General features: G+C 51.7%; 2 protein-coding genes and 2 long non-coding RNA genes across 14 annotated transcripts; 3 read left to right on the forward strand and 1 right to left on the reverse strand.

Moving 5' to 3' along the window:
- Nucleotides 1-43,420: 43,420 nt before the first annotated feature.
- On the forward strand, nt 43,421-48,122 carry LOC123581571. Its single transcript, XR_006703833.1, has 2 exons — nt 43,421-45,615; nt 45,847-48,122. It is a non-coding gene; the product is annotated as an uncharacterized LOC123581571 (long non-coding RNA).
- A 21,051-nt stretch (nt 48,123-69,173) lies between these two features.
- Nucleotides 69,174-199,805, reverse strand: LPIN1 (lipin 1). Of its 11 annotated transcripts, XM_045447687.1 has the most exons (23): nt 199,679-199,805; nt 163,744-163,800; nt 122,827-123,027; nt 121,981-122,076; nt 119,868-119,930; nt 118,599-118,906; nt 116,627-116,752; nt 114,183-114,290; nt 110,758-110,887; nt 109,110-109,419; nt 107,899-107,992; nt 107,078-107,268; nt 105,336-105,429; nt 104,605-104,674; nt 101,175-101,267; nt 98,048-98,127; nt 92,770-92,896; nt 91,618-91,766; nt 91,048-91,134; nt 81,098-81,250; nt 74,830-74,944; nt 73,947-74,050; nt 69,174-70,997 (listed from the first exon to the last, which is right to left on the reverse strand). In XM_045447687.1, exons 1-23 carry the CDS (start codon nt 199,754-199,756, stop codon nt 70,838-70,840), a joined length of 2,994 nt encoding a protein of 997 aa, XP_045303643.1. In that variant the 5' UTR covers nt 199,757-199,805; the 3' UTR covers nt 69,174-70,837. The 11 variants fall into 11 exon arrangements, with proteins under 11 accessions (XP_045303643.1, XP_045303646.1, XP_045303644.1 ...); XM_045447690.1 differs by lacking the exon at nt 119,868-119,930 and having other exon boundaries at nt 199,679-199,804; XM_045447688.1 differs by lacking the exons at nt 163,744-163,800; nt 199,679-199,805 and adding an exon at nt 151,907-152,173.
- LOC123581574 lies at nt 198,664-202,999 on the forward strand. Its single transcript, XR_006703835.1, has 3 exons — nt 198,664-199,480; nt 202,511-202,697; nt 202,889-202,999. It is a non-coding gene; the product is annotated as an uncharacterized LOC123581574 (long non-coding RNA).
- A 5,226-nt stretch (nt 203,000-208,225) lies between these two features.
- Nucleotides 208,226-216,589, forward strand: NTSR2 (neurotensin receptor 2). Its single transcript, XM_045447494.1, is given in 9 exon segments — nt 208,226-208,483; nt 208,486-208,827; nt 208,830-208,960; nt 213,171-213,296; nt 213,298-213,421; nt 215,299-215,338; nt 215,340-215,363; nt 216,336-216,498; nt 216,500-216,589. Coding segments are annotated over 9 exon segments (1,167 nt in total). The 5' UTR covers nt 208,226-208,356.
- Nucleotides 216,590-216,915: the final 326 nt, after the last annotated feature.

Consider the following 216,915-nt stretch of genomic DNA (forward strand, 5'->3'; position numbering starts at 1 on the left):
CGTGACGTGCCGGGGCATCGGAACAGAGGGACAAATGGAATGGACGGGTCTGTGTCTAGGAGCTTCACCGACGGATCGCAGAGGGCAGGAGAGTGTTGACCCTTCAGTGCACGGTGCTGAGGATGGTGTAGCTCATACCGTTATGTGCAAAATCAGGAGCATTCATCCACTGTAACTGGGGAGGGGCAGGTGACAAGCCGCGAATATGACAAATAAATGTAGGGTATGTTAAAAGGTGATCCATTGGGTTGTGAGGCGCAAAGAAGATAAAGCAGAGCAGAACTACAGACATCAGAAAGGACTGATATGGGCAAGTTGCAATTTTAATAGGGAGTCAGGATAACCCTTCCCTTGTCTTAGTCTGCTGGCCGCTATCACAAAATTCTATACAGCGGGTCAGAGGCGGGGGGGGGGGGGGTTGCTTAACCAATAGAATTTCACCTTTCACAGTGCTGGAAGCTGGAAGTCCAAGATCGAGGTACCAACACCTTCTCATGAATGTGCATCCCAGTTCATGGCCAGCACCTCGGAACCCCTAGGATGGAAAAGACTAGATCTCTTCTGGAGTTTCTTTTATTCATTTCATCCATGAGGGCTCCACCCCCACCTTTGGGGGTGATTTTAACATATGAGCCTGGGGGGGGGGGTAGGGGGTGAGGGTGGAGACAAAAACATTCAGATGAGAGCAGTAATGTTTAAAGAGATATAGGCCCTGAGTGTGCAAAAAGAGCACTCTCGGTGGAAGGAACAGCCACGGTTCACTTATGAAAAAGCGGCAACTGCAGAGGTGAGGCCGCTAGCTTAATTCGGTACGATCTAACAGCTCGGTATGGATTCAACCCCAGGCCTGACTCTAAAGTCTGAAGTCCTGTGGTCACACCACTTAAGATTTGTTTAGGGGCGCCTGGGTGGCTCCGTCGGTCGAGCCTCCGACTTCAGTTCAGGTCATGATCTCACGGTCCGTGAGTTCCAGCCCCGCGTCGGGCTCTGCTGACAGCTTGGAGCCCGGAGCCTGCTTCGGATTCCGTGTCTCCCTCTTTCTCTCTGCCCCTCCCCTGCTCATGCTCTGTCTCTCTCTGTCTCAAAAATAAATAAAAACATTTTTAAAAATTTTTTGGAAACAATTTTTTTTAACGCTTATTTATTTTTGACAGAGAGTGAGCGCGTGAGCGTGTGTGAGTGGGGGAGGGGTAGAGATAGAAGGAGAGAGAATCTGAAGCCAGCTCCACTGCTGTCAGCGCAAAGCCCCACGTGGGGCTCAAAGTCACGAACCATGAGATCATGACCTGAGCCAAAGTTGGACGCTCAACTGACCGAGCCACCCAGGCACCCCTCGTTACACCATTTAAATAACTTACCTTTAAAATTAGGGGCGCCTGGGGGGGCTCAGTCGGTTAGGCATCCGACCTCGGCTCAGGTCATGTCTCACAGTTTGTGAGTTCGAGCCCCGCGTCAGGCTCTGTGCTGACAGCTCAGAGCCTGGAGCCTGTTTTGGGTCCTGTGTCTCCCTCTCTCTCTGCCCCTCCCTCATTCATGCTCTCTCTCTCTCTCTCTCTCTCTCAAAAACTGAATAAACATTAAAAGAAATTTTTTTTTAATTAATGTCAGGGCTTTCTTCCCCAAAAGTCCAAATATTTTCAAGACGTAATAGTAATCCTCAGATTTGAGTCACCAACTCTTTCCCCCTTGTTTCCCACCAACAATTCCCAAGGCTTTTGCACCTAGTCAGGCTCACCTTTCTCTCACGCACCATACTTTTCCCAACCTCCAATGGCTTTCATGCCGGCCCCTTCACTTATCCATGCACTATCCCCGCTGGTGAACTTCCCAAGGACTTCTCTGGTGGTATTTTCTTTATGACGCTCCTCCAGCTTCCTAAAGAGAAGGGATCGCTCCCTCCTCAATGCTTCCATAGAAAGTCATGTTGAAGCCACACCGTGTGGCCTACGTTTATCTGTCTGTCCCTCCAGACTGCGGACTCCAAAGGACCCCGTCAGTATCTGATTCACCTTTCTTCCTAGCGTTCATCACAGGATAAAGGGTCTCGGTAGATGTTCAATAAATGTATGTCAAGTGGGAAATGAAGGAACTATTAATCACGGTGAAAACTGAAGCATCATGAAGTAAATTGTGTTCAATAGAAACTACAATAAAAGATGATCAAACCTAAGATTCACGTTTGGGGGCAAAATGATGTGCCATCCAACGAGTATCTTCAAGACTTACTAAATAGTACACACATAAAGGCAGGCATCAAGAGGACCAGGCTAAAAATTATACCCAAGCTGCATGTAAAGCTTGCTAATTGGTTATGTTTGTTGAAAGGATGCCTCCACGTAAATACTCCCCCCCCCCCACCGGAAGATGCTTCATGGAACTGGGGAGCTACAAACATGCCTTGAAAGCTAAACTCTAGAAACTGGATGATTTCATTGAGTGCAGACTTATGTAAGACTCCTACTCGTGACGGAATGCATGCTTCTGACTCTAGGCACGTTTACTTAATCATTTTAAGGACTCCTGCTTCAATCCCAAGCATTCTAAAACCACAGTAATTCATTCACGGAGTTACGTACTTGATTACAAAAAAAGAGAGAAATTAAGATACTCCACCCACCGTGGCAGTATGTATAAATAAAATATTGGTTAATCAAACGAATAGGGGCGATGCTATTACAGGAAGAACGTGAAACCTTTATGGACTCTCCTATCTTCTTGCTCAACACCTAGTGTGCCCTACTTATGTGACGCATTATGGCGGCCATTAGTGACACGCGGCCAATGGTCACTGGTACAAGGACTGGAATGTTTCATTATATTGAGTTCCAATTCATTAAAAGTTAAATGCAGATAGGAGCTAGCCACTACCATATTGGACAACGTTTACACAGAATATTTCCATCACCTCAGAAAGTTCTACTGGGTGGCATTGCTTGCACTAGGCTGTAGATGGCCACAATACAATAAATACGAATCGGGTCAACAACACAGATTAACAAACATATCAAGACATGGAGGCAGTCTAAGTGTCCATCAACTGATGAAGGGATAGAGAAGACGCATACACACACACACACACACACAAACACACACACAGACACAAACACAATGAGATATTATTCAGCCATAAAAAAGTGAAATCTTGCCACTTGCAGCAACCTGGATGGGGCTGGAGAACATAATACTAAGTGAAATAAGTCAGTCAGAGGAAGACAAATACCATATGACTTCACTCATGTGGAATTTAAGAAATAGAAGAAACGAGCAAAGGGGGAAAAAAAAAAAGAGAGAGAGAGGCAAACCGAGAAGCAGACTCTTAACCATGGAGAACTGATGGTTGCCGGAAAGGGTTAAGTAGATGATGGGGATTAAGGAGCCCACTGATGAGCACAGGTGACGTTTGGAACTGTTACATCACTACATTGTACACCTGAAACTAATATAATGTTGCATGTTAACTCACTGGAACTCAAATAAAATGAAAATTTAAAAAAAAAAAAAAAATGACCAGTTCCTCCAAATCTAAACTCTGACACGGGAGCACGTACAGAGGCCCCTGCCTTCAAGGAGACAGATGTGGAATTAGTAAGATAGAAGGTGGTCCCTCGTGCAGGTATGCACAAAAATTACGTAAAAGAGCGATGAACTGCCCTGTAGATCAAAATACACTTCAGCAGGAGACTTGATATCCGCACCAATTCATAGAGAAAAGAAAAATTCGAACAAGGGTTGGGGCGAGAGCAGAGAATCATCAAGCCGAGGAACCAGCCATGCATGCAGGCACAGAACAGCAGGCTGAAGGTCACGATGTTGGGGGGACATCCCTTAGCGGGTGAGGCTAGACGGTGGGGGCGTCTGGGTGGCTCAGTCAGTTAAGCGTCCGACCCTTGGTTTCGGCTCAGGTCACGATCTCACGGTTTCATGAGTTCAAGCCCTACGTCAGGCTCCTCCCTGGTGGCACAGAGCCTGCTTGGGATTCTCTCTGTCCCCCTCTCTCTTTTTTTGCCCCTCCCCAACTTGTGCTATCTCTGTCTCTCTCAAAAAAAAAATAAATTTAAAAAAATGTGCAAGTTCTGTGGAGTAGGGGCCAATGGCAGCTCAGTGGGGAAGCAGGAAGGCGTTGGAGACCATGCGAGGGAGCTCAGAACGCTCCCTGGGGACAAGAGGGAATCGAGTCCTGCTTCAAGTGGAAAGGTGCCACGGCCAGGTGTGTGATCAGAAAAGGTCATTCTGGCTGTGGACAGGAAAACGGACAGGATGCAAGTGGGTTAGACACGTGGAGACCAAGGAGGAAGCCATGGGCATAAAGCAGAAGAGAGAAGACTAGACTGAGCCAGGGCAGAGGAGGTGAGGCTGGAAAGGAAGCGAGGGATATGAGGGTTGTTTATTCAAAATGGATGACTATTTATTTTAAAAAGACTCCTTTTTGAAAATATAGCAAGTGCGAGACGTGTGATCATTCTGACATCCTGATAGCATATGTTACAGGAGAAGGTGTCGCTGCGATTTTTCTGACGGGCTCTCATGAAAGCTCGCGAAACCGCTCCGGAGTACCCAGAGCGCAGACGACCTGACTCTGCTGAGGTCAGGCCCCGGCCTAGCCACTGCCTCAGGGGTTCCTCGGGACAAGAGCGGGTACCGGCCACGGCAGGGGACACGAGACGTGAAGCAAAGGCAGTGGGACAGGAAGAGGGAGGGGCCGGGCCCTTAGAGACGGTTCGCTAAGCCCTGGCAAGGGTCCAGGACTCGGAGCCACACAGACTGCGCCCTGGGGCCCCGCTCAGCGACTAACCAGAGCTGGGCTTCGCACAAACACTCTGAACCCGAATTTCCTCGCCTGTCGAGTGGTGGCAAGATCGTGCACCCCTTGTAAGTCTTCGTGAGTATGACTCGGCCGTATTAAGCACCTTAAATATGTCCATTCCCTTGCCTTTCCCAAAACACACTCTTGCGAGGTGGCCAAGCCCCAAAGCTCCAGTGGGAAGAATGCATAGCCAGTAAACAGCCCGAAGTCTTTTCTACTCCTCTGCCGCATTTGTCTTCCCTTGCTCAGGTTCTTGGGAAAATCTAAGTGCCCTGCAGGCTTGGGAGGGGATGTTGTCAGGACTAGAGAGCCTGGGCAAGGAAGGTAAAGGAGACCTGAGTCGTCCTGAGCTGCGGGTGCCCCTGGGGAGGATGCTGTCCCCATGGAGGGCCTGAACCAGGAGGTCCCAGGCAAGGAGCTGGGTGTGTGACCGAGCTAGAATGGGTGGCCCCAGACATCCCGGATGGAAGAAGAAAACTGGTGTCCTGGTCTGCTTCTCTCCCCAAGGCAGGGCAGAGGGACAGGGAAGGAAACTGGGGCTGGCATTCATCCATCTCATAATGCAGAGAAAACAGACTAGAACATGGAGACTATGCTTGGCCAAAGCTGAGAAGCCACATAAGTGAGTAAACGGAAAAGTGCCTGAATTTTTTAGATCCACCAGTTTAAACTATAGCTTCCTCGTCTTCAGGAGGTAGCCCCTACCAGGGTCCCTGTCTTATTCCTAACCAGATAGCCTCCATATGGAGAACAGCATCTCTCGCAGCTCGTTGCCAAGAGTGAATTCTTAGATTTCTTCGTTCCCGAAAGTACAAAGCAAGTCCTTGGGCCCACATTTGCATTTCTAGTTTCCTGTATGAAGACCCACTTCTTCCTCCAAAAACTGACACTCTTTGGATGCCATCTGTCCCCTCCCCATGGTGGAATACCCTTTCCTAACAGGTCTCTTTGGAACAGCTGTGCCAGGATATAGCTGTCACAACGCCAAGTTCAGTTAATACATATGTAGTTAGAGGAACCGAGGGGAGTCTATTGATTCTGGAAAACCTTGAAGAGCACAACTAAACTAAAGGGCATGTCGGAAACTTCTCACATTTATAGTCTAAACCAACTAAACTGAACTTTTCCAAACTATCTTCACATCTTACATAATTTCGTAGGGTCATATGGGATTTTTATTAAGAAGAATAAAATACTGGTCACTTTTCCTTTAAGAAATTTCTATATGGTTCCCTTTCATACAGCTAATCCTTACAATAGTCCTGTGTGGTAGACTCTTAAGGAAACTGTATTTCCCCAAAAATTCATATGTTGAGGCCCTACCCTCTAGTAATCAGAATGTGAAAGTATTTGGAGGCAGCATCTTTAAGGGCGTGATTAAGTCAAAATGAGGCCTTTAGGGTGGGCCCTATCCACTCTGACTGATGTCTTTATAAGAAGAAGAGATCACGACACACAGAGGGATACCGGGGCGAGCATGCAGGGAGGGACAACCCTGTGGAGAAGCAGCAAGATGGCGGCCATCTGCAGGCCAAGGGGAGGCCTCAGAGGAAACCAACCCTTGCCTCCAGCATTGTGAGAAGAGAAATTTGCTAGGCCACAAATTCTGTGGCAACTTTAGCTATGGTTTAGTTACTAAATGTGTTTCCTGTGACCAAAATAAAGAAAATTGACGAGGGGAAAAAAGGTTTGGAACCCTTACATCTAATCATCCTCAATCTATGACATGAATAATTATAACTTTTTTCCACTTCGTCCAGATAGAACCTGAGGGTTCTGTGTGGGAACGCACAGAAAGAGAGTTGGATGATGGTGGAAAGAGTGTAAAGTTGAATCAGGTCAAATCAGGACAGAGAACCTCCAAGTAGAGATTCTGGGTTTAATGTTGTAGCTTGGCGGCGGGGGGGGGGGGGGGAGTGGGTGCAGGGGGTTGGTGCTCAAAATGGCTCTAACACTTTGTTTGAAACATGGACCAGAGGTGCCCCCCCAAAAGAAGTGCCCCCCTCCCCCCCAGAACTATCTGTACCCTGCAGAAGAAGACATGCAAAGGCTTAGGAAGATTGAAATGTGAAAGCGCTTGTCACGTGAGACCTACTCATCCATCCAGGAAAGGTCCAAAGGACACACCTTCACCAGGACTGTGACAGACACATTTGTGAGGGGCCCCAGAAAACGTGAAGACCCCTGTGGTCACTCTTCTCTATAGGTCTGATGCTACAGTGGGAAATGCAGCCACTGAACTAGAACCTTCAGATGCAATGGGGATAAATGGACCCCAGGGTGGCAGGGGCCAAGTGGCAGCACTTAATTGCCAAAGGCAAGGGGGCGTGATTGTCTTCAGGAACATCACAGTCAAAGCAGTAATGGGAATAGTCTGACTTGCAGAGACCTACGGTGTGAGCTAATTGATCATGATGTCCTAAGAAGAGGAATAGATTGACTACTAAATTCTTCCTTGATCTGTATACATGGAGAGTTCTGGGTTGAATGAACAGAAGACTGACTTGAATCATCAAAAACAGTGAATCCCGGTCCCTCCATCAATTCTCAGACTTGAGCCAGTTTGTAGACCCCTTGACTGGAGAGGGGGCCAGTTGCCTTGAGGAAGGCTCCTGCTACACTGTCAAGAATGTATACTGTTCCTCTTCCTCCCAGTCTTCCCAGAGAGACCCATGGCCTTTACCAGGGTCACTGTGCAATGGAGGAAAGAAAATAATCAGACTTTTTAGGGATTACTGGACACTGATTGAATTGACACACATTCCAAGAGACCCCCAAAGGTCACCGTGGTCCTCCAGTCAGAGTGGGATAATGGAGGTCAGGCGATCAGTGGAGTTTGCGCACACGTACATCTTCCCAAACCCACCCTGTGGTTATTTCCCCAGTTCCAGAGTGCAGAACCACCAGATGTCAATTTCAAACATTTCCTCCAACCTGACTACCAATTAGTGCAAATTTTGTTTATTACCATAAAATCATCTGAGGCTCTTTCCTTCCTTCCTCTTGTAAATTACAAAGAATCTGTGATTTCAAAAAGCTTTAAAACCCTAGGCTAGATAAAACCAGGCTATGCAGAGTAGTTTAAAGGGGTCATGAAAACAAAGGCTCATTGGTGCAATTTAGCAAACTCTTTTAGACAAAGTCTCTGCTCCAAACCAACGCTGATAGAGGAAAACTATCATGCTCCGGGTCTAAGAGGTGCGTTAATTCAGCAGGAGATGATGGCTTTTCTGGGCACATCCAGGTGCATTAGGAATCCATAAAGCATCAGACAGACATCGTCTTCCATTTCCTTCTGTGGCGGAGTGCTGCCAGGTACCCTTCTCTCTGAACTCTGCCTCACTTGAGAAGACCATATCTCCACCTCTTGTGCTCAAGGGTATCGGGGCCGCCCCAGCGACCATCACCATGCAGGGACCATCCGCATGTCAGAGTAGTAATGTGCTGCCATCAGTCATGACCCAACCTCCCATCATCTCCTGCAGGTTTGAAGCAGGAGATGCGGTGTCCCCTGACAATATCCCACTGTGACATCGTGACTTCATTTTCTCTCCTCCGCTCCATAGTCGCCCATCGCTCCATAGCGATTAAGGCCTGCTTGGAAACAAAGACCTAAGCCCCATGGTTTGGGCCCCACACATATCAGTCCTCACAGCCCAGATCAAGCCTATATATGGATGGATGAGGGAACAGAGGTTCCCAGAGGCTGGCAAGCTGCCCAGGGCCTCCTTCTCTGGCGAAACACCCAGCAACACGAGGCCCATCTTGCTAGGGAAAGCCTCGGAGAATGGGAAGCAGCTCATGCGGGAGAATCAAAGCCCTGCCCTGCCCAGACCAGGGTCCTTTTCTTGGGCCTGCGCTGCTTCTCACACCCGGTTTCTTCTTAGCGCAGGTCTCGCGAGGCCTCGGTCTGATTCTCTCTCCTCCCTGACACTGGCACCGTGTGCGGTGTCCCTGAAGACCACCCCCGGAGCCATGCAGGGGCGGCCTTCTTCCCAGTCTCTCTGCTCCCTTGTGGCCTCCGAAGATCGGCCTGCAGGGCATCGGTTTGAGTGTCGTGTAGCCGATGCCAACAAGGACACAGTGAGATTTCAGGACCTCACAGCTTCTACAGCTGCGGGCAGGTGTCAGTGTCCCGACGCCCCCCCGCTATGAAAGGCCATGGGCACACCCTTGAGTTCTGCCCCTGTGATCTTCTTCCGGGGAGGGGCGTATCAGCCCTGCCTGTGCCCTGCCAACGAGGACCCCACAGGTAACAAGCAGCAGGGCCAAGTGGAGGGGGTGTCGGGCGGGCAGGCCTGGAGGGTCTGGTGGCAGCACATAGGGTCCAGATTGAGATGCTGGCGTGTCAGACAACGTCCTCGGACAGAGATCCAAGCCCAGGGGAGAAATTCAGAGACTCAGCTTCTGGACGTGAAGCATAAGAGGACCTGATCAGGTCACAGAGAATAAAGGAAAAGCCCTTTCATGAGGCACATCCATTCAGCAAACGTTTCCTGAGCGATTCTCTATGCCAAGGTCATCTGAGGAGCCAGACAGCCACTGGATGGGGTCCTTGGTTTCCAGAGCCTCTCATGCCATAGGGGAGACCACAAACTGGAAGACAAAAGTATACAAGAATTCCAAAGCTCCCCCCCGCCAACTTCTCCCATCCCTCAGTGTTAAAGTCTCAGCCTGTACGCACTGAAAAAAAAAAAAAAAAAGGTGGTGACCAAACCAAAAGAACAAGACGGAAACTACTAGAAGCACACTTTTGCATGCCGCACAACTGCATATCTGGAATTGTGTGCCCAGGAGTATTTGCAGGCGACTAGTGTCGGCAGGAGGGAGCAGGTGAGAGCCCTGAGGATGCCGCAGAGGGAGGCTGCACGCCGCATGGAGAGACGAGTCCTGTCCCCAGCAGGTGGGCGGGGGCGGACACAGGGCTGTGATGCTGGAGCCACCTGTGGGGCTCCCTCCGTGTTCCCCCAAGTCTGGACGGTGTCCTGCATGGACAGGACTCATCTGCAGGGGGGAGTTCAGGGCCCCACAGGAGCCAAAAGATGCGACAGGGGCGTGGGGCCCCGCAAGCCCCAACTCACGCCGTGTTGAGAGTCCCCAGACTGCCCTAGAAGGACCTCAGTGACAGAAGACACAGGCTCATCCTAGCGCAGTGGAAAACGCTCACAGACAAGTCACAGACAAGGAGTGTGGGAGCTCAGGTCCCATGACGAGTGAGTGGTGCAGCAGCGTTGTGCAAAGCCCTTTCCTCCAGGGACAGAGAGTGGGGGACTGACCACCTGAGAGCTAGCAGCCTCCGTGCCCGGCCACCTAGTCCACTGGGGCACGGGCCAGCTCCGCTGTCCTTCCCAGACAGAGGGAGTGAAAACCAGCCGGGGCCAATGAGAGGCAGCCTCCTGGGCACTGAACTTGGCGTCTGGGTTGTTCTCTGCTTTACTCACCCCCCTCTTAGCTGGGTGGTCTTGAGTATAACCCCTCTACCCCCAATTTCCTTTCCAATCAAATGGAGTTAATAAGACTTCAGGGTTTTACAAGAATGAAGGAAGAGCACATGTTAAAAATGCTCAGTCCTGGGGCGCCTGGGTGGCTCAGTCGGTTGAGCGTCCGACTTCAGCTCAGGTCACGATCTCACGGTCCGTGGGTTCAAGCCCCGCGTCAGGCTCTGAGCTGATGGCTCAGAGCCTGGAGCCTGCTTCCGATTCTGTGTCTCCCTCTCTCTCTGCCCCTCCCCCGTTCATGCTCTGTCTCTCTCTCTCTCTCTCTCTCTCTCAAAAATAAATAAACGTTAAAAAAAATTTAAAAAAAGAAAAAAAATAAAAATGCTCAGTCCAGGGACGCCTGGGTGGCTCAGTCGGTTAAGCGTCCAGCGTCGGCTCAGGTCATGATCTCACGGTTGGTGGGTTCGAGCCCCGCATCGGGCTCTGTGCTGACGGCTCGGAGCCTGGAGCCTGCTTCGGATTCTGTGTCTCCTCCTCTCTCTCTGCCCCTCCCATGCTCATGCTCTGTCTCTCAATAATAAATAAATGTTAAAAAAAAAATTACAAAAAAAAAAATGCTCAGTCCAGGGTTTATCTCCTGATAGCAGCACTCAGGGTGACATTTACGAGCACGGCGCATCAGGCATGCTTTGAGCCTGTATGTGTCCTGCCATTCAATCCTTGCAACATCCCCAGGAGCTCGATATGACTACTGTCCTCATTTTATATGTTCGGGAACTAGAGCACAGAGCGGTTAAACATAACCTCTTGGTGGCCCAAGCTCACCCAACGAGAAGGTGAGTCAAGCTGGAAACTGAAGCCAGGCCACCCTGTGGCCACAGCCACTGGTCCGCACAGCTTACTAAGTAGCAGACGTAGCGGTGGCCTCGTTTTTACGCCAAACCTCGCAAGCCGGCTGTGGGGACAAGAAACAAAACAATAAAAGACGGAAAGTTCCTAGAACGGTGCCTGGCCCGCTTTGTAATTAATGATTAGCATTAAGGCCGCTACCATTGCCATTCTAATTGAGGCCGGTGGGAGGTGAACATGTGCTCCCTTGTAAAGTCCCTGCGTCAGTTGCCTCTTGCCACAGCGCTGCTGTGTCAGCAAAGCCCACGACACTTCAGCGTCATGCGGCAACACGTGTGCGGGGCGCAGCCTGGCAGATTCGGGGATGTGGGCTGAGGTCGCTGGCTCGCTGAGCTCACACGTCCAGGGCTGGCCGGCCTTCGACTGCTCGGGGACGGCCTCCGTCGGAACGTCCCAGGCCACCCCACCCCGCGCTGCCTTCTCTTTTCATCCTTCAGCTGACTCGCCCCGGCGCGTTCTCGCCGTGACGGCGGAGGGCAAGGGCGTCAGACCCAACGGAGAGGGGCTTTGGAAGCCTCAGTTTGCCTCCCTTTTGGTCACTTCCCGTGGGCCAAAGCAAGCCGCAAGGTCAAGCCAGAGCCAGGTGGGAGGGTTCTCTACAGTTATAGGAAAAGGATGTGGGTAGGGAAGGGTGAAACGATCTCTCACAATCCCAAGTAGCTGCCATGAGTGTAATCAACAGAACACCCCCCCCCCCCTCCTCTCCTGGTAAAAGTCCCTCGGTCCGTTTTGCGGTGTGGTTCCTGAACGTGTACTTGTGTGGCACCATTATTCTCTCTGAAGCCAGCGTGTTCTATCTCCATATATGCCAGACCCCACAGTGGGCATGAGAATGCACCTGTGAACCAGACAAACAAGGTCTTGTGTGGACCTAATGGAACTAATGATCCAGTGGAGGAGAAATGCAAAAAAAAAAAAAAAAAATCATATAATTTCAGATAATGAAAAAGTCCATGAAAAGCAGGCCAGAATTACTAAGAGTGGTCTTAGAGGATAGTGACCTTGGACATTCATGCCCATATCCTCAGCTCTAAGCCTAAAGCCTAATACAGAATAGGCTTCAACAAATATTACAACGAGCTTGGGTGGGTGGGTGGATGGATGGATTGATAGATGGATGGATGGATGGATGGACGGACGGACACTAAGACCTGCCTGATACTTCTTGCCATTGCTTCTTCACCACCTTTACTCTCTGTTGCCCACTGGGGCCACGAAAGTTCCCAGAGAGGAGACCCCGTTCCCTCTCCACATCTGAGAGCCGGCCATGAGACTTCAACTAAGTGTCTTCTCCAAAGACTCAGAGGCTGGTGATCTCAGCTCTCCGTGGTTTGCGAAGGGACCGCCTTCCTTCTGAACTCCCCGCTCAGTGTTGGGAAAGAGTCCACAGAGCTAATGCCACCCACTGACCCTTTGGAGAAGTCCAGACCCACTCCTCACCCTTCTGTATGTGTTTCGGTGTTGGGGTACACAAGGGACACGGGGAGGCAGGCACAGTGCCGCCTTTGATCCCACCACCCCCCCGCCCCAGATTTCCCTGAGCCAGGGTGGCAGGGTCACTGCCCCAGCATCAAGGCTTCTCACCACACTTTACTGAACGACTGGAGCTTCGCACACATACATACTCTTCACAATAATTCGTGGATCTTGGTTTTATTACTAACTTCAGTGAGAAGCGATGGCAGAATGGAAAGAGGACAGTTCTTCCTGGTCCGGCGGACGTGGATTTAAATCCACATCCCAACCACATCTTAGCCCCGTAACCAGGCACGCTGACGCAGAGCTGAGTGTGACAGGGACCATTCAAATCCTAGAAACCAGCAGACTCAGTGGCGTCTAAAGCACTCGCAGACATGTTCCGCGGAGTGCATCTCTGAAAGCTCATCTGTCAGTGGCTTATACTTTGTTTTTAAAACACTTACAGAATTGACCGACGGAGTCCATTGAAAACACAACAAAGTTAATAAAAATCACCCGGTTGTGTCTGGCCACAAACAAAAAGTGATTTTAAATGACACCTTCTCCCTCACTAGGACACTGTGGCTTATCAAACAAAGGCTCCAGATGTGCACTGCGCTTGGCATGAGAGCAGGTGTCTCGTGGGGACCCTCCTCACCCAGGTCTCCCTCATGGGTGGTGAAATTCAAGGCAGACGTGTGAAGGCGGTGGGGGAACAGGGGGAAGGGTATTTGAGCCATTCTCTGGTGCAATCTGTGCTATGGAAAGTTAGTTTTAATTTGTTCCATATGAATCATGAAAAACGTGAAGGGTGCAGGGGGTTTATCATAATTCTTGATGAGATAAATACTGTGCTCATGCAATAAAAAAAAAATGGAAAATATGTATTTAGTCCAAAAACTTCATTTACAAAAAAAAAAAAAAAAAAAAAAAAAGCTAACATAAGGAAATGATTTCCTAAAGAGCCTTTCAGTCTGACGAAAGATGGACCCAGGCATTTTAAGGATACAGATCAGATTTATCACTTCGGTTAGGTCCCTTGACGAGAACAGGCTGTTTTGAGCGGCGAGGTTAAGTTCTGCAGAGCCCAAGTACACGCCTGGCTGTGCTGTGCCACTTAAACCTCTCTCAAACCAAGTCCTCGGGTCCCAACTAGCCCGCTTCAAAATTACTAGCTGTGCAACCCTGGGCAAGTCACTGAGTGTCTCTGAACTCTGGTTTTCCTATTCCTATACTAAGTAATTCCCGTGGCAGGTGAGAAGATCCGATGAAATGACAGAGCTGGTTAGGTAAACCATCTAACTTATTTACAGATGTTAGCTACGATCGCTTTTGTAGACGGAAAAGCAGACACACAGTATTTCCAGGACCCATCATGAGCTCAGCAGAGTGCTAGACACAAAGGAAAAACAACAACAACAACAAAAAAAAGGCAAGAAAAGCAGAAGATGTGGTCCCTGCCTCCAAGGAGCTTGTAAGCAAGTTTTCAGGCATAACGAGGAAGCAAAGAGGGACTCCTGTAGGATACGAATAAGCAAATCCATATTTTAGGCAACAAGTTACAAATGGCTGGAAGATTCGGGTAAGAGTCAGGTATGTGCACGAGGCTAAGGAAAACAGTGGGAGGGAAAGCAGGTGTCCCATGAGATAGGAGCGAGGCCGGCGAGACTCACAGCTCAGATGTCAGTCTGTCAAAGATGGTGGCGTCTAATTTAAGAGATGGTCATCCCCCCATCACCGCACACTTCCCAGATGTGGCCAAAGCTCAGCCAGGCCAAGAAGTCAGAAGGAAAAGCTGGGGAAAGCCTGGGCTCCAGGCTGGCCGTGGAAGAGTCACCTCTCTGGACCCGGGTTCTCATCTACAAAACAGGCCACCGATGGCCCTTGCCCACACCCACCCCCATCCCACCTCCACTGGAAGGAGCTGGGAGAGAGGTCATGCAGACATTGTAGGGACCAAGGATCACCTCCAGGGAGGCCAGCTGGCCCGACAGGGGAGACAGACAAAATGGGGGAGAAGGGAGATGAAGAAATGCACTGAGTGCCTGCTATGTGCCCGGCACTGCGTCGCACATCATCTCACTTAATTCTCTCACTTGAAGTTAATATACCCATTTTACAAATAAGAAAACTGGCTTTTATAGCGGTTGAGAGGGGCGCCCAGGTGACTCAGTCAGTTGAGCGTCCGACTTCGGCTCAGGTCATGATCTCACGGTTCGTGAGTTCGAGCCCCGCATCGGGCTCTGTGCTGATGGCTCAAAGCCCGGAGCCTGTTTTGGATTTTGTGTCTCCCTCTCTCTCTGCCCCTCCCCTGCTCCTGCTCTGTCTTTGTCTCTCAAAAAATAAATAAATGTTTAAAAAAAATTTTTATAGCTGTTGAGAGAATTGCCCCAAATCCTGTACCTAATAAGTGGAGGAAAGATTTGAACCCAAGTCCTTCAGCCACCAAAGCCCACACTCTGCATCACAGAACTGGAACAAGACCCTGAGTGGGGCAGAAACGCCAAGAAGGGCCATGATAAGTGGCTTCCTCTGCTCTATCTTCTCCCCTTAGCTGGAAGAGAAAGAGGCTGGGGTTGGAGACATTCACTTGGGCCCTTGGAAAGGTCTTGGGGCCAGGAGAGGTGGAGCCAGAGGGCGGCAGCTTAAGAGTGGCTCACAGCTCCCCCAAGGCAGAAAGGGGAACATCCCAGGGACCCAGCACCAGGGCCTCCGTGGGGAAGGATGGGAACTAGGGAAATACTCCGTCCAGGACTAAAGATGGGGCATCTGACTGGGTGCTCCCTAGAGGGTATGTCTGGCCCTGCCCTGGCAGACAGAACAGGGAAGGCAGGGGGCTGGCCTCAGGGGCCACCAAGGCAAAGCAGGACCAGGAGCCTGGGTCCAAAGGTTGGGAAAGGCATTACCTGTGAGGGTACTCAGCCAGATCAGAAGTGGGAAGAGACCCGAAGTCATGAGCTGAAGAACCCAGGAACCAGCACACACAGACTCTCTGCTTCTCAAACCTTTGGCACATTGTGGGTAGATGCGGGTATAGCAAGCCCCGCCCCGCGGGGGGTGGAGGGGGGGGAGAGCCGTAAACGGGTCCCATCTCCTTGCAAGATCAAAGCGAAGTAGTTTCAAACAGTATTTTCACGTTAGCAAATGGAATAGGATTCAACAATCTGCAGGAAATGTTTAGAATAAAACACAAGACTTCAAATAAATTTTACACTTGTGGCAACCACTGGAGCTACCACCCCCTCGCGGGTTTTCGAGCCATCAGGATTTGCAATGGGAAGTTTCTGAAAGGAAAAGGAAATCGAAGGAGGCAAACAGGTCACAATACAGAGGGGAGGAGAGCAAGGCTGGTGCTCAGGCGCCGGAGGGGAGTGGGGGGGGGGGGGGCGGGAGGGTTGCTGGGGAAGTTAGATACTCAAAGAGGGGTGGGGGACACACAGGAAGCCCAGCAGGTGAGTCCGGGACCCCTGCCCAGCAGCTGAGGGTCCATTCGCAGAAATGTGGAAAGGCGTCAGCCGGGTGCAAGACATCGCCTGCCCGTCCTGGGTTCTAATGGCAAAAGAAACTGTTAAACCGAGGCTGTGCTTAAACTGCAGGGGACTCCGGGACAGAAGGAATGAACATCTGTATTAGGTAGCACTAACCCCCGGCAGTCTTGCGTGTCTCCTGATTGGTGCTCTCTTCCCTGGCCACGCCCCTTCCTCTGTAGCCCCACCCAGCTTCCGCGCTGATGCCCCACCCCCAAACTGCCCCAGGTTCTCGCGTGTCCTTATTCACAGGCCGCAGGTGTGAGCTTTGCCAGTATTTGTTCCCTTTGGCCAGTGTTTCTTGGACCCATAGTCCAGACGTGCTTCTGGCTGCATCATATCTGCTGCTAGGTCACCCTAGGGGACATGGGTCCACGGCGTGATGGGACCAGTAGGGAAGGGAACCCAGCAGCATGTACAAGGATATCCATTGTGGGTTGAAGTGTGGCCCCCCCCTCCACCCGCCAGAGAGTTGAAGTCCTAATCCCCTCACCCTCCAAACGTGACCTTATTTGAAGCAGAGTCGTAATTATTTCAGATGAGGTCACCCTGGAGGGTGGCCTCCTCAAGCAATGTGACTGGTGCCCTCCCAGAGAGGGGAGATGTGGAGACACACACCACGCAGGTAGAACCCCGTGTGCACGTGAAGGCAGACTGGGGCGCTGCTCCCACAAGCCAAGGCGTGCAGAAGAACGCCAACGACCCAGCGGAAGTATCCGGAATGGAGTGGAAGGGACCCAGCCTGCCGACACCTTGCTCTTGGACTTTCAGCCTCCAGAACCGTGAAGTGACAGATTTCTGTTGTTGAACACCTCCCCCCCCCCCCCACCCCCGCCCCGTAGTGTGTGGCCTTCATGACGGCAGCTCTACAAGGCACCGCAGGGCCCGGCCTCTCACCCAGGGCTGAGGACGGCTTGTGCAAGCAGTGTGCCTGAGCCAGGTCCCAAAGAAGGAACAAGAGGGTTCCGGATAGAGAAGGAGGGCATGGGGGGTGGGGGGAGGAAAGAAGGAAGACTTTCCCTGTTAACTATCGCTTGCTTCCCTAAGTACCCAGCTCCTCGACAGGAGTGGGAGCCGGTGGTCTCCCACAGACCATGGCGAGACCTGGCGCTGCAAAGGGCCTCGGAGATGTAGACAAATCTCTGGTCTTACAAGCAGGAAAACCCAGGGCCAGGGTGGGCAGAAGCCGCTGGGTTCGCCCACGAGTCAGAGCGCGGCCAGAACTAGAGGCCAGGCCTCCAGATACGCCTTAAGTGCGCCGACTTCTGCTTGCCACACAACCGATGGGAAATGCGCCCTGTAAGAGCACGTTTCTCCTTAGAACAAGGCTTTTTAAATCAATCAGTCAACCAATCAATCTCACTTACCCATGGCTTTGGTTGGTATGGCACAAAGCATTCCGTGTTCCAGTGTAAACTTGGCCTCTACAAGATGGGAATAGGGGACGATGCAGCCCCAGCCTGGCCCGGGGACGTTGTCACCGGAGCAAAGGGAGCTTCATCTGTTGGGTGTTCTCACCTTCCCGAGGACACTCTGTCGTGGTCCAGACGAGGAGGAGACAGCCCCGGGGACTTCCAACCGCCGGCCTGACGACTTGAACACCGTCGTTCTTCCGCTCAGACTGAGGCTCCGTGACTCACTCTTCCCTGAGATGGTTTGGACTCTTAACTGGGATTTAAGGAGAAATTTCACCATAGAGATCTTTGGGGTGGTTGGATAGGGAGGCTCTGAATCCCGCCGTGGGTTCACGGGGCTCCTGCGTCAGGTTGGAAGGGGTCCAGCGGGGGTGCTCGTCCAAACTGGAGGAGGAGCTGATGGGAAGAATTCCAAATCCACCCAGGCTGTTCTCACCCCACTGCCTCCTCTCACCGGCTGGGTGACGTCGGAGAAGCCCCAGCCTCTCTGGGCTTCTGTTATACTATGAAATGCAGCTTAGCTGCCTCAATTGGATGGAGGCAGCGTGCCGGTCAGATGAACTTGACATTTCTCTAAATGCTGAGCTAATTTATATATGCAAATGTTAGCGTTAAAGATCAAAATGGGCTTGGGGCGCCCGGGGGACTCAGTCGGTTGGGCACCCGACTTCGGCTCACGTCATGATCTCGCGGTCTGTGAGTTCGAGCCCCACAGCAGGCTCTGTGCTGACAGCTGGGAGCCTGGAGCCTGCTTCGGATCCTGTGTCTCCTTCTCTCTCTGCCCCTCCCCAACTTGTGCTCTGTCTCCCTCTTACTCTCAAAAATAAATATACATTAAAAAAAAATTTTTTTTGGAAGATCAAAATGGGCTTGAGTTTGGGATCCACTGACAGAAGCTCCCTGATTTCTCTCCTCTCCTCTGTGAGCTCCCCTTCTTCCTTTCCTTTGCTTCAGAACTAACCCCTCCTCTGCGAAGGGGTGGGGGGCAGGGGGAACAGTACCAGTGTACATGTCCCTCCTGCTCTGTCCCCTGCCTCTGGCTCTGGAATAACCCTTTATGCCCCCCCATACATCACCTTACTGAATTCTCAGAACCCTGGGAGGGACTCTGGTTGAGCCCATTTCACATATTGGAAAACCGAGGCTCATAGAAGTCAAGCAACTTGAAGCCAGCAATGAGCTCCAAATACGCCCATCCTCTTGCCCATCATGGTACCAAGTGGTACCTTGGGTTCTCAGTCTGTCCCCTTCTGCCTCCCAAAGGCCAGGTTCCAGCCCCGTCTCCTCCCTCCTGCACTGTTTCAGTCTTAACCGTCTCCCGAACTCTTGCCAGCCAGCCTCCCCTACTTCTGCAGCTCCCTATGTCCTCCCAAAGGTCCAACTCAATGGCTCTTCTTGCAACCAATGCACATGTATCATCAACAAGTGCCCCTGTCTCAGAAGAATGGAGGCATTCTTGACTGGTGATCCGTTCCTTGTGCTGGGCTCTCCTTCTGTTTTTCTTTCTACTCTGTCGGATAAGGGGTGGGGGGGGCGGTATGGACTTAGAGGTTCTGGGCTCATCCCCAATGAACTACTTCCAAGGCTCACTGATTTTTTTTTCCTCCTAAAGCTTTCTCTGATTCTATTCCCTGCCTGAACCTTCCACGTTTCCTCATAAATGACGGCCTTGTTGGAAATAACACCACCATGCAAGCTATCCACCGGACACAGGGGAAAGGCGCAATTATTTTGTGGATTCATCACAACTTGCTTCCAGGGGAAGATAAAAAGCAGGCCATCTTGCTTCCTTACGAATGCTGATCTGAATACAAAATTCAGATGCCACAGAAGCACACAGTTTATTCAGATAGATGCCAGGAAATAAAGCTTAACCCTTCCTAATTCGGGATAAATTCTCCTTTAGGATTTATTTAGGCTAGAATAGTGGCCTCTCCTCAATGGTCTGGGATATTTACAATATTTTGCAAAGAATCAACTAATATCTCTGAGTAAGAGAGGTGTGGGAGGGGCAGCTAAGCTCTAAAGCCTGAATGTGGTGTTAGAGAACAGTGTCCCATCTGGAATAGAAAACTGCCTCTGTTCCAAAGTATTAAGAATGTCGTGAGATTCGGGATCTGGTTCTGGTCACTCCAGACTAAAAATATCCCCACTTTCCCTTTTTCTTCTCAAGTTTTCTCAAATGAAGATTTAAAACAAAAAGGAAGGAAGGAAGGAAGGAAGGAAGGAAGGAAGGAAGGAAGGAAGAGGGAGGGAGGAACCTTAGCTAGGAATACTATTTGAATATAGAATGTGTCCTAGCCAAAGCACAAACAGTTAACAAAGAAGAGAGAAAAAAGCAGCAAGAGGGTGCTAATCTTACACTGCCAACTAAAGGACAACCCAAAGCACCATGTACGGAAAAATCAAGTCCAAATTAACAAAGGGAGCAATACATTCCAATGAAAACTCACAGCCGTGACTATTATCTCTGATAATACAGTCCTTACACAATAAGAGGTAGGAGAGGGTTGTCCAAAATCTGAAGAGCCCAGGTCATTTCTTCGGCTCCTGTTGTGTGATGTCTGAGAGGCGGGTGACAATGACATCACAGGGTGGTTGAAAGAATGGAAGGAGATGTCGCACACACAGGGTCTGCCTCAGTGCCTGGCATCTAGGAAGCAGCTCATCCTTTTCTCCTGCTTGTGTAAGGTGAGCTCAGTAGTCCTTTGGAACGTGTGTTCTTGCCGTCCCCCCAGATTGGGGGAGCAGAGCTGTTTAGGGAGGGCCGGTCATCCATGCATTTGCTCTGCAAGGTACGGTATACAGTGGGGCGTGGGGTACGACGCACGTGCCATTTGGCTTGACGGTTCAAGAGTAGTACCCGTCCCGACCCCCGACTGTCATTGTCGGGACTTCTTTTTAAGAGCGTGTTCTAGAAAACGTCGCGGTGTCTGTGTTTCTACCTTTCAGCTCAGACGCCAGGAAGGAAGCGAGTCTAGCTACGAAAAGGCCTTCACAACCCCCCTACTCTCTCCACAGAGCGGTGGCATTCGACACTGAGAAGGAAGAGGTGGGAAGCGACAAAAGGGTCCTGTGCAACCATCTGTGAAACATGCTTGGGGGCATCCTCCCTAGGGAGGATCTCTGGAGGCAGTGCCCTGGCATTTCACACACATTAAATGCCAGGATCCTATCTTCTGACTTCACCTCCAATCCTTCCACACCTTTCCTGCCTTCATTCTCCCTACATCCGTCTTTGACCTTGAGGAGACCTCCAGGTCCTGGACCCCTCCATTTTCCCATACTCTCCTGGTCGCTCTTCCTTGCGAGCACAGTCTAAAGTCTGTATCAGCCTGGGGTCTTCTGAGAAACAGGACCAGTAGGAGACAGAGAGAAATTTATGATAAGGAGTGGGTTCATGGGATTACAGATACAATCCCCAGATCTGAAGTCTGCAAACAGGAGAGTTAGGAGAGCCAATGGTTTAAGTTCCATCCCGAGGGCGGGAGAAGACCCACGTCCCAGCTCCAGCCCTCAGGTAGGCAAAGTTCCCTCTTGTTCCGCCTTTTGGTTCTATTCACGTCTTCCACTGCTTGGGCGAGGCCCACCCACACTGGGGAGGGCCGTCTGCTTTACTCAGTCTACCAATTCAGACGTTAATCTCATCCAGAGGCACCCTCACAGACACACCCAGAGAGTGTTTGGCCACATCTCTGGGCATCCGCTGGCCCAGTCAAGTTGATACACAAAGTTAGCCAGCACAATCTCCATGGTCAATCTTCTGCACCCTCGTGAGGGCTTCTGTAACTCCTGCCCTGTAAGATCAAACATCTTCTCTTTTTATTTCATTTTAGAGACAGAGAGGGTGCATGTGCAAGTCGGGGGGGGAGACGGAGAGAGAGAGAATCTTAAGCAGGCTCCACGCTTCGCACAGGGGGCCCCCCCTCAGGGCTTGATCCCACGAACCGGGAAATCATGACCTGAGCCGAAATCAAGAGTCGAACGCTCAACCATCTGAGCCGCCCAAGTGCCCCTGCGTCGTCTGTATTTCTATACCCAAGTGGCTCAGCGCTCTTGAAGGAAGGTGCATAACCCGGAAATGAAATGGCTACAGATCTGCGTCTCCATTGCCAGCGGGATCCTCAGTACCTCCGTTCAACCACTCACTTACCTTAACCTCCTAATCAGCAATTATTCCACACATTTACTGCCCTTCTCAAGCCCCCTACTTAGGCCCCTCCTATGGCCCTGCACCCTCATGCCTCCCTAACCGTAAATCCAAACACACCCACTCTTACCCATCATGGCTTCCTTTTTCCCAAGTCCCCGGTCTTTTCTCTACCTATTCTTGATATCCATTATCATCACCTCCTCTCTTCTATCTCCAATCTCTCTCTCTCCTTCCTTCCCCCCTCCCCTCCCTCTTTCTCTGTCTCTCCCTCCCTCTCTACTGCCCTCTCACCCTCACTCCCTCCCTCTCTCCCTCCCTCTCCCTCCCTCTTCTCTCTCTCCCTTTCTCCCCCCCCCATCTTGTCTTCTTTCCATCAAACTTGAAGCATGCTCAATTCCTTCCCATCCTGTGATTGACAGAATAATGCCCCCACCCAAAGACATCTGCGTCCTAATTCCCAGACCCTATGAATATGTTACCAGAAACGGCAAAAGGGACTTCACACCCATTAAACTAAGGACCTCGAGGTGGGAAGATCCGCCGGGATTCCAGGTAGACCCAATGTATTCACAGGGGTCCTAACAAGAAGACAGCAGGAGGGTCAGAGTCAGAGATGGGACTACAGAGGCAGAGATCAGTGTTGCAGAGAGGGAACCACGAGCTAAGACATGCAGGCAGCCTCTAGAAGCTGAAGGACAGGGAAACAGATCCTCCCCTGAGAGCTTCCAGAAGGAACCCAGCCCTGCCGGTGCCCTTAGGACTTCTCATCGCTGTCACTTTAGGGGCATTTGTCTATGTTGTTTTAAGCACCTAAATTTGTAGTATTTGTAGCACCTAAATTTGTAGTATTTGTAGTAATTTAAGCACCTAAATTTGTAGCAATAGAATACACACATTCTGAAATCTACAGCTCCAGGCAGGACCTCTCCCTGTGGCTTCAAACCACATGTCCACGGCCCGAAGCACGTTTCCACGTGTACCCAATAGCAGCCTCAAACCCGAGCTATTTGAAACAACTCATTGCCAATGCCTGCCCACGCCACTACGCCCCCCAAGCAAAAGCCTTGCCCTGCTCTATCTCAGGTTGCCTTGCAACATGGAATGTGTCACTGAAGTTAGAGACCCAGGGTTCACCGTCGATGACCTCCTTCAGTCACCCGTATCCCACCGATCTTGTGGTCTTGCACCCTATCTCCTGAAATCACGCATTTTTCTCCACTCCCCACAGTTCCTATTTTATCTGAGGTCGCCTTTATTTCTTGCCTGGAATCACCTCTTCTTCTGTCTACCCGCTTCCATGCGGATTGATCTGTTATTCCCACTGCAACCCGAGCAATCCATCGGCAGTGGAAAATCTGACCGTATCCCCTGCCTGCAACCTTTCAGAGCCAGAGTGAGCTGCTTGGCTTACGAGGCTCCCAATAATCTAATGCTGACCCAGCCCTTCCAGCCCCATTTAACCTCAGACCCTGTCCCAAGCTTCACACACCGGCAACACTGCATGAACCTGGCCGTCCCTTGCCTCCACGGCTTTGCCCGTGGTGGTTCGTATTTTCCAATCTTCTTCTTACAGTCACTGGTCCTTCAAGACTCAACTCAAGCACTATCTCCTACGGAAAAGTTTCCGAGACCCCCCAGGCTAAGTCCCCCTCCTCCAGGCTCCCAGAATGTGCGTGCCAGCACTCTGCACAGTGCCCCACGCATCAGTGTGTGCCGAGTGAATAAATGAATACAGAAACAGTCCATTACAGTTAACAGGTGCACCACAGAGGTGAGAGAGATGCTTCCGGAGCGTGGTGGAGGTGCCTCCGCCTCCTGGAGAGTCAAGAAAGGCTCAGTGAGCAGGAAAAGCAGAGCTGAGCTTGGGAGTGACGCAGCGGGAGGGGAGGAATCATGTGTTAGACTCTGCAGTCACACAGGGACCCTGGGGGCTCTCTACCCGCGCTCTCTACCGCCATCTCAAAAGTCGTCGTTTTTGAACACGGACACCTGTGTCTTCCCCTCGTACTGGGCCCACAACTTTGGTACCCAGTCGTGCAGAAAAGGCTGGCTTGTCCAAAGGCGTAGGAACCTAAGAGTTTGAAGGGGCTCATCAGGACCCCTGACCCTGGCTACGGTCTGGCTGTGCCCCTCCAAGCCAAACACTCAACCACATAAGGGTGCATCCTGATCTATTTATAAACGTCTAGAGTTTAGGTGGGAAACACCATATTGTCTGTTCAATGCGTAAGCATGTATATAGCATGGGGCACATCAAATCCACACGGTTCAAATTCATTTACACTTTGCTCATCAAAATGCCTCCCGGCCCTCCCCATGAGGCTATCTAATGTCCAGGAGGCCATCTTGACTCTAGTGGACCTTTGGATTTAAAAAGGGTGGGAGGCACCTGGGTGGCTCAGTCTGTTGAGCATCTGACTCTTGCTATCGGCTCAGGTCGTGATCTCGCAGTCATGGGATCGAGCCCCACAAAGGGCTCTGCACTGAGTGTGGGGTCTGCTTGGGATTCTCTCTCTCCCTCTCTCTCTCTCTCTCTGCCCCTCCCGCTTGTGCTCTCTCTCTCAAAATACATAAATAGACATTTAAAAAAATAATAAATAGGGGCGCCTGGGTGGCGCAGTCGGTTAAGCGTCCGACTTCAGCCAGGTCACGATCTCGCGGTCCGGGAGTTCGAGCCCCGCGTCAGGCTCTGGGCTGATGGCTCAGAGCCTGGAGCCTGTTTCCGATTCTGTGTCTCCCTCTCTCTCTGCCCCTCCCCCGTTCATGCTCTGTCTCTCTCTGTCCCAAAAATAAATAAACGTTGAAAAAAAAAAATCTGAAAAGTTCTGATTATATTCTACCACTCTACATTCCCCCAGATCAAGGGGGGACTTGGCTTATCTCAGTCCCCCAGTCACCCCAACATCCCTGTGGCAGGCACAGCCCCAAGGAAGGACACTTTCTCCCAAAGAGACAGTGCCTCAAAAGGACACTTTCTCCCAAGGAGACAGTGCCTCGATGGTGCATTAAGAACTGGAAACTTGGAAGAAACCATTTCAATAGCTGCTTGAGAAAAAATAAGCCTCTGGCTTACACTGCTGCATTTAGAATCACAAATCTTTAGGACTGAAAGGGATAACTGAGATCATCTACAATAATAACTACCACCTGCACAGCACTTTCCACTTGATAAATCACTCTCTTATCTAATCTTTGCAGCTATTTTGTGAGACAGGTACTGTTCTCACCACCCTCAATTCTACTGCTAGGAAAATGAGGCTCAGAAAGGTTATGTGGATTTCCCAAGCTCACACAGTAAATACAATGGGGGGGGGGGGGCTCAGACTCATGCCCTTGACACGCCCCCCCCCCCAAGGCTTGTCACCAACCCCACTCACCGCTTCTCGGGGTGAACCGAGGTCAGGAATGGCCAGTGCCTGGCCAGTCTGGCCGGCGTCCATCACCTGCTGGGAAGGATAACAAAACCAGAACACCCACCTCCTGCCTGGCGTCCTTTCTGCCTCTCTCAGTGTGGCTCCTCTCCCTTTATTGGAAGGAGTCAGGAAGGAAAGGAGCTTATCTCTTCTCGTGGGGTTCAAAGAAATGGTTTCTGACATTGCAACCCCCGTCCCTTTGAAAGAGTCACAAACAGAGCAATTCACTTTAAAGCACGTGTTATCTTTGCAATTCTTATAACCACCTGGTTATAAGGTGGTTATAACCACCTGGTTATAAGGAAGATGGGTAAACCACCCATCTTCCTCCAAGAGGAAACTGAGAGCCAGCGAGAATAAATAATGGCCCCCTGTGACATAAATGGCAAAGAGCTAAGAGAGCCAGGACTTAAACCCAAGTTTTCTGGCACCGACCGAAACATCTTTCCGCAGCACTGATGGCATTTGGCTCCGATCCCACGAGGACAAGCGGTGGCAGAAGATGGAGATGATGGAGGGAAAAGGGAGGGAGGAAAGTTATCTCCAAGGGCCGACAAATGGGACAGATGACTACACAACCTGCCTGTTTGGCCAAGATCATCGCATGCATGAGGAGCAGGACAGACCGAGAGGAAGGACACAGGCTGGTTTAGAGCAAAATCTGAGTACATATGTATATGCAAGCAGGCGACATACCATTCTACCTCTTTCAAATATATGCAAACTAAGCTATAAATTAGTACTAATCAGTACCCATGAGGTGAATTAATTAAAAAGTTATAATTCACAAGAGGCCTACATTACTCGATAATGTAGCACGAAAGCTTATGAATATGAGAATTAATTACTCGGGCCAGATGTTGAAGGAATGCTTAATTTCTTGAGCTCTTGGTTTCAAGCAACCACTGAGTTTATACGGCTTTGAGACGAAGCTAACATTATTGTGTTTACGAAGTCATTAGTTTAACGAACGACACCACTTACTAACAAGTGGATATGCAGTGCCTTGCTGTGCTGGAAGTCTCATACTCATCACCTTACGTAACCCTCACAACTATATAAGACAGATATCGTTATCATCATGTTAGATGTGCTAAAAAAGAAAAAAATTCTCGTGCCCCCAAAAAACCAAAGTCACACAGATTACATAAAGAAATGCCTATATGAACTTGGCGTCTGCCAAATTCTGCCCAGGCAATGGCACCTATGCCAAATGAACCCCTCGGCAATTCTGGTTTACTAAACCCCGAATGACTGAGAATTCATTCCATTTGTAAACCTTTCGGCTTTGCCTGGTTTTCATTTGAAACTTGGAGATATTCTTGAATCTTAAATCTGCAGGCACATCAGTCCATTCATTTCCATGCTATGTGTTTGCTCCTAATTGTTTCTCAATCCCACTATAACCAAAACCAAAATCAAATGTTTCTGCTTGGTGGGTTGCCCAAAGACAGAGCCAAATTCCAGTCATCGCTGTGAGGTCTGAGGAGCAGAATGAGCACAAATAAGTCATAGCCACAAAGTCCCAAAACCTCACTGTGTGCAGCTACAGGAAAAAGGAAGCAGTGGAGAAATGAGAATTTAAAAATATGGATTCCGTGTGGTTTTAAGTTTTTAAGACGTTTTAAATTGCAATAGTGTTTTTTTTTTATTTTCTACAATAAGCCTATTTTTCTTTGGTAATAGGAAAATGCATGATAATTATTCAAATTACCAAGGACAGTTTGGCTGGGTATCGAATTTGTGAATCACAGACTTTATACAAGTTGTTCCATTGACTGCCTTTACCCAACATAGTAGAGAGAAGTCTAATGGCTCTTTGATTTTTTTTTCCACTGTACTTGTTTGGTGTTTTTGTTTGTTTTGCTTTTTTCTGCCTGAAGTTTTTTAGGATTCTTTTGTTATCCATGGAATTCAATATTTTCACAGGCTATGTTAATATGTTTGTCAGACTTTTTTAACTCTTCCTGATAAGATTCACATGACAGGGTCACAGATGACTTTCAGAAGCTTTTTATTCCATACTATTCTGAATATTGTTTAAGTCATCTTGTATCTCTTTGTCATTTTTTTTTTTCCTCCACTTGTTTTTCTCCAAGATTCACTCATGATTTGGTACTTTACCATATTTCCATATGACTCAGGATTTCTACTCTGCTATCATTTGCATCCTTGCATTATTTTCTGGAGTCTGCTTTATCCTAATAATGATAATGTAATTACCATCAAAATGCAATGAAATATCTTGGGAGATTTAACATCCTAATGTTTATGTTTAGGAACAAATCTATAAAACGAAGCGGGACATTATGAGGGTGGAAGTGGGGAACAGGAGACATTAAAAGAAGGGAGCCAGACAGTAAAAGATACTAAAACGAATTTTGAAACTAGAATAACAAAAATAGTCCTTGCCCATTGCCAAAATAAGCAGGCAAATCAATGGACCAGTATAATTTTGTTTATTCTTCAGAAGGTATTTCAACTAGGAGGAAAAAGAACTCTACCTGGCAATGGTGATGAAATTCCTAGTTAAACATTGAGGGGAAACCCTAACCTACAGCTGATAACTTAAGTTCTAGGTGAATTAAAACTTTCAGTTTTTAAAACACATCAAAATACTTAGATAAAATTAATGAATATTTATCGAATCTTCATCTATAAGAAGGCTTGGGAAGTATTTCACCAAAGATAAAGACCATAATGCAAAATATAACAAACTTAAGTCTATGAAAATCAATCAGAAAAATAAACATTGAAAACAGTAAGGAAGACACCCACGGGAAATTCTCCAAAAAGAAATAGAGAGAGAGAGAGACAGAGAGAGAGAGAGAGAGAGAGAGAGAGAGAAAATATCTATGACCAAACACAAGAAAAACATTTAACCTTACTAAAATGAAAACATTATAAATTGAAGGAAACTCTTCACATATTCTCAGCTTCAGTCTCTTGCTTCATAGCCTCTATTTTTATGCTTTTGTGAGACAAAAAAGAAAGATTTGATTGGGAGAGCTTGGTAAGATCTCAAGGTGGCAGAACTTGCTGGAAATTGGTTAGAGAGAAGACAAACATGAGGTGGAATAACATAACTGCGCCTCGCGATAAAACACACAACAGGTACAGGGGCGCCGGGGTGGCTCAGTCAGTTGAGCATCCGACTCTTGATTTCGGCTCAGGCCACGATCTCACAGTTTGTGAGTTTGAGCCCCACATCGGGCTCTGCACTGACAGTGGGGAGCCTGCATGGGATTCTCTCTTTTCCACCCCCACCCTCTCTCTGCCCCTCCCCCTGCTCTCAAAAATTAAAAAAAAAAAAAAAATCCCAGGTAGGACTGGGCTCACATGACAGAAAAGTCACTATGGACTGGTATAGTCAAAGCAGACATTTTAGGAAAACTGGACCCTCGAACTTGAACTTGAGAAAAGAAAGAAACAACCAGTACAGTGGACGCGGGTATCCTCCAAACTTAGCAACCTGCCTCAGGTGCTCAAGACGGCTATGAATTCACAGAAGATAACCAGGCGGTAGGAAATTATTTCAGTCTAGATGGCAAGAAAATGTGCTTGTCCGTCAGGCTTTACAGCTCAAAAAAGCCCTTTGATGAGCTATTTTCACCTAATCTTCTTGCTATGCTTGGTATTAGGCAATGCTGACATCGTACCCTCATTTTAAGAAGAGGAAACCAAGGCTACAGGAGATGCGCTCACGTATTTGTGGTTGCACTGCTAGGTGTTACCAGAGTAGGCACTTAACCCCGGCACACAGGGGAACCCTGCCTTCTTCTTTACCACTGTCACGTGGAATAAAAGCAACCAGTTCCATGCTTCTACATCACAGCTTCCTGGAGTTCAAAGAGTGGATTCCCATCCAAATTTCAAGTGGCTGTCCTAAGGAACACCAACTGGTGTTGGATATAAAATGTTAGCAGAGAAGAATGTGCTCAAAGAACGCAGATGCTCTTACCACCAAGAAACCTTGCTTGCTATGTCGGAATCGCCTTCTAGAAAGAGTAGGGAAACGTTACAGTGAAAGTAGAAAAGTACCTTGCACAAGACCATCATAGCTGTAACCACGTAACTTAGAATACACTTACTGGGGGCATGTCCTTGACCAAGAAGGAACTCGCTGGGTTAATCCTTCTCACATCGAGCCTTGGTTTCTCCGGGTAGAAAACTAAAGGTAAGACGCCCACTAAATCGTCTTTCACCTCTGACTCTTTTAGGCAGCGCAGACTGAGTAGGAGGTAGGCACACACTCAGAGAAGAATGCGATCACAAAGAGGGACCTTGAGATTAATGATAAAAGCCCTGGGAGCCAGGGCTTGCTACAGAGCAGAGCCATCCAAAGATGAAATAAGCAGCTTCCAGGAAAGGGAAAGAGAAGGGAGAGCTGTTCCTCAAACAGCTATTATGCTCCTGTCTTAATGTGTATTTATTTTTGAGAGAGAGAGAGAGAGAGAGAGAGCAAGTGGAGGAGGGGTAGAGGGAGAGAGAGACACAGAATCGGAAGCAGGCTCCAGGCTCTGAGCCATCAGCACAGAGCCCGACGCGCGGCTCGAACCCACGAACCGGGAGATCATGACCTGAGCCGGAGTCGGACGCTGAACCGACTGAGCCACCCAGGCGCCCCAACTCCTGACTTGATCTTGGATATGCATGACTTCTAACTCCTGTGACAATTTTAATTCCTGGGCATTATCAACCCCCGCCCCCCCTTCCAGGTCGGAAAACTGCGACTCAGAAAGAAACCATCAGGTCAACATCAGGGGTAGTGGGTTCTTGAAATGTGCCATCAAGGAGGATGCTCAAACAGAGGATGGAATACCAATTCAAACGGATTTAGGCATCACACGTGGCAGGATGGGGAAAAAAAGCATCAAGATTTTTATCTTTATCTTTATGATCCTTTCCAGCCAGGGAATATCATGATCCTATCGCTCAAGGCCAGTCCTGTGTGACAGCAAGGGCCGTCTTCCGAACGCCCCATTCTCTCCCTGCCTCCTCCTGCAGGCTTCCACGCCTGCCTTGCACCTGACAACAGAACGTACCACATCAGGAAGGAGGGGAGCGGGCATGGGAGCAGTCCCTGCCCCCGTGGCTTTTTCAAAACTGTGCCCTCTGGCACATCGCCACCACAAGTATCCCTCCAGTGGCTACTGCGCTCCTTGAGAAACCTAAAGAACTTGATAGCTTGGGAAGCATCTGACGGACTTCTAGGCTCCCCAAGACGGCTCCGGGCCATGGTAGCAATGCCATCTGAAAGCCCTCCCCGCCTAGCCACGGGAGGCGGGAGGCCACCTTGCAGAGCCTAGCTCGTTTGAGAGACTCACCGCCCCCCCCCCCCCCCCCCGTGCCACCTTCCCCTCTCCGGGGATGCTGACGTGGCCTGCCTTCCTCCTAAGGTGCGAAGGCCATCCGGAACTTTCCTCACGCTCAGCAATTTTTCCGACTCTCCGGCTCTTTCAGCTGAGGCTGCAATGTTAAACATGTAGTTTTGTAAATTAATTCTTTGAAGATTCACTCTTGTCAGCTAACTTTTCTCGCGGCAGTAAAGCCAAGGAAGTCGCTTACTAGCAACTAAATTTTCTCCTTTCATGTACTCCCGAGTCTCTTTAATTTAAGACAGTGTTCCAAAACCCCTATTCAGCAAAACTCACCAGTTAGGCGCAGGGATCTCAAAAATGTTCACTTAAAATTAATGGGGGAAGTTACAATCTCATCGTGGCCTTAGATATTTTTACAAAGTGTCTGGGTATATCATCGCGGGGGAAAGGAGGCAGAAGACGAATAAGTCTTCGGTGAGCATTTGCTTCAAATCCACCCCGGTTTTTCGATTTTAGTCTCCTCTTCTCAGCTGTCATTTGTGCCATGAATAGACTTTGCCAGGCTCTAGAAGAATGCCCCGCAGGTGAGAACTAAGAAGCATTCACAGGTGAATAGGAAGAGGACACACGACCCACCACAGGACAGAGCAGACAATCCTCAGGGGTGCAGGGGTGACCTGGGGCAGCTCTGGGCTGGGAGACCTGAGCCCTGGACGTGGGCTTTTCTGCACCCCTAATTTACTCCATGCATTTGGACAAAGTCGCTTCCTCTCTAAACTGACTCTACGAAGACAAACAAACAAAAAAGTAGAACCAGATCATAACTGAGATTCCTCCTACCGCTAGCTTCCTAAGAGTCCAGAATAGCAAAATGTTCCAGGAGAGAAACAAATGTTCTAGCAGACATGAGGAGAGTGGTTCTCCCGGGGTTGATCTGGGCAAGTGCTGGAAAGGCTGCAATCTTGTGCTGGTCTCTGCAGAACACCCAGGATGTGGGCGGATCTGAGAGACATTCTTGTAAAGGAAACAGATGACACCCCTACTGCTGCTAAAGAGGAGTAGAAGGGGAGGTGGGGAGGGAGGGGAGGGGAGGGACAGGAGGTTGAAGGGAAACCGAATAATAATAACAATAATAATAATAATAATAATAATATCTGCATAGTCCTTTGTAGTTTATGGAGTGGCTCCATATACATCGGCTCATTTAGCTCTCAGCACAAAGCTGGGGGGCAGGGATAGGCATTTCAGCCCACCTTTATGGACTCAGGAGTTGACCACACATCTAGTAAGTGGTGGAACCAGAATTCCAAACGAGGTCTAACCAACAGCAAGCCACACATCATACAACCATGATCACAGGCTCAGTATGCCGCCACCACATGCTGTGGTGTCCAAAGGAGCCCCGCACACATGCATTCAGCGATGTTCGCGGCTAATGCGGTCTCCAGAGGCAATGAAGGAGAGCGCTGACCGCCTCAGGACCACGGCTTTCACTTCTGGGCCCCACACTTCGTAAGGAAAATTGCCCAACTGGAACATTTCGGAGGATGGTGAGAATCTTTATAGCCAAGTCATATTGGGTACAACTGAGGCATCTTGGGTCGCTCTCATGGAGAAGGGAGGACACGGTAAGTACCTAGCATTGTTTCAGAATCATCTTAAGGGCTATTGTATCAGCCAGGGTCCCAACTGGAAACAGATGGCTTTATCAAATTAGGTTAAGCAGAAGAAGATCTAAGTACATTGGGACTATTTGCAATAGTACTGATGTACGGGAGTCAAAAGGATAAGGCTGACACCAAAGGATCCATCTCTCCTAGACACAGAGGATGTGGGCACGAAGTAGCCATTGAGGCCTGAAGAGAGTCATGCAGAGGAAAGGTGTCCTTGAAGGAAATGGTGACCATCAGTTGAACAGTAAGGGCCAAGCCAGTCAAAGGCAACCTCAGGAGTAGGAGCCTAGGGAATATAGACATTGAAACTCATTCTTCTCTCTCCTGTCAATTTGCTGTTAAGACACCATTGTGGCCAAATCCAACCAGAAGTAAGAGCCTACAGGACCCCACAGATGAAGTTCCAGGTCAGCATCCCAGGGCAGAGAGCAGAGTGAAGAAGGGTGAAGGCAGTGTCTGGAGGGAAGACATCAGACACAGCTATTCCATGGAAGAGTTAGAAATATTGTGAGACCACTAGGGATTGGGTCGGGGACAGGGAAAAAGAATTAGGGTCAGGGGATGATACAAGGAAATGGATTTTGGCTAAATTTTAACACAACAAAGGAAGAAGCTGATAGCCAAAGAGAGCTGAACTAGGAAGGAAGGTTTCCATAAAGTCTACCGAGCTCCCCAGCATTGAACTTCAAGTCAAGATTAGAAGAGTCAAGAATGGACTAGAGGAAATCCAATGTTAGGTTGAATTCAGTGACTTACAACATTTCTTCTAACTCTGATATTCCAACATTTTATGAAAAAAAAAAAAAGCAGCAAAAATACAGAAGGGATTTTTAAAAATTCATCTCGGAATATTCCCCCAGTTTTCCTCCTCCATCTTCTCCCAAAATAAGTATTTGCATTGACCTACCTGGCAGCTAAGAGAAGATGCCTGTTGATTATGAATGGCACTAGAGTTAAAGTTCAGATTAGGCAAAACTTTGAAATCACGTAAGGTTTTTACTAAGGAGCTTCTGCCTTGTTTACGTGGATGACCTTGGCCAGGAGAGAAAACGTACTGTCTAGTCCAAACAACCTCAAACCACTTTCTTCGTCTTCTCAAGGAGTATCACATTTGCTCACAAGATTGGGTCCATAATTTCCCACCATCTCTCTAAAGCAAGGAGCAGATTACAATGCAAGAGTGGCTGACAGATAATTGGACAACGCTACTAACTTTTTAGGTTTTTTTCTCTCTTGTCTTCCAAATAATAATAAGTGTTTCCCTCCTTAATCACCAAAAGAGTTTCACTGTGATCACTATTGAAGTTAGTTAAAATCTAGATTTGCTGAGGCTTCCATTTCCTAAATTTCCAAACCAATGCTTCCGAGAAGTTTAGCGATCGCGTAATTACCCATAATGTATTGTACATACTAGAGGCATCTTGTGGACTTTTTATCAAGTGAATAATACCAATGTCGTCTTGCGTGAATAATCGTTCCATTAACTCTATTGTTACTAATTACACTTAGTTAGAAAACCAAGAAGCTTGTTTGGAAACGTACGCATTGGAATCTGCCATTTCTTGGTTACACAATATGCTTTTCATTACTTCCCAATGTCTTGAAGAATGGAACTAATAAAGCTGATATTTCATGGTGTCGGGGGCAGACTGGCAGTTTGATGTAATGTTTCAGCTCATGATCCCTTGTATGCAAAGGACAGATTAATCTATTCAACTGGAGAGAAAGACCACCCAAGGTTTAACTGCGCAGGTGAGGCGCAAAAGGCTGGCTCACAACTATTTCCTCCCAGAATGAATGTAACCAGTTGGCATGACTCCAAAACAAGCATGGCAGAGCCCTCGTTTGATAGGTTCAATTCCTATTCTAGGAGAACCATGAATCAATTCAGTTATGTTCAGTAAGCCAAAATGCTGCAGCTATTAGGGAATCCTTTAGGAACAATGGTTTTGATTTCTTTGTTCCTACAAAGCCAATAGTTAGCTGGAAGGCTTGATCTTGTGATCGGTCCATGTTACGGCACGTTGAGCAGAGAGCTGTTCGCGCACAGGCGTGCCCCGTAAGGGAGGAAAAATGAACCCCGTGTGCCTGGCAAAATCATCAAAATGCAATTCTCCGTGCCAGAACTTCACTCAATCCCCAAGAAATCCCTGTCGCCTCCATAATCTCTCCTACCCACACCCCAGGATGAGCTTGTTCGGTCCTCAACTGAACGGGCGATGCCTACCTCGTCTCTGCATTTCTCGAGCAAAAGCTGCCTTCATTCACACATTTCTTCAGACATCATTTATAGATACTCACAGGCGCTCTGCCCACACTGTGCAGGAGGTTTTCACAGACCAGATCTCATCTCGTCCACATACCGATGCATCCCTGTATGTCATTCCTGGGTTTATCATTATTTTCCACATCTTCGCTCCCTTCCAGCAATGCTGATCTGTGTGCTTGCTAATGAGGCTGGGGAAAACAGACTCAGAGGGGGTAATGTACTTGCCCAAATCACCTGCTGTCTTTGCCTGTTCAGGCTGATATAACAACAACAACAACAACAACAACAACAAAAACGGAGGCAGGGTAGCTGGTAATCAACAAAAATGTATTTCTTGCATTCCCGGAGGCTGAAAGTCCAAGGTCAAGATGCCGGCAGGTTCAAAGTCTGGCAAGACTTTGCTTCCTGATTCTTAGACAGTAGCCTTTTTGCTGTGTCCTCACGTGGCAGAGAGGAGGGAACTCTCTGTGGCTTTTTTTTTTTTTTAGTAGGGCACTAATCTATTCATGAGGGTTCCACCCTCCATAACATAATCACCTCCTAAGACCACCGCCCCCCCCCCACCTCCTAATACCATCACCTTGGGAATTGGGTTTCAACATAAAAATTTGAAGGTTTGGGGGAAAGGGCACAAACTCAGTCTATCACACCTGGTTAGAAAGTCATAGAGCTGAGGTCAGATTCCAGGTCCGTCTGAATGTAAATTCCACGATTTTTCTACTGTACCAAACTATTTCACACACTGCAATGTGTAGCATTGTCGTATTTATTGAGAACTTACTGCGTGCCAGGCACTGTTCTAAGTCCTTTACAGGCTGTTTACACATCGTTCGATCCTTATGACGATAACGAGGGAAGTTACTAATATTACCCTCACTCAACAGATGAGAAAACGAGGCACCAAGGTGTTAAGTAACTTTCTCGAGGTCACACGGCTAGAAGTAGGAAAGTCGAAATTCAAATCCAGGTGGGTGGCTCCAGAGAGTGTGTTTTGTTAATGTTGATTTATTTTGAGAGAGAGAGAGAGAGAGAGAGAGAGACAGCATAACCTGGGGCAGGGCACAGAGGGAGGGAGAGAGAGAGAGAATCCCAAGCAGGCTTCACGCTGTCAGCGCAGAGCCCCACGCGGGGCTCGAACTCACAAACTGTGAGATCACGACCCGAGCCGAAGCCAAGCGTCGGATGCTCAACCAACTGAGTCACCCAGGCGCCTCAGAGTCTGTGCTTTTCAATCTCCACATTGCTCTGCCTTGACAGTTCCTCCAGCAACATAGAGACGTTTATGTATTGACATAGCAACTGTTTACTAAATGACTCGTGTGCACCAGCCCTGAGCAGGTCCTAGGCACCCAGGAGTTAATGAGACAGTGTGGTCCTTCCCGTGCTAGAATTTCAGCATAATGGGAGAGGTGGGTATTAAGCAAGCGCTATGAAGGAAAACACAGACTACTGATGATGCACAGGGGAAAGACAAGATCCTTTTAGACGGAGTGGTCAGAAAATGCTTCCTGGCTCTAATTCGCTGACATTCGCACTCCAAAGAAATCTAAGTGACACGTGGGAATGATACCAATTCTGTCTTCACAGTTCATTTTCTCAGCCTGACTTTGCATCTCAGCTTGGACTTCTACGAGCTTGGTGGCTTTGGATAAGTTACGTCCTTGAGATACCATCCTCTCATCTACAAAAGGGAAGGTATAACAAAGGCTTCATGGGCTGCCATGATCATTAGAAGGAATGTAGACAAGGCACCTAGTCGAGTCCTTGCCACACCAGAGATACTGAACCAAGGTTTGTCCTCGCCCTTCGTTCTCCTCATTAGCCAGCGCTGGGGCCATGGTACCAGTGGGGGGCAGGTGTCAATGCGAGGGGTACGGCTCGGCCACTCTCACACCTGAATCTTCGTGGCCAGGCACGTGACCTGCTGAGCAAGTGTCTGAAATAAAGCAGATCTGAGCGTCAGCCGTGGACGCAGCACTGTGAGGGCTGGGTGGCCAAAAGGACGCCATCTACTTTTCAGTATCCACCGTCACATGCATGGCATCAGGACCGACTGGGAGCGTCCGCTGTACGCTGTCCTCTGTCAGGGACCTAGAAGCACCACCCCTGTTCCCAGGTTGGCTGAGACTGGCCAGAGCACAATGGCAAAGTGAATGCCGGCTCTTGAGGCTTCTGCTCAGACACGGCACAGGTCACCTCTGCCCGCGTTGTATTGTCCATGGCAAGTCACGTGGCCACACCTAATGTCCAGGGTCCAGGGAAGAGTGATCCCCCCGGGTACCCAGAAGAACAAGGGAGAGTCGGTGGACAGCTTGAGTGACCCCCACAAGGAGTCCGTAAAGACACCATGCGTGATGGGAGAAGCGCAATCCCACCCACCTCTCTTGGGGGGGAGGGGCAGAGATTCTCTTCCAAGGGGGCTGCTCCCCCTGAGCACGGTCAGCCTGGCGCCCGGCAGGCCCTCCTCCCCTCTGGGAAGCTCGTCGACTTCACTCGGAGCTTTCCAAGCACTTCCGCCCAAGGAGTCCTCCTGGCTGGGAAAGCGGAGCTCACACCTCTGTGCGGTTGAGACCACAGTCGCACCCCCCCCTGCTGTGCAGCTTCCCTAAAGCCTGTGATTTCGCCCTAGAAGCTCATGTGGCTTTTGCCTCCCGGTCCATCACACAGCACTGTGCGTTTTAACATCGAAGTCAGAGCTTAGCAAAGGCGTGCGGGGCTCACCCCGTGTCCCTGCGTCACCCGTACCTGTCACCCCATGCTCCTGGAAAAGCCGAGTGACAGATCCCTCTACGACGAATCTTGGAATTTTCACAAATTGCCCAAATCTCTAAACCTTCATCTTCTTCCCCAGGCCGTTTTTCTTTCCCCGAATAAAAACACTGACATTTGCCGAGAACCTACTCCTCTAGGCCAGCCGTTCGCTCATTGACTGATTCCATACATCATCTCCATTGAGTCATTCTCCACGGCTCAGAACTGTTCTGTGCGGCAGGCGCAGCGCGACTGAGGTTCCCACTAATGATAAGAGGCTCAGGAAGGTCGATGGTGTGTCCGAGCCACACAGTACGTGGCCGAACAGGAATGCGGACCCCGCTCTGAACGGCTCGGAATCCCCCCCGCTTATTCCACTGCAACCGCTCAGCTCGGATTCCCGTCAACACAAAAGACAACCTGCAACACCAACTGCATTTTCTTCCATCCTTAGCATGGGATCTTGGCTTGCTCTCTTGCGGGGACGAACTTCATCAAGAAACAGCCCGGTATCGGCTGTAGGTATTGGCCCCGTGTTGCAGGTAGGACCGTGGAGCCCCAGGGAGTAGGGTCGCTGGACAGGAATGGCTTCACTCGTCAACCCGATTAAGCAGCTCATTCTCACACGTGAGCCTTCAGACCACTGGGATTAAAATTCACACGTGGGGAAAACACAAACTCCTGTGTTCCACGGGCCCTTGAAGTGCCTGGAGACAAGTCCCCCTGGGATTATAAAAGACTCCGAGAGGAGCTTGATGGAGCCTCCTGGTCAGGAGGGTGGGGGGTTGGGGCCAAGGGTAGGAGGCACAGCGGTGGGTTTAAGTGAGGTGCGGTTTTCACGATGAACTATACACCCACACCACCGGGCGACAGAGGGCCTTGGCTGATCATCCCTGTGTCAGTTAAACGGGGACCCCGGAGGCAGTTCACACAGGCTCAGCTTGAGGGGAAATCAGCACACAGATCAGCTCCACCTGTCAGTTCCGCTTCCAGAGACAGACAGCCCTTCTGAGCACCGCATTGCTGAGCGACAAAGCCACTACACCTCACGGTTTTTACGACGTGGATCAGAAATGACATTGTAAACATCAAAGCAAAGGCTGTTGCAGGAAAAGAAAGAAAAGTAGATGCAACAATGAAAAGTTTTAAATAGATCTCTACGTGTCAAAAAAAAAAAAAATCCCCCAAACAAAAGGCAGACGACAACCGTAAGGGGAAAATATTTGTAACTTACGTGATAATGTGTCAATTACATTAATACAGGGAAATTCATACAAATTGACTTAAAATGGACATTTTTTTTTTTTTTAAGGAAAAGGACACTCACTGAAGAACTCTAAATGGTCAATAAGTATTTCTAGGACGGTTGTCCTTGAGGGAATACAAATTAAAATAAGGTATCATATTTTTTTTGGCCTAATTGATCTTTTTTCTCTTTTTAAGATAATACTTAGCGCTCTAGAGAGTGCCGTAATGGGGGAAGAGTGGTCCCACCCACCCTTTCCCTTTCCCTGTGGAAAGTGCTGTGTGAGAGTGAATTCCAGGAAAGCAATTTAGCAATATGTATCAAAAGCCCTATGGATGTTCTCGTCTTTGAGCCAGTAATTCACTTCTGGGAACCTGACTTGGGAAAATCATCAAAATGTGGATGAAGGTTAAATAAAAATATGGCGGGGCTGCAAAAGAGTATGGAAAGAATTATTTGATGACATGGGGAAACGCTCATCATATAATATCAATTAAAAGGCAAACCTTGCCACCATTCTCCTTAAAGAAAATATTCCATAAACAAATGCATACACAGTCATTCACTCACTCGTATGTTCATGAGACAGGAAGACACGTACTAAAATGCTGATCATTATCTCTGAATGGTACGTTACAGGTGATTTCTTTTTTTTTTTTTTTTTTTTTTAAACATTTTTTTTTTTCAACGTTTATTTATTTTTGGGACAGAGAGAGACAGAGCATGAACGGGGGAGGGGCAGAGAGAGAGGGAGACACAGAATGGGAAACAGGCTCCAGGCTCTGAGCCATCAGCCCAGAGCCTGATGCGGGGCTCGAACTCACGGACCGCGAGATCGTGACCTGGCTGAAGTCGGACACTTAACCGACTGCGCCACCCAGGCGCCCCGTTACAGGTGATTTCTTTCTTGCTTTAAATTTTTCCATGTTTCCCCAATCTCCCAGGCTAACATTACATACATACACACATACGTACACATTTTATAATAAAGAATTTTTTGTAAACAGAATAGAACAGATGGAAAATTTTGCCACAAATGATTCCCTCCCTGCACCCATGGCCTTGGGGGGTGTCCTACCACTGAGTCTGAGATTAGTCACATAACTTGGCCAGAAGGACACGGGCCACCGTGTTGCAAACAGAGATTGCAAGGTGCTTATAGCCTGGAGCTTGTCTCACCTTGCTGGTCTTGGAATTTTGTGACAACGACAGCCTGAAAGATCCTGAATTAGTCTGTTGTGTGGTGACAGACACGTGCTCCGGCTAGCCCTCACCACTCATAAGCCAGCTAGACTCCAGAAACAAAGCAGCTGACTACAGGCGCATGAGTGAGCCCCGCCAGCATCAGCAGAAAACCACCCAGCTGAGCCCAGCCCAGATTGCCAACCCAGAGAATTATCGAATGCGTTGTCATTTTAGTCCACTAAGATTTGGGGTTATTTGTCATGCAACAGAAACTCAATGAAACAGGAGAAAATTATACTCTAGTAGTAACATGGAAAAACCCTGGGCTTCTCCATTGGGTGCATTATTTGACCCCTCTGTAACTCCATTTCTCAAATCTGTAATGCCAGACTAATACCACAGGCTTCCCTGGGTGGCTGTGAGCATCAAAAGAATTAGTGTACGTGAAAGCAGCTGACATACGGTAAGGCTAAATAATTATGCAACGACTCTGAATTGCCATTAGCTGTTAGGAACTATTAGGAGGAAAGAAGCATTAAGGAACTCGAAGGATAGATGAATCAGGATCCATCCATCACCACAGCTTAGGAGTGGGTTAGAAATATTATTTTACAAGTCAAAGGAGTTCACTACTACGAACAACGGATAAAGCCTTGGGCTGGAATTCGGGAACGTGAGTTTTATATCGTAACTCTTGCACTGACTTGGAAGATGGCATCAGACGCCTCTTATATCAATTAATGCAATTAATTCCAAAGTGGCGGTCCCTCGCGTCTGAGCCAATTGCAGTGGAGCAAGGGAAGAGCTGGGGGCAGGGTTATTTCAGATGTAAAGCTTAGACTTTCACAGACTGACATCAACCTATTTCTCCTGCCACTCACTCACGGCCCACCCCAACCCATATGCTTAGCCAAATAAAATAGCTTGATGTTCTCAAGACACAGTGCGTGACTCTTGTACCTTGCCTACGCTGTTCTTCTGCTGCATCCAATACCTTTTCCTATGACGAACTCCTAGCCGTCCTTCAAGACCTGCCCCCGGGAAGCCTCCTCTGAGCTTCCAGGCAAAAAGGTCTGCTTCCCATGTGTTCCTACAGAGCTGTTCGTCTGAGGCCAGGGTCTCTGGAAGTAGGAACTAAGACAGGAATGGTGTACACGTGCTTTATTAAGGAGTTCTCACGAGAACCCTTGAGGAGGAGCGGGAAGCAGGAGAGGACAGTGGGAAAAGCTAAACGAAGACGCGGGCTCAGCTGAAGTCTACGTGGAACACAGCTGAAACCACAGGGTCGTCTCGCCTCGAAACAAGGTCGGTCTGGTCTTCGGTATCCCATTGGCTAGAAACCACCCTCAGGGACAGGGCATAACCTTCAAAGCACCTTCCAGGGCTGCACCCACCATCCAAGGCAATACGCAAGAGGAGGGAGCAGCCACAGCTAAGAACGAACTATCAGCTAAAGGGATCTAGACGGGTGCCCACAATGGCTGCCTCAGTGCACTGCCTGCACCACTCAAACGCCCCTGCCACTCACATCAAGTTCACTCCATTTAGCTTCTTCAGGATTCTGACTGGCCATAATTCCTGGGGAAGCTTACAAGAGAGAGGCTGTTGCATTGGTGCCAAGGTCATGTCTGAAACTCATCACTTCCCTCCTCCTCCACCCACACTAAGTTTCTCTGCCTATTAGCTAGCACCTCTGCTGATCTCTGTGGATTTTCCCGAGGGAGAGGGAGACCTTCATCTTTGCCTTTCTCCTAATCACTGTGCCCTTATCAGGCCACAGCTTGCCCATTTACTGTGAAAACTGAGTGTGGGAGTACCTAGAGATGCCCAGGGGACCACCTCAATGCCAAACACATGTCTCCCGGCCCCCATTATGAAGCAGCAGCCCCACTTCCACCTGAGGGTCAGAACCAATTCCCGCTACCAATATGGCAACTCCTTTGGGCGCCTGGTGATTATTGGCACCAAAACACCAAAATGGCAGCGACAGCTGTAGCTTCAAGTCGAGCGGGCTTTTGCTATATTCCCCGGTGGTAACGTCTCCACTGTGGGACCCAAGACCTCTAGACCCTCAGAGCCTGAAATTGCAGAGCTGACAGTAAGCACAAATCCCTTTAGCGGGTCATGAGGGGTGATGGTGAGCAGAACTCTCGTCTCCTAGCTTCTGGACCCATGGGTCCTATGCATTCTACAGCTTGACTCGTTCCAGAAGCTATGCTTGTACCTGTCTTCCCGTGCCTCCTTGCCCAACAGCTCCTTGAGGGCAGGTCTATTTTTCTTGATCTCTGTATATACAACAACCCACATTACCCAGGGAGAAGAGGAGCAAAGTGCTTTCTCATACCATATACATCATGCCTCTGGACGGTCTGACTCAAATTCCACCCACAAAGCATCAAGAGGATGGTCCTAACACCTAATACAGGGACCGTGGGTCAGAATGTTAAGTTGGGACGACCCAGGATACCTGAAAACAAATGCCTATCCAGTTTTGGGGGCAGTGCCGTAAAGAGCTAGCAAAGTTAAAGATACAATGAGCAGTGTCTGTGTGGTCTGGAAGAAGGAAGGAGATGGCCAAAGGCAAGGGTTTCCAAGGGCTCTGACCCTGGAGAAAATCAGACTTGGAAGATGAGATCCATTTCCCTGCCAGGCAAGGCTCCCTGATGTGGGAATCAGGGCTGAAAGGGGTCACAGCAATGTCAGGTCTCTGTCCCCAGGCCACATCTGTTCTGGCTCTGGGAGCGGAGGCAGGATGGGCGGACGGGTGACTATGGAAATCTCCCTGGCCACAGCCAACCGTGAATATCCTGCCGTGGCCAAAAGGGGCCTGGAAAGGAAGCAGACTCAGAACAATTGGGAAAGGTCTAAAAACCACAGGAGTCTGATGAATAAGGCCACGAGGCGGCCCAGTGATGCAATTCACAGTAGACAAAAAAAGAAAGAAAAAGAAAATAAGAAAAAAGAACCCTCCAGTCCTACCCAGGAGCATTCATCATGCAGCGTGACCTTCCAGGAATCTGCTGACAGACACAAAGTGTTCTGTGTGACTTTCTGCCTGGGTCCTGCAATGACTGGGGCCCGCAGAGAAGGGGAGGAAGACAGGAAAGGGGGCTGGAGCTCAGGGAGGTTGGGCCGGGTGGCCTCCGTCCTGGCACAGCATGGTCGGGCGCCATCTGCCGGTGGTGTGGGGAACCACACCCACCTCCCTGCCTAAACGTAACAAAACCACGTTTCTGAGAGAAGGTATCTGAACCAGAGAGGAACAAAAAACACATTTCCACCTATGATGAGCCAGATGCTTCCACATACCTTTCATCTCCTTCGGATGTTACATTCCTGTTCGGTGAGGACTGCTACGCTAGTTTTAGAAGATGGCCAACTGAGGTTCGGGGAGATGACTGATTTCACCGAGGGCTGGAACTGACCGATTTGTTCTCCTGGGAGAATCGTTCCTCTTTCTGAGTGCAGGAGAGCTGAACAGTTCCTGGAGTGTAAATGCTCGCTGAGGGAATGACTGCATAAGGCCTGAGCAGCCTGTCTTTTTGTAATTTGTCTGCAGAACAGGAGAAAGTAAATACGAAGCTGAGAATGGGGGCTGTCTCTGCAGAGTGCACTCGGGAAGCACCCAGGGCATTGCCTGCCCCCCTTACCACCCTCCGGGATCACAAACCACTGGAAAGCCTGCGATGGGTTGTGTTGCTTGTTGACCTCTTCCTAGCACTGCGCTGTCCTGGAGAGGCCACAGAAGGAAGAATTGGGGACGCTGAGCTACACAGGCTAGTGCCAGATTTCAGAGACTCGGAGAGGTCCAAGGTGACAGGTAGCAGGCCACCACGGAGGGTTCTGAAAAGCCATTCGCTACTGTGACAGTTCTGCTCCAGACACCCCCTCGTGTCCTGTCCAGACTGGGACCCTCCTTCCTCCCAAATGTCTAGCGATATTCGGGTACATCAAGTCTGTTCATGCTGGGCCCTACCTACCCTTCCATCCATCTTCTCCTAACCACTGTTACTAGCGTGCACACACACACACACGCACACACACAGAAACGCACCTATGCACCCATACTCCCATATACAGGCAAAAACCACACCAGTCATGGACTCTAGCACAGTCAGCCTCAACATCCCCAAACACACTGGGATCCACCACATCTTTGAATCTTTATAATACTTTTATTTCTCCTATTCTCTCTGTCTGGGATGACTGCCCTCCTCGGACAAACTCCTATTCAACCTTCAAGACCCATCTCCAACATTACCCCCTTGTGAAACCTCCCCATTCACTATTTAGTCATCCCCTCCTCTGAATGCCCAGAGATTTTTTTTTCATCTTTTGCTACACCACATAAAGCATCGTCTTCATGTGTGCATGCCCTAGATAGAAGTAGATACTCAGAAAGTGTTCACTGAACGAATAAATGAATGAATGAGCACAGGCTTCTCCCCCTAAGAAAAGAGGGGAGGAGTCAAAGCTGGCTTGAAAGGGAACCAGCATGCCACCAGCCACTACTATCCCGGATTTGGGCACAAGCCGCTCCCACCCTTGTGGTCTGGTCTGGAGCCTCTCAACAGGTACGGCTGGGTTTACTGGAGGGAAGGGGGAGTGGGAGGCCCCTAACTTTTGCAGGAACAATGCACAGCTAGTCGAGGAGAAGAATGATCCTACAGTCGGCAGCACAGGCCCTCCCAGGCCTCCCGCACAGCTCCTGCACAAGTCTGGCCTCACTGGGCACTCAGTTCTTGTGCTCAGGCTCTGCTCTCTTAATTTTTACCTGGAAAAGGTGACTCCCAGGGTGCCTACGCTAGGAAAACAACACCTTAACTTCTTAAATGAATGGTTTAAAAATGAGAGGATAAAAAAATGACCAAAACCAATGATGAATGCACTGATCTGAGATTTTCATCCCTATCCCAAGACCCGGAGTCCTAGACTGCCACGATCCTTCCAGGAAAGGAGAAGGACGTCAACATTTAGTAGCATCTACTGTGCCCTTGCTACTTAACCGACGCAAAGTGGCTTCAAGGTAGATGTCACCATGCTCTTCTGGAGGACAGAGGCTCAGAGACACAGAGAAACTTCCCCAAGGGTGCCCAGCATGTCAGTGGGACAGCAGGTCTCAATCCCAAGAGGTTGACTTCCGTTCCACCCCCGCCCCATCCCACTGCACAAGCTAGCCTCCTGCTGCATACAGGGGGCTGGAGACCAGGCAACAAAGACAAGTGGTTTCTTTCGGGGCTTGTCCTCTAAATGACCCCTTTGCAAATCTTTATCCCACTCAGGGATGGTATCAACTCTACAAAGGGTTTAAGAGAAACCTCCATCTACTGGGAGGGGAAACTGCAAGCAGGAAGGCAGCCCCTGAGCCGCCGGCATTCGCTCAGCGAGCACGGGCACCGCCTGCCCGTCATGGGCCAGGTGTGGACCGGCCGATGGATGCCAGGCTTATAGACCAGGGGCTGAGGCCAGCCCACCCACGGCACACCGTGGATCAACCAAGCTGCCCATACCTCGTCTGGGAAGCCGGTTCCTCACGCTTCGGGAATCTAACACGAATTCTGGGTTGCAAATAGGCATGCCACCACTTTTTACTTAAGCTTGGCAAAGGCAGAGAAGCGAGATCAAATTTTGCAGGATGTGAAAGGAAGTTTCAGGCTAGCAACATTTGTTCAGCCTTTCTGTATTGTCACAGAGCATGACGGAAACGCTCATCGTAGAAGCCAAAACCGGCCTCGTTTTTGGAACACAGAGGCAAGGAAAAACACGGAGATCTGACTCTCACGGCGAGAACAAAGGGTCGATTCATTTATTAACAAAAACGCACTGGGTGATTCCCAGGCTCTGGGCACCGTCCCAGGCCCCAGAGATACCATGGGGACGAGGTGGACAAAACTGCCTGTCCACATGCAGCTTCCGTACCAGCGGAGGAAGACAGGGACGAAACCGGGGAGTGAGTCACAGGCGACATGAGACAATGTGAGGAAGACACAACCAAGTGGGCGAGGGGAACGAACGCGCAGGCAAGTGTTGTGTGAGGCTCGGAGAAGACCGGGGTGAGTGACGTCCTTCCTGTCCCCTGAGGAGCTACCGAGAGAGGACAGGAAAAGGCAGGCTTCCCGGAGGGGGTGACCCGAGAGTCAGTGTTGGGCCCCGCCACTCGGGCGAGAAAGGCCCAGGGGCACCCGAGCAGGCAGCTGTCCTTGGGGGTGTTGGCTAGCCCAATGTCTTCGTCAGCCTGGGCTGCTGTAACACAATTCAACCAGCAGAAATTTCTTTTCTCACAGTTCTGGAGGCTGGATGTTCAACATGAAGATGTCAGCAGGTTTGGTGTGTTTGACTTATGGATGGCCACTTTCTCCCTCCGGCCTACAAGGTCTTTTCCTCTGGGCACGTGTGGCCTTGGTGTCTCTGCATATTCAAGTCTCCTCTTCTTGTGAAGACAGCAGTCATACTGGATTAGCGTCCACCCCCAAAGACCTCATTTTAACTAAATCCCTTCGTTCAAGGCCCCGTCTCCAAATACAGTCACATTCTGAGCACCAAGGGTCGTATCGTCAACACGTGAATTCGGGGGGAACACAATCCAGCCCATAACCCTAGCTCATTAAGAAACGCCTTCCCCCCTCCCCGGGTCACGGGCTCGCTCTCTGAAGTGAGGTGTGTTCCAGTCCAGCACGGGCACACTGGTCCCACACTCCTCCCACGGTGACTCCCACGCTCCTGTCCCCAGGCTGAGTCCTCCCGGGGGTGCAGACGGGGAGAACAACTACACGCCTCTGCTGTCGTCTCTCACCCCAGGACAACTAACACCCCTGCCCACTGCCCGCACTTGGCCCAAAGGGGCGTTGGGAAAGACCCACCAACCCCCTCCCCCCACCACAGCCCTCTGGACAAGAAAGGGTAGACTGCTTCCTCTTCGGCTCTGGAAGGGATGCCTTCTAGAGCACACTCTCCTAGTTGCCCAGAACTCCAGGCTTCCTCCTGTACCAAGGAGGGCCCAGGTCTCTACTGTGGGACCCTGTTGGGATCCTGTGGTCTCTACTGTGGGACCCTGTGGGACCCATGGTCTCTGTTGACCATGGAGGCTGGCTTAGCTCTGGAGGGTACCGAGGTTGAAAATACGGTCGCTTCACGTTCTGAAAATATGATTCCCACTCTAACAATAATAGCTAATATCTAGCGATCACTTATACGCACCAGGTAGAGTGCAAAGAGCATTCTCTTCTCTTGTTTAAACTTCAGAGTAACCCTCAGAAGCCCAGCTTTACGGACAAGGAGAGGGAAAATGACTTGCCCGAGATGACGCATCTCATAAGGGACAAGTGGTGGTGACTCCGGCACTCTCGTGCCTCAGCAGCACGGTGGGAGCTCCCGGCGTGAGGACCTGAATTCTGATAGGCAGCCCAATCACCTGACCTGACTCCCCGCCCCTTTTTCTCTGACATCTCACGTGCCTGGAAGTCCCAGGCTCCCAGGCCAGCGCCATTCCTGTCCCCCTTCTCTGGGCACGTGCTTTAGGCTGATGGGGCACAGGCTCTCTCCTCCGTCCAGCCTGCATCATCCCAGGCACGCCTTCCGACCTCCCGACCACTCGCCTTGTCCCCGTTCACCTCTGCTGCTGCCCTAACGGGACGACCAGTCGCCACCCTCTGTGCGGGCGTCCGTCCTCACTGGGGACCATCTTTGCCCCCATCAACCTCAACCTTTGGGCCGCCAGTGCCTTCTGGGCATGTACCTGAGAAGGACCACACCCCCCGGGCACTCTCAACTTCCACTTCCCCTAACTGTCCCCTCATTTCCAAACCGGCTGCCTTAGCATCCCCAATGGAGCACAGCTCTCGCAGCGATGAGGCCGCCAATCCCGTGACCCCACCCTTATCCCCCCAGGCCATCTCTCCTTCCCTGTCCGTCTGCCTCTCAGTCACCCAGCCTTGCTTCTGCGGTCCTCCTTGTAGTCAGTCCGTGGCCCGCCCACCCGTCAGCCCTCCATTGGTTCTGCGCTGGATAGACCCCAAACCCCGTTAAATACAACCATTCGCCTCATCGGGGCCTCCACCCAAGTTCCTGAATGTTACTGAAGAAAGTCCACGCAACCAATGCCCGCTGTTGGTTCCAAGTTCATGACCACAAATCTCAAACATGTTCTCACGGCTGCCCGGCTCTCTCTCCCCCCAACCGAGACACTGTGTAACTCCTCCCCTCCTCCCCTCCAACTTCCCAGCAGAGGAAGCCACCAGAAAGAAATCCTTTCATTGGCCCTCTTCTCCCCCACATTCAGAGGAAAAGGGCCCAAGGCGGATCTTTCATCTGTATGCTGAAAACTGGCGCCCTTCAACTTCTCAAGGACTTTGCTTTTCTACAACCTCCTCTCTCCTCCCCATCATGCTCCCCCTTTCTCTGGGGTCACTGTCTCCAGTGATCACGCAAGCCCACCTACCTCCTGTCTTCAGCAACAGGGAGAGAAGCCACTTGGGTACAAGACATATGGTCCCGAACTGTATCATTCTCTCAAGTTTTCTGGAACTTTGAATTCTTCAAAATAAAAAGCAGAAATAACGAAGAACAAAACAATGTCCGGAAATGTGTTGAGCGTTTCGGATTGGATCCCCTTGGATATTTGTGCGGGAGTCCAGGAAAGATTTGAACTGCTTTATTTAAAAAACAAACAAACATGGGGCGCCTGGGTGGCGCAGTCGGTTAAGCGTCCGACTTCAGCCAGGTCACGATCTCGCGGCCCGTGAGTTCGAGCCCCGCGTCGGGCTCTGGGCTGATGGCTCAGAGCCTGGAGCCTGTTTCCGATTCTGTGTCTCCCTCTCTCTCTGCCCCTCCCCCGTTCATGCTCTGTCTCTCTCTGTCCCAAAAATAAATAAACGTTGAAAAAAAAAATTTTTTTTAAAAACAAACAAACAAACAAACAAACAAACAAACAAAAACTCCCCTTGACCACACCACACCCATCCATTCACTCTTCTTGGCCGCTGAACTCATCCAAAGGGTCTCCCATTGGATAACGGGATAATAATAACTCCCATTATTGTTCCACTGCCCAACTTCTGTTCCCCTGAAAATGCTTTTGTTGGGATTCTAAAGACTCCCATGGTACCAGGCCCAGTGGGCCCACACATCCAACCACCCACTGTGTATCTTAAACCTTAACATGTCCCAAACCATGTTCAGTGGGCTCTGCCCTTCGTCTCCCCCAACATCATCTAGTTGAACCCCAAACACAGGAGATACCCTTGATTTCTCCCTGTCCTTTAAGACTCACATCTAAATAGTCAAACAGTCCCCCTGGATCTACCTCTAAAATATTTCCTAAATCCTCCTATTCTCCCGTCTCCACTGTCCCCCACTTGGAGCCAGCCGCCATTTTCACTGATCCGCCATCTTGTTGATCCCTTCATCCCCCGCTGCCTCCTTGCTACTTATTCTTCCCACACCATCTCCACCCCCCAAAAGTACCTCAGTGACTGCCCCGCCCCACCTCCTCACTACAGCTTAGGAAGGCCCCGAGTAATCTGCCACCCGCCTTCTTGTCCCACCTCCTGTCACATGACTCCCCTCTCCTGCCGTCCTTCACTTCTCTGAACACAGCTGGCCCTCCCAGCCCCAGGTCTCCGCACCTGCCGTTCCTTCTGTCTGGAACGCTCTTTCTCCAGTTCATCTCACGGATGAATCTTTCTCCAGTGCTTCCCTTAAACACAGACCTTACCTGATGACTTAGCTAAAGTGGCCCACCGCCAGCCCCTGAAATAATCCCGCCTCACCACCAGATAGCTTCCTTCACGGCTTCCTCTCGCTCATGGTATGATTGTCTATACTTCGAAGTATGGAGGCAATGCCAAGGTGGCAGGGACTTTGCTCCTGTCGCTCCTGCCATGTGAACGGCTAAAGCAGCCACAGGAAGGCAGAGGGATGGTGAGGAGACATGAATGGAAGCAATGGGCCCCAAATGCTCACATAGCACCGTCCTGGACAAATACACATTCTCGGCCCTCGGATGCTCCAGCATCACCCGGCTCGGGCCCCTCAGCGCAGGTGTCTCAGGAAGGCGTCAGTCCTGGCTGTAGCTATCTTAGATGCTCTGGAAGCACATCTCCAGCCACCTCCCTGGAAAGCATCCTCCCCCCTCGGCATTTAGGGGAGACCCACCAACACAAAGACTTGTATCTCCACCCGTGTCCCTGCTTCCTGCCCTGAACACACAGGACAAAAATTCTCATTGTTCAGTTTTGCTTTTCTCCCAGAATCCTTCGGCTGCTCCCTCTCACCAACAGGTCCTCGGATCCGGCCCCGGTTGCCCATTCGGGCCTCATGTCCTACCCCCAGCTCACAGCCGCAAGCCTCGGGACACCCCACAAGCCCCCATTAGGGCTTTGCTTACACTCGTCCCCCAACCTGAATTGCTCGCTTCGCTTCTCCCCACCTCTCTAGAATTAAGCTCTTCTGCTCCCGAGGCAGCGCTGCACCTTTAAATTTATCTTTCCCCCGTGGGCCGCTTACATCGACTCTTAGATCAATAGATACCAGTTCACCCCCACTAGATGGTTGTAAGACCCGAACACTAACGCTAATGTGTGTTAATAGCGTACGATCGGCCACGTGTCACCGCATAGGAAGGTCACGGCCAGGACAGGACAGCTAAGACGGATGCCACGGCAAGGAACACACAGAATGCAGCGGGAGGTGGTAGCGGGGCGGGGGGAGGGGAGAGAACGGATTTGGAGTCGGGCAGACCAGAGTTCAAGTACCACCTCTGACGCTTAACCAGGCAGGCTCACCCCCGACCTGCCTTCACCTCTAAGCAAGGTCACGGGCCCGTGTCACAGTGTCACGTGACAGTGAAGCAAGACCAGGTAGGGAAAAGACGTGGCACCCGACCAGGCATCGTTCGCCCCTCTTCACCTCCCCTCCCTGCCTCCCTAGGGACTCTGCAGAGAGCGGGCCCAGAGTAACTCATCTCCTTGCCCTTCCCCTGAAGGCATCTCGAGAAGTCGCACACTTGTTCCGGAAGAGAAGACCAGTGTGGCCGCTCTGCTCCCACCTCCCGCTCCCGGCTCCGGGCTGAAGTTCTGGGGCTTCTGACGGGCGTGTGCTGGGACGGTGCCGCCCCGGCCTGCCTTAGCCCTCGTGCCTCAGCTACCTGCTATTCTGAGGAAATAAGGCATCTCCCTGCTCCAGCCCTGCCCCTCGCCTACCCCGGGGCCGGAGGGCACACGAGACTTCAAAGCTCAGATGCCAGGCTCCGGTCCCAGCTCTGCCACGCCCGGGCTTGTGTGAGCCTAGCCTAGTCTCATCAGCAGAATGTGCCCTCGCAGGGTAGTCCCAACCCACTCACCAGCCCTAGACCGAATGCCCACGGCTCACGTGCAAGTGCGCTTTGTCACCGCAGACCACACGCACACTCACCGCCGTCATCCTGAAGTCAAGAACGGCGTTGTCTCCACTATTTGCGTACCCGTGGAAATTAGGGTACTCAGCCCAAATTGCAGTCCTTTTCCTGTTATGGTATACCCCAGGATAATCTCTCTCTCTGCTGGGGTGTCTCTGCCACCTGACGGAGGGTCTCTTGCAGTCTCCTCTCTGTCTTCCACCGTGGAGGCACAGTCCTTGCCACAGAGGAGGCGTGCTCAGGATAACTTCGTTGTGGGTCAATGACTCACGGAATGAATGACTCCGATTGAACTAAATCTCGGCCCCAACATCTCTGGGCCCATTTCTTCATGCCAGATGGAGACCATAACACGTCATGAGCCAAATGGAGTGAAGGTTGTCTCTCTCAGCTTCTAGTACACTCTCGGGAATTCTCCCTGGTGAGATGCTCACCTCCTGCCCAAGTGCCAGGGGTCCTCGGGTTCCTAGAGGTGCCTCCAGCCAAAGGAAAGCCTACAGGATGAACTGTAGACTCATCACCCTGCCTTGTAATAATATCAGCGCCTCTCTGAGCACCTCACCCGTTCAGGAACAGCTACACTCTCACAGAAAACTGATCACTTGGGATCAGAGGCGGGGGGGAAGTAAATCCTAAAAACAGCTGGTGGTGACAATTCAGACACAATCCCTGACACGGAGGAATTCCCCCAGAGGAATACGTCTGGAGGACCTGATGTTGACCACCCAGTGGCGATCCTGTGGAGAGCATAATACAGGGTCACGGGGTAAAACCATTGAGCCTGCCAGGTGCAAAATGTAATTTCCATCCCCTGCTCTGCCATCAGACAGGAGCTTGGGAGAGCAGGAGTCTGATGTCACATGCCCCTTCCTACGGCTCCAGGCAGATACGGAGCTGCCCAGAATCGATTCTGGGATTCCAACTGAGGCTCAAAGCAATTTTTGAAAACGACCCAATGAACCTCAAGTTGCCATCGGTTGACGTCACCACACCTATTACGCGCGAGGCCCTGAGATGACTGCTTCCCGCCTCAGTCCCAGGCGCCCGCGCGCGAGAAAGCGGACCTGACCTTGGTGAACGACAAACCTGTCAACGGGGGCCGGGAATGCCTCCCGTGGAAACAGATCGGCCTTTCTCGGGCTGCAGACACCATGCTGAGCTTGACTCAGGGCTCACACCCACAAACCCATGAAATCATGACCTGAGTCGGATGCTTAACCGACAGAACCACCCAGGCGTCCCCAGAAAGCACTCACTTAGTAGGCGCTGGGTAGTGCTCCAAATGTTCCCGAACATTAACTCATTTAACCTGCACGGGCAACCTCCGGGTACCATCCCCATTATAAAGGTGAAGGAGCTGAGGCACAAGGAAGTTACGTAACTTGCCCAAAGACACAGAAAGGAGCTCAGGGCGCCTGGCTCCCGAGTGATTGTTTTCAATCACTGCGTACACGCACGGGGTCACCCTCCCAGGGTTCCAGTTAACCCTGCACATGTCACACGAAATCACACCGATTTACTTGCTGGTCTGTCTCTTCCACTACCCCTACCAATGGCCTACAACCTCCTCAAAGCCAATGATCCGTTCTTTGTGTGGTCATTAGCTATGCATTGGCTTGGCCTGCGCCCAGGGGGACAGGCCTTTAGCAAATGTTGAATGGACAGGTGCCTGAGGAGATTTCTTGAAAACAAACCCCCACATCAGTTTGAAACACACACACACACACACACACACACACAGTGGAAAGGTACAATATTCAGTCGATATTAAATCTTTCTCATGTTGCAAGATTTATTCTTATTCTAATATTTATTCTAATATTAGACAGATTTAATATTGACTGAATACATATTCTGTATCAGAAACTTTATGCATCTTATCGTGTTTTAATATACAAGACAGCCCAGGAAGAAATATCAGGCCTTATTTTATAGATGGGGAAGCTGGGACTCAGAGAAGTTAAATAACTTGCACAAAGCTCTTATCCTAGGATTCCCCGGGGTCAGAAGCCAATTTTGTAAGTCTATCAAATGGGAAAAAAATGGATTCTTGGGTGTTCTTTCTAGAGCATCTTGGCAAAAATCTGCACCCGCTGCACATCTTTGTGTTATTTTCCAAACTCTGTAATTTGTAGAAAACTGACAGTAATGCAAATAATTCTTGTCCACGGAAATGCAAATGAAGCTTGGTCCTTGGAGATACAATTGATTATTGCCCTGTGGACACTGAACTGCCTTGCATCTAATTGTACATTCATTTCAGATGCCTGACTGCCTATATGTTTGTGTTCTCCGAATTCCTCACTGAATCTGTTTTTACATTTTACTGGCTTCCTCATTAATTAACGAGCGAAATAAAATCCTTGGCATGTATTCATTATATATTTCCATGAGAGTCATAATTTTACCTTATTTCAATTTTAGCACCAATTAGGATTCAAATCCGAGGCTGTTGGTTCTTTCCAATTAATTATACACAAACACGCGCGTGCACACACACACACACACACAACACTGTACTTTATCATTAACTTCTCTGTCAAAGGCAAACTAAGCTCTGTTAAAACATAAAAGCAGGGGCGCCTGGGTGGCGCAGTCGGTTAAGCGTCCGACTTCAGCCAGGTCACGATCTCGCAGTCCGTGAGTTCGAGCCCCGCGTTGGGCTCTGGGCTGATGGCTCAGAGCCTGGAGCCTGTTTCCGATTCTGTGTCTCCCTCTCTCTCTGCCCCTCCCCTGTTCATGCTCTGTCTCTCTCTGTCCCCAAAATAAATAAACGTTGATAAAACATAAAAGCAATACAAATTTAAATAGGTCTTTTTAAAACTGTATTTTTCAATACTGTCTCATAAGAACTGAATCAGTGATGTCTGCCTTGAACGCCATGGCAGGCCATCCATCAGTGACGGCCCTGGATTCCTACTTTCGCACACGAATTCCAGTCCTTTTAGTTCCAAAATTTTCTCTGCTGGCCTGCCTCCAGCTCCAGCAGACCCAAAGGGCATGAGCCGTGCGTGTTTGTGTGTTTTCTTCCTAAACCACACCGTGGCCCAGAGCGAACTGGCCCATAATCAGAGCTAACTAAGGCAGGTTGGATTGAACTGCGTTGAACGGAATTGACCTGAGCTTAGCTTCCTGCATCTATCCGTGAACACTTTTGCCTCCCCGCAATGCCAGGTCCCGGAGAACGGTCTTCCAGAGACACTCTGCTGAGTCTTTTCTATAAACGCAAATCCGACAGGACGCCTTCACCTTTGAGGAGTTGCGCGGTGATAGTTGCAAATTGACTGTTCCCTAGAAAGCGACATTAGAGACACCTCTGTCTTCCGGAAGACTTGAGAAATTTGCCGTGTCTGTATCTTATTTGGGAAAATCCCAGGTTTCTTCTTCCATAAGGTGACGGGCAGTTTTTCACGGCAGGAAAAAAAATGGTTGCTACGATCAGCAGACTCGGGCTAATAGTCCCAGTGCAACACACACACACACACACACACACACACACACACACACACAAGATAGGGTGATTCAATGGAACAAATTCCGGAGTCAGACAGCTCTCACATCCTAGCTACGCTAGTCAATACTTCGAGATTAAACGTTATCCTCTGTGCTGGTTAATTTTATGCATCAATTTGGCTAGACTATGGTGTCTGGATGCTTGGTCAAACACCAGTCCAGGTGTCACCGTGAAGGTATTTTTAGATGCGATTAACATTTAAATCCATAGACTCTGAGTACAGCGGACGCCCCTCCAGAGCGTGAGTGGGCTTCATCCGATCAACTGATGACCTGAAGAGAAAAAGCCCGAGGTCCCCTGAGGAAGAAGGACATCTGCCTGCTGACTGCCTTTGGACAGCAGCTTCAACATCGCCTCTCCCCGGGTCTCCAGCCAGCCACGCTGGCTGCAAATTTCGGACTTGTAATTCCCACAGCGGTGGAAACCGATCCCTTCATCTCTCCTCCAACTCCAATAGAGAAAATTATATGATGATCCGGGGGGTGGACTGCAGAGAACTGGGTTTTCCGGGATGTTGGGGAATAAGAAATTTACTTTCCTAGTCCCAGCAAGAGCCTGCCTTACCTGGCTAGTGTCCTGCAGATAAATGAAGGGCCAAGGAAACTATAATGCATCGTAGCTCTCGGCTCTGTGTGACCACATCACTTCCAGTAAGTGTCTACATCTTTGGCTGAATAAATAGGAAACTCAGTCCACCCACAGAGTGGATATGTGCCTGGGACAAGGGGGTGTCAAATCCACAACCCACCTGAAATGTCGCACAACTAAAAATATTAAAGACGATTTGTGACAACTCGATGTCTTTGGGGGACATTTTGTGAACCCCAGGAAGGTCGGTTTGTGTACATGTTGTTGGAAGGCATTTGAATGTTTCACGGTGCCCACAGATCCCCGGGCGATTCTACGTGGTCAAACACAGACCAGAACCAATAGACTGGCCGCGGTCACCGGACATGGGACGCATTCACCGGACCTGAGTCAGCCGTACAAGCATGTCTATGTGTGCAGCTGTCCTCCCGAGGGGGCCCTCACTCCCCGAGCCACGAAGCCACTCCCTCAATGCCTACTGCTGCATCATGTGTATCACCAAAGGTTTTGAAATGGGAAAGAACAGGATATTAATTAACCCCAAGGTCACATTTCCCTTCTTCTGAAATTCACCCTCATTCGATTCCATGTTGTAAAGAAGTCGGTCCATATTGTCTAATACAGTCCTGGAGAGATTATACAGTGAGCCCAAATATATATCAAGGTGCGCGCGCGCACACACACACACACACACACACACACACACACACATAACAGCTCTCCAACTGGTCTTAATTGTTAACTTGCTTGAAGCTAATGCATTCCTTGCTTGCTTACCCAAACTTCATGGTTTGTAGCAGAACTAACCTACTTCCCCTGAGATCCTGCAGACCGCTGGCCTTGAGGAACAAAGGACCAGACTTTCCAGAAGATAAGGCCTGATGGCACGCGAAAACAGCCACCATGGACCATGGGATCCTCGGCAAGAGATCCCTGGGAGCCTTGACTCCTGGTACAGGATCAGGAGTCTGGAGCGCTGCCGGGATGCGGCTTATTGGCTGGGCTGCAGGGGTACCCTTCACTGAGAGACACCTGGGAGCATTGACAACTGGCAGCGCAGAGGAATCTGGAAGCTATCACAAGGACAAATGGTTACCTACTGAGCACCAGCGTCTCCTGAACGTAACCCCCTCACCATCTCCCGAGCTTTTCCCTTTAAAGTGTATTTATTTATTTTGAGAGAGAGAGAGAAAAAAAAAACATGCACACGTGTGTAAGAGAGGTGGGGGGAGAGGAGCAGAATCCCAAGCAGGCTCTGCAACGTTAGCACAGAGCTCCATGCAGGGCTTGATCTCACAAACCGTGAGATCATGACCTGAGCCGAAATCAAAAGTTGGACACTTAACCCCCTGAGCCACCCAGACGCCCCTGAGTCTTTCCCTTTAAAATCCTCCTGCTTCGCCTGGATGGGGAGGTGGGCTTTGAGACATTAGTCTGCTGTCTTCCCAGACTGCTGGCTTCCTGAATAAAGCAAACTTTCCTTTCCCACCAATGTCTGTCTCTTGTGTGTTGACTTTCGATCAGCTGAACCTGAGTTTGGAACCAGTCCTCTAGCCACATATATATGTGTATACAGATGTATATATACACACACACACATATACATATGCATATATGTAATTGTATACACACAAATATGTGTGTATATATGTATGTATACACACGCACGTATATATGTGTGTACAGACACACACATATATGTGTATATGCGTCTATATACACACATGTGTATGTGTGTGTATATATATTCTATATATTATATATATGTACATATATAAATTCTATATATTATATATATGTACATATATAAATTCTATATATTATATATATGTACATATATATTGTATATATTTTATATATACAATATATATGCGTACATATATATATTCTTTTGTATCCCAAATATGGACACGGTAAATTATTTCCCATTTTTTAATCTCAACATGGGAATTAAAGGCCAAAGAAATTGAAGTCTAAAATGATTCTTTCCAATTTCTCCTTTTTATTGTACACCTGAAACTAATATAACACTATAATTAACTATATTAGAATTAACATTTTTTAATTTAAAATTTAAAAAAAAACAAAAATTCTCATTCTGCTCCGTGTTTGAGGGAGAAGGTCCTGATGGAATGGATTTGAGATGGGTTTGTTCTGAAGCTGCCACTTACCAAACTCCTTCCAGTGGGAGGGGTATGATTCTTTTAGCTCCTGCAAAGGGACAGAAATCCAATGCCCATCTCTCATAGGTCCCATTTTCCCAAAGATCCATTAACAGCCACGAGATTATTGTAGTGCCAATCCCACACCCATGAAAGTTAGAAAACCCTGGCAAATTCCAAGCCCTAGAGGATTATGATGGCAGAACCAGTCCCCCGTAGAGGTCAGAGCCCAGCCAAACACCATAACAGAGACTTTATAATTGCTGGGAGAAGGAATATAAGTGGAAAATACATGAAAAGGCTACATATCCTTGGTTTCAGCCTCACCGGAATACCAGCGTGTCTGGCCAGTTGTTTGACATGTTTTTTTCTATTAACACAAATACAGCAGGACGCCTTCACCTTTGAGGAGTTTCGCGGTGATAGTAGCAAATTGTTCCCTAGAAAGTGACATTAGAGACACCTCTGTCTTCCTGAAACCTCGAGAAATTTGCAGCGTCCATATCTTATTAGAGGCTCTCTTCTGCCTCTTAAAACCTCTTCGTTTCGGTTTCCCCAGATGTTTCTGGCATCCTGATGCTGAACCAAGCATCGGATCTGTCTCCTCTCCCTCCTGCCAACCGAGCACGCCACATTTATTTTTAGCTTCTTGTTTCCTGATAATTCCATTTCGGGTTTTTTTTTTTTCTCTGCATTACCCAAGAAGATGGAAAATCCCTCAGAAAACAACTGCTTCCCCTGGGTCACAAAGGTCTTCATCTTTTTATAGATAAAACCCACCATCATGCTGCTGTGGTTGAACCCACAGTCTGGGTCTTTCGAATCGACAACAATCGAGAGTTTATGATGCAAGCACTACCCTGCCAAGCTGACCCCGCTGGAGGGTGGAGATTCAGAGCCTCAAATTCGTTTGGTCTGGGGTAGGATTCAGGCATCAGTGATTTTTTTTTAATGTTTACTTATTTTAGAGACAGAGAGAGACAGAGTGCTAGCAGGGGAGGGGCAGAGAGAGAGGGAGACACAGAATCCAAAGCAGGCTCCAGGCTCCGAGCCATCAACACAGAGCCCAAAGCGGGGCTCAAACTCATGAACCCCAAGATCATGACCTGAGCTGAATTCGGATGCTTATCCGACTGGGCCACTCAGGCGCCCCTGGGCATCAGTGATTTTTTTAAAAACCCTTTCATATTAATTTTAATGTACAACCAAGGTTAAGAATCCCTGCTAGTGAGATCTAGAAGGTTCTCTCCTCCTAATACCCCCCACCAGCATCAACTACAGCTGTTTTCTGATGGCAGGACACAGCTGCTGCCTCCCCTCAGGACCAGTGAGACTCGAGGCCCACAGAGAGAGTCCGGTAAACTCTGCCTCTCCACCAAGAATCTCCGCTTCGTGTAAAACTCATAAGGTTTATTCTCGAAGATTCCTGGCCAAAATGCACCAAAAATGTATCAGTTACCACCCCCACTCAATCCCTCAATTGTAATATGGATACACATGGAGAGCTAACAGGCATGTAGGACGTAGAAGCTGGGAAGGAAATCACAGAAGCAGCTAGAATAAAGGAGAGCAGGAATGGACAGCACCTCTGGACCAGAGGCCAGCTGAGACTCTCTGCCTCTTTCTCCTCAGGTGTGAAGATGCCAGGGCCACTCCATCAGGCTTGGGCTGAGACGTCGAGGGAGAGGAGAACAGAGGCCTGAGGGCCCCACACAGGCCTTCAGGGCTGTGCCCCAGGGGGGACTCTAAGAGGGTCCAAGACTTGCTCAACCCAGAAGTGAGACCTGTCCTGGCTCAGGGGAGGCCTCACTAAGCATATCCGCCCTTCCTCTTCCCGTGAAAAGGCAGCCAGGCATCACGGCGGTGCAGGGAAAGGGCGGAAAGCAGCTTTGAGAGAGGAGCCATCTTGGAACTCACCAGAATGGAACTTCTCTGGCAGGACCCGTGTCTGAATCTCTCCTGACCACCTTGTTGGAGACAACAAAGTTATGTCCAACCCGGACACCTTACCTGCTGCTTCCTGCCACCAGGTGGGGGTTCCTCAGGGGTCAACTACACAGCATGTCTCCAGCTGACGCTACAGCTGCCCCATCGGTGCCCTTGGCCGGTTCCGGGCACTTAGGTCCTATGATGGCTACTTGGGAGTTGTGCCGGATTCCCCCTGGGCTCCCCTCTGTGGCTGCTCCTTTGCCCCATGTCACTGCCCAGGTTTGGGCCCTCAGCCTTGCCCATCCGAGCTGCCCCAACAATCTCCATGAAGTCTCCCTGACGGCCCGACCCCGGGTCCACACTCACCTCCGGAGTGAGATTTCTAACTCACCGCCCAACCCGGTGCCCCTCCTGCCCCGGCCTGACCCCGCTGGCTGCAGCCACCTCCAGGCAGGCCTCCATGGCACCCCACACCCCTCCTCTGACCATTGTCTGCTCATGGCTGCTTCCAGCTCACCACAGGACGCTCCCCAGCTGGAAAAGGTCCAGCCATCACTCCAGACTCCGTAAAGGCACCCCCGCCAACCCCAGAGAAGGTCTTCCTCTCCCCTAATAACACCCACTGTATCCCCACCCCCGGATGAACTTGACCCTCCCTCCCTGGTCCCCTCCCAGGGCACATTTCTGTCACGGTACCTGCCCCACAACAGCACACGATTTCTTTAGATGTCCTTCTTCCGCTGGCCACGAGCTCCTGACATTTCACTGGTCACACAGTAGGTCTTCAGCGTGTTTTATCCCTTCAAATGCTTTTTTTTTTTCCTCCAAAGTCCTAGCCCTGCAGTATAAGACACTATTCAGCCACAACGGTGATCATTTCAGACACACTCACTCCAGACATAACGCAGCCTATGAATAAATGGATCAGTACTCTCAAAACTGGCCACTAGATGGAATAAAAGGGATTGTCCTTGGAGAGACTGACTAGTGAGGAAGGCTGGTCCCTTAGAAAATACTCAAGAATGGACAACAGGAGAGGCAAGGTCCTGGTCTGTTCCTCCCGCTAGCTCCTTTCTCCTCCTCTTCCTTCTTTCCTTCTCCTCTTTCCCATTGTTCTTTGGTTCCCTTTTCAATCTATTCTGTCGGCATCCTTATCCTTCTATAATTTTCACTCGACTTTTTTCCAAACCAAAATAATATAGTCACATCGTGCTAAAAGTCAACGAGTAGTAACAGGAAGACACAGCACAAAATCTAACCCTGCCTGGCCCCCCCCCCACCCCGCCTTAGCCCCACCCCACACACCACCCCCCCCTCCAACCCTCTCCTCTCCTCGGAGTTTGGCTATTTATTCTCCACCCCACACACACTCCCCCCTCCAACCCTCTCCTCTCCTTGGAGTTTGGCTATTTATTCTGCTGTTTGCGAATAGATTTCTAAATGATATGAATATGCCGTCCTATTTTGATTAGTCCAATTTAGATACTATGCACTGACTTCCAGTAGATTTTCCCACCCCCCCCCCAACTCCTAATTACACATTTTTAATGTCTATAACTTTTGACTTCTTCTGGGGCTGATAGCTCCAATTTTTTTTTATTGAGCATCATCTTTTCAAAGTAGTGCTAACACCTCCCTCTCCCCCTGCAACATGGTACCCAAGAAAGCTTCCCAGAAGCATTTTGCATGTTGTCAAACATATATGTCCTTTTTTCCCTCCTTTTAAAAACGAAAAAAAAAAAAAACACCCCGTAAAACTCAGGCTGAAGCACACTGACCCTCCCCGTCGCCAGCCCCCTCCCTGAGGCTGCTGGGCCACCGTGTCCCTCTCCCATGAGAATCTTCCTTCACCTGCCCCCTCGCCCCACGTTCCGGGTGGGCATGCTGGCTGCTGTCACAAATAAGCCTCTGAGGGGCGCCTGGGTGGCGCAGTCGGTTAAGCGTCCGACTTCAGCCAGGTCATGATCTCGCGGTCCGTGAGTTCGAGCCCCGCGTCCGGCTCTGGGCTGATGGCTCGGAGCCTGGAGCCTGTTTCCGATTCTGTGTCTCCCTCTCTCTCTGCCCCTCCCCCGTTCATGCTCTGTCTCTCTCTGTCCCAAAAATAAATAAACGTTGAAAAAAAAAATTTTTTTTTAAAAAACAAAAAAAAACAAATAAGCCTCTGAATCTCCGAGGTTATCACCATGGAAACATATTCCTCACCCCACAGCATCCATTTCCGTATCTGGCATCCGAGCAGCCACACAGTGATTCAGGGACCCAGGTTCCTTTGATCTGGTGGCTCTGCCCTAGAGACCCTGACTTCCCGTTGATGGATGGACAGGAGAATGTCAAAAAGGCACACCTATATATATATATATTTTTTTTTTTAACTGCTTTGGCCCAGAGGCGATCACATCCCCATTGCCAAGATGTCGTGCGGCATGACCCCACCTAGAGGCGGGGCTGGGGCTGGGCAGCTGAGTCCCTGGGAGGGAGTCGCTCTTCCACCACCACTCCACAGGAAAGCGGGACTCTGAGGAGGGCAGCTGGCCACGGCCACACTCCTGAGTCTCAGGGTCTCCAAACTCCCGGTCCCTGCCCCATTTTCACCGGAAGCCCCAGACCAATGAACGTTTCTGCCAGGATATTCTACACCAAACCTTCAGCAAGCACACGAGTGTCCTCTTCCTTTCCGTTGTTACGCTGCGGTCGTACATCGGAGGCAAACAAAGAACAGAATACAACTCCTTTAGTCCCGTGCCCCAAACACCATGCCCTCGGCTCAGCTGATGGGTCCGATCGGTAGGTTTCAGGTACCCTGGCAAATCTCCCAGCTCAGCCAGCAAGAGGGTGCCTCTGGCCAGAGCTTCATTATATATGCCTCAATCTCCCCACCCAAGCACGATGGGTCCTTGATGGTATTTCTGAGCTGAAAGGCCCAGATCGGTCGGCGAGAGGAAGAGGGTCTGGTTTGCATCTGTTTCTGGCCCAAACAGGAAGTGCTTACCCCCATCTTATGAAACGCGTTAGCTTTTTTAAGAAGCAGTGAGTGAGCTGTGGCACACACAGTGGTTTGACCCTGAGGGACAATGTGGCAGCTGCCTCAAGTCTCTCCACGGCCTGGTCCCTGCTCTTGTCCTCTTGTTGCCGTCAGCTCAGCCGGAAGGGGCGTTGGAGCCTCTCCTGCGTGGACAGTCCCGGAGGCTGGCTCACGTGATGGGACACGGTGGGACGACTGCCCTGATCTTTGCACACTTCACCTCTGTCGTCCCAGTGGCCACCCTTACGCCCCCCGTTCGGGGGGGCGGGGGGGGGGGGGGGGAACGAAGCCTGATGATGCTTGAACTTGCACTGGACTTGGAGACCTGAGTTCCAGCTCTACCTTTTCCGAGTCAGAGGCCCTCCAACCGTCTCTCTGAACTTCAGTTTTCTCCTCAATAAAAAGGAGTGCGTGACGGCAAAAAGTGGTCTGAAATAGCATTGATTGATAAAGCTCAGAGGTGTGCCAGATCTCCCAGTAGCCAAAGCACACACCCCACTGCATTATGCCGTTATTTGCTTCGTGGCAACCCCGTAGGACCAGCAGGAAACACGACGATCTCCCACTTCACGGATGAGAAAAGCGATACCCAGGTAGGACGCTGGAGGCCACGAGGAGAGCCTGCAAACGGAACAGGAGACAGTCCAGATCGTCTCAAATCAACCTTTCTGGGAACGTACAAGGTGCCAGGCGCTGCGTCAGTGGCTTTGCAACGAAATACAAGAGCGTGACCTTATACGGGGCTCAGGGTTGACCGGGGATGACGCAGGGCAACCGGACAATCCCCATTCCCTGGCCCGGCCAGGCCTGGCTCGGCGACTGTGGATGCGCTGAATGAGGTGCCACTCTGCGGCCAACCAGAGGGCCTCGTGGGGGCCAGTTTGCAAGAGAGCCTGGGGAAGGGGAGGCCCGGCCCAAGACGTGCTCGAGACGCGCGGCGAGGAGAGGAGGCCGGCCAGTCGCCAGAGAACGTTCAGTCCTCCGCAAACTGCGATGACACGCTTCGGGTGCGTTCGTGTAAATACAGTCCACGGGCACGCCGGTGGAGGGCTCAGGGCCCGCTTCACTGAACATATGAACAAGCATCTCAACCGTTTGTAAACTGGCTCCAAACAGCCATGCTTTACTCACGTGCCTGGATGAGACGCTCCCCCAGACACGTAGGGACACGCTGTTTTGACGTTTGCCCTTTTCATAGCTCGTCTTCATCCGTTGTCCGTGGACAGCTCCAGACCACGCCTTACGTCCGGACTTCCATTTTTATACATTGGCTGAGGACTTAACTCTGCCAAGATGTTACCAATCGCCAGGTGCTGCCGCTGCTGCGGGAGAGGAAGCCAGGACTCCTGTGAAGCACGAGTCGAAGCCATTGTCCTCTCCTCCTCCTCCATGGGGATGGCAAGGGCACCTCAGGAAGGGTACTTCAGGACGCCCCAGGTCTGGAGCTTTCTCATCGGCCCAGTGTTGCAGGGGTTGGGTGGTGTGTGGTAGCTCAGGTGGGACAGAGGAGACCCAAGGTCCCACTATCTCAAAGTGTCAAGGTAAGATCCCGCCCCCAACCTTTTCTCCAGGTGCTGAGTCGATCGGCACAGACACTGGGGCACTGGGGAGCGGCCCGGGTCCCCTGTTGCAGGTCCTGCCAGGCCAGCGTCCCCAGTCCCCAGAGAAAGCCACCTCGCATCCCAGGGTCCCCCCTAACTCCGTGCAAAGGCTCTCACCTGGCCATCCCAACTTGCTCCCAAAGCAAACAAAACCGTATTTCCAAGTTCCAAAATAGCTTTGGCCCTCTAGAAGCAGAACCGGCCGCCCTGAAGGGTGTAGGTGCACGCTGAGACCACAGGAGGCTCCACATTGTTAGAGTGACCACACACAAGCAGGTTTAGAAGCGGCCGTCCCAGGGTCTCCGCTCAGCGGCCCCTTCTTCCTCCCCACGAAGGGGCAGGTCTGGGTGGCGGGATTCCTGAGCCTCTGCCCACGGGACCAGAGTGCAGGCCAGCCGTGCCCAGAAGCAGGAAGCGGGCTCTCTCCCTTTCCAAGGTGCTCAGGCACTGGAGGAGGCTCTTGCACCGGGGAAAAGACTACTTGGGAAGCCCCCCACCTCCAGGGAGCCCGAGAGGGGAGGCATTCTCCAGCTTTGAGGGTGAAGAGAGATTTAAAAGCTTCAACTTAGCTTCAGGCAACTTCAGGAACTCCCATCGCTTTGGACAGCAAAGCTGACCCACGCGTGCTCATTTGAGTCAGCTCACGCTCCATCAGTCAGAATCTTGGAGAAGGGTGAGGGGTGCCCCACACCCAATCCCCAAGCGTGCTGATGCTTGAAGCACACAAAATGATGGCAGTGATGTCCACACGGAGCTCTTGTGGCACGTCAGAGAAAATTAGGACAATGGAGTCTGGGCGGTTCAATCCAAGCCAGTGCTACATTTGTCCCGGGACAGGATTTACCGAAGGCCCCCCCGTGCTTGATGTAAGAATGTCTAACAGTTCACTGGCCGCCCGCGTAGACGGAAATATGTGATGAGAACTTTCCAACTGCTGTATTTGGTGGAAGTCAGTATCAACAAAGATTTGAATGGCGATGTACCATGCTCAAGAGTCGAGAGACTCAAGATGACAAATGAAATATCAAAAAGAAACACAAATGCCTCTCTTAAAAGCCCGAATCCAACATCATTCCGCTAGGCTCAATTTTCCATGATACAACACTCATGTTGATTTGTGTTACGGCTGTAGTTTAGCTGCACGCCATTTTAACTGCATTTTGGTTTTATTGTTACATACGAGCTACGGTTTTACGTTTGTACCTATCTACGTTAAATTACACAAAAATAATATAGTTTGTTGCAACGTGTTGAAGATGACGGTGTTATTTGGAGAGAAAAAAAAAGTACTGTCTGGGGGTCTGTCCGCTTAGCACCCCCTCTAATCCTAAGAAATGCATCTATTCAGATACCATAAACTGAGTTGTGTGCAAAATCGGACGAGAACGTTACCGTAGAAGACATGACCTCCATCAATCATCATGCTTTGTGCACTGCGTGAACGCGAGAACACAAACTTTTGTCCAGAACTAAGTCTCTCTCAATAAATCAGAGGTTAACCACCTCACTGAGTCAGCAAGCCTGTTTATTTTTAGGCTATCCCTGAAATATGCATCCAGAAGACAAAGAACACAAACAAAAGTATCAAGCCTGTCTGGAAGGAAAAATACGAAGATCCCAAAGCGAACGTGTGACTTGCGAACCATAGAAACCATTTCTTCTTAGCTTGGCTCTGTCATCCGTCTCGGAAAAGGATGCTTTTACAATCAGAGCAGAAATATGACTGGCCCTCCTGCATTTACATTTCTTTGTTGCAAAATGAATGTAACTTGTTCAGATTCCAGCAGCGGAGAAAGCAGCAGAAGTGGTGGTTACTTTCCAAAGTGAAACTTAAAACCACAATCTCCGGGGCACAAAAGGCAGAGTGAGTCACCGGAAGAGGCCACTTGCTTGCAAAACTCATTAAAGGCAATGCAGGGCTGAATGGACTTCCTGCAGCAGTGAAAAGAGAGCTGGCATCAGGACAGCCCCTCCAGGCTCCCACCATTTGGGGGAGGAAGGGAGCCATCAGCAAATCTGGGCACGGCCCGGGTCTGCTGTTCACACGCACCCGGCGGCCCGGGGCCGGCTCGGCAGGCGGAGTCCCCTGCCTGCCACCAGCAGCCCACAGAGATGCCGGGGAAGGTGGCTGAGCCTCAAAGGGTTACCGCAACACCTTGTGACTCACTCGAGCCCCCATACTGGGTTTCCAGGGGCCACTCTCCTGCAGGTGGTCCCTTCTGTCACTCTGGCCAGGCCAGGTTGGTGCATTACACAAGCAGCACCCCCCCGGGAAAGGATCTGCTCCTCAGCTGTGTCCTCCGGAACTTGAGCACGCATCAGAACCCTGGGCCAGACTCACTAGCACGGGACGTGGGACCCACGCCCCTGGTGTGGTTCAGTGGGTCTAGGGTAGGGCCCAAGAACTTGCATTTCTGACAAGCCTCCGGGCGCTGGAGCTGCAGGCTTTAAGAACCGCGGATCTACACGGTCCTTGGACCCAGACAACAGTCAGCCACAAACCGCTCCCTCCTCGGAGCTGGTTGGTGATGTCTGACCTTGGGCTGTGCCGACCGGAGGCACCTCGGTGCCTGAACATTCCCCATGGGGCACTCCCCCGCCCCCCCCACAGGCCGTCAACACACCTGGCTGGTCTCCAAGACAAGCACCAGCAGGAGGGGCCTTTGTCAAAGCCGCCCGGATCAGGTTTTGAAAGGCTGTGCCTCCAAAGCAAACTTGATTGTGCCCCCAGGTGGCCATACAGGGCCTGCTGACTTCCGGCGATCACTTCCATCAGGTCACGTTCAGGCTTCCTGTGGACACCAAGCCTTCCCGCCCGAGCACGAGGGGGGGGTGGGGGGGGTGGGCCTCACCACCAATTTTGGTTGTCACCGGAGTGTGAAAAGGGATCCGAAGCAGGAGGGAGACGTTAATGGTGTTTTAAGCACTTCTGTTCAGGGCAGGGGCGGGGGATGCCCTCCTCTCCACCACCTGCCCCCCCACCCCAGGCCCAGGCCCACGGAAGCAGGGCAGTACGGCTCCCACTCAGCGCCCCCCCCTGGTCTGAAGACAAAGTACAGACGTACGAAGGGAGGAAGAGGAATGAGTGCCGGGTGACCGGACACAGCTCCTGGAACAGCCGGTTCAAAGGACGCTCCTGCTGCGAGGAGATTCAGACTCCAGTGGTTTTTCATTTTGACGAGGCCTGCCTACCTTCCCTCCACGACTGTTCTCCCGTCCCGGCGATGCACCATGGGCCTCACGCATGACCTTTTGTAGGAAAGGGCACTTTGAGGCCTCACGTGGGTGGGCACTGCCCACCCCGCCGACGTCAATGTCCCTCCCGCTGGGGTTGAAAAGGGCGATATGACCCTGGGCGGGTGTGTCAATTTCAAACTGACAAGATACAAAGTATTTTAAATCGTCCAGGTGATTACAGCTGAGACCCCGGGAAAATTCAAGCGGCAGCAGGAGCTTTTCCAGCACATGTGTGAGAGCCGCCTGCATGCCGACAGAATGGCCTAGGGGTATATCACTGAGGGAAGAGTGGCCCAGGGCGGGAGCAGGTGGGGGGCCACCGGGCCCAAAGACTCCAGTTCACGCTGATTTTGCTTCTACGCGATAAGAGAGCCTACACGGTCTGAAATCAGTGGTGGAAATCAATCGGTGATGTTCCGGGGCACGAGAGGGCTTGTTGTGTTTTTAAGATACACAAGCATTAACCCGAAGATGCCCGGATGGCCCGCTTGGCTCTCGCTTCATGAGAAGCTCAGGGGGGCGCCGGGGATCCATCTTTTACCCATGTGGGGACCAATACTCGTAAACATTTGTCCCCAAACACCCGGGCTGACCCAGGCAAATCGGCGGGCTGTGTCAGGCGTGCCAACGATGCGCAAAATCCAGTCAGGAAGAACGACGGCGTTCAAGGGATCTGGGTCAACTAGTCAAGGGCTCGGCCTGACTCATTCAAAATGAAAAACGGATCAGGTATACCACAGACGAGCGTCCAAATTGAGGGTGGTGAATGCGGGCAAGGGAACCTGTATAGTCTGTACATTTGTTTTCTGTATATTATTAGTGTTTTGACATCTTAAAACCCCTCCTGGTGGGGAGAGACCGGCTTAGCCACTTCCGAGAGGTAGCAAGGGGCCCAGGCAGAGCCTGCCTGTAACGTGCAAACTAACCCACCCACAGCCCGCCCTCCTCTATCTGGTCTATGCACCCAGAAGGCGATGTTCTTCCACCTTAAATATCCCAGCATCTGCTTGTGTTGAGCGTCAGTTACGGGCCGCCCGGGGAAGATGTGCATATGCAACATTTAACCGAGCCCACCCGGGCTCTCGAGTCCCCTCCACCCAGGTAGGGCGAGCCCGGGACACAAGCCCCTCCCCTCTACTCCCTCCCAAGTGCACACAGAGGCTCAGTATTGCACCAAAGGCATCAGAAAAGACTGGCTCTTTTATTCCAAATATTGAGCAGTTCATCACCTCAAGGATTTTTTTTTTTTTTTGAGAATAAAATATGCTTGATCTCACACAGTAGAAAGTCAGCAACTTAATAACTTACCAGAAAACTCTTTAAAATTCACACGCCTGACTTTCAGAGGAGTCTCTCATCCGTCTCATTTATTACGTTTTCTAGCTTCGCATTCAGCACAACACAGCGGAGCATCACAGGGGTTTTATGGTGGTACCAGCATGTACAAATACAGACCCAAGTTTGTGGAGAAAATACATTTAAGGCGGGAATCTAAGCCTGACACTAAAGAGGGAGCTCCCTCTGAAGGTGCAGCCATCCCTCCGTGCACCAGGTATATAGTTTTCTATACGCCAGGTATATATATATATTCTCCCTCGTCACACGGGATGATCATCTGATGACGCCGCTAGGGAGGGATTCATTTCCACAGGGCAACCTTGAAATGTGTGCTGCAAATACAGCATTCCAGCACGTGACCCCAGGGTTGCCGGGTGATGGTTGTGTGAATACGGATAAACACACACACACACACACACACACACACACGTGTGCGGCCGTATACAAATCCCATCTTCGGAAGCCGCGAGGGGTCACGCCCTGAACTTGACGCACATCCGAGCGTGCGACCTTCTGGAAGCCATGCTCTGTTCCAGCGTGCGGAGGCGTAAGGTGCATCAAAATCAGGAACACAGAGTTGCGTGCTCTCCTACCTAGAGAATGACTACAGCGGGTCATCCTGATGAAGGGCGCACAGGACGGCACGACGTGGGATACGCTACGTGTCCTCAAAGCCCAATCCCTCCCAGCGCAAGGGACAAACCACGTCAGCCTCCGCAGGCCCGCGACCTTACACGTGGTTCACACCACTTCAAGCTCACCCCAAGACACCCTCGTGACGGAATTCACGTAGCTTCGAGAGGTCACTAATGAACAAGCCTGGAGCAGTTAAGGCAGAACAATTTTTAATTCTTTTTAAAAGGGAATCTGCACATGCACGGTCACGTCGCTAGGCAAATCCGGGATCCACAACACGCACGTGTTTGCCTTTCTCTGCGCGGCCACGCGAACCGTTCAGTAAAGGCACCCCTTGCTAACAGAGCCCCGCCGGTCACAATGAAGGCCACACGCCTGGATTTTCTTTCACAGAAAGAGTAAAATGTCATTCAGCTGTTGCCTTTTCTGCCCCCTAGGACTCTAACAATATGCGATATAGATAGGAAAGCACTTCAGTCATTGGAGTAAAACACTCTTTAAAAAAATAATACTTCAAAAAGTAAAGCAAAATCTTTTACCAAAATAATTCTTTCACTTTTCCAACTGTTCTCTCCACAAGCCAATTTCACAAACAGGGAATGGAATTCTCTTCCGCCGGCTTAAAGAAGGTCACTCAAATTACTATTTATCCCCTTGCCCTTAATTCGAGGGGGAAAAGTGAAGGAAAATGTATTACCCAGAAATTCCAAAAGAAGGTCAGTGTCGGGAGACATACAGAAGAAGGCTCTTTGGATGGTCTAACCTCTACGTCTTTTTAATGTATTAACGACAGTTATAATAGGAGGGATATGGCTAAAATGCTCGTAACAATAACCCAGTCAGAGTGAAGCAATAAATAACCGTCGTGCCTACAAAGAACATAACTTCTTGGAACTATTTTCGTAAAACCACCTCGCTTCTTTTGACAGCTCCCGACAGAACTCCCCATCGTTACCGCGTGGCACGAGCTCAGTTCAAGTCCACGTCCACGGCACCGCCCGGCTGGACAGAGGCTGCTGGCAGGGAGTCGAGCGGATGGAAAGCACTGCCCTAGTAACGTCTACTGTCATCCGAACTTAAGGCGCTACAAAGTTACAGACAGCTGGACAAAGCACATTCTAAATAAAACGTCTGCCGCAGGTGCATTAAGGCATGAATATTCCAGCCTCGGGCCACGAAACTGAGGAGGCGGGGAGGGAAAGACACCCATGACCTAGATTACCTTTCACCAAAGGAACCCCAGAACTCCTCAGCTAACAATCAGACCCGCCGGCAAATACTGCAGGGGGACCCCACGGGCCAAGCCAGCAGGGTGAGGGCGGAGACCCGGCAGAGCCAGGGACCCTCAGCCCTCCCTGCACGAGCAGGAAGTGTGGCACACAGGCCACCAATGGACACGTGCCCCTCCTCTACCGAAGTCCTGCGCATCTGGCGTTCCTCAGCCGAACTGTCATCGGCAGGGACCCCCCCCTCCCCGCCCCCCCAGGCAGCCACCTGTGCCACGTGGCCCGTCAGCCCATCACGAGCTGCTGCGGGAGCGGGCGGGACCGGAAGGGACCGGACGGGACCGGACAACGTTGCCACTGGCTTTCAGCCATGGCCGAGGCATGCCTCCCACGCTTTAAACGCACCTGATCCCCGCCCCCCAAGCCTGCAAAGCACCCCCTTCACTCTTCACTCAGAAACGCCAACCCCGGGGCACCGGGAAGGGGGAGAGACGCCCCTCCGATTTCTCTGCTCTTAAGCAAACGACGGCACGTCAGGCTCCTGGGCTCCTGGTCCACGGCTCCCAAAACCTATCCTTTAATCGGGGGCGCCGGGTCTTCACATGACGTCAGGAGGCTGCTTGGGACGTTTCATGCGGAGGAAGAATGAACATCCTGGTTTTCGAAAGGTGGCGGTGGCTCTCTCCAAAAGGTGAAATTACTGAAAGTATCCGAGCAGGGGAAGTCCGAAGAATGGCTTCTTTTCAGCAACGGGAAAACGTGGTCAACCACTTCGCAGAGTCGCACGTACCTGGAAGGAAAACGGACAGCGTCACTGCCCCCGACGGACACCCAGCCGAGGGGACACCTGCCTGTACCCTGCGCGGGGCCTGGAAGTTAGGAGACGTCCGCCAACCCGGGGACACGAGCCACCTGCTTAACACTATGGCAGTTGTTCTAGAACAGTTCCTCACCAATTAACAGGCCATCAGGGAGGATGGCAAGAGGCGTGGAGAAGGCCCCCTGGGCAAGGCGGGTGGAACCTGACTTGGCAGGAAGGACAGAAGAAGGGGGACACGCGGGAATCAGCGTGGAGCTCACGGACGAGCACAGGGAGAAGAACCTCAGATAAAGCCCGTCTTTGGAGCATCAAACAGAGACCGCTGCCATTGTGCAAGGAAAAGAGCCTGGGCCTTGGGTCAAGGGGACACAGACGAGACCTGCAGCTCTGCTGAGTGACCCTGGGCAAATGGCTTCATCCTTCTAAGCCGTAACTTCCTCAACCGAAAGGGAAAGGAAAAGAAAACTGCCCCAGTGTTCGCATGAGAGTTAAATAAAATACCAAACGTGACAATAAAGTAATGCATATTCAGTGCTCGAGGAATTTCTTCAACATACATTATTAACATTAGGAAATAATCAGCCCTCGCTAATCATCAGCCTTAGGGAAAAAGCCTCAGCTAGCATGAGGGACAAGAGACGTGGGATCTCCTCCCACCTTATTTGCTGTGCAACCTTAGGCAAGTGTCTTGCCCTCTCTGGGCGCCTCAGGCCCTTCATCTTTACAGAACATGGAGTTGGGCTAGATCAGCGTTTCTCAACATTCCCTGCAATAGTCTCCCACGCCATTTTGTGTGTATTCTCAAGACGCCGCGTGTTAGTCTCTGTGGCCTATGTACAAAAGGGACGTTGCTACACTGAATATGCATTTTCAGACCTCCGGGCGCCTCCAACTAGAAACTCCGACAGGCCCAGACCTCTCCGCACCTCCCCAGAGTCCTCCCCGACAGTCACTGGGTCCCCCTCCGGTTCCAATTTTCTAAAAACCAAAATGGGCTTTCGACACAAACTCCGGGAATTCGCATGTTCTCAGGCGTCAAATAACTTATTCCATAAGGACAAGAGTGTGTATTTAATAAAGGACCCCCGAAGGGCTTATGCGGAACCTCGTGCTTGCACAGAATCTCCCCTAATGAGCGAGAATGACGCGTTTCCTGGGGAGTGAAACAGATTTTTAAAATGCCTCCCGGCTTTAAGACCCATTTGAGCTCTGTGGCTGTGGGAGGCGCCTCGCCCCCGCCCCCCCGCGGGAACAGCCCCTCGGTGGCAGGCCTCAGATCCAAACTGTGGAGTGCTCCGGGTGCAGACTGGGCCTGTCTGCGCTCAGCTGGCACTCTACCCCGGGCCCCGCGGACCGGCAAGGCTCCATCGGAAGGCGGCTCAGGGGTTTCTCAGGGACAGTGTCCCGGGACCCGAGGTGACGGCCCCAAGTTCAGTGCCAGAGACAGGAAGGAGAGGTGCTCCCGCACAGGGAGGGCTGCGGCCCCTGCCCGGCGTGGGATGACGATGGACAGAGTCCCTCCGAGGCGCAGCCGTCCACCCTGGGCCAAGAGACGTCAGCGAACGTGACAACCTCACAGGCCTCCGGGGCGAACCCTCCTCCCACGCCCCCTTGTGACGGACCTGCTACGTGCAGCGTCCATCAGTTCAAGTTGTTTGTGACTCTGAAAAAGAGACTTCTTCTTAGACCTTCTCCAGACCAGGAAACCCTTGCACATGGAGGGCGCTGTGCTGGGGAACACGGGAGACGGGAGAGAGACCCAGGTGGGTGCTGTCGGGGCCAGGCCGAGCGCAGCGGGCAGAGAGACCCTGCACGGCTGGTGGGGAGGAGGCAGTCCGTCCCCACTCTTGTCCCGCCAGTCGCCAGTCGGGAGGCAGCCTCATGTCCCAAGGACGGAGGAGGCCCCTGGCTCCATTGTCCTTTCTCCCCACGTGTCTTGCGAACTGCCTAGAAGCAGGCACGACGGGGGGAGGCAGCTGAGGGGGGCAGGCCCCAGGGCTCCCTCCAGCCTGAAGCTGGCCCCCGTTTGGGCTCCACGAAGCCTGAGCAGGTGAAAGGATCATCTTGGAAGTAAAAATGTGCTCTGGGGGGGAAGCTAAATCTCTCCTCTACCTAAAACCACTGGAGGTGTCTGGAGAACACCAAACCCCCGGCCCCCCTCCTCCCCGTGAAGAGGGTCCAACAGGCCCCCATGGGGTCACTCGGGCCCCGGGCTCTTTTCTAGGTCTGCACAGACCTGCAGCCTCTGGAACAGGCCAAGCAGGAGGGCAACCGTGTGCCCGGGGTCGCCCGGTGGGCAAAGCTCACCACCACGAGGGCCAAGGAAAGGCTTCCCACCCTGAGGAGCTAGGAGGCCACGGTGAAGCACCCCAGAGTCCAGACAGACCCGGCAGCCGGCCAGGACGCCTCGTTTCAAACAGGAGCCCAAGTCAGCCCCCTGCCTCAGGCGGACGGGGCTCCGACCAAGGGGACGAGAAGAATTCCTACATTTCTGGTGAGCGTCATCTCAGGTCCGTGTGTGAAAACACCTAGAGTGTCTCGCCTGTAAATACAGCTTCACGGGCTATTTCAGTCTGGTTACATTTCCCGTTTGCATGCCAGGCTTTTCGAGCCTAGCCTGGCAAATCTAAACCACCAGTTTTGAAACTCGTTCCATTCCACTCGGTGGCAGAACCCGTCCACGAAGTTTAGACTGTGGGGATCCAGAGGGGATCTGAGTTCATGCAGACTGTCCAAAAGTGAGGTTTTGGACAAAATGCAAGGAGTTAAAACACATTTTCTTGGCAGGAACTGAAGATTAAAACACAGGAAACAAAGGAGAAAAAGGCAGACTGTGAACCGTGAAGCATCATTCCAAGATTGAGACTGCAACGACAACGTAACGACCCAGGAATCCCACAAAACGTGCGCGATACTCACGAGGAGGTGTTGGTCTTTGCGTGCTCCTGTACAAGTTCTCCTTTGGGGTTGACGGTAAATATTCTGTTCAAAGACACTCCTACTTGCTTATACGAATACACATCCTGTATTTGGTGAAAAATAAATTAGAAAAAAAAAAAAAAAAGAGTTCATTGTAAATACGAATACGCAATATTCCGGATCTGATGCAGTCTTATAAACTCTCATTAACCACAAACTATACTTCCAAGGAGTGTAAAGAAAGAATATCTCTGGATGTGAAATTATTAAATCAGATTTCGCCCCTGGGCCTCGGTTCGCTCATCCACGCAAGAACTGAGCTAGTGAGTAAACAGCCTACCTCGTCACCTCGTCCCCTGCAATTCTCACACCCCTTGAGGCTGTTTTATTCTCTGACCCGTTTTCTCAGGCGTAAGTTTCAAAAGGGGAATTCTCTTCCCTGGGAAGTTAGTACCCAACTGTATTATCCAGACTGCTAGACTCTCCAGCAAATGTGGGTAGTACACGTAAAATCTTTTACCGTAGGCAACAGTGCTCTTGAAACCTGCGATGCCAAATTCACCGTGGCATTAAGGCTTGGCTTTGTGGTACCCTCCTGGTAGAAAGGGGCCAAGCCCATTCGATGTTCTTGTCTTACTAATTCAGCAAGTCATTTGGAATCTGAAGTTTCTAGTCCGACATTGCAAGCTTCAGATTGAAATCCACTAGCCGAGCTTCCAAGGAAACAAAAGGCCACGAAATAACGTGCAGTCTCTCCTTACAACTACTGCTGGTGGGAGGGGATGCTGGCGCCACACTGTCACCCAGGCCCACCCTTCCGATGACCGCTGTCAGAAAGACAGTAAAGTTTCAAGAGCTCTCACGCAGTCCATCTGTTACTTACGGCCGGTCGGTTTCCAAAAGCAGCGTAAAAGGGTTCCGTGTTTGGAAAAAACAGATTTTTGATGTCTGTCAAACACTGGACTTTAAACTTCTCGGGCTTCTTTTCAATCACTTCTCTGTGAAAACAAATAAATAATCAATGGATCAGCCTGAGAGGAGAGGCTTCAGGAGCATCAAACGACTTTTACGCATCGAAGATGCCGTGACGCCAAGAACATTCCCGTATCTTCAAAAGTCAACCATGTGTAAGTCAGGGCGGCGGTCCCCGAAAAGCACGAGAGAGAAGGCGGAGAATCTGTACTTTCCAGTCTTCCCAATCACGCTAAGGACAAGTGATTTTACCAAAGACCTCCACCAGGCACCCGAGTTACAAAGAATTCCAGACACGGAAGAAGGGAGAACGTCTCGACGCTCATTTTATGAGGCTAGTGTCACCTCAAACACAAGACTTAGAGGAGAAAAATATGAGCGAAGCACGGGCCAACCTCACTCGTGAGACGTCAGTGCAAACGTCCTAACTAAGTATGGATATGCAAACTGGCTGCAACAACTTTTGGCACAGGAGTTTTATTCCAGGAACGCAAGAGTAATTCGATACGCTAAACCAAGTAATGCAGTATAACAGGGTAACAGATTCCAGTACCAGAAAATATACCAGGTCAATAGACACAGGCAGGGCATTTGATACAATGTGATATCTACCCAAGATGAAACAGCTTAAACCCGAAATAGCAGGGAATGGTCCACACCCACAGCAAGTGCCCCGCTAAGAGTGGAACAACAGGTGGCCCCTATGGCCATTTCGCCCCGACAATGCGCTGCGGGTCCTCACTGGCGCAGTGATGTAAGGAAAACATAAAAGTTATCAGGATAGGGAAGGAGAAAATAGAAGCTCTCACTATTCACACACAAAAAAATAATAATAATAACTGATTAAAAAAAATAATCCACAGACGAATTACCATTATTGATAAGAGATCGATCCGATGCTGGCTATAAAATTAGTATAGAAAAAAAAATTAACGTACAAAAATCAATTGCATTTTCACGCATCAGAAGAAACAAACAGGTAAACATGTAATTCTGTACCCAGAACTCTAAAATCTCAAAGGTCTAGGAATAAACCTACTAGAAAGATGTGCCAGACTTTTATGGACAAAATTATAAATGTTATTGAAACATAACAGAGAAGACCTAAATGAAATACACCATGTAAGTGAACTGGGAGATTCAATATTATAAGGAGATACTAATTCTCCCAAAATTGACCTACAGATTCACTGTCATTTCAGTCAAACTCTCGACAGAATTTTGTCTGTATGCTTTTATAAGACTTGATAGTAACACACAAGAGCAAAGGCCAGAAACCAAACCACACATTGATGGACACTTGATTCACGAGCACGACGACAGTTCAGAGCAAGAGGAAATGGGCAATCATTTCAGTAAATGGTGCTGGGACAACTGAACATCCCTTTAAGGAAAACAAAAAAAAAGAAGGGAAATGGACTCTCCCACACTCCACACGCAAAAATCAATTCCTGGTGGATTACACACCGAACCTGAAAGGCAACACCTTTAGATAAAATACAGGAGGCTACCTTCATGCCCTCGGCCAGGGAAGCCCTTTTTTAACACACAAATAGCACAAACTACAGAGGAGATGATATGTTCAAGTACATGAAACAGAATTTATGTTCATCACAAGCGATAGACCGGGGGACAGCTGTCTGCAGCGCTCACAACAAAGGCTACACATATAGAATCTGTAACACACGCTTACGAACCAAAAAGAAAATTGAGAAAGAAACGTGAACAGGCACTTCACAGAAGATGAGGCCCGAACGGACAACACACACATGCAGACAGACATTTCACACCCACCGGACGAGCAAAAATGTAAACAGCTGACGTGTTGGCAAGAAAGCAGAGCAGGGGGGAGCATTTCCACACCACTGCCGGTGCATAAACGGGTTCGACCACTTTGGAAAACAGTTTGGAACAAACTCGTAACGCTGAATGTGTGCATATGCTCTGTGGCCAGAAATCCCGCTCCTAAGTGTTCAAAGCAAGGGATGTTTACCACAGATTCAGGGACAGTGGCTAATGTCACTACTAAGATTTCAAAAGGAATGGTCTGGCCCTTTGCTTTCACTGCACGGTGGGTATGCTGGTGTTCACTCTTTGATTACCGTTTATACCCCGCATATATCTTAGAAATAGTCTTCTGTATCTACTCAAAATGTAATTCAGGCGTGCCTGGGTGGCTCAGTAGGTTGAGCATCTGACTGCGGCTCAGGTCATGATCTTGCGGTTCGTGAGTTCGAGCTCCACGTCGGGCTCTGTGCTATCAGCACAGAGCCTGCTTCGGATCCTGTGTCTCCCTCCCTCCCTCTCTACCCCTCCCCTGCTCGTGCGTGCTCTCTCTCTCTCAAAAATAAACAAGCATTTTTTAAAAATGCAATTTAGATGATGATGGTGGTGGTGGTGGTGACATAGCATTAACCTGAGTGTCAAAAAACCCAAAGGCTGGTCCTGGCTCTGTACTGACTTCTGTGGACTCCAGAGCCCTTAACCTTAACACTAAAGAGTTTTATATTTTATATCTTAGGACCCTTATGGGTAGAAACATGGCTGATGTCTGATTATGAGTCTCAAACTTCAATCCTCCTGGAGGACACCATCCAAATTCAGCTTCCTGCTTCAATCTCTCTCTCTCTCTCTCTCTCTCTCTCTCTCCCTCTCTCTCATGCACGCACATACCCACGGCCTGTGTGCTTGAGGGTGTGGGTAAGTGGCAGGTGGGGAGGAATGTGTCTCCACACTCACATACCGGGTAAGAAATGCACACTAAGAAAACACGCCGTGGCCCCACGCCACTAGTGCAAGGCTCCTCTTGGGCACTAAGGTGACCCGGGAAGAAGCGGTGAGGGCTCCTGTCCAGAATGCTCCCTGGCACAGCCTGTCTTCAGTGATCTGCATTTGCAATTAGTCCCTGGTCACTCAACTCACCCTTGAGGTAATTTTCCTCCAGGAAACAATTAAGTGTCATTTATCCAAGTCTCCGAGCACCTCAGCAAACCCCGAAGGGAAAACGTGGTCGCTGTTGAAATAGCTGCTAGTTTCCCAGAGACAGAGGCCAGCCTCTGTCTCTGCCAAACTCCAGGAAGGTCACATCTGCCCAGGAACCCCGTCTTGGGACTTGGCCAAGGCTAATCTGTCCAACCTGCCTGTCATCAGTGAGATCCCCCCGCCATGAGATGCGCCGTGCGTTACTAGGAATGTGCCCTGTGTTCACAGAGGGCTTATGAAAATGATCTAAAATCCCCTGACGCCACAACAAAAAGGCGGCCAGCTGACTAAAAAGAATCACATGACTCAAAGCCAATTTCTACTTTATTTTTTTTTTTAATTTTTTTTAACCTTTATTTATTTTTGAGACAGAGAGAGACAGAGCATGAATGGGGAGGGTCAGAGAGAGAGAGACACAGAATCTGAAACAGGCTCCAGGCTCTGAGCTGTGAGCACAGAGCCCGACGCGGGGCTCGAACTCATGGACCACGAGATCACGACCTGAGCTGAAGTCGGATGCTTAACCGACTGAGCCACCCAGGCGCCCCCAATTTCTACTTTAAAAGAAGAAGCTCCTGAACCAAAAGATCAGGTGTGTGAAACAGATTCCATCGGCTTCTTTTTTTCAGACACGTTTCCTCGAATCATAGCATTTCAGGGCTGGAAGGGACACGTGAGATCATCGAACAGAACCCTCCCATCTGGCAGGTGAGGAAACAGACCCAGGAAGGGGAAGCACCACTTGCCACACCACCAATCAGTCTCCAGGCAGCATCAGAGATTGGGGGGGGGGGGGGGTCCTCCGTCCTCACTTCAGAACCCTCTCTGCTGTCCCTACAGACCGTGCTCTGCCCACAATGTTTATTTTCCTTCATTCCAATTTAGACCCAGGTGGTACAATCAAAACTGCCCCCGGGGAACCTGGGTGGTTCAGTCAGTTAAGCGTCCAACTGAGGCTCAGGTCACGATCTCGCGGTTTGTGGGTTCGAGCCCCGCGTTGGGCTCTGTGCTGACAGCTCGGAGCCTGGAGCCTGCTTCCCATTCTGTGTCTCCCTCTCTCTCTGCCCCTACCCTGCTCATGCTCTGTCTCTCTCGGTCTCTCAAAAATAAATAAATGTCAAACAAAAATTTTTTTAATAAAAAAAAAAAGAAGGCCTGCACCCAATGAAAGCATCTTGCTAGGGAAGGTCCTTGTGGCTCACACAGACTTGCCCGTCAATTCTAGAAAATCTGCAGGGCAGCTAATACCCAGAACAGCTCGGGCTGGAAAGTAGTATTAGAAGGAACAGGCTGTTGGCTGTGACCATCATCTCTGTCCTCTGAGAGGGCACACACATTGTGAGGTTTCCTGGTTTGGTTTAATAAGTCCTCACAAGGAAAAGGTAATAGATCTTGGACAGTGGTATTTAAATAAGAGGAAAAAATGAAAAGGATTACCTTAAACATATATTTAGTGGTAGGATATCAGAGTAATAATGTCAACACTCTGCCTTCCCTCGTAAATCCTCAATACTTAATACCTGATAATGAGTAGCTTGCTACAAAGTGTCGACATAAGTCAAGGACCTCATTTCACTCAAGTCTGGATTTGTACCCAGACCTACACTGTCAGGACAGCTCTCAGGATCTGAAATGCACTATGGCATCCATAGGTTTTGCCCAAATTTCTTGCCCAGAAACTACAAGTTTCAATGCGAGATCTTTTACTACAGGGAAAAAAAAAAAAAAAATTACAAATCACACAAAGCAAAGCTGTGATAGAAAAGGGATCCACAGATGGGGCGCCTGGGTGGCTCAGTCGGTTAAGCGTCTGACTTCGGCTCAGGTCATGGTCTCACGGTCCGTGAGTTCGAGCCCCGCATCGGGCTCTGTGCCGACAGCTCAGAGCCTGAACCCTGCTTCGGATTCTGTCTCCTTCTCTCTCTGTCCCTCCCCACTTGTGCCGTGTCTCTCTCTCAAAAATAAATAAATACAAAAAAAAAAATTTTTTTTTTTTTTTTTAAAGAAAAGGGATCCACAGAGCTGAAGAAAAATACCCTGGGAGGAGCCAATATGGCGCTTTGGGCCCATCTGGATGTTTCTGTCGTTTGCATGGTCAGCGGCAGCAAGCAGCTTATCGGGTCGTCAAACTGAGGCAGAATCATACCAAAGCCTGTCACTGGGTCTTGAAGACAGAATTCTCTGATACTTAGAACCAGCCTTTGACAGGACCAACGTCCTATTACGACCACAGTAGATTGTGCTTTGAGAGCAGTCAGGGAGGCTGTCCTGGGTCTCAAGCTACCGGGAAGCCCAGCGTTCTCCTCTCCAACGCCAGGAGGCCAGACTCAATTTGGCCCGGCTTCTCTGAACGCGGCTGTGGCGGGAAAGGGGGTGGTGTAGGGAGAAGGGTAATCAGGGGCTGGCTAGCGACGTTAGAGGGCCATTAAAACAGTGTTGGGGCTCCTAGATGGTTGAGTCAGTTGAGCGTCTGACTCTTGGTTTCGGCTCAGGTCATGATCTCACAGTTTGTGAGACTGAGCCTCACGTCAGGCTTCGCAACTCCCAGCACAGAGCCTGCTTGGGCTTCTCTCTCTCTCCCTCTCTCTCCTCTCTCCCTGCCCCTCCCCTGCTCACTCGCTCTGCCTCCCTCTCAAAATAAATTTAAAAAATTAAAAACAAAACAAAACAAACGGCGTAACCAGCACTCCCAAAAAGGGTGAGTGTTCTGGGAGACCAGGGCCAGGCGGCGGCTGGTAGAGGGGCCACTTAACCCGGTCCAGGCCCCCGGTTAGACAGAATGCAAGTTGATTCTCAGAATCCTTAAGACTCAGACCGGCCACGGTGGAGGGACAGCTGCCCACACAGAGGGAACAGCATGTACACACACTGGAGGCTTCAAGTAGAGAACTCTGTTCTGGAGAACGAGTTTCAAAAACTGCAAAGCAGGCCAGGGGCAAGTCAGGAAGAGTCATGACCCGAGCTCATGAATGTGGACTTGATCCTGAGAGCCACGATGAGCTGAAGAAGGGTGTGGAGGAGGTGACAGAACCAGACCTGCATCTTAGGACGAAGCTGCTGGTGCCCACTGTGGCTCAGGAGATGGGCTAGGGCAGACCAGTTAAGAGGCTATGCTTGCAAAAACTTGCAGGGAAGAGGGGCGGGGGCGGAACTGGCCGGCAGATGTGGGGCGGGAGGTGCGTAAGCGAGCGCCATACCTGTGCAAGGCCGAGAAGAGACTGCTTGGGCTCAGCAGCAGGGGCCCCTGAGGCAGCACCGTGCCCCTCTCGTTGACCCAGTGCAAATAGCCCCTCGTCATGTCCGCCATCCCGATGGCACGGGCAGAACAGTAGAGAAACTTATATCCGTTTCTGCAAAAGAGACAAAGCATTCGGGTGTCACGGCATCCCGCGACCGAACCGCTCCGCGTTCACACACCCTGACCTGTGCTTCTCGAAGAAAGAATGCGCATTTGCTGCAAGCTTCCTCACCAGCAGAAGGCCACCTCCTATACAACACTATTTGGCACTGAGAGGGAAGCCTGAATGCTTTACGCTGTCCCTCACCGAGCCCACGTCCCTCACTTGGTTTAATCCTCACGGCAAGTCCGTTCGGTAGGGCTTTTCCCTCCGCTTTATGCTGGAGACGCTGAGGCTCTATGCAAACTGGCCGGGCTACCTGCCCCTGCACTGCTCATCCTCCGGGTCCCTGCTCCCCGCAAAGGCCACCCAGCCACCAGCGCACAGGGCCCCTGCAGGTGCACCGCAGCACGGAGCCCGTCCCCCCGCCCCCGACACACGCCATCAAATCCTCCCCTCGGCGGGATGATTCCCGAAAGCACATAAATACGTACCAGCCCCCCGCCCCCTCTCATCTCGTCCTAAACACAACCACCGCCTTGGGTTTTCCTTCTCCGCGCCGATCCCTGTCACCCGCTCCCTCGGCCGTGTGTCTGCACTGACCACACTTCTCCACCCGCGTCACCCCGCTCCAAGCGGACTCGGTCCCCTGCCTTGCTAGCCCCCCCCGCCCCAGGTCCCTGCGACGCCGCATAGGAACAGACTTTGTGGCACACCCAGCACGTGTGACAGTCCCTCCCTCTGCAGTGCCTCCGTCCCCCGGCTTCCGGTCCCCACCGCCCCCAGTCTGCTTCCAGCAGCAGCCGGCTCTTCCCAGATAGGCCTGGGCCCCGTCTCCACCCAGGCTCTAGGTGCCTGAGTCCTGGGGTCCTCACCGCCTCACTCCCCGCAGGATCACACCCACTCCCCGACGGCCCTGAATGCCACAAACAAACCGGAGCGGTGTGCACTATTTGTGATGTTGTGATACGATACAGATCTCTGTGGTCCTCATCCCCGGGTCCCAGCACAGAGCTTCCAGACCCTTGGACTTTCTGAGTGACCAGACACCTATTATCCAACACAAGCCCCTTCCTCCACACACCCCTGAGTTTATGCTGATGAGGGGGGCCACGGTTGCCATAGGAACCAGCCATGCAATCGGAGGGCTGGAACTTTCATCCACCAACCCCCCCCCACCCATCCCCCCCCCCGCCCCATGCACACAAATTCCGGGCAAGGCAGAGGGGCTGGAGATGGAATTCAATCACCAACAGTCAATGATCTAATCAACCGTGCCTACACAAAACCCCTCAACAATGGGGTTCAGGGTGGGGAGAGGCAGGTTGAGTGCCTCCACGTGCTGGGACACATCCCCACCCCGTGGAGACGAGACCCTTCCAGACATCGTTCTATGTGCCTCTGCACCCGGCTGTTCATTTGTATCCTGTAGGATAAACCCGAGTGTTTGCCTAAGTTCTGTGAGCCTTTATAGCATATTATTAAACCCGAGAGGCGGTTGTGGGGACCCCTGATCTGTAGCCAAGTTGGGCACAAGTGGGGATAAACTGGGGACCTCCTATTCGCGGCTGGCATCCGCAGTGGGAGGTGTCTTTGGACCGGGCCCCGAACCTGTGGGGTCTACCCTACCTCTGGGTAGCCGGTGTCAGAAATGAACTGAATTGGCGCCTGTAGGGAATCTCAGAACTGCTTCGTGCGACAGCCCCACACGTTGGGTGCCAACAGCGGTTGGGAATGAAACACAGATCGCAGGCCAATTCTTCCATGACATACAACTTTACTGCTTGAGCAGGACTGCATTTCCCTCGTTTTAACCCTTGAAAGCTTAGTGACCAAAACGAGATGTACTGTTAAGATAAAATGTACGCCACGTTTCAAAGGCTTACTGTAAAAAAACAGAAGCTATCTCCCGTTAGTAATTTTTATATTGATTTTAAACGGTAATGGTTTCCATGTATGTATTGGGCTAAATAAAATACACTAAACATTTTTTTTTTTCAACGTTTATTTATTTTTGGGACAGAGAGAGACAGAGCATGAACGGGGGAGGGGCAGAGAGAGAGGGAGACACAGAATCGGAAACAGGCTCCAGGCTCTGAGCCATCAGCTCAGAGCCCGACGCGGGGCTCGAACTCACGGACCGCGAGATCGTGACCTGAGCCGAAGTCGGACGCTTAACCGACTGCGCCACCCAGGCGCCCCACACTAAACATTTTTTAAACACCATCTATACCTGGCATCCTTCCAGATTTATACTTCCAGTCCAGACGCCTCTCTTAAGCTCCAGGCCAATACGTGCAACCACAAACCGCCCCGTCACTAATGAGACAGACGACGTACCCCCGACGCGGTGTGCCCACAGTCAAATGTGCACGGGCGCTCCTGCCGCGTCCTCGCTGAGCAAGTAAGTGGCTCTCGCTGGCCCAGGTGAAAGGTCAAACCTCAGGGCCACCTGGGAGTCTACTTCTCATGACCACTGCCCCCCCCACCCCCACTGCCTCAACTCCACCCCAGCAAGGACCCCAAACCACCCCCGAGTCCCCTGCTACCGGGACGGGGCCTCTCACCTCTATTCCCGCGGCAGCTTGAATCGGCTCCCACCCCCCCCCCACACTAAGTCTGCACACAGAAAGAAACCTCAAAACACACTCACATCATGCTCAACACCCTGAAGAGCCTCGACGTCTCTCTCAGACACAATCCAAACTCCACAAGGCCAGTGAGACCTGGTCCCCATCGCTCTCTCCAACCCCATATACTCCCTCACTCCCGCTCGCCAGAAAGGTGCCCCTGCTCATTCCGAGGCGCCATGCTCATTCCTGCACTGGGCACCTGCACATGCTGTTCCTTCTGCCTGGAACACTGTTCCCCACACCCCAGGCTTACTCACTCCCTCACCTCACCTAGATCTCTGCTCAGACATCACCTCCTCAGAGGGCCCTTCCCTTGTCCCCCTATTTAATAACACACACACTCCCGGGGCGCCTGGGTGGCTCAGTTGGTTAAGCGTCGGACTTCGGCTCAGCTCATGATCTCGCGGTTTATAAGTTCAAGCCCCACGTCGGGCTCTGTGCTGACAGCTCGGAGCCTGGAGCCTGCTTTGGATTCTGTGTCTCCCCTTCTCTCTGCCCCTCCCCTGCTCATGCTCTGTTTGTCTCTCTCTCTCTCTCTCTCTCTCTCTCTCTCTCAAAAATAAATAAGCATCGACAAAACTTTTTTTTAAAATTGTTTAAAAAAAAAAACGGGGGCTGCCTGGGTGGCTCAGTTGGGTGGGCGGCCGACTTCAGCTCAGGTCATGATCTTACAGTTTGAAGGTTCAAGTTGCATTCGAGCCCCGCGTCGGGCTCTGTGCTGACAGCTCAGAGCCTGGAGCTTGCTTTGGATTCTGTGTCTCCCCCTCTCTCTGCCCCTCCCCTGCTCATGCTCTGTCTCTGTTTCTCAATAATAGATAAACGTTAAAATAAAAAAAAAAAAAGTAAAACACACGCTCCCCTATCCCCACTTCAGCGACAAAACCTTTGCTCTGCTTTAGTCTCCCTAATGGCACCCATCACTAATGTTACAGTATAGTTCCTGGTTTGAAGGTGGTCTCTTGTTAATCCATAAGCCCCCTGAGGGCGGGGACTTGGTCTCATGCTTCGCTGTAACCCCAGGGCCAAAAACAGTGCCTGGCAAGTTACAGACACTTAGTAAATATTTGCTGAATGAGAGAATACAAGCTGCCCACTTCTCCCTGACTTAGTCCTCCAGCATGAACATTTGATGCCGGTTAAGGGGCTCATCTCTAGACTTGCTTATGAATAAATCTGGCCTTTTGTAGCAACGTGGACAGAACTGGAGAATGTTATGCTAAGTGAAATAAGTCCTACAGAGAAAGACAGATCCCATGTTTTCACTCTTATGTGGATCCTGAGAAACTTGACAGAAGACCATGGGGGAGGGGAAGGAAAAAAAAAAAAGGTTAGAGAGGGAGGGAAGCAAACCATAAGAGACTCTTAAATACTGAGAGTAAACTGAGGGTTGGTGGGGGGTGGGAGGGAGGCGGGGGTGGGTGATGGGCATTGAGGAGGGCACCTGTTGGGACGTGCACTGGCTGTTGTATGGAAACCAATCTGACAAGACATTTCATATTTAAATAAATAAGTAAATACGTCCTTTAAAACCAAGAAACAGGAAAGTTTTAAGAGGGAGAGAATCCAGAAATACCAGCTTGTCTGGAATCCAGGGATGCGGCTTAAAATCAAGCAACCTTTTTACTCAAACATCTTTGTATTTTAGCTCTCTGATTAATGCAGTCTTTAAAAAAAAATACCCACTCTTTCTGTATATAGCTCTTCACATCGGAGTCCTAAAAGCGGCCACCTGCAGGGGTTTGAGATGCTAATGTTATTCAAAACCTGATTTCCTGATACATTTCAGGGTTTGATCAGGCCACTCACTGCCTCCTTCTCACCAGGCAAGTATTCTGCTTCAAAGGCCATTACTAAATTTGGCTGGAAAATCAGCGCCAAGACTCCTGGAGGAGCTGGGGGGGGGGGGGGGGGGGGGGGAATTGCTTATTGATGGCAGAGGCTTCGCCCCCACGAAAGCCACCTGAAATACCAAGCGCTCCCATCAAATGCTCAGGTGACGCCGAGTCACCAAAGCTTACTCTCAAGGGAGCCCCTGGGGGGTAAGACTGCTCACTCCTCACTCAGAAGGGCAGGACGTGCTGCTCCCACCAACGCCTCGCCTGAGCTCCGGGAGCACACGGGGCCGGCATAGCCCTGCCCTTCGGGCATGGGCAGGTGGGGAGACCTACCCTTGACTGCAAAAAAGGTGGACTTGTGGGCTCCCCGGAAGGGAAGGACGAAGCCTGCCCGAGGAAAGCGTGCGCACAGACGTGCAACACACACGTGGGTCACACTTACCCCTGAGATCTCGGCAACTACAACAGGACTCGGGAGATACCAGAGCCAAAAAGAAAGAGGACGTCCCGGCGTCCCACTGACGGTTTCTCCATGTGTCTCAGCCTCTTGTATCTCTCTGAAAACACTTGGCCCAGGCAGATATTAAAGTAGCTTGGAAAGATCACCCCTGGGGCTATTTGCCAAGAGAAGCGTCTAGGCGGACGTTTCTCCACCACTGACATCTTGGCCTGGATAAATCATTGCAGGGGGGCAGGGCAGAAGCCCCGACAAGGCCGCCCTGTTGGACGTCTAGCAGCGTCCCTGGCCTCCACCTGCTAGGGGTCCTCGACACACCCCAGGCATGGCGACCAGAAAGGGGCTCCGGGCATTGTCATGGGTCCCTGGGGGCCAAAATCGCCCTCGGTGGAGAGCACTCTTGCAGAAAAAAGGGGCCCTGTAGCCCCGTCTGCAGGCCCAGAGGGAGGATAACCGCTCGCTCCCTTCAGGATGGAAGGCTGTAGGCCAAGCTCAGACTTGTCCTCACCCCGGCCTCCTCCGAGGTCCCCTGCCCAGAGCCTCCCTTCCGCGCCCACCGTGCTCACTCCGGCCTGGCTCTCAGCCCCACCTCCTCTCGCCCTGCCTCCCCCTGTGACGAGTGCCCTTCTCTTAAACCCTGAAACCCTGCCCACCCAAGAAGCCTCGGCTCCGGGCCTCCTCGCTGAAACCATCTTGGATTTCTCGCCCCTCCAATCAGATTTAATCTCTCCCTCACTTCCATCTGAGAAATCTGCATCTCACCGCGCGTCCCCTTCCCTGCATCCTTACAGGGTCCCCATCACCCGCTGCTACAGGATCCCGAGCTCCCTTACGGAGAGGCACCGGCACAGCCCCTGGCGTGCAGCAGATTCACAATCAGAGTCCGCTAAATCCGGGGGGTCCTCGCGGAGGCCGGGCGTGGAAAAGAACGCCCAGCTGCACGACACACACACTTGTGACAGCAACCCCACGACGTGCGGGCACGGCATTTCTGGGCTGGCGGTGACCTCAGGGACCGCCCGGCTGAATTTTCCCCTTTTAGAGATGAGGAAACCAACGCTGGGAGTGGGGGACGAGGTCTAAGCGGCCAGGGTGAGCGAAGGGCAGTCCCCTTCAGATTCCGGCCGTCCCCCCGACTCCCCATCAGACTCTCCATCCTTTCTGTCAGACATTAACGAATGCAATCCCCTAAGACCCGGAGTGGGAGAAAAAAACATCGGCGAAAAGGAGAAAAGAAAGACCCTAACGCGTCTGCTGATGATGCCTTCCGCTTTCAGAATCCTGGCTTCACACAGCAGTCTCCACGCCGCAGACGAACCCATCCACCCACGAAAACACGGGAGCATGCATGCTCGCTAAATCACACACACGTTGATTTCTGCTTCCATCACTATAAAAATACCCATCAAGGAAGGCGGAAAATCAGAGCGGCTATTGCCCACGTTTAGCCCCTAAACGACCCACGGGCTCAGTGAGCTGGATATCTTAGGGAAGAGTCTTTTACTTCCCTTGTGCACGCTGACCGATACTTGAACGGGAGGGGAGGGTCTCACGTCTTCCGTTTCTATCGGCTGGCGTTCTTCTTAATCAATAACCAAGCCGGCTCCTTACCACCCTCTCGCTGAACAAGGGAACACTCAGCTCCACAGACCATTTCTCACAGCTGACTGTATTCGAAAAAGTAATTACATTTGGCAAAAATAAAATGAAATAAAATAAAATTGCCCTCATTTTCTGTTGTTGTCAGGCAAGCGGCTATCTGCGAGACTGGTTCTCCCGTTAGATGCTGCAGTGCTAGAATTTTAGGCGCAGCCTACATTCCAAAAAAGCAGAGTGAGGACAGAGTGATCCGTCCCCTAAATCCTAAAGTAAATAGCATCACCTTCCTGGAACCCTAGAGCATGCCAAAGAGCTCTCTCACTAGGCCTGTGGATAATCACAGGAGGACATCAAAAGAATAGCACGGACTCATGAGAAGAGGGAGTCACCGCCACTCTCACCAGTCCGCAGTCCCCACACCTGTCCCGCTGCGGCTGCCCAGGACCCCAGAGGAGGAAGCAGGCGGGGCGTGGCCAGCATGGGGGTTCACTCTAACCAGCAGTCAGCTAAGGGAATGTCGCACCGAGCCCGACCTGCGCCAGGACGCCAACAAGCCAACCCGGGGCCCCTGGGTGTCAGTAAAGAGCTCAGTAAGGAGGGAAGAGCCAGCCGGGGTCGCCGACTCTGGCCTGGAGAGGCATCGTGAGGACTACGGCGTCTGAGCTGGGCACAACAAGCAGAAAAGTGGGGAGACAAAAATCAGAGGTACGAGCATGCCGGGCAGAAGCCATCATTTGAGCGTAGGCGGGAAAATGGGAAAACGAAGCATGGAGCGTGGGATGCGGCCTGGATTAGAGCAGGAAGGTCTGGGGAGAAACCTGGAAAAAAAGGGCCTCGCAGAAGGCGGGGAAAGCCACGCCAAGGAGCCCCCGGGAGGTGCTCCGTGCAGAACCCCGAAGGCCATGGCCGAGCTGTGTGAGCAGACTGTTCCGGAAACCTAACTGTGTGGGAGCCGCTGAGGACACACATCAAACTCGGCGAATGAACAAACGTCAAGCCCCTTCCTCTTGGCCCAAATGAAAATACAGGAAGCATTCTGTACTCATCTTGGACCACCACCCACAGCCCTCACTCACCTCACGCTAGGCAACCAATGTAAAAAATGCTCAGGCGTTCTCTGGTAAGCTACCCTACTTGACTTTCCACAGAGATCTCTTTTCTGGGGGACAAACAAAAATGCAGCTGTGCCCTTTTATGTTGTAATGTACAGTGAGGAAAGGATTTATGTTCCAAAGCCTAAAATGATTCAGGCCGTGAGCTTCTCGGTATCCTGACGCGGGAGAGTTTCTTCCAACTAAAAACAGATGTAGTCTTCAGCGTCATCGAGTCCCGGCAGGTCCTCAGTGGCTTAATCCTTCCGAGCGAGAGGTCAGCCGCGGTGAGGCCGTGAGGAAAGGGGCCAACACACATGCTGTCTGCCAGACTGCGGGCTGGGCCTACCTTTGCGGAGGGCGATCTGGCCCCACTGATCAGATCTGCTCATGTTCTCGCCTTCCTACCAGAAATTCCACTTCTGGGAATTCGCTTTACGCCAGCCCCGCCCCCCGCGTGTGCCGTCCTTATTTATTTATAGGCTCATCACACACAATGGACACTGCGTTTGAGTGCTTTGTGCATCACCGTGGGAAATGGCGAAAAAACTGGTAACTACCTCCTCGGTTTGTCAACAGAGGGCTAGTTACATACAGAATGGTTGACCCATGTTACATGATTCGTGCAGCAGTGGAGAATGAGGCAGATCTCACAGGTAATGAAACAGAAAGATCTATTACTAAACGACGCACGCACGCGTGCGTCTCAGGGGCCTGGGGACAGCGCGTGTGGATTTTAAGGACAGCGGGACAGAACAAAACTAGTCACGGGTGGCTCCATTTCTGGGGAGTGGATCAGCTTGGTGCGGGGCAGAGAGGAAGAAGACACAAGCTCTGTACTCTCCAATTTCTCTAACTTTTCTTATTTCTCTGCATTTTTTAAAGACCCATGTATTACTTTTGTGATTTTTTGCGGGGGGTGACATCTGGAGAAGTAAGCTCAAACCGATGAGCCGGGCATCCAAGAAATCCGAGTTCTCCAACCCACCAGGGGCTGAGGGCCGCCTCCCAGCCACCCCGCCCTCACTGCGGCATCAGGCTCAGGAGGCCAGAGACCGTGTCTGCCTCATGACATCCCCCGCACCTGTCCCTGGGCTAAGCACACAACAGGCACTCAGTAAATGCTGAACGAACGAATGAATGAGGGGCAGGAAAGTCTACTCCATTCATCTGTGCTCAGAGCACCGGCATGGCTTTGAGTGCCCATCTCTCACCCCATCGTCACCTACAACGGGCCACAGGTGAGCGGCTCAGCCTGGGAATCACAGCCTGGTTCTCCGGCCTGACATCCCCTAACTCTGTGATTCCTCACCTTCCACCACCATGGCAAGGTGGGGCTGTCCTGGGTTGGCCTAAGGCACCTTCCAGCTCTGAGAGGCTGGAGAACAGGGGCGCCTGGGTGGCTCAGCGGGTTAAGCATCCGACTTCGGCTCAGGTCATGATTTCGCGGTTTGTGAGTTCAAGCCCCGCGTCAGGCTCTCTGCTGACAGCTCCGAGCCTGGAGCCTGCTTGGGATTCTACGTCTCCCTCTCTCTCTGCCTCTTCCCTGTTTGTGCTCTGTCTCTCTCTCTCTCTCTGTCTCTGTCTCTGTCTCTCTCTCCCTCAAAAATAAATAAACGTTAAGAAAAATCTTTTTTAAGAGGCTGGAGAACAGAAAGCCTGGGAGGGAGAGGTTTCACTGATGAGGGAGACTCTAGTCCACAGAAAGATGGAGAAAGCGACGAGTCATGTGGGGAGGGAGAGACCCTGACGGGCCCTGACCCTGGAGACAGACCAGAGCAGACCGGGGCAGCTGTACCTCCTGTTAGCGGCCGGGGGCCTGTGGATAAACCACTTCAACCCTCCGAGTTTCTCTCTCGGTGAATTAATGCCATCAATTCTTACAGTAGCTCTGAAAGGCTAGTAAGTGAAGTGACGCGTGCCCGACACAGGACGGCAGGTCGTCCCCCGCCTAACGCTAGCACCCTCCTTCCACCGACGATTCTCGAGCCTCCTATCACTTCCCTTCTCGTCTCTGGGTACCGAACTCACACTTGGGAGCCGGCGGGATTGGGACTCACTTGTGTACTCAGAAACCTCCACCCGCCCCCCCGCCCGGACCCTGCCGCCTGAGCCGCCCGCACCCCTCTTCACAGTCACCCTCACGGTCATGGCCCGTGCCATGATGTGATGGGGGCGAGGGCCCGGTACTTACTGGCTCACTTTATGGTACAGCTTAGCAATGCCTTGGTGGGTCCAATCCTTCCCGAGGGTGGGCAGAATGTGGCCAAGAGTATCTGACCTAAACAGAGAAACGAGAAAAAGAAAATAAAAAGGGCATGCCGAAAGGGGGGGGGAAAGCCCATTCCAGCTCACTGTACCAGAAATACCTCACGAGGGGCGCCAACAGGACCCGCGACTTACTTTGCGGATAGAAAAGCCCAAAACGAAAGAAATCACATGAGGACGCTCACGGAGGGGTACGTTAACACACGAAAGGGCACCTTCCAACTATCACGCCTCAAGCCCGTGACTCGCTAAGTCAAAGCAAAAAGGCCGTTCGGAAAGTTGTGCTTCGGAAGCATCCGCAAGAACATCAAAACCAGGGAGGCGGGAGCCCCGATGGAGCACCGAGCACCGAGGCCGGACTGCGGCTGTTTAAGGCGAGGGGCCCAGACCCCAGGACCACGCCGGGAACCGAACCGTACGGGCCCCACACGGTGCCACAGACCGCGAGCAGAAATGCCGGCTGCAGGCCCCAGGGCCCCGACACAGCCGGACCCACCTGGTGATGGTCCCGTCGATGTCCGAAATGATGACTTTGTCGTCCCAGTCCCACAGGTAGATGGTGCCCTCGCAGCGGCACGTGCCTTGGTACTGTGTGGTCACGCTAAAGACCACGTCGTTGGGGCCGTTCTTCAACTTCAAGCTTTTCTGAAAAACATGAGCCGCGGGGCCGCTTGAGGGGAAAGCCCAGACTGAGGGCTATTTGGCCCCTCTTCCAGGAGGGGCGACGTCGGGATCGCTTTTCGAGCTCTCTGCCCTAGGCCGCTGTACAACTCCTCCTTTCGCTGTCCCGCTCTCCGTGAGGACGGTTCCTCCCGGGGTCCGGCCGTCCCGAACCCCAGGCCCACCTGAAAGGCAGCTCACCCACTCTCTGCAGGGGGCGGGAGGTGAGGGGCAGGAAGCCTTGCCCTCATCGTTCCAACTTCAGAATAGGACCCACTCGCTACTCCGCGACTAAATATGAAAGGGGACACGAAGCCAAGTGGGGAAACATTTCCCGGAATAACGGCAGATCCCAGGACTTCACAGCAGGCTCAAAAAGCACGGTTACCTTTTGGCGGTTTTGATCTCAGTGCTGGGACCCTCAGGGTCCCCCCGGCATCGCTGGCCTGAGCCCGGTGCCACACCACTGCACAAGAGACTGCCAGGCGAGCTGGTGGCATTGAGTGGGAGTCTGGGCCTGACCTTTTCCCATGAAGCACCACGCCCGGCCCCCTCCCCCCCCCCCCCGCCCCCCGCTAACTCTCGGGACAGAAGCAAAAGAGTGGGGACACTGGCTCGCTGGCTGTTCATGGGAAACAAGGGGCAGGGAAGGAAGGGTCTGGTGAAACCCGAAGACGACACTGTGACCGTGACGGCCCCCTGCCACCCGAAGCTCTCGAGAACCGCCCCCCCCCCCCCCCCCGGCCCTCGCAACTGCTTGACCTCCCCCAGGTTAGGAGACGCACAGCTGTCGCAAAGTGGAAAGAGCCTGGGAGAGTCGAGTCTATCAGTCACTGAAACCTGAGGATAAGTTGGCTTTGTCAGGCTTCCCTCCTCCGACACTTGGCACCAGGAGCTGGAGGGGCACCCAGACGCCCAAGCCAGCCGCTGAGTCTGGGCGGCCACGCCTCAGCCGGGGCGCACGAACACGAGGGAAGGACACACTCACCAGCTGCTCCGAAGTGAGCCGGAGGGTCTTCTTGTAGCTGACGCTGGACAACAGGGGGAGGTGGCCCGCACTTGGGGGCTTGGAAGCTGCGTGTTCGTCATCACTGGAGGATGACTCATGCTTTATCCTGGAACACACAGTGACGTAACCACCACTTAGGACATGCATCTGGGCAGCCGTGAAAAATGCATTAGGCCAGAATCAATGGCTGAGTCGATCGGGTCTCTCCCCAGGGCCGTCTCTTGGGGGGTCATTTACCATATGCCATGACATTTCTCCATGAAGGCCCACTAACTCCCATTCATACGCCTCCTGCATTATTCATCCGGGGCTGCCTCTCCTCGTTCACGTCCCTACTCACTCGCTATCATCACTCCACTTTCCACCAAGACTCTCCTCTTCCCGATAAACAGGGTTAAGCTCCCTCCTTGCTGAGGGAAACATTCTCTTCTGTTCCCCGAGGCTGCTGGCCAAGCACGAGAACTCTGAATTTCCACACACCCTGACGGATCAGTTCCGTGTTCACACCTCTCCAGACACACGTTTCTTTTTTTTTTCAGTGTTTATTTATTTTTGAGAGAGAGAGAGAGAGAGTATGAGTGGGGGAGGGGCAGAGAGAGAGGGAGACACAGAGTCTGAAGCAGGCTCCAGGCTCTGAGCGGTCAGCACAGAGCCCGACGCAGGGCTCGAATTCACGGACCGTGAGATCATGAGCTGAGCCGAAGTCAGACGCTCAACCGGCTGGCTGAGCCACCCAGGCGCCCCACCAAACACACATTCCCAAATAACCCAGCAGATGCCGGTGAAGACAGGGAAGACATCAGTCCTTCTCCAGAACCCCCGAGCCGGCTGTCCTACACACCCCGTCTGCCCGCGCAGAACCCACAGGCCAACGCTCCTGACTCTTCCAGACTTCTCCGTCTGGAGAAGGGCTGGGAGGTGCGGGTGGGAAGCAGGCTCGTTTTCTTTAAACAGCTCATATAAAGCCTATCAGTAATTACTTATTCCCTGGATTAAAATCCCGCTACGGCATAGTCCCCAACCCAGCGGCTTCCCGCTGCTTCCTGCATCCGGGGACCATGATCTCCAAAAACGTCCTAACACCGTACGAAGTTCACAAACGTTGGTTAAGGCTAAGCAGAAAAGGCTGAGTGGCCCCAAGCAGGCAGGTCCCATCCTCACGCCTGCCTCCAGAGCTTCCTGCTCGGGACATCCCTTTATGCAAGACTGATACGCTTGGGAACAAGACTCATACACGTGGGAGCTCCGTCTTCTCTTTATCTCCAAGGGCTCGGACCTCGCTAACATGCCCCCTTGTCCTCTGGCCTCCCACTCTCCCCGCCTCCCCTCCCACTCCTGTGTGGCCTGTTGCTTTCCCACCCCGTGTGTGCATCCCAGAGCAACGCCTCCAATCCACGGCTGCCCCGAACTAGAGAGACCGGAGGGAGGTCACCGGACACAGCTGTTCTGTTACTTCTTCTGTTACTTCGGCTACCTCTTCGTGGGGAGGAGCCTCCTTCCGCAGCTAGAACGAGTTGCGCTTCCATGAGCACCGACGCCCTGGCCCCACGAGAGGGAGCCTGAGGGCTTCGGGGCTGGTGGGCTGGAGCTCATCCAACCAGTGCTCGCGAGCACTGCCGCTTCCGCAAACAGCCTGGCCCCCGCGCTCCCGGGGCTTTCTGTCTCAACAATCACAACACAGCGTGGTAAGTGCTATGATCGGAAAGCAGACTTGGCCATCTCCAGGACACCAGGACCGTGGGGAATAAGCCATGGGAACGGGCCACTGGGTCCACAAAGGACGACAGAGCGTGGGGGCGCCTGGGTGGCTCAGTCGGTTGGGCGTCCGACTTTGGCTCAGGTCATGATCTCACAGTCCGTGGGTTCGAGCCCCGCATCAGGCTCTGCGCGGACAGCTCGGAGCCCAGAGCCTGGTTTGAATTCTGTGTCTCCCTCTCTCTCTGCTCCTCCCCCGGTTGCTCTCTCTCTCTCTCTCTCTCAAAAGTAAATAAACATTTAAAAAAAATTTTAGAAGGACACAGCATGGAGGCTAGACTCCAGGCTAGTCCACAGCAGGGCTGGGCTACATGCGGATGAATCTAACCAGCGACGTCTGTGGCCGGTTTGTAGGTAAAGTGCAGGCGGCACTGGGGTTAGAACCTGAGAAGTCCGTGTTGGAAGTCCACGGGAATCAGGCCGTTTGCACAAATCGCTTCGTTTTCTTTCAGTCCTGATCTCCTCATCACCACGTGTAAAGGAACAAACAGCATCCCCCCCCCCCCCCCGCCCCCAAAACACTCAGGATGCAGGCAGATGACACACAGACAGAACCAGCCCAGGAGACACGAGACCCAGTGAGGCCTCACAACTGGAGAATCCCCTCTCTGGGCCCTGGCTCGTCTGTAAAGTGACATGTTCTGACAACAGCCCTTTCCGGTCCCGGCCCCCGTGGGTCCCGTGAACAACGCTGGTTCTTCTGAACCACCGGCCCGCAGATTTCCAGACGGGTTGGGCACAGTCCCGGAGCACCCAGCTGGCAACCCAGAAAGAGACGAGCTGCAGGGCCCTCGCTGAATCGGAGACTGTCTACGCTCCAACCCAGCAGCCCGGAGGGAAATGAGATCCAAATGCAAACCAAAGCTCGCACGACACCAGGCTGATGTGCGCCTCTGCCCGTGGGGTGTGGAAACACGAACGAGGCGGAATCACCGTTCATTTCCATCTGCTGCTTTGCGACCAAACAGCAAAAAACCCACTAAATCCGTGCGGCTGGCCGTGCTGGAGGGAAAACAGACACAGACTCTGGAACACAGCTATACAGTTGGCTGCCGGTAGAGCGGCCAGGGGCGAGGACGCCACCCCGCGCAACGGGGGTCCCGCCAGAGTCCGCTGGGGCTCACGAGGGCCCGGGAGCAGGGCCGCTTCCCAGCGCCGGCCAGAAGCGACGACACAAAAGGGCTCAGCCCGCTGGAGAGTCTGTGTTCGCGGAGCAGCTGTGAACAACACCCGGGTTAGCGCCCGTCGCCGCGTACATTCTGCAAGCGGAAGTTTCACGACTCGCATGGTGACAAGCAGCTTGCTCAATGAGGCGGCTTCGGGGTCTGTTCTGTCAATTAAGTGTCGATTACGGCAAGGCGCCAACGCCTTCTCTGAGTCAACGGCACGAATCGAGCGGGGAGGCTGAAGGCCTAAGAACGCCGGCCAAAATTAAGACGTTTCCCTTTCTCGAATGAACTTTCAAACTCCCAATCCCTTCTCGCAAGAGTCAGCGCTTCTTTTTTCAGGGTTAATAAACGAGCGTAGCGTGATGAACTCAGAGCGCTGCAGACTCTTAAATGGGTGCTGTTTGGCCGCGAACAGCATTTTCGGCAACGTCCAAAGAGGACTGTGTCAGGCGGTGAGAAAACCTGCAACGATTCCGATAAACCGTGCCAGCTGAGGCTCCGGCTTAGCGGGCAGGAGCCACCCTAGGGTCACGTTGCCCATCGCCCTTGGTCCCCCTCGGCCCCCTGAGCCCCCACCGGCCCCCTGCGCCCCCCTCGGGCCCCCATGGCCCCCTGCGCCCCCCAGCTCCCTCCCGGTCCTCCACGCGGCCCCTGGGAAGCGGAGAGGAACAGTATCAGAGCTGCTGCATGCCACACTGCCCACGGTCGTCACGCTCTATGCCTTGGACCCTCCGGCCGGGCCCACCCCAGAGCCACCCGCCCACTGTCCTGCTACAGCTGCACGCCCCGCCCCCAGCCGTGAGGCCCTGTGGGGTTTGCGTCCTGGACCTCCTTCCTCATGGAGGGAACCGCCCGAGCCGATGTATGTGGGGTTGGCATCATCCTCCCCATTTCACAGATGGAAAGGAGACACCGCGGGGCTGACGATTCACCAAGGATCGCACGGCAGGCCGACACAGCCTCGGCTCTCCATCCTGCTCACGCTGCCTCTCGTGTTCGGAAACCATGGCTAGGACAGAGAAGGTTCTTCGAAAGAACGGGAGAGCAGGAAGTTTCTGGTGGAGCTAAATCACTGTTTTAAATGCTCAAGGCAGAGAGCCAGCGCTCCGTCTGTGTCCCCTGTCACCGTGCTGCCTCCCGGGCTGCCTCCCCCGCTGCTCTGGACACGACACCTGCCCCTTTGCTCGGATACGGAGACCAGTTTGCCCGAAGCCAGGACCCCAAACCAGGCCTGCCCGACTCCAGGTCTGCCGTTCGCAGCCCGCGGCTGGCCACTCGCAGGCGTAAACAACGACCCGCTGAAAGTCCACCGGCTTCTACCCCTTCAGAGGCCAGCACGTTCTCGGCCTGCGCTGCACCTTGAGCACACCTGCCTTCTCCCTTCCGGGGAGTTTTTCCTACTTCCGCCTATATTTTCTATTTCCAACAGCGAATTCTAGAAACAAAATAGTTTACGATGCAGAGCGACGGCCGGGAGGCTGAGAACCTGAGATCTAAGCCTGCCCCTCCTATGAATCAACAATATATTGGGTAAAACTTATCAAGTCAGCAATAGCTCCGCAACATTTATGAAACGCCTGCTGTGTGTCAGGCATCAGCTTAGCCCCCAGGATACAAAAATGATGAAGAGCTGTGTCTTGCCTTCCATTAGCTTGTTCGCTTTTTTCTTCCTGCTAAATGAGGAACGCAATCCTGAGTTTCTTAAACACGGGATTACTCTAAAGGTAAGGTGACGGGTAAAGGGCGTTACGTTGGCTCATTCGCTATCCACGTACGTTATCGACATCCTAACTGGGCGCGATGGCATTGCCCTCAGATCAGAGTTGCCCTCAAATCCCGTAAGAACAAATTAACCTGACGGCGAACATTCACAGTACGTGTGAGTTGCCAACACAAACCCCTGTCCGTACTTAGGAAAGTATCAGCGAAAGTCCCAGGAAGTATTTAGGTGATAGGGAAAAGCAATCTCCTTCCGAAGGAAACTGATTTCCACGTTACTGTTAATGCTGGTGCTGGCCACCATCATCGCCACCGCTGCTGTTTTCTGCACATCCAGGGCCATCAAACACCGAGACCACGAGAAGGGCTCTAGTTACAGGACGCGCCCGGAGTCTCACGTTCACTTCACAAGGTAGGTATCTAAGGGCACCACTGCCACCATTTGATTCATGGGAAACACAGTTAATTGTTCCAATTCGCTCACGGCTGCAACCCCGGTCCGCCTGGGTCCCAGGCCTGTATGCTCGGTGAGCCCCAGCAGCCCCCAACGGCCACACGTCATGCCCTTGGACACAGAAAGGGGCCGCAAGGGCCCACGCCAACTCGCCCCGTACCTGGTGGCCATGCTGAGCTGTGACGGCTGCTCCCCGGGGCTGTGGCTCTTGCCAGCCAAGCACTGCTCTGGCTTACTTTCCTGGAGAAGGAGACGAGAAGGAGTCAGGGGAGTACCAGAGAGAAGGGCCGGTGTGCCACGACGGGCTCCCCAGAGCCCAGGGCAGAGCCCCGAATGCCGTCCCCAGTGATACGCGCCCCACGCATGGCAGGTGCTGATTAGTGCTTTGCTTGGATGCCTTGAGTGAAGCTGAGAAAAACTGTTTGACAGAAATGAGTCTGTTTTCCAGAAGTGCTGGTGGCACCAAACCAAACTTCATAATCGCCGGAGCTTATGCAAATGCTTTATCAAGGGCTGCTTGGATACCTGAATATTTTCAAAATATTTTCTTATAATTGCTGATAGAAATGCTTGAAAATATTTTCACACCACATTTTGCTTGGGAAAATGCTTCTCTCCTTCCCAACACCACACACTCCTCATAGAAAATGCTCCTCCGATGTACCAGAAAGAGCTCTGGGACTCTAAAGAGATCTGGGCTCAGTTCTGCTTCTCTTGCTTGGGAAGCTGGGGCAAGTCATGGAAACTTCCAGAGCCTTGTCTCCTCACCGGTAAAAGGGGGGGGTGATAACATCTACGTCCTAATGCTGCCGTGAGGACCACAGAGATGCTGTGCCCACACAGAGCCTGGCCTGCAGCAGGCAAGGGACCAGAAGACATCCACCAGCCCCCACACACGTCACGGAAGTCATCAGATGGGAGGACCCAGGGCAAAGGGTGTACAATTGAATCCCACTATTTGCGATCATCTGGTCAGGAGGTAGGTTAGTGGCTTCAGTGTTAATAAGAAAATGAGCAACGTAAACATCAGGGTGGCCATCGTAACATCGGATGAGTACAAACTATACCCAAATATTCGTTAGCTCTTTATAAAATTGATGTGACGACATGCCCAGTAACTTTTAATCTATTTATTGAGGTAACATAGCCACCACTGTCAACAATCCTTTATTAGACTAGTTCAAAAATACGTAACTATCTGAAATAAATGTATTTCAGTTTTTTTAAGAAATACTTAATTTCACAACTTCATGATTTCCTTCATGCTGGCATTCCCCTTAATTCAAACTGGTGCCAATGGGAATAATCTACAATAAATAGGCCTTTGAAATAGCAACCAGCCCTCTGCCTAAATTCTAGAACATTCTACCCTCTAGGAAGGGAACTAGAAAGGCCCTTTATGTTTTAAGTCACCTAAAGTAAAGTGTATGTTTGCCCTAATCTGTTCATACCCTTGGAGATAACGGAATAATCACTACCACTCAGGTATGCTGAAAGAAAATGTCAAAGAACAATTTCCTCTTGATAAAACCTTCCATCAGACTTTTTCCCTTTGAATTCATGGAATAAACAAATTGAGATCACTGGGGTTTCTGTTAGTATTATAACAACCGACTTGACTACTGTCCTTGGGGTTTCCCTACACTATATTCCAAAAGTAATCAGCATTCCCTCAAATATTTGCCAAACCCCTGCTCTGAGTCCAATGTGGGCACCCAGGATACCCAGGGATCAGAGCCAGACAGGGTCTCCGCCTTCATGGAGTTTAGGATTTAGAGGAGAAAGAGATGTTAACAGTTACACTAATATGACTACAAACTCTTGACAAAATTTATGAAGGCAAAGTTTCACAGGCAGGACTATGAGAGCAGAGAACAGCAGCCCAGACTAGTCTGCCAAGAAAGGGCTTTTTGAGACACTAGTCAATTAAGTGAAGGGGAGTGAGAGGGGCCCCAGGAACACCAGGCAGTGTAAATGGCATATGCAAAAGTCCTGGGGTAGAGTGTATGTTCAGCCAGTGAAGCTACAGTAGAGAAAGCAGGGGGAGAATGGCAAAAAAAAGTTTAAAGAGGGACGCAGGGGCTAGGATACAAGTGTTGTAAGCCACGTTAAGAATATTGGTCTCAACCATGGAGAGACCTGGGATCCCAGAAGGTTTTAAGCAAGGAATAATATAAATTGGACCAGTCTCCTAAGTCGACCAATGCACCTACGGTATAGACGATGAAGAAGAGAGGGCGAGAAGAGACCAGTCGACCACCGGAAGCAATCCTGGGAGGGACGGCGCCAGCCTACGTTTGTGGGGGTGGAACTGGAGCGAGGTGGGTACATGTGAGAAATATTTAAGATGGAAATTGATGGGACCTGACGATGAATTAAATGTGAGACGTGAGGAAAAAGGAAGGGTCTAGCCTATGGAGGGACACCGGCACCATTTCCGACCAGGGTCCGGCAAAGGAAGAATTCACAAGAAAGCTGTGAGGTCAGTCTTCGAAATGACCAGCTTTGAAGTGTCTCGAAACATTCACATGGAATAGCCACGTAGTTGGCTACTTGGTAAGTGAACATGGAATACAAAACAATGTCTGGTTTGCAAATAAGAGGAGTCATCGCACGGGCATGGGTGGGGCTGCCCGGGGAAAAGGAGGCCCTAAGACAACCCTCGATGACCACCCCCCCCCTCCCCCGCCGGCTGCCCTTACGGTCGTGGAGCCAGAGCGGGGACAGCCTTAGGGGGAAGGAAGTCGGGTGGACACAGGGGCATGGAACCTTCAAGAAACAGGTTGAGAGGTTGACAGAGAGCTGGAAAGAAAGCATAGGCATCTACAGAAAGGGAAACGAAAGCCACGCATATTGAGACGCACCCTTTCAGTGACATGACTAACGGGAATCGGTCTACCACGAGGAGTGTTACCCCATTCAAACGAGACTCACAAGCAGCAGAGGGCTGCTTAACTTTAAACAGAAAAGTAAACGCTCAGACCGAACCCCTTCTTTTCACAGATGCAGAAATCCCAGAGGGGCAGTGACTTGCCCTCAGTATCCCCCGCCAGCCAGGTCGCAGGGCCAGGAGGTGAACCGAGGCTCTCTGGCCACACCTCCCCTTCCTCGGCCCCTTCCCCCCACACCCTGGGAGGCCTCTCGCTGCTTCTCAGCAGGGCTGGCTCCCAGAAACCCAGTACTGCGCCTTGGGCACATTCCGCTCCCATCCGGAGCATGAAAACACACTCCACAGACCCAAAGTCGTCTGGGCTGAGTAGAAGCACCCTTTGGTGGCCCGTGCTTACCTCTTTGATCGTGGTGTTTCTTCCCCTCCATGAAAACCACCACCTTCCGCCCTTTCTGGGCATCTTATCCCTCACGAGAGCTTCCACAGTGGCCTGTTTTAAACGGATGGGAACATAAATAATGGAACCAAAAAAAAAAAGATCCACTCAGCACAGTCAAACCAAAAGACGCACGCATGCAAACCAAAGGAAGATTAAAAAAAAAAAAAAAGAAGAAGAAGAAGAAGAAAGAAAATCAGAGAAAACACGACATACTCTTCGTGGCTGAAAAATTTCCGAGAAGCAAAACCTAATGGCGTCCAAAATTACATGAAGATAACTTAAGCACGAAGACTTAAGAAGATGGTGAAGGGATAAACAAACAACAAATAAAAATAAAACACAACATGACGACAACAACAAAAAAAAAGAAAGCATTGAAAATCATTAGTGATTAGTACGACCAGAAGTTTGCAAATTAAAGTGATCTACGGGTTAACATACCGTTACTCTCAACATGATGAGTATAAAATAAAAAATGAAATGACCGACATGACGTATAGGGGAAAAAAACCGTTTTTAAACAAACAAAAATCAATAAATAAAATGCACAGGATCTCTTTAGTGAACGTAAATTGCCAAATTTTGACCGACTGAACCTGAGTAGATGCACTGGGGTCAAAACCTCAAGTATTAACAAGAAAACTCATACTCTTGCCCAAAAGAAATGAGCATTTAATGGGGGAAGATCAAATAATAATTCATAATTTTCTAAGTATTTGCAAAGAAGAAAACATCAATCTTGAGGCAAATCCCAGCACCAGGGAAAGGGTTCACAGAACTATCAGGGAATCATCACCCCCGCCTAGTAATGAAAAAACAGTTTATGTCTTTCAGCCAAACAGACTGCAGGTAAGCAGAAAGAGAAATCATTCACATGTTTCGCCTGAAGCGTGCTTCTTTCGGTCATTTAAAGATCCCTACCTGATACAAAAGAAACTCCTAATATACCAAAAAGCAAATCCTTCATAACCTAGTCACAAAGAGGATAATTCGTACAGATGTTGATTTCCCCATTCGTCCTAAATTCATCCATAAATGTAACAAAATCCCAATTAAAACAAAAAAACAAACTACCAGGATTATCTTCATACCTAGACAAACTGATTCTAAAGTTCGTTTATAAAACAAAAAGATCCCAGAAAATTCACAGACAGAAGAGTATTAAGTAGGTCCAAGCCGCACTGGATATTAAAATATGTTTAAAAGCTACAGTAATTAAAACAGTGTTATGTTGGTACGTGAGTAAACATACAGATGAAACAGAAGAGTCCGGAAATGAACCTAAATCCATAAACAAACGGAATACATGCTGTGGCTGTAACTGCCTAGCAGTGGGGGAAAGAGTCCTCTAACAAAAGGTACTGAGATACTTAGGTAGCTACGCCAGACCCGGTTACTTGATGCTCTGGGCACATCATCCCCTTTCCTTCTTGCCAACAAATCTAAAACCCTGTTCAAGAATCAGGTGCAGTATGTTCTGACCTCGGTTGGTCTACGTCAGTCATCATCACTGTTTTGCCCGCAACTGCTTTGGAGGTGATCATGTGACCAAGTGGTAGCCAGTGAAAAGTGAGAAATCTGTCTCCATCCTTCCTATTTGGGAGGTGGCTGTTTGAGAAGATGATGTGGGGGGGACAGTCGCCTTGTGAACATAAAAGGAAAGCCAGGAAAATCACGGAGAAGCTAACCCAAATTCATCAAGCCTGAAACTACCAACCTCTAAGACTCCTACTGAGTCGGATAAGAAACCCCTATTATTTAAGCTACTTGTAGTCATTCTGTTTTCTACAAGCAAAGCATCCTGATGCGATAACCAACTGGAAAAAACAAAAAACAAAAAAACTGATTTTGGTTCCCGATACCTCTCTCACTCTCCGAATAAAACCCAGACCGGTCAAAGATTTAAGAAAGTACTAGGAAACAAGATGGTCTATTTTCCCAAGTTTTGCAAATGAGAAAGCAGGGCCATTCAAGGATGATATGAGACCATAAAAGACAGACAAAGTGTACATGTAAAATGAATTCTATATTAATAAACACAATAAGCAGGGTGGAAAACTTACTGACAGCTCGTAAAAAGACTTAGGATGTGTATCACAAAGACTAAGTTTAGGGGCCACGCTCACTCCTTCTGTGAGCTAACTCCTTTAAGGTAAAGGAAACTTCAATTGCATTGGTCTTTTTTCTTACTGCTGTGTAAGAGCTGAGAAATGTAACATAAAAACGTATCCTGGGCCGGGGCTCCTGGGTGGCTCAGTCGGTCGAGTGTCCGTCCGACTTTGGCTCAGGTCATGATCTCACGGTTCGTGGGTTCGCACCCCGCATCGGGCTCCGTGCTGACGGCTCGGAACCTGAAGCCTGTTTTGGATTCTGTGTCTCCCTCTCTCTCTCTCTGCCCCTCCCCTCCTCGCGCTCTGTCTCTCCCTGTCTCTCAAAAATAAATAAATGTAAAAAAAAAAAAATGTATCCTGGGCCACGGATACCAAGGAACCGGGCGGGGACGAAACAAGACCAGCAAGGGAAACGTGACCTCAGACAAAGTACCACCACCGACGAGGTCGCAGTCTCCAAATCCCCAAACGCCTCCCCACGCAGGCACGTGCGTGTGCAGGAAGGGGTGAGCACGGACTCAACAAAGTCAGAGGAGACTTTTCGAGAACCTCAGATATCGGAACTAGCTGATCTGCTACAACACCAAATGGCACAAAGCACTTGCTAAGCGGACGAGGGAGACAAGGGGAGGCACGGTCTTGGCAGCACGAAGAATGTATAATCCAGCAGGAAGACGCAACGCTGGAAAACTGAACAATCCCAAGCCCAGTGTGCAGGGGGTCCCGAGGGGAGCGTGAGAGCATGCTGGGCCACGGGAGTCCACCTGCCCTTCTAACCCTGCCTCCTCCTTGCAGCCATCACGCTGCCTCGGGTGGCTTAGGAACCGCCAGACCCTGCCCGCTCCCCGCTTGGGCCGCTCGGCCCCGGGGCCTGCTTCCTGGCTGAGCAGCACCGACACCCCCAGCGTCTGATGCGCCGCCTCCCTGCACCCAAACTGCCACCTGCTCCAGCCCTACTCTCTCGTCCCCTCGTCATCCCTGGGCTCTGACATCCGGGCATCCACCTGCCCACCCCCCGCTGTGTCCCTAGCGCGGCAGGTGTCGGGAGAGGAACCCTGGGGGCAGGATTTGATCTGGAACCGCCAGGACTGGGAGGTCTCGCCCTGATAAAGGAGGGGAAGGCCATTCAGCGTGCGAGAGAGGCGGACTCCACGAACTCCGAAAGGACGTCATGTGATGAACTTTGTGGTGCTACGAGAACGGTTACGTTCCAACCACCCAGAGGAGTCTCCCCGTCGCTAGCAGGGCCGCCTCTTCTTCCTCGTGTTAAAGCTCACCTTTGGCAAAGGCTTCTGGAAGGCCTGCATCGCCAGGAGCAGAGGGGCCGCCGTTGTCCAGTTATAATACCTGACGGGAGAAAAGGAAACAGATGTCAAAGATCAAGGCTCATGCTGCAAGGTCTTACGAGCATCATGAGAAGAGAGTCATGGAAAGTCCTGGAATTCCAGCTGGGTCCCCAACAGGCCAATGCCCTAGCCCTCCCCCACACGCCCCTCCCCGGCAGGGCCCCTCGTCCCACTGACCCCACAGCAGCCAGTCCCAGGGGCCAAGCACAGCCAGGCAGGCGCGGTGGCCACGGTGCCACCAACGTGCCTGTGGCATTTCTTGCCACGTTTCATAAAAAAGGCAACCAGGTACCCCAACTTAATACCTAAACACCCTTAACTTCCCCTCAGGGAGGAAAGCTTGCCAACAGGCTACAAAAACACCTGCACGTCCCGTGACCTCAGACACCCAAGCCGGGGGAGATACGCGGTCTATTCTGTTCCCGCCTACGTACTACACAGGCCCGAGGCCCAGGGGCCAAGTGCTGAGACTGGACACGTTCCGTAATAAAACTAGGTAACACCACAGGATTGTGCCGCTAGTGAAGAGCTAATAATAAACTGGAACGAAGACCTCGTTTTACATCTCTGAGGCTTATACGCCGTCGCCATCTCTGCATCTGGAAAAGTACATTTCCAACAGCGTGGCGTGACCGTCAAAATGACCTCCCAGAGGAACCTACTTATTCCCGATCTTCACCACAAGATTGGGGTCATCAATGAGAGCTGGGTTGTCCACAAACTGCTGATATGACACGGCTTGTTCCAGAAATGCATCTGTGAAGGCAATCGTAGGGAATAAGGAGAAAATATAAGGAACGTTCGTTAAGGCAAGTAGGCTCGCTTTTCACGCACTCACTCGCTCGCTCGCAAGTGTCTTCCAGCCGTATAGACAATTCTTCCACGGCGCTTGGAAAGGGGCTTCAGTTAGTTCTGGGGACGGGGTCTGTGCAGAAACGAAGGGAGGCTGGGAGCAGTCGGAGGGGTCGGGGAAGTGTACCCGCAGGCAGCGAGGCCGGGAGCAGGTGTGTGGAAAAGACGTTTACATACACGGGTGCGTCCGCGGAAGCAGCTGAACGGTAAGCGGGCTCGGAAACCAGGCCACTCAGCTTATCAGTCACGCTTATTGGCGTGAGCTTGTAGTGAGCTCGTACTTCGCCCCCCCAAACCTCGGTTCCCTCGTCTGTAACGTGGGGATCGGAACCACGCCTGCTTCCTCGGGGGCTATGAGGCGGGACAAGGTCACGCATAGAAAGCACGGCGTCCTGAAGGGCTCACTCAGAGTCAGGGCCCCGGTGCTGATCCCTGTCACCTGTTGCAAGTGCCGGAGACGGCGTGAGACCTGCCCGCCCAGGCCCACCGCGCTCCAAGAGGCGGGAAGGCCACCGGCTCAGGAGGCCCTGGACCTCAGCCCTGACTCCGGCTTCTAGAACGAGCTCTGACCCAAAGCCCTGGCTTCCCCTCGAGGTCCCCCATTCAGCTGGGCCACGTCTTGAGTCTAGATGAGGGCTCTGACCACCTCTGTAACCCTAATTTGTTCCTACTCTTTCCCTCGGGGGGTCCTATATCCCCCGAACGAAACCAGGACCCAGGAGACCCAGCAGAAAAAAAAAAAAAAAAAACCCTGGTCATGATGCCAACTCGGAGTGCCCACGACACAGATCTTTGGAATCCTGATTCATATCACCAGCTACTCTCCTCGGGGACTCCCGGCCATGGGAATCTGGCCTCATCTGTATGGACCCCCCTGAGATGACGGTGGGGGCGAGTGTACCAGAGAGGGGGTACCACCGACACCAGCCTCCTCCCACCCCTTCCCCGCCCACAGAGTGCTCCCCGCTTCGGGGCTTCAGAGTGGCCGGTGCCCGAGATTCGGAAACATAGTGTGGCTGGTTATTAGACGAGGAGGGGGCCTGAGAAAGACTTCCTGTAATGGACCCGACCAGCCAGAATAAAGGGCCCCAGCCTCTCGGAGAAACTCACGAAGCCCTGAAGGGACCTGAGGACGGAGACAGGAGTCTAGGATGGCTTCTCAGGGCAGGAAGGGAAGATGATGGCTTCTGAGCGCCAAGGGTTGAAGTGCACACCCTCACCCGTTCCCGGCTGGAAAGCACCACCCCTGGGCAGGGTGGGGGGGGGGGGGGGTGGTGATGAAAAAGAACAGTGGAGGTAGGAGGAGTGGCATGAACGACAGAACCCTCCGGTCAGCCAACTGCAAGCCAGCAACATTTGGGCCTTGAGCGACAATGAGTCACTTGCCCTACCCCTGAGGCAGCCAAGCGGAAGGCGACCTTGGACCCAAGCGGAAGGCGACCTTGGACGGAACTAGAGAAGCCCAAGCTTCCGGACGTTGCGGCCGGTGGCCACCAGGGGGCGCCCGTGGCTCAAAGACGGGCTCCGAGGCCAGGCTCTGGGGCCGCGCTACCTTTGGTTATCTCCCTGTTGTCGCTGAGGCCTCCGCAGAGGGAGATGGCAATGGACGGCAGGTCCCTCGGGCTGTCCGAGGTGCTCTCCACGCCGCTGTCGATGCCAGAGCTGCCCACGGACTGCGGGGACTGGTTGGCCGACCGGGCGCCGTTGTCGCTGGTGTGTCTGGCCAGCCCGGAAGGCTCTCCGCTGGAAGGAGAGGGGACAGGCTGTGCCATCAAGGCCATCAAACGACTCCCGCCGCACGACAGCCCTCGAAGGAGCACGGGAGGTCACCTCAGGACCACGACAGAGAAAGGCAGGCTCAACGAATCACCTTCGGAGGGAAACAATTATTTTAGCCTCCTGGGGTCCCCTCCCAAACCCATGGGAAACGAACTGAGGAGAAGGCACGCTGTCCTAAGAGGCCACGGGACCGCCCAGGGGCTACCCTCCCTGCAAATCCCAGAACTGAACGGGGGCCCCGAGGGCCACGGGAGAACCTCTCCTGGGGAAGGAACCTCTCCGAGGGGGCGGCTGCCCGCTCTTGGCCACCGGTTCAGGGTGTGGGCCACACTGCCCGCTGCGACACAACCGTGGGTGCCACCGCGGGAGCCAGCCGCGAGCTTGCGTTCCTTTCCGAAGGTGGGAAGCCAGCCGCCCGGAGACCCCCACGCGCGTCTCCAGGGGAAGCCCACTTCGTTACCGGTTGCTTCTCACAGTAAAATCTGAGCCTCCCACTGCCTTTTCTCCCTCGCTCCTTAGTCAGCCATGAAGGAGGAAACCAGACTCACACAGAGTCACCTAGACAACGGGAAGAGGAGTGAAAATAAATTTTACTTTTTGGGAAAATACAGCGCAGCCACTTCCGGGTCCATATCGGTGAGGTCATCCAAGTAGACGCCATCGGCACCAAGGTGTCGGCTTCGTTTGTCTGCAAGAGCAAACGGGCCAAGTCAGAACAGCGACCTTCCAGAAGCGCGGACTTCCAAGGCACACCAGACAGCACTTACAGCGCAACGTGTGCAACTGTGCTCACAAGCGGCCCCCTGGCCCAAGAGCACAGGGGTCAGAAGTCAGCGGCCCGACTCCAGACGCCGAGTGACCCCAGCGCGCACGTGACCCCATCGCCGCCAAGCGTGTGACCCTGACCAAGTTCTGTCGCCCTGCGGCGTCTCTGTCCCCCCGCGTGCGAAGCGCCTGAAGGGTACGAGGTGCTTCGTGTGCTGAAGCGATTCCTGTCGTCATCCTCATTAGCATCGCATGATGAAGGCACTCATGAAGCAGGCCCTCCTCTGGGCCAGGACTCCCGGGGACGGCAGCCGAAACGGTGCAGGGCCGGTCGCGGCGCACCAGGACCGCAGACTCCCTGCCCACCTCTGCCAGGGCGTCACGTCACCGGCTCACACACGCCCGGAAAACCGCACAAGGCTGCGCGGTGACCAGATCAGGCGTGACGTCAGCGCCTCCGGGTAGGCAGCTGGGAGTGTCTTAAGAGAGCAATTATGGAGCACCGACTGTGTGCCAGCCGCCATTCTGAGCGCAGGGGACACAAAAGGAAACCAGACCAAAAGAGTCTTGGCCTCACAGAGCACGTATACGCGAGGGGGGGCGTTCCCGGCAAAAACAGGCCAACGCCCAAATGCTCATCGGACGCAGGGATAACACGGCGCTCGCGGCAACGAAACCAGGGCAACGTGCTAGACTGAAACCCGGGGCAGGGGGAGAGGGGACCAGGATGAGCTCCCTAATCAACTTAATACGTAGCCCCAAGTGTGTGAAAAAGACTGCATCCCTGTGGATCCCAGCACCCCGATCTACAAAGTGAGGGGGCTCACTGCACCGCCCCCAACGGCTCCTTTCGTCTCATTGTCTATAACTCAATTCTGATACCTTAACACCTTCAGCAAAAGGGCACAAACTGAACGCGACGGCTGTCCCGGTCCAGCACCCACCTTGACGTATTCGGAACAACCGAGAGAAGGAACCCAAGCGTGCAGACAGAGCACCAAGTTCACGCACAAGGAGCCAGCACACACGGGCCTTCCCACCTTTTTTCCTGGAAGGAGAATCTGTCTTGCTCGCCATCGGGGCCACACTGGCAGACAGGGGCTTGGGGTCTTCAATCGCAGGTAAAGGTGGGGCCGCGGCTCCTAAGGCCTCGACATCTTCTTCGTTCACACACTGCATGTCCGCTGGAGGCTTGCTCGACTCTAAACCGGGTGGCACGGGAGGCCTGGCCAGCGTCGGCGACTGGTCACTGAACGCATCTGAAGATTCGCTCTGAACGGTCTGAAAGTGCGTCTTATCACAGACTTTCCTACCGTTTAATGGACTGCAGTCTTTCATCTTGTGCGGAGACTAGATCAGAAGGGCAGAGAGAGACAGACAGACAGACACAATGGTCAGAGCGTGGGCAAGCAGGAAAACAGAGTCAGCTGGGGAAAAATGATCAACCAATTAAAGATCTGCAGAACTGTCCGCCCGTTTGACGGACATTTAAGCCTCGGGAGCCACCCGGCGATTTCCATACTGGCCAAAAGATTCTAGAAAAACCAGACTATCCGTAGCAAATGAACTTTCATATATAACATCAGCTGCCAAAGAGAAGTAAGTGGGATTAATAAAGGCCGACAGATACAAGAGGCTCAAATAAACGTCCACCAGTAGAACGGGAAGTATATTCATACGGCGGGTATTTCACAGCAATGACAAGAGATGAATTACAACTACACACAACAACATGATGAGTGTTGTCAAACTAACCTCTGCTGTTAGAGCAGGAGGCTGTTTATCCTTCTGGGGGGTCAATCTGAATAGTAACTACAAAGGGTGGGGCTTCCGAGTTGCTGGTTAAGCCCCGCTTCTCCGTCTGGGTGCAAGTCCCGTGGATACATTCGTAGTGTGAAAGTTTATTTTCTGTGCACTTATGATCTGGACGTTTCTCTGGACGCATGTTATATTTTAATGACGTTTTACCCCCAAAATATGAGTGAATAAGTAAAGATTTGGCAGTCGGTTCGCCTGAGTGGGAAACTAACATTTGATTCTACTTCTCCAAGGAGTTTCCAGTTCTGGAAAAGATTTATCCAAACAAAAACCAAAATGCAATTTATGGGTTAGAGAGAGAAGGGAGGGTATTTGTTTCTGGACCCGATCTCACAAGCTTCTAGCACAAATGAAAACAACGCTACAGCACGTCTGTGGTTGGAAGCGTTTTGCCAGAAGAAGTGATGGGTTAGCATTTTCACGCCGTTTCTCCAGCAACAAATGACACGAGTTTGTAAAGATGGTTGGCTAGGTCAGCACTATAGCTTGTGGGCAGTGAAATCAGCATTTTTCTGTGAGAGCTAAATATAAACCCAGAAAAGGAAAGAATCCACAACTTTGCCCCAACAGACCTTTCCTGCAAAGGGTTGTTGGTCTGGATTCTTCACAGGAGCGCTTTCAATGTCCACACATTCATTCATTCTTTCATTCGTTCATATGACAAATATTTACTGGGGTTACAAGACGCTCTAGCACGTTCTAAAGGCTTTACGATATTTTTTAAAAATTTGTAAAAATATTCTCAAGATTCTTTTAGTAGACTAGAATATGAAACAAGATTTCTCCAAAGAAAAAATTATGATGCTCGTTTCACGTTCTTAGAAACCATCTTTGGTGTATGGCAGAACGGAGGCAGGGGGAGAAACTTACCTTTGCAGCCTGGGGCAATTCTCCCCAGAGCCAGAGCATTTCTAGGTTATTCTTCTGCACCGTCCTATCCACGGCCTTACTGACCAATTCCGAATCGCTTTTAGGTGTTGAAGGTCGGGAGCCTGAAGGACTTAAGGAAACACAAATCCACGATTAGACTGGGAAGAGACACTTTTCTTAGATGTTTTCGGTCCACAATTCTACGGTTCCAACAGCCCAGACAATGCACACAAGCTTCATGACATTCCCACCTGTGGCCACCAGGGGGCCACAGAACGCGCGGCAGGTGGAAGGCACCTCCCAACGTGGGCCACCTGCCCGCCCTGCTGGCGAATTCCAAGAGGAGAAGGGGCATTTAGAAAGGAGAACCGAGGAAAAGGCAGATGACAAGAGAAAGGGGGAAAAAAGTGTTTGTTCTCACCTCGCAACCACCCATCTTTCCCCACCTCGCCCTGAGCTCACCTCCCCTGCGTTCTCCACGTCCAAACCAAGTCTGGCAGCTCTCAGCTGCGGAGGGGTCCCGCCTCTCGCAGACACGCCCCCATCCAATTCTACATTTAACACATTTACGAATCCGCGCTGGCTTCGAAAACAGGGAACTGTTTCGCGTGCCAACTTTGCCACAAATGCCGGATGCCAAAAATACACTCGCTTAGCGTGGCACGAGCCTCTACGTGGAGATTTTTACAAAATACGAGATCTTCCAGGAATCCGTCAAAGACCCACCCGTCGGCTAAGGCTCGTTCTGTAACAACACAGCCTGAGGCTGAATTCTCAGGCCAGCTTTTAAGTGGCTAGAACTTGTGTTCTCATCCCTCTATTTTCTGTATCTCTACTCTTTGGACAGGAACGAAGCCTTCCCTCTGTCCAGCCAAGAGTGACCGGCCAGGAGTAATCATCTTAATCTATAAACTTCTCACAGCATCCTGAACAACATCCGGAGGAGAAAAACATAACTCACTTAATCATTCCCTGCCTTTATTCTCCCACATCATTTCCCCCAGCATTAAACGATGATACTGCACGAAGCAGGGGATGACCCTCTTCCCCAGACCTTCTAGTCTTGTGAGCCACCACTCACAGCCATACTTGGCCTCGCGGCCCTGAGTTCGAGTTCAACTCCAACCGAATACACCTTCCCGTCAGGACGAGGAGCGGTCTTGGACGAAACCCAACTTGTATGAAACCAACAGGGACCCTTCATGGCCAAATCGGTCCCCAGCTCTGTCATCAAGCCATCTGGACCAGACTAACCACTCTCTCTCCCTCCTCCATTTCACACTGAGGTGCTCATAGGCTGGTTCATCGCCCATGGCGCCCACTGCCCAGCAAACCATCTAAGCGGTACGTTGCCATGGGGTGGCCCTCACGCTCTATTTCACCGGCACGTGTACTGGACGTGTGTATACAACGGGACACGTCTCCCAACACACCCACACACCCTCTTCTGCCCTCTGGGAAGTGGTCCCACAAGAGGAAGCCGGAGTGCTCCCTACATCTGAGGGGTAATGTGCTCATCCCCTTCCTACCTCTCTTGCTTCCCTCCGGTCCTACAATTACATTTTTCTCCGAAGGGCCAATGGTCTTCGGGCACCGGTGTGTCCACAATTACGTATTCAACGTACGTGAGATCTGCAGAGGGGATGTCGTGGCCGCCAGCGTACCTACACAATCGTCATCACAGAAACAGCGCGCTGCGATCGGCTCCCTGTCCTCAACACCACGGCACCCAAATCTCACATCGTCTGCGTAACAAGCTCCTGCTGTTCGATTCTATCACACAAAATATGATCTCTATTTTGTTACAAAGTCCGTGGAATACGGAACTGTCTTACCCGCTGCGCTCAACGAAGTAAAGCCCTTGCCACTGAACTTGCCCTAGAGGAGGAGGGGGCCAGCAAACTTTGTCTGGGAAAGGCCAGAGAGCAAACGGCTCAAGCTTTGTGGGTTACACGGTCTCTGTCACAACTGCACAATCCTGCCACCGCCGTGACGCCAAACCGGCCCCGGACGACGCGGGAACGAACTGGCCGCGTGCCCACAACACCCCGAGGATGGGTGGAGGGCCGCGCGTGGCCCCACCAGCTGCAGTCTGCCAACCCCTGCACTAGGAAGAAGGCAAATGCTGACCACCGTTCTCTCGCGGCACCAACTCCAGAATCCCTGATATTCTGATCCTTTGATGGACGCCACAAGCCATAGGTTTCCAGAGAAGTATCCAGGGCTGCAAATCCGCATTCACAGAGAACCAAACCGGGCGTGGAAGCCGTAAGCTAGGAGTCCCGTCTCTCCCGCGCAACACGCCACACAAATGGCAGCACATGGGCACCACCGGCCTTTGTCCAAAGCGTGCGGTGCACAAACACGTGCGCACGCTCTATGGGATCCAGGCTCACAGAAGGTGAACCGGGGAGAAGACTCCCAACGCCGAGGGTGGCTGATGAGAAGAACGGTGGTTCCAAAGTTTCCCACCACCACATACTGGACTTTCAAGATCAAGGGCTGTTCAAAGCAGGAGGCTTACAAGGTCAATGACTGATCTTCATAAGTAATGCATTTATTAGCCACGTTAATAGTTTTCAGGATTCTGGCAGCCCCAGTTAGGCAAGTCAGTTTTAACCGTTCACCGCTTCGCGTACTCTTTTTAAAATGGTCTCTCCTCCGCACATGTAACCCCCAAATAAAGCACCTCCTGAGACCTGATTCTTTAATCACGAAGAAAAACAGTTTCCTACATAGAACTTACTCATAGCTTCGCTGTTAAAGGCTATAAAGTAAGCCGTGTAGGTCCACCACGTAGCTTAGAGTATGGGCGACACGGAGGGAAGGAGGCCGAAATCACAGACCACGGCATCCGAGGAATATACAAACCTATATCTATATAATCCGAAACCTTAAGATCCCCCTGTGCTAGTCTCTGAAATTCCATTCTAGAAATGTTGTGGAAACATGACTCCATTATTCAGGAAGTCTAAAAAGCTATTTAAAGGAGTTATAATAACTTCCTCTATACTAAAGATCTTATAAACTTATTTGCTGAACAACCCTCGAGACAAAAGGAGGATCATGTTCCCAACTTTTATTTCATTATTCTGTTTTGCACAGCACTCCACAAAATTAGGAAGGACTCTCTGCTTAATCACTACTAATGCACAGAGAATCAAATTTAGTAGCGAAAAAAACATCTAATAATCTACAAATGCTTAAAAACATCGAAGGAAAATAATCATCTCTGTGTATTTGCTTCATAAGTAATTCGGTTAGTCGAATAGATTTGTAAGCGTTAGATCACGACTTTCACTTGCGTGACCTCTACGGGTTTTCTGCATAAGTAATTTGGTCAATGGTAAACAGACTTTTACGTAAGAGTTAGAGCACAATTTTTATTAGGGAAGACATCCAACTGGGGAAAAAAGCCCCTCTACCTTTCCGAAGCATAGAAGTGGGAAGGCCGTGAAGGACAAGAGCTAGAAAGGCCTCCCTCGGCCACAACTGCCAGGCGGGGGGCAGTCCCTTGGCAATCTATCAGGCTGCTGGATACCACGTGATAGACATTAAAAGAAAGAAAAATCATAGGTCAATTAAATTACATTTCACATAAATTCTTTGACTAACTCTCCACAATAACATTTGTAAGACAATGAACATGCTTAGGCATCCGACTCCCGCAGAGGACTAGGGGACTAGCTGTTGAAATCACTAGGAAATCAACATGAATTTTTTGTACCACAAGAACAGGAAACTGCCAAAAGACTCATTTCACTTTCTCTTTCATCCTTCTGCCCATAAAAGATTGTTTTTCTCTGGTCAGAATTTAGTGCTTGATCAAGCTGCATACACCAAAGACTTGATCATCTCTGCTGCCAGCTGTCTCTTTAAAGAAAAGAAAATGCGTAATTCCAAGTATGGAAATGTATCTGTTTATCCTAATTTGTAATTGCATTTGACAGCAGTCAGACCCACATGATCTGACATGGTCGCTGTTCTGGATTCAGACAGGAAAACATGAGAGACAGAGAAACATTCCCAGGGTTGAGTTTAAAACATTTGTTTTGGGACGCCTGGATGGCTCAGTCGGTTGAGCGACCGACTTTGGCTCAGGTCACGATTTCATGGTTCGTGAGTTCAAGCCCCCGCATTATGCTCGCTGCTGTGAACACAGAGCCTGGAGCCTGCTTTGGGTCCTCTGTCTCCCTCCCTCTCAATCCTTCCCCCGCTCACTCACTCTCTCACAAATAAACAAAAAATAAAATAAAATACTTCTTTTAAATTCTTAAAATGAACGTGGAGCGTTTGAACAGATTTTTCAACCCCTTAGTGGTTTCTAAGTATTCCACATAGTTTTCTTTCTAAAGTACCATGCTTTTCCCTTAGGGTTCATCTCCACAGATCTAGGGGGACAATGGAGGAGGTTCCAGAAAGGTCTAACATCTGCACTGTCCATCACGACAGCCACAAGCCACACGTGGCTACCTAGCACTTGAAATAGGATGTGTCCCAACTGAGATGGTCCACACATGTGAAATTCACAATGATCTTACACATTGCGAAATACCTCGTTAATAACTTTCTGAAAACTAGTTATTTGATGATGTTTTGCATATGCTGGGTCAAAGGAAATATACAAAAATTAACTTCATCAGTTTCTTTTAACCTTTTAAGGATGGCTCCTAGATTATTATAAATGACATACGGAGCTGGCGTTATGCTCCTATTGCACGGGGCTGGTCTGCAGACAGACCGCCACAGGGAGGCCTCACAGGCCCCCAGCCCCACCCTGGTGACTAACACTCACGGTCATGGTCCTGGCTGGAAACCAGGTATGGGACACATCTATTTTTCTGTGACTTCGACCCCAGTGCATGCTGCTGACTGTGCTGTGGCATCAGCAAGGTCACTCTAGTCAAACTTGAACCAGGAGTGTGTTTGGCAGACTCTGGAAGGCAGGGAGGCAGGAAGCCTTTGTGACAGGGGCTCCTACACTTTCACTAGAAACTAGGAGCACCTCCAACACATTAGGAACAAGAACGATCCAAGGAAGTCATCAGTTCGCACACCCCTGCACATTTGAGACTTTTCCCCCCCAGTGGCCCTCCCTCCACCGTGAAATTTCAACCCCATGGCCAGACTGTGCAACTGCTTATGTGCTGTGGCCCTTCAGAGGCCACGAGCCATTATAACATCTAAGAAGTCTTTGCTGCCCAGGAGCCAATTTTTTGGTCTCAGTGGGGGTGAGACCATCCCTGCTGAGGACACACGGTTTCCATCTGTCCCCTCCCCAGTTCTTCTGAGAAGTGCTCAGAGGGGCTCACGTGCTCTCCGAGTTGGCACTGACAGAAGTCTCTGGAGTCTTCGGGAGGGCAACCTGCACAGGGAGCAGGTCTGGTCCTCCAAGTTTATACCGGATTCTAGGGTGACTTCAGACTTCTTCTCAGGGAAATAAATATCCTTGAATTCAGCAGAAGGCATTAAGCATGAGGACAGGGCATCATTCTAACAGCCCAGAACCACCTCGGGGGCTCCTGGAGCGACAGCTGTGTTCCTGAACCTTATCTGAGAGCTAAGTGTCAGGAAAGGCTCAGTCACCTGTTCTCTCCCACTGACACTTAGCACTGAGTAACTTAAGTGGTCTTTCCTTCAACGTCACCTATGGGGAGCCCAGAGCCACGTTGGCAGTTTGACTGGGATATCAGAAGTTTCTGGTCTGCCCATGTCCTTTTTCGATCCTGATCCGTACCTCCTACTCTAAACAGCATTTTTTCACTTTTTACGTCTACTTCACTCTTTTATTAAACACACCTCCTATAACTGACTTCAAATCCTCTGGACGAGGGTGCGCGAATGCACACGCTTTCCCCCAGCAACCTACCTTGCGCTGGGTGACCACTCTCTATCAGAATTAGGGTACGATGCTGACTGAGGGTAAGTCATGATGGGGGAAGGGTTTTCCTTAGAAACCTCTTCTTGGAATGCAGACAGATCATTAGGAAGAGTTCTGGAGGAAAAAAAGAGAAGACGAAAGTCAAGGAACTATTAGTGATACATTCACACTAAAGGCAAGTTTCCATTTCATACCGATTATCTCTCAATTGTTTATGGAGTAACATGACCTCCTTCTACCACCCGGGTATACTGCGGGCAGTAGAGAGGGAAAAAGTGAGACAGAGACACATATAAATGTGTTTCGTGCGTTGGCCGAATTGCAAATGTGAAGTGACTGCATTCAAGCACCTGGGCTGACAGACGTGTGTGATGGTTACACAGCCTGCTGTATACACTGTGACACCAAAACGAGACCCAGGAGGCTGTCAAGGTCTCGCTGTGCACGGGTGGGGCTGCCGAATAACTGAATGACCACACACAGATAATGCTTCATCCAGCAGAACAAATACGTGATAGAGACCAAAGGAATCTTGTAACTGCAAAATGATTGCAGATCTGTCTTGTTTCAGGTAGAATGCCTTCATTAAAAAAATAGGACGCGCTATTTCACTCACGCGGAGGCCATCTGTCCGTATGTTTGGTGTTCCCTGAGGTATCTATCACCAACCAAGTTCTGGAATGAAAAGCCACACAGGCATGGCAACTATAATAAGCCCAACCACCAGCTTCTGGGCCTGCAGCAGATTAGAGGCTATAGTTAGGAAAAGGGACATTGCCAATTTGCCTGTATTTTTAGCCAAGAAAAAAAATAATGTCCTATTTTGAATAATGAAGCAGAGGGATACTCCTGATGTCCCTTATCCCTTCTTGATGCTAACAAGATACAAAAACAGTCATCAAAAATGATACCGAATTACATAAAAGTCTGAACCATCAAGCTCTCTTACAAAGGAGTTTTTCTCTTTGAAAACTGGCGGTTGTCACCAAAACAGCAACACACAGAAGCACAATGTCACTGCACTGTCAAAAGCAAAGCAAAGTCAAACAAGATGACTGTTAAACCTTGGGCCTAATCAAAACTGAAAACGGGGAAGTTTGTTTGGAGGGAAAACTGGCCATGTTCTACACGTGCTTGTAACCTGAAGTCTATCACAGATCAGGCCCTAGCTAGAAGCCAGTCCGACTGCCGGGAACACAACCAGCGTCCAGATAAGAGCAGGCAGGTTCTGGGGTACCTGGGTGGCTCAGTTGGTTAAGTGTCTGACTCTTGATTTCGGCTCAGGTCATGATCTCACGGATCGAGCCCTGTGTAGACAGCACAGAGCCTGCTTGGGATTCTCTCTCTCCCTTTCTCTCAGCCTCTCTCTCTCTCTCTCTCTCTCTCTCTCGCTAAATAAATTTAAAAAATAAAAAAAATAAAGAGTACACAGGTCAGGTTCTGAAACTATGGTTTGGTGCAGCAAGTATTAGTTTGCTCAGTTCTCTGTTCCTTGGCTCTGTCCTAGAGGTCGAAGTTACCAGACGAGGAGGTCTGATATGACCAGCTGCCTCAAATCTCTATGCTACTTTAAGGCTGGGTCCACAGAATTCTAAAACTCCATCCAAAATGGGGCTCCTGGGTGGCTCAGCCGGTTAAACGGCCGACTTCGGCTCAGGTCACGATCTCACGGTTCACGAGTTCCAGCCCCGCGTCGGGCTCTGTGCTGACAGCTCAGGGCCTGGAGCCTGCCTCGGATTCTGTGTCTCCTCCTCGCTCTCTGCCCCTGCCCTGCTCACGTTCTGTCTCTCTCAAAAACGAATTAAAAAACACTGAAAAAAAAATGTGTTTTAAACTCCATCTAAAATACATTACCATAAGAATAAGGAATTCTGGGGGAAAAAAAAGAGTTTCTAAGAATCATCTTAAAAAGTCAACGCGCCCGACTCGGACACAGGTCCTGCCTCTTGAGAGCCCCTACCTACTGCCGTCGGGCGGGTCGGCCTCCTCGTCGGAGCTCATCTCTATGGGAAACATGTCTTCGTCCTCAGATGTGTTCATGTTGTCGTCTCTTTTCAGGGTGTCCAGCTGGGACTTTCTCCTCCTTTTTCTTCTCTTCTTCACTAAAGAGCTGCTCGAAGGGGCCTCACTGGGAGGTGAGGCCTGGGCTGACGTGCTGGGGTCCAGGGTTCGGAGCCGATCTACTGAGCTCCTTTTCAGCTGGCACTCCATGTGGGCGGCTCCGTCCGACAGGATAGGGGAGGTGGCCAGGTACATGGGGATCACTTCCTACGGGACAAAATCGTTTTCAGAGTCTCATGAATTTGGGCATAAGGAGCAGGATGCTGCCAAAGGCCGGCCAGGGTCCCTGTAGGAGCCTGAGCGCCCCTGGCGAGGGCCGCGCGGGGCAGGCCGGCTGGACGCCACGTCTGGGGGGGTGCGGCGGCCAGACCTGATAGCCGGCCACAAAGTCAACGAGGCATTAAATGCCATTTGTACTGAATCCTGCGTTTTCCTAATTGTAACAAAGCAAGGTACTTAGTGACTTCAGGCCACCAAAAGCCAGCTGTGTTTGAAATATCTAAAGCAAAGAGGAGAAAAGGGGCTTTGAGGCATTCTATCACCCTAGGATCTGGACTCAATTTTGCATTTCAGTGTGGGTAAGTATGTGCGTGCATGCTTGTGTGCAAAAGGGAGAAAGAATGTGTATGTATTTTTTCATACGCACTGAATTAAGATGACAGTAATTAAAAAAAAAAAAAGAAAAAAAAACACCTGACAGCCGCCGCCGCCATCCCCAAACCTGCCGACAAAGACAGCACATCCTGGCACATAGCTGATGATTCGATACTGACTCTCTTCTTAAAAGCAAAAGGGAAAAACACACAGCCTGTCAATTTAACAGTCGTTTAACAAGATTTGGCAGTTTTTAAAAAACTGTAAAGATCACTGTATTACCGAATGACTTATTTATTATGCGACACTCGTGGACGGCCTTGAGATGGGGTTAAGAGCAAAGAAGGGTCCACAGGCTGGATAGGGGAGAGGCAGATCGCCACAGGCAGGTTGCGGGGGGAGACCGCATCCTGGGGCAATCCAGAGATGAGGGACACAGGCTTCCCGGGCTTCCGGCGGCCTTCCAGGGGTCGCCAGAGGCAGGCGTAAAGGGCAGAACGCGCTCTGGCCTCCGAAGCCCCGTCCCACCCACAGGCACCCTCAAGGCCAGCACAGCAGGCCCCCGGGTCTGCACCTTCCATGACAGCCTCGCCCCAAACGCGTCTTCAACTCTCACAGTGTAAAATCTGTCCAGAGCTAAGGGACAACAGAAATGTAAAATGCAAGCATCCATCTGAGATGGAAAGAATCGGTAATTACGAATTAATGCTTCTCAGAGCCTTCCCTTTGAATAGGAAGACAAAGATTGGCAGGGACTCCCCCCTCCTCCCCCTCCTCCCAGCCCCCCTCCCCCACCGCCTGGGGTTATTAAGGGATGAAGGGTATGGGACGAGGACGCTGGTCCTCCTTTCATGTCACACCTTTGGGTGGGGACAGAGCCTGGGACGGTTTTATTCTGAAACTGAAATTACGGGCACTCGCGTTAAAGCCTGGAGCTGTTGAGATCTGCTCCTTTCCCATAAAGCTGCTATCTTCCTGTAAAGGAACTCGTCTAAGTGGATTGTACTGAGGAATCACGACAGGATCCCTCAAGGTGGCTTTCTCGATGAAGGAAAGAGTTGAAAAGTGGTTTGTCTTAGAAGAAAACATAGCGGTAAATTGTCATGACCTTGGATTTGGCAAAGGATGCTTAGCTAGGACGCCGAAAGCAGGACTAACAAAAGGAAACAGAAAGAGATAAACTGGATTTCATCGACATTTAAGTTTTGTGCTCCAAAGGACACCATCAAGAAAGCGAATAACTCTCAACAACTCAATAATAAAAAGACCAAAACCCAATTTAAAAAAGATCTGAGTAGACATTTCTCTAAAGAAGATATACAGGGGCACCTGGGTGGCTCGGTCGGTTAAGCGTCTGACTCTTGGTTTCGGCTCAGGTCATGATCTCACGGTCTGTGGGTACGAGCCCTGCATCGGGCTCTGCGTGGACAGTGCGGAGCCTGCTTGAGATTCTCTCTCTTCCTCTCTCTCTGCCCCTCCCCCACTTGCGCTGTCTCCGTCTCTCTCCAAATAAATAAATAAACTTAGAAAATCGACATTAAAGGAAATATACAGACGGCCAATAAGCATGTGAAAAGATGCTCAACATCATTAGTCATCAGGGAGATGCAAACCACATCGAGGCACCCCTCCACACCCCCCAGGGCGGCTGGAATCGGTCAGCCGGCAAGTGTTGATGAGGATGTGGACAAATCAAGACTCTCCTGCACTTCTGGTGGGAGTGTAAAACGGCGCAGAGCTTTGGACAACGGTCTGGGGGTTCCTCAAACACTAACCACAGAGTTGCTACGTGACGTAGCAATTTTACTCCTGGGTACACACCCGAGAGAAATGATAAGATATGTCCACACGAAGGCGCAACATTACTCATCACAGCCAAAAGGTAGAAACATCCCATGTGTCCCTGAGCGCACGAAGGGATACACAAAATGGGGGACATGGATACAACGGGCTGTTATCTCGCCAATACGGGCTACAGAATGGATGAACTCGGAACACATGCAAAGTGGACGAAGACAGGCACAAAAGACAACATGTTGTAAGACTGAATTCGTGTGACGTCCAGAACAGGAAAACCTATACCAGCAGAAGGCAGGGTGGTTGCTTAGAGCTCAGGCAGGAATGGGGGCTTGAGAATAGGCAGGTAGTGGCTAACGGGTACAGGGTTTCTTTGTGGGGTGATGAAAATGTCCTGAAATTGACTGGCGACAGTTGCACGTACAAGAGACAATACTGAAAGCCACGGACTCGTATCCTAGAAAAATGATAGATCATCTGGTACCCAAACTGTATCTTAACAGAGCTGTTAAAATCTTTAATAAAAAATGCAAGGGATTTGGTCACTCACTAAACAGAAACTAGAACAGTCAGCCCTCTGGGATTTGACACACCAGTGCCAAAGCTGTATGCTTTGGACAACAGCTTGGATGTGCTTTGGTTCCCGTCTCCTTGGACACGATGGGCACGCGGAAGCAGGACCGGTGAGCCTTGTGTGGACATAGCACGCACCCACCCATCTGGCGCAAAAACCCTTGGTACAGGGAAACAGCCTCCCTTCTCTGCCGTGATGGTCTACACCGCCCAGCACGAGCATTACTTCGCCACACAAACTTCCGCTGCGTCCTCTAGATAAGCACTGCTCGAAATTCAAAACTAGGAAGTAACACTGACCGCCCAGCCTTCCTTACCTGATCACTCTCAGTCTCTTGAACAAAAAACGCTTCTCCATTGTCTCCCAACTTCATGTGCAAATTCACGGATTCCCCGTTGATTTCTATGTCAACCTGAAGGAAAAACACACCCCACCGCCACAGGAAACCTCATGGGGGATGCCGTGTCTCTACATACACATATTTGAATCACATACACCCCCGAAGGATCTCACAATTCCAAACCTCAATCAATCAACCCAGGCTTACGTGCTCTCCGCCATGGGAAGTGGAGTCTATTTGCCCCCCCACCCACCCACCCTGAGCCCGGGAAGGCTTGCGATTGTGCCCAGCAAGCAGAGCACAACAGAAGTGGCTCTGTGGAACTCCCGAGGCCGGGTCAGAAGAAGGCCGGGTCCACCTGGCTCCTTTCCTCTGGAGATGCTCACCCTATATCCAGCCGCCGTGTCGTACGGCCACCCAGGCCACATGGAGAGGCCACATGTGGGCATTCTGGCCAACGCTCTCAGCTGAGAGCCCAGCCGAGGGGCCACCAGCCATGTGAGTGACCGCATCTTTGGAGTGGGTCCTCCAACTGAGGCTCCAGATGGCAGAGGGCAGAGAAACCCCAGCCTGGCCACGCTTGGTCTGAATTCCTGACTCACAGAACCCACGCGCTTAATAAGTAGCTGGTTTTTGCCACTACGTTTTGGAGCAATTTAACACCACAGTTGGAGATAATATACTTGTCAGTTCAGTGACCAGCCCCTTCCAGTGTGAAGCCACGATCCCAGAGGTCCAAAGCTCTGTGTACAGACAGAAATACGATGATTTTTCTCTGAAGAAAGAAACCATATCCCAGGTCACCGGGCCCTACGCTCTTACCACTTTCTCTCGGGAGCGCAGGACCCCCATCTTCCCAAAGCGCACGTGGAAAGGGGAACACTGAAGGCTCCCGTTGGGTTGGCGGACGACGATGATATCAATACATCCAGACAGGGTGGCAGGATTCAAGCCCTTGTAGAGTTCCTTCACAGTGACGAACACCTGGCCCGCCAACTGCCCAACGTAATTCATGGTTTGAGTCTGGAAAACAGAGGCACAAACACACACACAGACGCACAATTAATTCAGAGAAGGCCATCTCTCTAGAGTCAGTCCAAATGGGCTCATGGTCACGTCAAACACATGTGTTTACACGCGTGACTTTCACAGCTTGTTCACATCATCTTGGTCCACTGGAATGAGCCCGCTATCCACCTACCCCCGACCCGGTCAGCAAGCCCACAAACCTCCACAGCAGCGGCCCCAGGAACCCCAACTGGTAGCACTGGGCTCTTCCCCTCTGGGCCTACGGTTCTTGCTTACGGCACCCTTACGGCCCCTGCCAGCCTCACTCTGTCGTCACATGTAGGTTTTACACACGAAATCTCAAGACTCTCGAGAAGAGACTGTATTTGCTACCTCTTAGTAGCAAATCTATCCCCCCCCCCCAACCCCGCCATGCCAAAGAGAACAGACCATCAATAATATGAGTTGAAAAAAGTGGCTGTTTTCACTTGAGAAGGAAAAACAATGACTTTTATTTAGAACAACTTCCATCCTGGTCTTGGCCTGCCTATCTGACTCTGGCCCATGACTCCAGGAGACATTCATTCAAACCACTTTGGTTTGTCTGCCCAGCTAACCAACTGAAGTCCGGTCAGCAAACACCCGGGCGTCTCCTCTACAAGGGGCCTGGTGGCGGGGACACAGAGATAAAAAAGACCAAGTCCCTGTCCCCTGAAGGGACCCACAGGCTCATGAAGGCGACAGAAGTAAAACACAAGGAACTAGAATATGTCACTGCTATGTCTGTTCTAGGCAGACGCTAAGGGCCATGACCCAGGGAGGCGGAGGGGCCATGCCAGGGCAGGGAGGTGGGAAAAGGTGGACCAGAGCCCTGCAGGGGGTGCTGTGCCCGTGACAGAGGACATGCAGGGAAAAGATGGAGAGTTTAAGCCCCGCTGGGAGGTCCGGACGTTTCTAGGTGGCAACGCAAAGCCACCGCAGATTTGGGAACGACAGAATGATGATTCGATCCATGATTTCAAGGAAGTGTCATGATAATGATGTGCAGACTGGCCAGAAAAAGCCAGAGGCTGGAAGGCTAAGTGACGGCTGCTGCTGATGGTGCAGACAAGACGCCGGCCCGAAAGGAGGCCACGAAGAGGCAGCCGGACATGCTCGGGTCCAGGGGCCCGGCCGTGAGCTGGTGCCATTTTCGGGCTCCCACGGCCGCCTCAGTGCTGGTCCTCACCGGCCCACCTCGGCAAAGCCCACCCTCCGGTTCCACGGTCTGGCCCCGTCGCGTGCCCCGATGTGACTCACAGACTGGCCCACAGCCCTTGGGAGCCAACCCTGCAGCCATCGTCTGCCATCCACTCCTCCTGGCTCTGCCTCCCCAGGCCTCGTGGTCTCAGAGGTGACTGCACCCCCCCCCCCACCCGGGGTACCTGTCCTCAGGATGCAGCTCCCTTGGGGCTCCCTTCTTGCCAGCCTGCGGGTCCCTTCTTCCCCGGCTTTGCTGACCTCAAGCGAAGGCCCGGTCAAACCTGCACTCCCCTCTCCTCTCTGTGCACTTGACCGGGCCTCCTGAGGCCACGAGCATGGAGGGTTTGCACGCTGTGACTTCCAATCGCTGGACCCCAAGACCTCACCCTCCCTCCCACCCATCACGCCCCGATTCGTCAAGGTGACCACCCACCCTCCATGGGGGTGTGAGGGACCACGCTGAGCCCACCCATCTTTGGGTCCCTGACAACGATCCCGGCGACCACGACCTTGAGTACGCACGCCTGTCCCTGACCTGTTTGCGCAGTTCGGTTCTATGAACTTTCTCGCCCTGATGTGTCCCTGACTTGGCCCTGTGCTTTTCCTGTCACTTGGCGAAGCCAGATTGTCCCGGAGGCCAAGGACCAAGCCTTCTCTTTTTCAAGTGAAAAAACCAAAAACTACCTTTCATAAGCCTCACCTCAACTCCTGTGACGTGTGGAAGTGAGAGCAGCACCCCAACCCCCCCGCTTTACAAATGAGGACACCGAGGCTCAATGCTGGCTAGCCAAAAGCCCTGTAGGCAGGGGGCAAACACGAACTGTTGCTTTAGGGCCAACTTAGAACAGGCCAGAACCCTAACAGCAATGAACAAAACCTCCAGAGAAAAGAGCGCAAGAAAGCCCCGACTGGCTCACCGTACAATTTTAAGTGGCACCCTCTGGATCGCCACCACCCGTCTCCCCCAGAAAGAGACAGCAGACCCTTCTGTGCACACATGCGGAGACGCGCTCGGGCCAGCCTCCCTTAGACGGGGTCTTCGTGACGCGGTCCGGCACCCACGGCTAACACAAGTCACGTGGACGCGAAGATAGAAAATGGCATGATTTCTAAATCTGTGTAGCCGTGCAAGCTAACTGACTTCGTGTAACAGGGGAGAGGGGACCGTTCCTGGAGATGAACAATGTGGAAAAAAAGGATTCCTTGGAACCCGGATACATTGGTTTTGTTTTAGGGTTTTTTTGTTTGTTTGTTTTTTAAAGATTTTATTTATTTTTTTTTTTCACTTTTTAAAATTTTTTTTTTTTTTTTATAATTTACATCCAAATTAGTTAGCATATAGCACAATAATGACTGCAGGAGTGGATTCCTTAGTGCCCCTGACCCATTTAGCCCATCCCCCCTCCCACACCCCCTCCAGCAACCCTCAGTTTGTCCTCCATATTTAAGAGTCTCTTCTGTTTTGCCCCCCTCCCTGTTTTTATATTATTTTTGTTTCCCTTCCCTTAGGTTCATCTGTTTTGTTCTCTTAAAGGGTTTTTTTTTAAGGAAGCCTTATGCCCAAGGTGGGGCTCGAACTCATGACCCCGAGATCAAGAGTCACAGGCTCTTCCAACTGAGCCAGCCAGGGCCAAGAACCCTGATATTTCTTCTAGGGAATCATTTTACCAAAAAAAAACAAACAAACAAACAAACAAAAAAAAAACCCACCACCTTGGGGCGCCTGGGTGGCGCAGTCGGTTAAGCGTCCGACTTCAGCCAGGTCACGATCTCGCGGTCCGTGAGTTCGAGCCCCGCATCGGGCTCTGGGCTGATGGCTCAGAGCCTGGAGCCTGTTTCCGATTCTGTGTCTCCCTCTCTCTCTGCCCCTCCCCCGTTCATGCTCTGTCTCTGTCCCCCCAAAAATAAATAAACGTTGAAAAAAAAAAATTAAAAAAAAAAAAAAAACCCACCACCTCGATGTTCAATGTAGATTTTAACATACAGGACTCACCGAGAGGGGTAAACCTCTAACTCTATAGCCAAGTGTAAGCAGCATGAACATTTTTGTACGATTTCTCTCACGTGACCAGGTGCTCGAGTGATTCTCACAACAGCGCCGTAGACACGAGGCCTTTCGGACAAGGAAACTTAAGGACAAGCAAAGGTGCAACGAGGCAAACGCCCAAGGTCACAGGCCTGGGTTCGGAGGCGACCTCTGATTTGGTTCTGTCAGTCCCCCTCCCCTCTCCCTGGCCCCTTCCGGCTTCATCACCCTCAGCCGTGGGCCCTGCTGGTCCCTGAGGGACAGGCGACCGCCTCCCTGCATCGAGGCCCCCAACCCGCGCCCCAGCCCCTGCCCCTGCTCACACGGCCAGGGACCCACCGGCCAGCACGCCGTATTCCCAACAAAGAGGATGCTCGTGACTGGATGGTACTCCCACATGTCGGCATCCCAGCTCCTCATCTGTGAGACGAGGACATCTGCCTGGGTGACCTGCGAGGTCCGATGGCCTGAAGATAAAGCCTGAAAGGGCATCTTCAATAATTCAGACTAAATGGTGCTCTGCTCTCCCGTCCTCAAGAACAAAGCTTCCCTCCCCCGTGTCAGCGAGCAAACTCAAGGCTGTTGTGCAGAATCTGAAGATTTCGAAGGTGGCAGGACCCTGGGTTGTTATTCCGACATCTCGTTTGACAGAAAGAAGCCCAGACACGGAAGGTGACAGGCAGCGCTCCCCGTCTCCAAGAGACGGAGCGGGACCCCGACAGCCTGATTCCCGGTCCTGCGATCGTCCCTTCGTGCGTGGTGTAATTTTCCCACCACAAATAACCGGAAGTTACTTTGCTATCTTCAGCTACCCCTTCTATTGAATAACGTATTTGCAGATCGGAAAATATCTCCATTTGGAAGCAGGGAACCTGTTCCATAATTCTTAGCAAATGACAAGATCGTGGCCCCACCTGGCAATATGCTCCTCGGTGTCTACAGGGACTGTCTTAACCAACCACGGAGAATCTTTTAGGAAGGCGACTGCTTGGATGAATACTATCTGAAACACGGGAAAAACACGGGTTGGCAAGGCTGGGAAGAAACTGGAATCTACGTGTGTTGTTGGTCAGAATGCGAAACGGTGCGGCGCTGTATATGGAACAGTACAGAACACAGTTCCTCAGAAAATTAAAAACAGAATTCCCATATGACCCCGCCATTCCACTTCTACGTATAGATCCCCAAAAACCAAAAGCAGGGTCTCAAAGAGATTCTTGCACACCCACGTTCCCAGAAGCGTTATCTCAATGGTTCCACGAGGTGGAAACCACCCAAGTGTCCCTTGATGGATGATGAACAGATAAACAAGATGTGGTGTATACATCCAATGGGGGATTAGCCTTAGAAAGGAAGGCAATTCTGATACTTGCTACAACGTGGATACACCTTGAGGACATCACGCTAAGTGAAATAAGCCAATCACAAAAGGGCAAATGCCTTATGTACGATTCCACCCACATAAAGTCCCTAGAGCGCGGAAACCCCTAGAAACAGGAAGTAGAAGAGTGATTATTACCCTCGGCTTCAGGGAGGAGGGAAGGGGAGTTAGTAGGAAACAAAAGCTGGAGCTGGAGGGAGGGATGGACGCGCCAACAGGGTGAAAGTCCTTATACGAAGGTTCTGAACTGCACACCTGCAAATGGCTGAGACAGTCCCGTTTTCTGTGACGTGTACGTCACCACAACCTTAAAAGGGGGTGAGCGAGAACACTGTACCAACCAGAAGTCATTTCAGGAAGATGAATAATGTTTGCCTGGACCCAGGAGGCACGGGACAGCCTTTCAGGGGAGGAGGGGGGCGCCCGGTTCACCCCCAGCTTCTGCTTGGCTGAGTGAGGGGTGCAGGCAAGTCGGGGGGCGGGGGGGGGGGTCCATGGCTCTTTATCTCTCCTCTTCCAGGATTTCCTCTAAATAAGCGCTGGGCAAATACTGGGAGAACCCAAGAACAGACGAGCTGGACAAGGAAGAAGGTAATCTGATTTCCCTCAAGACAAGAAGCCAGACCAGCCAGCCTGAGATGGACTCCGTCCCTTCACCGGCTCATCAATCTCATTACCGTCCTCCTTCCCCATGGTCACTACCACTCCGGGTCGGGCAGTGAGGGGAATGTTTTGAAGAACAAAGCATCTTAACTACCTCAAGCATAACCGAAGTACCACCTGTAAAAACACAAACCAAAATGCTTACGCATCCAGTGGGACAGAGGGGCACGCTGGAGACACCTGCTCCTTACTCACCCCATACCGAATCCCTGTGAAGTCTAGTGGTTTTCATCTCAAAACTCGGCAAATGGCTGCTTCACCCGACAGGGCTTCGTGTATCACGTGAAACAGGATCCCACAGCCTATTTCAGTGGTATTTTGAGGAGACATAAGCCAAACCCCACATAAACATCGTCTGGCCAAACGAGGGTTCTCCAGACTCTACTGTGGGTTTTTGGAGGTTAAGAAACATATAAGATGTCATACACATAAATGTATAAATACAGATAAATACGTATTAAATGTTATTTGTATATTTTATATTTATATATATTTTATGTATATATTTTATATATATGTGTGTGTGTGTGTGTATATATATATATATACACATATATATATATATTTTTTTTAATTTTTTTTTCAACGTTTATTTATTTTTGGAACAGAGAGAGACAGAGCATGAGTGGGGGAGGGACAGAGAGAGAGGGAGACACAGAATCGGAAACAGGCTCCAGGCTCTGAGCCATCAGCCCAGAGCCTGACGCGGGGCTCGAACTCACGGACCGCGAGATCGTGACCTGGCTGAAGTCGGACGCTTAACGGACTGCGCCACCCAGGCGCCCCATATATTTTTTTTTTTTTCTTAAACAGGGCATCTTCTAGCTTTCCAGAAGATATTCTGAGGCTATGACATCTTATGGGAATAACGTCTTTCCAGACAGTTTTCCCCAAATTAGAAACTACTGTGGTACTTATATTAGAGCCAAACAGATAAAACACAAAATCCAAAAGCATAGGGGCGCCTGGGTGGCTCAGTTGGTTGGGTGGCCGACTTCGGCTCAGGTCATGGTCTCATGGTCATGGGTTCGAGCCCCGCGTCGGGCTCTGTGCTGACAGCTCAGAGCCTGGAGCCTGCTTCGGATTCTGTGTCTCCATCTCTCTCTGCCCCTCCCCTGCTCACATTTGGTGTCTCTATCTCAAAGATAAATAAACATTAAAAAATTTTAAAACAAAAAGACAAAAAAAAAAAAAAACAAAAAACCCAACCAGTTACCCCATTTCTGATGCAGAACCCAGGGCACCAGGTTGGTGAGATGCTCAGAGTAGCACGGCCAGCAGCAGAGTGAGGGCGGGAGCCCAAGCTGAACCCCGAGACTCCCCTGCTCTCCTCCACGTAGTATGAAACCGTAGTATGAAACCGGTATGAATGGGTGAGGCCCAGTTAAAGAAAATCGGCCGCGTGGCTTTAGAAAAACAGATCTAAATGTCACGTAATATTCAGCCCCGGTGGACAGGGTACCCAGTGCTGTATAGACGATCATAGATTGCAATTAAAGTCAGAATTACGGACAGGACTTTCCAGAGCCGGGGGGCACAATCCGTGAGACCAGGCTTCTAAGGAAACTGGCTCATTAGAGGGACTGAGCTCACCATCAGTGGTGGTCTCACCAAAGAGTCTAAACCACCATGTGGCAAAAACGTTGTGGAGAGAATTCAAGAATTTGATGGGGCTCTAACCTGATGATTCTGTGACCTGCTCGCGGCAACACCATGAAATCAAGTCTTCACTCCAAGCAAGAAACCAAGGGTTGGTGGGGGTACGGGTTTGGGTTGTTTTTGTTTGTTTGTTTTGTCCCATCACAAAAACATTCCACCCGGGCAGATCACCTCTGCAGCAGCCTGACAACCCTGGGAATGAGGGGGAAAGTGCTCAAATGTACAAACAAGAAGAAATAAAGAATGAGAATTGTTGGCTCCCAGGTACATAAAGTTCATGAAGACAATGCTGCAAACAAAATTCACTGCAAATGCATTCAAATAACAGGCTCTTAAGACATTTCTTGTCCACAAACAGGCCATGACACAGGAAGGAGAAGAGTCTGAAAAACAAGGGCACTTGGGTGGCTCAATCAGTTGAGCGTTCGACTCCTGATTTCGGCTCAGGTCAGGATCTCACGGTTCCTGGGATCGAGCCCCGCGTAGGGCTCCACGTGGAGCATGGGGCCTGCTTGGGATTCTCTCTCTCCCCCGCTGCCCCTGTCTTGCTCGCATTCTCTCTCTCTCTCTCTCTCTCTCTCTCTCTAAAATAAAAAAAAAAAAAAAAAAGAAAAAGTCTGAGAAATAGGAACTACACAAAATATAGGGTCAGATGGTCGGACCTGATTGTCCTCCTGCAAAATTTGTGAGCTCTGTGCTTGGGAGCAAGGTATTAACTCCACATCTCTGATGGAACCTCACCATCATGAGCGTGAAACAAGATAACTTAGGAAAACCCTCTGCCATTAGAGGACAGGTGGCAAACGTGACTCATTGTCACTACCTCCCTGAGTAAGTCACTAGACCAGTCGGACTCTGCGGTTGGCTCTCAATGGGGTATTTTCGCCATTCACACCCTCTTCAGCTACCTCATCCCAGGGTCTCCTGGGAGGTAAATTCTAAGCCTTCCCCCATGGCCCTCAAGGACTAGAAGGTCAAAACACCTTTTTTTCTGTCGGAAGACTTCTCTAGCATTTTCCCCCACAGAATGATTCATCATTTCCTGGCACCAGCCTGCCCCTGACCCACTGCCCATGCACACAGGCCAAACACGCATCGTCGGGGCAGGTGTCCAAGGAACACCTGTGGAATCTGGCTTTATGGTACATCCGGGAGCTTCGTGACTGGGAACCAACCCAGCATCAGCCTGGGGCGAAGCCTCGGGCTCCTGTTCCTCTGAGCAGCAGCAGGTTCTACCCGGACACAGGACTGCTGCTCTCCAGGGCCAACGGACACTGACAATTTAATCAGCCCCCAGCCGGCCAGCTACTTTGGCCAAAGGAGAACCACCTGAGAGGCTCCTAAATACCCAGAATTTACTGGCAACACTAGGCAAAGACAGTACAGCAGTGAGCCAGCGTGGCACAAACCACAGTCCATTGTCACCTACCATGAAGGCTGGTACGCTGTCCAGACAGCGATAATAACAGAGTTTAAACTACGTATCCCTTCCTCACAATGGTGCCAAACAGAGTTTTCCCATCTTGCAGAGAAGGAAACTGAACTGTGGAGTTTATGTATGTAAGTTGCTCTGGGTCCCGATGCAGGTAAGGGGCGGAAGGAGCATTCGAATCCAGGAGAAGTCTGTATCCGACTTTGGGACCACCCTACAAACCTCCCAAAACACTGGACAGTCGTATCTCTGTACAGAGACGCACACGCAGACTTCAAGGGACATATGCAGGAAGCTGTAAGGTGCAGTAGATGCAAACATGTCCGCTTCTCCAATGGTGAGGCCAGAGCTCCCCACGGCAGTCCATCCTAGGAGGTCACTGCCTTCTCCTAAGCTGGTGCCCGGCTGGGAGACTGGTCTGCTTGCTCCACAGATACACCTGTGCTTCCCGGTCGGTCCAGGAGCAGCAGGCCAGCCTCACCCTCTGCCATGTCCCGGGGCGGTGGCGGGGGTGGGGGGCGCACAGGCGAAGCGGGAGCCCAGAAAGGGGTTCCTTCCGTTTGAGTTCAAGGAGAAAAAGGGCAAGATTTTACTGGTCAAGTCTGAATACCCACGGATAAAATCGCCCCCTCCTCCTTTTATCCTGATCCACCTTAAATGTCAGAAAGGTGTCCCTGAGGACAGGTGAGTGACCAACCAATACCGCCCCCTCCCCCCCCACACACACGGATCATTCCTCCTGTCACGAGGCAGAGAGAACGCAGATGCTCGCCGTGTACCTGGCTCTGGGTTTGACACCAGGTATGATTAAGCCCTGTCCTTGAGAAGCTGGAAGTCCTTTTTTTTTTTTTTTTTTTTAAAGTTTATTTGCTCTCCGAATGTGAGCATGTGTGTGAGCAGGAAAGGGGCAGAGAGAGAAAGAGAATCCCAAGCAGGCTCCACACTGTCAGCACCACGGGGCTCGAACCCACAAACCGTGAGATCATGACCTGAGCCGAAACCAAGAGTCGGATGCTTAACCGACTGAGCCACCCGGGGAACCCCAAGAAGCTGGAAGTCTTAGATCTTAATTGGCTCAGTAATTAACAACTGAATATGGATGCCCATTTAGGACTTTTCTGAAAATTGCAGAATTTGCCTTGGAGAGTGAGCACCCTTGTGGAGTATTTAAGTCATGTGGCTTTTAGTTAGGAATGCGGTTCCTTAAAGATACAGTCAAATCTGCTTCCCTGGGGGCTCTGTCCCCCACAGGTCCTTGAAGCCTGGGGATGTCTCATTCTTCATTGTCCTCGTTGTCCTGAGGCCATGTGAGGACAGCTACGTGACTACCCCCCTGCACCTAACAGGCAAGGAAGGTGCTGTCAGCACCCCAGCCGGGTCTCAGAGGAGTCGGGGGGCCTCCATTCACCACCCGGGCTGTTCTCTGAGCACATTCTGTCTCCGTGTCCAGGATCCAAACCTGACCAGCTCGTTGTGAAAACACAAACATTGTGCTGCAGCTGGGGCTGCCCAAGATCACGTTCACCTGGGAAGTTAGGAGCTGAGGGCGCATTTTCACCCAAAGCATTAAAAAAGGGAGGGGAAAAAAGACAATTTCTAAGAAATCCTAAAAACGGTCTCATGACTAATAAGGCTTGCAAGAAAATGACATTGGCTTATAAATAGCGTGTCTGCCTCTTGTGATTTATATTAACCACACAGAAGTCTTTTTTCAGAGCCTGGTGAATTGATATTTATCAATCAGCAGGAGTGATAAGTTACACATAAACGACAAAAAGGAAGGTGTGACTGGGTGGTAGTGTGACGCAGAGAAAAGAATACCAGCCCCAAGGTCAAGAGGCAGAGAAAAAGGGGGCGCCTGGGTGGCTCAGTCGGTTAAGCGTCCGACTTCAGCTCAGGTCACGATCTCGCGGTCCGTGGGTTCGAGCCCCGCGTCAGGCTCTGTGCTGACGGCTCAGATCCTGGAGCCTGTTTCAGATTCTGTGTCTCCCTCTCTCTCTGCCCCTCCCCCGTTCATGCTCTGTCTCTCTATCTCAAAAATAAGTAAACATTAAAAAAAATCAAAAAAAAAAAAAAAAAAAAAGAGGCAGAGAAAAGAATACCAGCCCCAAGGTCGAGATCCGTATGTTTCACCCCTGCCCCACCACGCTGGCAGCACTCTCCACGGCCAACCTCTTCCCTCCTTGCCAGTTCTGGACTGAGCATGGCACTGAGAGAAGCTTCTTGAACAAGCGTCAAGTCCTGTGTGTGTCCATACCGATGAAAGGCCAATCGGGGCCTTTACTGGCATGCCAGCATCCGTCAGGAAACGCTCCCCGCCACAGAAAGAAAATTCGCCAGAAAAAGCTGGAGATGCTTCTAAAAAGCTTGCAGGTCGGACCACGAGTACCTGCTGACAAAAGTGATGAGGCGGAAAAGCCAGCTGGCCCGAGCGTCCCCCCACCAGGACCCTTTCTGAATTAAGGCGGATCACACAGAGCCCGCGATCATCACAGCTCAGCTGCAGGACCAGAGGGAGGGGAGAGCCGGCTCCCAGGCGATCCCACGGGAAGGAGGGCGCAGCGGGAGGGGCAGGTGTGCGGAGCGTGTCTGGATTGAGGGTGCTAATACCCTGCAGGAAATAGAGCAAAGGCCGGGGAAGTTTTCTCCTCCTTCGATGCCCCCCACCACGGGCAGGTGCGCCCCCCACTGGAGCTACTCTGTACAATTCCTGGCACGCAACAGATGCCCATAAGCATCAGTCAGCCCGTCTCACGTGGTTCCAGAAAAGCAGCCGTTGGCTAACGCGTGGTCAGCAGGTGGTCTTGGAACTTCTTGCCTAGTTATTACATCAGGAAAATCAACGTTTCACCCACAATCGACAGAATCTTTCTCCGGACCGCACAACTTTGCCAAGACACTCTGCTTTCTTGGAACGTCTGCCAAAATGCAAAACCCCTGGCCACACCCGTTCATAACCACTCATCTCTAGAATCTTAATGTCCGTTGAAGGTGGCCTCACGCTAACTGTATAGAAAAACAAATGGACAAAATACAGAGAGGGTTCACAGAGAAAGAGATCCGTCTGGTCAATGACACATGAGAAGATACTCAACCCCATTCATAATTTAAGATATGCAAAGGAGGTCTTTCAGATGGTGTAAAATTCGAGCATTTCGTAAAAACCCCAGGGTTGGTGAGAGCAGGGGACACCAAGTGATCACCGACTGCTGGTGGGTAATAAGCGGGGTGAACATTGGGGCCCCATCTGTCATTTTATGCACATACTTCCCCAGCAACCCTACTTCTGTAAGGTCCATGTACCAAACGGTCATGGCAGTGTTGACTGTAATCTAGAAAATTAGAAACCACTTAAATATCTCTAGGACTCTGGTTAAATAAACCATGTATCAGAAGATCATTACGATTGCTTTTAAAAAAAAAAAACCACACACATGCACACACAAAGGGAGCAGTTCCCCAAATACTAACATGAAAAGGTATAAACTGAGTGAAAGAGGACAAAAACATTTATAACATGAATCCGCTTTTTTAAGAATTACATTCCGGGGCGCCTGGGTGGCGCAGTCGGTTAAGCGTCCGACTTCAGCCAGGTCACGATCTCGCGGTCCGTGAGTTCGAGCCCCGCGTCGGGCTCTGGGCTGATGGCTCGGAGCCTGGAGCCTGTTTCCGATTCTGTGTCTCCCTCTCTCTCTGCCCCTCCCCCGTTCATACTCTGTCTCTCTCTGTCCCAAAAATAAATAAACGTTGAAAAAAAAAAAAAAATTAAAAAAAAAAAAAAAAGAATTACATTCCTACATATTCTGAGATGCACACAACCAAAGAAACTCTGGATGGATTTACACACCAAATAAGGTTCACGGGCTCACCTCTGGGGGGTGTTCTTTAAACGCATAGGTATTACTTTGACGTTAATTCTTAATGACGTCAGAGAACTGGGTGAGGGATGGAAAAGCCTGGCCCACTCAATGTCAGGGTCTCCCAGTCAGTGAACCTGCTGAGACATGAGGGAGTGGGGGGGGGGGGGGGGCACTGCTTTGGTCAGAAAGGTCAAAGGGCGACCACTCAGCTCCTCCTCCCCAGCTGGGATTTTGCAACACCCGGATCTCATAATCCCATGTGATGAGTGTTCGCGGGTCCTTGCCAAGGAGCACAAAAGGCCCAGACAGTAGGGGACGGGGACATCTAAACTACAGGGCGGCCCATGTGCCGGGCAAGACAGCTCCAGGCGTAGACCCTGATCCTCTGGCTCTTAACCATTTGACTCACTGACCAAGCACGGGGCTCGCATCCTCTCCTGACGCACCTCCAAATGCTCTCCGTCTACATCTGTGTGTTGGTCAAAAAGGACGTCCTGCCTTTGCGACTTCTATTCCTGTAGGACACCCACCCACTCCACCCCAGCAGTTCAGGAAGGGCTAAGTATCACCTGACGTTCAAATGTGCCGTCGACAGCTCAGGGGATAAGAATGCAGGCTTCCTGGAGGCAGGTGCTTGGTGTCAGTTAGATCCCGGGTCTTACTAACCTGTGCCCACAGGCCAACTACTAACCTCTCTGCCAGCCTCAGTTTCGTATCTGTAAAAAGGGACTGACGTCGTCTGCCTCACGGGATTAGTCGTCCTCGGTACACGTTAAAGTACTTTGCAAAGCAAAGCGCATACACCAAATGAAAGCCAGGCGCTAATCCTGTGGCCACAAAGGATTCCTGGACTCTGAATTAAGGCTCATGCCTTAACGATTTACATCGCACCTTCCCAAAAAAGTCCGGGCCAAAGAATGTGGTAGATTAAGATCCACACAGATGTGTTAGAAGGGTATTATTCTAGGGTGGTAGTACATTTCTGTCTGTCCACAGCTCTGAGCACAAAGGCAACCCCAGGGTTGGGCAGCAGCACTCTGTGATGAGGTAGAATTCACTGGCAAGAATCCTCGGCAAGAGCAGTGGCCAAGGAGAACGTCTCGTTGGACGGTTGTGCCCTGTTATCCCATGATCTTTACTGACTGTATCCTGTCGTTTGTAAACCAAAAGGTATGCCTAGGGAGACCCAGGAATGCAGACAAAGATTTCACCAAAAAAGACAAAGTACATGTATCCAAGGAGAGGGAGGGACCTTCGGGAACAAGGTGCGCGGTGCAAATGTGCTCACGGTGTCCCAGAAGCAGCCAGCAAATAGGCGTGTCTCGATCATAGGGTCTGTGGTCGGCTTTGTGAGCAATGCAGAGTACCTCACACTCGGGGAGCAAACAGTTGACACAGAGCCACGACCGTTCTAACCGCCTGTTGCTTTGTTCTGGAAACCCCAGCATTCAGTACCAGCAAAAAGTTCTAAGTTGTCAGAAGAATCACAAAACTTGGTCGGTGGGTTGAGAGTCGTGGCCATGATCACCGGGATGAAAAGCTCCCTGCTCCTCCCCAGATTGGGCCGGCCTGCTTCCTGCCTTCCTCCCCACGTCTCAGCGGGGGCAGTGCACAAGCCGGGCCACCCTGGGCCATCCTCCCCGCCCCCCAAGCAAGGACTTCTGTGGGCCAGGAGGAAGCCAGTGCCGGGTGGTGCGGTCCCTCCCCCCCACACACAACCACACCCACACCCCCATCTTCCCTCTCTCCACTGGACCGCATAATCTCTCTCTCTCTCTCTCTCTCTCACACACACACACACACACACACCCCACAGCTAAAACAAGTTCCACAAAACAGTATCTACCTTCTTTTCTGTCCTACCTCACTTTTTTTCAATGTCTGTGGGCCACCGAAACTGATTTTTAGGACCAGTGGGTCACCAACGGTGCTGTGACAAATACTGGCCTATGCCCAGACCCAGAGCTCTGGGGAGGCAGAAGCTCTTCTTCACAACACCCCAGCTGCACACAGCCCAGCCCCAGCCCAGGCTCACTTCTCATTTGCTGAATAAAAGGTGGGGAGGGGGAGAGGGGAGGGAAGAGGAAGAGACGCCCAGGGAAGTACAGAGGACACAGGAAGGAGGGGCCCCCCCGGCCAAGGGCACAGCAGGAGGCTGGGGCTGCCTTCAGGGCCCTGGTGCCCCCCTCGTCAAGGGGCCTGGGCCCTAGTGTCCCCGGAACTGGACCCTGGACCGGCTGCCAGGTACAAAAGTAGACGCTGGGCCCCTCACTCACCAGACCTTCCACTCACAGCTTAGAAAGCTCCCATTTCAGAAATGGCCAGCAAATGGGCCCTTGGAGGCTGCCAGAAATTAAGAATTAAGTTAGGTTGGGGCGGCTGGGTGGCTCAGTCGCTTAAGCATCCAACTTCAGCTCAAGTCATGATCTCGCGGTTGGGGTTCCTGAGTTCGAGCCCCACGTCGGGCTCTGTGCTGACAGCTGAGAGCCTGGAGCCTGCTTCAGATTCTGTGTCTCCCTCGCTCTCTGCCCCTCCCCCCTTCTCAAAAATAAATAAACCTGGGGCGCCTGGGTGGCGCAGTCGGTTAAGCGTCCGACTTCAGCTCAGGTCACAATCTCGCGGTCCATGAGTTCAAGCCCCGCGTCGGGCTCTGGGCTGATGGCTCAGAGCCTGGAGCCTGCTTCCGAATTCTGTGTCTCCCTCTCTCTCTGCCCCTCCCCCGTTCATGCTCTGTCTCTCTCTGTCTCAAAAATAAATAAACTTAAAAAAGAAAATTTTAAAAAATAAATAAATAAACCTTAAAAAAAAAAAAAAAGAATTAAGTTAGGCTTTGCCCGAATTGTTTCACCAATTCCATTCTGATTTTAAGTGAGTGGGCTTACGCCATAATACACCAGGTCAGAGTTCAAGAACATGTAGAATGTGACTTCACCCTTCCCAGGGGGCTCGCCCCAGTGCTGACAGTGCACCACGGATCCACCTGGACCTCGTGTGTGCCTCATCAGTACCTCAACAGCTCCAAACTCTTCTGCCCTGGTCATGCGGAGGTGCAAACAGGTCAAGGCACTAGCCTCAGTGCCCCAGTTGGATTGCGGCCTTCTCGGTGTTTCTCGAAAGTGTTCCAAAAGTGGCCCCAAATGATGCAACCCCCGCCCGCCCCACCAGGTCTCCCCCGGAAAAAGCTCCCTACAACCCTCCCCTGTCCCCATCTGAATGCTGGCCCAAATCAGTCTGTCCCCTGTGGGTTCCTTTGCGACCTTGAACCCAGAAGACAGAGAAGCCAGGAGATGCCAACTCACAATAGGAGAGGGGTGGCCGAGGGGGAGGGGGGGGCCCCAGAGTGATGATTTGCAGCCCAGAGGCCAGCATCGGGCACAAGTGTCTCAGCCCTACAAACAGCCCTCCTCACGGGCACCCTGTGCCTCCAGATCCACAAAGTTCTGCCAGGGGCCTGGCTCCCCTCCCCAACACCACACAGCCCTACATCCAAACAGGAATAAAAGCTCCAAAACACACATCCATAAGCAAATGTGCTTGATAAGGATGCAAATGTTGACAAATACGAAGAATTATCAAAATACAGAACTGTACAACAAACAGATCTTCCAACATGGGGTAAAAAAGAAAAAAAAAACTGTGTGTTTAATTTCTCAATTACTATCTAAACTGTAAATTTCACATACACTATGCCATTTCTCTGATTTAAAAAAAAAAAAAACTTTTACAAGCTCATCTTTTCCAAGATACTTCCTACTATCCTGGAGAAACTATTAGGTTCTAAAAACTGTCCGAGTTAATCCATTGTTTTTAATTCAAGATTCCTGTTTGGTGGTCAAACACTGGGTTGACCTCTGGTTTCTTCAGCGACTACTCTACACATAAATTACGTGCCAGCTGTCTACACTCTAGCCTATGGCACTTAGAGTTATGTCTAAGCCACTACTTTGCATCCTACATGTTCCTGGCCTTCCCCAAAATAAAATTATTCGCAGGGGCATGTGATAGAGCCGACTGGGCCTAGCACCCATAGGCTGCAGGAAAGATGCACAGAGGCCGGGCAGAGGAGGAACCAAACTGTAATCCGAGAACCAAGATTCCAGCCCCGTTCAACCTGCCGCCTAGCAGCTGTGTGACCTTGGGCACGTCGGTCAACTTCCCTGAGCCTCAGTTTCCTCAACTGCAGAGCAAGAATCCGAAGCCCCAGGGGACATTTTCGTAAAAGTTCCGGGCGCACGGCAGGGCTGCCCACTACACGGATGGAACCCACCCGTCCTCGCTGGACAGAGCGAGGTCCGGCCGCCCCTGGGGTCCGCCAGGCGGGTCAAGGTCAGCCCTGAGGGCGACCCAAAGGGAAGGCCCGAGGGATGCTCGCGAGGCCGCCGGGCCCCGGGCCTGTTTCTCCGCCTCTCGCCCCGAACCACGTCCCCCAGAAAGGGCCGCGGGGACCGAGCACGGTCCTCCGGCGTCGGGTCACCACCGTCCCCCGGCCGGCTCCGGCGTCGCCGCGCGCGCCCACTCTCCGCCGGGCTCCGCCCTGCCCGGCCCGGCCCGGCCGAGGCTGCGGCCCCTCCCGGTAGCGGCCCGAGCTCCTCCGAGGCTCGGCCTGGGGCTGGGCGAGCGGCGGGCGGCGCGGAGGCGTCTACTCACCTTGCGGCGCCGCGCGCGTGGCCTTCTTTGTATGCAAACACTCTCTGTCCGCCGCGCGCTCGCTGTCACCGAGGACTGCCCGCGGCGGCGGGGGCGGGACGAGGGGCGGGGCGGGGGCGGAGCGAGGGACGGGGCGGGGCGAACGGGGCCGCGCGAGGGCCCTCGTGACGCGCGAGCGGCTCTGCTGCTTTCAGGGCCCCTCTGGCCTCAGGGATCCGAGCCTCCTCCCTCGGAAGAAGGCTGGCACCGGCCAGCCCCTCCTGCGCCGCCCACCTTAGCTTTCCTGTGGGCACGGCACTTTAGGCCACGTTTCTGATGATCCTCCCCAAAGCCACAGTCCCATATTTTAATTCACCAGGCTAGACTGACCTGTTCCCGAAGCCTCGGAATTCAGGGGGCGTGCATCAGCTGTCGCGGTAGCCAGGGAAAGCGCTCCGAAAGGCTCCAGGGCCTGGCGGCTGCCATCTCGGACCTACTCTTTAAGCAAGTCCCTTAACTGTTCTGTCCCAGAACCTTAGTTTCTACAACCATATCGCGGCAGTCAGCCTTACTGACCGTACTGCAATTTACACTTAGCTCTTCAACCTAAGTTCACCTTCATCCTTTCTCCGAATGAACAAGCACCCCTGCTGCGTCCATTCACTAAGCATACTTGTCAAGCTCTGTTCCAAACACCCTGAAATGTTGCTCAGAACAAGAGACAGGACGCTGCTCCTTTGGAACTTCCATTCTCCAACAAGGAGACAAAGCAAGGAACAAATAATGAAAAAAAATAAATAATCGGGTGGCAAAAAGAGGTAGATCAGATGATCACAGGCTGGCTCACTTAAACAGAAATCGTAAACGACAAGAAAACACCGGAGTCCTACAAAGATGTGGAGGCAGAGCTTTCTAGAGATCAGAAGCAGCAAGTGCAAAGGTCCTGAGGCAGCCCTCTGTGAGAGGCTGGAGGGATAGCAGAGACCAAACATTTAGGATTTTGTTGCCCAACTAAGAAGTTTAGGTAGCCCAAGAACGGCTTTAAACCTGTGAATTATATGATCTAATTTACATTTTTTATTTTTTTTTATTTTTTTTTTAATTTTTTTTTCAACATTTTTATTTATTTTTGGGACAGAGAGAGACAGAGCATGAACGGGGGAGGGGCAGAGAGAGAGGGAGACACAGAATCGGAAACAGGCTCCAGGCTCTGAGCCATCAGCCCAGAGCCTGACGCGGGGCTCGAACTCACGGACCGCGAGATCGTGACCTGGCTGAAGTCGGACGCATAACCGACTGCGCCACCCAGGCGCCCCTAATTTACATTTTTTAAAACCGCTTCTCTGCTCTATGGAAAATAGAGTGTAGAGGACCAGAGTAGAAGCGGGCACACTACTACAGGAAACCAGAGGAGATGATGTGGCTCAGACTGATGCGAGGGGTGGGGTGGTTATGAGAAGTGGAAAGACTTCAAATATATTTGGGAGGTAAAACTCGGGGACCCACCGATGTAGGGGTGGGGTGGGTGTGGCAAGTCAAGGGTGAAATCCCCATTTGGGTCTTGAACAACCGAGGGATGATGCTGCTTTTTACTGAGGTGCAGAAGAAAGCAGCAGCAGCAGCCTTGGGAGGAAATTCAGGGCTGCGCTTTTGGCCACTCGAAGCTTGAGATGCTTTTCAGCCATCCCAGGGGAGATGTCGGGAAGGCATCACTGCAGAAGTCAGGCTGGCTCTAGATGGAAGATGGGGTCCTCTGCCCTGGAAGCTTTGCCCAGGTGATGTGTCTTCTGCCAGCTGGCCACCTGTGGATACATTCTTGCTGGCCTTCGGGGGGACTCCCATCTAGGCAGCCTGTCCCCAGGAAAGCAGGTGAGCCCTTGCCATGGGCATTTGGGAGGAGGGGGCTACGAAGGGGATCATCGATTACAGGGATGTGTTTCGGAGACGGCGGTTCAGAATGCACACCGCGGCAGGCAGACCCCCAGGAGGAAGCATTCTTATACTCCCCACCGTCCCAGAGCTTCTGGCCTTGGGGTCAAGAAGCAAGGCTACTTGGAAAGGCTTTCTGGAAGGAAGGTCCAACTCCAAGCCACTTCAGTGAAGAGCTTGCTTAAAATAAATCTTGAATTATTAAAATTTAGAGGCTTAGAGGTCTGAAAGCATAACAAAATCGAGTCCAAAGCACTCATTTTGCAAATGAGGAACTTGGAGGCAGAGTGGGGTTGGGGCTCACCCCAAGTCACCCCAAGTGAGCCCTGGAACTTCCCCTGCTATTCCCATTACTGCCACAACATCTAAACAGCCAAATGCCTAAGGGGGGAGTCTTCTCAGACAAGCCCTCCAGAAGAGAGGATTACGTGCACTGGATCCCATTTCACGGTTCACTTTGCAATCCTGCCCTGTCTGGAGTCCCCCTGGGAGGGCCCTTGCTGTGTTGTCAGCTCCGGGGCTGGTGACCCAGCTGTGACTCAGCCAGGAGAGCTGAGGTGATCCCCCTGGCCAATCCCAGCACCTACCGCCTTCAGCCCAACTCGGAAGATAAGAAGGAACCACAGGGATGAGGAAGAAGAAGGAAGGGCTGAGTGAAGCCAGGGCAAACAGCACACACACACACACACACACACATCCTTGATTCTAAAGACTCAGTTTCAAAATCTGCAAAATGGGAAGCAGATCCACTTTGAGGATGGCAAAGTCCATTGTGTAAAATTCAGGGCGCAGTTGCTGACCCGAAAGATTCTTAAATTCTGAAGACCCCACACATTAGGGAGTGGCAATGCCCCGAAGGATGTGTTCGCTCGGCCCCTCTGTGATCCAGAGAAAATGCCCAGCTCACTCAGCTCCAGGACTCAGCAGGCTGCTGGGCTCCCTCTTAGAAGGGACAGGCAGAGAGCACCAGAGAATGACAGTTCCTCAAATGGTGCAGTTTCGCTGTGCAGTCTGCGAGGAGAGGGATCAAATCGGCCCTGTTCTAGCTGGAAACCTCCCGGCGTTTAGCCAGTGATAATAACTGTATTATCCTGGGAATTCTGAACTTTTCCAGATTTGTTATCCACACAACAGAAAGGGCTCCGCACAGGGGATGGGGGGGGGGGGGGTGGCAGGAGGGGTGAATGCCCCTCTTCACGGGACCCCAGGAAACAGTGTCAGTAGGTATACAGATGACTGGTCTCCTGACAGCACGGAGAACGGCATCGGTCGTTAGCTCAGTAAGCGCCCAGGGCAAAAGGGATACTAAAGAGAGAACAATGCATTTTCCCCCCAGAGGGCTGACTCGGGCTCTCAGGAAGGGAGGGGATCTCCTCGGGATCCAAGGCCAGTCCTTGGCTGGGGGGCCCCTGATGAGGTAGGGGGCTTCATGGACTTTCCCTTGTGGGGGCCTCAAGAATCAGGAGGGAATCATGAACCACCCAGTGGCACATCACCCCCTCGAAGGGCGGGAGACTGAGCAGCCTGGAAATCCACCGGAGACCCAGTGGGTCCCCTGAGTGCAGGTGGGCGGACCGACCACAGCAAGTTTCATGGGGGAAGAAGCAGGCGGGAGAGGCCCCAGGTCACACGAGGAGGAGGAGGAGGAGGAGGAGGAGGGGGATGGTGAACCAGGGGAGCAAATGTCTACAACCAAATCACAAAGGCCTACCCCCCCCCCAAACTGGAGTGAGGGTCACAGATTAGAGAGCAGATTAGAAGTCTCAGGGAGAGAAAGGGGAGAGGCTAACAGCTGGCCACGCCTGGACGTTGGAGGCCACGCCCCCCAGTTCACCCTAACAGATACAGGAATTGGGCAGCATCGAGTACCGGCCCTGGGCTGGCAGGCGGGCGCTCAGCGGTTGAAGGGTCGCAGGACCCAGGCACACAGAGCAAGGCAAGGAAAACCCGGCGCTTGGGGCAGAGGGAGATGCGCCCGCCCGCTCGCGGGGCCCGCACCCACTCCCTCTACAGCAGCCACCACCCACGCACACGCACGCTCGTTTCTTGAGCGTCCACCCTGCGCCAGGCCCTGTGTGGAGTGCTGGGGCTTCCACGGGGGCGCAAGGCCAGACGTAGCCGCCGTCCCCGGTGCGCGCACGGTCTGGGGTAGTGATCGCGGCCAATGGCACAAAAACCCATGAAACACTGTCGCCCGGCTCACGGCTGCCAGGAACTGAAGGGTTGTACATTGCCATGGGATTTGACCTGCTCGAGCGCCGAGGAAGAGGGTTCAACTGACCTTGGTGACCTGAGCAGGCGCTCGCGTGGGCTAATCTAGGCCAGGTGTGGAGGCGCAGAACTGTGGGCGTGGGAACCGCGTGTGCAGGACAGGCTGGTGTGTGCAGGGGTGAAGGAAGTTCCTGACTGGCCTCCCTTGGGTGAGGAAGGAAGGAAGGAAGGAAGTCCCATGACTGGCCTGGCAGAGCTCCTGGCCTGTGTCCCCTGCAATCAACAGGGGCTGGGACATCCTTTCTCCTCTAGCCAAATAGGGATGATTCCTAATGAGCCAGGCTAGGGCCAGAAAGATGCTTTTGCCGGGACTAGTACCTTGTTCCCTTTTCCCGGTCCCCTCGAGGCCTGCGGGACCCAGGACCCAGGTCTCTATTGCTAAAAAGAAAGCCACCAGACCAAGATGGAATCCCTTGCCCCCAGAACAGCAGAGCAAGAGGAAAGTGCACTTTCAACCTCTCCAGGAGTGGAAATTTTAAGCCAATAAATTTGGAATTTTCTGGTCAGCACCAAAGAGGTGATCTGTCCGACAGACAGACCCTCTCCACCCCCTAAGGGAAGAGGAGACAATCCACCTACTAAAAGCTCCCCGTCCTTCCCCCAGGGAAGGTGGCCTAGCCTGAAGGATCCTTTCTTTTCTTTTGCTAATTTCTTGCCCCCAGTCTCCTCCCCGTTAAAACCACAGTATTTTGTGTGGCCCCTCTCTACCTGCTAGACGGGAATGGCTTCATGAGGCCAATTAGATCTTCAAATGTACTCCGTTGAATCTTGGTTTTTTGACCTCTACAAAGTAGCCCACGCACCTTGGAAGTCGTGGCCTGCGACGGAAACTCCAGGTGCGTATGTCTGAGCGGACTTTCATAGACCTCACCCTTCCCGGCTCTTCCCCAGCCTTACAGTGAACAGTCTGTCCCCAGGAATGATCGTCACACTATTCGGAATGGCCTGAACATGTGCCAGTCAGAATGGACGCCAGGCACGGCAGAGCAGAGTCCAGCTGGATGAGGGAGGTGAGGAGGGGAAGGGAGCGGGCAGTTGAGGTGGCAGGAAAAAAACAAGGCCACTTAGGGAACTGGGGACAATGACCAATAATCAGTATTTCGGAACTTCCAATATTTTAACCATTGGCAAGGCCATATGAGTGTGTCCGAGGTGCATCGACCCAAGGAGGAAACGTATTTGGAGTTCCACTGAGAGATGCATTTGCTGTGGACTGAATGTTCACCTCCCCCTCCCACAAATGTCTATGTTGAAGCCCTAATTCCCAGCGGGATGGCATTTGGAGATGGGGGTGCAGTTAGGCTCAGGGGAAGTGGAAAAGGTGGGTCCCCTCCAGGAACCCAGACCACACAGCTAAGCACAGCGATTCAGCCTCTGACCTCAGTGACTGACTTCCGTGACGTCCAGATGGCTCCAGAAGAAATCAGGTTCCCTCAAGGAAGGCACTGTGCAAGCCAATTAGTTACAGTGGGGTGAGGTCAGGGCCAACCTCAGGGCTAATTGCTCGCCTACTGGGCTGATTTCAGTGCATGGGACTTTGCTACCAGTTAAGATAAAATCTGTGATGCTAAGTGAATACGATCCTTTGTCAGCTCTAAACAAACAGTTGGGAAAGCAGACAAGGACTGAGTGGATTTGCCAATAACTGATAACATCTCTCGACACACAGAATTCAAATGCTGCTCAGCCTACAGTCACCCACACTGGCACCTGCTTGTTGCCTCGAGCCTCAATACAACCTCTTTAATTGTTGACCTAGAACCTGGGGTTGTTTGAGGAAAGTAGCTCTACACTCTGAGGATTTCAAGTCCTGAAAAGTCACCCATCTCGTCTCTTGTTCATAGAATAAACAACGTCCTGCTAGAAGTAGATATTCTAACCCGCGCCTAATATTCTGAAGCAATGTTTCCCACCAAAACTCGTCACATTTTAGCATCACCCGGGAAACTATTAAAATTCTCGGTGCCCCCCCGGCGGGGGTGCCTGGGTGGCTCTGTCAGTTAAGTGTCCCACTCTTGATTTCAACTCAGGTCATGATTCCCCGGGTCATGGGATTGAGCCCCACATCGGGCTTGGGATTCTCTTTCCCTCTCTCTTGCCACACTCTCTCTCTCTCTCTCTCAAAATAAATAAACCTAAAAAAAAATTTTTTAAAAACTCTCTGAATGCCCAGACTACAGTCCACATGCATTAACCACAGTTTCTGAGGGTAGAACCCAGCATCGGTTATGTTGCAAAACTCCCCCATGAGATTCTCCGGTCCAATCACTTCTAAGAACTCGTGCTCTAAGAACCTACTTCCCTTCATCCCGTATCCTGGCCACGGCCAGTCTCTAGCAAAGCCCATCCTCCCCTCTCCCAGCCCCCCATGCCGAGGGCCACCATATAACTTACATTTCTTCTAATTGTCCATACAGTGAAACCCATACAAGCCAGCTCAAGCAAAGTGAGTGTGTGTGTGTGTGTGTGTGTGTGTGTGCGCGCTCATGTGTGCATGAGTGTGTGTGTGTGTGTGTGTGTGTGTGCAACAAGACATGTACAAAGGAGCCACAGAGAGGCACTAGCAAAAAGCAGAGAAGACAGGGTCCACCCGGAGGCCGATAGAAGGCGCCCTGGGCAGTGGTTCCAACCTGGGCCGGGACTGCTTCACCTCTTGCTAGGTATTTGATCTCAGGGAAGGCACATTTGCCCTCTCTGACCCTCAGTCTCCTTTTCTACTAAACTGGGCTTAAAACACCTGTTTCTCAGGGCTGTTTGGAGGAATAAATGATCTAGAGGACTTAGTGTGATGTCTGATTGACCCTACATGGTCCACTCTGTGAGCCTTGCGGTAATAACGATGATAATCACTATTATTTTTATTTGCGATGAACCCTCAGGAGCCTGCTAACAAACACAGTATCAGGTTTGGGGCCTCAGGATGGGGAAGACTTTTGGCAGACGACGGGTCCCGCGGGAAGGCACAATAAAGGCGTGGGGGGGATGGGGAGCTCTGAACGTCCTGTGCTGCAAATGTGGGGCCGCCTCCCCAGTTTGAGTGTGAGAAGACACTCGTACGCTTCTCCTCTTTTCCCCCAGTGTCCAGTGAGTGCCGGGCCCAGAGGGAGGCCTCAGAAGACATGCTGAGTACACGCTGAAATGATGGGCTGGGTTCAGTTAGCCCAGGAAGGAATCACTCAAGAAAGTGAAAGTCGATTTCCTGGATTGACGCACAGGTTCCTTGGACTCAGGAGAGCCGAGCTAAATTTTCCTTTCACCCAAGGCAGAGCATTCATATCGCACATAAGTAAGACGGCAGGCCCCTGTAAGGGATATCAAAGATGACCGAGCACTATTCCCTTGCTTCAGCGTCCAGGGGAACACTTCCTCAGTATCCTTCCAGCCTCTCTCTCCGGCCGTCATCCCTCCCAAGTCTGGTGAAGGGCACTGTCCAATCGCAGCTCCAATGGCATAAGGGTCAATACGAATCAAGAAAAAAAATGCAATCCTCCCTGGTGCGCTCAGAGAGAAAGAAACATTTCCTTTCCCCCCTTTCCTTAGAGCCCTAACTATACAACACTTATTATAAATTCCTTCTCTGCCCCTTTGGGATGTGAGTAAATCTCCTTAAAAGGGAGATAAACCTCTGAGCACCTGTGCAACTCAGAAGCGTGTTGGGTCTCTCCCAGGGCTCAGAAGAGGGTGAGCACCTGACTTTGGCCATGCCTCGCTCCGGGGTGCAGAACCAGCCCCTGTCGCACAGGATACCAGAAGGTTCCTTCTGCCTTTGGGTGGAGGCAATGAGCCAACAAGATGGCCGCCCCATTACCAGGTAAGCTAGGACCAGGTGCGGGGGACAAACGGTGCTGTTAATGCTCCTGCTTGACAACCACTTGTCATTTCACGTGACAACACTGTGCAGCGCATTGTATCAGCCTGACTAGACAGAGGGATGAGACTTCTTCCCGTCGCCGTAATCTCTCAGCCGGTCGCCTGTGATGCGCAGCCTGTTCTGGTTTGATGCTTATTCGGCACACTTTTGTTTTCTCTCTCTCTCTCTCTCTCTCTCTCTCTCTCTTGCTTCGTGGAGAGGTTTTCTGGGGGAGGGGGAGATTTTGGTCGAGGCTGACAGGACAGGGTAGCTAATGTTAATTCAAGAGAGATGTGGTGCCCACCTGATTGTGGTCACAGGTCAAGGTCAAGTTGTGATTACTGTCTTCCATGCCTCATCCCGTGAATTCTCCCTCAAAGGGTACTAGGTAGGAGTCCAAAGGGTCCACGGATAGAAAGCGCAAAGCCATGAACTTACGGCGGTAACAAATTCAGTCTTCGTTTCACTGACTTCTAACTCAAATATAGTCGCATCTCCTTGCATTGTGAGGGTCTGCAACAAACGCGGTCGTATTAACCGTGCCTGTGACCAACACTCACACCCGCCAAAAAACCTCACGGCCATCTTCGTGCCACATCAGAGCGGGGCAGACACCGCAAAATATTGTGGACGCTCCTTACTACTCCAAGATTACGGTTGCTATTGGATCTGCTGCTCGGGGACAGGAGACACGAGGAAGTCAGGTGTCCAAGGCCCGGAGACAGGCGGCCGGCCTCCACAGAGGTTTAGTCAAAACAACAGAGACCCTCTACCCCCACCACCCGACACCGTCAGGCCAACGGGAACCGCAGGGCAACGAGAAGAGCCAAGGAGAGAAAAAAATAACATGCCAAGGAACCCTCTCTGAAGTTCAGCGCAAAGGGAAGGTCTAAAGCATATATCTCCGATAAACCCACCCCTACCCTGCAACACAAAGTGTGCCAAAAGGAACCAGATGGGTGGGGAACTGAGGGTGACCACCGCAGTAGCTCACGTCTCCATACCGAAGGCCCACCAGGAGGGAGAGCAGGTCCCTCTCTGGAGATAAAAACAAAACTCGTCTAAGTCTCTACGGTTCTACCAAGATGTCCAGCTTCCAAGGACAAAATTATGAAGCAAATGAAAAGGTAAGGAAAACAACGACAACAACAATACGCTCCCAAGAGACAGCGATAGTAAGAGCCAGACTTGGGTATGACATAGATGTTCGAACTATCTGATATGGATTTGTTTTTCTAAAACGAACAAACAGGTGAAAGTCTGTAATGTGTAAGGTAAACGTTACGCAAGATCAGATGAGTAATTTCATTGGAGAGTTGGAAACTGTGGGAATCCAATGGAAATGCTAGAAATGAAAAAATACCGTAATGAAAATGGAGAACAGGGCATCTGAGAGCTTGAGTCAATATCAAACGGTCTAAGCTTCATCTAATGGAATCGCAGGAGAAGACAGGGAGAGAGCAGGGCAGAAGAAATATGTAAGGATATAATGACCTAGGATATTCCAGATTAGTGACAGATGGCAAACCACAGATCCAAGATCCTCAAAGAACACCAAGCAAACCAGCAAGATAAATATCACACACATGTGCACACAGGCATGCCGTACTTGAACTCGTGAAAATAAAAGCAAAGAGAAAATCGCAAAGACAGCCAGAGAAAAGACAAATTACACGGAGAAACAAGGTAAGAGTTGCAGATCTGAACTCGTTTGTTATTTGATGTATGGATGTATGCATGGATAGATGGATGGATAGATGACCGATCGACTAATCGATCAATGTGCATGTGGTCTAAGCATGGGTTACTATACATGCAAATATTTTTTATCTCTTTCCACTGAGAGGGACTAGAAGCAGTGACCCTCAAGTAGCAATGAACACACACACACACACACGCACACACACCCAGGTCTTGGTTTTTCAATACCATTTTCCAGGGGCGCCCGGGCGGCTCAGTCAGTTAAGCGTCCAACTTCGGCTCAGGTCATGACCTCACGGTTTGTGAGTTTGAGCCCCATGTTGGGCTCTGTGCTGACAGCTCGGAGCCTGGAACCTGCTTCGGATTCTGTGTCTCCCTCTCTCTTTCTGCCCCTCCCCGCGCTCTCACTCTGTCTCTCTCTCTCTCTCTCTCTCAAAAATAGATAAACACTAAAAAAAGTTAAAAAAATAAGTAAATACCATTTCCAATCAAAGAAACTAGGGTTTGTTGGAGAACTGATTCCAGGGCCTGAGCAGGGGAAGTAGCAAAAGCTCCTAGAGAGTCTTGTGAGACCACAAAGTAAGGAAGTGCCAAGAAAGAAAGAAAGGAAGAAAGAAAGAAAGAAGGAAGGAAGGAAGGAAGGAAAAGGAAAAGGAAAAGGAAAAGGAAAAGGAAAAGGAAAAGGAAAAGGAAAAGGAAAAGGAAAAGGAAAGATGGGCAAGCATGTCGGAAGAGTACAGGAACCGACCCAGAAGACCTCCCGATGGCCGAAGCTGGACCTTGTTCAACAAGATAACACGATTAGATTACAACCCGAATAACTCGAAAAAGTTTACGAATCCATACGGATATAAGTAATAACTGAATAAAAAGGTGAATGATGATGATGTAACTCTTCCTTAAAGAAGAATTCCAATTAATAAGTTTAGAAAAATGGGGGAAGTAGGAAAACCACCATTACAAAACCCCAGTAATGATTGCCATGGGCAGGACCCACCAATGGAAGCTAAGGCTGGTGCACAAAGGTAAAAGCAGGAAGAGAATATTTACAAGGTTTCAGAATACTTAGTGATTACAAAGCGAGCTCGGCGTGCAAAGTCCTGGCCTACACCGTGTCGACCAGGCTATTGAGGCTAACATCTCGGAGATGCGCAGTGACGCCACATGTCCCCCAGTAGGACGCACTGGGGTGGTACGTAATCTCTGTTACCTTTTTCCCAATAACACGACAACTTCAACACGATCATGGAAAAACATTAGACAAGCCCGAATTGAGGGACCTTCTAGCAAAGCAACTGATGCAACTCTTCAAAAGAGCCGAGCTCAGGAAAGAACGGGGATTGAGGATTTGTCACAGACTTGAGGGGGACCAAGGGGACGGGACGACTCAGTGCCATTGAGGATCTGGGGTTCAATGCTGGAACAGGAAAAGCAGCTGGTAGAAAAACTGGTGAAATCTGAATACATTCTGCAGCTTTGTTTTTAAAAAATGGATCGCCCGTCTGACATTGCCACATGTTTTTAATATAAAGTGGTTAGTAAAGACCCAAAGCCCCAAGGAGTCTGGGAGAAAGAGCTGGGCACCAACATGGAGAACTTCCTGAAAATACACTCCAAGTCAGATGCCAGTACATACACCTAAATGGCATTTCCTTTGCATTTCCCATGTTAACAAAATATTGGAAAGATCATTTTTATAAATTAGAATTTTATAATATGGCCATGGTTTATCCTTCTTAGGACTCCATGAGAGGGCGCTTGGGTGGCTCAGTCGGTTAAGCGTCCGACTTCGGCTCAGGTCACGATCTCGCGGTCCCTGAGTTCCAGCCCCACGTTGGGCTCTGTGCTGACAGCTCAGAGCCTGGAGCCTGCTTCGGATTCTGTGTCTCCCTCTCTCTCTGCCCTCCCCCGCTCGCGCTCTCTCTCTCTCTCTCTCTCTCTCTCTCTCTCAAAAATAAATAAACATTTAAAAAAATGTTTTTTAGGAAAAAGGACTCCATGAGAGGGCATTTACACTCAATAGATGATGGGATTTGTATAAAACCCCGGAGCAAACCAACTAACGGAAGGTAGAGTTGAAATGCCAAGAGCCTCGGTATAGGCTTTAGGGTCCCTGAATGTCAGCCAACTGATTCTGATTCCATTCTCCGGTGAGCTCTGTGCCCGAGAAGCCAGCGTGGGGGAGATTTTGACATATAATATAGGCAAACCGTTAAAACCTCATTGTTCTCCACCCTCCCTCCCTGACATTTACCTTAGCTGCTAGAAAAAAAGCCTTCTCTCTCCAATTTGAAGGACATATTGGCAGGACATCATTCAACTTCGTTAACTTCGCACGGAGGTCCCTGCTCATGGGAGCTTTGGCCTGCTGGTCAACCTTCCTCATTCTCCTTGTTGTCTAGTTCTCAGCTGGCATGGCCGCCCCTTACCGGCCTTCGTTAGAATAGGCATGGCTGGCTCCTCCCTGGTCTTGCCCTTCTCTCTCCTTCCTCCTCATCTTGCCCCGAAGCCCTCCTCCCTCCTATTTTCTCTTCTTCTTCATCATCCTTTCATTTGTAAGGGCTCCAGGAAAAGCTCATTGTTAGGTGGCCCACTATGATGACACCGCTGGGGCTATGATGTCAGTACTTGGGGGTGCCCAGATGAGGAGAGAGATAAGAGAGATGAATGAGGACGAAGTAGGGCTGCTCCATGGGGCAGGTTTGAGCCCAGCCCTGGATTCAGAGCTTAGCCTGGTCCACACTGGAGTGGATAGGAAGCTGGGAGCATAGCATCACCCAATTTTTTCATGGAATCAGATTTTGCCTTGCCGATTTCTGAATTCACAACGGGCTAATTGGAGAGGGCTTTCAAAAAAGCAGTCCTTCAACAAACTGAGGATATTCTGAAGGAGGAAAATAACTCACCCCTTTTTTACCAAGCATGGAAAAATTTGGAGTTATCTAGTACATCTACAAAGAGATTTTTGTATTAGATACTGTTGCAGGGGGAAAAAATCAATTCCCAAGAAATTTAAGGCTATGTAAGAACTCTTAAGTCATATGCAGCCTAACTCATGGGGGGAAATTATGAATGGTGGCAAGATACAAGTGTTGAATTATTGTCTAATCAACTAAAGATAGTTTTAAACTGGTGGTAAAATGTAAGGTTATTCCACAGTCAGAATGGAATCCTTCGAAATTAAGACACGACTTCCACACAAGCATCAAAAGTCTTTGCTCAGATGGGGCCCTGGGAGCCCAAAGTTTTAAGATTAGAAGTGGGGTTCTCTGGGCGCCTGGGTGGCTCAGTCGGTTGAGTGTCCAACCTCGGCTCTGGTCATGATCTCGAGGTCTGTGGGTTCGAGCCCCGCGTCAGGCTCTGTGCTGACAGCTCGGAGCCTGGAGCCCGCTTCGGATTCTGTGTCTCCCTCTCTCTCTGCCCTCCCCCACTCGCACTCTGTCTCTCTGTCTCTCAAAATAAATAAACATAATTTTTAAACATTTTAAAAAAAGAAGTGGAGTTCTCTGTTCTTACTACCAAATGTTACACATCAGTGTAGGAGGAGAAATTTGAAAATACCCATTCATGAACCATTGGCCACCTCATTCTTCAGGAAAATCCACAGTGGGAGCCAGCCCTCTCAGTCTCCCAGACGTCTGCCTCTGAAACCTGCCTCTCCCTGCCCACGTCTTCTTTGGATGGTGCTTTTGAATCTTAATGGAAAAGGCACATTTGAAGGATGAGTTCTTACAAGCAAGAGAATTTTTTTGTTTCGTCTCCAGCTCTTGGTGCCTTGGATAGCTTTGTGGTTACCGCAGAGTCCTAAAAAGAATGTTCTAATGTCAACAGGGTGGTAGGTTCTGGTAACCGCCTGGGATTTGCACATCGCTTTTACTGACTTGTCCTTATGCCATGCAGCACCTTTTAGTAAACTGCGCAAATGTGGCACGTTCAGCTGTCCCGATATTCACAAATCCTTTCAACTAAATACTAGTTTTTCTTTCTTTTTTTTTTAATCATTATATTTTATTTTACTAACCTTTTCTATAGTTTCTCCAGATCTTGTCAACTCTTCCTTAATGAAAATCTGGGGGCTAAAAAATATTCCCTTGCTCCTTAACTTGTGATTCTCATCTTCCAAAGTGTACTCCAGGGTGCAGTATTCTCCTGAGACCAGAAGGGGTGTTACCAAAGCCAGCATGTTCAACGGGCCATGCGATTCCAGCTCATGTAACGACCTGCCAGCCTCAGGAGAATAAGATCACGTAGCTCTGCGTTTTCCCAACCCCGTGACATTGGGCTGCACAGATACGCCTGTTGGCCTGAAACAAAGGAAATGCTTTTTTCTAGTCTTCTCTGCGGGTCAGACCGCACCCGCAAAGCCACATCCAGGGCTGGTCATCAGACCTGAGAACCGTAAGGATGGCAGCATGCCTGTTTGGAAGAGAACGATCCAGTGTGAAAGGGAGGGCTGGACCCCTCTCCGAGTGCAATAACCGAAGCTGTGGAAGCTGCGGGAAGCCCTGTGTGAGGACGCAGAGCAATGGAAGTCTAGTACCAAGGGCTGATATGCAAGAACAAGCTTATGTTTGTCGGTAGATTCCAATGTGTGATGGCGGTGATAAGGACCTAGCAAGAGAGGTCAGACCCGCGCCATCTGTACTGGGCCTGGAGCCCAGGGGTTCCCAGACGGACCCCTGATCGGAAAGGGGTTATGGAAGGTTTTCCAAACATGAGGCAGCAAACTGAACTGCAATCCCGACTGCTACTCCCAGCCCTGACTCAATGAATTAGCTCTCTCCTTCTTCCTGTCTTCCAGACGGAACTGCTCTGTCTTCTGCAAAAGCAGTGTGAGAATTCTAGGTCAGCAAAAAACACAGGAACACTGATTCAAAGGGATACGTGTTCCCCTCTGTGTACTGCAGCATTAGCTACAATAGTCAAATTATAGAAGCAGCCCAAGTGATAAACACAACGGAATATTACTCAGCCATTAAAAAAAAATCTCGCTGTTTGCAATGAGCCAGAAAGTAGAATGCTAAGGGAACTAGGCCAATCAGAGGAAGACAAATATCAGATTATTTTATTCATATGTGGAATTTAAAACACAAAACAGATGAACATATGGGAAGGGGTGGGGGGAAGAGAGGGAAACAAACCATAAGAGACTCTTAATGATAGAGAACAAACTGAGGGTTGCTGGAGGGAGCGGGGGTGGGGGGATGGGCTACATAAATGAGTGACGGGCACTAAGGAAAGCACTTGTGATGAACGCTGGGTGTCGTATGTAAGTGATGAATCACTAAATTCTACTCCTGGAACCAATACTGCACTGTATGTTAACTAACTAGAATTTAAACAAAAACTTTAAATACACACACACACACACACACACACACACACACACACTGATCCCAAGAATAAGCTGATTTCAAAAGACAGTTTCAGATCTGTCCCTGAGCCAGATTCTACCTGTAGAATCCGGAACCCAGGTTCTATCTGTAAGGTAATCCAAGTCCCTACAGGGAAAGTGGCTACTACCCCCACTCTTCACGCTGGATTTGACCCGTGCCTCAACCAAATGCTGTGTTTCCCTCCCAGAACAGTGAGGATGTTTTTTGTGGTTTTTTTTTTTTTTTAATTTTTTAACGTTTATTTATTTTCTTGAGAGAGAAAGAGACAGAGCATGAACGGGGGAGGAGGGTCAGAGAGAGAGGGAGACACAGAATCCGAAACAGGCTCCAGGCTCCGAGCTGTCGGCCCAGAGCCCGACGCGGGGCTCGAACCCACAGACCGCGAGATCATGACCTGAGCCGAAGTCGGACGCTCAACTGACTGAGCCGCCCAGGCACCCCAGTGAGGATGTTTAAAAAAAAAAAGAACCCCACAGGTTTTTCAGGAATCTAGGGTATCCTCGGTAGGGTGTGGCTCTGGGGAATCTGGATTCCAGTCTGTGCTCTGTCACTTAGGAGACCCTGCACGTGTCACCTCAAGACCTCAGCCTCCATATTGGAAAGCGAGGAAATGGGCATAAAGGATCAGGAGCTCTGACCTGTCTGCAGGGTGACTCCGTGGGCACAGACGTGCATCATCATCACTGCCCACCCGTCCCCCCAAACACACAGGCGTAAGCGTGAATCCGGTGTCCGTGGCACCCCTGGGCATCTCTAATTATTTCGAAGGATGCTGAGATAGTTTCAAAAGAAGAAACTGATGTGAATTCACTTTAATTTTAAAACAGATAACATACTGGGGCGCCTGGGTGGCTCAGTAGGTTAAGCGTCCGACTTTGGCTCAGGTCACGATCTCTGGCTCACGAGTTCGAGCCCCACGTCGGGCTCTGTGCCGACAGCTCGGAGCCTGGAGCCGGCTTCGGGTTCTGTGTCTCCCTCTCTCTCTGCCCCTCCCCTGCTCACGCTCTGCCTCACTCTGTCTCTCAAAAATAAATACATGTAAAAAAAATTTTGTAATTGTTTGAAAAATAGGTGACATATTACCAGATACTTTCTCCTCTCCCCCCACCCCCACCTGGCCTGGGAATGTGTAAGTGAAGATTTGGGCGTCGCTAACCTAATTAGAGGACGTTCTAAGCCCCGGAAGACCAAAAAACCCATTGGGAGCTTTTTGGATTTCAAATGGGAGGGATGGATGGAGGCCAGGAGCGAGGGTGGGCAGACAAGGATGCATCCCTGTGCCAGTGCTATTTAGTTCTATCACGTCCTGCTTTGTTAACGTTGAATCCGCGCAGCGTGGTCTTGCTCAGTCAATGCTCTGCTGGGCCACAGGGTCCTCGGGAGACCCAGAGACAGATGGATCAGCTAGAGAGCATCAGAATGAGGGCGCATCACACACACACACACACACACGTGAGTGCGCACACACGCTCCTCCTCCAGAGCCAGCATCACACATCTGACCGCACGTCAAGTGTCACTGCTGCCCTGGCTCCCCCTTCCTACGTGCAGGCCAAGCTCAAGCCACACCGGATCATTTCCATTCCTTTATGCTTGCCCTGTTCCCTTCTACCGCAGGACCTTTGGACATGCTCTTCCCTCTACATGGAATCTTCTCACCTCTTCACCTGGTTACCCACTTATTCTTTAACCTAATTCAACCATCACTAACCTCCCTAACTATATCAGTTGTCCCTGCTAGACACTCTTACTGTTCTCTAAGTCTTTTATTTGAAGGATTTATCAGAGTTAGAATGTTCCATTTGTGTGCACAATTATTGTAAAATCCCTCTTCAGCAGATAGACTCTGTAGGAAGGAAAAGACCATTTCTGTTTAAGTATCCAGCACAGTGCGTGGCACACGATATCCGCTCCACAAATATTTTCTAAAGTTTTTATTTAAATTCCAGTTACTTAACATACAACGTAATATTCGTTTCAGGCGTACAATATAGTGATTCTTCAGTAGTATTTTTAGATAAATGTTTAAATGTCATTTCATGGGTCATAATGCCTGGTTGCAAACACATATTCATCATAGTAAGAATGATAAAAACCCAGCTATAATAAAAATATAATCATCTTAATAAAAAGAAATGAAGCATGTATTAGTGTTAATGCCAGCACCCTTATCAAGAACGAAGCAGGAGGGGAGTCCCCAAGAATGCACTCATTTATGCAACAAGCCATTTCTGAGTGCTTAGCATGTGATACACTGTGGGGATAAACCATGAAGAGATGCCTCTGTTCTCAAAGAGACCAAGATCCAGTAGATAGTGTCTCCAGCAAGGGAAAACAAGTACACAAAATTCAGAACAAGTTGCCCACTGGGGAGGAGAAAGGGATTGGTAAAAGGGAGGATTGTGAATACACACTAAAATGAGACATTCGTACAAGGTTTCAACTCGCAAATGAAAAAGGGGCCTTGGGATATCTCTATAAAATCGAAGAATTCACCGAACAGAAAATGACCATTCTCTATAAGTTTCTAATTAATTGCACTATAGCATCATCTGGTTGTGCTAGTACCTGTCACTAATCCATGCGGGACAAATACTGCAGAGTGGGGTTGTAATGGTTCCTGCTAAAAAACAAAAGCAAAAACAAAAAACCAATTGGCTGTAAGAGACACCACTGCGCATTTCTAGATGGGAACGCAGCGACTGTCATGGGGCACCTGCAGAATAACTCCGTTAACGGTGCTGGACAAGGAAGAAAAGGGGCCGCCAGCCCAGGAGAACCTCAAACAGGTGCCCGAGCCAGAGCCACGTGGCCCCCGGGGACACACCCAGCTCCCTGGCTCTTTATTCCAAAGGAATCCAGCCATCGGTGCTCCCAGGCAACTTTCCTATTCCATCCATGCTAACTAAAAACAGACAACCACAAATCACCAGGCATTTGAGGAAAAGCAGCAACATGAAAAAGAAAGAATGATAAACAGGAGGGGGGAAACTCCGCTCCTGAAGAAATTTAAAGATGATGGAGGGTCAGGGCACCAGGGTGGCTCAGTCAGTTAAGCGTCCGACTGCGGCTCAGGTCATGATCTCACGGTTCGTGGGTTCCAGCCCCACGTCCGGCTCTGTGCTGACAGCTCGGAGCCTAGAGCCTGCTTTGGATTCTGTGTCTCCCTCTCTCTGCCCCGCTCATGCTCTGTTTCTGTCTCTCTCTCTCTCAAAAATAAATGAATATTTTTTAAACATTAAAAAAGAAAAAAGGAAGTCAGTGAAACGATGCATTCACCATTCTCTGAAACATTATTATCAGCCTCAAATTCTAATTCCAACCAAACCATCAAATGGGAAGCCAAATTTATTTTTTTGTTATTTTTTAAAATGTTTATTTTTTTATTTTTGAGAGAGAGAAAGAGCGTGCACGAGGAGGAGAGGGGCAGAGAGAGAGCGCGAGGGAGAGAAAGAATCCCGAGCGGGCCCCACCCTGCCAGCACAGAGCCGGATGCGGTGCTCGAACTCAGAAACCGTGAGATCACGAGCCAAGCCAAAATCAAGAGTCAGGACAACTCAACCGACGGAGCCACCCAGGCACCCGGGAACATTTAAAAAGAGTTCAAGACATGCAAGGATTCGAAGACTTGTCTTCTGTGCCCCTTTTCTGGGAGGCCGCATAAAAAAACGACCTCCAGCTTTTGGTTATTTGCAAAGAATAAATTAAGAAAGAAGAAAACAAGAACCTGGGTAACAGCGGACCTCGTGAGGGCCTCCGAACGTAACAGCTCTGACGCAGGATTTAAGAGCGAGCGGGAGAAGGGCCGTCTCCAGGCAAGAGATTCTAGGGAAAAGGGCCCCTGCACAGAGAGCGAGTCTGGGAAGGCAGAGGCCATGCTAAGGGGACTCAGTGCAGGGAGTAAACGACAAGAATTAGAAACGGCTCAACAAGAGAAACTTCTTTCAGACGCAGCCGGTGATAGTGCTTAGGAACCAAGTCTCTGCAGCCGGAAGGCGTGGCTTCAGATCCCAACCCCGCCACTTACTGGCTGTGTGACCTTGGGCCAGTGGCTCAACATCTCTCACACGGAGACGATAACAGGACCAGCTCACGGGGCTGCTGTGAGAAGCTAAACGAGTCAGTGTGGGAAATGCTTTTAGGAAAGAACCCGTCACATAAAGTGCCATACAAAGGCCTGTTGCATAAAGAAGAAAACCAACGAACTACATGAAAATCGTGGTCATCCAAATAGAAAAAAACAGATCCCAATGACAGCGAGTTGATATTTTAAAGGCCGTTGAAAACAGCTTAAAATGTCGGAAATGTGTTAAAATGTTTAAAATATATTTTTTTATATGTGTATTTGTATAAATGTAAAATTTATTTTTTATTTTTTTTTTAAACATTTATTTATTTTTGAGAGAGACACAGACAGAGTGTTACAGGGGAGGGGCAGAGAGAGAGGGAGATAGCCTCCAGGCTCTGAGCTGTCAGCACAGAGCCCGATGCGGGGCTCGAACCCACAAACTGTGAGATCATGACCTGAGCCGAAGTTGGATGCTCAACCGACTGAGCCACCCAGGTGCCCCTATAAATGTAAAATTTAAATATGCATTAATTCTTATTTAAATTTTAGTTAACAGACAGTGCAATACTGGTTTCAGGAGTAGAATTCAATGATTCATCACTTGCCTGCCATGCCCAGTGCTCATCCCAGCAAGTGCCCTCCTTAATGCCCATCACCCATGTAGACCCTCCCCCACCCACCTCCCTCCAGCACCCCTCAATTTGTTGTCTATCATTAACAGTCTCTTGCGTTTGTTTCCCTCTCTTCTCTTCCCCCCCCCCATATGTTCATCTGTTTTGTTTCTTAAACTCCACATGAGTGAAATCTTCTTTTTGTCTTTCTCTGATTGACTTATGTCGCTTAGCATAATACATTCGAGCTCCCCGCCGTTGCAAACGGCAAGATTTCATTCTTTTCGATGGCTGGGTAATATTTAAGTACATGTTAAACGCACCTTTTAAAGGGCACATCAAAGATATTGTTAAGTAAGTATGGGCTTAAAAATAATGAAAGGGGGGCGCCTGGGTGGCGCAGTCGGTTGGACGTCCGACTTCAGCCAGGTCACGATCTCGCGGTCCGTGGGTTCGAGCCCCGCGTCGGGCTCTGGGCTGATGGCTCAGAGCCTGGAGCCTGTTTCCGATTCTGTGTCTCCCTCTCTCTCTGCCCCTCCCCCGTTCATGCTCTGTCTCTCTCTGTCCCAAAAATAAATAAACGTTGAAAAAAAAAAATTAAAAAAAAAAAATAATAATAACGAAAGGGATGGTTTCCAAGGGATAGAATCAAGTAAAAGCTTAAGGACAGTGTGTCGGGGCCGGGGAGGGGGGGAGCAGAGAGTGGGAAGTTTTGCCCCATTTCTCCTCCTAATGGGGCAAAAGCATCCACGAAAAACACACCTCCCCCAGGAAGAACACATTGGGGAAAAGAACCCCATATATGAGAAAGGCAGAGTCTGAGCACAGAGCCAACTAAACCAGGGTGAGATTACACATAAGCGGCAGAGCGTAAGAAACAAGAATGCCTTTGCGCCGGCTCCCTGAGAATCAGCTAGATTCTCCTCCGTCAGAGCGGAAGCCTCAGGATAACGTGGAGACAGGTAAACAGACCAGAGGTAGGACCAGGAGACTGTGTCCCTCTACCGTGGCTGGTATTTGCTAGTTGATTTTCTAGAAACTGGGTACCTGCAGTGCTTTGATACAAGTTTTCAAAACTAAATTTAAATCTGGACAGAATCACTTCCCGCCCCGCCCCCCCCCCCAAATATGCTCCCTCCAAAACGACTGCATTTTAAACCCAGTCCTTTGACAACTTAAAGACAGCAAGAAAGACAACTTTTCAAACCCAAAGCAGCAAGTCTCAAGTAACTGGGCCAGGGTAACCCAGGTTTCTGAGAATTGCTGCTCTTCTAAGAACTGTCGCAATCAAAGCACAGGATGGCCAAGGGGGAGGTATTGAAATGTACATGCTGCTGGTCGCGAACACAACAGGGAAGAGGAGCCAGGCTTCACGTGACACACTGTTCCACCACATTCCCGCCCCTCCCAGAGCAAGATGGGTTTAGCAGCTTGGGCGAACATTTCATTGCTCAACTGTCCCTCCAGAATTCAAGGCCTTTTGTCTTGAATGAGCCTCTGTCGGGAAGGTGGGGGGAGGGGGGCCGCTGGAGGCAGCAGGGGCGTTGGTGAGGGTGTATCTCTTTGGGCTTCTGTTGCCCAGAGCGACGGTATTCAAACTGAGAACTAGACTTCGTGGGGCAGCTTTCCCGCAGACGTCCCTCAGATCCACGAAGAAGCAGGCAGAGGCTTCTCCGCCCTAATGAGCCACGCGTGACTCCGTTATGGCCCGTTTCACCGGGTGCTGTCCCTGTGTCATTCCGTATTCCTCTACCTCTCCTACTGGTTGGTGAGCCCTTGAACCAAAAAGACTGATCATGACACATTCATCACTGAATCCCTGGCACCTAGCACATTTGCACAGAGAGAGCCAGAGGGACAGGACGGGCACACAGAGCCTCCCCTTGGAGGCGCCAGCCGCACAGAGTGCCGTATCTCCAGTCCACACCTTGCCCCCAGCTCCAGACCAGACTTCCAACTACCTTCTAGACACCTCCATTCAGACGGTCCGCAGGCCAATAATGAACTCCTCACGGGCCCCCACTGCTTCCAAGCCCACGCCATGACTAGCCTCTAAAGGGGCTGCAGATCTGACGGGGCATCACCTGCTTAAGGACCTTCCATGCCCCCCGCCCCCATTATCATTACCTGGAGGGTAACGTTCACGGTCCTCGGGAAAGCAGACGCGGCCCCCCGCCATTGGCACCCCTGCTTCCTCCTCTCCTCCATTTTCATCTGCCACCGCTCCCCTGGTCCTACCACATGCTCCAGGGTCCCCAGGCTCACCATGCTGCCGCCTCCCTCCACGCCTGGCTAACCGATGGCTCCTTCAAGACGCTGCAGAAGACTCACTTTGCCTCGGAAGCATGTTTCTGAATCGCGTCTGAGCTCTCCGCCCGCCCGCGCTGAGTCACAAACCCCTCTTCTCTTCCGCACGACGCCTTGCGGGCAACGGCAAGCACGTCGTGTCTGTGACCGAACGAAGCCCCCGTGTGCACCCAAGGTGCCGGAGCTCGGAGTAGGAAGCGAACGTGCCCGATGACGCCCGGACCCTGTGGCTGAGCCTCAGGTCCGAGGCCAGGACTTGAACTCCTAATCCAGCTCCCCTACCTTAGATGGTCAAGACTCTCTGTCACTTCTCCCCCGAGACAGAAACTTCCTCCTTCACATCTGCTGTCCTTCGTCTCCTATCTTGTTGGAATGGGGACTCGGCCCTGGGAGGCGGCCTCGGACTGCCTCACGACTGCCAGCCTGCCAGGAGGAGAGGCTCACTTACCAGGCCTTCCTGCCTCTTCTCTCCACCATGGAGGATGGCTCCCCTCACTGCGGGCTCAACTGCCACTAACTGCCCTCTGGCCAGGATTCCTGGCCTCTGATTGGGCCCCGTCCCCTGCCAGTCCCCTCGGAAACAGAACCGCTCCTCACAGAGTCCGTGGGGCAAGGCCTTCTTCATTCATTTAACTGAGGCCTGTGGGTTCACGCCCCGGGAGAATCTCTCACTCTGGCCAACACCGCATCCGGCCTCCTGAGCCCCCTTGCAAACCCTTCCGGTCCACATTCTGTTCCCGGGTCCCTCTGCAGACTGGTTGTTCTTGTTTTGTATGGCCAAGGCTTAGGACAGCCCACAGAGGGCCAAGGCCGTGTTCAGGCTTTACCACTTCGTCCCCGGATCATTCCAACAGCCTTTTCTTGAGCCTGGCCACCCCCAGACTTAGCCCCTCGAGTCCATCCTCCACAGGAAAAGATCTCTGGGGTATGTAAGCAGGTCGTACGCTGTTGCTGAAGCTTAAGGTATATAGTTCCAGGGCACGGCGAGGGCACGATGAGGAAAGAACTGAAGGCGTCGGTGGGGACCACGAGATTTCCCTCCCCAGCAGCAAAGGCTCCGCGAGCCAGACCCACGAGGAGCCGAGAAGCTGGGCCTTCGGTCAGCTGAGCCTGCAGCCTCGGGAGATCCACAAGGAAGCATCCGTGGACAGAGTGGGAAGCAAAACACTAAACACAGTCACGGGGACGATCCAAAGGGCCCGGCCTCAGGCCTGGGGACCAGGCACAGGGCCGTGGGACCGAGGCAGGACGACAGAGGAGTCAGAGGGTGCGGGAGGAAGACGCGGAATCTGCAGAAGGGGCTTAAGGGGCTTGGGGACAGCTGCGAGGGCTTTTGTTAGATACACGTGACCGCACCCACCACGAGGACCGTCCAACCGGCGGCCAGGGGCACCAATACGACCTTTTCTATTGGCACTAGGGAGCCGTGGAATGCTTTTTAATCACAGAGGTGACAAAACCATTTCCGTGCCTGAGGGAGGAGGGATTCAGGGAGAAGAGGTTAGAAACCACCCAAAATGCTGTTAGCTCTGTCCCAGACATCTCGGTCGCTCCCAAGGAGCTGCGGGCCAGCAGAGCAAGCACGGGGGAGGGGCAGAGTGCTGGTCACGTGACACGCATCCGTGCGATGCGCCACCGTGTGTCAGAGTACCTTCTGTCATCTTTGAAACGCAAAAGCAAACCAGCCCATTCACGGCAACTTCACTCACATTAATGTTTGAAGACCACACGTTTCTGATCCATCCAGGGTCCTTCATCATTGGAATCTGAAAAAGAAAAATGTGAGAGATCAAACACTGGAAACGTCCTGGAAAGGCACACTGGGACCGACGGCACAGCCTCGTGAATGCACGAAAACCCACTGGCCCATACGCTTCAACGGGGCGAGTTTTACGCTATGTACTTCTATCTCACGAGAAAGCAGCGGCAGTGAGGACGTGGTGAGTTCTCTCTGAGCGTGTTTGCGGAGCCTGTGAGGTCTGGGTTACCTCGGGCACATGCCGAGGTCGCAAGTCTCTCTCCTCCCTCTCTCTGTGTTCACCTCTCCCCCTTCCCCAAGCACACGTGGGGCCATGTGGAGAAATGATGGGAGTCCGGGTCAGAAGGCACGCCGTCAAGGGCTGCCTGCACAGTTCCTTAGCTGTCGCTGCACAAGGCTTGTTTCCTCTTTTCTTTTTTTTAAATGCTTATTTATTTTTGAGAAAGAGAGAGCAGGGGGAGGGGCAGAGAGAGAGGGAGACACGGAATCCGAAGCAGGCTCTGGGCTCCGAGTCGTCAGCACAGGGCCCGACGCGGGGCTCGAACTCACGAACTGTGAGATCATGACCTGGGCCGAAGTCGGACGCTTAACCGACGGAGCCACCCAGGCGCCCCAAGGTTGGTTTTCCTATCTGTAAAACGGGCGTAACAGTAACCCCAGACCCAACGGCTGTGTTGTAAGCGTTAACAGAGTGCATTCGGGTGGAAGGGGACACAAACGAGCTGGGGAGACTGCCGGTGTGGCTCCCACCTAAGGAAGCAGGGCCTGCACTGTCTCCTTTTCCTACAGGAGCCCCAGGGGGAGCCCCGAGGTCTGGCCCCCACACTAAGGGACGTGTCACGTTTACGTAGGCCTCAAATCACACTCACGTGATACTCAAAAACATACACGTTCCAAGTTCAACTACAGCAGCCCAGAGTCAACAGCCTTTGAAGCCCCTTTGGCCTGTCTCCCTTGTCCTGTCACCTCCTCACCCTGTCACCCTACCTGCGACCCACTGGACGCATTTAGCTTTTCCAGTCCATGTTGCTGATCAGCTGATAGTTCGTGGTGTTTGTTACTTGATATCACTGTCTATCGGGTTTCTCTCGGGGGGTCATGTACTGAGGGAGGCAGTGGGAATGCAGAGGTGAATAAAAATGTAAACCTTGCCCTTGAGTCACTCGTAATCTAGCAGGGGTTGGGCCAGAAGACAGGTAGAAAATCTGTCATGGCTGAGGCCACCAGAACAGGCCCAGGGTCCCGTGGGAGCACAGGAGGGAGACAACAGCTTTCCTGCAGGGAATGTGAGGAATCCCGTGCATCCACAGAAGGTCTGAGCTGCTTCTGAAGGATAAGCGGACTCTTGGAGAAGAGAGGAGGGAGAAAGGCCTTTCCCAAGCAGGGAAGAGAGCAAGTTCAAAGAAACAAAGGCATCGTATGTTTATTTGGGGGAGGCCCCCGTGACGGGAGAACAGTCACTGCAAGGAGACATGAGGGGCCCTCGATAGGTCCACGGTCAGGAGACGTGGGGACCGTGGGGCCATTTTCTCCTTTACAGAAAAGCCCTCCTCAAACAAAATCCTTTGGGAGGCCACACGTAACCAGACAGAACGGAAACTGTTTCAGTCGTATCAGGGAAGGGGCCCAGAGTCCTTGTCTTGGCTGCAGAACCCTGAGGTTCCAGAGAACACAGTCTGAGAACAGTCAGCGGGCACAGTGGGAGCCCCAGGGAGTGGGAGGAGCAGACCTGTGTCTTACAGGATCATTCTGACGTCTGATATCGGAGGCAGAGGAGTGAATTTAAAGGCTATTCCAGGGGTGCCTGGGTGGCTCAGTCGGTCAAGCATCCAACTCTTGGTTTCGGGTCAGGTCATGATCTCTCACGGTTTGTGGGTTCGAGCTCTGCGTCGGGCTCTGCACTGACAAGTTGGAGCCTGCTTGGGATTCTCTCTCCCCTTCTCTCTCTCTCTCTCTCTCTGTACCTCCCCGGTTTGTGCTGTCTCTGTCTCTCTCAAAATAAATAAATAAACTTAAAAAAAATGTAAAGGCTCTTCCAGCAAAGGATGGTCAGGAGGTGAGGCAAGGAGAGGGCAGAGGGGTGGCTGAGAACCCCTCCTCGTGGCGGGAGTGGTGAGTGATTTGGATTGGCTGGGAGGGCAGAGGGAGATTTCGAGGGCGATTGAAGTCCCTGGCCTGGGTGCCTAGGTAGATGATGGTATCATTAACTAAATGAGAAAAACCGGAAGGATAAATTTGGGGAGGACTTTTCTAGTATCCTGGAGCCACATCTGGAGTAAGAGGGATAGAGTTTCCTACGACAAGCCCTGGGAAAGGCGGCAGACGTGGGTTAAGGGATTCCCCCTCCCCACTTCCCGCCCCCGCCAAGTCTGGATCTTTGTTGGGAAAGTGGGGCATGAAGATGGGGTTCTTCATCTATACACTGCTTAATGTGGTCCTTAGTTCAGTCCCGATTTCAACAGAAACACTTCTGGGAATCCAGCTACTGGTCCCATTTCAGCTCCTGTGGAATATTACAGCATGCCTCTAAAGAATCATGCAACTTGGATACAGATGTTCTGGACCATCCAACTCAAATTCCTCCTGGAGCACGAGCACGCGCTGGGCACAATGGCTCCACTCACTTCAGATTCACGAGGCCGGCCTGGAAGGCCAAGAGCAGTTTAAATCCACAATGCTTGCATTTGATCCCGATTAAAGACCAAGTTTCACATCGAATACCAAATACGTTCTACTGCCAGGGGAACTCTGAACCCTCCAAGGGTCTGGTTTGATTTCAGAGATTAAACGTAAGCACAAGAACAAAAAATGGCGAACTCGTGTCTTTCAACCAGTAATTTCTCTCAAAATTAAGAAGAAAATGAATAATCTCCTCCCCCCCACCCCCCCCCCAACTGTTTGTCTGCTGCTTTCCAAAATTCTAACGCAGAATTGGAAGTCCAGCCTTCGGAGCCTGTGCGCCACACGGGGAACAGTCACGGTGGACCCCAGACACGAACTTGGGTTTGAACCTCCGTTCTCCCACTAGAGCTGTGTGGCCTTCGACGCAGAATTCCAGCCTCGGTATTCTCATCTGTGAAGAGAGGGAAACGCTGAAATGGTTTCCTCAGAGGCGACGAAAGAATGGCGAGATAATATGCCGTGTAAAACAAGAACGCACCCCACGCGTATCAGCTGCTGCTCATGGGTGATGACCCTACAGTTCAGACTCATTGTCAGGAATAGATGAGCGTCTTCCCAACAGCTGAGTTGTTCTTCCCTTATTTATACTCTGAGCCATATAATTGCTCGGGTCCTTCTGTAGGTAGGAGTTGCAGATTCACGTTTCTGTTCCACCCCTGCTGAGTAGGACCCCGTGAAATGCACGGTGGCACTCGCCTCATTCGTGGCTCTGTTTTCCATCTCTACATCTTTTTTTGTTTCCTTTCAGTCCTCATTTAATTTATATGTAGGCAACTGCCGTGGACCGAATGGGTGTGTCCACGCCAAATTCAGCTGTTGATGCCCTAATCCCCCGTTCTATGGTATTGGGGGTGGGGCCATTGGGGGCTGTTAAGGTCATTAGGGTAGAGACCTCATGAAGGGGGTAAGTGCCTTGTAAGGAGAGATAGGAGAGAGAGGTCTCCCTGCCGTGCGAGGACACATCAGGAGGGTGGTTTTCTACAAGCCAAGAAGGGGTCTCCCAACAAAAACCCCACCATGATGGCACCCAGATCTCGGACATCCAGCCTCCGGAGCTCTGAGAAATGTGTATCGTTTAAGCTCCCCAGTCTATGTGTTTTTGTTAGAGCAGCTTGAGCTGGCTGACAGAGATCCTGTTATGTTTCAGACCATCTTCTGTCCATGGTCATACGCAGTGAAGGATACAGACATGATGGACAGATAAATGGGTAGGCCAATGGATACAGAAAAATGGGAGACATGCTTGGGGAACGAACCCAGTCAATGTGCACAGATGAAAAGACAGAAGATAGCCAGACCCTTCCCTTGTGTCTTTTCATTTTCTGCTGTGTTTTGCCTGCTCACCTGACCACACTGATCGGTACAGGCTAAGGACTGGTGCAGGTTGAAACAGAACCACAAAGACTGGTCCTAGCCTGGCCAGGGCCTCTGCCAGTTAGAAGTGGAGTCATATGGGGGGCGCCTGGGTGGCTCAGTCGGTGAAGCGTCCGACTTCGGCTCAGGTCGCGATCTCACGGTTTGTGGGTTCGAGCCCCGCGTCGGGCTCTGTGCTGACAGCTCGGAGCCTGGAGCCTGCTTCGGATTCTGTGTCTCCTTCTCTCTCTCTGCCCCTCCCCTCCCCCCAAAAATAAATAAACATTAAAAAATCACGCTATGAGAGTCGCGAGAGGCGTACTTGGAGGGGACCAGCACGTGCCGTGTACTTGGGGACGCTGAATTTGAATCTCAGTTGCCTACTGATGAAGATCAAGTTCCAGGTCACGGTCCCTTAGGTTCCTCATGGGTTCAGGCTCTGTTACACCCCTTCCCCACCATTTGCTAGAGTTTACATGTATGAGCCCTGGGTCCAAATTCAAATTCAGTCCTGTGTGGCTCCAAAGGTCTTGCTTCAGTTTCGTGGATGGACAAACATTTGGACAGTAGGTTCCCACCAGCCCAGAAGGGGGAAGGCGGGATCTCCAGGCAGAAACGCTTCCAGACTGCCAGGCGGAGAGGCCACAGCGATAGTCCAGGCGGCGCCCGTTTACAAAAGGGGTCCCCTAAAGTTCCTTTGTGAACTTACTTCTCAGCAGAGAATAACATTTTCACACAGAAACAGTTCTATCCAAATGAGTTCACTTCTCCGGGGAAGGGGAGGGCAGAGGACTCCACATCAGAGCTGAACAAACAGCAGTCCCTCCGGCTGGAGTCGTAAGAGCACGGAGTTCCATTTATAAAGCCTCCTTTTGGGGGAAAATTCATTCCAACTCCAACCGAAGTTTCCAGGAAGACACAGGAACGGTCCAGGATACAATGGAAGGACCATTGCTCTGGGGATCCAACAATTCAGGCTCTAGCTCCGTTTCTCAGGTGCAGGGGGAAATGGAGGAGGCTTGGGCAAAATACTTCCCTTCCTTGGGTCTCGATTTTTCCATCAGCCAAAAGATGGGAGTTGCATCTTTTGGGTGATTCCTCGGCACTTTTTACCTCCAACATTCGGCAAGTCTAAACGTCCACGCCCTCCGACATCATGAGCCCAATGACAAAACCCCCTTTCTTTTCTGTCACTATGACTTGAAGTAAAGGAAGACGGTAAGGGACAGTTTGTTGTGGCTGGGGGGCAAGTGGGGTGAAGCGGACGAGGCTGAAATTAGACAAAGTCAGGCCCTAACCTGGGCCCCCCCTGAGAGTTCCCCAGACCCCCCCCCAGAAATGGAGAGAGCATCCGTAGTCCAGGGAATGAGATCTAAGCCCTGGCTATAATATTTAATAATGCTTGGTGTTGAGTAGATCACTTCGTGTCTGAGAAATTCCTTTCCTTCAATTACAAAATGAGGTAAATAATACTTCTTCCGCCTTTAAACCTCGCAAGGGCAAAATGAGCGCTTCCAAAGACCCAGCTCTCTGACCCACTGTCTGAGCTCATGGGATTACTTTGGGCCCACTTGGATAATCCAGGCTAATCTCCCTATTTTAAGGTCCGTGATGAGTAACCTAAATTCCATATGCAACCTTACTCCTTTTTCTCCATGTAATTAATAATATTCACAAGTTCCAAGGATTAGGATACCTCTGAGGGACCACTGTTGTGCCTGGCACAGCCTCCTGATGGGATCGCCCACATCCCCACGCGCCATCCTGCCGTTCGGTCCCCGTGCTGCAGCCGTGGTCATCTTTGTTGACAGGCTGGTCACGTCACTTGAAAATCATTCAAGGAAATAGACACAATGTTTACAATGTTTTAACCTCTTCCTTACCTTGGTGAACAAAGTTCCCACCCACCTGTCCAGTCTCATCTCCCTCTTCTTGCTCCTTGTGATCTCTCTGACTCAGTCACCCTGGCCTTTTAACCCTTCCTATTCAACCTACTTCCTCCAGCCACAGGGCCTTTGCACGTGCCGTTTCCGCTGCCTGAGACACATGTCGGCTGATTAGCTACTACTCATTGCCAGACCAGACCACCGCCAAGCGTCACCTCCTCAGAGAGGCTGCCCCTGGCCTCCTCAACTGGATCACATTATAACTGCACCCCCCCCCCCACAATACCCTTATCGCTCCTTAATAGCACATAACACAGCTTGCAAGGCTATGTTTGTTTGCCGAATTGTTCAGCTAATGACAGTTTCCTCCATAAGGGACAGGACCTATGGTTCTTATCGTTGTATCCCCAGCAGTACCTGGCACGTAGTAGATATTCAATAAATACGTACTGAATGGAAGAATAAAAGCATGATTTTTTCAATATACAGATGAGGACCCTGGAGCTCAGAAGGTCGAGGGACTTGGACAAGGTCACAGAGCTAGCGGTTGGTGGGGAGGGGAGGTGTGAGCTGGGATATGACCCAGGTTTGATTGACTTCAAAGTCATGGCATCACTCCGTCTGCATTTCAGTCTGTTGGGGTGGAAGGGGGCTATGCATGCCCTGATTTGTGTGCACTTTTCCTAAGGGAAAGAGGAAGGTGGTGTTGGTCCCCGTGGCTCTTTGGTGGCTTCATGTCTTAGGCCTTTGTCTGATCAACGCTGTGGCCCGTAACCACTAAGGGGAAGTTTTCGCCTGGCCCTGGCACATCCTCCTGGTCACGTGTGTGAGAGCTGAGCTCGCCCAGGCCTCACCATTGACCGGCGGTGACCGCCCTGCCCCCGCGCCCTGCGGTCACCCAGCCATTTGTCACATAAGTGCACCTGTCCTGGAGGGGTGCTCAGCGCATGGGGGTCCAGGCAGAGGGAACCGCATGGGATACAGGCTCGCAATGGGAGTCGGGGTGTCGGATGACCCAAGGCTATGGGATCCCAGCTTGTGACCATGAGCGTTTGTACCCTTCCACTGGCCTCAGTATCCCCGTGTATATCATGAGGGGGCTGGAGTGGACAGAATACGTCCCCTTCTGGCTCGGGCAGTCTGTGTTCTCCTGGGTATCCGTGGTATGCTCTGTGAGTCCACACTGAGCCCGCCCTGCACAGTGTCCTGGGGAAGGGACTTCACTTCCCGGATAGAAACCCCTCCCCACAGAGAAGTGAGCCTGGCACAGGCTCCTCCCCAAGTCCCGTCTTCCACTGCAGCCACTGGACAGACGGACGAGGTGGCCAGCACCCTGCCCGGCTCTGCCCAGGACACCGGCCCTCACCACTGCCACTGCTTCAGGCTCAGACGTGACCCCAGGACTGTGCTCAGCAAAGGAAGCTCGAGCCTCACGTGGGGCGTGTAGGCAGTGTGCATGCACACTCGTGTGCATTAGATGGCCTCGGGTTCTTTGCTGTGGCTCCCAGTGACAGACCGAGTCCAACAGCCCTGCCCTACAACGCGCCTATTTATGAAAAGAAGCCGCACAGCCCATAAACATATGCACATGCATGCGTGTGTCGATACAAGGATAGAATAGGCTGGAAAACAAGAACACAGCCTCCAATCAGAGGGTTCTAATGGGGAAATTTGGTTTAATTTAATTGAAATTAACTTACTACAGGCAATCATTGAGCACCCAGTGTTTGCCAGGCACCATGCCAAAAGTTAGGAATCCAGAAAAACGGAAGAGCCGGTCCGGTGCTCTGGGAAGGGCCAGGAGCCCGGGGAAGACCCCAGGGAGGGCGAGGGTTAGACCCCAGGGTTCTCAGGGCAATGACTTCAGGCTGCTTGGGCGCTCGAAACCCTGGCCTCCAAGCCTGGAAGACTGGTTGTTCCAAGTCTACCAGTGGGTAGCCCGGAGCCACACCATCCCCCAAGCAGCGCAGTGGGTCCCAAGGCCTCTCCGGGGACGGGGGTGCAGGTTGCACAACACCAGCTCCGTGGCGGAGAGACAGATTTGGAAACATTAGAGGAAAGAGAGATAAAGATTCTTTTCCTTCATAGCTTCTCGGTGCCCGTATGTCACTGTACATCACCAGTCTCCAAGAGGAAACATAGAAAGTGGCATTTCCCCAAACTGCGTAATCTTGAAACCCCCTTTCCACTGAATAAATGGTGGGGGTTGTAAGTCAGGGAACTTAGTCTGGAGAAATTGTGCCGCAGAGGTAACAGGAGCTGTGTCCAACGCTGGGGGCCATTCACGCAGCCTTCCCACCTCCTCCAACCCCCCCACCCCCAGTGGAGGATAAGGTAGCAGCTTCAAGAGGACCATGTCTGGGGGTGCCTGGGTGGCCCAGTCGGTTGAGCGTCTGACTCTCGATCTCGGCTCAGGTCATGATCTTACGGTTTGTGGGTTCGAGCCCCATGTCCAGCTCCTCACTGACAGCACGGAGCCTGCTTGGGATTCTCTCTCTCCCTCTCTCTCTGCCCCTCCCCTGTTCACACACTATAAATAGATAGATAGCTATATGATAGATGATAGATAGATAGATAGATAGATACTTAAAAAAAAAAAAAAAAGAACGCAAGTCTGAATGGGGAGACTCATGGAAGGAGCGAGAGGAGGTAAAATAGTGAGACAGGAGTAGAGGTTTCTGCACTGAGGCCAGAGTGAGGGACGGTGACCCAGCCCGCCCAGCTTGCTCCTCACGCTGTCCTTGCTGCAGAGACCCCTGGGCACGCACCAGGAATCCCTTCTTCACCAGGCCAGGCCAAGCACGCCAAGGTCTGTCTTTCTCAAGCAACCCCTTTACGTGCTGTATTAACCACGTGTTTTATCTTCTGCATTTTTTAAAAAAATTTTTTTTAACGTTTATTTATTTTTGAGACAGAGAGAGACAGAGCATGAATGGGGGAGGGTCAGAGAGAGGGAGACACAGAATCCGAAACAGGCTCCAGGCCCTGAGCTGTCAGCACAGAGCCCGACGCGGGGCTCGAACTCTTGGACCGCAAGACCATGACCCGAGCCGAAGTCGGCCGCTTAACCGACTGAGCCACCCAGGCGCCCCTGCATTTTGATGCTCTAATATTTAGGACCTTGCTGACCATGAAGAGACTGCCCCCTCCCCCAGACCTGCCAAGGAGAGAAACCAGTATCATCTCCACACCACAGAGCACTTACTCTTGTGACTAAAAAGGAATACCAGCAATATTTGTTTATTTTCTTAAGAATAAAAAACTCGGGGGGGGGGGGGGCGCCTGAGTGGCTCAGTCGGTTAAGCGTCCAGCTTCAGCTCAGGTCATGATCTCGCGGTTTGTGGGTTCGAGCCCTGCATCGGGCTCTGTGCTAATGGCTCAGAGCCTGGAGCCTGCTTCAGATCCTGTGTCTCCCTCTCTCTCTGCCCCTCCCCTGTTCATGCTCTCTCTCTTTCTCAAAAACAAGTAAACATTAAAAAAAAAAAAAAAAGAATAAAAAACTCAGGGCGCCTGGGTGGCTCAGTCGGCTAAGCGTCCTAGTCTCGATTTCGGCTCAGGTCATGATCTCACAGTTCGTGAGTTCGAGCCCCAGGTCAGGCTCTACGCTGACAGCACAGAGCCTGCTTGGGATCCTCCCTCTCTCTCTCTCTCTCTCTCCCTCACCACTCGTGCTCACTCGCTGTCTCTCTCAAAATAAATCAACTTAAAAACAAAAAAAGAATAAAAAACTCTTACTAGTGACCCAGTTGAAATCCAGCTTTCCACGATTGGCTTTTTTGGATCCCAGAGCTCGGTGACATTTATGAGAAGTGAGAATTTCTTTCCTATGCAAACCAACCAACAAATCCAGAGCCCATAATTCAACCACCTCCTTGACAAGGCACTCACGCTTGGCAACCATCCACCTGCCATCCATCTGGTACCGCGGGGCCAGGTACCAGACCACGAGGAACAGCCCTAAGCCCCAGAACCTGCTGGAATCATTCACACCAGCCAATCCTACGCCCACTTACCCTACCCGCCATTCCTTCCCCGTGGAAACCACAGTAAAGGCTCCTGCCCACGTTTCTCTCCTTGCTCCCTCTGCTTCCACCCGTGGCCCCATGTGGAGTGTCATGCCTCCCGTTTCTAGGGATCTGTGAGTCTTACAAAATTCTTCCTTCGTGACAGTCATTTCCATGTCTGTGTGTCTTACCACACCTGAGGAAAACAACTCTCAGGTGGCCTCAGAACATCTGTCATCCTAGGGCTGCAAGACCGGAAGGTGAAACTCCACAGAAACAGCCCTGGTAACACCGGGGCATTGAATGCCCAGGGGGGATTACGCAAAATAGTCAAGGGACAGCTTCAGCACTGCCACTGATGAAACCAAACGGACACGCAAGCAACCAGAAAGGACACATCAGCCCTGGATACACCAATGACTGATACAAGTAGATTTTTATGGGGTAACTACAATAGAGACCCTAGAATCGGACAGGCTTGAGCTCAAATCCTAGACCCATCACAAACTCCATGTGTGGCCTTGACCTGGTCACGTAACTTTTCTTGTGCTCCAGATTTTTCAACCCCTAAAACGGGGACAAGAATATATTGTAATTATATGGAGGATTAAATGTGGATGAAGTTAAAGCACTTAGCACAGACACCATTATATATTATGCATTCAGTAAACGTCATATAGGGGCGCCCGGGTGGCTCGGTCTGTTAAGCATCTGACTTCGGCTCAGGTCATGATCTCGTGGCTCCTAGATTTGAGCCCCGTGTTGGGCTCTGGGCTGACAGGTCAGAGCCTGCTTCGGATCCTTTGTCTCCCTCTCTCTGCACCCCTCCCCGACTCGCACTCTGTCTCTCTCTGTCTCAAAAATAAACATTAAAAACTTTTTAAATAAAAAATAAATGCTGTATATTATTATTATTATTATTACTATATTTATAAATGGCATTACTGCAGATCTGGTGCAGTTACTCATTCTTTTTTTTTGTTTTTTTTTTATTTTATTTTTTTGAATTTACATCCAAATTAGTTAGCATATAGTGCAACAATGATTTCAGGAGTAGATTCCTTAGTGCCCCTGACCCATTTAGCCCATCCCCCCCTCCCACAGCCCCTCCCGTAACCCTCAGTTTGTTCTCCATATTTATGAGTCTCTTCTGTTTTGTCCCCCTCCCTGTTTTTATATTCTTTTTATTTCCCTTCCCTTATGTTCCTCTGTTTTGTCTCTTAAAGTCCTCATATGAGTGAAGTCATCTGATTTTTGTCTTTCTCTGACTGACTAATTTCACTTAGCATAATACCCTCCTGGGGGCGCCTGGGTGGCTCAGTCGGTTGAGCGGCCGACTTTGGCTCAGGTCATGATCTCGCTGTCTGTGAGTTCAAGCCCCGCATCGGACTCTGTGCTGATGGCTCAGAGCCTGGAGCCTGCTTCGGATTCTGTGTCTCCCTCTCTCTCTGACCCTCCCCCACTCTCACTTTGTCTCACTCTGTCTCTCAAAAATAAATAAATGTTAATAATACCCTCCTGTTCCATCCACGTAGTTACAAATGGCAAGATTTCATTCTTCTTGATTGCCGAGTCATACTCCATTGTATATACAGACCACACCTTCTTTATCCATTCATCCATCAATGGACATTTGGGCTCTTTCCATACTGTGGCTATTGTCAATAGTGCTGCTATAAACATGGGGGTGCATGTGTCCCTTTGAAACAGCACACCCATATCCTGTGGATAAATGCCTAGTAGTGCAATTGCTGGGTCATAGGGTAGTTCTATTTTTAGTTTTTTGAGGAACCTCCATACTGTTTTCCAGAGTGGCCGCTCCAGCTTGCATTCCTAGTAGTTACTCATTCTTATTGACTGTCCATTGTGTGGGCCACCTGGGCCAGGGGTTGTGGACACACTTGAACGTCAAGAAACCAGTGAGGACTAGATTAGTCAAGTCCGATCATACATCGATCAAGCATTTGCTACATTCCACGCCCTGTACTAAGTACCTAGTTCATCACTGGGGCAATCACCAAAATGACTAAGACACGATCACCCAAGTCATTCATAGTCTAGCAGGAAAAACGGTGCAGAAACGAATCTGAATACCCTACCTAGCGAATGCTATCGCGGAAGCATGAACCAAGTGCTGGGGTAGTTCCGAGGGAGGACGATCTCCTAGGAAGAGATGAGGGAGGCTCAGGAACGTCATCGCAGAAGAGCTGGGTGCTGACGATCGAGCAGTTCACCAGGCCGACAAGGAAGGGTGTGGCAAGCGGAAGTAAAGGCACGTGCACAAGGAGACGCAAATAACGGCGTCGTCAGCCAGCGAGGAGACAAACACAGAGTGAGCGCGGAGAGCAGAGCTGAGGAAAAGTAAGGACTCTGCCATTCGGGAGGAGGACCTGAGGACTGAGACGGACAGAACTGGGGTGTCGCGGAGGTGTTTTGTCCCAGAAGTGACAGTGGGATACCAGCCGAGGCTACAGGGGATCAGCCTGGGGGCCCAGGGGTGCTCAGTGGCTCTGGGAGCGGGCAGGCAGCCGCCGATGACAGCCGCCACCGAGGGAGTGGCGACCTCGTGCTGAGAGATGCACTGGGCGCCTGCTGGGCACGTACACGCGTGTCTCCGGAGGCCTCGCACCTCCGTGAGATGCAGTTCCACGTGCATCCACCTGGAAATGAAGAGGCAAAGGCTCAAAGCAGCGTCATGTGACCTGCCCAAGGTCACACGCAGCAGAAGTGGCCAAGCTGCGAACGAGCCCAGGTCTGTCCAACCCCTTCCGTCCGGAGGGGCAGGGGGCTGTTGCCGTGGCCCATCAGGAGGGCATGAGGGGTGGCGGTGGGCCAGGCCAGAGAGAGCACACGGTGGGACAGAGGTCAGCGTGACAGCCTGGGAAGTGGGGACACACACCCACGGGCACTGCACCACCGGGCTGAGGTCGGTCAAGCCTAAAGGGGCCCCGGGGTGTCGCGCTGTGCCCCTGCCTTTGGGCAGATGCTGGGGGCCCCACGTGGGGGAGAACAAACTGGACGGCAGGTAACCGGACACCAAGCCCCCAGCGCCCAAGTCACGCCCGACACAGAGTGACCGGTAGAGGCTACTTAAAGGGACTTCAACTATGCATCAGGGTGACGACCTGAGGCCACATATCCGGCTTCTCAGTGTGGAATAAGGACGTGCACCTGCCATGTGCTACGTGCTCCCGTATTCAATTCCTGTCCTTCTTCTCTAAGCACTATGGGCATTACTGTCCTGGGTTCTTTTTAATGTTTATTTATTTATTTGAGAGACGGAGAGAGAGAATCCCAAGCAGGCACCGCTCTGTCAGCACAGAGCCCGACGCGGGGCTCAAACTCACACACCGCGAGATCGTGGCCCGAGCCAGAAATCAAGACTAGGACCCTTCACCGACTGAGCCAGCCAGGCTCCCCGTCCGGCCTGGGTTTTACTGGAGAAGCCGAGTTTCAGAAAGGTTGAGTCGTCTTTCCCAAGGCCGCACAGCTGACATGCTCTTTCCCCCCTAAACCTTCACTCAGCTGGACAGCTCCTACTCACCCTGCGCCTCCTTTGTCACGCCCAGCCACCTCCTGCGACCTATCACGTCCTCATCCCCTTGCTCACACCTCAGTGCTCGCGCTGGTCACACTGCCTGACCGGTCTGTCCCCCACCAGACCAGCCGGTTTTATTCTTCCTGTTCCTCAGAGCCTGGCACACCGTGGCCTCTCGGTGACCATTGACGGAACGGATGAGCATCGCGACCGCAGGTGTGGTCAGCCAGCAGACAGGCTGTATTTATAGCTCACAGACGTAAACTGACAGTTTCTCAGCGTATCTGAGGGGACTGCCTGTGGACGCGGCATTTTACGGGGGACAGAGTTTGAGGAGAAGGTAAGAGGTAGCCTCAGGACAGGGTGTGAAGGTTGGGCTTCCATCTCCTCCCTATTCTGTGGTCTCTCTTTTGAACACTTTCCAGGGACTCCTGACCCCCTTGCGTCTATGAAGGTGCTTGGGCCTGTGGTGCGGTCCAACCCAAACAGACATCCTCCAAGGCTTGGAAGCTATGTTGGCCACTAAATCAAATCTCATGAATTCACACCAAGCAGAGCTTGGGAGCATAGAACATATTCTATTCTTTTCATTGATAGGTCATGACCATCTCAGCAAGAAAGTACTCCCTAAAAAGGTCTTTATGCGGATGCCTTTTTTTAAATAATTTTTTTTACTGTTTTTATTTTTATTTTTGAGACAGAGAGAGACAGAGCATGAGCAGGGGAGGGGCAGAGAGAGAGGGAGGCACAGAATCCGCAGCAGGCTCCAGGCTCTGAGCCCGTCAGCACAGAGCCCGACGCGGGGCTCGAACTCACAGACTGTGAGATCATGACCTGAGCTGAAGTCGGATGCTCAACCGGCTGAGCCACCCAGGCGCCCCTATTTGGATGCATTTTTTTTTTAAATATAATTTATTGGCAAGTTAGCTAACATACAGTGTATACAGTATGCTCTTGGCTTCGGGAGTAGATTCCCATGATTCATCACTTACATACAACACCCAGTGCCCATCCCAACAAGTGCCCTCCTCAATGCCCATCACCCATCTTCCTCTCCCCCATCCCCCCAACCACCCTCACTTTGTTCTCTGTATTTAAGAGTCTCGTATGGTTTGCCTCCCTCTCTGAAACTATTTTTCCCCTTCCCTTCCCCCATGGCCTTCTGTTAAGTTTCTCAAATTAGGGATGCACTTTTATTTTTTTTTATTATTTATTTTTAATGTTTATTTTTGAGAGAAAGAGCCAGAGTGCGAGTGGGGAAGGCACAGAGAGAAGGAGACCCACAGTCCGAAGCGGGCTCCAGGCTCTGAGCTGTCAGCACAGAGCCCCACATGGGGCTCAAACCCACGAGCTGTGAGATCATGAACTGAGCCGAAGTCAACTGACTGAGCCACCCAGGTGCCCCCATGGATGCATTTTTAAAGAGATACAGGGGCGCCTGGGTGGCTCAGTCGGCTAAGCGTCCAACCTTGGCTCAGGTCATGATCTTGCGGTCCGTGAGTTTGAGCCCCGCATCGGGCTCTGTGCTGACGGCTCAGAGCCTGGAGCCTGTTTCAGATTCTGTGTCTCCCTCTCTCTCTGACCCTCCCCTATTCATGCTCTGTCTCTCTGTCTCAAAAATAAAGAAACGTTAAACAAAAATAATAATTAAAAAAATAAATAAAAAGAAATACGGACCACACCATATGCTGCAGATGAATAATGGTTCCAAAGTGCTAGGAGACCACCTGTTCACGAGAGTGATTTAAAGGAGGCTCGGGGCGCCTGGGTGGCGCAGTCGGTTAAGCGTCCAACTTCAGCCAGGTCACGATCTCGCGGTCCGGGAGTTCGAGCCCCGCGTCGGGCTCTGGGCTGATGGCTCAGAGCCTGGAGCCTGTTTCCGATTCTGTGTCTCCCTCTCTCTCTGCCCCTCCCCCGTTCATGCTCTGTCTCTCTCTGTCCCAAAAATAAATAAACGTTGAAAAAAAAAATAATAAAGGAGGCTCAAAGTGCAGGGGAGAGTATGATCTTGGGCTGTGGGCCCGAGAAATGGCCTCAGGCACGTAGCTGACGTGCCAAAGGCAGCTCATATACAGCATTTATACTCTTTTAAGTTTCATGACAAAACTCTGTTCACAAAATGTGCAAAGCCTTGACCGTATCCAGAACCACACAGGTTTCCGGTGAGAAGGAGCCTAATAAACAAAGTTCATTGCATTTAAAAAGAGCCAGCAGCCACCCCCCCGAAGAGCACCGAGAATTTCAGAACCATAGGAGAAAGGAATTCTGCCCGTGTTTCCAAGTGTGGATGTGGGGCATCGGGCACGTTCAGAGTCGCATTTTGAAAACGAATCTCAGCCCCAAAGCAGGTGGGTTTCTCTCCAGAAACAACTACCAAGAGCACGAGGAAGCTGCTGCCTCTGGAGATACCCCACCCATGTGTTCTTGGATTTCTCCGAAGAGGAGGGTGATCTGGGAGCCTGTCACCGTGGCCGGATTCTGGGAGGGACTTTTCAGTAAAGAACTCAGAGGAAGCCCCTGACCCTGAGTACATCCAGTCCCTTCCAAGAAAGCATCCGGTCTCCTGAGACATGTTGGAAAGCAGGCAGCAAACAAGAGGCCGTGACATCAGCGGAATCAGGATAAGGCGGGACACAGCACGTCCCCGACACGCCAGAGCTGAGCTGACCGGGACACAGCCAGCCACACCCCTAGAGAGTCAGGGCCACAGGGAGGGGCATGAGAGGGACAGGTTGCCTGTTGCTCGGAAGGAGAGGACACTGTGGTCAGTGACACTGTGGTCAGTGCTGAACACAGCGCCACCCCCTGGCCACCACTGGCCTGCCTTCGGCCGGCCGAGACAGAGCAGAGCCAGGAGCTTCCAGGCTGGGGAAGCAGGGAAGCTGGGCCTGCCCTCTCCCTCCACTGAGGGCTGCCTCCGGACCCGAAGTGGGGCTTGCTCCTGGCCTGGTGACAGGAGCGTCACCCAAGGGGCTTGGTACCCAGCTTTGCCGGTGCCCACAGCCAGCCAGGCCGACCTAATTAGGCGTGAGTCAGGTTTTCAGCCAAGACAGCCAAGCAAACCCTTCCCTCCTCACCCCACCCCTGAACAGTGGCCTTTCCCTGTGCCCAGGCCAGCCCCCAGCAGGCCAGGAAGGAAACCGCAGGTCCCCAAGGCTCAGCAAACACAGCCTCCCAGTACTGGGAAGGCAGAGAGAATTCCTGAGTCGTGACACACAGACCCAGGCAGGCGGTGGGCTTGCCAGCCAAAGCTGGGAGAAGCAGGAGCCGAAGCCTGGACTAGCCCGGAGGGGTCAGGGGGTGCTGCTTCCCGTCCCCGTCATCAGCCACAGGCCTCCAGCAGCTGCCGTCGCTCCGGCCTGGCGGCCAGACACAGCTCAGGACTGCCGCAAACACAAGAGCGGGGCGAGCCTTCTGGAAGACGCAGGAGGCTGGCCTCTGGTCTCAGGGCTGCCCCTCTGAATGACAGCTCTGCTTATCAAGAGGGACCAGCCAGGGGCTCCACAGAGACAGGCATCATCCTTCCGGGGACTCAGCCTCTGCGGCTGTTCCCATGAGTCACAGCTCCATTCTCGGAGGGGCGAACGCCTTCTCCGGGCCAGAGGCTAGAGATGCTGACCTGGGGAACCGGTGGGGGGGGGAGGACAGCGTGGCGGGAGCACAGGGAGGGTGGCACACGGGAGCACAGCTGAGCTCAGCTGTGAAGGTGAATCGGGATTCTGGAGGCCAATCAGGGAACAGGGAACGGCACAGGGAGACCGGGCACCAGGGTGTCAAAGCTCAGGGCAGCAGCTCCGACAGGCCTGTGACCGGCCGCGGGGCCAAGAAGCAGCCCCCTGGGGGCCGCTCTGGGCTAACGGTGCTGTGCATACAGCCGGAAGTCAGGCTTCGGTCCTCTTTCTCCCTCCTTTGACCTGAAAGCCTCTGGCTTTCCTTCTTTTTTTTTTTTTTTTTTTTTAAGATATATATTTCTATTTTGTTTTTATTTATGTACTTATGTTTAAAATTTTTAATGTTTACTTGTTTTTGAGAGAGAGAGAGACAGAGCGTAAGCAGGGGAGGGGCAGAGACACAAGGAGACAACAGAATCCGAAGCAGGCTCCAGGCTCCGAGCTGTCAGCACAGAGCCCAACACGGGGCTCGAACTCACAAACCGTGAGATCATGACCTGAGACAAAGTCGGACGCTCAACCGACCGAGCCACCGAGGCGCCCCGAGCCTCTGGCTTTCCTGAAGTCGTTGTACCATGACTTAGGGATTCAGCCTGCCTTCCCAGTACAAGGCACAGAGCAAAGCACTCTGTTTGCTGCGTGCAGCTGGCCTCTCAATACATCACCGATTTTCCCATCTCTACGGGGTCAATCCAATCAACAACAAAAGGCTCTTGCTTCGTTTTGTTTGTTTGTGGCATTTCCAAGACCTCCCTGTGATCCGATCCCCCTGCCGGCTCCTGCCCATCTGTATGCCTTTCCAGCCATCTCCTCTAAAGAGTCGTCTGGTCGTTCAGGTTTCTGCCCCCTCCCTTGTTACCACACCAGAACTGTGCCCAGCAAGGTCACCAACGGCATCCACGCTGCTCAGTCCAGAAGGAAATTCCTCAGCCCTTCGTCTTGCTTTTGATCCATCAACAACATTGACATAATTTCAAACTCCCTCTTTCTTCAAGTACTTTCTTCACCTGGCCTCCAGGACACCAGACTCTCCTGGTTTCTGTTCCTCTTGACCTAGTGAGTCCTTGGTGATCTAGCCAACCTCATGGCTTTAAATACCCCCCACAGGATCATGACTCCCAAACGTATATTCTTGTATGTATGATTTCTCTCCGGACTCATATACCCCACACCCTACTTGGCATCTCCATTTTTTTTTTTTAATTTTTTTTTTTAACATCTTATTTATTTTTGAGACAGAGAGAGAGAGAGAGAGAGAGCATGAACAGGGGAGGGTCAGAGAAAGAGGGAGACACAGAATCCGAAACAGGCTCCAGGCTCTGAGCTGTCAGCACAGGGCCCGACGCGGGGCTCGAACCCACAGACCGCGAGATCATGACCTGAGCCGAAGTCGGACGCTCAACCGACTGAGCCACCCAGGCGCCCCTGGCATCTCCATTTATGACCTCTGGCAGACGCCTCAAACTTAGTAAGTCCGAACCTCAGCTGACCCCCAGGCTGTTCTACCTGCAGCCTTCCCCGACCTTGGCTGATGGTAACTACATCCTTCCAGGCGCTCGGGCTGAAACCCTTGGAGCGACCTTTCTCCTCCTCTCACACCGACACCTAATTCCTCAGGAAATTCTGATGGCTCTCTCAGACATGTCCGAAACCTGGCCACTTACCACCACCTCCCGGCCCTCACCGAAGTCTGACCCTCTTCCCTCTCTTCTGGTTTTACTGCAATGGCCTCCCCCCGGACTTCCTGCTTCTCGTCTTATAAACTACGCCCCACACTGCAGCCAAAGAGGTCAGAAAACATCACTGCGTGGCCCAAACCCTGCAAGGGCCCGACGGATGAGCCCAGGTCGTCACAATGGCCTGCGAAGCCCCATCTGTCCTTTAAAACCAAATGACCAGCTCCTCGACCCCTTTAAATCTTTGCCCGTATATTACCTTCTTAACAAGACCATTCCCGACCACAGTCAGCCCTCACACTTCAGAATCCCAGAGCATTTGTCCCATGTTTTGCCATCGCACTTTTAACCTCTAACACATTATGTCACTTGTATATATATGATGCTTACTGTTTATGGAGGGTCCCGAAGGTGAACTCCACGAGAACACCGCTTTATTTTTTTTTTTAATTTTTTTTTTTAAATGTTTATTTATTTTTGAGACAGAGAGAGACAGAGCATGAACAGGGACAGTCAGAGAGAGAGAGAGGGAGACACAGAATCGGAAACAGGCTCCAGGCTCTGAGCTGCCAGCACAGAGCCCGATGCGGGGCTTGAACTCACGAACTGCGAAATCATGACCTGAGCCGAAGTCGGACGCTTAACCAACTGAGCCACCCAGGCGCCCCATATTTTTTTATGTTTGTCTTGGTCAGACGTGTCCCCTGATGCGTCCCAAGTTTCTGGCCGGTGGTTGCCACGTAACAGACTCTCAGTAAATACTGAGTGACTGAGTTGAATGAATTGTGGCCTCACGGCTGCCTTGCACCTTGGTTTTAAGATCCTTATTTTATGGGCAGGAACACGAAACCCTAAAACCACATGGTGTCACAGATGACGAGCTGTCACGGAAATTCGCAGATGCTGAGGAAATGACTGGAGAGCGGTACGTAGAACATTACGACGATAATAATCTTCCTTTTATTGGTTAAGGAAATAGTAGGGATGTGGGCCTTCATCATACTAATCTCCATAACTTTTGTTTACATAAAAGATTTTGTATTTGAAAAAAAATTGCATTTTCGAAAAGTTAGCCATTCCCATTACGTGCTCATCCTGTTAGGTCTTGGGCTGGGAAACTAATGGAGAAAACGAAGAGCCAGGGCTCGGTTCTGATGCGTACAGCACGAGAACACCGTCACCTCCGGGACAAGGCACACCAACGACGGGGCCTGCGTGGAGGCCAGTCCAGGATTCATGGCGGACAAGTGATACAGACTCTCAGTAGTACGGAAGTTCAGAGGCACAGAGAGGGTTGCGGTCAGAGGATGAGAGGACCTTCACCAAGACAGGGAGCTGAGCTGAGCTCGGCAGAGCCGAGGGGACAATGACTTCGCGGATGGTGGCAGACGTCGTGGGTGCCCTCTCTGAATCACGTGCAGGCTCATGCGAGGATAACAGAGCATCTGACTTTGACATGTCACTTAACCCTAACTTCTTCACCCACTCACCGAGTAGCTTGTCCTAGACAACCTGCAAAGTCTTTTCTGTTTCAAGGATTCTATGACCCTCGGTGCCAAAATGGCAAATTCATTCAATGCTAGGCATCGGGCATGCAGAAATTTTAAAAATGCATGGCCCTTGCCCCAAAGAATTCACAATCTAATACGGGAGTCGGGCACGAGTTCCTCCAACAACCTTGAGAAGCAGACACAGCAAAGATGAGGAGACTGAGGCTCAGAGAAGTGCCAAAGATCAAACACAACCCCTGCCTCGGCGAGCTCCCATTCCAGGGTTGGAGCCAGTGCCAACAACAAGCACTGTTCTCACAATCTCTCACACTCTGAATTGCCTCTGAGTCAGCTGGGGGCTCCTTGTTAAGAATGCAGAGTCATGGGCACCTGGGTGGCTCAGTCCAACTCTTGACCTTGGCTCACGTCATGATTTCACGGTTCGTGAGATCGAGCCCCGCTTCGGGCTCGGCACTCACGAGGCAGAGCCTGCTTGAGTCTCTCTCTCCCCGTCTGCCCCTCCCCTGCTGGTGTGCGTGCTCTCCAAATAAATAAACTTAAAAAAGGAAACAATGCAGAATTTGCAGATGCGGATTTGATAGTCTTGGGTGGGTCTGGAAATTTGAGTTTCTGATCAGCTCCCCGGTGATGCTGATGCGGATGCGGATGCTGGTCTGAAGATTACACTTTGAATAGCACGGGGCTGTAGATTCAAACCAGCCCAGCCTGCTGACCAGATCATTCAGCAGAGAGCCTGGATCACATTTAGATTATTCTAGAATCTCTAGATCAGTGCCTCCCAAACCTGAATACACATCAGAGTCAGATGGGCAATGCGTTAAACACGCCCAAAGCTCAATGCCAGCAACTTTATTCCATAGGGACGGGATATGGAATTTTGTAGTCTTAAAAAAAAAAAAAACAAAACTGCTCAGGGATTCTGGCGCACAGCCCTTCTAGAAGATGACTGCCCCCGCCTGATCTTCCTGAGACCCCCGGACAGGCTCTCTGCATTCTCTGTTTCTCTGGCTCTCTAGCTCCACCTACTGTGTCCATCTGGACTGTCACAACCACCTGAACGTCTCCTTTATCCAAGGGAACACAAGTCCTGAGAAAGCCTCTGGGGGTTGATCTGAAGTGTATTAACGAAGACTGGCCCCCGACTCAAAATAAGACTTCTCGCCCACCTTAGGCAGACTCAGTGCCTTAAATTTCGCAGGCTGCAATACAATCCCAAGATCTCAAGAGCGGAGCCAGAATCCTATTTATCTATGTATCATGGGGCTTAACAAAGGGTACAGAGTATAGACCAAATCAGAGGCGGCGGAATTGAAACAAAGACTTTGAGTTAAGCATTGCCCTTTTCCCTCTTTTTATCAAAGGAAGATATCTGGAGGAGAGGGCAATTTAAAGTTTATTTTTGAGAGGGAAAGAGCATGTTCGGGGGGAGGGGGGGCGGGGGGGAAGGGCAGAGAGAGAAGGGGAGAGAGAAAAAGAATCCCAAGCAGGCTCTGCATCGTCAGTGCAGAGCTCGACACAGGACTTGATCGAGACCTGAGCTGAAATTGAGAGTCGGGTGCTTAACCAAGGGAGCCACCCAGGCAGCCCTGGAGGAGGGCAGTTTAAATGCCTGTCCTGTGGTTTTCCTCCGGGACACAAAGTGGGCCACACCTGAACGCCGTGTGCCTCCGGGGAAGGACAGGTGGGAATGGGGGAGGAGGGGAAGCATCTGCCGTGCTCCAAGCACTCTCGGCTGAGCACTTTACAAACATTAGGACCCAGGATCTAAGCCTGTTTGCTGCTCAGAATCCACTGGGGAGCTCATTAACACTGTTCCCACGCCCCACCGGACGTCGATGAGTCAGAATCTCTAGAGGCAGAAGTCAGGAAGGCTTCAAAGCTCCCAGGGAGTAGGAATTCATTCAATGCTGGCATTGCCCTCCCAGCAGCCCATTTCACAGATGAGGCCATGCCCCCCCTCCGCCGACCACACACACACACAAGGACATGTAAAGGTTTCAACAAGGCATTTGTTAAAATCTTTCATGACGTTCTAAAGGAATAGGTTGGATATCTTGGTAATATTACAATGAGAACAGTTACTAACACTAACATTCCTAAGGAATGTGAAAATCTGCTTGGATGGAGGCCTCGAATGGCAGGCCACTGGCTCTATTCTTCCTCTTTCCTTCTTAAGCATTTTATCAGTGTTGGGTTGACAACAGTCAGAAAGCATGTCTGTGACTTACAGTCAAAGACAGTGCAGTGAATTTGTGCTCTGGATGACCCCCTCTGATCCAAAGCCAAGTATATAAAAGAATAAAAGCAAAATGACATAGAGAAGCTCAAAAAAGGGGTTTCATGAGTCACAGACGGATTACAAATGTAAAGCAGGTGTACAAGACTCTGGTCCTGAAGCAGAGGGTGTGGCCAGGACCTGCAAAGGGTCACGTGAGATGGGGCACAGGAGCCAGGCTCCACGCTGAGGCCTGTCCCGGGAAGGGGTTCCCGCTGTTGGCAAAAGAGACTTGACAATTTCTGCAGCCCTACTGCTTAGGGCCAGGGCTGTAGAGGACAGGGGGAGGGTGATGCCCAACTTGTCAAACAGGACCTAACCGAGAGGCTGTCTGGCTCAGCATCTGTGTAAAATTTCCCCCGCGTCACCACAAGAAAGGGAGCTCTAAGGGGCTCTGATGAGGCCTGGCTCTGAATTGTGCCACGGGGGCCCGGGAGAAAGCTAGTCGAGGGTGAGTTCAGGGTGCCAGACTGAGGATGTGTCTCTCGAACCACCCAGCCCTGATGCTGGAGAACAAACTGGGGAGGCAGGCGGGTTTGAGGGAAAAAACCAACAGCAAATGTGAAAACGTAGTCATTCAAAATGAGCCTGAAGGCAAAACTTCTAAACTTAGGAAGAAATACAAGGCTAGGAAAGACAGCCAAAAATACAAAAACAAACCAAAAACCATTAGGGATATGGATTGACACCAAAGTCATTTCACTGAACAGCCTGACAATGACCTTAAATAAGTAAGAGGCTTGGGGTGTCTGGGTGGCTCAGCCGGTTAAGCGTCCGACTTCGGCTCAGATAACGATCTCAAGGTTCATGGGTTCAAGCCGCGCGTCAGGCCCTGTGCTGACAGCTCAGAGCCTGGAGCCTGCTTCGGATTCTGTGTCTCCCTCTCTCTCTGCCCCTTCCCCACTCACACTCTTTCTCTCTCTCAAAAATGAATAGACATTAGGGGCGCCTGGGTGGCGCAGTCGGTTAAGCGTCCGACTTCAGCCAGGTCACGATCTCGCGGTCCGTGAGTTCAAGCCCCGCGTCGGGCTCTGGGCTGATGCCTCAGAGCCTGGAGCCTGTTTCCGATTCTGTGTCTCCCTCTCTCTCTGCCCCTCCCCCGTTCATGCTCTGTCTCTCTCTGTCCCAAAAATAAATAAACGTTGAAAAAAAAAAAAAATTAAAAAAAAAAAAAAAATGAATAGACATTAAAAAAAAATAAACAAGAGGCTTAAAGATACAGATTGAGGAATAACTTGCGTTAAAAAGAAGAATTATGAAACAGGTGGATATGAAAATGACACAAAAGTCAGTAGCGAGGACCAGTTCGAAGTCTTGGATGTGAAAAGTACAGCCATTGAGATTAAAATGAAGGTATCAGAGGATCCAGCTAGGATCACGGGCTGACAGTGATCAACCTCTCACTTCCCTTTACTGAGCCTCTTCTTGAACCCAGACCCCATTAGGGGCTAGGAAACCAGAGATCTGTGTGGCCCGCTTTCTGTTCTTAAGAAGTTCGTCCTCCAGTAGGGAAAAAGAAACACTGCGGAACCGATCAATAAAGTCTAAGCAAGCACCTAGACTCATAGACACAAGTCACGACGGGCACCAGATGCGGGTGGAATTCACTTGGCCTCCAAGGGCAGAAGAGGGCCTCGGGCCTTGAAAGAAAAGTAGGCGCTCTCTGGACAAAGAGCTGGGAGGGAGCGTCGTGAAATCACGAATAAGGGCAAAGGGGTGATGGGGCCATTTGGTGAACCCTTGCAAGCCCGGTGTGATGAGAACCGTGCCTCAGCCAAAAAGTAAAAGATAAAATAATTGTGCCTCAGCCCTCAGTGCGATCACCAACAGAGCCTCTAAGAAAAACAGAGATGCCCGGGCCCAACCCCTGGGTTCTGATTTCTGATTCTGATTCTGACGATTTGGAAACTCTGTGATTCTGAGGTCTAGGACCGAGAGCAACTTCAAGACCCCCATGAGGCCAGCTTTGCGGGTGAGGTTAGATCAGGTGACCAGCCAGCAAGGCCTCTTCAGGTCCAACATTCAAGGCTCTTCCTTCACCAGAAAGGCTCCAAGGGCGGGACCCACGGAGAACAGTGTCTCTCCAGCCTGGTCCCTACCCCACCTACTGTCACACCTAAGAGGCGTCGAGCGCTGGGATTCATTGGAAAATGACCAGCATTCCAATGAGATGGTCCCTGCCGGAGAACCAATCTCCAGCCCAGCATCAGGGCTAAGCCGAGGCACGCAGGCTGGGAGAACTGGTTCCCGTCACACTCAGAGTCCACTCCTATGAGAGCTGTCCTGAGAAAACCAGGAAGGCGGGCTTTCCAGTGGAGAGAGCAGGGTCTTTTCAGCAGGAGGCCCGCGCTGGAATTTCCGTTGCTCTGCTGGGTATAACCTCTCTAAGCTCCTCTGTGTGTAACCTGAGGCTAATAATCCGCTGACAGGGTTGTTATAAGGACTGATAAGACAAAAGGGAAAATGTCTCCCAGGCTCCTCACATATAAAAAGCACTCAGGAAACAATAATAATACACCTGGACACTTATCACTGTGAAAGCACTCAATTTATCCATAAACTGGGACACCTGGGTGGCTCAGTCACTTAAGGGTCCGACTTTGTCTCAGGTCATGATCTCACAGTCCGTGAGTTCGAGCCCCGCGTCGGGCTCTGTGCTGACAGCTCAGAGCCTGGAGCCTGCTTCGGATTCTGTGTCTCCCTCTCTCTGTTCCTCTCCTGCTCTCACTCTCTTTCTCTCTCTCAAAAAGAAATAAAAATTTTTTTAAAAGAAACAATAGTTCTTTAACAATAAATAAATTATCCATAAACTGAGAATAACTCATATGCTTGCAAAATGCTATTATATCAGGCAGCTGCTTGTGTTCAGCATGTAAGACTCACTGTTCCTTCTTTTCCAACTGGTGACCTCTCACCCATTGGGCATTTCCAATTGGAGAAAAATCAGAAACCTGATCCCATCTTGTTTCACCATTAATTGTGAGGTGTCTATCAAACGGCTATTAATAAACTCAATTTCTGCTTAGGTCAAATCAGGGGAAGACACCAACTAGCCAAGGCCCCTTTGCCTTTACTCTGAATGACTGAAGTTCAAATCGCCTTGTCCTTAAAGAGAATTCACTCAAGAATGTCAACAGGACTCTCATACTGTTGGTAGAAAATGTTTTATGTATGAACCCATTTTTCATTTGCCACCCTCCCCCCCACTCGCATGAGGCAGAGGGGACATGATCCTTGCCAGAGTGCCCTGTCCCCCGTCCCCGATGTGGCAGCGCCCTCTAGGGGGTCTTTCTGGGCCACCAAATGACAGCCATTCAATGCTCTTTACAAAGGGCTGCACGTTTACGGGATAAACGGGGAAGCAGCAGGGCTGGAAGGAAATAGGGTCCCTCTCAGCCTCCGCCATACAGCAAGACTCGGTCCACCACTCTGAAGCCTGGACACCGTTACTCCGTGTTGCTCCAGAAAGAATTCCGGCCGGGGCGCCTGGGAGGCTCAGTCCGTTAAGCATCTAACTTCAGCTCAGGTCGTGATCTCACGGTTCGTGAGTTCAAGCCTCGCGTCGGGTTCTGTGCTGTCAGCTCAGAGCCTGCTTCAGATCCTCTGACCCCCTTCTCTCTGCCCTTCCCCTGCTTGCACTCTCTCAAAAATAAATAAAACGTTAAAAAAAATTAAAACAATAAAAAGAATTGTGACCTGTGATCCCAGAGTGGTCAAGAGAGCCAGCTGACGGGAACTTGCCCCCCCCTCCAAGGGTATTCGAACCGGGGCACAAAGCCCTGGTGTGGCCGGTGTGGTGTGGCCGAGGAGGGAGAGAGAGGGTGGGGCTGAGCGGGAGGCGGCTGGTGTGGGGGAAGGACAGGGGCCTTGGGACGGGAGGGCCCTAAGCTCGACATCTTTGCAGCCTCACACGGGGGGACCCCTCTGGATGAACAGATGTCACGAAGGTGCCCTTCCTCTCGACGGCCCCGGCCTGGCCTCAGTCCCCAGCCCAGCAGGTTTGCTGAGCGGAGTGTAGGCTGGATTTCAGCCTCCATCTGCCCTTCAGCTGGGGCTCCGTACAGACCCCAGACTGAAGAATTCTATGCAGCAACCCCCCCCCCCGTGGCACCCTCGATTCCCGAAAGTACCTGATAAATGCAACCTCCCCCATGAGTGACCGTCAGCTAGGTGACCTGAGGGTGGGCGCCCCACGCTTGGGGTTGCACACGCAGAGTCTCGTGTAATCTGCAGACAGCCCCGTGGGGGAGGGGGAGGCGGGCAAGGTGTCATTGCTCCAAAGTCATGGCAGGTCTGCCCCGAGCCACACCGTGAGCCCAGAAGCCAGACCTCCGGACCGTTCACGTTCAAGTTCTCCGTGTTCCCCTCCTACTCAACACGATTGTCCTCTGTCTCCTTCCTAGTAACAATAAACTCTTCAGAGGTTCATGGGTAAGCCCTTCCTCTCCCACCCTGCTGGCCCTGCTGGAGGAGACGTCACATCCCCCTGCCCCTCCTGGGCCCTGGCCACAGCCCCCGACCGGGAGCATCAGCAGCCACGTCCCACAAACGCGCAGTAACACGCTGCCTTCTTGTCAATCCTGCCTGAATAAAAAAGACCTTAGGTCATTTTTATTCTGAACTTTTGGTTACTGACTGCTCGTCTGTTCTTCTTCTTTATCAAACCCAAAAAGGATCCCAAGCAGCTTACAAAGAAAAGAAATCAAATGGCAGTACTGTTTAAAACCAGATCAAAAGCGGTGAGGCAGAGCAGAATTTAGAATGACTGGAGACAGCGGAGAGAATTATTCCTGAAATCTAGACTGGGGGTAATCCTGTGGTTGGGCACCCAACAAAACTCGGCCCCCCTGGCCGCCAGGGCGAGAGGGGAAAGGCACGTAACGGGGCCTTCTGGAACAGGACCCTTATCGGTTCGGCCCCATAGATACACCTTCCAGCCACACACCCTGTGAGGAATGTGTTTATGGGGCCTCGGACAGAAGAGACGGCAACGGAAGGACAGCATCTGACCCCAGTGGGGCCTCGGCAACGGAAGGACAGCATCTGACCCCAGTGGGGTCACCTGAACAGGATGGTCTGATCTTTCTGGGGGGGGGGGGCATATGCTCTGTTCCCAGCGCCTGGGCCCTAACCACCCACGCCAGTCCTGTGCCTTTAAGTGAGACCAGCTCACTCACAAAACACACCACATCACCCCTGTCCAGCGGCCAATATCCACCAGCCTCGGGCATCCGGGACTAACTCAGCCTGGCCAGACATTCTGGCACCAACCTTTCATACCAGCCTTCCCCTATCCCAGGGTCCATCTGTCCTAACGTTCTGGTCTTTGTCTCCCATCCCGCCCGCGGACCTAACTGCAGAGCCGTCTCCAGAATGCTCCTGAGCTCTGCTTCCTCTCTCTCCAAGTGCACCCCACCTGCAGTGCGCAGCGTGTCCCCAGAGGGCAGCCCGGTGGCTGCGGACGATCACAGGGTAAGTGCTAAAACGGGATAAGGAGGGGCGTCTCCGCCCGGAAGTGAAGCCCAGACCAGGCCAAAGCTCAACGCCCAAGGACGAGGACTTGGGTCTCACCTTGTCAGGCCGTCCATTCGCCTTCCCTCGACAAACCCCAAGCACTTGCCGTGTGCTCGGGACCAGTCTTGGAATAACTACAGCGACAGCTGGCGGGTGCCACGCTCCGAATGGGGGGCGATGGTTGAGACTGGAGGCGTCACTCTCAGCCGCGGTGTCAAGGCACAACGGCACGAGGACAAGGCCTTGAAGGGTCAGGAGGCCACTGGCGGTGGTGACGCCCCCCCCACCCCCGCCAGGTTCTCTATTAGCTGAGTGTAAACGGTGCAAGAAGAAACGGGGTTGCCTAAGCAGAGGCACAGGGAGAACGCCGTGGGGATGAAAGAGAAGGAAACAGAGGGAAACTTCTAGAAAGACAGAAGAAGGCCAAGTGTCTTCCGAATACAAGGGCAAAGCGAAGTTCAAAGTGGTATCTGAACGTAGGTACGTTTCCCGCATGGGAAGGCCAGGACACTGGGACTTGAGTCTCAGAAAACAGGCCAATGGCCCTCTGCGGGGCTCAGTCTCCCCATCTGCAAACCAAGGGGCTGCAGCAGGTCTGGGGTTCCTACACTCTGTATTTCAGAGGCCAAGGTTACATTTCTAGCCTGGACCCTCCCGGCTTCCACTCCACATGCCTCCCACCCTCCCCTGCGCCCACTGGGATCATGGCAACAGCCCCTGCCCTGGTCCCACTGCTCTCGTCCCGTCAGCCGAGGGCCCGGAGACTCGTCCCCACAGTCGGCACAGTGCAGGGCAGCGCATACCCCAAGTCCCCCACGACTTCTGTCGCTGGCCCTTACGATGCTCAGCACCCCCACCCCTGCCTTGCCCTCCGACATCAGCCCCTCCTCCCCTCCTGTTCTCTCGCTCCGGCCTCCTCGCAGTTGCTTAAACCAGCCCAGAAGCTTCAGCCAGGGCCTGGACACCTACTGCGCGCCCCCTCACTTCCTCACCGGCCTCCAGGCTTTGCTCAAATGTCACCTTCTCTGGGAGCCCCGCCCTGCCCTCCCCACGAAAGCCACATCGTTCTCCCATCTCGTCACCCTCCCCCTGCTTGTATCCCCCCCTCCCCGTAACCCCCTCTCCATCTGGTATCTGTTTTACCTTTCCATTTGCTCATTCCTTTCTCCTCCACCTGGAGTGTAAGCTCCGGGGGGGCAGGGATGTTTGGGGGTTCACTCACTGCTCTATGTCCAGCACCTAGAAGGCCACTGGCCACATAGCAGAAACCTAAGGAGTATTTGTTACCAGAATGCACAAAGGAATAAAAACACAATCATCTTTTACTACTTTTGAGGGGGGAGGGGGGAGCATGGGGGTAACTGACAAAGGAGCCGGCAACTTCTTAGCTTCAGAAGGCAGGAAAGGGCCTCTGCTATTAAAATCGTTTCATAAAGGAAAGATACTTTAACGTCCCCAAGATGGGAGCTGCGTTCTCTCGCGATAAATAATAACCGTTCCCAGAAACCAGTCACAACGGCGCGATTGTCCCGCTCCCTTTTCTCCCTTTGCATCTCTCCAGCCTCCCGGCTCTGCGTCCCAGGGGCTCTTACTCGAACAAAAAGACAAGATGGTCCGTGCCCCGACTGGCCTTGCTCCAGCAGACGCGCCTGCTCACGCCACAAGCATTCTTGGCTCCCGAGAAAGGGGGAGGGGGGGGGTCCGTTCCAGCTTAAGAAGCCGGCTGGGATCCAGGGCCACCGCTCAGGTCAGCGAGAGCCAGCGTGACACCAGCCTGTGGCTCGCAAACTGTACAGTCCCCACCGAGCTTGTCGGCGCGTGCATACCTCCTCCACGCGGCCACCGAGTGCAAAATCCGGAGACGGCGCAAACCTCACCCCACTTACCTGCTGGGTGGGGGCTCAGGGCTGAGCAAGGAGGCTGAGGGCAGCCCCGTCAGGTGGAAAGGGCGGCGGGGGACGGGGGCAGGCCGTGGGCACACCTGGAGGGCGGCCCTGCCCGTCTTCCTTCCTCTGCTGAGCCGGACGGGTGCACCTGTGGTTCCCCAAATCGAAACCAGCCCAGACCTCTTGTTTTCCCTCCTTCTGTCTTCCCGGCCCCCAATCCCACCACCACCCCCCCCCCCCCCACACACACACACACCCAGGCTCAGCTCCAGGCCCACCTGCCACAACCACAAGGTTGTTGTGGCTCCTGGCTCCCGGCACTGGAGGTGACAAGTCGAGTCCTCTGTGTCCTGACCTCCCTGTTTGAAGCGTGCGTATCCGGCCCCTTCTGTCCCATCACTTCACGTTTAAAAACATCAGAACACAGGGGTGCCTACGTGGCTCAGTCAAGCGTCCAAACACTTGATTTCGGCTCAGATCATCATCTCGTGGTTCCTGAGTTCGAGCCCCGCGTCAGGCTCTGTGCTGACGGCGCAGAGCCTGCTTGGGACTTTCTCTCTCTGCCCCTCCCCCACTTGCGCTCTGTCTCTGTCTCTGTCTCTCTCTCAAAATAAATAAATAAACATTTAAAAAAATACATCAGAACACAAAATTAGACCTGATTCCCATTACACAATGTACATTACATCGCGTGGTTCTCAGCTGCCTGCCTGTCCTTTACATTTGAGACTGTCTCTTCTCTGGCTCCCAGGGGGCCCAGAGCATGCACGGCAAACCCCTGGGGCATAAACTACGTTAGTAGGAGCTCCCCCATTTGCAAAGTGCTGCGACTCACATAACTCATTTGAGCCTCACGGTACCAGGCAGGGAAACTGAGTCTCTCAGCAAAGTGACCTTGCCCAAGGTCACGCACCTAGTCATTTGGAATGCTAGGTCTGCATCCCCGGGTTTCTAAACTCTGAGACTATGGCTCTTGGGCACTTCAGTATATTGCTTCTCAAAAGTGCATCTACGGGGGGGGGGGGGGGGACCAACTAACCAAACAAACAAAAAAACAACTCTTGCTGGCAGAGTGAGGTCCTCATAATATACATACTCTTAAGTGCATTTAGTTACATATACTGTTGGCAAAACAAAGAGGGAAAAAAGAAAAATAATAATTTCAAGCGTGCATGACGATTCTTCTTGCTTTTTTCACTCCAGAGGGTAATTCCCAGAAAGGTCTCAACTAGAAAGCCCAGAGCTGCTGTTCCCCCGACTGTGTCGCTTCCCGGGTGGGTGTCTGGGAGTAAATATCTCGCTCTCCTCGTGTGAGCATAACGCTCAGGGAGAGAGATCGCGCTGTGCCAAAGCCCCACTGCAAGGCTTAATGGAAGAAACGGAAATCTGCTCCAAGGCTCCAGAAGACAGGCCCGTGTTGGATTTGGTAAGTGCTGACACCGATTACACGCATACCAAGTGCTTCACGGCTTTTAACCCGTTTGGTCTCCCAAAAGCCATTTTGCGGATGAGAAACGAGGCTAAGAAAGGTCGATCACCAGCCAGCAAGCTCGAGAGGTAGGCTTTGAACCCTAAGAGGGAGTCCGCATCATCTGCTCCCGTAACCGTAACCGCTAACGTGCAGTCAAGATCCTAATCTCTGCACGAAACACGTCGCCACCACACGGAGCCCCCACCCAGCTCCAGCCCTGACCAGAGGGGTGGTGCAGGCGACCGAGACCCCTAAGGGACGGTGAGAAAAAACCTTTGGGAGCAAGCTGTGGGTTAGGAGACGGCTCCAGAGCCAGGCACAGGCACGGCCTTACTGGTATGTGCTGGGTAAGGTGATCGTTCTATTAGAGGGGACCGTGCCTGTCTCTGCAAGACGCAGAGTGTATTATGACAGCAGGGTGCTGCAAGGGGTGAAATCACAAGAAAAGGCAACGGTGATGAATCCAGATCGGGCCCAGGGATCGCTGACTTTGTTGGCGCACCACTGAGTTACCACGTTCATCCTAACTTCTTGTCACTAGTGAAAGTCACGGGGGCCGTGGTCGTCTTACGGGCAGGTGGGTGGTTTTGCTGCTTGTAATGGCAGAGTACCGCCTCCAGGGGGCACTCCGAACTCCCCTACGCTCCACCCGAGGGAGGGATGGGGTGGGTCCAGGACCCCCACAGGAGGAGCCGGCCAGCTCCTGAGAAGCCTTGAATACCAAGCTAAAACACCTGGATGGAGACCACACTCCGAATTCTCCTCCACATTAGGAGACACAAGGTCCGGATTTGTGAGTCTCCTCCTCACATTGCTTACTAAGACCAATGAGCCAAGTCCAGATGATGCGATGTCTTCACCGTGACGTCTGCGGCCCAAGCTGTAACTACGGGCTCTCTTGTCTTCAGGTTTAGTGTCATTACGCATAACAGCTCCATTCACCAAACACCCGTATTATGTTGTGAGGTATCACAGGCCCCATTATACAGAGGAGAAAACTAAGGCTCCAGGAAATCAGAACTGGTAAAGTGGCAAAACTGGGGCTTGAGCCCTGGCCCTGTGGCTCCCGCACATGCCCCCTATGCTGGTTTCACGCTGGGTCCCACATATTTGGCCACGGCTTGCTTCCTTTCACAGGCTGGGCGCCCGACCAATGTGAACAGCAAGGCCATGAACTGCCCGCTAAGGAGTAATCAAGTCCCAAATGGCCGGAGAAACAAACTCTGCAGACTTAGCTTGAGGAGAACGCCCTGTCCTGTCAAAACCCAGCCTGCTTTCATGCTGAGCCCTCAGTCTAGAAGGCTCCGCCCCGCTGAGTGTTTATTGAAATCCTACCCTCCTCCCAGGCTTGGCTCGGGTGCCAGCTTCTGAGACGCCTTCCCTGGCCCTGCCGGCGGGAATTCCTCCTGCTCTGTGCTCCCGTGAACCTGGCGGCTGGCAGGGAGCAGGCCCACCCGCTCACATTCTGCCTTGACCTCCTGTGGGCAGGGACCAGGTCTCACCCTTCCCTCGGCGCCCCGCAGGGCTCTGCATAGACTCAGGGCCTGGAGGTCGAGTCCACGGTCTGTGGCAATGCTGACGGCCAATGCCACAGGCGGATGGGGCCAAGTTAACAGGTGCCTCCAAGGGCTCACAGCGCTGCCAGCTGCCCTCTCCCAGCCCCAGGAATGAAAGCGCCCCACAGCGGCTGAGCCGCTCGCACCCTTCCAGAAGCCGCCAGCCTGGCCCGGACTCCAGCTGCAGCTCTGGCCTGGCCCGTCTTACGGCCTCCTGCTCACCCCTTCCTGCGTGCAGTCGGTCCACCTGAGTGTCTGCCTCAATTCCCTGCTTTGCGCTCCAGCCCTGCTTTGCTGAAGCCTGACTCTGGACCTGGCCTTCCTCTGCCCTCGTGGGCTGGTCCGGGCCTCAGCCTCGCCAGCAGCAGCAGGAGGCCAGCCTTCCCACTGGAGCCGCCCAGGTTCCTGGTATCCCGTTGCTACAACCACCCTCAGCCCAACAGGCCAGGTTCCTCCAGACGCGGGCACAAACCTGCACCAAGCCCAAACGTCTGGGCCCCTTGAGACCTGGGGGAGGACGCCCTGCCCGAGGCAGGGCAGAGGCTCCAGGGTCCAGTAGCCACACGCCCCACCCCCCACCGGCCTTTCACTCTCTTGCGGGGAGGCCTCCCCGCCCCCCGCCCCCCAGGGCAGAAAGTCACGCTGCAGGTGCCACACTGCCTCGGCCTTTGGAATCAAGCACTCAGGGCAGGGAGGGGGCTCGGAAAGTTACGGAATGAAAGGGGACTAGAGGTGGCTTCGGAATCCTTTCGGTGACTTAATTAGAATGAGCCTTCAGCGAAATGAGAATGAGCCTTCAGGCTCCTTGAGCGGTGGCTGACCAGCATCTCGCGATCTTACATACGCCCCGCTGTATATTCTGGATCTTCTATCATGAGCGTGCTTTTGTAATCGGGAGAAAATAACGAGGGGCACCTTTGTGGCTCAGGTGGTTGAGCGTCCACCCATTGTTCTCTCTCTCCTTCTCTCTCTGCCCCTCCCCCCTCTTTCTCTCTCAAAATAAAAAAGGAAAAATAACTAACAACCAAAACATATAAGCGGAGAACGGATATTGTCAGAGCGTCCTCGATCACAGTGGCTACAGGATGCCCAGGACACGAGAACAGGGGCTGTGCTGGCCCCAGGACACCAGCTTCCTGTCCCCTCCTCCCGCCAGCCCCTGAGCTACTGGGGACAGGCCCCAACTTCACGGCCTCAGGTTCCTTGCCTGTCAAATGGAAATAACAGTGTGTGCACGGGCTGTACAAAAGAGATGCCCACAATTAGAAGTCCCATGACCTGGGGCGCCTGGGTGGCTCAGTCGGTTGAGCGTCCGACGTCAGCTCGGGTCATGATCTCACGGTTCGTGGGTTCGAGCCCCACGTCGGGCTCTGTGCTGACAGCTCAGAGCCTGGAGCCTGCTTCGGATTCTGGGTCTCCCTCTCTCTCTGCCCCTCCCCTGCTCATGCTCTGTCTCTCTCTCAAAAATAAATAAACGTCAAAAAAAATAAGAAAAAACAAAAAAAGACCTGCGACCCAGGGTGGTAGAGGCTGTGGGTCCCCAGAGTGGAGATGGGAGAGCATCATGGGAAGCACAGAAGAGGGAGGTGCACTTCTCAGTCAGAACAGGGCTGCTCTGTGTGAGAGAGACAGTCCAGGAACGGAAACAAGACGCGGCCATCGGAATCCCCAACCACCCACAAAACCAGTCTACTCCATCCGACTGTGGGTGCCTGAGGTCTTCACGACACTCCTTGGGGGAGGCCCCATTCCTGTCCCCAGCCTGCCTGTTGAGAGAGGGTCACGGGGCAGCCTCGGGTAACTCCTCCGCAAGCACCTGTCCACGGTTGGATGGAAAATGTCCGCCCAGGGGGCCAGCCACAAAAGGGGGCAGGGGTGGGGGCAGAACCCAGGCCCCCTTTCTTGGTCCAGCGCCCCCACCGCGTTCCAGCCTGAGCTCCCAGCAGGGCCTGCTGCCCCGGAAGGGAAGGGGACAGCTTGAGGATGCAGGTGACTGGAGTGACAGGTGACAGGTGCTTCAGGGAGCCAGCAGCCTCGTGCGTGCCACACCTCTCGCTCTATTTCCTAGGAAGCGGACAGCCCCGGGCTCTCTCTGCGTCCAAGGCCTACAGAAACTTCCAGACCAGCCCCAGCCTTCTGCAGCTGAGGACAAGAAGCAGAGCGTCCTGGGTGTCCCAGATGCCATTCGGGGTGGCTGGTTAACGCATTACCCTCCCTGCAGCCAAACCCCCGGCCTCTGGAAGAGACAGCAAATCATGAATTCTAACCCAGGCCACACGCTCAGTGCTCACTTCTACTTGGGGTTATCTGAGACCCCTCTTCTCCCGCTTTGTGGCTTTCACGGAAAATAACTACTTTGAACCAAAGCCCTAGCATCTAGGTGGAGCCCCAAAAGGGCAGGAAGTTACCGCCCCTGGCTTTGGAGGCCAGTGGAGGCCCACAGCACATCCATCACAGCCCCGGGGACACGGTGGTTCAATGACTGCACTGGGCCTGCCACGTCAACACCCGCCCGCACACAAACGTGAAAGTCAACACAAGTTCCCAGCAACCCTGCCCGGCGAGCAGGAAGCCCTCAAAACGCCCTGCGTCCATGTCTCCAGGATCACAGCAATCGCTGCTCATTTTCCACCCACGGCAAAGAAAAAAGCCTTTAATTCTTGGGTAAGTTCTAAAAACTCTTCTATAAACTCAATCTCCGTGTCGCGGGAGCCCCTGGGGAGCAGCTGGCCCCATCATTCGCTTGGAGAAATGTCCCCAACCTAAGTGAGCCCCTCGGGGCACAGACCATCCCGTGCCCCGCCAGCACTCCCAGTCGGGGGCACGGTGCACAAATGGCCGTGCCCTGGCCCATACCCTTACCCATGACCAAGGCGAATCCGGGGGGCTCTTGTCCTGTGGGGGCTCCCAGGTGGACCCACCACGGTCCTGCTCCTCCATGGCCCAGCCCGCGGGATGCCGGCCACCTCCTCGCCCAGCACCGGAGAGCAGTGTCCCAACGCGGCTGATTTCACCCTCTCGGGAGCTGGGAGGCAGTGGGGGGTGGGGACATGTAGCCCAGAGCAGGCGGCTTCCCTTTACAGCCAGGAGCCCGGCCAAGTCACAAGGCTCAGGAAAAGAGCAGGGTGTTGAATTGCAAATCCTCTCCCACCTGGGGCCTGGCTAACAAACAGCTGGAGATATGGCCTGTTCCCTGAAGGATGCAGAGTCCCAGGGCTCGCCAGTTTGTGTGAGCTCCCGGGGAATAGCCTGGTGGGACCCATGACCCCTGCTGGCGGCCACTGGCCACGCTGTATCCATTCCCCAGCAGGTGTTGGAGAGACCACCTCACAACCAGCGTGCAGGGAGCAGCGGGGGAGGGGGGGGATCTTTCTCCCTATTCCTCCAGGCCTCAGCACACTTGGGGGAGTCGGGAAGGCTGGGTTCCGGGGCCCCTCCCCCAGAGGCCACCACTGTCCCCTCTATCACGCGCAGTAGCAGCAGGCATCATGACAGCTGGCTGGTTTCGAACACTCCCCCCGCACCAGGAAGCTAAGCACTCCGGCCGCACTCTGATGTACGTTGTGCACAGCCACCCTATAGGGTCACGGACACAAGATAGGAGCTTCAGGAACGGCCTTGGGTCACAAAGCAGGAAGTGGCAAAAAGCAGGGCCAGGCTGACTGCAAATCGGTGCTGGAACTGTAGTTCTGATCCTACCAGGAGCCCTGGGTCCCTGGCCATGGGCTGGGCTCACACGAGCCCCGGGTTTAGAGGAAACTGCAGCAGGGAGGGAGGGAGGGCAGGGCTGGGGGCAGAGGGCGCGCCCCGCAGGAGCGGGTGCGGGGGCTCTGACCTGGTCTGACAGGGACCTCGAGATCCCACCCAGAGAGAAGGGGTGGCCCCCTGGGGGCGCAGCAGGGCCAAGGAAGGGCTTTAGAAGAGCGACAAGTCAGGATCCCCAACTCAACTCTTACCACGGAGGACTCCCCCCCCCCCGCCCTCCATGCCCTGGTCATCCTCGTGTCCCCGCAACGGGTGACCGGTGACCGTGACGCTAAGGCCAACCACCCCCTGACCTCTTTCAGCTCCATTTCTGCAACTCCTCCCCGGCCAAGGCTTCTCTGGTTTCGCCCTTCGCAGCCTTCTCCTTCCCTCCAGACAGGACCCCGACCAAGAGCCCACCTGGGCCGGTAGGTGGAGAGTGGCCCGGTTTAGAACACAGGACAGGTGTGTCCTAGCTAATGCAAGGGGCGTCACTGCGCCTCTATTTACGGGCTCTGGGGGCAGTGGCTTCCCCAGGGGAGGGGCAGGGAGGGACTCGGCCCCCCGGCCTCCTGCGTCCAGATCACCACCATTCTGGCCACACACGTGCCCCTGGCCCTGCTCGCCCTGGAGAGGCGTGGAGAGGGCCAGGGAGGGGCCACTGGGCAGCCCCAGAGCCTAGTGCCACCCCCCACCTCCCGCCGTCTGAATGCCCTGAATGCCACTAACTATAAGGGGGCAGGAATAACGCATTAAGACACTTCCATGAGCTGGCTCACCACCACCCTTACTATTTTTAATTCATCCTGTCAAGATATTTTAAGAGCCTCATGACCAACGAGTGATAAGATTGTGAGTAATTATACCTGGTCGTGTTTAGCACTTAGCCGGAAATCTGATAGAGGTCCAGGACGGCACAGGCAGAAGGTGCCGTGAACACGGCAGACCGGTGTCGCTGCATCGATTGAGAGGGCGCAGCCCTGGGGACCCTCCGGGAGGAAGGAGCCAGGCCGGGGTCCTCGGAGCTCCGAGCCCGGGCCATTTCACGCCCCCGCGGGCAGTGCCCCGTGTTGGCGGCGGGAGGTCCGGCTGACACGTGTCTCGCCGCCGAGGGCCAGCACCGGTTGGGCTGGTAGTTCTAGAAGCACCGATGTGAGCGCCGCCGACAGAGCTCCCGGAAGCGGAAGCCGGAAGCCCCGCCCCCCCGAATCACACCCACCTGGGCTCTGGGTCTGACCCTCCCCTTAGAAGCGATTCTGCCTCAAGGTGATTCACGCAGCCTCACAGGAGCCTTTGTTTCCTTATCTGGGAAACACCGGGATGCAGTCTCTCCCTCATTGGGTTGTTGTGGGGACACCTGGGGCCTTGTGCGGCTCCACACAAGGCCTGGCATGTGTTAGACTCTCAAACAGAAGTAGCAACTATTACTCCTTACAGTAACTTTGAGGTTGGCATTAGTAGGCCCATTTGACAGATGGAGAAACTGAGCCTGTGCGTATTTTGGGCTCCTGTCAGCTGCAGACTGTCCAACATTTCCTACCCTACAGCTCCTGAGACCCCATCAGGGCCCCCTCAGGGGCCGTGGCCAGGACCAAGCTGAATTTCCCCAGCTGTGAAGAATCCACAGGCTGTCCCCTTTCCCCCAGGCTGCCAGGCACCTGTTAACCCCCCCAAGAACACCGTGGATTCTCCCATTCCCATTTTCCCTTAGCTCATGCTGTCACCTCTTCCCGGAGTGCCTTTCCTCTCCTCTGTTCCTTTTCAAATGTGGCCCCTTTCTAGGCCCACGCCAGACCTCCTTCCTCCATGGAACCTCCCCTGACCTGTCCACCCCATAATGATTCTCCCATCCTTTGGCCTTTGGGGGGAAGGATGAGGTTGAAACTGACATTTGTGAGCCCCTTCCCTGTGCCTACTGTCTCCTTACACATACCATCCCTCATGATCAAGGTTTGCTTTTTCCCAGAAGAGGAAACAGGCTCGGAGGGGCTCACGTGGCCAGGAAGAGGTGGGGAGAGTCCTCCTGATCCAACATGTAGAGGGTGCCAGGGAGGTGCCTCACCTGTGAGTCCGTCCCATCACCCCAACGACTGCGGGGACCCCTCTGGACAGGCCTGACTCACCTGTAGCTCCAAAAGTACTTCACCCAGTGGGAAGGACACAGCACGGGGAAAAAAGTCACATGGCGGGGGGGGGGGGGGGGGGGGGGGGGGGGGGGGAGGGGGGAGTGTTTCATTAAGAAACTTACTTTCTCTAGAGCGGTTTGGGTTCACCTGCCAAATTGATCTGAAAGTACAGAGCGTTCTCAAATACTCTGTTCCCACACAGGCACACCTTCCCCACTGTCGTCGCCCTGGCACCATATTAGTGCATTTGTGACAACGGATGAGCCCACGCCGACCCATCATTATCCCCCAGAGCCCGCGCTTTCCATCAAGGCGCCCTACGGTGTGGTGCGGTCTGCGGTTTCGACAAATGGAGACAGCTATGGATCTACCTTTTTTTTTTTTTTTTTTTTTTTTAATTTTTTTTTTCAACGTTTATTTATTTTTGGGACAGAGAGAGACAGAGCATGAACGGGGGAGGGGCAGAGAGAGAGGGAGACACAGAATCGGAAACAGGCTCCAGGCTCTGAGCCATCAGCCCAGAGCCTGACGCGGGGCTCGAACTCCCGGACCGCGAGATCGTGACCTGGCTGAAGTCGGACGCTTAACCGACTGCGCCACCCAGGCGCCCCTGGATCTACCTTTTTGGCGTCACTCGGAGCGTGTCACTGCCCTAAAAATCCTCTGTGCCCCACCGATTCATCCCTCCTGCCCTCCCTGTCTCCTCCTGGCCCCATAGCTCCTTTCCTTTCAGTGCTGGCTGACCGTCCACAGTTTGGCTGGGCCACGGGTTCATCCATTCACCTGCGGAAGAAGATCCACGGTGCTTCCGGGTTTTGGCAATGGTGAATAAAGCCGCTACAAGCTGTGTCTGTGTGCACACAAGGTTTCTGCGCGGGCCTAAGCTTCCAACTCCTCTGGGGGAAGACCAGGGAGCACGATTTCTGGATGGCACGGGAAGGGTATGTTCAGTTTCTCAAGAAACCGCTTAACTGTTTTCCAAAGTGGCGGCAGCATTCCGCACGCCCACCAGCCGTGAGCCAGAGCTCCTGCTACTCCGCGTCCCCGCCAGCGTCGGGCGTTGTCGGCGCTCTGGGTTCGCGTCCTTCTGATAGGTGTGGAGTGATCCCTCGTGGTTATTTCCATTGGCATCTCCCGGTGACGTACGACGTGGAGCATCTTTCCATGTGCTTATCTGTCATGTCTGCGAAGATCGTTGGCCCATTTTTTTTTTTAATGTCTATTTCTTTTGAGAGACAGAGGGAAACAGCGTGTGCGAGTAGGGGAGGAGCAGAGAGAGAGGGAGACAGAGAACCTCAAGCAGGCAGCGCAGAGCCGGGCGCGGGGCTCAATCCCACAAATGGTGAGATCATGACCTGAGACGAAACCGAGAGTCTGATGCTCAACCGACTGAGTCACCCAGGCGCCCTGGCCCCCCCCCTTTTTTTTAATATTTATTTAGTTTTGAGACACACACACACACACACACACACACACAGAGTGCAGCAGGGGTGGGGCAGAGAGAGAGGGAGACACAGATTCTGAAGCAGGCTCCAGGCCCTGAGCTGTCAGCACAGAGCCCAACGCGGGGCTCGAACTCATGGACCTCAAGATCATGACCTGAGCCGCACTCAGACGCTTAACCGACTGAGCCACTTAGGCGCCCCAGCCGGCCCATTTTTTAATCGAGTTGTTGCTTTTGTTATAGTTGAGTTTAAAGAGTTCTCTGTGTATTTTGGGTAACAGCCCTTTATCATGTGCATACACTAGATCCATCAAGGTCCCAGTAGAAAACAGACTGGACACTCGAGCTGGGACCTTAAAGAGGCCTATTAAAGAGACTGCGAACAGGATATGGGCAGAGTTGCAGAAGACCCACAGGGGGTGGTGATGAGACCAGCACCGGCCAGAGGAGGGGCCAAGGCCAGCCTGGGCTGGGGGAAAAGGAGAGGGGACAGCAGCCTGAGCCCAGCTGCAGGAGGCAGGGCATCAGCCCCCACAGGTGTCCACATCCTAATCCCCGGAACCTGTAACTATGTTACATCCTGGAGGTCACATTACACCTTCTGCCACATCACACGGCAAGGGGAAATGAGGGCTGCGGTGCAGTCAGGGTTGCTGGTTGGCTGGGCTTAAAATGGGGAGGCTGTTCCGGATTATCTCCAAACAACCACCTGAATAGTTGCCCCGGGCTTCTCCTGCTTTGCCACTGCAGAGCTTGGAGCATGCCTGACGCCCCTGCCTGTCCCCGCAGTCTCTGTCCTTGCTGTGTGCATCCAGGTGGGCCCGATATAATCACAGGGTCTTTAAAAGAAGAAGCGGGGGCAGAAGATAGGCAGAAAGGACAACATGGGAGAGATGTGGCACGACTTTGCTGACCTTGAAAAGGAGACCACAACTGAACGACGCTGACAGCCTGCAGAACCTGGAAGGCAAGGACACAGGGTCCCCACTAGGGCTTCCAGAAGGCACGTACCCTGCCAGCACCTTGATGTTAGCCCTGCCACACCTGTACCGGACTTCTGCTCTAGTGCAGCGGAAGGTAATGAATCTGCATCGCCTGAAGCCGCTACGTTGCCTGTCATTTGTTACAGCAGACACGGAAGACGAGTGCACTAGGTAGCTGGAAGAGGTCCCCCTTCAGGACCTTTGGTTGAGGGTGCCAAGGGTGTCAGCCAGTGCGTGGCAATCCAGCAGGGAGGAAGGGAGAGGAACAAATACCTTCAACTCTCTCCTCCCACTTTCTCATTGTCCACCACTGGCTGGAACCAAGTGGAGGCTGGAGAGCTCAGAGCAGAGAAGAATGAATAACAGATATAGAAAGGCGGGTCTGAGAGGAAGATCTGGGGTGTGTGTGTGTGTGTGTGTGTGTGTGTGTGTGTGCGCATATACGTGCGTGCACACACACCTGCCTACCTGTCCCTCTGTCCCTGTCTCTCTCTGTCACACACACACACACACACACACACACACACACACTCATGTGTGTGTGTACTCTGTTGCCGTGAAGGTAAACTCTGTTTCCCTGAGTCAGAAAATCCTACCATGACTCAATCCTGACTCAAAGGCATTAACTCTTTGTTTTCAAGGTTCAAGTAGCCAATCATCTCTCCAGGTCACTGGTTGGCGTTGGGATCAAAAGCTGCATAAAGATTGGAAGCTGTGTTAGCACAACAAAGTACCAAAAACGGGGGGGGGGGGGCTTAAGCAATAGAAATTCAGTGTCTCACAGTTCTGGAGGCTGGAAGTCCAAGATCAAGGTGCCAGCCGGTCTCGCCCCTGCTGCGAACTCTCTTCCTGGCTGGCAGACAGTTTCCTTCTCACCATGTCCTCAGATGGCAGAGAGAGGAGCTCTCTGCTGCCTCCCTGTAGAAGGACGCTAGTCCTGTGGGATCAGGGCTCCACCCTTCTGACCTCATTCAACCCTAATTACCTCCTTACTCCTAATATAGCCACATGAGGGCTTAGGGCTGCAGCATACGAATTGGCAGAAGGGGGGCCGTGCACAAAGCAGTCCATAGCAGAAGCCCTTTTGAGGGTGTCTTGTATGTAACGGGCAAGAAGTTCAGGAACCTGGGCGCCCGAAGCAAGCAAAGGGCCAGGAAGACTTGTTCCTACTTTACATGATTGACCAGACGGCCCCAAACCGTATCTCTCCATCTCGGCATCCCTGGGCTCAGAACTGCTGCTTTTCCGCAAGGTCCACAACTTCCATTCCACACGCCTGGCGGCACCCTCTAACACTGAGTGGTTCTGAGTTATTTGCTGCATGATTCGCGGTGGAGTGATCGAGCCTGGTCTGTGGTTAAACACGAGAGCCAAGATTTTGATTCCAACGTAAACGGTGGAGCGTATCAGGGATCAGTCTTCCAACAGACTGAAACCAGTCCTAACACAAGGGGCGTTTTGTTTTTATTCGGAGGCAAAAATCAGGTTCAAGTGGGTATGAAGGAAGCAAGTTCTAGGCCCAGAGCATCCATACATAGATATACTCTCTGAAAACAGTTTCAGGTTAGGGGAATCAACGAATGAGATTTACAAGCAGAGACCCCAGTGAAGACAGAAATTGCAAGCCCTCTATACTGGCCACAGGGGGAACCCACGGGGTGGGTCACCGGGGCTGATTCTTCCTCACTTCCACATTAAATGCATTTTGCAGTCCACCTCTGACCTGGCCTAGGGAGAGTCTCATCCCTAGAAGACACCGAGGGAAGTCTCCTGTTTCTACATGACAGAGGATGCTTACCTAGGACTGTCCTAAAAAGGCAACAATACCTCCTTCACATCTTTGACACCCCTTCCCGGGAAACGGACTCACTCCCACCAGCGCACAAGCGAAAAACCAGAAGCTGCCTCTTTTGTCTTTGAGCTTTCCTACCACGTAAGAGTTAAAGGTTTAACGCTCACAAGTGAAAGCGTGCGGACTCCAGTCCTGAAGACTCCTGGCTCCTCGGTGCTCTCACACAAAGGAGCACGAGACTGATGGCTTGCCTGAGACATACAGCTAGTGAGTGGCAGGGCTGAGACTCATATCAATGACTCCTGATCCCAAACGCCTTGTCCTCTCCACTATTCCAGCCCAGACCTTGGGAGCCTGAGTACTTGGGAGAATTCCTCCAAAGGGGAGCAGGAACTGGCCTTTTCCAGATCCTACGGGCCTTATCGAACTACACAACACCCAGGGAAGAATTAAAAATTAATACAGATTTTTTGCTCAAAGAAAAGCTGTCTAAAACTCATATGTACAGAATCCTTGCTGTAGACTGAATTGCATCCCCCCGCCCAAATCCATCTGTTGAAGCTTCAGCCCACAATGTGACCACATGATTATGTAACTGGAAAGATAAAACTGTCACTGAGCCATAACAATTTTAGCAAAGACAGAAACATCAGGAGACCTGGGTTTGGCTCCAGCAAGCATCAGGGGTTCTAAGTGCGAGCTAAGTAAGGGCCTTTTCAAGTTCTGGCACTTACAAGGGTTAAGGAGAGAGACTCGTGAAAGGTTTGCAAACACGGTAACACACTTTACACTTCCTCCCCACTCTACGGGAATGACATCCTAAAGGGCTGGAAAAGCCTGATACCCCAAGGACGCATCTAACAGTGACAAAGGGATTGCTGGAGGATATTAGTGCGCCGTTCAGACGGCCTTTTAGCCAGAAGAGTAACAGCTGTTAAAGTTCTGGCAAGTCCTTGGCCACCCGTCTCCGGAGCTGCACACGCAGCAGCACAGCAAGGGGGCCTAGGTGCATGGTACCTCAGGATGCCTATTTACTGCTACGGGTTCGGAGCCCTCGCACAGACCGGCTCGTCTAATCCTCACAGAGATTCTGCAATGTAGATAATATATTTTAAATGCAGAAATGGGTTGAGCAGGGTTTAAAAAAAAAAAAAAATGCCCCAAGTCACCCATCCAGTAAGTGGGGCCCAACCCCTCCGTATCACCTTCCACCCAGCACAGTGCTCCCTGGGTTGAACGGAGCGGAGAAATGTAAACGCACCGAACGGGCTCACGCTCGCTGTCCAGTCCGGTCCGGTCCGGTCCGGTGTTGGCTCAGGGACGCCCTTGGCGGGGGCGGGTCCTCCCATTCCGGAGGTTCTGGGAGAACAGGAGGCGCTCGCTCTCCTCCCTGGGCAGCTGGCCCGGTCTCGGCGCAGGGAGAGGGAGGGAGCGCTGGCCACGAGGGAGGAATGGAGAGCAGCAGCCCGAGTCCCAGCCCCGGCGCTGCGCTGGGCCTGGACGCCCGGCTGAGTGTGGACACGCGCCTCTGGGCCCAGGTGCTGTTCGCCGCTCTCTGCTCGCTCATTTTGGCGCTGGGCGCGGGGGCAGTGCGCTGTCCGTGCGCGTGGTGCTGAAGGGGCGCGCCGGGCCCCCGGGGCGCCTGCGCTACCACGTATTCAGCCTGGCGCTCTCGGCGCTGCCGCTGTGGCCGGTCGGTGTGCCCGTGGAGCTCTTCAACTTCGTGTCGTTCCACTACGCCTGGGTGTTCGGCGACCCGGGCTGCCGCGCTTACTACTTCGTGCGCGAGCCGTGCGCCTACGCCACGGTGCTCAGCGTAGGTGGCCCGAGCGCCGAGCGCTGCCTGGCCGTGCGCCAGCCCCCGCGCGCCCGCCGGCTGCTGTCGCCGCGCCGCACCCGCCGCCTACTGTCGCTCCTCTGGGCCGCCTCGCCCTGCCCATGGCAGCCATCACGGGGCAGAAGCACGAGCTGGAGAAGGCTGGCGGGGAGCCGGAGCCCGCTTCGCGCGTGTGCACCGTGCTGGTGAGCCGCGCCACGCTCCAGGTCTGCATTCAGGTAAGGGGGAGGCAGGCTCGGGGGCCTGTGTTTTCGCTTCTGATACTCGCGATCTCCGCAGAAATTTGGGTCGCATTTCCCATTTTACAGAGGACTTGGGGAGAGGCTTGGCAGAGATGAAGCATTAAGAGAAGCCCAGATTAGAATTCAAAACTTAATTCTGAAAGTCTACACTCTTCCCAGTGTTACAAAAGTGGGGACCAAACATTACTGGGTACGAGAATTACAGGGTAGGGAGGGGGAGGACTCTCAAAATATAGATTTCATAACCCACTCCAGCCTTTTTTTTAATCATCAAAACTAGCCATTTTCAGTCCCATTACAGAATATCCAACTTAATGGGATTTTGTGGAGATATAAAAGAGAGGCCTGAATATTCAATATTAATGAAGGATTTCTGAAGAAATACATAGATTACTTGCAGCCTTAACAAGAATTTGGAAAAATATAAAGTTAAACCTGATTAGAAAACATTCCACTCGCTTCAGAAGACGCTTACTGTGGTCACCACGGAGAATTACTCAGAGCTGACAGGGTAGGATCCCTCGTTTTTAAAAATCCACTTCCTGGGGCGCCTGGGTGGCGCAGTCGGTTAGGCGTCCGACTTCAGCCAGGTCACGATCTCGCGGTCCGTGAGTTCGAGCCCTGCGTCAGGCTCTGGGCTGATGGCTCAGAGCCTGGAGCCTGTTTCCGATTCTGTGTCTCCCTCTGTCTCTGCCCCTCCCCCGTTCATGCTCTGTCTCTCTCTGTCCCAAAAATGAATAAATGTTGAAAAAAAAAATTTTATTAAAAAAAAAAAAAATCCACTTCCTATATCAGACATTTCTGCAGGTTTTCCAATCTGGACCTGATGCTAAAGGAGACAAAACCAAAAACACACGGGCAAGCAGAATGGGAATGATACTAATGGGAGTGATCACGCAGGGGCTCCAGACAGCAGTCAGGAGGAGGGACCCCACTGACAACAGTGGGAGCTGCTCCTTCTGCCACATCAGGTGGGCCACTGGTGACCTGAGACCGCATCAGTCCAGCCCACACACCGCCTGCCGCCATGCTGGCCCAAGCACATCGCAGCCACGGAGCAGCATGTGTAGGGCACCCGTCTACCTCTCAGCAACCTCCACACAGGCTCTGAGCTCCAGCGGAATGACCTGGCTGAATAGTCAGAGCCCTGCAGCCCCTCCCTTAGACCTGACTCTGTAGCTCCCTGCTGCAGCCTGTCGTGGCCGTGGCAATGAACAGGCAACTACCTGCTCAAAAGGCCTGGTAGCCAAGTTCCGCCAGTTTTCACAGACTAAGGCAGTAGCTTCCAGGCTATACCTATCTTGGAACTGGGCTCGGGGAGGGGGAAGCGCCAAGCATGGTCTGTGTTGTGAATATGTCGCATGCATAGCTTACTTTATGTGCTGCAGACCGACCAAGGCAGTAGAAACTGAAATCTGCCAGAGGCAAGCTTTTGATGTTCTACTGGTGAATTCCTTCAGCCTAACAGCATTATTCAACAAATGGTATATTTAAAAAATGTTTAGGGGCGCCTGGGTGGCACAGTCGGTTAAGCGTCCGACTTCAGCCAGGTCACGATCTCGCGAGTTTGAGCCCCGCGTCGGGCTCTGGGCTGATGGCTCAGAGCCTGGAGCCTGTTTCCGATTCTGTGTCTCCCTCTCTCTCTCTCTGCCCCTCCCCCGTTCATGCTCTGTCTCTCTCTGTCCCAAAAATAAATAAACGTTCAAAAAAAAAAAAATTAAAAAAAAAAAATGTTTAACTTGAGACACACAGTCTATGTTAACACAACAAAATAACCGAGCTCAAATTAGGATTATTTTGGTCCACCTTCCTTTTTAGGGTCTTGTCATTCATCGTCCATGGTAATCAGCGGGTTGTTTTCCCGTTTTGTTTTGTTTTTGACTAAGAAAATGTCTCATCGTTATTGAAAGTACAAAAAACTGTACAGTTTTTCCAGAAATATTTCAAAACTCCCCAAGATTAATAACGCGTGAATATATTTTTACCTTCCACTTCTGTCTTGTCTAGGATTAAAGTGACAATTTGATAGTAAGTGTGATGCTGTTGATAAAATGCTGCTTGGTTCTACAACGAACTCAAAACTACGTCCCACGTAGTGTTTTATTTTCCTCTTGGTGCTGATTTGTGAGCGTCCATCAAGAAAAAAGCATGAATGATGGACTCCTTAAAGAGGTACAGCACCCAACCCAGATATTTCGTACTGATTTTAAAGTGCTATTAAAATGCTCAGGTTTTTAAAAATGCTGACACAGAACCAATGAGGAAAAGCTCTATAATACATGTACTTTGTAGATTTTTTTTTTTAAAGTTTATTTTGAGAGAGAGAGAGAGAGAGAGAGAGAACCATCAAGGAAGGGACGGGGGGGGGGGGGGGGGGGGGCGGGGACAGAGGACCTGAATCAGGCTCTGTGCTGACAGCAGAGACTCCGATGTGGGGCTCGAACTCAACAAACCGTGAGATCATGACCGGAGCCAAAGTCGGACGCGTAACCGACTGAGCCACCCAGGCGTGCTATAATACAAATATTTTGAATTTTAAAACATTAAAACATTTAAAAAGCAGGGTATCATATAATAAACTTGTTCATAAGTCAAAAATTACCAAATGAAAAAACAAGGCTTGTTGCGTAAAACAGCTGTCCCCTTACCACCCCTGCACACTTCGGTCTATATTCTTTTGTCGAGGGGCAGCTGCCGTGCACCCTCACCTCTTGCTGCCCCTTCCTACACATTTCTAAAGAACGCGCCTGCTTGATTTCACAGTTTGCACATTTTATCCAGTGTCTTCTAGCGGGAGAAAGAAAAAGAGCGTCCCGCCCTCTGACTTTCCCATCCCTACTCTCCACGCACCCCCTACCCCTCCTCCGGGGTTAATTCCGTCAGGGTATAAAGCCAGTCTTGTGCTCTGTACTTACACACTGTGACTATGTTAAAACATTCTTCACAGATGAACCACGTCGGACATTTGTATTGTGTTTCCTTTCCAATATTACCTCTGCTTCCTTGCTGTTAATAATGGTCTGTTTTCAGGGGTGCCCGGGTGACTCGGTCGGTTGAGCAACCGACACAATTCCGGCTCAGGGTACGATCGCGTGGTTGTGAGATGGAGGCCTGCATCGGGCTCTGTGCTGAGTGTAGAGTCTGCTTGGAAGTCTCTCTCCTTCTCCCTCTGCCCCTCCCCTGCTCACTCTCTCTCTCTCTCCTAAATAAATAAATACATAAATTAATTAATTAATTAATATTTAATGTTTTTTAATTTGCTTGGTTCCTGTGCATCTGTCTCTCATGCATTTTTAACTTCTCTACCAGAAGTATAAATACTATTTCAGTGTATTCAGAGCCATCCAGTCAACGACGAGTTCATCTTTCAGTCGCCCCCGGGAGCCCCCTCTTCCACTCCAGCGTCACCGGATGCACAGCCAACATCTTACGTCACTCTGCTCTCCCAGGAGACACCCTCTTTTTGGACCTGGGTCTCCCCCTTTATTGGTGTACAACCTTATTTTGGCTCTTGCAACCTCCTGTGACCTGAGAGAAGGCCCACAGAAGAAGGTGAAAAATTGAGAATTTCCACGTCTGGAAACGATCTGGATTATCCTCACATTTGCCGTAAGATGGCCGGGCACAGAATTCTAGACAGAAGCCGCTTTTCCTCTCAAATTGTAAAGCATCGCTCCACTATATTCTAGCTCCCACTGTTGCCTTAAAGAAATCTAATGCCATTCTGGTGCCCATCCTTTTCATGTGCCCTGTTTTATCCCTTTGGTGGCTTTCAAGGTCTTTATCCACAGAGTGTTAGAAGTCCTAAGAACGTGCCTTGATGGGGGCTTATTTTTATCCATTCTTCCGAGCTCCCAGGCAGCCTTTCAGTCTGGAAGCTTCTATACCTCACTTTTGGAAAAAAACTGTCTTCAAAGTGGCTTATTTTAAAAAATGATTTCCTCCCTTCTGTTTTCTTTCTAGAACCACTATTACTTAGGTAAGTGTCCTAAGCTAATCCCAAATGTTGTCTCTCCCTTTATTGCTGTCTCATCTTTCTGAGAATTTTCTCAAGTTCATTTTATAACCCTGCTGTCACCCCCCGCCCCCTCCTGCTGCTGCAGATTCCTGGGCCTTGGGCACAGCCTGAGGACCACAGCATCACAGAGCCTTGGGGCCGTCATAAGCCTTGGAATTACCTTTGCAGGTGAACGTGCTGGTGTCTTTCGTGCTCCCCTTGGCGTTAACTGCCTTCCTGAACGGGGTCAGTGTGAGCCACTTGGTGGCCCTCAGCTCCCAGGTGCCATCCCTTTCTGCCCCCGGCAGCCACGTCCCCCAACCACGTGGAGCTAATGAGCGAGGAGAGGAGGAAGCTCCCCCTGGAGGGCCACACCAGCCTGGTGACACACAAGGACTCCAGCCGGCTCTGAGGCCTCCAGCATAGCGTCCAGGGTCTCAGTTAAGTACTTGGTGACACTGCTACGAGAGGAAGGGATGGGGCTCCAGGCTGCCTCCACTGATCCCTGGCCAAGTGACCTTGAGCAAGTTACCACCTCTCTCCAGCCCCAGGGGATCGTGTGGTCGCCAACAGGCTTCTATAAGGTTTGGTGGTATGATTACGGGGTAGAACGAGAATTCCATACACGAAACCCTCATCTGCTCCAGGGAGTAATATATAAAGACAAGTGAATACCTGCTTACATTTCAGGGAGCCTGGCCTATGGATGGATGCAAGGAGCAGCTGTAGTCAGGGACCCGTAGCCCCAGCATTGAGGGCTCAGACCGGCTGGGTCCCCCACCCAGTTCCCCACCAGCTCCCCACTTTTCCTGCAACATCGATTGTTGGCTGGTTTTCCTAAGAATCTGGGTAAACTTGGCCTTGTAGGGGAGACATTAAGGGGCACAAGAAAGCCGAGGTCTCTCCAAACACCTGCGGTAATGCAGGCACTCACTAAGGTCTGGGAACATGGAATAAGAGATCAGGTCTCTGCTCCCGTCAACCCACAGCGTTGGACGTAGGACAGAAACGTAAGAGCTAAATGTCATATGGTGTGACAGGAAGAGAGGGAGCACGTGACGGTGCTGGACTTTCTTCCATAGACAACAGGCAGTCATTGAGAGTCAACGCCCGAGAATGCAGGGAGATTTGCTTTTGAGATGTTCTACCCAGAAATCTTTGGCGTGTGGGTTACGCAGTGCTTCTCAAACTTGTGTGTGCTTAAGAACAGCGTGAACATAGGGGAAGGGAAGGGAAAATAAAAGGAGAAAGGGAGGCAAACCATAAGAGACCCTTACATACAAGGGGACAAACTGAGGGCTGCTGGAGGGGAGGTGGGGGGGGGGATGGTCTAAGTGAGTGATGGGCATCAAGGAGGGCACTTGTTGGGATGAGCGCTGGGTGTTCTATCTAAGTCACGAATCACTAAATTCTACCGAAACCCTTATTACACTGGATGTTAACTTGGATTTAAGTTGTTTTTAAAGGTGAGCAAAAAACCCAAAAACTAACAAACGAACAAAACAGTATGGGGAGCTATAAAACACAGGCTGCTCGGACCCAACCCAGAGATTCTGATTTGGTTGCTCGGGGTAGGCCCGAGACTCTGTATTTCTACCAGGCTCCCAGTTGACGTCGCTATCCTGGTCCAGAGGCCACACCGGACAACAGAATGGATTTGCCAGTCACGGCAGGTGTAGAGGAGGGGAGGGAAGGGGTAGACGGTTAGCGACAAAGGGACCAAGTGGGAGACTGCCATCATAGTCCGGGGGAGGGGAGCTAGGAGCCCCTGGAGTGGGGTAGTAGAGGTGAGAACAGAGGAATCAAGACATCCTAAAGAAGAGCTTTTTAATAGATTGGTCCTAGGGGGTAATGGAAAAATGAAAAGACTCTCTGGCTTATGGCTTGAGTGCTAGATGGCTGGTGGGGCCATCAGTCAATCAGAAAAAGGAACAGAAGAGGCTTGATGAGGCAGAAGGACATTTAAGTTCAGTTATCTATGCAGTTAGACGATCAGGTGGGAATAGCTATCCCGGAGTTAAAAGCATATTCCAGTGGCCAGGAGGGGGTTATAGAGGTTGTAGAAGTTTCTAGAAGCTTGTCAGTGTGCAGGTGGGAGTTAAGGTGGATATTCACCCAGACATCGGGGTAACCTCAGGTTTGGCTACAGATCGAGAGAGGAGGGTGTCAGATAGCCTCACAGTTCCCTTCCGACCCTTGGACTCCAGGAACGAATTCTAGGGAAATGCTCTTTTAAGCTTGGCGTCCTCCTCCCTAGAGACGGCAGAACTGAGTACGTTTGCTCTCTGTCGCTCCGTCCCTCCCCGCTGTTGTGCAGGAGCCATTGTGGCCGTGTATGTCACCCGCAGGCTCATGTACCGTCTCCAACGATGGGTGGACTGGGTTGGTGCAGCGGAGGGGCCCCAGCACGTAGGGAAGGGGCCACTGGGCTGCGCCTGGGACTTTCTATGCTCTCTGCAGGGATTCCCAGTCGCTGAGCCCTCTGGAACTCTGGCCTCCACTCAAGCTGGTCCTGTCCAGTCTGTGCCCTCAAGTTCTCTGAGCTGGGGGTAGGGAACAAGGCGTTATCTAGCAATTTCAAGGCCACGCGAGTGAGAGATCTTAGTGGTGATCAGGGCTATGGGCATCCTGACCACAGGATAGAGCCGCCCACAGGCTGGGGCAGGGGGAGGGCTGTGCTATGGCAAGGAGAGGGGCGGAAGCCTCAGAGCCGTGAGTCGAGGCGCTAACAAGGGCCCCCTGGACAGAGACCGGACCACGTATGCCCTTTGTGACACAACTGGAAAAGAGGAGAGAACCCACTGTCTTCCTTGGGGAATTCACCGTGTGCCTGATCGCAAGAGGAAGGCAAACATCCAAGAGAAGAGAGGCCCGTGTAGCCTCCAAGGAAACAGCTGTGTCGACAGGTGCCTCTTCTCGAGATCTCCTTGCACCCCTCGCACACACGCGCACGTGCAAAGCCCTTCCCGCTTCAGAGACTCTCCGTGACAAGGTGCATGGCTTCACTGCTCAGTGAAGCCACGTCTCGTGGACCACACCCAGCTGCGTGAGGCTCCCGGTGTCTCAGTGGGCAAGACAGTGGCCCCCGTCCGCCAGCAGGGGAAGCTTTCGCTGGTGCAGGGGCCTGGGAACAGCACACAGGGAGCAGGGACTCAGAGGCTGGGTGGAGCGCATCCGCCAGGGGCAGCTGGTGTGGATGGGACAGTTGTTGAGGTCACACGGTGCTTCCCAAGAGCAGAAACCGGGTCCTCCTCACCTGGCCCTTTGGAGGAGAGGCGCGGTCTCCAGGAGAAAGGGGTAGACGCCGTGAGGAGGTGCAGGCCGTCTGACACACCTTCTGGGGTTCTCTGCCAGCACACTCTACGCCTACCTGGTGACAGACACCCTCTTCTACGTCAGTTCAGCGGTGACCCCTGTCCTGAACAACGCTGTGTCGTCCTCCTTCAGAAAACTCTTCCTGGAAGCCCTGGGCTCCCTGTGTCGAGAAGGCCACCCCCGTGGAACCCTGCCCCCCCGGGGAGCCCCGGAGCCCCACGGCTGCAGGCTCTAGGGATCCCTCAGACGCCCCGCGCTGGATGCAAGAGAAGAATGAGCAAAGCCGACCGTGACTGACTGCGCAGTCGCCTGGCATTCAGACAAGCAATTCGCTCACAGATGTTCAAGCTCTGCCGTCAGGTGCAGACTCACCTGGACCCCCAGCCCCCACCCCTACCCCCACTTCCCAGCTGTGTAACCGCGGGCGAGTTGCTCACGCCCTGAGCCTCGGTCTTCCCCTCTGCGCGATGGAGATGAACAGGACCCAGCTCTTAGAGGCGTTCGGAGACCGAAGCGTTCAGCACGGTGCCTACCGCGTGATAAAAAAACAATTTTCGCTGGCATCGTTGTTGTTGCCGTTACCATTGCTGTTTCTCCCTCTCCTGTGGCTTACATTCTT

The sequence above is a fragment of the Leopardus geoffroyi genome, chromosome A3 (assembly GCF_018350155.1).
Source record: "Leopardus geoffroyi isolate Oge1 chromosome A3, O.geoffroyi_Oge1_pat1.0, whole genome shotgun sequence".
In the NCBI taxonomy this organism is placed as follows: domain Eukaryota; kingdom Metazoa; phylum Chordata; class Mammalia; order Carnivora; family Felidae; genus Leopardus; species Leopardus geoffroyi.

Excerpts from the sequence above, each read along its gene's own strand:
- LPIN1 (XM_045447687.1), bottom strand. The coding sequence starts at position 199,756 with ATGGAGGAGCAGGACCGTGGTGGGTCCACCTGGGAGCCCCCACAGGAC. Across the intron at positions 122,077-122,826 it reads TGCGCTCCCGAGAGAAAGTG|GTTGACATAGAAATCAACGG; the intron begins GTAAGAGCGTAG and ends TTTTTCCTTCAG. Across the intron at positions 109,420-110,757 it reads AATTGCCCCAGGCTGCAAAG|TCTCCGCACAAGATGAAAGA; the intron begins GTAAGTTTCTCC and ends CTTCTGATCTAG.